The 288,358-nt window shown below is 39.7% G+C and overlaps 3 protein-coding genes across 5 annotated transcripts; 1 reads left to right on the top strand and 2 right to left on the bottom strand.

The window, feature by feature from the left end:
• Positions 1-38,196: 38,196 nt before the first annotated feature.
• On the bottom strand, positions 38,197-44,989 carry FGL2 (fibrinogen like 2). The gene is made up of 2 exons (XM_004263391.4): positions 44,298-44,989; positions 38,197-41,533 (listed from the first exon to the last, which is right to left on the bottom strand). Exons 1-2 carry the CDS (start codon positions 44,908-44,910, stop codon positions 40,827-40,829), a joined length of 1,320 nt encoding a protein of 439 aa, XP_004263439.1. The 5' UTR covers positions 44,911-44,989; the 3' UTR covers positions 38,197-40,826.
• A 46,819-nt stretch (positions 44,990-91,808) lies between these two features.
• On the top strand, positions 91,809-124,424 carry CCDC146 (coiled-coil domain containing 146; the record flags this gene model as incomplete). Its single annotated transcript, XM_049714812.1, is given in 12 exon segments — positions 91,809-91,858; positions 91,860-92,102; positions 92,749-92,935; positions 108,192-108,362; positions 110,876-110,964; positions 111,056-111,220; positions 112,459-112,683; positions 114,242-114,470; positions 118,516-118,644; positions 119,178-119,315; positions 122,509-122,757; positions 124,106-124,424. Coding segments are annotated over 12 exon segments (2,079 nt in total), but the record flags the coding sequence as incomplete, so codon positions are not given.
• A 131-nt stretch (positions 124,425-124,555) lies between these two features.
• GSAP (gamma-secretase activating protein) lies at positions 124,556-214,423 on the bottom strand. Of its 3 annotated transcripts, XM_004263392.4 has the most exons (31): positions 214,122-214,415; positions 203,905-203,981; positions 202,864-202,920; positions 200,851-200,920; positions 200,490-200,543; positions 193,016-193,104; positions 188,845-188,914; positions 187,611-187,660; positions 184,042-184,146; positions 183,528-183,587; positions 182,542-182,585; positions 181,508-181,593; positions 174,409-174,486; positions 172,923-173,000; positions 169,062-169,154; positions 168,720-168,937; positions 166,962-167,031; positions 166,359-166,441; positions 163,442-163,495; positions 146,831-146,959; positions 145,918-145,976; positions 145,189-145,220; positions 142,815-142,876; positions 139,050-139,145; positions 136,440-136,510; positions 135,866-135,960; positions 130,969-131,088; positions 129,391-129,452; positions 127,742-127,843; positions 127,488-127,587; positions 124,556-127,087 (listed from the first exon to the last, which is right to left on the bottom strand). In XM_004263392.4, the coding sequence occupies exons 1-31, from the start codon at positions 214,228-214,230 to the stop codon at positions 126,996-126,998; spliced, it is 2,565 nt and encodes an 854-aa protein (XP_004263440.1). In that variant the 5' UTR covers positions 214,231-214,415; the 3' UTR covers positions 124,556-126,995. The 3 variants fall into 3 exon arrangements, with proteins under 3 accessions (XP_004263440.1, XP_033295532.1, XP_033295537.1); XM_033439641.2 differs by lacking the exon at positions 130,969-131,088 and having other exon boundaries at positions 214,122-214,423; XM_033439646.2 differs by lacking the exons at positions 193,016-193,104; positions 200,490-200,543; positions 200,851-200,920; ... (1 more) ...; positions 203,905-203,981; positions 214,122-214,415 and adding an exon at positions 190,190-190,504.
• Between the last annotated feature and the right edge of the window lie 73,935 nt (positions 214,424-288,358).

The raw sequence follows: 288,358 nt of genomic DNA, 5'->3' as shown, positions 1-288,358 counted from the left end.
TCTCAGTGATACCCCATTTTTCATGAAGATCATTGCTAAGGAAACAGACCCATGTAGACTCACAGTTTCTTCTGACTATGCTATGGGGAAGAGAAAAGGTGTAAATGACAGAGGAGGTTTGCAAGGCAATGGCCTAATTAGATAAGATAGACAACTGTTGTAATGATATGAATGTGCTTTCTGGTATCATTTTTTTTCTAACATCTTTATTGGAGTATAATTGCTTCACAATGGTGAGCTAGTTTCTGCTCTATAACAAAGTAGATCAGCTATACATACACATATATCCCCATATCCACTCCCTCTTGCATCTCCCTCCCACCGTCCCTATCCTACCCCTCTAGGTGGTCACAAAGCACTGACCTGATCTCCCTGGGCTATGCGGCTGCTTCCCACTAGCTATCTATTTTACATTTGGTAGTGTATATATGTCCATGCCACTCTCTCACTTCGTCCCAGTTTACCCTTACCCATTCCTGTGTACTCAAGTCCATTCTCTACATCTGTGTCTTTATTCCTGTCCTGCCCCTAGGTTCTTCAGAACCTTTTTTTTTCTTTTTAAGCTTCCATATATATGTGTTAGCATACAGGATTTGTTTTTCTCTTTCTGACTGACTTACTCTATTTAGGTCTTCTGCCCATTTTTGGATTGGGTTGTTTGTTTTTCAGATATTGAGCTGCATGAGCTGCTTGTAAATTTTGGAGATTAATCCTTTGTCAGTTGCTTCATTTGCAAATATTTTCTCCCATTCTGAGGGCTGTCTTTTCGTCTTGTTTATGGTTTCCTTTGCTGTGCAAAAGCTTTTAAGTTTCATTAGGTCCTATTTGTTTATTTTTGGTTTTATTTCCATTTCTCTAGGAGGTGGGTCAAAAAGGATCTTGCTGTGATTTATGTCATAGAGTGTTCCACCTGTGTTTTCCTCTAAGAGTTTTATAGTGTCTGGCCTTACATTTAGGTCTTTAATCCAGTTTGAGTTTATTTTTGTGTATGGTGTTAGGGAGTGTTGTAATTTCATTCTTTTCATGTAGCTGTCCAGTTTTCCCAGTACCACTTATTGAAGAGGCTGTCTTTTCTTCATTGTATATTCTTGCCTCCTTTATCAAAATTCAGGTGACCATATGTGCGTAGGTTTATCTCTGGGCTTTCTCTACTTTTCCATTTATGTATATTTCTGTTTTTGTGCCAGTACCATACTGTCTTGATTACTGTAGCTTTGTACTATACTCTGAAGTTCAGGAGCCTGATTCCTCCAGCTCCGTTTTTCTTTCTCAAGGTTGATTTGGCTATTCAGGGTCTTTTGTGTTTCCATACAAATTGTGAAATTTTTTGTTCTAGTTCTGTGAAAAATGCCATTGGTATTTTGATAGGGATTGCATTGAATCTGTAGATTGCTTTGGGTAGTATAGTCATTTTTACAATGTTAATTCTTCCAATCCAAGAACACGGTATATCTCTCCATCTGTTTGTATCATCTTTAATTTCTTTCATCAGTGTCTTATAGTTTTCTGCACAGAGGTCTTTTGTCTCCTTAGGTAGGTTTATTCCTAGGTATTTTATTCTTTTTGTTGCAATGGTAAATGGGAGTGTTTCCTTAATTTCTCTTTCAGATTTTTCATTATTAGTGTATAGGAATGCCAGAGATTTCTGTGCATTAACTTTGTATCCTGCTACTTTACCAAATTCATTGATTAGCTCTAGTAGTTTTCTGGTAGCATCTTTAGGATTCTCTACGTATAGTATCATGTCATCTGCAAGCAGTGACAGCTTTACTTCTTCTTTTCTAATTTGGATTCCTTTTATTTCTTTTTCTTCTCTGATTGCTGTGGCTAAAACTTCCAAAACTATGTTGAATAATAGCGGTGAGAGTGGACAACCTTGTCTTGTTCTTGATATTAGAGGAAATAGTTTCAGTTTTTCTCCACTGAGAACGATGTTGGCTGTGGGTTTGTCATATATGGCCTTTATTATGTTGAGGTAAGTTCCCTCTATGTCTACTTTCTGGAGGGTTTTTATCATAAATGGCTTTTGAATTTTGTCAAAAGCTTTTTCTGCATCTATTGAGATGATCATATGGTTTTTATCCTTCAGTTTGTTAATATGGTTTATCACATTGATTGATTTGTGTATATTGAAGAATCCTTGCACTCCTGGGAGAAACCCCACTTGATCATGGTGTATGATCATTTTAATGTGCTGCTGGATTCTGTTTGATAGTATTTTGTAGAGGATTTTTGCATCTATGTTCATCAGTGATATTGGCCTGTAGTTTTCTTTCTTTGTGACACCTTTGTCTGGTTTTGGTATCAGGGTGATGGTGGCCTCATAGAATGAGTTTGGGAGTGTTCCTCCCTCTGCTATATTTTGGAGGAGTTTGAGAATGATACATGTTACCTCTTCTCTAAATGTTTGACAGAATTTGCCTGTGAAGCCATCTGGTCCTGGGTTTTGTTTATTGGAAGATTTTTAATCACAGTCTCAATTTCAATGCTTGTGATTGGTCTGTTTATATTTTCTATATCTTCCTGGTTCAGTCTTGGAAGGTTGTGCTTTTCTAAGAATTTGTCCATTTCCTCCATGTTGTCCATTTTATTGGCATAGAGTTGCTTGTAGTAATCTCTCATGATCCTTTGTATTTCTGCAGTGTCAGTTGTTACTTCTCCTTTTTCATTTCTAATTCTATTGATTTTAGTCTTCTTCCTTTTTTTCTTGATGAGTCTGGCTAATGGTTTATCAATTTTGTTTATCTTCTCAAAGAACCAGCTTTTAGTTTTATTCATCTTTGCTCTTGTTTCCTTCATTTCTTTTTAATTTATCTTTGATCTGATCTTTATTTCTTTCCTTCTGCTAACTTTGGGGGTTTTTTGTTCTTCCTTCTCTAATTGCTTTAGGTGTAAGGTTAGGTTATTTATTTGAGATGTTTCTTGTTTCTTGAGGTAGGATTGTATTGCTATAACCTTCCCTCTTAGAACTGCTTTTGCTGTATCCCATAAGTTTTGGGTCATTGTGTTTTCATTGTCATTTGTTTCTAGGTATTTTTTGATTTCCTCTTTGATTTCTTCAGTGATCTCTTGGTTATTTAGTAGCATATTGTTTAGTCTCCACGTGTTTGTATTTTTTACAGATTTTTTTCTGTAATTGATATCTAGTCTCATAGTGTTGTGGTCAGAAAAGACACTTGATACCATTTCAATTTTCTTAAATTTACCAGGGCTTAATTTGTGACCCAAGATATGACCTATCCTGGAGAATGTTCCACAAACACTTGAGAAGAAAGTATGTTCTGTTGTTTTTGGGTGGAATGTCCTATAAATATCAATTAAGTCCATCCTGTTTAATGTATCATTTAAAGCTTGTGTTTCCTTATTTATTTTCATTTTGGATGACCTGTCCATTGGTGAAAGTAGGGTGTTAAAGTCCCCTACTATTATTGTGTTACTGTTGATTTCCCGTTTTATGGCTGTTAGCATTTGCCTTATGTATTGAGGTGCTCCTATGTTCGTTGCATAAATATTTACAATTGTTATATCTTCTTCTTGGATTGATCCCTTGATCATTATGTAGTGTCCTTCTTTGTCTCTTGTAATAGTCTTTATTTTAAAGTCTATTTTGTTTGATATGAGAATTGCTACTCCAGCTTTCTTTTGATTTCCATTTGCATGGAATATCTTTTTCCATCCCCTCACTTTCAGTCTGTATGTATCCCTAGGTCTAAGTGGGTCTCTTGTAGACCGCATATATATGGGCCTTGTTTTTGTATCCATTCAGCCAGTCTATGTCTTTTGGTTGGAGCATTTAATCCATTTACATTTAAGGTAGTTATCGATATATATGTTCCTATTACCATTTTCTTAATTGTTTTGGGTTTGTTATTGTAGGTCTTTTCCTTCTCTTGTGTTTCCTGCCTAGAGAAGTTCCTTTAGCATTGTTGTAACGCTGGCTTGGTTGTGCTGAATTCTCTTACCTTTTGCTTGTCTGTAAAGCTTTTAATTTCCCCATTGAATATAAATGAGATCCTTCCTGGGTAGAGTAATCTTGGCTGTAGGTTTTTCCCTTTCATCACTTTCAATATGTCCTGCCACTCCCTTCTGGCTTGCAGAGTTTCTGCTGAAAGATCAGCTGTTAACCTTATGGGGATTCCCTTGTATGTTATTTGTTGTTTTTCCCTTGTTGCTTTTAATATTTTTTCTTTGTATTTAATTTTTGATAGTTTGAATAACATGTGTCTTGGTATGTTTCTCCTTGGATTTATCATGTATGGGACTCTCTGCACTTCCTGGACTTGATTAACTATTTAACTTTCCCATATTAGGGAAGTTTTCAACTATAATCTCTTCAAATATTTTCTCATTCCCTTTCTTTTTCTTCTCTGGGACCCCTATAATTTGAATATTGGTGCATTTAATGTTGTCCCAGAGGTCTCTGAGACTGTCCTCAATTCTTTTCATTCTTTTTTCTGTATTCTGCTCCATGGTAGTTATTTCCACTATTTCATCTTCCAGGTCACTTATTCGTTCTTCTGCCTCAGTTATTCTGCTATTGATTACTTCTAGAGAATTTTAAATTTCATTTATTTTGTTGTTCATCATTGTTTGTTTGCTCTTTAGTTCTTCTAGGTCCTGGTTAAATGTTTCTTGTATTTTCTGTATTCTATTTCCAAGATTTTGGATCATCTTTACTATCATTATTCTGAATTCTTTTTCAGGTAGACTGCCTATTTCCTCTTCTTTTGTTTGGTCTGGTGGGTTTTTACATTGCTCCTTCAACTGCTGTGTGTTTCTCTGTCTTCCCATTTTGCTTAACTTACTGTGTTTGGGGTCTCCTTTTCACAGGCTGTAGGTTCGTAGTTCCCATTGTTTTTGGTGTCTTCCCCCAGTGGGTAAGGTTGGTTCAGTGGGTTGTGTAGCCTTCCTAGTGGAGGGGACTAGTGCCTGTGTTCTGGTGGATGAGGCTGGATCTTGTCTTTCTGGTGGGCAGGACTGCATCTGGTGGTGTGTTTTGGGGTGCCTGTGACTTTATTATGATTTTAGGCAGCCTCTCTGCTAATGGTTGTGGTTGTGCTCCTGTCTTGCTAGTTGTTTGGCATGGGGTGTCCAGCACTGTAGCTTGCTGCTTGTTGAGTGGAGCTGGGTCTTAGCATTGAGATGGAGATCTCTGGGAGAGCTTTTGCTGTTTGATATGTGGAGCTGGGAGGTCACTGTGGACCAATGGCCTGAACTCGGCTCTCCCACCTAAGAGGCACAGGCCTGACACCCGGCTGGAGCACCAAGACCCTGTCAGCCACACGGCTCAGAAGAAAAGGGAGAAAGAAGGAAGGAAGGAAAGAAGGAAGGAAGGAAGGAAAGAAAGAAAAGAGAGAAAGGAAGAAAGAAAATAGAGAAAGAAAGAAAGAGAGAAATAAATAAATAATTAAAAATGAAAAATATTAAAAAGTAATAAAAGAAAGAAGAGAGCAACCAAACCTGAAAATAAATCCACCAATGATAACAAGTGCTAAAAACTATACTAAAAAAACAAACAAACAGAAAAAACGGACCAACAGACCCCTAGGACAAATGGTAAAAGCAAAGCTATACAGACAAAGTCACACAAAGAAGCATACACATACACACTCACAAAAGGAGAAAAAGGAAAAGAAATCTATATATAGAAAAGAAAAAAAGGAAGAGACCAAATCAATAAACAAATCTACCAATGATAATAAACTCTAAATACTAAACTACAATAAACATAAAACCAGAAACAAATTAGATGCAGAAAGCAAACCCCAAGTCTACTGTTGCTCCCAAAGTCCACCTCCTCAATTTTGGGATGATTTGTTGTCTATTCAGGTATTCCAGAGATGCAGGGTACATCAAGTTGATTGTGGAGATTTAATCCACTGCTCCTGAGGCTGCTGGGAGAGATTTCCCTTTCTCTTCTTTGTTCGCACAGCTACTGGGGTTCACCTTTGGATTTGGCCCCGGCTCTGCATGTATGTCGCCTGAGGGCATCTGTTCTTCGCTCAGACAGGAGGGGGTTAAAGGAGCAGTTGATTAGGGGGCTCTGGCTCACTCAGGCTGGGGGGAGGGAGGGGTACAGAATGTGGGGGGAGCCTGTGGTGGCAGAGGCTGGCGTGACGTTGCAACAGCCTGAGGCGCACCATGTGTTCTCCCAGGGAAGTTGTCTCTGGATCATGGGACCCTGGCAGTGGCGGGCTGCACAGGCTCCCGGCAGGGGAGGTGCGGATAGTGACCTGTGCTTGCACACAGGCTTCTTGGTCACTGCAGCAGCAGCCTTAGTGTTTCATGCCCATCTCTGGGGTCCGCGCTCATAGCCACGGCTCACACTCTCCTTGCGCACTCCGAAACAATGGTCTCTTGCCTCTTAGGCAGGTCCAGACTTTTTCCCAGACTCCCTCCTGGCTAGCTGTGGCACACTAGCCCCCTTCAGGCTGTGTTCACGCAGCCAACCCCAGTCCTCTCCCTGGGATCTGACCTCCAAAGCCCGAGCCTCAGCTCCCAGCCCCCACCCGTCCCGGCTGGTGAGCAGACAAGCCTCTCCGGCTGGTGAGTGCTGGTCAGCACCGATCCTCTGTGCGGGAATCCCTCCGCTTTGCCCTCTGCACCCCTGTTGCTGCGCTCTCCTCCGTGGTTCCGAAGCTTCCCCCCTCCGCCACCCCCGTCTCCGCCAGTGAAGGGGCTTCCTAGTGTGTGGAAACTTTTCCTCCTTCCCAGCTCCCTCCCTGTGGTGCAGGTCCCATCCCTATCCTTTTGTCTCTGTTTTTTCTTTTTTCTTCTGCCCTACCCAGGTACGTGGGGAGTTCCTTGCCCTTTGGGAAGTCTGAGGTCTTCTGCCAGCGTTCAGTAGGTGTTCTGCAGGGGTTGTTCCACATATAGATGTATTTCTGATGTATTTGTGGGGAGGAAGGTGATCTCCACGTCTTACTCCTCTGCCATCTTGAAGGTGTCTTCATATTTTTTTGAGCAAGCAAAGATAATGGGATTTGAAAAACGTGGGCATTTTCATAGCAAGAGTGAGGAATGGCTTGCAACGTGACGATTCTAGATTGCATGCAAACATGTAGAATCTCTGTTTAACAGACCTTCTGGAAGACTGTCAGCTTCTGAGCTACTTGGGCATTCCACACCTCCCACAGGCTTTGGAACTCAGTCTCTGCTTACTAATAAATTATTTGCAAACTATTAGGGAGACCAATAGGGCTTCTGAGGCACACTTTGAATTTATGAAGCCTGACTGGGCTTGCAGAATGACTATAAGTTATTGCAGATATAAGATCCAGCATTTCTTGTCATACTTTGTGTATGTGAAGGCGTTCCTTTGGTTTGTAACTAGAACAACAAATTCTATAGCCCATTGTTTTGCACAGCTCAGTCTTAAGACCTCATGGACTGCCTAATAATTACTGCTCTACAAGAATTAATTTGGTTTTAACTGATTTACACTCTGCTGCTGGCCTGCTCTTTCCTGAAGGGGTCCTAGCCTTACACCTTCAGGGCGACAGAAGTTGCATTCAATCAGCCTGCCTGTATTCTTGATCCTGCTTTCCACTATTGGAGGCCTAGAGGAAAGGGCTTTGCTAAGGCCACGGCAAGTGTCCTGTAGAGTTCAATGGAAAAGGGTCAGGAATTTGGGGCCAGTGAACATGGGTTTGAAAAACCACTGCCATTTATTGCTGTGTGATCTTGGGCACGTCATTTATATTCTCTGACCTTCAATTCCCTCATCTATAAAGTGGAGATAATAATTCTTATGGAACATGGTTGTTGTAAGGATTAAGTGAAACAATATGAGGGAAAGTTTTGTTTAAATTTTGAAGGACTATATAAATGTTATTATTAGGTGAACAGGCAAGTGGCCACTGGGCAGGGGTATCTGCACACAGATGAGGGCAACCAGGAGGATGTGTTAGAGACAAAAATCATGTCTGTTTCCATGACAGTTCTTCAACATGGATGGTGCTACCATCACGACGCTATATGTTATACCCACTCAGAAATGAGTAATATAGATCTCCTTTTGGCACAGTATGTTTCTGAGAAGAAAGGGGGGAAAACATATGAATCTTTGAAGAAAGAGTAACTTTTCTTGGGTCTGCGTTTGGGGTAGGGTGGGAGTATGCACACAGAGGCAAAAGGACAGTGAAATGAGTTGGAAGTAGGGCTCCAGCTCTCTCAGCATCCTTCCATCCCAAGGACAGGAGCTCATGCTGTAACAGTCTTGGGTTTTCCATGATCATGGGCAATTAACAGGTTCCTCATTGATTACACATGCAAATAATTTAAGACTTAACTGTCTAGTATTGTGAACATTTACTTTAAAGTTTAGATATGCACTTGGAGCTTCCCCTCAAGAGTTTTGTTTTCTTTTATGTGTATGTATGTTTTTAATTAAAGGTTTGGTCCAAGCCACATTGCTACTTTAACACTTTGATTATGAGACAAATTTTATCTGTACACATTGACTGCAGTGGTTTTTTTCTGTGCCAGAATGTTTCTTCCCCACCCCACCCCCGCAGGATTCTTTTTTGAGAGGGTTTTTTTCTTTCTCATTTTTTTGAGGAACAGAAAGAAGTTGTGGTTTGATTTGCTGGGTCTCAATGACAAAGCTTTTCTACTCCCTCTTTTTAAAAACACGAACTGAAATCTGTATCTGTATGTTTAAAAAAATGTTTCAAGTCTAATCTTTGTATGGTAGTAATGGATATTGTATAATTCTATAATAATAGAATTGCACATAAAGAATCTAGATATGAATAAGTGCAATAATTGTATCTGTTGCATTTAGGACTGTCAAGGTCATAGTATCTGATGATGATGATGTTGTTATTGCTGAATTAATTGGATCTGAGGTGACGATAGGCTGCATGTCGGGTTGGCTGCCCAATATTCTGAGCCCGTCATGCTGTGGACCAGAGGCTTCTCAGAAAGAAAAGCCTTCAATGTAGGCTTTTAACTTATCTTCAAAAGAGAATATGCATGTAATCACAGAGACACACTGACAGGACTGAGAGGCACTTGCCATACAACTTTAAATATACCACAATTTTTGTAACCCCATTTTGCTATTTCTATGTTTTTTAATAAATATAGGAAACTGAAACAACAAAAAAATTAGATGTCCCAGAATTTCCCCTTCCTCCAAGGGCTCCAGCTCTGAACTACTGTAGAAACGGTCGTGTAACTAACCTTTCATAGCAATGGGTGCTGGGGAAAGGAGCACAGGATTATGTTTCCAGGGCAGTTAGAACAGCTAAATTATGAAAAAGAATGCTCATGTTCTGTGTGGGACTAAGGAAGAAATACTATGTTTGACTTTACATTATACTCCCACTATTCTAAAATAAGCAAAACTTGTGCTTGTTCACTGACAAGTAATATCAAAAGACAATTTGGTAGGGCTTCCCTGGTGGCGCAGTTGTTGAGAGTCCACCTGCCGATGCAGGGGATGCAGGTTCGTGCCCCGGTCTGGGAGGATACCACATGCCGCGGAGCGGCTGGGCCCGTGAGCCATGGCCGCTGGGCCTGCGCGTCCGGAGCCTGTGTTCCGCAACGGGAGAGGCCACAACAGTGAGAGGCCCGCATGTTGCAGGAAAAAAAAAAAAAAAAGACAATGTGGTAGTTACCCACTACATCTTTCTTGAAGCAAGCATTGCCGTTTTACAAGAGTCACCTCATTTGTGTATCCTGGCTCATTCTCTGGTGCTTGGGGTATTTGGTTTTTTGCATGTGCTTCTTGTAATTTGTAATTCAAGACAAATTTCCTTCAAAATTAAAACAAAATGATGATCACCTCTTTAGCTTTAGGAAGAGGAAGCGGTGGTGTGTCTTACAAAACAGGGCATACCCTGCAATGTTTATTGCTTAATTATCCTTTGTGAAGCTTCCATTTTGGCTCTATCTTATAGCCCCGAGATGAAGTGTAAATAATAGAGGAGTTCAGTGTTCTTCTGTAATGGGACTAAAGCTTTTATTTATCTTCCTTTCTCCTTCACTGGCCTTTTGCTTTCCTGTGTCAAAGCTCAGTACATGTCCTTTCGTTCTAGAAAGCCTCATACAACCATGCCCTCTCTTCTTTGGACTCCTACTGTGTAGCGTGGTACCGCCTTGGTTCAGGCTCTCAGAATCTAACCTTCCAATCAGGGCTGCTTCACTGCAGAACTTTCCCTGTGAATGGCGCCCGCTGGGAATGTGCAGTGCCCGTATAAACCTGCTTCTGCATCCATGCTTTCACAGCACCTGTTTCAGTTATTCATATTTTTATCCTTATGTCTGTGATTCTTTGATTAATTGCTAGCTCACCAGTCTGTGAGCCCCCCTGAGGTGAGGGACCTTGTCTGGTTTTGCTTACCGTGGCATCTCTCTCTTACCCATAGCACGGGGGCTGGCTCATAGCCTCTAAATCGTCTCCTTGCCTCCAAATTCACACCTTTTGCAAACCATTCTTCTCACTGCTACCAACATCTTTACAAACTCAGATAAGTCCTCTCTGCAGAAAATGTAATGGTTCCCCATACATATAGATTAAAATCTAAATTCCAGGATACAAGCTGCTTTTTGAGCCTTATCTACTTTCCTAAAAACACTGCTTTTTATTTAGGTTTATTTTACCTTACCTTGTATGACATAGAGCTAGTTATTTCCCTGCCTTGCTTCCTCTTTAGTTTGTAAATTGCTTGCATCTTTGTAGACTCTTGGTCTTCATAAAACGACTCAATAAATATTTGCTTAATTGATTTAAGTATTATGGAGATATATGTCTCCAGAATCACTATACTGGATAGCTATATAGTTCTTCTTTCACCAGGAATTTAGATGTTTTATAATTATTCTCGTTTATATCACTGTGCCCTGCAAATATATTTGATTCCGTTGTTTTATTTACAGGTCTGAATTATATTGCCTGCCACATGATAATATTAGTATAATGGGCTCTGCAATCCTATATTAACTGATCCTTGAATATTTTTTTTAAAGAGTTTTTTTTTTTTTTAATTTATTTTTGGCTGCGTTGGGTCTTCATTGCTCCGCACGGGCTTTCTCTAGTTGTGGTGAGTGGAGGCTACTCTTCATTGCGGCGTGCGGGCTTCTCATTGCCGTGGCTTCTCTTGTTGCGGGGCACGGGCTCTAGGCGTGCGGGCTTCATTAGTTGTGGCACGCGGGCTCAGTAGTTGTGGCTCGCGGGCTCTAGAGTGCAGGCTCGGTAGTTGTGGAGCACGGGCTTGGTTGCTCTGCGGCATGTGGGATCCTCCCGGAGCAGGGCTCGAACCCATGTCCCCTGCAATGGCAGGTAGATTCTTAACCACTGCACCACCAGGGAAGTCCCTTGAATATTTTTTTTGTCTGTTAAACTTTGGTATCTACTTAAAGTCCTTTTGTCCCTGTATTTAATTAGATTAATTAGTGTTTTAGATTTTAATTCTCATGAGACTTTTGCATTTGCCTCTATTGTGTTTTCTTACTTTCTTACTCTTCCTTCTTTCCTAAGGGTTAAAGTTTTTCTGATAATGTCTATCAGAATTCTGTTATAGTGTCTTTTAGTTGCTTCCCTATGTAAAATGTTTTACCTGCCTTAAAATATTTAGAATGTTTTCAAGATAATAGAGATCGAAAACTTCAGCAGACTGAGGAATTTGTGCAAATTCAGCATAGCACCTTCTTTTGTTGCCTAGGTAAACTGTACCATATTTAAAGATGCCATGCTTTGAGAAGATTGCCTGAACTTCAGCTTTCAAGTTAATGCCATCTTGATTATAAAGATTCCAAGAGTCTTTAAAATAGATATATTTTTTCCTGTGGAAAGGCATTTTTTTTATTTTAAATATAGCAGTGTGTACATGTCAATCCCAAACTCCCAATCTATCTACTTTAAAATAAATAGATGTACTGTACTTTGCAAAACTGTAATAGCAGAAAACTGGAAACATTCCATATATTTATAAACGGGATTATTTGAACAGTTTGTGGCACATCTATGCAATGGGGTGCTATGGAGCTGTGAAATGGAATGAGAACTATCTCTATATATTATTATGAAATTCTTCAGGATACATTATTCAGTCTAGATGTCTAGGAGAGTGGAGAGGGGAAGTGAAAGGGTTTAGATAAAACAAAATTACTCACGAATTGATATTTGTCGAAGTTTCTATGGTTACGTTTGAAATATTTCTTAAAGAAAAAGCTGAAAATGACAGATATGATCTAATGTTCTGAAGAAACTATTTTCCTGGAAAAGCCCTTAACATCTTTCATCCATGGATTGGACACACGTTTTAGATTATTAACACAAATAAATCTAGATATATCACCAAACCATTTTCAACTCCCTGAAGATTTAAACAAGAAATTGTGATTATTTGCCCAATGTAAAGTGTTGTGGTGCCTTAATAATAATAGGTTCTATTAAAAAACTGCTTTATGGCATTAAAAACATGTATGTTAAAGGAGGGGAAGTCCAAACAAAATCAATGACTATTAATCTCATATAAAGAAAGACGATCTGACATGCGGTGCCTCCTGATAGGAGTACACGCTGCCACCTATGAAGTGTTTTTGTAGCAGAGGAGGAAGACAAGTGCAAGTGTAATTTATGGCTTTGGCAGAAAACTGGAGAGAGCAGAGTGGAAGCTAGAAGTCCAGACGCATTATCACATCTAATATGCATATATTTTTTATGAAACAGAAAAATTAGTTACTCCCATTTTAGAGAGGAGAAAAGAAACATAATGAATCAATGATATGCCTGTGGCCACTTTAATAAATTCAGGAATAAGAGCCTACCAGCACTTCTGGATTCATATCTCAGAACATATTTTCCATATTAAAAGAATGGGGATCCCTATCATCAAAGAGTAGCTAATCTGATAAAATAGATATGAGAGGTGATACGTGTTCAACAAAGCCTTAAAATTACATAGGCAGAACACTCTTGGACATAAATAGCAGTATTTTTTTTGGTCCCTCTCCAAAAGTAAAGGAAATAAAAATAAACAAATGGGAGCTAATTAAACTTAAAAGCTTTTGCACAGCAAAGGAAACCATCAACAAAATGAAAAGACAACCTACTGAATGGGAGAAAATATTTGCAAATTATATGACCAATAAGGGATTGAGATCGAACAAATGTAAACAGCTCATACAACTGAACATCAAAAAACAAACAACCCAATCAAAAAAATGGGCAGAAGACCTGAATAGACATTTTTCCAAAGAGGAAATGCAGATGGCCAGCCAACAGGCACATAAAAAGATGCTCAACATCACTAATCATCAGGAAAATGCAAATCTAAACCACAATGAGATATCACCTCATCTGTCAGAATGGCTATCATCAAAAAGACCACAAGTAACAAATGTTGGCAAGGATGTTGAGAAAAGGGAACCCTTATACACTCTTGATGGGAGTGTAAATTGGTGCAGCCATTGTGGACAATAGTATGGAGGTTCCTCAAAAAACTAAAAATAGAACTACCATATGACCAGGCAATTCCACGTGTATATATCCCCAAAAAGCCAAAAACTCTAATTCAAAAAGATACATGCACACCACTGTTCATAGGAGCACTATTTATAATTGCCAAGATATGGAAACAACCTACGTGTCCACCAACAGATGAATGGATAAAGAAGATGTTGTATGTATACACACATGGGATACTACTCAGCCATAAAAAAGAAAGAAATTTTGCTATTTGCGGCAACATGGATGGACTTGGAGGGCATTATGCTAAGTGAAATAAGTCAAACAGAGAAAGATAAATACTGTATGATATCACTTATATGTGGACTCTAAAAAATATAACAAACTAGTGAATAAACATAAAAGAAGCAGACTCACAGATATAGAGAACAAACTAGTGGTTACCAGTGGGGAGGTACAAATTATTGGGTGTAAGATAGGCTCAAGGATGTATTATACAGCACAGGGAATATAGCCAATATTTTGTAATAACTGTAAGTAGAAAGTAACCTTTAAAAATTGTATAATAAATTTTTTAAAAAATTTTTAAGCAAAAAAAAAAATTATGACAGTTGGAGTTATCCTCTCCAGCAAGAGAAGAAAGTAAGTACGCTCTTCTGTTGTGTGCAGATTCACATATATCAGAGATCAAAAGAGCAGATTACATTGGCATTCTCTTATGCAATGGAGACCTCTTACCAGTTCTCTGTTAGAAGGGTAACCATCCCAATGCCACCAAAATGAGCCAATAGAGACCTTGCCAGCCAAGACAGGGGTCCTTTTAGAAACTACTCTGGGTCCACTTGACTACATGAGCAAACCGATGGCCAATACACAGGGCTGGCATCAAAGGTGTGTGACCTGTGCAGTCAAAAAAGGACCCGCTCAGGACTTCCCTGGCAGTTCAGTGGTTAAGACTCTGTCCTCCCAATAAGGGGCCTGGGTTCGATCCCTGGTCAGGGAACTAAGATCCCACATGCCTCATGGTGCTACCAAAAAAAAAAAGAAAAAGGAATCCACTCTCGGAAGGGCCTGCACTTGGCTTAATGCTCTGGTGTCACCATCTTGAAATCCTTAGTAATTTTATTTTTGAGCTTATGCTTTGGAAGTGAAGTCTGATGGGACAACTGAGCACACACATGAGCAGCACAGACAGGCCAGTTGGCAATGCACACAAACCTATAGGCATGAGCTGTGCGGGTAGCAGGCAGTGTGGGTATGGAGCAATTAGCCTGGCAGCTTAGTGTGCAGATGCATGCCTCAGGCAGTATGTGGCACCACAGGGTGTTGGTTTTTATGTTTCCCAAATTAATTTGAATTAACTTTGTGTTATATTTTAAGGATGAAGCTTCTTTTTATTAACCCAATCCATGAATAGTAATTGAGTGCCTACTACAATGCTCCATAAACAAAATTAGGTTTCTTTTCTGCCTTCATGGAGCTTATATTCTAGTTACATAATTTTTTCCAATTAATGCAGTAATAGTCTACTCTTTAAAATTAGAATTATTGCTTTGAATGCATCATTGGAGAGTATCTTTACAAAAAGGCAGTCTTTTATAATAATGTGATTGTAGCTAACTTTGCTGACCTATAATTTCATTGAATAGATTACTCTAGTTGCTTTGCTTGCTTTTATTATTTTCCATTAATTTTACCATAACTGAAGACATCCCTAAATAGCTGAATATGGAATGATTTTATTTTAGAATTGTGAAAAATGGAAGACAGTACCACAGACACAGAACAAGAAGAGGAAGAGGAGAAAGGTGAAAAGGATCAAGAAGACCCCATTTATGCTGTAGCACCCACGATTAACATCCGAGATGAGCGATTCATTGATGTATCTACAACTCCAGCTTTCATTTGTCTGCATGAGGTATATATATATTTATATATTACTACAGTAAGACTTGCCTCACTATCTACTTAAAAATTCAGATGAAGTTAATATCATTATAAAAATAATTTATTATTTGTAACCTGTAGGCAATATGTACTGTTTGAAGCACTTTAAAATAAAACAGCCCCTACATTCTCTTCCAAAAGCCTATGGTATACTCCTGGACTAATGCAGTAGTGTAGGTTCTGATACTTTTAAGGCATAATAAATATTTGCATATATGCAGCCAGTTAAGTATATTCTGTATGTTGGTAAATGATTTCTTTCATTACTGGATACATTACATTTACATCCATAAAATGAAGATAAAATATCTTGTCATATAATGATAGAAAGAATATACATTTACCTAACCAAATGTAGTTACTGCAGTACAGCACAGAAACATGCTGTTTCCTATTAGCAGAGAAGCAAAAAGGGGAATCTGATTTTTGTTAGATTTTTGTCTGACTTTTTAAAAAATGAGATGAACATTTAGGAAATACCCATATATGAGGAGAGTTTTTCTTTAACAGTAACTGACCACATATGCAATCTGTCACGCTTGAGAGCTGTACTTTAGAAAACGATTTAGGGGACATTTGAATTCTGGACTCTTAACCTTATGTGAATATAACTGAATAAAACATTTAAGAAATTTGATAGTCATAATAAAAATAAGCTTAAAAAAGTCTTTGGGCAAAATCAGATTTTACTTAAAACCAAGAAGCAATACTAAATCCCCGCCCAAATATTTTCTTGGTGTAAATATTTTAAACAATTGCTACAACTATTGTTGAGCTTTTTTTTTTTTTTTTTGCGGTACGCGGGCCTCTCACCTCTCCCGTTGCGGAGCACAGGCTCCGGATGCGCAGGCTCAGCGGCCATGGCTCACGGGCCCAGCCGCTCCGCGGCATGTGGGATCCTCCCAGACTGGGGCACGAACCCGTGTCTCCTGCATCGGCAGGCGGACTCTCAACCACTGCGCCGCCAGGGAAGCCTGAGCTTTTGTTTTATATATACATATAAACCTCATATCCGGGACACATGATGTCAGTTTGTCCCATTACTCATGTTTTCAGCATTGATCACTTGGTTAAGGTGGTGACTTCTAGCTTTCTCTCCTATAAAGTTATTACTTTTCTTCTTGAAATTGATAAGCACCTACGAGGAGATACTCTGAGGCTATTTGAGTATCCTATTCCTTCTAAAATTTTCACCTACTAGTTTTACATCTCTTGATGATTCTTGCCCAAATTAATTATGATTACAATGGTTGCCAAATGGCAATTTTCTCATTCCATCATTTTTTCTACATTTATTAGTTGTCTTCCTACTATAAGGTAGAACTTTCTCTTCTTTTCTTTCTATCTGTCTATCCATCCATCCATCCATCCATCAGGGTGGACTCATGAGTTCTTATTCTACTCAGTGAGCTATAATCCATTATTGCCATTATTCATTCTGATGCTTCAGTTGTCCCAGATTTGGCCAGTGTACACCCTTTCAGGAAGGCTTACTTTTGACATGCTCCTATGATTCTTTGTGTACCTTTTAACTTTCTGTCATAGAATATGGTCCAGATTCATCTTGCATTTTCTTTGCTCCAACTCTAGGATCAGCCATTTCTCAAAGGATCCTTGGTTCCTATTTTAGTGGAGAATGATATTTGAAAACTAAGATCTCAGTGCTGGCTGTGTTCATTGCTATTGGTCTGTCATTGCTTCTCAGCACTCTCAGAGCTGGGAAATAGGGCATAAATATATTTATCCACACAAATTTATATCTATTTCTATACGTATCTTGATATATTTAGAACGATGAGCTCATATCTCTAGTATTAATATTTTCAAATGATCAGCATTCTCTATTTCTGTTAAAATCCATCATATATCCAGCTTTGCAATAGTATTTCTACTTTTATACCACTACCTTTAATAATTATATCAAATAAAGGTACAGTTTATTTCTACCAAAGGTTATGCTAACAATAAAAATTATAGTCAAATTTTTTAAGCCACAGATAAAGAAACATGGAAGATTTGACTTGTAAAGTCAACGGAGAACTTAGGACAACTTCTCTTGCATATTGATCGTCAATGTAACAATTCATTAAATATTTCAAGAATCTCTCAATACTCAACGTATGCACAAATTATAGCTATTAATCATTGAATATGACCAGCCCCTAATAAACTAGATAACTTAGATTATACGGTGAAAGAATGGTCCTCCCATTTTGAGTAGTAATTACACCAGTAATTTTACTGCCGGAGAATTCTTCCTTTAGCCAGCAAAATCTTGCAGAATGAATTATTGGCTTCAAACAACTTTGTTTCCATAATAAACACCCCTGAGATTGTTCGTATTGGCATCTATAGCTTTTTTTTCTAACTCTTTTAACATTCCTCTAAGATTCACGAGTCTTAGAATTTTTTTAACGTACTATATAAAAGCTATCCTCCTTCAGTTGCCTAAACAGAAGCTGAATCTGCAGAATAGCAAGAGTTCTGAAAGAAAGCTGTCAGAAATCCACTTCCAAAGGCCCAGGTGCTTGGCATCACACTGAAAGAACAAGATGCTGCTTATAGCATTTATTGTTGTTAATGGTAGTCACACAGTTGGTCCAGCACTATTGAGTTGTAAAACATGGATGTCATGCTGTCATCTAATATTGCCTACAGAATGTGTTCAGTATTTATGGCACTCTGCGATTTGGGCCCAAACTATTTTTGTAATCTAATAATTTACTTAGGTCTTCATGATCTTCTGCTTATGTTACTCCCCTTAGCATGGACTCTCCCATATTCAGATGGCTAGGAAACTGGCACACATTCACAAAGCATGATACAAGGTCGTGGCTGTCCACAATCTTCCTACTTACGTTGCCTCTTGAAAGACTGTGCTACTCCAACTGAAAAAATCAGATCAAACACTTGTATAGGCCACACTTTGAAACCCCTGCATCTATTCCTAACCTCTTAGAATCTGGCTCAGTTCCCACCTCCTTCAAAAAACTGCCTGTGCAGTCAGTTCACAGTGTTTTCTCCAACCTGTCTACTCTTACAGCATTTGTAGGCTATACCTTTCACTCGATACAAGATCATTAACAGATATTTATTGAATATCTTCTCATCATATAATATTTTGCATAGAAAATTTAATTTCTCACTGATATGATCACATTAAACAATAAGACTTAACAGGGTATGAACTACACTGTGTTAAATTCACACTTTGGGATTAATGTTCAAAGTGGGGCTTGGGAACTAAGTCACATCAATGGACTGTGTGGGTTAATTCTGGACACCTGCTCCCCAACTCTTCCATTGCTGCCTAATTATGAGGGCTGGCACTCCACAGACTTTTCTTGTCCCGTTGAAAACTTTTATTAAAAATTTTTTTTTGCTAAGGTATAACATATACACAGTAAACCTCGCAAATACTCAGGGTCCAGCAGTTTTTTTTTTACATATGCCAGTAACCAACGTGTTCAGAACTAAATTCATCATTCTCCCAATCCTAATTCTCCTCCTGCATTCTCTTTACCAGTTTGAGGGTAAAATATCTCCATTAAGTATTTCTTGAATTTATCTCTTCTTCATTCCTGCCATATTCCCACTCAGATGAAAATATATTTCCTGCAACCCAGTGGTGTCCCTTGAGACTCTTCCCAGTCATTTCTCCCACCAAAGTTAGACCTATTCTGACTTATCACTATGTATTAGTTTTGCCTCTTTTCAAAAATCATATGAATGGAATCATACAGTATGTTTTCCATTGTGTCTGGCTCCTTTTGGTAAACACTGAATCTGTGAAATTTATTCATAGTACCATGTGTGCCTTAGTTCAATATTTAAAAATTGCTATATAGTGTTCTTTTGTGTAAATATATCATAATTTTCTTGTCCATTCTATTTGATTTAGAGATTTGGGTTGTTTCCTGTTTGGATGATTATGAATAAGGTGCCATGATCATTCTTGTGCATGCCTTATACTTATGAATTCATTTATCTTGGGTGTTTACCTAGGAGTGGGGTTCCTGTGTCATAGTTTAGGTTTATATTCAGCTTTAGTTGATACCTTCAAATGGCTTTCCAAAACGATTATACCAAGATATACACTCTGATGGGCAATATGTAACTGTTTTCATCTAATACCATGGCAAGGGTCATGTGTGATTTTATGTATATCCTACACAGCACCTGGCTCAAGACCTTGCACAGAGACAAGCAGTAAATATTTAGTATTTAAAAATCATTCTTTTAACAAATAGCATATGTCTCTTTGTTCAAAGCTCATGTCTGTTGCACATTCAGGCTTAATGTAAGTTATAGCTTTCATGGTATTCCCTAAGTCAGGATTTCTACTTTTAAACTGTACATGGTTATGTAAAGTAGCTCTGATTTCTAAGGGTGACCTTGGTTGTCAAATGTCAGTGTGTCAGATGTTGAACTTTTCCAAAACGTGGACGCCATAAAGTCATCCTTGTCTTAATGCCAAGAGCCAAAATCAAAACATGAAATTATCTTGCCTAAGACTTTTGGCTCTTTTAATTTTCACCAGAATGCGTCAGCTCCTCCCTTGTCTTCATTTCCTGAAAATAATTTTTGTGCCAGTCATTGTTAAGTCTTTGACCTGACTTAACCCAGGGGTAGAGAAAAGGTAGCACAGGAACATTTGGGAGGCACAAGGGACAGTGTGAACACTGGAGGGAAACACTAAGGAAGTAAAAGTGTGACTCTGTACAGAATACGAAATTCTGTTGAAAGTAGAGTGTGGGGTATGCAAGCATTGTGGGTGTGTAGATGAAGATGGATTAGGCTTGTTGACATGTGACCTTTTCACTGAAACAGCTTCTATATAAAACTATCAACTTTTGGACTCCTTAAAAATGTGTAATCAATATATTTGTGTTCAAGTTTTAGTTTCACGTCCAATGGGAAAAGAACTGAGATAGCAAGAAGTTTTTGAAGAGCAGTGGGAGACATTAAGTCTTAATCCGTTTAACAGATACTAATTCAGCACCCACTATGTGCCAGGCTCTGTGCTAGGAGATGTTTATTACCATTATTATTAAAGTGACTGAAATTTACTCAAATTTATCCTTTCAGCTCCTCCTTTGTTTTGAGCACGTCCTGTGTGCTGCACAGTGCTAGACGCATGGACATTCACAGGCATAAAGCATATAAAAGGGTACTGTTCTTTAGAAGCTTAATTTGGGAAATAAGAAACTTGACATGTTAAATATCAACAAAAGGCAATGGATCGTTGAGAGCCTGGAGGTGCCAAAATTGTAATTAGAACTGAATGGAAGGAACAATCACCGTGGGTTGAGATGATCTGGAAAAAAGCTTTTCAGAGGCAGTAGGATATGAGAGGGGATATTTTGTCCATATCTGGGGGGTCCACTATGAACCTACTTTTCTTATCTTAAGCTTTGCCCACACCTATACATGCATATACTTGGAATGTCTTCACCTGGATGACCCCCAAGTTACCTCCAACTAAACATGCTCAGAATTAAATTTATTACTCTCCTCCCAAACCTAATTCTCCTCCTGTATGCTGTCAGTTTATTTTCTCTCTTAAATATCTATTAAATTCATCTGTTTTCCATTCCCACCATATCACCAACTGGAATACCATTTCAGTGATCAAGAGAAGATGTGAAGAGAGACTGAACCAAGCAACGGCCATGGAAAAAAGGATAGAATACATATAGGAGAGATAGTAAGGAAGTATAAAATGCTGGATTTAGTGTCTGAATGGATGGGGACGGGGTGAGAGAGAGGAAAAAGTCTAAATTGATGTTTGGATTTCTGATTTAGGAAAGTGGCTGGATTATGGTACTATAAGTGACAGAGAATTCAGAATAAGCAATGGTCTGAGGGGAGTGTCCAATATGTGAATCTCAGGCTTACCAGGGAAGTCCCTGGGCTGAATATATAGACATAGCAGGTTCTTGGTATTCAGACTGCTTTTCTGAAAGGAATGCAAATTGCTTCTTATGTGTATTTAACAGCACAGTCTACCACTGCATATTTATGAAAAGATGTTGCCATTGTTTACCTAATTCCCTACCTTTAATATTATCTCTTTTTTTGGGGGGGGATATTCACATGTTCAAACGACACTTTCTTATTTTTTATTAATTTTGATCTCTTAAGGCTGGTAACAGATTAAATATATTTTTGGAATTTTTAATAAAAATTTTAAATTAATTTCTGAAAACTTGGTGATTTTCTGATGCTACTAAAGCTTCCTTCATTTTCAAGATTGGATCTTCTATAGAGTTACTGATGAGTTTCTTGAAATAATCTGTAATGAAATTTAAAATGTTTTTCAGAGATTGAAAATGTTTTCTATTTCTTTCATACATGAATTAATTAATCAAGTAACTGGTTACAAAGATGAAAGTGTAAGATTCCCATCCTCAAGGAGTCAAGGTAGTTTCAAGTATATAATTTAATTTTCATAATGATTTCATAAGGAAGTTTGAGATATCATTATTTCCATCTGAAAGGTTCTGAAAGATTGAGACTTGCCCTGGTTTGCACAGCTAGGCAGATGCAGAGCCAGGCCTGGAACCCAGTCTCCTGTCTCCTAGCCTGACACACATTTCACCTGACATTCTTCACTTGACATTCACACATTTAAACACTGCTATTTTAGGGTTTTACAAATTGACTTTTTAAGTAAACTGTATATTAAAAGAAAAAATAAAGATAAATATTTTAACTCTCTATTTAAATATTTCTCTTCAGTTTCCCTATCCTTTCTTAGTTATCACACCTCACTAATAGCTGTACTTAGAGAATAGGCATTTAAAAACTGCTAAATTTCTTTTTAAAATATTTCCACAAGTCTTGTTATTGTTGGCATGTTTTCACTTTTCAGACATTGAGGCAGGCTTACAAGAATAATTCTTCAAGATTTTGTTTGGCTGTCAAGAAACTTTAAACAGACTGATAATTTATTAAACAATACAGATAGGTTCCATTTTTCCCATAAAGGGTCTTATTTTATTTGTTTACTTTGACAGTAAGGTGGAAATTTTAAAATCTTTCCATGTGGAAGAAGACCGTGGGTCATGCCTGGCATACACTTAAACGTTTGGTGTATTGACAGGGCTCATATCTATTTACAAAAGTTGGAGATTTATATCAGGATATATATTTATATCAGGATATACATTTATATCAGGATTACAGGCATAGAAGCCATATTCCACTTTGCAAAGTAGATTAGCACCCCTAAATTCAATCAGTAAAAATCGTACACTGTACAAGAACTCAGGATAAGAGAAAAGAAGGCCCCATGTTAGGATATCCTCACCCTTGGCACCTGCAAGATGATTCTGGCCAGGAATCTGGGGGTGTTGTCACAAAAAACTCTGCTATCTGAACACATGATCAGTGTTAAATGGGAGTCAGAGAGTGTTGAAAATTGGGGATAGAGAGGACTTGGCAGTTCTTCTGCCTCCTGTCTCTGAGCTTATCTCCTACTCATTTTGAAAATCCTTCCTGAGCATCCACCACACGTCAGACTCCAGGCTTGGGACCAGAGGCAAATGCAGCGGGGAGCAGCTCTACCCTCGGCCGCATGTGTTCCTTCATCTGTGTGGTTAATGCTTCCTGATTTCCCCTTCTTTTTTTTGATTCCTTTATTGACATAATGAGAACCTAGTTTGTGTGTGCGTGCATGCTCGTGTGTTTATTTTAATTATATACTTAATAAAGTTTTAATTACCTCTTTATTTTTCACTGTTTTTTTTTAGCTACTATTGTAACAAGTTGATATAAATATTTAAAATAATACTCTAAACTCGGATGCTGTTTTTTTTTTCTTAATAGTCACTGTGAACAGATGTTGCTTTCTAAAATAAGGATTAGGAGAAATACTTAATGGTACTGTTTTTCCTCTGAGAAAGAAAGTTCTTGAGAGAGAAAGTAAGTCGGCTTTTGATAGCTTGTGGTTCTCAGTAGAGAATGTACATCTTGAGAAACAAAGTACCTTTAGTAACCCAAGAACTATTTGAATATATTAGTCACTGAAGATGGAAGCTTAAGGATTAAAATAAATAATGCTTTTTTGATAAAAATCTATGTTATATAGGTGGATGGGGAGATGGTACTCTTATCTGTTGGGAGATTTTGGGGAAATAAAGCAGAGGGGAGTAGGGTTGGGAATTTGGCTATTCAGCAACTGCATCTACAGGTAACAGCAGTAAATGAGTCAGCAGTAGTGAACACCAGAAAAGTCTGCTGAAACAAAGCAGTCATTACAGTCTTCACTAGGCAAACAAGATCAGGGTCTCAGTGGTCAAGTAGTAAGATACAAGCCAGACTAGGAAGTTAAAGAATAGAATATCAGAGAGCCAGGGATTAAAGTTTTTTCAGCCATGAGGTTAGTATTTTTTTCTTTTTAACTATTTTCTAATACATAAAATATGCAGTACAGTAAGTCCTCTACATTCAAATGAGTTCTGTACCAAGAGCGACTTCGTAAGTCCAATTTGTTTGTAAGTCCAACAAAGTTTGCCTAGGTACCCAACTAACACAATTGGCTATATACCACTGCTTTTACGCTTGCTTCTGGACATCCTGGGCTTGAAATAAAGATACTGTACTACTGTACTCAATACAGTACTGTACAGTAAAGTACACAAAAGCACAACCACTTGTAGAGGATGCATGCATGTGACAATATACACCAGACGTGTGAACTAACTTATGTGACTGGACATGTGAATGCACGTTCGCATCTTTGAAAGTTTGCAACGTGAAGCTTCCTACGTAGGGGACTTACTGGAGTACAAAATTCAAAGGTGCAGAATTGTACATAGTGAAAAGTAAGTCAGCCTGTCACCCCATCCCCCAGTCCGCTGTCCCCTTCCCCAGAGGCAACCATTATTAACAGTCCCCTATATAGCCTTGCAGAAGTCTACGCACAAACAAGCAAGTGGTAGTATAATATACGTACTTGCTTTTTTCAGATATACATGCAACTGTTATGTTCTTTTTAATGTTTCCATGGTATTTCAATGCACGGTGGAGCATACTTTAATCAAATCCCTATTATAAGATATTTGGATTATTTCTGATCTTCTGCTCTTACAGACAATGATAGAGTTAGTAACCTTAGGCGTGCCTCATTTCACACTGAAATAATTATATTAAAAGGACATATTCCTATCCCAAAAAAGAGGGGATATATGTAAACATATAGCTGATACACTTTGCTGTACAGGAGAAACTAACACAACATTGTAAAGCAACTATACTCCAATAAAAATTAATTTAAAAAACTCAATGAGTGTAAAATAAAAATTCAAGTGATAAAAAAGCATTTTGTCATAATTTGACAGTATTTTTTTCCTATCTCCATAGAACATAAAATAATGGTGTGTTATATATTCAATGATGTCTTAGATTTAATCAAATGTGTAACTATTTTCTATAAAAAATCTTAAATATTGGCATTATTTTAGAAAATTACCCAGTTCCAAATATTAACACTAGTACACCTTCTTATTTTAAAAAATGAGCATATTTTAAGTCAGTAGAATTTACCTCCAATAAATGTTTACTGAAAACCCTCAAAAAAAGAACTGTACCAGTACAATGTGGAATATTAAAGTAAAGAAGACAGCCCCTGAACTAAAAGAATTTCAAAAATTTAAAGAAAGGACAAATTCCTAATAGTGGGATTGCTGGATCAATGGGTTTGTTTAAAAAAATTTTTTTAATTGTGGAAAAATAGACATAACATAGAATATACCGTCTTGACCTTTTTTTTTTTTAGCCGTATGCGGGCCTCTCACTGCTGTGGCCTCTCCCGTTGCGGAGCACAAGCTCCGGACGCGTAGGCTCAGCGGCCATGGCTCACGGGTCCAGCCGCTCCGCGGCCTGTGGGATCCTCCCAGACCGGGGCACGAACCCGCGTCCCCTGCATCGGCAGGCGGACTCTCAACCACTGCGCTACCAGGGAAGCCCCTTGACCATTTTTAAATGTACAGTTCAGTAGTGCTAAGTATATTCACCTTGTTCTGCACCCAATTTCCAGAATTTTTCATCTCACAAAACTGAAACTCTCTATCGATTAAACACCTTCTCATTTCCCCCTCCTCCCAGCTCCTGGCCACCACATTCTACTTTGTTTCTATGAATCTGACTACTCTTAGATACCTCATAGTTTACAATACATCGTCTTTTGTGACTGGCTTATTTTACTTAGCATAATGTCTTCAAGATGCATCCATGTTGTACCATGTGACAGGATTTCCCTCCTTTTTAAGACAATAATATTCCATTGTATGTACATACCACATTTTGTTTATCCGTTTAGCTGTCAGTGGACACTTGGGTTGCTCCCACCTCTTGGCTATTATAAATAATGCTGCTATGAACATAGTGTACAAGTATCTCTTTGAGATCCTACTTTCAATACTTTTGAAGTGGAATTGCCAGATCATGAGTTTGTGTATTTAAAAAGACATTTTTACTGCTAAGGTGCTCTCCATAAAGGTTGTAATAATTTATGTTCCCCTCAACAATAAATGTCTCTTTACTGTGCTCTGTCTGACTTTTCAACTTTTGTCACTCTGTTGGGGGAAAAGGTTATCTCATAATAGTCTTTATTTACCTTTACGTTAAAATGAGTGGAGTGGAGCATCTTTTCATATGTTTAAGATTGTTTTAAAATATAGTGTATTGGGAGTCCCTGGTGGTCTAGTGGTTAGGATCTGGTGCTTTCCCTGCTGTGGCCCGGGTTCAATCCCTGGTCGGGGAACTGAGATCCCGCAAGCCTCGGGGTTCAGCCAATAAATAAATAGATAGATAGATAAATAAAATATAGTGTATTAATAGAAAATGTGAAGTATAGGAAGGCCAACAGGTCAGGAGACAATTGCCACTGGAATGATAGTCTATTACTCACAGTTCCTAAAAGAAGGAGGCATGCCATGTCATGGGGGGAAGCACCAGGTGGGTCAGGAGGCAGAGGGAGAGGGCGGAACAGTGGGCAAGAGCCTTTATTGTTGTTTCCCTGGGAAGGAATGGATGAGGCAGAGTAAGCAGCTTAGGATTGGCTAGTTTGAATAATTTCAGCAGGCTCTGGGGCATAGGAGATGTCCCTAGTTGTTTGGCACCTGGCATTGGGATGATGAGGGCAGTTGTATAGTTGACCAGAGTGTGAGGACCTAATAAACGAGATGGCTAAGGGTGTGGACTCTGGATTGGTTGGTTTCCGTTTGAAAAGTTGTCCTCCTCCCAGGAGGAGGACTCTTGTCAAGGTGGGCGAGGAGGACAATGAAGGAGGCAAGGTAACTCAGGCATATTATCAGGTGGTTTTGAACAAGGCGCATCTGGCATAGGCGTGTAGGGCAGATGCTAAAGCATCAACTTTACAGAAGCTGGAAGCATGGTTAATGTAGAGACCTATTTGTACTTTCTTTTTTTTGTAAATTTTGTTCACGTCCTTTTTTCCTTTTTTTTTATTGTGTAGTTTTTCTTAGAGATTCATAGAAACTCTTTATACATACAGAAAGTAGGCCTTTGTGTATAATATGCATTGCAAACTCTTTCTCTCAGATTTTGGATTTCTTTTGAGTTTGCTTAAGGTGGCTTTTCTCCATGTGGCAGTTTATTTTTTATGTGCTTAAATTTGCTGATCTTTTCTTTTACAACTTCACGATTTTAGGTCCTACTTAAGAAGACCTTTGGCACTCTGATACATAAATTGTTTCCTGTGTTTTCTCCTAGTACATTGATAGTTTGAGTCATCGTATGTTAACCTTTATTCTATCTGGCATGTATGTTGGTATAAGGGGAAATGGAGAGGAGATGATGGGAAGCTTAGAACCTCATGCCAAGTCCATTATCTTCTGAGGCAAATGTTCTTTACATATTCCCAGCCCATGCATACCTAGGTGTAGGCAAACAAGTATACCTGGGTGGCATCAGAGATATGAATTAAGGGGGTACAAGCATTACCAGACATCAACCTCAGATTAAGAAGACAGGAATTTTGCTGTCTATAGAGACTACATCTAAGAATGGACAGGCTCAAACTATGTTAAATACTAATGGTTTGGAAAGAAAATCTCTGATTGGTGGGAGGTTGCAGGGAGTGGAAGAGCGGTTCAGTAAAAATGGGTTGCAGTCCTTGCTCTGCATGTACTAGCCATACAGACTTCAGAAAGCCATGTAAGTTCTCTGAGCCTCATTTTACACTAATAGTCCATTTCTCACCTTCAAGGGTACCTCACTGTCTACCATCGTGATTTTCATCCTCTTTTTAAACAGCTTTTATCACTTTTTTTCCAGTAAAAATCATACACAGCAGCACAATATGTAAAACAGAGTTGGATGTGGTGGATATAGAAGTGAAGGATGCAGAGGTGAAGGTCGCTCCCCATTCTCTCCCCTTCACATCTCCTGTCACCACCAGCACCACAGCTCCAGTCCCCCTGGGGCGCTGGGGAAACCCCCATGCTCTGTGTAGATAGTTTGTGAACTGCATAAAAGGGAGCCATCTCTCTTCCACCCTAAAACCCTTCTCAGCACAGCCAAAGGAAACACAGACCTGCCTCCAGAAAGCTGTGGAAAGCAACGTGACTATACTGAAGGTTCCCTCAGGAAGAGAGGAGGGAGTTCCACAGCGCATCATGCGGCAAAACTTCCTAAAATTCCTCATCAAAGCAGATTCCTCTCCCACACACACCCAACTTGACCCCCTCTTTATAAACTTCCCCGGAAACATTTTTTCCCATCCCCAGGCAGGTTTTTCCCCCTTTCTATCTACACCCCTCTTCTCCTTGATATCTTTGGCCATTTCATTATTTTATAAAACAGTCTTTAGAGTTCCTTCCAGTTTTCCTCCCCACCCAGTATCCCATCATCACCTCAGGTCCAGGCACAGAACTGAACAATCAATAGGTGGCAGGGGGAGATTGTAGGCACTTAGATTTGATTTTTTTCTTACATTAACATAAGGATTAAATATCACTTGCTTGAACTTGTAGTCAAATCCCTCTACAATCTGATCACCCATTTCTTTCTTCTCTTTAATTTTTTTTTTACTGTTCTCTGCTATATATACCTTATGCTCCAGCCACATTAGACCTATCATTGTTTTCCTAACTAGCTCCTGATTTTCCAACCTGCTTTTGCTCATCCTCTACACAGCCTAGGAGTGCTTTCCACACTTCAGTGCTTCAGAACTCTATGCAGTTTTTCCAGGACAGCTCAGACCCCACCTTCTTAAAGCATGCCACTTCCTTGACAAAATGGGAACACTTCTGTTGCTGTAACTTCCCTGCATCGTGCTTGTACCATATGCCACTTATTATTTCTTCCCTGTTTTTTAAGCTAATCTATAGTAGCTTTAGGAACTTTGAAAGCACGAAGCCTTTGCTATTCTTCTTGATATTCCTTGCCAACTCTTAGTGCACTGTAACATGTGTAGCCATGCCACTTGCAAAGGAATAGATGTACATAGTAATTAGTAACGTCCTCCACCAGAAGGATCACACTACTGAATCACTACTTCACAAGGCACACTTAAAGAGGAGAAATTTCTTCTGAGTTTCTGAATGCATTTTCCGCATCAAGTCCACCTAAATTCTCAGATACTTAAACGTTTAAAGTTAGAAATATCTGGGACTTCCCTGGTGGCTCAGTGGTTAAGAATCCGCCTGCCAATGCAGGGAATACGGGTCCGAGCCCTGGTCCAGGAAGATCCCACATGCCACGGAGCAACTAAGCCCGTGTGCCACAACTACTGAGCCTGCGCTCTAGAGCCCATGAGCCACAACTACTGAGCCCTCGTGCCACAACTACTAAAGCCCGTGTGCCTAGAGCCCGTTCTCCATAACAAGAGGAGCCACTGCAATGAGAAGCCCATGCACCGCAATGAAGAGTAGCCCCCGCTCGCTGCAACTAGAGAAAGCCCGCGCGCACCAACGAGGACCCAACGTGGCCAAAAATAAATTAATTAATAAAATAAAATAAAATTCTAAAAAAAAAAAAGAAGTATCATAACAAGTTAGAGCCATTGTACATCTATTTCAGTTTTATTTTTGCTGACTGAGCAAGGGATATGCAATGGGGAGGCAGTGATTTTCAAATATTTTTTGAAAACAGAACAAAATCTTTTAAGTGAAATTGAAGATGAAGCCTCAAAATCCAAGATATAAAAGCAGAACTATTCGAGGTGAACAGTGCTTCATGCAGCATACATTCTCCTGGCATCTCCCCCATCCCACTTCCTTTAACCTTCATGAAATATGTCTACAGAACCTTAGGGTCGCTGGGGACACAGTTCAAGAACCTCTACTATAGCGGTTCAGCCTGTTAAACACCAACCCCATAAATACCATACCATAAAGACCGTAACTTATGTAACCATTCAACTTCCATAACTACCCATGATATACCCATGAGCTGCTCTAGATTTTTAATCATTTGCTTGATCAGATAAAGACAAAAATTTTACTTGTTATAGGATAGAAATTTTAAAAGTCACCATCGGCAGCACCATTCATTTATAAATGATATTTGCATTTTCAAAGAATTATTTTATATAATGAAATTTTATATAATGAAAATAAGAACTTTGGTGTTTACATGAGAAATCTTTTGGCTCCCAAAGAACTTACAAAATGCTTTGTAGTTAAGGGGAATGTTTTCCTGGTGAATCCTGCCATGTAACCATGGAAGTAAAACAGTGTTTGGAGAGAACAGAAACTTGCTTGCCTTTTCTGCCAGAATTGTTATAAATTCTGACTTAGCTACAGAAAATAAATAATTTTTAACCACTAGGTTAAGTAGGGACATTAACACTCTTGAAAATAAATTCTTTTAAAAAAAATCTTCCGTCAATAGAATATCATGTAATTGTTTTTGTTAAGATACAAAAGAGATGTTTCACCTTAAATTAAGATTTAATTGGAATCATCTTCCACTTTGTAGATTCACACAGAAAATCAGAGCAGGGGTGATACTGAGGTTTACAATGTATGTACTTTACCATGGAATTTCCACAGGTTATTTATCAGAGAAAATTAGTCCATTTCATGAGAAAAACACCAAGAAAGCCAGGAAAGCTGAAAATGGATAATGGCCCACACATGATACAGAGTTTGTAGATAACAGAGATTGTTTGTTTCTTTGTTTTCCTCAGGGAAGACTTTAGTGGTGTAAAGTCTTTACCTTCTTACTGTGGCACTATCCTCAGCAACAGAGATATCATTGGAAATGCTCCTAGGAAAGTGTCCAGCACATGGTTGGCACTCGGCAAGGGACAGCTGCTTATCATTATGAGTATTCAGAAGCAGAATCGCTAAACAAAAATTAAAACAGGTTACTTGGATTAACTGAAAAAACTTATGATACTCATTACTGAATGGGAAATAAATGTAGGCAAATAGTTTTGTGGCCCCTTCTCTGATAAACTTTCACAACATAAGCACAAATTACTTGCCTCTTGTAGAAGATGAGAAAACCAATTTCCAGAGATAGAAAGTGAGCAAGTTTTCAGATTCTATATGATTCCAAATATGCTGAACTTTTGTATGAGGGCTTTTGGAATAGAGAAGCAATTCATCTTAAACAGTGTCATCCTTAATCACTCAGAGAAAATCTTTTTTTAAATTAATTAATTTATTTATGTATTTTTGGCTGCATTGGGTCTTTGTTGCTGCACACGGGCTCTCTCTAGTTGAGGCGAGCAGGGGCTACTCTTGGTTGCGGTGCACAGGCTTCTCATTGCGGTGGCTTCTCTTGTTGCAGAGCACAGGCTCTAGGCGTGCGGGCTTCAGTAGCTGCAATGTGTGGGCTCAGTAGTTGTAGCTTGTGGGCTCTAGAGCACAGGCTCAGCAGTTGTGGCACACGGGCTTAGTTGCTCCACAGCATGTGGGATCTTCCCGGACCAGGGCTCGAACTTGTGTCCGCTGCATTGGCAGGCAGACTCCCAACCACTGCGCCACCAGGGAAGTCCCACTCAGAGGAAATCTTGAATGCTAGAGATTAAACTTATATTTTGAGAGTTTAGAAAGTTATTATTTGGAAAAGATCTTATTCAAAATAATTTAATAAGCACGTCACACCATGCTATACACATAGTAGGCAAATGATAAATATTTATTGGATTAAGATAATAAAGATAAATGTAATAGCTATTTTAAGGGGCTAAAACAAAAAAAGCTGTCTATTTTAAAATGTGATTTTTTGCTTTCAAAAGAAGAATATATATTCTAAGCATTACAGTGCAGATTTCATTCTGAAAATGGCTAATAAAATAATAAAGATCGGGCTTCCCTGGTGGTACAGTGGTTAAGAATCCGCCTGCCAATGCAGCGGACACAAGTTCGAGCCCTGGTCCGGGAAGAACCCACATGCTGAGGAGCAATAAGCCCGTGCATCACAACTACTGAGTGAGCCTGCGCTCTAGAGCACGCAAGCCACAACTACTGAAGACTGCGCCCTAGAGCCTGTGCTCCGCAACAAGAGAAGCCACTGCGATGAGAAGCCTGTGCCCCGCAACGAAGAGTAGCCCCCGCTCGCCTCAACTAGAGAAAGCCCACACACAGCCACAAAAAAAACCCCAAAAAACAAAAGCTTCATGATGTTGGGTTTGGCAATGATTTCTAGCATTTGACACCAAAACCACAAGAAACAAAAGTGAAGATAGATAAGTTGGATTACATCAAAATAAAAAAATAATAAAGATCGTTTTGAGTTACTGTGTGAAGCCTAGGAAGATGCTGATCACCACTTATCTAGATCATGGTTTTAATTTTGGTTTACCCCTGGGACACAGGTGCACTAACAGCACAGAATTTGTTATAGGGAATTAAACCGCCTGAAGTTCTATTTTATGACGATCTATTTTATATAACATTGCTTAAAATAAGTTAGCTATTGGCCACGTGTGATTTTTGTTGTATTGACTTTTGACTACATGTAAGAGCTACATGTCTATTTTATTTCAATGGGCAGGTTTCCTTGTGTGCTATAGCAGATGTGTTACAAATACCATATATAAGCATGAATGTATATTATATATGTACATGTGGGGTATTCGTGTGTGTGTGTGTGTGTGTGCACGTACATGCATCAACACACCACAAGGGGAACCTACCCATACGCAGAGAACTACTCTCATTTCTACCTGCAGCTGGACCCAACATAAGTGAAAATTCCGAGTCATATTTATTGATAGCATTCCAGTGTAAGCTCTTTGAAAGCTATTAGAAATACAAGACTTAGGTTGCCTCTAATTTGGATATAGCTATTGGAGAATGTTTGTGAAAGAAGCAAGTTTTAAGATCATTAATGTCTTAAAAATAGAGAAAAGGAGTAAAACCAGTCTCTGCGTAACTAAAGGTTTATAATCATAGCAAACTAGTGCTCTAATGATTTAAAATGTCCATACATGATTCCTCAAACTTGGGCATTCCACTGTTAACAAAGAATGTTTTTTGGGCTATGGCCTAGTTCATATTTCTTTTGCTATATGCACACGTACACACATACACACACACGCACATGCACACACTGTATCCTGCGTGACAACCCTCCACCCTCACAAGCTGGTGTCTCCCAGAAGATGCACTATCTGAGGCTTCAGTATGTCACTGCTTCCTCCCTTCACTGTGAAGTGACTGCTTAAGTCAAAAGCAATGATTTGCAGAAATCCATAGTAGAGTAACATAATGGCTTCTAAGACATCTAGTAACCCAACAAAATAGTGTGGCTGACAGAAGCAAGGAAAAGCACATCCAAATCTCAAATAATCCAGAGAAAGCATCTGTTCCAGTAGGAAGAAATCTCTGCCCTCTTCATAAGGAAGCAACCCTGGGACTTCTCAAATGACACATTTACAAGGTGGGTGGATGGGATACGACTGTGCTGGTTCCTCCCTATTTCCAACCCCTTCTGTGAAAGTGTTTGCCCCACGTACACCTATTTACTAGGTTATTTCATCTAGTCCCACAGATTCATTACCATCTATATTCTAGCGACCTAGAGGTCTTCCCTGAACATCACACTAACATCCAAATGCCATCCACTTGGATGTCTTATAGATATTTGAACTGAGAAGATTCAAAACTGCGGGTCCCCACCCCTTACCCGCCCGCCCACACACTTTCCAGACAGCTCCCCCGCGCAGTTCTTCCCCATCTCAGTCAACAGTGGCTCCGTCCTTCAAGTTGCTCAGGCTAAAATCCCGTACTTTTCTGCGATAACTCTAAATCTTTCCACTGTCCACCCCTTTATCTTAAAGATCCAGTTCACTGCAACCACCGTCACTCTCCAAGGTTATTGCAAATACCATCAAACTGGTGTTCATGCTTCAATCTCGTCTCTCAACAGTCTATTCTCCGCTTTTAAAACTGGATGAAATCATGTACCTTCTGTAATCAAAACCCTTACGGCTCTTACCTACTCTGAGTAAAAGGCAAAATCCTCACCATGACTCACAAGGTCTAGATGATCTGGCAGCCCCACCCGCATTTCTTATGTAACCCCAACTCCCCAAGCTCTCTCTGACCTCATCTCCTAAACCCCTCCCACCCGAGACTGTCTGCTTTTCCAGCCTCCTTGCTGACCCTAGAACGTGCCAAGCACCTTTGCACCTGATGCTCCCTTTGCCTGGAGCATACTTCTCCCGGATATCTGCCTGGCTTGTTCTCCTGTATCTTCAAGTCTCTGTTCCAATGTCACCTCCACAGAGAGGTCTCCCCAGACCACCTGTATAAAATAGCACCTTTCCTCTGATACTCCTTATCTCTCCTTACCCTGCTTAATTTTTCATGGCATTTATCATATATTGTTTATTTATTCATCTCTTCTAATTAAATATAAACTCCCTGAGTATAGGGGTCTTGTCTGTTTTGGTCTTCCTTGAAGACCACATCATATACTCTCAATAAATACCTTTTAAATGAATGACAGCAAACTCCACTCTAACATTTCTGTCTTCATAAATCTTTTAATTCCAAGACATTTTTGGCTTCTCAACTTTAGTTAATACAAGCTGCTGTTGAATCTAGGTAGGTGTTTTTTTTTTTTTTTAACATCTTTATTGGAGTATAATTGCTTTACAATGGTGTGTTAGTTTCTGCTTTAGGTAGGTGTTAAATAATCAAACTACTGGAACCAAACACATCTGCCCAAACTAGCCCATTGAATTCAGAATTTCTGGTAAATATACCTATATCAATGAACTCGGTCACATATGAAATTCTGTTTTTTCTTCTTTAGTCAAGCAAAACCTCAAAATGTGTCTTTATGCATATCCCCCAGCTTTCTGCTGATATAAATTAGCAAAGTTGTATAAAGGCTTCTCTGCCAGTTTGACTTTATAATTGACCAGAGGGCACGTCTTGCCCTGGTTACAGATCTGGGGATGCTGAGAAGTAGGATGGAGGAGCGTAAAGGAGAATTAAGATCATTCCCTCAGAATGAGTGTTTTTGTTTTTTTCAGATATATACCCAGGAGTGGAATTGCTGGGCCATATGATAGTTCTATTTTTAGTTTTTTGAAAAATCTCCATACTGTTTTCCACAGTGGCTGCACCAGTTTACATTCCCATCAACAGTGCACAAGGGTTCCCTTTTCTCCACACCCTCGCCAACATTTGTTGTTTCTGTTCTTTTGGATGACACCCGTTCTGACAGGTGTGAGGTGATATCTTATTTGGTTTTGATTTGCATTTCCCAGATGATTAGTGATGCTGAGCATCTTTTCACGTGCCTGTTGGCCAGCCATTTGCATTTCCTCTTTGGAAAAATGTCTATTCAAGTCTTCTCCCCATTTTTTGATTGGGTAGTTTGTTCTGTTGATGTTGAGTTGTATGAGCTGTTTATATATGTTGGATATTAATCCTTTACTGGTCATATCATTTGCAAATATTTTCTCCCATTCAGTAGGTTGTCTTTTTTTTTTCCAATGGTTTCTTTTTTTTTTAATGTATTTATTTTTATTTATTTATTTTTGGCTGCGTTGGGTCTTCGTTGCTGCACATGGGCTTTCTCTAGTTGTGGCGAGCTGGGTCTACTCTTCGTTGCGGTGCACGGGCTTCTCATTGTGGTGGCTTCTCTTGTTGCGGAGCATGGGCTCTAGAGCGCAGGCTCAGTAGCTGTGGCGCCTGGGCCTAGTTGCTCTGCGGCATGTGGGATCTTCCCGGACTGGGGTTCGAACCCGTGTCCCCTGCATTGGCAGGCGGATTCTTAACCACTGCGCCACCAGGGAAGCCCTCAATGGTTTCCTTTGCTGTGAAAAACCTAAGTTTAATTAGGTCCCATTTGTTTATTTTTGCTTTTATTTCCTCTACTTTAGGAGACAAATTCAAAAAAATATTGCTGCTATTTATGTCAGAGTGTTCTGCCTATGTTTTCCTCTACAAGTTTTATAGTATCCAATCTTACATTTAGGTCTTTAATCCATTTGATAGAGAATGTTCTAATTTCATTCTTTTACATGTAGTTGTCAAGATACATGCACCCCAACGTTCATGGTGGCATTATTTACAATTGCCAAGATATGGAAGCAAGCTAAGTGTCCATCAACAGATGAATGGATAAAGAAGATGTGGTATATAAATACAATGGAATACTACTCAGCCATAAAAAAGAATGAAATTTTGCCATTTGCAGCAACATGGATGGACTTGGAGGGCATTATGCTAAGTGAAACAAGCCAGACAGAGAAAGACAAACACTAAATGATATCACTTTTATGTGGAATCGAGAAAATACAACAAAATAGTGACTATAACAAAAAGAAGCAGACTCACAGACATAGAGAACAAACTAGTGATTACCAGTGGGGAGGGAGGAGGGGCATATAGGGGTGGGAGAGCAGGAGGTACAAACTATTGGGTATAAGACAGACCCAAGGATGTACTGTGTAACATGGGCAGTATAGCCAATAGTCTGTAATGACTGTAAATGGAAAGTCACCTTTAAAAACTGTATTAAAATTTTTTTTGAAAGATTACTCCCTCAGGAAAGAAGACAACAGTGCCTTCAGCAAGAAGCCCTCTATCTAATGTGGGGGAGGGACCACTCCAAGGAGTCACGCAGGCTCAGTCACATTTGGGAATTCAGGGGACTCCGAGTTCTCCAAGTACCCCCAATTTCCCTCACTCCTATTCTCACTTCCAACTCTTCCCAATCAATAAACAAAAGAAACCTGGCAGAGCTATGATTCAGTAAACATTGCAGATTGGCAATGCACAGAATGAAATTCGAGTTTGGATTCAGCCAACTCTCCTTGTTACCTCTGGGGAGAGGGAGGACATTGGAATTGAAGGTGGTTTGCAAAGGGGTCTTTAGTCTAAGCTATAATTAAAAAAAAAATTAAAGCATTTATGCATTTGGTATGATTAAAATTAATTTCAAATTTGCAATATGGTATAAGTATGAAAAACTACTTTTTTCTTTAGGAACTCAGCCAGGTAGAACAATCACTGTCTGGCCTAGTACAACCATACTCCTCTGCATGATATATACCCAGAGGCATGTTCCTAGAACCCCTTCTAAAAGTTTGTCATTCTTATGTATGCAATGCTATAGTATATGTGATCCTGTCTTGCCATCTCCTCCCCTGAAGTCAATCACTTCTAAACCGCATTCACAATCTCCCAGATCCTCAGATTTGATGGTACCTACTCCTTCCCCAGTTGTAACTCTGGCTTCTTTAGACTATAGCTCTTCATCTATGGTAACATATTCATGAACCACTTTGAGTAATAACACTCTTGTCTCAAATTTCCTTTACATCCTAGCCTAACAGATTGATTTTAGGGTAGAACCTAGACGATTATGGAATAATGTAATATATAATAAGGAATATATAGGGCGGTATAGGACCAAAGAGACAAGGCACGAAACCCCTCCTGATGTCATCAGGAAAGATAATTATTTAGGATGATGATGATGATGATAATAGATATGTATGTTCTAGGTGCTTTGCATATGCTATCTCATTTAATCGTCTCAATAACTCTATTCTACTGTTATCCCAGTTTTATAATTGAAGGAACCAAAGAACAATGAGATTAAGTGATTTTGCCTGTTTTCACACAGCTTGCAAATAATGGAGCTGAAATTCATACCTAGTTAGTCTGGCTGCTGAGTCCCTGCTCTTAATTACGGATAATAAGACAAAACTCAGTGGAGGTCAAGGATGCCATTCTATCTAGACCAAGGGAACAGTAACAAAAAGTAATGAAAATATGAGAGAGTATGGTTTGTACTAGAACAACAAGGCATTCAGTTTGGCAGAAATGTGAGTAGTGGCAGAAAGGACACTGAAAGGGTAGGCAGAAATCGGTTCACGAAGGGGCTTATTTGCTGGATTTTATCATATACAAAATGAGGAGCTGTTGACAGGTTTTAAGCAGGAAAATAACATGATCAGAATTGTATTTTTGAATAATCCCTGTGGCAGTGATATGGAGGATGGATTGGAATAGATTCAAACTGGGGGCACAGGTCACTATTAGGAAGGGCTTGCATTATCCTAAGAGGATGATGAGGGCTAAACCAGAACAGCAACAAGAATGATGGAAAAAAGGGGAGAGGAGTTGAACGCTGCAAAATGAAACTGAAACTTCTGTATTTCAAATGTGTCAACAGTATTCTAGAGGGAAATAAGATAATGGTGTTCCTGTATTTGTCTCTGTCTTCCTGTTAATGAAATAGTACTCATTAAAGTCTTCACAGAGTCAAAGATATTGCCTAGTTAGGTAAACATTATGCAAGTTTTCAGCCAAGAGTAAATATATAAAAATTATTTTACAAATAATACTTAATGTTTCTGCATTGAAGAAATAAATAGATGAGAAGATTAAATCTTTTATTTCACAAGGCTTTTAAAAGACACAAAACATAAACCTATTTATACATAAAGGAAAATAAGAATTCTAAGCAAGAGCTTATCATGACGACATTACCCATCATTCTTTACCTTTAAACCTTCTACCCTTTCCTTGGGTAGCCATTCAGAAATAAGGACCAGTGAATTTTGTTATCTGGATGTCTTTTATCGTCGTAAATTTAAGCTCTTTATTTACTGGATGAATGTGTCATCATTTCATTTAGAGCATTACTACTTATCAGAAAATCCGATTTTTTTTCTGTGATACGTGAGCCAGTTCCATTTGGAATTTCTAGAGGCCTAATTTTAGTCAATATTTTCAAAGTATGATAAAGCTCAGAAATAATTTGTTAATTAAGATAACAAATATTAGCCAGTAAAATGAAACCGAGACAAGACTCTAAAATAATGTATTTGTTAGTAGTCAATCCACATTTATGAACATTAGCATATATTAGTGAACAGTTATGTTAAGGCAAAAGACTCTCTCGGATATAATCTATTTCCATCAATATGTTAAAGATTACCAAAATCTAAAATATATTTTATAATATAATAAGTGACATGAAATGATTTCAGAAAGGAATTTCTATGTTACAGAGTTTGTTATTAGAAAGGTACCATAAAAGTATAATGGGAAATAAAATTTTACTTAATATAAGGTGGAAAGATAGAAAAGATAAGCTTTTAAGTATTTACATAGATTAATGAATTATTTGCCAAATTCTCCTGAAATGATACCTAGTTCCTATTAAATCAGTGGACACTTGCTATATGAGCTATTTTTCTTTAGAACTGTATTTTTTTAAGGAGTCCGTTTTTATCAAAGAAATTTACCTAAACTTATACATATATTAATAGTTATATATAGTAAGTGAAAATGCCCTTATCTGAAATTAATACATTGTATAATATCAAAATCTTCATAGTCTTTTTTAGAAAACAGAAAAGAGAGAGAAATAAAGAATTAGTTACAACATTTACATTTGATGTATTATTGAGTAGATATGAAGCCTCTGAAATCTACGATATTTTATATTTTTGTCATCACTTAATTCTATTTGCATTTCTCTTGCTTTAGTATTTTAATAGTATTAATAATATAGTTTGCATCATGTTTACCTGAACACTTTGTATGTTATATATTTTTAAAAGAATATCTTGCTTCTTTTTGATTAGAATTTTCTATAAAAGACATTAGTTGAAAAATTAACTTCTTACCTAAAGTTACTATCCTCCTTAATCATTTTCAAATAATGGGTAAAGCTGCATCTTTGTGAATTTATTTTTGAAAACTTGGTTACTTTAGTAGAAACAGACACCAGAAATTGAACGTTGAATGTATTTCTATGACTCACATACAGTATGGTGTATCCTTTTCAAATTTTATCCTAGAGCACTTTTTTAAACGTGCATTAGAATACAGCTGTTCTCTCTGAAATGGTCCCTTTTTACAATGGTGAAATTTAACAAACTATTTTTATAATCTTTTGAATATCATTTTTGCATTCTGGAATTAATTAATGAATTATAAAAGTTCCAGATACTTTTGTTAAAAAAAATAAACACCCGTATTTGAATCTTCTGATAGCAAAACAAGCAATATACCATTTAGGGTTGAAATATATAATATTTGAACTACGGTTCTATATATTTCAAAATTCATATTTTTTTATAAATAGATTTATCTATTTGTCCTATAAAACATAGCTTTCTATGAAGTGAATCACTTAATGATATTATCGCTTTGGATATAAAATTCGCCTACATATAAGTGCTTCACTCCTCACCCACACCTACCTCTCCAAAAGAAAGTCTACCAGTAGTCTCGCACAGCAGTGAGCAGTCTTAAATTAAAAACAATTGTGCATTAGAGCAAAGGAAGATATTTTTCATGTTAAAGCAGTTTTTACCATCAAACATCTAAAGAGTTATAAACTATGAATGAATTACCTTTAAACCATGGTCTTTAAGGTTAAATTCATTTTCTGAGTGCTCTTAGGAGTGACATTATGCTATCACCTTTTAAAATATTTTAAATGATAAAATTCTACATTTCACGAATAGTGCAGGAACAGGTTTAATTACGTATGTTTCCCTTTGCTTGGGAATTAAAATGCTGTAAATGCCATAAATTGAGTAAGTTTATCTCAGAATGAGGAATATGTAGAGACAAATAAATACCCAGTAACTATTTATAGCCTGAAAAGATGCGTTTAAGTCACAGTCAAAATACAGGTTACTTCTGTAAAATCTAGCCTACTGAATAAACAAGTATTTTTTTAATTAGAGTGAGTAATATGAGTAAAAATTTTTCAAATAAGAGACATTAAGAGAATTATAACTCTACTGTGTGATTCTCAATATTCCCAATTGCTTGCAAGTGTTTATTCGGATAACAGCGTAACAGCAACAAAGGACTTCTTTAAATGGCATATTTTTCAGCTTTATTTCAAACGCTGTATAGCATAAGAACCCATTGCTCAGAGAGAAATTTTAAGCCATGGAAAAAGAGTATGAAACATATTCCAAAGTGCTGAAGGAATTAATTGCCCTATTAGGTAACGAATACCCAAAAGAATGAGCATTAGTGATTTATGGCTTAAAGTGCTTGGGTCTGATCAGCATTTTGACTTCTTTGAAGGAGGACTTGTAGCCACCAGGTTGTGCCTCACTTATACCAGGCCAGGTCCCCCAGAAAATCCCATTTCGGACACCTCTGTATTTCTGGTGATAATATTTGCCATTTAAGTTTGCAGAAAGACATGCATCAAACCACCAGCCTGAACTGTAGTAGAGCCCACAGTTCCCAGAGGGGTATCGATCGTTGTCTCTATCCGGGGTGGTGAAAAACTTCAGATCGTGGTTGTAATGTTTACTGAAACGTAAGGCATCTCCAGCTGTGCCATTATAGTTACCAATGTGTAAACGGTATTTGAGAAACTCGTTGGCCACATAAAAGTGATCATACAAGGCATAGAGTTTGACACCGTTAAAGTCTTCAAGATCTATTCTTAGAATCATGTCCTTACTCTTAGTCAGAAGATGGATTTTATCGTTCCCCAGCCAAAATTCTCTTCTGGGGTTTCCAAAGCCTACTTTGTAGTCTTGCCATGTTCTGCTGAAGTTGGTGCTTCCATCAACACGTGCCTGCAGCACTGTCCAGCCTCCCCCCATGGTCTCCATGTCACAGAAAACTTCGAAGCTACTATTTTTGGGATCCGGTGTAACTCTGTAGAGCTCACTGCTTCTTTTGCCTATCGTGTAGTATTCAGAGCAATCTTTATATATAAGATGTTGAACTGCAGGGGTAAAAAAAGAAAGGCATTGGATTTTGTTGATAAAAACTAGGCATCTAAAGAATTCTTTATATGCACGAAAGCAGTTTTATAATTTGATCAATGGTGATAATGAAACCTTGCTCAGCTAAACTGACTTGAACCTGTTTAGCAAATGCTTGTTAACGCCTCAGAACAAGAACCTGGCGTCATAAAGCAGACAAAGCTCCCCAGCACAGTCTTGGTTGGTCATAATACTGACAACACCACCAACAAACAATAACAAGAAGACATAAAAGTGATAGTTTCAGTAACTCAGTAATATTTAGTGAGGGCTCCGCATGTGTTCTAGGGATTCTTGATAGCATTTTCACACTTAATCTGCACATGAACTTTATGATGTAGATATTATTAACAACCTGCTGGTGAGAAAGAATATTAGGCTCAAAAAGGATCCGTGGCTTGTCCAACCTCACAGAAGCTTTAAAAGGCAGAGCCAGGACAGAGCTCAGATCTGGCTGGCTGCAAAGCTTGTCCTTGTGACCACTGCATACCTTGGTCCTGAAAGTCAGATGATTCCAACGCTCCTAGAACTGCATTCCATGTATACAGAGGAAGCACAGGCTCCTATATCCTTTCACCTAAAGAGGCTGATAGACTCCACTTTCAGGCAGTGTTATAGGATCGTTCTAAATGATTTATTAAAATTCTAAAATACAGCATTGATCAACATTTCCATTTATTTTACTTGCTTGACAATTAGACACAGAAGCTTAAGTTCTTTTTAAAAACTTCAATAATATACCAATATTCTTACTCTGAATTTATTATCCAGGAAAATATTTAGCTAGTGTTTCCCATGTCTGGTTTCTAGAAGGAAACCACAGGTGATTATGCTCAGGATTAGTGTAAAAAACAGTTAATGTGGTTCCGTAGGAACCAATACAGATATTTACTCCAAAATAATTTTTAAAAAAATTGGTACTGGATCAGGCAAGTTTAATACAAGACACTTATGAGCCACAAATAATCTATTCATTTGTACTTAGAACTCAGAATATTCAGATAGTTCCCCAAAACTTAGTAGAAAAAAAGACAGTAGAATCTTGTTCTTGTCATTACAAATTGCCATGCAGTACCACATCTAATGTTCACCCACGTATGTCACCTAAGATGTGAAACTCTGCCTTGCAATGTGCAGGGCACATTTAGATGCAGGCTGCTGGGAGTATTAGCAACAGTGGTCCTGGAATCTCCCAAATACCTTCACTGGGTAGATTCCCTGGGGAATCTACCTAGGGAAGATGCATGAGGTGCTTGTTTCTAAGGGCCATGATCTCTGCTTCAGGCACCATATCCCTTCAACCTCACACTCATGCAGAGATGGCTTTCCAAAGTGTGATAAGACCACCATCAGCAATGGTCCCAGAAACTCATGTGGAAAAACCAGGGTTTGGGGGAACCAGTGCCACAGCTAGCAGTTCGTGGGCAGAACAGGCAGTTAGGTTTATGGCCTTTAACATATACTTATTAAAGCTAATTCAGATTATCAGCAAATAATCTGGATGGGGAAGATGGGTTCTATTGTTACATGCTTGAATTCTAGTGAAAGAGAGGAAGAAATAAGAATGTATTCCTTCCCTTACTGGCATGCCAAAACGCCCCTTAAAATGTTTTTGGGCCACTAGGTCTAAAAGCAAAAAGTTTTGCACACATATGAAGCCATATAGCTGCTTTTATCCCATCTATAAAATCTCCCATTTCCACTAGACATTCGGGATTATGAACTGCAGATTACTTGCTAAAATCTTTCAGAGGTCTCTTGTTGCCATATAAGGAGCAGTCACCTGACCACACAAATAAACTGATTTCCAAAGAACAGAGTACAACCCCAAACACTGCCTTAACTCTACTGTTTTCAAACACTTCAGTGAAGAGATAAATAAGTTAAACTCACTGAAACATTAGGAAATTCTCTTAGAATATTACTCTGCCATAAAAAGAAATGAAATTGAGTTATTTGTAGTGAGGTGGATGGACCTAGAGTCTGTCACACTGAGTGAAGTAAGTCAGAAAAACAAATACCATATGCTAACACATATATATGGAATCAAAAAAAAAGAAAAAAATGGTTCTGTAGAACCTAGGGGCAGGGCAGGAATAAAGATGCAGACGTAGAGAACGGACTTGAGGACGTGGGGAGGGGGAAGGAGAAGCTGGGAGTAAGTGAGAGGGTGGCATGGACATATATACACTACCAGATGTAAAATAGATAGCTAGTGGGAAGCAGCCGCATAGCACAGGGAGATCAGCTAGGTGCTTTGTGACCACATAGAGGGGTGGGATAGGGAGGGTGGGACGGAGACTCAAGAGAGAGAAGATATGGGGATATATGTGTACATATAGCTGCTTCACTTTGTTATACAGCAGAAACTAACACACCATTGTAAAACAATTATACTCCAATAAAGGTGTTTTTTAAAAAAAATAAAGAAAAGAAATTCTCTCCCTCCACTTCTGTTTGTGTGTAGCTCTGGCGTCAGCAAATAAGATCTTTGAAAGTGCTTTCTAACGCATACAGAACTCATGATTTTTTGTAATTGGGTCCTATTCCTTTCTGTGGGCACATGTGCAAAGATAATAGTTTTTTCTGTATCACCTTGTTGAATAAAAGGCCTAACTTATATAATTCATCCTTTATTTAACTTATATGATAAGGTTAATGTTTATAGATACTGTCTAGCTATATAACATTCATGAACAAATGATAAGAAAACATTATACATACCTGGACGTGACTGTATTTGTTCTTGAGTGGGACACTTAGAACATTTGCCATCCAAACTATTGACAACAAATGTTAGGTTTGCCACTTTGCTATCAACATAATGTTCTATGTTGTTCATATTTACAAGATTCAGCTTCTCCAGGCGACCCTGAAGCACGTCGATCTCCTCCTTGGCATCCTTAAGGTCAGAGGACAGCTTGTTAACCTCGCTCTCTAACTCTCTAACTCTGTTGTCACCAGCTTCTCCCAGAGCTCCTGTGCCGGGTAACAGCAGTCCACTTCTGCCCAGGTCTCGGTTGTCATCAGCCTGCAGTTTGCAGTCTTGGCAAGACTTCTTCAGGCTCTTTACAATTTCCTTGAGGTTCTGGACTTCTTTGAACACCTCCTCGATCCTGCCAAACTGCTTGGGGAGCTGAATAGTCAGCGGGGGCAGGTTCACCTGGTAGGGACAGTCGCCTCCCTCCTCGCATTTCGCTCTGCTTTCTAGTCTCACCGGGCAGGCGTCCTGGGCTGCTTCATCTTTAATTTCCTCTGTTGCATTGTCTGCCACAACCAAAAAACCATAAGCAGCAAGGACAGCGGAGCTCAGCCAGCACCACTTCGCCAGCTTCATCTTTGCGGTGGCGCTCGCCCCAGCAGGGAAGGGGGCCGGGCTGGAGCTCTTTTTAAGAGCTGCAGCTGCCTTCCTGAGTCAGGCTTTCCGTGTTCTCAGAAAAGGGCGGGAGCACGTTGCATCACCAGTCTCAGAAACACGGAGGAAGAGGAGATCGTCCTCATCAAACTCAGTGTGCCCCAAACTGTTATTTGTTCTCAATCAAAACCACCCGCTTTGGAATTCCTGCAGTTGGTCAGATGCACACACTCAACAAGTTTCACTTTCATCTTTTATTTTTAAAAAGCACAAGAAAAATCTTGAATCTTAAAATAATTATACTTGAAGTAAATCATTTCATGATACTTAACTCCACAGTGGGGTAAATAGTTTTTAAAGATAAAATTGAATGTGCTAGTTATCCAGATTATGTGAAGGACAGAAATGTTACAAAAATGGAAACGGTTCTTTTTCCTTCTGGGAATGGGGCATTGAGAATTCTGTATTTTCTTCACGTTGTGCTTTCAGGTGAAAATCTCAAGCACTTAAAATTTTACATATAATGAAGTTCAGCTTTCTGGTTCTTGCAGTGGACTTTTGTTTCATCTGTTTGAAAAGGGAAGAAAACTGGTAGAAAAAAAAGCGCTGCTTTCTATTTCTCCAACCACCGCATAGCACAGGAGGAATGTCTAACCGACAAAAACACCATTAAAATACATCCTTGCCTTTCATCAAAACCAGCAGCCTTCTCCTTTGCTCTTCACCAACTCTGTGACTGTACTGTCCTTCCACATCTGCCAAGTACGAATCTCTGAACTAGTCTGCCCCATCTTGGTTCTGATTCTTCTTTTGTCTCCGGCATCTTTGCCTTCCCTCCCCGCGGGCAGCCACAGCAGTCCCCTCTCTGTGTTTCTGCCTCCGCAGTGGGCCCTCCACCTGGTCTCTATGTCACTTGCTATGTCACTGCTTTGCCCCAAACATGTCTGCATTCATGACTTTTCATACTTTTCAAACCTTTTTTCATGGTTTTCAAACTCTTCTCCTGAGAGGCTGAGGACAGGAAGGGGGAACAGCTTCTATTGAAGGAACCACCTCCTTTTAATTTATTTTACATATTGGCGTCTCATATAAGGTTTCTTATTAAAAAAGGATTTTATTGTTTTAAAAATAATTTCAAAATTATGGCTAAAAATCTAAATTCTTATTGTATTATTTAAAGTGCTCTGTAATCGATCTCTTATTTATTTCTTTAACCTGATTTCCTATGATTTTTCTATCTACTCCTTCATTCCAGCCAATCGCTCCCATTCAGCCTAACTATTCATGTGCTCTAAATGTGTCAGGCTCACTTTACACTTCCAAACTGTATTTACTCCTGGATACTCAGGAGGCCTAGATTCCACCCCTGCATCTACTTCTTATTGGATCTATAGATCATTAACTTTGCTGAGCCTTGGTTCCTGTAACTGTGAAGGAGAAATTTGGCTATTCTCCCCTCATATAGGAATGATAGTTACAAAAATTTTGAGTGGTGCAGTGCTGAAGGAAAAATATGCAGTGTATAAAATGTAACATTCTTGGGCTTCCCTGGTGGCGCAGTGGTTGAGAGTCCGCCTGCCGATGCAGGGGACACGGGTTCGTGCCCCGGTCCGGGAAGATCCCACATGCCGCGGAGCGGCTGGGCCCGTGAGCCGTGGCCGCTGAGCCTGCGCGTCTGGAGCCTGTGCTCCACAACGGGAGAGGCCACAACAGTGAGAGGCCCGCATACCGCAAAAAAAAAAAAAAAAAAAAAAGGAGAATGATGATAATATAGATAATAATATCTTATAAAGCAGAAATATATAGGAACGATGTTTAGCTCAAGGTACATTATTAAATGCCTTCGACTGGATAGGTTATAAATCCACATATTTAGCCTGTCAAGTCCAGTCAGGAATTTATTAAAGATCTGTATACTCAGCACTATGCTAGAGCATATAGATGTATGTATCCATCCATCCATCCATCCTATATTAACTGAGCATCCCCTATGTGCAAGACATTGTTCCAGGCACTTAGGCTACACTAGTGAACACATCAAACAAAAATCCCCTTTTCCTTCTTAGGAAGGGGTATTGAGGGCTTTGTATTTTGTTCATGTTGGACTTTCAAGTGAAATCATAAGCACTTTTAAGCTTTTCTAAATCTAACAAAGGTATAGCTTGCTGACTCGTGCATTGGGCTTTTGTTTCATCTCTGTGAATCAGGGATTTGCTTTCTAGGCACTGATGTTGATTCTTGGGCCCTGCACACCCCACTTAGCCAAGGGCCAGTGGCATAGTTCCATCTAAAAAGCTTGGATGTGCTATGGGAACTGGCTCCTGTCCCTTCGGGACCATAGAAAATACCCCAAATAAAGGCCAAAAATCGCTTTATTAATCAGTTTTTATCGACACTAGTAAGTGGGAATTCTGGGTTCTTAATTTTAAAAGATTATCGTTCACTTGCCAGAGGCAGACACTAAGTGACCACCACATGAAAGAGGCTCAGTCTGCCTAATGAGTTTACAGCCCACGGGGGCAGAGAGTGTTGTGCTACAGTTGTGCAGGAAGCTTTCACAAATACTATCTCACTACATCCTCCCATCTACACAATTACTTCCTGCATGTGCAGATGAGCAAAGAAAGGGTTCAAAGCAATAAATCACTTGCCTATGGTTTCGCACTTTTTAAAGGACAGTTGGAATTTGAACCTGGGTCTGACTCCAAAGTTCACGTCTTCTCCTGTGCCACCCTGCCATGTGGGGGGCAGGGAGATAATACTGGAAAGGAATATTGGTACCATGTTGTGGAGAGCCTGGTGCTTAAATCACTGCTTAGATCAGTGGGGAGCCACTGAAGGTTTTGAGCAAAGGAATAATATAATCAGTTAAGCATTTGAGAGAAATTAATCTATCATTGAAATTGTAGGTGCACTGGAAAGGGAAAGATTAGGCAAAAAGAGCAGTTTAGAGGCCATTTAAATAGTCCAAGTCATTGTTTCCCGAAGTGTGTTTTCTGGAACGTGAGTACCTAGATGTTGATAAATGTTATGTGACAACAGAGTTCCAGGACAGGTGGCTCTGAAAATTATCAGTAATTTGCAAATGTGCATTATTGCTGGCCAAGAAGAAAATAACATATGCTGCATTTTTCAAATTTTGGTTGATAATGGGAATCCTTTTTTTTTTCTAGCACCATTTTTAGGAATGAATCTTCTGCTAGAAACCAGTAGGAAATGCTGTGCTAGGTGAGAGGTGCTAGTGTAGTGGCGGGCACTAGGTAAGAGAAACTAGTGTGGTAGCAGGAGGGGTGGTGAAGGGGTAGCAACTATTTTTGTCAAAGAGTAATAGAATCTATAGAATACGGTAAGGGATGAAAAATGGAAGGAGAGGGTAGAGTTGAGAGAGCACCATGAAATATGACTCCAACTGAAGTTAGGTAATGCCATGGCAATGAGAGTAGAGAGGGAGCCGTAAGCTGGGGAGAGTGTAGTAGTATTATTTCTGTTTTGAATAGAGTGACAAGCCACCAGGTAGAAATATCTAACATACAGCTGAACATCTAAGTATTACAAACAGCACAGAATGGATATGGATGTCAATTTGAAGCCACAGGAACCAAAAGGATGGTAAAACATGAGAACTGGAAGAGTGCTGTGTCACAAAGACCAGGAGAGAGGGTTTCAAAGAGGCAGCCATCAGATAATCAAAAACTTGAAGAGCTGATTTCTGGTCCTCAACTCCTACAGAATTCCCACCCTCCGACCTTGACTCTCTGTCGTCTCCTTCTTGCTGGAAAACCTTTCCAGATTTTCTCATGCCCAGCCTGCCCTGACTCCTAGAATCGTCTACTGATTCCTCATGGCAGTGTCGGAAACTTCTACCCCGTATCTGCTCTCAACCTGGAACTGATGCATTACGCCCACCTACAGACTTGTTTTTCAGATCTAAACAAATTATTTAACACCAATACATGTTGGGATTTTAAAGTAGCAAGATATATTTTTATAAGCCCCATATGAAAATTACTTTCATCAGTCTATATTCACAATATACTCAAACTTCTTTTTTTTTTCTTATGCAAAGTATATTTAAGAGGATCTGCATTTACTGTATCTGGATCAGATCCCAAAAGCAAATTTTCATTTCCCTTAATACAGTTTTCTTAAAATAAAGAAACCCTTTATGTCTCTATTTGTACCAAAGGAAGTAAGTAAATTTAATAACAATTATCATTTATAGTACTGAGATCCTTTTCTTGATATTATGCCTATTAATTTAACATAGTTGTAGTTTCTAACTTACTAAATTTGATGGTTCTTTAGGGAGTACATGTTTGGGGATAAAAAATTAAAACATTCACTTTTTAATCTACTTGGTTTGTAATGTCAACAGTAAATAATGTTTATCTTAATATTCCTTAGAGGTCTTAGTCCTTGTTCATTATAAAGTTCATGGAAAGAACTTTAAACAAAAGCCTGATTTCAGCAGCCCATAGAGAACTGCCTGATTTTGGTTAAAACTAGAATAATAGTTGGTAGGTTCTTTGTTATGCCTTGCAAGTACATCTCTAGCATAGATAAAGAGATCCAGACTAGGAAACCCTCCAGCATGGACCTACCATGAAAGATCCACTATGTGAATCCTTAAGGGTCTGGATCAAGAGAAATATAGGGCAGAAATATCCAAAGGTCCACCCTTAATAAGACTATAAAACATGCAGTCATCTGATGAACTAATGGCCTAGGTCTTCAGTGAGATATCCAGGGCTTCTCAGGTTAGAATTCTTTGAAACTGGAATATTTCATGGGAGTCTTGGAATGTCCATCTTATCAATGTCAATATCTTATCAACAAAATCTTTTACTGTGTATCCCACACCAAGCCAGGGATCATGGAGGAGCTAAGAGATCCATGGGGCATGGCATCCAATTTTCCTGTCATCTCTCTAAATTTCCAGAGACTCAATAAACTTTATATAACCAATGTTGAGGAAACAAAATATGTTTATTTTTATTTCTTGTATTGGAGATTGATCTTGAGTTTCCTTTTATATTCCTCAAACAAAACAAAAATAAATCATAATAAAGAAATCAAAAATATGAAATTGTGGCTTTCCCTGTCTTCCCTTTGTTTCTCATAATTTATGGTAGTTTGTTTTCTATAATGTCACCACAAACACTGAATTAGCAAATACCAAACCATTGCTCCTAGGGGAAATGCAGGGTTAGGCTTCTACGAGCCTCTGGTCCTAATATTTTTGTCAACTGATCAATATATAACCTTGTTTTCAATGTGTTTCTGTTTAAAGACATCTTATTTAGTATATATTGTTGATTCGTTAACACAGAATACATGACCAAGAGAACTATAATCATGCCTGAAGGAAGCTTATCTAACACACGTATTTCCTCCTTAAGGTACATCACAGCCTTCTTGCACTGAGGAACACTAGATAGCACCTCAGAACTATGCTAAGGGGCCATTTTAAACAGTGAAAACATCAGCAAAAAACACAAAAATGTGGAAAAACATGGCACTTAGACCACAAAAAGAGCACTTGGTTACAGTATGAGAGCTGAAATAAGACAACAAGAGTGTTGATCTCTGAGCTCAGCTGGGAATGCATGTGTTGGGCAAGTCGAACTTTTCACCACGCTGGCCATGTCTACAAATGGCCCCCAAAGCCCACAGGTATTATCCTGGAGTTATAAATAAATTCTAATAAGTAACTGAATTTGCAAATATGCAATACATGAATAATGAGGATTGATTTTATACTGTTACAAAATCCAAGGCTTTAAATTCTTAGAAATGTCTATATATTCATTCTAAGTGTTAATTTGGTTTTATCTGTTTTATCACTTGCATTTCTTAGGGTATTATTTGCTTTGTTTGCCTTTACTTGGCATTTAAAAATAATATATAAATATGAATTTATAGAATATATAACATTACATATATCTATTATGTTATATAATTTTATATAATATCATACAGTATCATATATGTTATATAATTATATAAATTTAAACTGAATAATAAAATTTAGCTTAGGAATTTGTTTCAGTTCATTCATAAAAACAGTATGCATCTTAACTTTTGCAATTAAGTTATGCAATTAACTTTTTAGGGAAAAATGAAAATAGTAAACTAATTCCATGCCAACTGAATAATTTCATGCTGCATGTATGTCTTTTAAAAGCCTGTTCTTTCCTCTCTTTGAAACTTGTTTTTTAAAGACTCAAGTTTATCTTATGAAATATATATGTCAGCATATGAATTCTCAATAAATGTTAATTTAAAGGTGATTTCTACTGTGCTGGTAACTAAAGAAAATCTACGAAATGGAGTAAATGTTGTAGTTTTAATAGTAAACATGATTTAAAGTATGGCATTCTGAGGTATAGCATTATCTTATTAAGTTTATTTCTTTCTCCACTTCTAGTTTGATATTATCTATGATTTGAGTCATATCCTATTGTTTGCAATGAAAATTTTTCAGAGTATGAGAAACTACTTCTTGATCATTATCAAGAGATGTAAAATTGCTTGGCCCTTATTTTAAAGTGTCCACCATTATTTACCACAGCTTTCCTCTGCTTGTGTATTTAACACACAATTATTTCAATCATGTTTACATGTACAAATGATATGGCATGTATTTTGATACTTAATATAAAGTTCAGCTGCAACAACTGCTGTTGCACAGAAAGATGACAACACAGATGCACAAGTTGTGGTCAAGTCATGTATAAACGTAGGCTTAAAATAAGTCGCCAATCACTACCATTTTCATCTCAAAAATAGCATGACATGACAGGGTGAAAAGAGCCTTAGAATGGTAGTTATGGAACCCATGATCTTAGTGAGGAAACTCCCACTTTCTTGTCACTTAACTAGGCATTAGTTTCCTCATCTATAATATGAGGTCAGATTAGAGAGCTTAAGGTCCTTTTCAGGTGTAATAGTTTATGACTGTAAATGTTATTAATTAGAAGTCATGTAATAGCAAAGCAAGTCATAAGTATAGATGGTCCTTTAATTAGATCATTAATTCCAATGGAAAATTATAAAGATCTTCTACGTTTTAGTTATTCCTCCATTCAATGAGTCCTTATTTTGCATTTATTGAACCATGCTCTGTACCGACCCTGGGGATGACATAAGTGAAAAAACAGACCCAGTCCTCACTTCATGGAGCTTTAAGTTGCAGAGCAAAGTATTTCAAGCCAGAGCCAGCCTTGGGCCGAGGCAATGTGTTTGGTGTTAGAAAGGGGGTCAGTAAGCACACCAAGGCCTTTTCTGCACCTCTCAATTCCCTCCCACTATGCCATGGCATTGGCCTCTCCCTTTGCTAACTCTGAAAATAGCCAACTTTAGAGTCATTCTTTTCAAATTAGACCACAAAGGTTGTACAGTGTCTGTATATAATCACGCCTATGTTGGATATATGCTTCCTGGCAGAGAAGAGAACTTCCCGTCTTCTTTATTAGGCTTATTTCTTTGCCTCTTAACCCACCTCCATAACTACCCGCACTCCAAAATCTCCCATTTACAAAGCAGAGTGTTTGGAATGAAAGGGATTTTTAAAAGAAAACCATATTCTGTACAAATAGCGTGTATAGCTTTCCTAGGTCTAAAATTTATCTAATGATCATAGGGTTTATTAATTCAATAAAGTACAGATTAGGCAGAATGCACAGAATAAAGATACAGCTGTAGCACTGAAAATATAAGAGCACAGGAGGTAAACATACTAAAACTTTTTGCTTTTACATTTGCTGTTTTCCCTATTTTTTCCCTCTTGTTTTATCTTTGCTTCTGCATTGTGAGGCAGTAGGGGTACGGAGGAAGAAGAAGTTGTTCTTTAGCAACTAAAAGCATATGGATTGGGGGATTTTACCTTTCTCTTTTCTAAGGCAAGCCCCAGAAGAGGAGCCTGGCCTGACTGGGAGAATCTAGGCTAAGTTTAAGTGGCTCTTCCTCCCTGCTCCACGACTAGCTAACATCTGCTGCTTGTTATGTGGCCCATCTTCTCTAATTTTCCTGCTAACTCCCACCCAAAACACAGAAGACAGAAATATAGTACAGAGGAATGTAGTGGAGCCCAGAGAGATGAAGGTGGTGGGATAAAGATGACAAAGAAAAGAGACTCGAGGGAAAAACAGGGAGAGAAATTGAATCATGGTGGGGTCTGTACCAGAGTCTTGTTTAAAGAAGATATTAAGTCCATATGGAAAGCTAATTTTATAGGATTTCTTTTCCGGAATGGGAATTGAGAGAACAAAGTTAGAGGACATGACTGGAATCAGAGCATTATGGCATCAAAGATAAATGCTTTCTTCATCATTTTGGCAGTGGCCAGTTGTGTTAATAGTTGCTTCAGATTATATTATTACATTGCCATAAATGAAGTTAAATAAACTTTTAGGACATAGACCTTCCAAACAGCTTTACTTTATAAACAGTGTGAATTTTTAGCCAATATACCCAATTTCCAATGTTTAAAGGAGTTTTGCTGTGGAAATATTTGCTTTCATAACAATTTAATTCACTGTGATTTCCTGAATTTTTCATATTTTAAAACACCAGTACTATATCAAATAGAATAATAACATTGTCAGGTAGAAGCTGAATATACTAGATACATATTCCAGTAATTAATATGAAATATCTAGAACAAACAGCATTTACAGTTTAATAAAGGAACTTTAATATTAAACAGCTATTTCAAACTTTTCCAGTGCTGTAAAACTTCAGAAAACGACATTACATGTTATGAGGACTAGCCCCTTCATTTTACAGATGAGTAAACAGGTCTAGGAAAAACTAAATGACCTGTCCATGCCTGGCCAAGGCTGCTCATGTCTCCCAATTTCCATGCCATCTAGTTTACACTGATCTCTAAAGTACCCTTAATTTGTAGCTAGACTATAGAAAAATGCTACAAAAATATAGTCTACCTATATTAAAACTTTCCTGTTACAATGCCCCTGGGATTTTAGAAAGCAATAAAGTTTCCTCACGTCCTTCAAAATAACTGGGCATTACCAAATGAGCTATTCACATACCTTGCTATATGTGAAAATGATTCAGACAATTTCTCCAACATATTCTAACCTGTCACTATAATTTTCTCAACCTGTCTTTCTGTTTATGCTTGTGTGCGTTGTCTGGCTTGGAGTATAAATTCTTAGAATAATAATTTTTTAAAGACATCTTATGCCTCACCCTGCCAAGAACTGCATTCTAGAAGGCAAGTGAAAAAAAAGTTTTAAATCTCTTTTCTGAAAAGAATAATTTCTGATTATAAATGAAATACTTGCTCATTATAAAAAAGATTAGAGAGACTTCCCTGGTGGCGCAGTGGTTAAGACTCCGCACTCCCAATGCAGGGGGCCAGGGTTCGATCCTGGTTAGGGAACTAGATCCCAAGTGCATGCCGCAACTAAGAGTTCCCATGTCACGGCTAAGGAGCCCTCGAGCTGCAACTAAGGAGCCCACATGCTGCAACTAAGAGCTGGTGCAATCAAATAAATAAATAAATATTAAGAAAAAAAAGATTAGAAAATACAGAAATTCTCAGGAAGCAAGACAAATCTTAAACAAACAACCTAACCTTACACCTAAAGGAGCTAGAAAAAGAAGAACAAACAAAACCCATAGTTAATAGAAGGAAAGAAATCATCAAGATCAGAGCAGAAATAAGTGAAACAGGGACTTAAAAAAATAGAAAAGATCAATGAAACTAAGAGTTAGTTGTTTGAAAAGATAAACAAAATTGATAAACTTTCAGCCAGACTCATCGAGAAAAAAAGAGGGCCCAAATCAATAAAATCAATAATGAAAAAGGAGAACTTAAAACCAACATCACAGATATACAAAGGATCATAAGAGTTTGCTATGAACAATACACCAATAAAATGGACAACCTAGAATAAACAGGCAAATTCCTAGAAGTGTACAATCTCCCAAGACTGAACCAGGAAGAAATAGAAAATATGAACAGACCAATTACAAGCAATGAAATTAAATCAGTAATTTAAAAACTCCCAACAAACAACAGTCCAGGACCCGATGGCTTCACAGGTGAATTCTACCAAACATTTAGAGAAGAGTTAACACATACCTTTCTCAAACTACCCCAGAAAATTATACAGAGGAAGGAATGCTTCCAAACACACTCCATGATGCCAGCATCACCCTGATACAAAAATCACAGAGATATCACACAAAAAAAGAAAATTACAGGCCAATATCAATGATGAACATAGATGTAAAAATTCTCAACAAAATATTAGCAAACCAAATTCAACAATACATTAAAATGATCATACACCATGATCAAGTGGGACTTATCCCAGGAGTGCAAGGATGGTTCAATATCTGCAAATCAATCAATGTGATATACCATATTAACAAACTGAAGAATAAAGTCATACAACCATCTCAATAGATGCAGAAAAAGCTTATGACAAAATTCAACATCCACTTATGATAAAAAAAAAACAAACTCTCCACAAAGTGGGTATAGAGAGAACATACCTCAACATAATAAGGGCCAAATATGATAATCCTACAGCTAACATCATATTCAGTGGTAAAAAGTGGAAATCATTTCCTCAAAATGAAATCTTAAAAAAAATGAAATGAATGAATACAACAAAACAGAAACAGACTCACAGATAGAGAACAAACTACTGGTTATCAGTGGGGAAAGGGAAGGGGGGAGGGGCAAGATAGGGGTAGGGGACTAAGAGGTACAAACTACTATGTATAAAATAAATAAGCTATAAGGATATATTGTACGGCACAGGGAATATAGCCAATATTTTATAATAACTTTAAATGAAGTATAATCTATAAAAATTTTGACTCACTATGTTGTATACCTGAAACTAACATAGTATTGTAAGTCACCTATACCTCAATAAAAAAAAAATACAGAAATGTATATGACAACTATATTCCTACCACTTTTTTCTTTTTTTATCTTTTCCTACCACTTTTTATTGTAGTAAAATATTCATAACATAAAATTCATCATTTTAACCATTTTTAAGTGTACAGTTCAGTGACATTAGATTCATTCACATTACTATGCAACAACTACCACCATCTATCTCCAGAAATTTTTCATCATCTCATACTGACTCTGTACTTAATAAAGAGTAAATCCCCATTCTCTGCTGCCCCACCCCTGGTAAAAACTGTTCTACTTTCTGTCTCTATGGATATGACTATTCTAGGTACCTCGCATAAGTGGAATCATACAATATTTGTCCTTTTATATCTGGCTTATCTCACTTAGTATAATATCTTTAAGGTCTGTTCATGTTATAGCATGTATCAGAATATCATTCCCTCTTAAGGCTGAGTACTATTCCACTGTATTTACACATCACATTTTGTTTATCTACCCATCTGTTGATGGACATTTGGGTTGTTTTCACCTTTTAGCTGTAATGAATGATGCTGCTATGAAAATGAGTGTACAAGTATCTGTTCAAGTTCCTTCTTTCAGTTCTTTTATGTGTATACCCAGAAGTGGAACTGATGGATCCTATGGTAATGCTACATTTAATTTTTTGAGGAACTGCCCATAGTGTTTTCCACATCAGCTGCATCATTTTACATTCCCATCATCCATGCACAGGGGTTCCAGTTCCTCCATATCCTTGCCAACAGTTGTTATTTCCTGTTCTTTTGAAAATGGCCATCTTACTGGATGTGAAGTCCTATCTCATTGTGATTTTGATTTGTATTTTAGAATGATTAGTGATGTTGAGTGCTTATTGACCATTTGTATTCTTCTTTGGAGAAATGTCTATTTAGATCCTTTGTCCATTTTTGAATTGGCATTGTTTTGTTGTTGTTGTTGAGTGTAGTATAATGATGACTTTTATTAACATTTTAGACTATTTCAAACCATCTTTCCAAATATATATGTTTGTATGTAATTTTATAAAAATTAGACCATCTTCTACATAGGTTTTAATCTTTTTAAATTCTGAATGTAACACATATAAAGTGTCCAAAATATAAAGATACAATTGAAATCAAATACTCAACCACCATCCAGTCAAAAAAAAAAATACTGCCAGCTTCAGGAAATTCCCCTCCTACTCTGTCATTCACCCTGTAGTAGCCACTGCATTGACTTTCATGATAATGCTTTTCTTCGTGTTGTTCTTAATAGTTTTACCACCTAAGCATGAATCCCCATACACCATACTTTTTTGTGTTGCCTATTTTTATTATTTTTAAAATTTATTTTATTTTTGGCTGCGTTGGGTCTTTGTTGTGTGTGTTGGCTTTCTCTAGTTGTGGAGCGTGGGGCTACTCTTCATTGTGCTGTGCGTGCTTCTCACTGTGGTGGCTTCTTGTGTTGTGGAGCACGGGCTCTAGGCACGCGGGCTTCAGTAGTTGTGGCATGCGGGCTCAGGAGTTGTGGCTCACAAGCTCTAGAGCACAGGGTCAGTAGTTGTGGAGCACAGGCTTAGCTGCTCCATGGCATGTGGGATCTTCCCAGACCAGGGATCAAACCCATGTCCCCTGCATTGGCAGAAGGATTCTTAACCACTGTGCCACCAGGGAAGTCCCAATTTTGCCTATTTTTAAATTTGATGGAAACAGAATTCTACAAAATGTATTATTTTGTGTTTGGTTTCTTTCACTCTATGTTATATTTATGAATCATTCATATTTTTGCATGTATATTTTCATGGTTTGGTTTTACCAATATTATATTTATCCAGTATATTGCCAATGGATATTGAGGTTGTTTCCAATTTTCATAAATTACTAATAATGCAACTTGAACGTTCTTGTGCGTGTCTCTTGGTGTACTTGTGCATGCACCTCTGTGGGCATTTATCAAGGAATAGAACTGTTTTGCCACAGGGTTTGTGAGATTAGGTAATTTTTCATATAATTATTAGTCATTTGGGTTTAAGTGACTTTATTTTCATGATCTCCATTCTTCCAATATAATGTTTTTCTTTTAATTTCTAAAACTTTATTTGTTCTTTTTTAATAAATTTGTATTATTAGCTCTTTGTATATCAAGTATTTGCATACTTTTTTCAACTTTGACATTTGAATTTCAATTGTGGTATTTACATATATGGAAGTCTTTAGATGTTTCATTTTTATATTAATCTTTTCCTTATGATTCCTTTACAATACTACAATCATATAAATGCCATGTGCATTTTCTATTATTTTTATGGTTTTATTTTTTATGCTTGAATTTTAATATTCTAGAATTTGTTTTAAAGTGTGACATAGGAATCTAACTATATTTTTCCCCCAAATGTTTAAAAAGTTCTTACAATACAATGTTTTAATGAGTTCCACCTTTTCCCTGCACTGACATGACCTTATCCATAAGCAAAATGTTTTCTGGTTACATTGATATGGCTCTCTATCCTGGTGCTACTGTCCTACTGTTTAAATATGATAGATCTAGAATGCATCTTAAATCTGAAAGGGAAAATGCACACTTAGAAGTCTTCCTTTTATAAATTTAAATAACTTATTATTCCAACTGTACTTTACAATAAGTTCCAAAAATTCTAGTGATTAATTTGGGAATAATTGGCCTATTTTAAAATGTTTTTATCAGCCTGGGACATTTGTTCACAATTTCTTTTACATTTCCCTATACACTTTTGTAGTTTTCTATATATGGATCTTTCACATATCTTGTTAAGTTTATCTCCAGATTTTTCATCTTTCCCATTGGTATTATGAATCAGATCTTTTCTTCAATATGTTTTCAAACTTCTTATTATTAATTTGGAAAGCTATATTTTTATAAATTTATTTTATAGATGGACACCTTACTGCATTATAAAATTATTTTGTATTTTTCGTGTAGGCATTTATATCAGCTGCAAATAATGACCATTTGCCCCTCTTTCTCATACATACACACTTTCCTGTCTAAATCCCTTGGTATATATTTTCTGAATTATATTCAATGATATGCTCATACCAGTCACTCTTCCCTACCTTCTTTCTTTTTTTTTTTTTTTGCGGTACGCGGGCCTCTCACTGTTGTGGCCTCTCCCGTTGCGGAGCACAGGCTCCGGACGCGCAGGCTCAGCGGCCATGGCTCACGGGCCCAGCCGCTCTGCGACATGTGGGATCTTCCCGGGCCGGGGCACGAACCCGTGTCCCCTGCATCGGCAGGCGGACTCTCAACCACTGCGCCACCAGGGAAGCCCCCTTATTTCTTATTTTAGTGGGAATTCCTCTAGAGTTCCATAATTAAAATGTGACGCTAGCTATTTGTTTGAAATTAGTGCTTAAAGGATAATAAACTCTCAATAGTTAGTACTAAGCCTGTAACTGCTGTTGTCCGATTCTAGCCAAAATGGCAGGAGGCAGAGTGGAGTAGTGAAAAGAGGATGGCCTCTGAAGTCACCATGAATCTGAACCCTTGCTTCTCTCCTTAGAGCACAGCCTCTCTGGCACATACATATTTCATAGGATTATTAGAAGAATTAAATGAGATAACATATTCCAGGCCCCTAGTATATTTTTCTGACATATACTGTTTTTATGCACAATCTAAACACTATAGTTTAGATTGTTCAGATTTTTCCAAAAATTTCTTTGTAAGTATAACTAACATTCTATTCATCTCTATTAATTACATTCATCTATTTTTCTCAAAATGCTCAAAATAAGGAGCATCTCTGTAAAAAACAAAAAAATAGAAGTGAAAGACCACTTTGATGGGATACCAGTCAATGCTAAGCATCTGTTTTCTTCTGTGGAATAGAGTGTGTAGTCTCTAAGTTTGATAAGAATATCAGAACATATTCAAAGTGTCTTTGTAAGACGTTCTAGGAAATTTTGTTCCTTTGTGCTTTCTTTTTAAACTAGTCAATACAGTCTATTCTAATTCTGTGGTATATTCTTTTCATCATCTCTATGGCTGGCAAATATTCATTCTCTGAGGATGGAATGGGTTTTGAGGAAAGTCAAAGATTCATTTTAGCTCTCTGTAGACCTAAGTTTGGTGAGTAAGGTAGGAAAACAAGCCAACTGAGAGTGATTTTTAAAAAACTAACATTGACTATATGGATGCTTAAGTATATTATAATATTGATTATTATAATATACAATTATAATATTTATAGAAACAATATAATATTATTGGAATAAATTAATAGCCTTTAAAGTATTTTAGGTCAACACTCTCTTGGATATCTAAATTCTGATACTTTTGGTTATCAAGAAATATATATAACCTTTTAATAAAAATTTTCAAACCTATACAAAAGTAAAGGAAATCATATAATGAACCCCCAAGTACCCATAACCTAGCTTCAGCAATCATCAATTTATGGTCAATCTAGATTCATCCCCCACTCATTTCCCACACCACCAAACTCCTGATTATTGTGAAGCAAATCCCTAATATCAAAGTATTTTTGTTCATAAATATTTCAGTATGTATCTCTAAAAGACAAAAACTCCCTTAAAATGTAACCATGATGCCATTATCACATTCCCTCAGCTAACAAAAATTCCTTAATGTCATTAGCTATCCAGTCAGTTCATACTTCCCTAATTGTCCTATATAATTGTTTAAATTACTGTGCAGTTATGAAACAACTTGATACATAGTTATGTTCAATTGATTTATTTTGTTTTCAGTTTTCAGCAACTGATTTTAAATTTAATTTTCTAATTAAGGTACTATACTGTTCTAAGTCATATCTACAAAATGAAGTATATTCAAAGAATTATTACTTCTATCCCTAGCCCCTCCCCCATTTCCTCCTCCTTCTTATAGTATAATTCTATTTTAAAGTTTATCCTTCCTTTATATTTATATAAGGTAAATATAGTACAGTTTGTTGAATTTAGGAAGGTTTGTGCTTTTGTTATAATGGTTATCTTTATATAATATCATTTCTCATTTTTTATAATTATTTTTGACTACTGTCTTTTGGTTTCACACTACAAGCAACTTCAAGTTAGCTAATATTATTTCTTCACCCTACCCTTCCTCACAACATCAGTTTGACACAGTGTCTGTCCTTCTACAAATATTACCCACTCCTATGGTCTTTTATGTCTGCCCCCCTGTACTACCTTAAGTTCTCTAGATGTGTTTCACGCTGTCTCCATGCCATCAGCAAGAGACTATTCTACTCCTTTCTGAGTTTCTCTAATTCACTTAAAAATGAGTGACAGAATAGAACTGTGATCAAATTTCTACAAAGCCTCTCACAAGCTTTGTGACCTTGTTCAAGTTTCTCAAGTATCTTCAGTTTTCTTCTACTTTTTAGATTTTGGATTGTAATATTTATTTCACAGGGTTATTGTGAGGACTAAATAACATACATAAAGCACCTAACATAGTACATAGCAATCTCTTATAAATAAATAAATATTAAGCATTACTTTCAATAAGATATAAGAGAAGAATTATTAATTTGTACTTTTTGTGTATTTTCATTTGGTAACTATTTATTGAATAAATTCATTTGATGAATTATTTATTTAGTAAATATTTATTGAATGACTGCTATTTGCTAAGCACTTGAATGTGTGTTTTCTTTCACTTACTCAACAAGTATTTGTGAGTTCCACGTGGGCTAGCCCTTGGACACAGAGTGATGGGAAAGGTGGACATGGTCCCTACCTTTATGGAATTTCCAGTCTTTCTTCTTATCATAAGTCATAAATTACACTCTTTTTGAATATACTATTTTTGTCCCAATAACTCCCCTCTTAGAAACCCTTGTGTTCTGGTGCTTTACTTGCCTGGAAATAATTTTCTCATTTGACTACTCAGTAATCTTTTTGATTACTGAATGTTCACTTCTTATTTGGCTCAAACCTCTACTAAAATGATAACTGCTAGGGTAATTTGTTCAGAATTTTATCTGCAACTTCTTTACAAATTATAATTTGCTTTTTCATCAAAGCTCATAAAATACAGAGCCAAAGGGGTCATTAGCTGCAAGGATGATGTTTGTAGATAAGGAAAAGCTCTTTATGTTAACTGAATGTTTCCTGTTTTTCAGCACCCCCCTCTGCCTGCCAAATTTAGCCGACTGACACATTTTTTCACATTGTCTTCACAACCGTTTTAGCTTATTTTTTGTTCCATGGTGCATAAAGTTTTACTAAAGTGAATAAAATATATTTCAATATCCAAATAATAAAATATTTCAATTTAAATATTTTTAGAGTATGTTGATTAGTCAAAAAAGTATCAGACATGTTTATTTCATCTTTTCATAAAAGTATCAGAAGCTAAAATGGAAAAATAGCAGGAAAATCTCAGAAATTTTAAAGCATTAAGTTCTAAACCTCACACAATGCAGTCACACACCCTTATGTCTATATATAAATATATATATATATATATATATATACACACACACACACACACGTATATATATGTTTATAAAACATGACACAAAGCAGGACCCCAATGTTAAATGCCTACAAGACCCGTAAAGGGCAAGTGAATGAGTGGAACAGCCTAGGTGTCAGGGCACTGCACACACTGTGAATGGGCGGGGGGCCGACTGTGCTTCTTGTGAAAGCGGCAGCCTGTTCTATCACTTCTGAAAGCCAGTCTCTGCTCAATGCCAGCTGATTACTACAATGTTAGAATATGAATCCGGTGTCATCAAATCTAATAATTCTTCAAGAAAAGCTGAAAATTCAGTTTTTTATGGCAAAATCTACAAATTTTTAAACGTTACCAGCTAATTTTTCTAACTTTAAAAATTGTGCATACTAAAAACATCTGCAGATTTATACTTTTGACTGCTAGTTTGCAAAGTTTGGAGTGAAATACACTGCTGTGACATGGATTAAGGGCTATCTTACATATTTTAAGAGACATAGGTAGTATCTTACCTTCTCTTCCTGATAAAGAAATATGTAGAAATAATTACTGATCCTTATATTGTTACAACCTATCAAGAATAACTGGAAAGGTGGCACTTCCACGAAATGAGGCTATTCCTGTTTGCCAGAAAGCACATTAAAATATTTTGTAATTGTTGACTTAGTGAATTAGAAACAGCTGTGTTTGGTGAAATGTTTGTTAGAATCTATTTTTTTAACTTTTTTTTCATTTCTTTTTATTTTACTTTGCTTAGGTATCAAAGTTGGTATCAACTGAAAGAAGTTAAAATTATACTTGGTTGTATTATATGGTTTTTCTCTCCTTTTCCCAAACCTAAAACAAGCTAAAAAACTCTCCAAACATCATAAAAACCAGATTACTTGGAAAACTGTGTTAGTTTCTGAATATTCCACCCTATTCTGAGGAAATTCCAAGATAATTTGTTATATAATTAATTGCCTTGGGTAGTTGCTATCCATCTGTTACCATTCAATTACGGTTTTTAAAGAAATTTATAAGGTGACTAATTGGTTTCTATTAGAACATAAACCAAAAGATTTTGAGGATCTAACTTTGGGTTTAAGCGTAACATATCATAATACCCATTTAGTTATAAAAACTCTATTATCTTGCCCTTTAAAGAGTTTTTTTTAGGATTCAAATATTCAGGTGTTGGAATTTATGCTTTATTGACGGATTTGAACATCTCTGATACCTAAATTTGACCTACCAATCTACTGAAGTCATTAATACAGAGTAACTATGGGCTGAGCTATGCATCCTTGGAGGTAGAGCACATTGAGTTGAGGACTTTCCCTGGATGACAAGCGTCAGGAGAAAATGTTTGACAGTTTTTCTATTCAAAGGCTCTTAATATTCCATTCCAACCTGTATGGGGAGTGTGTATTCCACATAAAATCAACCAATCCATAAATCTTCCACAATCAATACCAAGTTTATATCCTGTTATCTTTTATACGTGCACGCGCGCGCGCGCGCGCACGCACACACACACACACACACACACACACACCCTTCAAGCTGTTGGTGTTCCTTCTAGACTGACTTTTTTAGAGTCTTTCAGAGACATCATTGATCCTTTTGGCCCGATTCACATGTGTACGTGGAGAGAGAAAACCATTGAGATATCCTTCTGTGATATGCCCAACCTTTCATGCCACACCCCCAGTCTGCTAGATACTGATGGATTCTTGAGACATGTGTCAGCACCTGCTGTTTGCCATGTACTATGCTAGGTTCTTGAGACACCAGAATGATTCTTGTCTTCAGAGAGCTTCCCATCTGGTGAACAGATATGTGAGCATGATTTCAGCTTAACGAGATAAGCACTCTAATTGAGGAATGTGTGAGATATAGTGACCTCATTCATTAAATATTTCTGAGCATCTTAGTGTCAAGCAGTTTTCTAGGTACTCAGGCTATTTCAAGTAAATACAAGAGTCAAAGATACTCTGCCTTATCTGAAACATTTGTAGAACACATAGGAAAGCTTATACCAGGTTTTAAGGATTGACCTCTGTTTTCATGGTTAATAATTTTACTGAACAAAACTGAATGGCTTCTGCACACTAGAAATAAACAATCCAAAAAAGAAATCGCAAAAACAATTCCACTTACAATAGAATCAAAAAGAATAAAATACTTCAGAATAAACTGAACAAAAATTAAATGACTTGTCCAAATATGCTGCCAGGATGAAAAGCCCCCGTACCGGGGGATCAGCAAGAGTTGAACTCAAACATCCTCATATTCTGCTCCTAAGTTTCCATTTTATGGTATCAATGGGGAAGTGCAAGCTGCAACTTTGGGTTTTTGTTCTTTTTCAAAGAACAGTTCTTCGATTAGCAGTGAAAAGCTTCACTGTGCATCACAATCTGCCTGCTAGAAGGGGGAGTGGAGGGTGGCACTGCCGTGGCACACACACTGCTGGCACCCGGGCTTCCCAGATGCCTCTACGGTAAATGATGTTATTTATGGATACTGGGAAGAGCACTGTGGGCAAAAGCATCTTCAAAACAGGAATGTGGGCACCAGAGGTCCCAAGTTTCTTTGTTGCGGGAAGTGGCGATATCCTTTATCTGTAACCTCATAGCCCAGAGCTGGGGGCTGACAGCTGACAGCCAGCTGCGAGGGCCGGTGCTCTCAGCACAGAGAGGAGCCTGAAAGGTGGGCGCAGCAGCAGAGAGAGCACCCTGGCCCACGGACCCTGCCCGCTGCGCTCTGGGCTCACCACGTTTACAGTGACAGCTTCTTAAGACAGGGGCAGGGCAGGGGCTGTGGCCTGTGATCTGCATAGTGAGATGAACAGTAGACCATCTTTATACATTTGTGACACTTGTGTGAGAGATGCTCTGTTCTCCAATGTCCCGGCTCCCTTTTGGATCTCTCCCTGCCTAAACCCACTCAAGGTCTGTAGAGGTGCCCTAGAGGTGGGAACGCTGCATGTGAAGGACTGAAAGCTGATTGGTCAGAGTCAGCAGGCAACACAGTTCCTTCTGGGGCCCGCGCCCCTCCTGCCCGCACCCCTACTCTCCTGGTTCCTGTTTTTGTGACTTCAGTCATTCGTGGTTTTAGCCTGGCTCTGTTTCCTGCCCCCACTATGTTCTGGCCCTTGTGTAAATGCCCCTCAGGACTCTGGCCCCCTTAGCTTCTGTACTCTTACCTATCAGCTCACCCTTTGAAGTTCAGAAAGAGGCCTCTGGGTTTTAATCTGGCTCGTCTCCCGCCTCCTGGGCTCACAGCCACTCCAACCTGCCATCATCTTTTCCCAGATCTTTGGAAGTAGGGGGAAATCATTTAAACAAAGGATAAATGATCGTTAAAATTCCAAGCAATCGTCGTTTCACTGGGACAAATGTGAGTGTTTTAAAGGAATGCCACTCATTAGCATGTATGTGCTCAGGCATGCTTTTTATTTATTTGGCTGTACATGTTATCTTAAAATTATTGTCACTTAATTTTGAAGTCCTACATAGAGTTAAGCCACCTGCATTACTCACCCACCATGTCCACTGCATTTGCGACCTTAACTCTGGGAGGTCCTGTTTGCCCCTCGCATTCCTGTGGTTGGCCACCAAAGGAGGAACAAGACAGCTGTGGGAAACCGTCCCAGATCTCCCTGCTCATCCTGTGAGCCTTGCCAGCCACACAGAAGAGAGAAGGGGAGCTGTGGGGTGAGGCAGTCAGTTTTGTCTGGCACATTCTCTGCTCTTTCAAGTCCTGTGTTCAGGCCAGGTTACCTTGCTCTTTTCCTCCTTTTACACCTGCCTTCTCTGACGGGTCAGTTGGAATGGAGGTGAGTGAATGAACAAGAGTGCTTCCAGCTACATTACTGGTTTTAAGATAAGCTTAAGTCAACACAGTTTAAGGAACACTGCCAAGTACTTATAAGATACCAAGCTACGGGCTGGGACTCAGAGATGAATACAGTAGGATTCCTATCACCAAGGACTACACAGCCCAATGGAGGAGACATATTAGTGTAATATGATAATAGAGGTAATAGTGTACAATGTGTACACTAACAGGTGCATCTAAAAATACAGAAGCAATAGAGAGAAAGAATTAATTCTGCCTGGAGATGTCAGGCAGCCACAGATGCCGACCACTGAGATGTTTTAAGGAAGAATAAGAATTCTCCAAGTGGACAGGAGAGAGAAATTGAAGCTAGGGCAATATACTGTGCAAAGACACGGTATGGAACTGTGTTCGTTTTCTATTGCTCTCATAGCAAATTACTGCAAACTTGGTGGCTTAAACACAAATTTATTATATGATAATTCTGTAGGTGAGACGTCCAATATGAGTCTCAGGGGGCTAAAATCAAGGTGTTGACAGGACTGCATCCTTCTCTGGGGGTTTAGAGGAGCATCTGGTTCTTTTCCTGTTCCAGCTTCTAGAGGCTGCCCTTATTTCTTGTCTTGAGATCCCCTTCCTCTGGCAGGTCAAGTCCTTCTCACACTTCCAATCTTGCCTTCTTCTTCCATTTCATACCTCTGACTCAGCTAAGAAAGATTCTCCGCTTTAAAGGACTCACGTGATCAGACTGCACCCAGCCAGATAATCCACCGTAATCTCATCTTAAAGTCCATATCTGCAAAGTCCCTGTTGCCATATAAAGTAACAAGTCTACACACGATAGGGATTAGAAATGTGGACATCTAGGGATGGAGGAATCATTCTGCCCACCACAGCACGTGGCCTAGAACTGAAATGGTCGCAATAGGTTTAGAAAGAGAGGAGACAGGTTTGGAGAGGGTGGCAACTGCCAGATCATGAAGGCCCTGGTAAACCATGTAAAGGGACCAAGACTTAATCCTGAAGGTGACAGGATCCTCTGAAGGGTTTTAAGCAAGGCGAAAATTGTGTTTTAGATAAAGCACTCTGCTGGCAGCGTGAAGGACAGATTCAAGGGGACACAACTTGAAGTAAGGAAAGTGCTTCGTTATCTCCTGCCACCTTCTCAATAAGAAGTGATGAAGACTTGTGTATAGCACTATATAGATTCTGTTTATTCTAAGAAACTCTCTGATAATATCTAGTTCAACAGAATCTATGGATGAAATGCCCCATAATATCAAAGTTCTCTCCAAAAAAATGGTCACAATACACGAACATTGATATTGTATCATTTATGTAAACCATTTCATGTGTTCCAGGTGTTAGATGAAGATGTTTATTGTTCTCTAACCCTAATTCCCATAGTCTTGAATGGCCCTTGCCCAAATAAAGTCCTAGCTTGTCCAATAACAGTAGCCTGCAGGCCCCTCTGTTCAGGAGTCATCAGCATGTAGGTAGGTTCAGACTGTGAGTAGGAGGTAGTTGAGATGAGGGACAGCGAATAATTTTAAAAAAGAAAAAAGGTAATGACAAAATCATGGGCAACACCAACTTTTAAAGGAGGACCAGAGAAGAAAATAGAAGAGTAAGGAGAGAACCCTGAGACCCTATGTCACAGAAACCAGAGGAGGAGAGAGTTCAAGGAACAATGAACTGTAATGTCAATAGTAATAAATGTCATAAAATTATCAAGTATGATAAGGACAGAGAAATGTTTGAATTTAATAATTAAGAGGTCACTGGGGCTCCACTTCTAATCAAGATGGAATAACATAAACTAGATTTACTCTCCTACCTGAAACAACTAAAAAATGGAGCAAATCAGGTGAAACAATGGTTTTCAGACTTTGGACAACAGCACAGGACAGTGATCCCTAGGAATAGGCAAATAAAAGAATTGAGAACTACAACTGCTCCGTTTTACTACTTAGAGAGTGTTTCCAAATGATAGCATAGGGAGGGGATTCCACACAGAGCCAGGTGGTCTTGCTGATTTGAGGAGACAGAGTTTAGGGTTCAGGGAGGCCAAGTTGACTAAAATATACAGGTGAGGCAATGGAAGAGTTTCAAAGAGAGAGAGAGAGAGAGAGAGAGAGAGAGAGAGCGCTCCAAAAATCTGCTGAGGGAAACTGATCAGTGCATGCGTGTGAGGACACCACTGAGACTGGGAAAGAACTCCCAGAGAGGAGGGAATGGAACAATACTTGGAGTTCATGCAGAGCCAAGAAGAGTTCATGTTAGGAGGTTTAAAAGACCTGTTGACACAGTAGAAGGGTACTGACTCAGTAGTGGGACCAAATTAGCCCAGAAAAAGGATTATTCTGGACTTCCTTAACAAAGTTTAAAAGCAAGGCTTGAAAGGGTCAAACCGTTTCCAAGAAACTTAACTGTGACTCACAAAGCCCCCAAGTATTTAAAGGAATACTCCTCCCCAAAAAAGAAAGAAAAATCCATTTCACAATAGTGTAAAACTCACAGTGTCTGTATTATCCAATCAAAAATTAGTAGGCGGGCTTCCCTGGTGGCCCAGTGGTTGAGAGTCCGCCTGCCAATGCAGGGGACACGGGTTCGTGCCCCGGTCCGGGAAGATCCCACATGCCGCGGAGCGGCTGGGCCCGTGAGCCATGGCCGCTGAGCCTGCGCGTCCGGAGCCTGTGCTCCGCAACGGGAGAGGCCACAACAGTGAGAGGCCCACGTACCGCCAAAAAGAAAAAATTAATAGGCATGCAAAGAAGCAGGAAAATCTGACCTATAATGAGAAGAATCAATCAATGGAGTAGACACAAAAATAGAACTAGTAGACAAGGACATTAAAACAGCTATTATATATATTTTGAATGTAGGGGGAAAGGTAGAGGAAAACATGCACATAATGAGAGAAGTAGAAGTTATAAAAAGACCCAAATCAAACTTCTAAAGATGAATAATACAACATTTGAGATGAAAAGTTCACCACATGAGATTACGGGCAGATTAGACACTAAAGATAAAGAGATTAGTGAGCTTTAAGATATAGCAAGAGAAACTATCCAAAATGAAACAAAGAAAAAAGACTGGAAGATAAAAATGAACAGAACATCAGTGATCTGTGGACATCAAGTGGCCAAACAAATGATTAATTAGAGTCACAGAAGAAGTAGACAAGGGGACGGAAAAAAATGTTTGAAGAAATAACACTTGAAATTTTTCCAAATTTGAGGAAAACTATAACCCCACAGATTGAAAACTTTGAACAAATCTCAAGCCAAAGAAAACCACACCAGGACATATCCTAAACAAATTATTGAAAAACGGTGATCATGAGAAAAATATCAAAATCAGCCAGAGAAATGAGGACGTCATTTGTCCGTTTACCAGTCTGGTAATGGAGCGGGAGCCTGGTCACTATGGATTGGTGAGTGACTGGAAGGTAAGGGAGTGGAGATAAAGGGCAGAGACAACTCTTTTGAGAAAAACTGAAACGAAAGAGAAGGAGAGAAAGAAAGGGGTAATTACATGGGAGCATAGCCTCCAAGGGGTGTTTGGTTTTGTTTGTTTGTTTTTAATGAGATAGACTTGAGCAAATTTACAGGTTGAGGATAATGCTAATGATAATAATAATAACTAACATTGATTAAGCCCTTATTTGTGTACTAGATACTATACTTAATACCTTACATATATTGATTCATTTGGTCTTCACTAGAGTCTTATGTAATGGGGGCTATTTCTGTCTCTCTTTTATAACTGAAGAAACCTGAGGTACAGATTGATTAAATATTACTCCTAATTACAGAGTTAAAAAGTAGCAGAGCTGGAATTCAAACCAAAGTCCACTTGTAATGTACTTGACTTCTATGTGTTGAGCCAGCAAAGTAGGACAAGTAGAGGTTATAAAGGAGAGAAGGTATAACTGATGCCTGGGAAGAAGTAGGAGAGTATATGTTTGAGAGCCCAGGTGGATGGGTTGGACTTGACAGGAGGAAAGGAAGATTTCATTTTTGAGATTTGGGGAAAGAAGTTAAGAGTGGGTGTAGGTGTAAGATAAATGGATTCGTTGATGAGTTTAGGTGGCCTAATTTTGTTTGGTAAATGAGTTAGGTGTACAGAAAAGCTAAAACTTGATATAACGACTAAGGGGAAAAGTCAAACAAAAAGAGTGATGAATCATTGTTGAGAGTCCAATTGCGTTCGAGCGACTCAAATGGCTATGTTGTTTATTTCTAGCAGTGAAAGGGAGAGGGTGAGAGGGAGATAAGGATGGTAAGGATTTGTCTACCTCCCACAGCACGGCAGCTATTTCTCAGGATGAGACCACCAGTAGGTAATGTCAAAGAGGCAACAGGAATAGAGTAGGTTAATAATGATGGCCACCTCGGTTGCCCTGCAAACACCCACACAAACACCTAATTGTTTCCTCATGCTGACCCCCTTCCAGATAAGTTCACTTGGTAAAAGCTCTTACTGAGCTATTACTTTCCTTGGAATGTCCTAAAATTTCAATTTTCAAAATTTTTTCCATATTATTACATGTCATCTATGAATCATGAACTCTTGTTAAACTTTGAGCTCTAGAGTAAATGTTTCCTTCCATTCTCAATTACGAACAAGGCAATTCAGTAATACAAGTACCTATTGTGAAATCATATTTATGAACTTATGACATTATATCTAACCTTTTGTTGTCTATACTCTTTGACAACTTAAGCTCGGGCTTTATGCTCTGTTTCTTAGATTCTGCATTTATAAAACGTGACAAACTTGGTTTCTGTACCCGGTTGTATCATGCAGTGTGAAAATGCAACTATCTTTTCCACGTTTATGTTTATGAGCAAAGCATTTCATCTACTAGAATTGAATCTTTTTCTTTTTAAGAGATTTGTTTTTAGTAGAGTAGACCAAATAAAGATAGGTTATCAGTCCTCTTTCCGAACATCTATGACTTCACCTTTTCCAAGTTATGTAAAAACTACAAAGGCATATCAGATGTTTTGCCCTGTCAGCTTTCTTCCAGATTCTGGGGTACCAAAGGCAATCTGGCTGGTGGAGTGATGGAAATAGCAAATAGGAAAGGAAATCTCTCCACCTCCCTGCTTTTTCTGTGGTCATAAAACCTGCCAACAGGCATCCTTGACCCACCTGCCATCAAGCTTGGAACTACTGCTGTTTCAGATGAGACTCAAGTTAGGGAAAATACAGCTGAGTTTTCAAAAAGTCTGAGCTAGAATTTGGCTGTATCTGCCACTAGGATCTGATCACAGTACTCTGCAGTTTGAAATTCTGCTCTGAATTCCTATTGCTTACAGCAAGAGTTTTCAAGCATATTTTAACAGCCTTGTATTATTAAAAGTACTATGTATACATTGGAGGAAATTAGGAAATACAGATAAGCAAAAATAAAAATATAAAAACCATACATTCTTACTACCCAAAGGACATCATTTTAAAACTCTTAGTTCTTATCCGAGATCAGTACTTTATTGATAGTCTCTATTTGATGAATTGTCATCATAATCACTTCTAATTCTTTAAATGTGGTTTCCTTTCATTCTTTCAACATATTTATAATAGCTGCTTTGGAGTCTTTGTTAAGTCCAACGTCTACACACCCAAAGCAGTTTCCAATCTTTTTTCCTTGCACGTCTCATGACTTTTTGTTGAAAATTGGACATTTTGGATAATGCTGGAGCAACTTCGGATTCTGATCCTCCCCAGGCTTCTTCCTGTTGCTGTTTTGTCTTTGTTATTGCTGTTCAAACGTTTATTTGTTTAGTGACTTGGCTGAACTAATTCTGAAGTGTATCCTCCGTAGTGTGCAGCCCCTGTTGTCTCTGTGTTAATCTTTCCTTGTTTTTATTAAGTTTGGCTTCTTGGGTGCCGTGCTCCATAGCTTGGTCAGTCATTGATTAGTCAGAGATTGTATTTAAGCCTCCCGAGCCAGTAAAGGTTTCATCCTTTTCCACTGAGTCTGTATGTGGCTTGGGGACCACTTTCAAGGTTCAGGGCGTTTACACATCTGCCCCACCTTTAGCTCAGCGACTGATAGCTTGGAAGTACCCTCTCTGGTCATGCCTGAGAGGTCACAGCCTTGAGCTTTTCCACAGCCTTCTCGACCACCAGTACTGATTGTGATATTAGCAGGGTCCTCTTTGACTGTCTCTGGCCACGATTTCTCTGTTAAACTGCTGATCTGCCTCCACTGGTATCACCAAGCTATGAGCCTCCTCTTACTGTTCATTCCTGTGATAGCTATTGTTTTTGACAATGCTCTGGGACATGAATAGTCTACACTGTTCCAAGTAAAGTGAGCATTCTCAGGCAGGACTTGATCAGCAGAAGCTGGGGTGCTAGGGGACTCTGATCTTCCTAGGTTGCCATGCCTGCCCAGAGACTCCTTGGAAAGCAGGAGCTTGGGGAGTGGGGAGTGGGCACTACTGAACGGCTGCAGCCGCCCCCCGGTGAAGTTCTTTCACAAACGGAGCTGGGCAGGAGGGGAGGTGGAGTGCAGCAGTTTTCTGGGGCTGCCCCATCCGCCTGACTGCATCTTCAGGAATAGGAAGCTGGGGGCAGTGGGCTCTTCATTGGCCGCCAACCCTGCCCAGAATAGTTCTTACACAACTGGGAGCTAAGGGTGATGGATGCAGCTCATGGTGCAAATGCCACAGTCTCCCACGCTTCTTAGTGAGTTTCAGTAGCTTTTGTTAAATAAATGCCTCTCAATTTCTTGCACACCCTTAGGTCAATTTCCAGACACCGTAAATGGTTGTCTTAGATAATTCTGACCAGTTTAATCAATGTTTCTTTGAGAGAGAGGATTCATCGAGCTCTTCACACTACCATTCTGGAAGTTCCACCCCCTGGAAAGGGTCTATAATTTATAATTGTACTTATTTGCTTTAACTTACAATATAAAGAAAATAATTGCAAAACACCAAGTATACTTTTTTATGAATAATAAAACTACTGAGTGTAGTTTTAAGCATTCTGTAATTTCTTTTGTGTCTCTCTCCTTGAACTGTGGGCTACTGTAGGGAGGCCCTATGTCAATTCACTTGTTTCCATTGTGCAGGGCAGTTGGTGGAAGGTAATGGTCTCTTCAGCCTTAAAACAAAATACTATATGTGTTTCTAAACATGTGATTCCATAATTACCTTACCCAATGGCTTACCTCCAGTGGCTATCTTACTAGGCTAGTTTGTTGGCTAGTTACAAGGCTGGCTCCCATGTGGCCTTCATAGTATACACATACTCATATAAGCCCACACTCACACACACAACCTTTTCCCAGTTACTTTTCTCCTTTAAGAGTGTCCATATGCAAAGATTTTTTTTTTAACCAGTTAGACTTTAAAGGTACAGTGCCTATGTCCTACACCCTTTTTAGGAGCCAATGACAATGTTTGTGATACAAAATAAATTATGTATTGGCTCAAAAATCCAGAAAGAAAACCGCAGAACCAAAATAAATGTGTTTAATTAAATACCTATAAAATCTAATATTAGGTCAACCCACCAACAGCAACTCAACACTTAAGAAGTTACACATGGGGGGTTCCCTGGTGGCGCAGTGATTAAGAATCCGCCTGCCAATGCAGGGGACACAGGTTCGAGCCCTGGTCTGGGAAGATCCCACATGCCGTGGAACAACTAAGCATGTGCGCCACGACTACTGAGCCTGCGCTCTAGAGCCTGTGAGCCACAACTACTGAAGCCCACGCACCTAGAGCCCGTGCTCCGCAACAAGAGAAGCCACCTCAATGAGAAGCCCACGCACCACAACAAAGAGTAGCCCCCGCTCGCCACAACTAGAGAAAGCCCACGCGCAGCAATGAAGACCCAACACAGCCCAAAAAAATAACAAATTAAATCAAATTAAAAACAAGAAGTTACACATAAATTATATAGTGAGAAGTGGAACCTCCTCAAAGGTTTTAAATATCCTGTTCCCCATATTTCACTCATACATAAAAAAGAGGGTTGTGGGGACTGGAACCCAGGCCTGGCACCAGCTTGTAGGGTCCTCGTGAAAGATCCCAGATACTTTCACAAAGAGATGGTTGCACAGTGCATTTAACAATGTTTTCCTACCCTGATTCTGGCAGAGAAACCACGAAACCCCACTCTGTAGACTCAGGCACTTGCATGTTCTCGGTTCCGTTCATTCATTTGCTCACTCAGCACGTATATGCCAAACACCTACACTGCGCCTGGGGTTCTACTGGCTGAGGATACAGTGAAGAACAGGGTAACCCAGGCCCTTTCCTCACCGGGCTTTATACCAGCTGAGGAATAACATTCTTTTGATCATAATAAATAAATGTACTATTACAGCCGGTAATATGTTACGTTATGAAGTACAGAGTTGTCTGGGGGGTGCGGTGTATGTGGGTATCCGTCTTAGATATAGACTTCAGAGAAGGCCTTTTTATGGACTTTTAAGCTTTTCAAGGCCATTTTATGGATATTGAAGCTGAGGTACGAAGAAAGAGTTGGAGTGAAGGAGCGTGGGAATGAGGAATGGCCAATGCAGAGGCCTGAGGAAGGAAAGGGGTTCATGCGTTTATGGAAACAGAAGGCGGCCGGTGTGGCTGCAGCAGTAGGAGCTGGAAGACGGTGCTGTGAAAAGGGGCTGATGGGAGGGAAGCAGCGTCAGACAGGACCTCAGGGGTTGTACCGAGGGTCTTGAATTCTATTCCACTTGAAAAGTTTTGAGCACCAAGCATAACAAGAGCATGTTTGATTTTTTAAAATGATCTCCATGGGAAGTAGGTGGATAGGGGCCCTGAGTGGAAACAGAGATGGGGAGGGGGCAGTTGGAGTTTCGCTGTAGTCCGGCTGAGAGATGGTGTGACCGAGACTGGCAGGATAGGGAAGGGAGAGGAAAGTGGATGGACTCAAGAAATATTCTGAGCTAAGAACAACAGGGCATTGAGAAACCCAAATCTTATCTTTAGTTCTATTTTTTGTTGCCATGTCACCAGCAGTCCAGTTAAGTCCAACCTAATGCAAATGCTCATTGCATTATGGTAACACTAATGTTTGATGTTGTGTTATGATGTCTGTTAGCTACTTATCACCTAACTCAGAGAGTAAATCAAAAGTTCTTTTGCCAGAAATGAAAAAGGAATAAATACAATCACTTTGTGTACCAGATAAATTTTCATGTTTCTTTGACAGCAGAGGCAGAGGCATCGTGGTACAGAGGAATGATCATGGATTTTTGGAGCTGGACCACTTGGGTTTAAATCCTGACTCTGCCTTTAACTAGCTCTATAACTTTAAACAAATTACTTAACCTTTCTAAACTTTAGTGTGAAATGGAGATAATTCCTGTTCACAAAACATTTTCAGGAATAAAATAACTGATGTACAACAGTTGCTCATAAAAGATGCTCAATGATTATTAGTTCTCTCACCTTACAAATAGCCATCCTAGTCAACTATACTTGTAGGTTGTTTGCTAAACCTAGAAATACGGTTGTTTTAGAACTGAAAGAATTTCACTCAATTCCTTCCCTCGATTTACAGATGAAGAAATCACAGCCTTCATCTAGAGAGGTAAAAGAACTCGCCCAAGAACTCAGAGAAGAACGGAACTAGAACCATTTTCTCTGAACACCTACCATCTTTCTAATAAGCCTTATTGCCTCATATGTTTCCTAATGTTTAACTGAAAGATTTTATGGTACATCCATATACCCATTTTATCTCTGCTTAAAGCATAAAGGAGGTGATGGTTAATAGTGGTCCTGTATTCCTGTGTTCTCTTTGCTAGTTACATGCTATGGGGAAACTTCCTGGAACCAGGATGGCAGAGTTAAAAGCCAAGTACACCTTACTGCATGATACCGTGAAAAGGTATGCTATTTACCGGCGTGAAGACACCTCTACTCACATCTCTACTTCTTACTTGTAGTGGGACCTGTCTTATTTTTCATTTTCCCAAAAGCAGACTCTGAGACAAAGATTTGAGTTCAAGCGTTTTAAGAAGTATACCAGAAATTATTGTGAGACAGTGGGGAAGTGAGATGGGGAAGGGTGCTATCCAGCTGGGGGTGTGTTAATCTTCAGGTTAACATTGCAGGCAACTGGGGCTTAGTCTCACTGAAGACTCTCTGAGTGACTGTAGAACACACCTCAGAGCTCTCCCACTGAAGGGTGAGGACGCTGGCATATTTGTTCACTCATTTCCATCCTTCGTTGATCAAAGATTGCTTCTGGGTAGGCGAGCTCCTGGCACTTCTAGCTTACCCTGTGAGAAGTCAAGAAGTTCCATTGGCCAGAGAAAGCTCTCAGGCAGAGGCATAGAGATGCTGTTGCTATATATGATAACTGTCCATCGAAGCTACAGGTGACCCCTGGAGTGTGCCAAGGGGACTTCGGTGAGGCACTGACATTCTCTGCTACAGCACACTCCTGTAAGATTCTCTCCTCCCCACCTTTCTTCATCACTCAGAGGTGTAGGTTCTGTGACAAGCCCAGCCTCCATCTGCTGAGATTCCTGTCTTTACTTCTTACCTGTTCCTCCTATCCCTGGCTACTCGCCTTAGCCCAGTCCTAATTAGCAGAGGTCAGAAGACGAGGTTTCAACAGAATAATTCAACAAGGTTTCCTAAGCATCTGCCATCAGCCACTGGGAACCAAGGGGGAAGGAGAGTGAGAAAGAAGGGGAAATCCTGTTCCGCTGCTACTCCCAAGCCTCCTTCTTCCTTTTCCCCGCCTTCTGCCTCATAGCTTTGCATGACATCTTCATTAAAATCCAAGCAGAGACACAGTGAATGGAAACTCCATCCTGTGATTCCCCAGCCATCCTCTCCCCCGATCTCCAACCATTATTCCTACTTCTTTTCTTGCTCATGCATTCGGCTACTCTGAGGATGGGAGCCTGAGGGAGGAGTGAAGGAGAAGAGCAGAACTGCATCCCTACGTTCCCTTCACTTTGACTCCACCCCATACACACTCAGCTCCCTCTCCGTTCCTAACCAACCTCCAGTGTCAGAGAGACATGCAGGACCAAGGCTATGACGTTACTTCTTTCTCCTTCCAGGCTGTGTTGCAAAACCATTACTTCCCTTCTGCTACCACATCTTACCCCCTCCTGACCCCTTAGTTCCCTCTTCTGTGATTACAACCAACACCCACCACTCTCTCCCACCCCACTGCCTGGTGGGTGGGAGAGGCATGAAGATATCGACTCTTTACTCTTGCTGCCGGGGCTGTAGCAGGGCAGATATAGGCTAGAAATGCTGGACTGAAATTGAATGAGTCTTCCATAGAAACCACATTATAAGAGTTGTTAAATTCTCTTCTGCTGACACTATATTTCAAGTCCATGTATGTAAGTTACCACATGTCTTCTGGCTGGAACCCTAACCACCTTGTTCACCCACTTTCTGAGGGAAAACAGGCACTATGGCCCATGCCAATACCTTACAATTCCATAGTTGAAGACTCATATTAAGGACATCAGGTAACTTCAGATTTACAAAGTATATACAAGGAAATTGAACTGTAAGAAATAACTCCAGCTTTCATTAACGGAAATTGCATCTATTATCTTTATAGCTGTTGTTGCTATTTGGTACCTAACATAGCGCCTGGAGCATAGGATGTCCCAATAAATGTTCTGCTGTTGAGCAAGTGACATATTGAAGCCTGAGAAAATGGGTGGGGCTGGTAACTTCAGTTGAGACAGGCTTGATTAAGTTATTGGGCATCTCTGCAAATGAGCAGAAACCTGAAGATTCCTTTAAAACAGGAACTGGCAGGGTCTTGCTTCCGAACAGGAGAGATGGCAAATGTGAGGAAGTTGGGTTTCTGAGAAAGATAAATCAAGGCTGCCGGTAAGGCTGGAGCTGATGTTAGCGTATGATGCAGCATAGGTGAATGATTTCTAGAAGGTTACTGGAGATTCCATTAAGTCCAGTTTCTATGTTCATTCAGTTCTGCCTCTAGCCAGATGCTTAACCCTTCTCCCGAGATAAAGCCAAAGCCATAGAATATAACTGGAGTTGTAGGAATCGCCCTCTGCTCTGACATTCACGTCCAGCTGTAGCCAGGCACTGATGTTATGATCAGAAATCTGTAAATTAATTGAAGTCCATAATTTTACAGGAGAATTTTTCTTCCTAGTTTCCTAGCAAAGTGTCATTAGAAAATGTACTGTCTTTTCTTATCACTAAGGAAGAAAAGGTTTTCCTTCAATCAGGTCATAAGAGTCCAAGAATTCGAGAAAGCCAGGGTTGCTGGGGCAGCTGGAGGGAGGACCCACTCTTTTCATTATTATTCTTCCCACCCTTGGAAGGTCATGATCATTCTTTAATGTCAAGTGCAGACATCACATTCCCATCCAACTAAGCCTTTCTCTGTCATCTCCCACCTTCTTGATCAAGACACTAGTGGTAGCACTTGTCAGCTGGTATTCCCTCTGCCTATTCACGTCTGCTCCCCTCTGCTAGACTGTGAGCTCCATTTGCCTCTAGTACCTAGTGCAAGACTTGGCACAAAAATGCCACTGAATTGAATTGAACCTAGGAATGGAAGGAACAGGGGCAGCAGTGTGGACATACTCCCTCCACTCCTCGCTGGAACCCTCCCCACAGGAGTTACTAAAGGTATTGAAGGTGTACACTTCTCATTATGCAAATCTCTGTTTTTATGGGACCCAGCATGCAAGAGTCAGAGGTCCAACTGCTACAGGAGGCCAAACATTTCACTGAGCAAATACAACAGCAGGAGTTTCACCTGAAGCAGGCTGATAATTTTCCACAGGCATTCACCACCGAGGTCTCCAAAATGAGAGAAGAACTTCTCAAGTATCAAAATGAATACAGTGCAGTGGAGGAAAGAGAGTTCCATAATCAGTACAGGTTGAATAGGTAAGTACATGATTCTCTCAAGCTCGCTGAAGACAGATACAAGCAGAGGTGTTTCCACATAAACGAAATGAGAAAAATTAGACTAACTGAAGAAGGAATTTTAGGTAGAGTATGAGAGAGCAGTGTTAAGAGGATGACAAGCCTAGCTCTTTCCTTGATTCCCTAGAACAGGCAGTCCCTGAAAAAGAAGGTTACACAACTTTCAGTAAGAAGCTCAGGTGACAGGGAGACGCTCTCAGGAAGAGGAGATCCCTGTAGTGGTTTCCGTGTGTCAGGAAAGCCATACCCATCAGGAGCTGCAACCAAAGCACACACTCCATAGAACCAGGACTTGGCACACACTCTCCGCCTTTCCAGCCCTGGTGGTGGCCCCTTACCCTCTTGCGATATCAGATCCTATGTCTGCATGGCCGGTACCCCACAAGCACTTGCCAAACAAGCTGTATGTGAATGGAGGGTCACATCTATTTCACTTGATTCTTCTAATATAGGAATGGGGACCACATAGTCAACCCTATTCTCCTATTACCAGACTGTTCCTTAGGATCAAGGAAGAAAGTGATACCCTTTTGGAAGACACATTCACTTATCCAAATCTGGAGGATGTCATTCAGTGAACTACAGCAGAAATGTATTGCTAGAAGGGATAAATGTTATTTCTAAAATCTCCTCTAACATTCCTCCTGTGAAGAGCAAGTCAGTGAAAGAGTTTGTTCAGCAAATCACACTATTTAGATTGAATTTCAAAACAACTGCAAAATCCAGGTTTTGTGCTCTGTGCTGTGCCTGGGTACCGGAGAGAAAGCCAAACCACCTCTCCTAGAATTTGTTACCATTTAAGGTGACAGAACTTTCTCTGGCTATTTTTAAGAGTAGGTAGAGTTCCCTCAGAGTGAATGTAGCTCAGTCCTGCCAAGAGATAAGCGAGTGACTTCGGTGACCTTTGGAGGACTTTGCCCACCCTGGTTTTGAATCCTCTCTTTGGGGCCTATTATTTCAACTGGGGGAAGAAGAAGACTAGCTTAATCAGGAGAATTATATTCGGGGGAAAGAAATCTGAGTCCTTCTTTGTCTTTCAGTCTAAACTTGTTTCAGGCTCACCAGTGAGATCTGTAAAAAGAAAGCCTAACTATTTCTGTGCTCTGTAAGCACTCTTTCAGTTGAGAAAATAATGAAATTAAAACAATTGGTGGCTGTTCATTAGTATTGAAAATATGAATGCTTGACATTTCCACGAAAGGGTAAGAGGACCATAAGTCAGTTGATATTTAAGTTGTTTAAAATTTCCAAGTATTCCTGCCAAGGGGAGAAGAAAAAAAAGACCAGAACTCTTGCCTTTTAGGTATAGACAGGCAAATTGTTCTCTGAGTTGCTTGGGATGGGGCTGGAGGTGGAGGACTGTACATAGTGACCAACAGTAAACAAGGACATTCAAAATTAACATTTGCAGAAATGTTTAGTGTGTATTCATGTTGGATTTGTTAACGTGTTATACTGTAGCTTACGCAAACTCCCTTGCATTCTCAAATACTAGCAGCTCAAGAATTAACAAACTTATTTTCATAAAAATAATGGTGATACCAAAAGAAATACCAGGAAAGAATTATAGGCTGTATACTTCATTGGCTTAACATTACATGGTATGGAAACAAATTCACTCAACACTCCCTCCCCAGGAAAAAAGTAGATATTTCCATCCCCACATAAAAATAAAGAAACTAAGCCAGGGAGGGGGAAAAGAAAAGAAAAAAAACTATTCATCCAAATATTCAGATGATATTTTTCAAATCAGCACAACAAAATCTCATTTTATTCAGAGCCTGAATAACAGAAGCCCAAATAACTAGCACTCCCCCACCCCAGCATCTTTAGGAACTTCTGACTCACTGGCAGCTACTAAGAACAAGATACTGTTCACATATGCTAGAGAAAAGATATTGCTCTATAATTTGATTTTCTTATGTTTTCACATAATATAAACTCCTATTAAATGCTAACGGCGAGCATAATTACACGACTGGTTAATAATTAAATCTGTTACAACAGTTCCTGGTTTGGGATTAATATTCATAGATGATCTCTTGATAAATATGCAGTTCAGGAAAGAATATGTAACTTACTTAAATAAATTAAGTAAATACATTACAAATAAGTAATGAAGTGATTAAATAAATACTGTTGAGAACTTATTTTAGAAACAAAGTAGAATTCATTATCTTTCCAAAAACTTTCCCTGAAAAGACTCTTTAGTATTCTTTTCAAGGTTTTCCTTGCCTTCACTTTGTTACGTTTTGGGGGGCTTCTCTGCTTACTAGTTAAGTCCTGAGATTTGGACGGCAAATCAATTGTGTCTCTCATGCTAAATCTGATATATTCTGACAAGTCTCCATCAGCTGGGAAACAGGGCCGTGGTCGGTCAGTGCTGCCTGTCATGGGTGTGGATGTGGAGAGGGGGACACGCGTGCTGCACGTGTGCAGGACTATCACAGTGTGACCATGGCCTTGGTAACTATTTCCTCTGCCACAGCTGCTTCCCTGTTGGTGCTCACCCAGGGGTTTAGCAGTCATTTTCCATTCTTAGTCCAACAGTAACAGCACAATTGGAACCAAGAAACAAACAGATCTGGTAAGAAAGGAACAGAGGGATTATTTTAGTGATGTCTCTGGAATTCCGGAAAGTTAGAATATGACAGAGGGCCATACAGTGCATCAGGATTACTAGTAAGGAAAAACTCACAGCTGGAGCAGATTTTACCTTCTAAACATTAAAAACAAAAAAACCAAACCTTTCCTGCTCCCCCTGTGCCAACCAAGAACAGAGAGAGCTTAGAACAGGTTTTGCAGCGTATAGTCCTCATAACTGAGAGAGAAACACCCAAGATACACGTTTACAAGGCAGATCCAACCCTACAACTAACGATTCCACTTTCTGTCCGGGCCCCCCCACTCAAGGCAAGGTTTGAATTGCTTACAGACTTCCTGTGTGATTCTGAGTCGTGTCAGAGATTGAGAACTGTGGGTCCACAGAGCGGTCCTCAGCACTGACTACTCTAAGAATCCCCTGAGGCTTCTCTCAGTGGCCACTCAGTCTGTGCTCCAGCACCTCCAGCGATGGGGGCTCACAGCCTCCCACAGCAGCCCAGCCCAGCCCAGCCCAGCCCAGCTTCGGGCAGCCTGACTCTTAGATGGCTTTCGCTTGTATTGGTTCAGAAATCTCCCTTCTTACAACTTCCACCCATTCAGGCTGGTTCTACTCCTGATGTGGATGACGCCTCTCCGCGCTTGGCAGCACACAGGGCTTCCAGCAGTCCCTCTTCACCCACAAGTCCTTAAAACCAGAACCCTTTGATGACATGGTTTCAGTTTGGACTCTTGCTGTAGAAAAGGAATGAATCCTGAGGAGCTCTGACACTGAACCACGCCTTAGTCAGAAAAGCTGAAAATGTCAGATGTAGATTTTAATGTCAGTTTGAAAGTTTACAGGTTTATGTATATCAAGAGGCACACGTACAATAATGTTTTTTCATCCCAGCAATGCCACGCAAAAATGAGAACCCAAAACGAGAAAACAGACAATGCATAAAGATGTTTCTTACATTATTATTTATAAAAGCAAAAAATCTAAAGCAATCTAACTTCTAAAAAATAGTGGAATATTTCAATAGCAATGTATTCCAGAGGGAGCTTGATACTGAAAAGCACCCTGGAGTCAGATAGAGCTAGGTTTGATAGTCACTTCAGCCTTGACCGGTGAATTTGGAAGAGGTGCCTAACTCCTCAGTTTCTTCATTTGTACATTGAAGGTAACAATAGCCACTGAGAAAGGATCTGCAGTTTAGAAATGATGTTTGTGAAGACCGTGGCATATAGTAGGTTCAGTATATATTAGATAATATCAATATTAAGGATTATTTTATTATGGTACATCCACCCACTAGAAAACCTTGAAACTAGCTATTAAACTATTAATTATGAAGTCCGTTTTGCAACTTGGGAAACTATTTTAATTACACGTTAGGTAAAAATGGATTCAATAATATATACATATTTAATATAATTTCATTAAAATATACAAGGAAAATAAAAATGATCAATTGTGGTATGAGAGGTGTGGGATTATGAATGATGTATTTCTATAAATAAAAGTATACATCTTTTAAAGGAAAAACGTCAATGTTTCTTAACAAAAAAGAAAAAATCAGATGGCTTCACAGGCAAATTCTATCAAACATTTAGAGAAGAGCTAACACCAATCCTTCTCAAACTCTTCCAAAATATAGCAGAGGGAGGAACACTCCAAATTCGTTTTACGAAGCCACCATCACCCTGATACCAAAACCAGAAAAAGATATTACAAAAAAAGAAAACTATAGACCAATATCACTGATGAACACAGATGCAAAAATCCTGAACAAAATACTAGCAAACAGAATCCAAAAACATATTAAAAGGATCATACATCATGATCAAGTGGGATTTATCCCAGGGATGCAAGGATTCTTCAATATACGCAAATCAATCAATGTGATACACCATATTAACAACTTGAAGAATAAAAACCATATGATCATCTCAATAGATGCAGACAAAGCTTTTGACAAAATTCAACACTGATTTATGATAAAAACTCTCCAGAAGAGGGGCATAGAGGGAACCTACCTCAACATAATAAAGGCTATATATGACAAACCCACAGCGAACATCATACTCAATGGTTAAAAACTGAAAGCATTTCCACTAAGATCAGGAACAAGACAAGGATGTCCACTCTCGTCACTCTTATTCAACATACTTTTGGAAGTCCTAGCCACAGCAATCAGAGAAGAAAAAGAAATAAAAGGAATACAAATTGGAAAAGAAAAAGTAAAACTGTCACTGTTTGCAGATGACATGATACTATACACAGAAAATCCTAAAGATGCCACCAGAAAACTACTAGAACTAATCAATGAATTTGGTAAGGTTGCAGGATACAAAATTAATGCACAGAAATCTCTGGCATTCCTATACACTACCAATGAAAAATCAGAACGAGAAATTAAGAAAACAATCCCATTTACTATGGCAACAAAAAGAATAAAATACCTAGGAATAAACCTACCTAAGGAGGTGAAAGACTTGTACTCAGAAAACTATAAAACACTGATGAAAGGAATCAAAGATGACATAGAGATGGAGAAATATACTACGTTCTTGGATTGGAAGAATCAATAGTGTGAAAATGACTATACTACCCAAAGCAATCTACAGATCCAATGCAATCCCTATCAAACTACCAGTGGCATTCTTCACAGAATTAGAACAAAAAAAGTTACAATTTGTATGGAAACACAAGAGACCCTGAATGGCCAAAGCAATCTTGAGAAAGAAAAATGGAGCTGGAGGAATCAGGCTTTCTGACTTCAAACTATACTACAAAGCTATAGTAATCAAGACAGTATGGTCCTGACACAAAAACAGAAATATAGATCAATAGTACAGGATAGAAAGCCCAGAGATAAACCTACACACATATGGTCACCTAATTTACGACAAAGGAGGCAAGAACATACAATGGAGAAAAGACAACCTCTTCAATAAGTGGTGCTGGGAAAACTGGACAGCTACATATAAAAGAATGAAATTAGAACACTACCTAACACCATACACAAAAATAAACTCCAAATGGATTAAGACCTAAATGTAAGACCAGACACTATAAAACTCTTAGAGGAAAACACAGGAAAAACACTCTTTGTTTGCCCAGCAAAGGAAACCATAAACAAGACGAAAAGACATCCCTCAGAATGGGAGAAAATATTTGCAAATGAAACAACAGACAAAGGATTAATCTCCAAAATATACAAACAGCTCATGGAGCTCAATATCAACAAAACAAACAATTCAATTAAAAAATGGGCGGAAGACCTAAATAGACATTTCACAAAAGAAGACATACAGATGGCCAAGAGGCACATGAAAAGATGCTCAACATCACTAATTATTAGAGAAATGCAACTCAAAACTACAATGAAGTATCACCTCACACAGGTCACAGTGGCCATTATCAAAAAATCTAGAAACAATAAATGCTGGAAAGGGTGTGGTGAAAAGTGAACCCTCCTGCTCTGTTGGTGGGAATGTAAATTGATACAGCCACTATGCAGAACAGTATGGAGCTTCCTTAAAAAACTAAAAATAGAACTACCACATGACCCCACAATCACACTCCTGGGCATATACCCTAAGAAAACTGTAATTCAAAGAGAGACGTGTACCACCACAATGTTCACTGCAGCACTATTTACAATAGCCAGGACATGGAACCAACCTAAATGTCCATCGACAGATGAATCAATAAAGAAGATGTGGCACATATATACAATGGAATATTACTCAGCCATAAAAAGAAACGAAATTGAGTTATTTGTAGTGAGGTGGATGGACCTAGAGTCTGTCATACAGAGTGAAGTAAGTCAGAAAGAGAAAAACAAATACCATATGCTAGCACATATATATGGAATCTAAAAAAAATAAATAATAATGGCACTGATGCACTGATGAACCTACCGGCAGGGCAGGAATAAATATGTAGACATAGAGAATGGACTTGAGGACCCGGGGCAGGGGAGGGGGAAGCTGGGGCGAAGTGAGAGTAGCATTGACATATATACACTACCGAATGTAAAACAGTTAGCTAGTGGGAAGCAGCTGCATAGCACAGGGAGATCAGCTCCGTGCTTTGTGATGAACTAGAGAGGTGGGATAGGGAGGCTCAAGAGGGAGGGGATATGGGGATATATGTATGCATATGGCTGATTCACTTGGTTGTACAACAGAAACTAACACAGTATTGTGAAGCAATTACACTCCAATAAAGATTTTAAAAAAAGAGAGAGAGAGAGAGAAAACGGATGATAGAAATGTAATTTAAAATGTCCTAAAGAATTATCCATTTTATGTTTGTTTAAGAAAATATCATTTTATATTTAAAGAAAAGACTGTAAGCCTTATCTTGTGGGAGAGTTTCACATCACCATTTTGAAACTCAGGGACGCTCAGGTGGTCTTTGCAATCCAGAGATGGCAGCACACTACCACCCCCTGGTGGCAACACGGCTAAGGTGTAGGATCAACAGCTTGGAAGTAAAATAGCAATTTATACGCAAGCTCTAAAAGGAAAGGTGTTAAGTGTCCAAAACTCTGAAAAACTTCAACTTCAGCCTGTGGCCCACACAACTAACCTATATTAAATTCCACGTGGTGCATACTTATTACACAAATGTTAACTTACTTTATTGCAAATACAATTTCATAAAAATAAACCTGGTACGCATGCATCTTTAGACCTACTGGCTAGTGGGATTTGATAATTTGATGAAAGCAGTAGAGGCTGTAGCAGTAATCCAGGCAGGTACTAGTTTACTGCAAATAAAAGAAAAAGTCCAGAGCCCGCCTGAAGGAACTTGAGTCTGGGGGGCAGTTCGTGCTCCCAAGCAGTTACAATATGATGAGAGAACTGCTTTGATGGGTGTGTGTACAGTGTTGAGGCAGGACTGGGGAGGGAGCACCTAAATGGGCCTGTGGGACTCAGTGAAGCCATCACAAAGGATGGACACCAGGTCTGGCAAACACACCTGGGAGTGCATTCTGAGAAGAGAAAATAGAAAGTTATTACTGTGGAAATAGTATACTTTTTTGTACTTTGTCAAAGTTGTTTTTGTGTTTTGCAGCTTAATGGAAGAGAAAAGCCTCATAATAAAGGAAATCGAGAAGATACCTAAGCCAGGAGTAAGTCTTAGATGATCTAGACTTTGTTAAATACGGCTGGATTGAAACATCCCTTTTGATAAATATTAACGTTTATCACAACAACCATACCCTGAAACATTTGAAAGACCCAGAAATCTTAACAATGGATGGTGCTGAAAGGAATATCTGCATAACTTTTACAGTAAACATAAGTGGTGCCTATTACAGGATTTAGCTGTTTGGCATCTAGTTCAGGTTATGTTTAGTTGGACAATATCTGCTTTGTTTTCAGAAGAAAAAATGGTTGGCACTTAAAAACATTATTTTTGCTATAGTTATTACTCTCATAGCTTCCTGACTGTCTCAAGCTTATTACAAGAATTTTTTATAAAGGTGTATCACTTATTCATTCCTGCCTAACAAACTGCCCCAAAACATAGTGGTTTAAAACAACAGCCGTTTCTTATTTTCCTCAGTTCTGAATTCTTCTGGTCTGAGCTGGCTCATTTGGGGCTGGAAGGCCTAGGATGGCTTCATTCATATGTCAGCCAGTTGGGCCGCTAGTTGATCTAAGGTCACATGTCACTGGTTACTCTCATGACGGTGGAAGGGTTTCCAGTCTCAGGAAAGAGACAGAGAGTCTCAAGAGAGGGCAAACCCCAACACACGCACTTTTCAAGCCTCTGCTTAGATCACTGTTGGTAACATCACATTGGTCCAAGCAAGTCGCATGGTCACATCTAGAATCAATGGGGAGAGAAATAGGTCCTACCTCTTAATGGGAATAAGGACAAAGACATATTGCAAAGAGGCATGCAAACAAAAATAGGAGGAATTTATGTCCCTTTTTTTGCAATCTATCATAGAAAGTAAATACAGAGATCATCACACTTTGCATTGCTTTCACCTTCTAAATGGTTCTATTTAAAAAGTATGTTGTTGGTGGTCTAATTCCAAGGCATAGAGTAAAATGCCTTTACTCTATATGCATAGAGTAAAATGCTATAATATATATGAGTATGAATATATTGATACATCATATTATATATTAATATAATTATGTATATATTATATACTAGTACACAAGTATTCCTAACCATCATTTTCAACACAGATTCTGTGGGAAAAAGCACTGTGGATTTTAGTTCCTGACCATAGGATCACCAATTTTACCCTCGAAGCCACAGTGGAGGAGGACGAGGGTGATATGCAGAAAGGCCAGAGCAGAAATGGATCCTTCCACTAAGTCATTAGTAATGTGTGGACCTTCTGAGTATAAGAAGGCTTCTCTCTCACAAGTCAAACACTCCCCAGAAAATCAGTCATGGGAAACAAAGACCTGTTAGGAGTCTGGGGCAGAGGGCATTTGGGGATAATGTGCCTGAGTTAAAGAAGTAGTCTTAATAAGAGAGCAGGGGATTAAGGAGTACCAAGGATACGATATTCCAAATATAAACTTCCTAATCTTTAATTCTCATGTGTGACTCAGGAAAACCATAAACCTGATATTCAAAGGTTATTTGCATCTGGTGTTGCCAAATCACAAAGCTACTAGAAAAAAGGCTGGGAATTTTTACTAACGCTTTTTGGTATGAAATAAATATGAACTCAGAAAAAGGAAACACTTAAAATGTAGGAAGATAAAAAAGAGCATTAATTTAAAAATGAGTTCAAATCTAATGTGAAATGTTTAACACACGCAGTATAATTGCCATGCCTTTATTGAAGAGGTCAGAAATAATAAGTTGCATTTAACTGCACAAGAAATCATTCATGAATCTCAAAACAAATATAATCAAGATGGTGAGTAAAATTATTTTTAATTTGATTTTTAAGAAGACAAATGTTTGCTCAGACTCTGTATAATCTGATAATTTTCATGACTTTTAAAGGAAATGGAGAAGATGAGAATATTGAAAGAAAGCACTGAAGAATTACGTAAGGAAGTAACGCAGAAGAAATTAGAAATTAAAAATTTACGGGAAGATTTGACATCCAAGCAAAAGCAATTACTAAAGGAGCAGAAGGAACTAGAAGAATTGTTCGAATCTCAGGTCACCTTAAAGGTATGTTACTCACAGCTCATAAATATTTAAACATTGTGCCTGCAAGGACATAAAGGGGCATGGGTATGAAGATTGACTGCAAATGTTTGACAAAGACCAAAACACACACACTGAAATGTTCTGCATTGTGACTGATCCTATCAAACTAAACCTGGGCTCTGGGAATTCACAAAAGACTCTGGAGTGTTTGGTAGCATCACTCTAAATTGGAGTCCTGACCTGGGGAAAAGGCCTCTCTAAACCTCAGCAAGCATTCTTCAATATTGGAAATGAGTGTCACAAACACAGTCACTTCCTTCAAGAGCAAGCAAATGTTCTAACCTCTTTTGTATACTGTTATTACTGCATCCTTCTTTGTTTGATTCCACTTCACTTCCCTCTCACCGTGAAAGTGATGCAGGGCCTGTATTTATGTTTTAGGAGATAATTAAATTTCATTTTATTTTGAAACCTTTGTATAATAGGTCTCGAAACAATCGAAGTAACCTAGACTTATGTCTTAAAACTACATCTGAGACACCTTGGCTTAGAGGACAGTTATGATTCACTTTGACCTCCTTTTCCTTAAGAGTCAGAGCAGTCGGCCAAGATGTACCCAGATGCCACCCAGAACACAGGCACTGAGCACGGGTGAATTTACAAGGAACCCAATGAAACTAAGGCTTCACATGCACGAACCACCACCAAGGTCCTGAACCTAAGTATCATTTATAACTGTTGATTCTTTTTCTTAAAAAGAGCTCCCCAGGACTTCCCTGGTGGCACAGTGGTTAAGAATCCACCTGCCAAGGCAGGGAACACGTGTTCGAGCCCTGGTCCGGGAAGATCCCACATGCCACAGAGCAACTAAGCCCGCGTGCCACAACTACTGAGCATGCGCTCTAGAGCCCGCGAGCCACAACTACTGAGCCCACGTGCCTAGAGCCCGTGCTCTGCAACAAGACAAGCCACCGCAATGAGAGGCCCGCGCACCACAATGAAGAGTAGCCCCCGCTCGCCGCAACTAGACAAGCCTGTGCGCAGCAACGAAGACCCCAAGCGGCCATAAATAAATAAATAACTTTATAAATAAATAAATATATAATACTTTTAAAAAAAAAAAAGAGCTCCCCAAATTGTACAAGTTTCAGCCTCACAAAATTTAGATCTGCCTCAAGACTGAGCAAGATCCCAGGGAGAAACGCACCACACTGCAGGGATGTCCTCAACCCCAAGCATCTGTGTTACGCCAGACCCCAAAGTCCAGTGTGATCCTCAGGCAGGAAGGGGCTCTTCCACAACCCCTGCCACGTACATAAGATCCTTGAGGCTAAAAGTGAATCCTCCGCGAATCCACAGAGCACGGTGCAAAGTGGCACGAGACAAAACGAGCTTCTGATCTTGGCCTTGCCATTTACAAGCTGTGTGAGTTTGGGAAAATTATGTACCTTCACTTAGCCTCGGTCTTAGGCAGGGTTCCCTAGAAGCAGAGATTAAGACAAGTATTCACTGAGCAGGAGCTCTAAGGAGAATCCCATAGGGTAGCGAGGGAAACAGGCTAGAGGTGGGGTTCGAAGCGGGCCAAAATTCGGTTTCAGGAGAACCCTCCTGGCAACCTGATGCCATGAATTGCACCGCAGTGGTTGCTCCACCCTGAGGCAGAGGGATGGGCTGCTATATCTCCACATGGGTCACAGCCTGCTCCCCTCCACCTTCCACCCCCCATCCCCCGACAAGGCAGCTCTGCCAGCCATGGCAATCCTGTGGAGAGAACAAGCATGAGCTGTCAGCAGCCTCTGCAACCTCTGAGGGATGGGTGTACCTCCATAAAGGGAATCTATGCAGAGCGCCCAGAGGATGTGTTACACTCAGTTAGCTCCTCTTTAAAATGGTAACAACCATTACCATCTTGTAAGGTCATTATGAATATTAAATGGAATAATTAAAGCACACTGCATAGTACAGGACAGGCAGTAAGAATTCTACACCTCGTAGTTCTTTTCTCTTTCCTGTTTAATTTGCTTGACTGCTTCTGGTCCAAGACTACATAATTTAACATGGTTGCATTTCTTTACTAGGCTGAAGAGGTCCACCATCAATCCATTCCTGTACAAATTGGAAAAGAGATAGAAAAAACAACACGCAAAAAAGTGTATGGCTTAATTTTATTTTTTATCCCTCCCAGCCCACGCTCCCCCAAGTTATGTGTGCATGCTAAAACAAGAATATTAACCACTGAACACACCGAATTACTGTTATAATTTTAGAAATATCTGCATTTGGTCCTGTCTAGGTTGTATATATCAAGTTCTTCAGGAGAATGTAGTGCAGCACATTACTGTCATTCCTAGCATTTATGTCTTAATTTTGGGACAATATTCTCTTTCCAATTTTATATCATATCTCTATGGAGAACACCAACTGACTTTAACAGATCTGTGTATGGAATAAATGATTGGAACTGTGTAGAGTTTCATGGTCTAGATATATGTTGGCCAGCCAGATGCCTAAAGCCCAAGTGACAGTAACTCTTCACTTGCCAGCTATTCACGTGTGTAAGACCCCCAAGCATTCAGAGCAGATTTGGAGGCAGAAGTCACTGAGGAATTCTCAAGGTTTAGAGGAACCGAAAAGGGTAAAGATAAGTGAAGATACAAAAATCTGGAGAAGTACTATGATTGCTCTGGTGACTGATCTTAAAAGAAGAGAGAAAAAAAGCAGCAGACACTAGTAACGTTTCTAAAAGCCAAGCCCACTAGCACCAAAGTTGAGAAATTTACCTCAATTCAGGGAGGCTGGTCAGGATGAGGGCAGAATCCCAGGAGACGGTAGCAGTGGGGATCTGGGGAGAAAGTGGGGAGGCTGGACAAATTCCTGCCCTCAGTGGCACTCAATGGAGATATCCCCTCAGTCCCACTCATCTGTGGTCTTCACCCCACTTCTGAGATCACTGAATTTGTGACTAGCCCTTCTGTTGCCTGGTCAGAAAGTAAAAATAGGTAGACAGCCTGGGCTCAAAATAAGGCAAACTCATGTGTGTGTTGGGCACAAATGTATATGTGTATGTATGTATCCCTCACAGAGAAATGGAAAAGAAAAAACTGGTCGTGGAATATGAACTCAAAGAGCTAAATGACTCCCTAAAGAAAGTTGAAACCAAAATTAACGCTGTAATGGAAGAAAAGGAGGACACAATAAAGGAAGTTGAAGGCAAACGAGCCTTGCTTGAAATTAAAGAACAAGAGTATAACCAGTTGGTCAAGCTACTGGAATTAACCAGAGAGAATGAAGCAACTTCACTAACTGAAAGGTTAGTTATATTAATGTGTTTCTGTCATCTAAATTTTCTTCAATTTGTATTTGAGGATTCAAAACATAATCTCAAACATTTATATTGATTCAATAAACATTCTTATAGAAGTTTACATTTTTACCATTAATAAAAATATATTATTAAATAAAGCATTTCAAAGTATTTCTCCATCCTTTATTCTTCACTGCCCTCAATTTCCTGTGCCCAAAAACTTAAGGACACAATCTATCGCACTTTTTTCAGTTTCTAAAACATGCCTCAGGGAAATTCTATCACTGGAGTGTGCTATAATGGAGGGACTTTTTTCCCTGAAAATTATTGTATTCTGAGGTGATCATGATTTTTTCCTAATGGGAGCAATTTTGTGGTATGAGTCTCTGGCAGAGTGTTATTTTCCATTTTTAAGCAAAATTTCAGGGAGACTAGAAACTTCTGCCTCTGCCAATTTGCTCTTCCATTTGGGGTTTTTTTAGTGGCTGTGACTCTGACAAGAACTCGCAAACAGAACTGCTTTGCGCATTACTTACAATTTGATTCTAGCATGAAAATAATTCCTTATGCACCTGCTGAGCACACTGTCTTGAAAAACATGAAGGGCAGTTGATGACAAATCACTTTCATATTCTCTTTTTACCCGGAACAGAGGGATCTTGGATCTCAATTTACGAAACTGTCTCACTGACAAGCAAAACTACCATGATGAACTTTCCCGTAAGCAGAGAGAGAAAGAGCGAGATTTTCGAAATTTAAAAAAAATGGAGCTACTCTTTAAAGTGTCCTGGGATGCACTCACTCAAACACAAGCACTGCAACAAAGGCTTCTGTTAGAGGTGGGTGCTAAACACCACTATCGGGTTTGTAAGCTCTGCGACGTCTTTTTGTTTTTTGGGTTTTTTGGTTTGGTTGTTTTTTTTTTTTTTTCCTTTGGGCCGCGCTGGTGCGTCTTGTGGGATCTTAGTTCCCCAGCCAGAGACTGAACTCAGGCCCTTGGCAGTGAGAGCGTAGAGTCCTAACCACTGGACCGCCAGGGAATTCCCTCAGTACTGTCTTTTTTAAGCAAAAATATTTCAAGAATTTGTTTTTGCTGTCAATAAAGAAAGAGGGAAAGGAAAAGAACAGAGAAAAGATAACTTTAAAATGGATCAAACCTGTTATAGAGGCTCTGTCTTATAGTATGTTTCAATCTTTTCGTTAGCCCAAGATTAGAGACATGTCTTATTGGGATCAAGCAGCAGCCTGGCCAGGGGAGGCAGTTTGGCCATCCGGCTCTGGAAGAGCTAACGGGTTCATTACAGGGTAGGACCAAGTGGACCACTATGTTTGAAGTAGTTGAAAGAGTCAGATCCAGAATGGTGTCACTGTAGACTACAATAGTCAGAAACAAGATCCGATCATGTAAATATAGATGGACAGTCAGCCTGTACCTCCAATTAGTCAAGGGCCAGCAGAACCCAATGTCTGGCTACCTGGATAATTTTGTGCAGTATCAGAGGTGTACTACAACCAGAGAATGCTCAGTATAGCTGTTACTTTCTTACTACCTCTGCACTCCCAAATGGAGGGGTTTTGGTCCTGTTGCCTCTGATTCCCTCCTCTCTCACGTGGCACTCCCTGTGCTAATCAACCGAGCAGTGCTAAAAGGCAGTGGATTGTTGAGAGGGCTGCATCCCTGTGCCCAGGCCTTAGTCAGTGCTTCCTTTGGTGAAAATGAGATCAGTCTCTGAGATGAAGCAGCTGGGGGTACAGAAATCATACCTGTTTTCTTCAGGATTGTCATGGTCCCTGACCTTATGGAGGTTCATGACCTCAGACATGTAAACAGGAGTTTCCAGCTATGGTAGACACTTCTGATCCTAACCTATAAGCCTAATGCTCTTCTCCTTCTGGGAATATGGAAGGTTTATACTTCCTTGTACCCTCTGTCATTGAGCAGGGTCATATGATTGGTTCTGGCCAACGGATTGTGGGCAGAAATGACACATGTTCCTTCCATCCTGGAGCAGTGTGAGACCCTCTAGCTCTTTCCCCCATCCCGTGGCCATTGTGGAAGTACAAGGTGACATGGAAGTGCTGTAAATGGAAGCATCCAGGAATGCTGAGCCAACTGTGGTCGTGGAGAATCACCTTGACTGGCCACAGGCTTTTGAGCCATGATAGTTGGGCTTGTTTCTTTAGCATAACCTAGCCTATCCTGATTGAAAGACCAAGATTTAGCAAAGTGTGAAAATAAATGGTTAGAGTTATGAGTATTCTAAATAACTAGGTCTTGGTCTTGCTGTCAGATGGCACTCATGGACCTTTTTTCCTATCTCAATGGGGCAAAATGTGCTTTTCACAATTTTGCAAAACAAATAGAACAGTTATTTGTTATTATTAAATAAAACAACAGTATTTATGTTTCTCATCTACTTTTAATAGTTTTATTAAAATTCCTGCATGTAGATTGATTCTTTTATGACAATGAAATATTTTAAACTATAGAAATGCTTTTTTCCATAAAAGTTTACATTGTCTGATATTAGTACAATCAACCATTACACTAGTTCTTTTGTTGTTGTTGTTAGATTTTGCATGATTATTTCCTTATCCAACCATTTACTTTCATTCTCTCTTTGTCCTCATCTAGGTGTGTCTTTCATATGCAGGATATACTTTTTAATATCTAGTCTGAAAACTTATGCCTTTCAGTTCTTGTATTTAGTCCAAAAACATTTAAAGTAATTATGGATACACTTGGGCTTATGTCTACCGTATTACTATTGCTTTTTCTTTGTCCCATCTATTGTATGTCTCATTTTCTCTCCTATCTTTTCTTCTTTCGGGTTAATCAAAAAGATGAATTGTTCAATTTCTATTTTCTATTGTTCTATTTTCCCCATTTTTGATATACATTAGTTTTGCATTCTCTTTCCATCCCGAGTGGTTATCCTAAAGATGACACCATTCATCCTTAAATTAGAGTCCAGTAAAAATTCTTTTACTACTTCCTGGATAATGCTAGAACCTTTGAAGACTTTAACTCTATTTACCTTTGCAACTCTCATACGTTCACATATATTTTTTAAATCCAACTTTTCAAGTTATTCTTACTGGAAGTATTGGCTAACTACAAGCTATTCTATTTTAGCCCAAAGCCTTTCACATTAGGATGTTAAGTTGGAACTTTGGGTAAACACAGACCTTCTGGTACTCCACCTCAATCACGGTGAGATTTACAGTGATTAGCAGCTAAAACATTTCTTCTAAGACCTAGTGGAATCCTAGATGTGATGAGTAGGAAGCTCTTAGGAGCAGCAAATGTTGTTTTTATTGATAATACAATCCCTGTTTATTGACCAAATAACCATAAGTAAGATTTCTTTAAACAATAATAGGAAAAAAATTATCATTGCCTTTAGTAATCTATTGTGGTGATTCCAGTAGTAAATAAAGTCACTCTGTTAAATATTTGCTAATGCTGACTCAACAAAACATTACCCTTAAAAGTAAAAGATAAATAGAAGCAGTAAGATAATTTGTCACTTAGAGAAATACCTATTAGTGATCTCAAAAGCAGTTATACACTGATAAAAGTCACAATATTCGTTCTAAAATATGACACACCCTAAACAAAATTAAGTTGGTCTCTACCAGAAAATCTCTATTAAATAAAATAGAAGGGGTACATAAACATAATATAAAATGTAATTCTGCCATTTATACTTCCAGGTAAGATATGAAATATTGCAGTAGACCATGGTTCCTGTCATAGTAGCCAGAAAAAATGGATAAACTAAAAATCAGATATTTTATAAAGACATATGAGAGTTGTGGGAAGTAAATTCTAAAACAGCATAAACACTTCATAGGTGAACAGAGACAGGTAGGCTTTTTCCTCCCTGAAGCATTTGCCAAGTCTAGGCATGGGCAGGTAGAATATGGACCTCCCAAGAAATAACAAAGCTGGAGGCATAACCCTCCCAGACTTTAGACAATACTACAAAGCTACAGTAATCAAAACAACATGGCACTGGCACAAAAACAGACATATAGATCAATGGAACAGAATAGAGAGCCCAGAAATAAACCCACACATCTTCAGTCAGTTAATCTTCAGCAAAGGAGGCAATAATATACAATGGAGAAAAAACAGTCTCTTCAGCAAGTGGTGTTGGGAAAGCTGGACAGCCTCATGTAAATCAATGATATTAGAACACTGCCTGACACCATACACAAAAATAAACTCAAAATGACTTAAAGACTTAAATATAAGACATGAAACCATAAAAATTCTAGAAGAAAACATAGGCAGGGGCTTCCCTGGTGGAGCAGTGGTTAAGAATCTGCCTGCCAATGCAGGGGACATGGGTTCGAGTCCTGGTCCGGGAAGATCCCACATGCCACGGAGCAACTGAGCCTGTGTGCCACAACTACTGAGCCTGTGCTCCAGAGCCAGCAAGCCACAACTGCTGAAGCCCGCGTGCCTAGAGCCTGTGCTCCGCAACAAGAGAAGCCACCACAATGAGAAGCCCGCGCATTGCAACAAAGAGTAGCCCCCTCTCACCACAACTAGAGAAAGCCCACGTGCAGCAACGAAGACCCAATGCAGCCAAAAATAAATATATAAATTACAAAAAAAAGAAGAAAACATAGGCAAAACATTCTCTAACATAAATTCTCTTGGGTCAGTCTTGCAAGGCAATAGAAATAAAAGCAATAAACAAAGGGAATCTAATCAACCATATAAGCTTTAGCAAAGCAAAGGAAAGCATAAACAAAACGAAAAGACAACCAATGGACTGGGAGAAAATATTTGCAAATAATGCAACCGACAGAGATTAATTTCCAAAATATACAAGCAGCTCATACAGCTCAATATAAAAAAAAAAAGAAAACAAACAACCCAATTAAAAATGGGCAGAGACCTAAACAGACATTTCTCTAAAGAAGACATACAGGTGGCCCTCAGGCACATGAAAAGATGTTCAACATTGCTAATTATTAGAGAAATGCAAATCAGAACTATAATGAAGTATCACCTCACACCAGTCAGAGTGGCTATCATCAAAAAGTCTACAAATAATAAATGCTGGAGAAGGTGTGGAGAAAAGGGAACCCTCCTACACTGTTGGTGGGAATGTAAATTGGTACAAGCATTATGGACAACAGTGTGGAGGTTCCTTAAAAGACTAAAAATAGAGCTACCATATGATCCAGCAATCCCACTCCTGGGCATATATCCAGAAAAGATGAAAACTCTAATTTGAAAAGATATATCCACCCCAATGTTCATAGCAGCACTTTTGCAATAGCCAAGACATGGAAGCAACCTAAGTGTCCAATCAACAGATGAATGGATAAAGAAGATGTTATATATATATATATGCACATACACACACATACATACACACACAGAATATTAGCCATAAAAAAATGAAATCATGCCATTTGCAGCAACATGGATGGACCTAGAGATTATCATACTAAGTAAATCAGACACAGAAAGACAAATATCATATGATATCACTTATATGTGGAATCTAAAAAAATGATACAAATGAACTTATTTACAAAAGAGAAATAGACTCACAGATATAGGAAAAAAATTATGGTTACCGAAGTGGAAAGGGGAGGGGGAGGGATAAATTAGGAGTATGGGATTAACAGATAAATACCCACATATATAAAATAGGTAAACAACAAGGATTTACTGTATAGCACAGGTAGCTATATTCAATATCTTGTAATAACCTATTATGGAAAAGAATCTGAACCTGTACACCTGAAACTAACACGATATTGTAAATCAACTATAGCTAATTTTTTTAAATAAAAAAATTAGAAACAACAATGTCCTACTGTATAGCACAGAGAACTATATTCAATATCCTATGATAAACCTTAATGGAAAATAATATTAAAAAGGAATGTGTATATATATATATGTATAACTGAATCACTTTGCCGTACAGCAGAAATTAACACATTGTAAATCAACTATACTTCAATTTAAAAAATATTAAAACTGAAAAAAAATTTGATAATGAATATACAACCTTTAACACCTTCCCAGGCAGACAGCAAGTGGACATGTTACCTCTTAGTAACAACAGTAGTGCTAACTACATGTGACACACAGCCACTGGGGATGTGGAAATAAATGCAGCCTATTTGAGAAGCTATAATTAGAAACAAGGAGACCTTCTGAACCCTGTTTTCTGCCTTCACTCAAAGGCTCACCTCAGTGGCGCTCATTGCCCAGTAAGTTCCAAGCATAGTAGAGGATACCTCACTGGCCAGGGGCCTCCATCCACTGGTAAAAGGACCACCTCCATGGTAAGAAACATGAGGTTGTGGGGAGTAGGCAGTAGTGCTCAGTGTCTAAACTCAATTCTGGATTGAGAGGAGAATCTTGCTAATTTGCTCCCAACACAAAGCACACAGGAGTAAGCATTTAATGCAAAGTAGAAATGACCGACCATATCCTGAGTCCAGGACTCTGCTGCTCCCAGGAACACCAAACTGAAACACCAAACTGAAAAGCAAAGTCATTTTGGAAGAAATAATCCAGCCTCACTTGCTCTGGTCACTTACTTTACTTTGATGAATGCTCTAGGATCTCTCTCCTTGTGCTGGCTTCTCAGCTCAGAATAGCTGGGGTTCTGGCATTCCTCTCAAGGCAACTGATTTGTACATTTTGGAAAGTTTGAGTGTTCATAAAATAAAACTAAATAATGGCCTAGTGCCTACTTCAAAAAAGAAAAAGAGAGTTGAAGATAATGGTTTAAATGACTAAAAAAAATGTTCATTGCAAGATTATTTTTTTGGTCAATGAATGTAGACTGGAAAGTGTATTCAGGTAAAACTGATAAAAGAAAAATCAGATGGAAGAGAAAAGAATGACCAATGACTAGAAGAGGCAATTTTTCACGGAGTATAAAGAACCAAGGGTGAGTGCATATGTTTAAGAGTCTGAACTACTTGGGGTAACTCTAACTGTTCAGGGAACACAACAGGGGCCTATATATCCCACACCAAATGGATAAATAATCCCTACTCCTCAAACTCTCACTTAAGAGGTAACATACACAGTCTACCAAAGCAATAGAAATAAAAGCAAAGATAAAAAATATGGGACCTAATCTAACTTCCAAGGTTTTGCACAGCAAAGGAAACCATAAACAAAACGAAAAGACAACCTATGAAAGGGGAGAAAATATTTGCAAATGATGTAACCAACAAGGGATTAATTTCCAAAATATACAAACAGCTCATACAACTCAACAACAACAAAAACAAACAACCCAATCCAAAAATAGGCAGAAGAACTAAATAGACATTTCTGTTAAGAATACATACAGATGGGGGCTTCCCTGGTGGCGCAGTTGGGGAGGAATTGGGAATTTGGGATTAGCAGATGCAAACTATTATATATAGAATGGATAAACAACAAGGTCCTACTGTATATTACAGAGAACTATATTCAATATCCTGTGATAAACCATAGTGGAAAAGAATATTCAAAAAAAGAATGTATATATATGTATAACTGAACCACTTTACTGTACAGCAGAAATTAACACAACATTGTAAATCAACTATACTTCAATAAAAAAATGAAATATATCCAAAATAGATAAATAAATGAGATGTGTGAAAAGTGTAAAAAAAATAAAATAAAATAAAAGCAACACACATATACATCCTAAACTGAACTCTGAAGTCTGTAATTATAATTTCCTCTCTGTTTGGTCCATCACTTTGCCAATAGTTTGTCCTTATTATGGTTTTTTCCTTCAAAGAAATGCAAATAAGATTCTTGGCTTTTAATCAAGAGAAGCCTTAAGTGCTCTACCATCTAATTACTAAAGTAGAGTGGGCTCTGTTTGTTTCTGTATGTTGAAATACAGTTGGTCATGCAGTACCAAGAAATATATATGATTTTTATTGGGCTTTAAAAAAAAAAAAAAGAGAATATGGGCCTGCCATAGGGAGAGAGTCTTTGCTGGGGTTAGGTAAAACAATGACAAATTGGAATATGGAGGATTCCTTAATCGAAGACATCACACTCTCAGGAAATCATACTATACATTACAGTACACCTCTGCATTTAATCGTGGCTCCTGTTGACTTCCATTTGGCCCTGAAGAGAAATAAAACCCCATATCTACACTTTAATACAGTCCCCTCAGTGACTAGAGGTTTTGCTCTGACATTCACCGTCATGTTTTAAGGGTTGGAATAGTATGACTCTGCAAGGTTATTCTCTTTCTAAACACAAAACCATGCCCAAGATTGTGACAACAACAAAATCCTATAACCAAGTAAATATGTCACTTTCTGTACGTACATGTCAAGCTGTATACCATGCAGGTCATCAATCCCAAGGGAGCAGAACGCCATGCACCACTTACCAGTCCTGGGGAGGAGGCCCGTTGCATCTTGGTATTGGAGTCACCAAGGAAAACACAATAGTCAAGCACTGGACGGAACAACACTTTACCTACATAAAGAAGAGACAGAGGAAGATCAGCTTCAATAGTGGACATTGGTCCCCCGTGGCCAGCAGTCTCTCCTGACAGCTAGCTCAGGGCGATTGGCCTATGTTCACAACTGTCTTACCACAGCAAAAGGAACATTGACCACCACCCCCCACCTTGTGGAGTCTGAAATACTGAAAACTGGGGGTGTGCCTGAGGGCCACTGACATACAGGCTTAAGCAGAACAAAGGAGTTCTCAATGTGCCTGAAACAGGGAAAGATACTCCCACACAAGGTGATAAACCCAGCACAGGCTGTGTGGACTCTCTATCGCTTTGTAAAGAAGCGTTCTAGGCCCAAAGCCCACTCTTATGTGGCCAAGTGGGGGTGGAAAGACTGCATGCAGGAGACTGCCTTTCCCAACAGCACTTTTCCTTTATTTGTAGTTTTCTAGAAGTTTCATTTTTCTCTCCTCTGATTTAGAAGTGATTCTGCATCTCTCTCTTAATGACTCCCTTCCAGTGTTAAAGACAATTGTGACAACAGAACTATACGGAGGAGAGCATCAGCTTCAAGTCAGACAGAGTCAGGTTTAAATCCTAGATCCATGGAACAGCTTCTGATGTTAGGCATTTCTAACCTTTGAACTGGGATTATTGCAAGGAATAAAAGTGATTACACAGGTGAAGGTGTGTGGTACTAAGAATATGATACCAATAAATAAATGTTGCTTTCCTTCCTGTATACATATAAACTGTTCCAAAGGCTCAAGAAAATTTTATAATCAGGATAAGACTTTGAATATGGCTATTTCATTCCAATGGAGAGGATGGCACCTGCAGGCCCTGTTGACAACGCTCAGAAATGCCTTAGTATCCTCTCTGCATCATCTGAATGACTTCTACTGCCCACCAGCTGTTCTCCCTAGGTTCTGTTTCTTTCATGTCCAATCTATCCTCATTTTGCTACTAAATTAATATTTTTAAATGATACTTTCATGTGTCACCTGACCGAGACATTCAATGTTCTTTATTTTACATAATCATAGAATGAAAGAACTGAGAGGAATCATAAAGATCATATGGTCCAAGGAAGGCAAGTGCCAGTTCTGTTCAGCTGGTGGTAGCTCCTTGTAGTGACCATGTTGCAAAGGATTCTGAGACTCAGCAGTCTTATCAGCTCTGCAGTTGATTAGTGATGTCTGCCTCAGGTATAGAAAGATAGATGACAGCACATACACCATATATTTCCTAGTCTTAATCAAGTCGTATTCCTTTAGCTGATTCTTGTGATATATCTTCATAGTCTAAGTAATATACTAATAATGCTACTCCTTGATTTTTCAGTTTTAGACCTGATTATTTTTACTTCTCACTATAAAAGGTGAGGATTAAGCTTTCTTTATACCCCTGTTCAACACACACATTTCTTGTCCCTCCACACAATAAATAGCCTCATGACATAATTTTAACAATTTTGAAATTTCATATTTACATTATTATGAATAAAGGTTATTCACACCTGAGTCATATTAGATAATTACTTACAAAATTTTGTGTTCCCCCAAATTTATAAACATTCTGTTTTTTTTATTTGTAGTTTTCTGTATACTTATAATTAGTTTGACACCAAACTGTCCTCTAATTGTATAAATTTTCTCTCAGCATGTTAAAACATATTTGGTAGTCTATTCATTTAACCTTCTTGAAGAAATCACTTGAGACTTTTCGGTAACCTCCAGCCAAAGTCCAGTAGGAACATATCCGTGGTTGAATGAGTTGAGTTTATTACTCATTGCAGCAAGGGAGGGAAAACACTCACCAGGGGGAACAGTAGAGTATCTCAGTACAGGGTATTAGAAAGGCCTTACAGGATTTGGGCTTGTGTTATATGTTTTGGGGGATGGTTTAAGAAAATGGGACTCTGCCCTAGATTTGAATATTGTCAGAAAGTGAGGTTAATTCTATGATTGAGTATCTTAATAAATCTTAAGATAGAAAGAGAAAAGACTAGATTAAAGCTAAAGCTGTAGTTGGTAAGGAAGACTGTGAGATGGGAATACGTGATATTTTGTGGCTTGGAAAATGTTCATGCTTTTGTCTGTGACCAAAGACAAATACAGAGTGGTCTTGGTTTTTTCTATGATCATAGAATCGTCTTGTCTGATGGTGATTTTCTGTGAAATTGTTTGTGTTCAGTAGGAGAACACCAAGGCCCAGCTGTGAGTGCCAACTCCCAGATCTCAGAAGCTGCTTTTCCCTTCTCAGCCTTCTGATCTGTAACAAACTGGTCTCACTTCTCTACATGTACACTCCCCAGCTTAGGAGGCTTACTCCATCATCTTGGTGACTCCTTTTACCTCTCTCCTATGTTGGATCCCCTATTTCATGTGTCTCTCCTATTTCTCTTTTGGCTTATTCTCTTTTTGTGGGAGGAGCATGTCTTCCAGTAGCTTCCTAAGAAAGGTGAATGGAAAGTAGTTTGTTAAGACCTGTGTGTCAGAAAGTGCATGTCAGAACATATTTTATCCTCACTCTAGTTCATAGATAATTAATACTTTAAGTGGATATGACATTTTAATTGGAAATTATTTTTCCTCATAATGAAAGCATTGATCAATTTGTCTTTTATCGTCTAAAGTCACTACTAAGAAACTTGGTGTCAATTCTGATACTTGATACTTTGTTTGAAACCAGTTGTTTTTTTTGTTTTTTTTTCCATGCTGGAAACTTGTAGGATTTTTTACTTGCCTCTAAAATTTTAAAATTTCACAATGAAGTTCCCACTTGTGGGGCTTCTACTTTTAGCCATCGTGCTGGACACTTAGTGGGCTCTCTGTATATGGAAACTCATGTCTTTCAATTCTGAGACTTTGTCTTAAATAATTTCTCCAATTTTGTCCACTTTTATTTTATTGTTCTCTTTCTGGGACCCCTATTACCCAGATGTTAGACCTTCTAAAAGAGTCTTTTAACATTCTTGTCATTTTTTTTCTTTATTTTTCATTCTTTTGTTTTTTGGACTTGTTACAAGGGAGATTTCCTCAACTTTTTCTTCCAGTCATTCTATTTAATCTTACATTGTGCTATCATATTTTAAATTTCCATGATCTCTTTTTCTCCTGTTTATTTCTTATAGTATCCTTATTCTTACTTCATATCTTCTCTTATCTCACTGAGAATGTTAATGATAGTTTTTTATCTTTTTCTTCTTTCTGCAAATTACAACTTTCTTCAGATTACATCTTCCTGGTTTTTTGTTTGTTTTGGTGTCCTTGTTTGTTCTTTTCTCTTTCTTACTAGAAACTTTTCTCAAATATCTGGTAATCCTTATCTATCTACTTATATTTAAGAGTGGGATACTGTAAAGCTAACTGGATGCTGTTTCTGATGATGAGGTTTGCCACTATAGACTGATCTGACTGGACACAAATATATCAGGAATGGCTCTTCACCAAAGAGGAAACTGTGGTAGAATGCTCACAAGTTGTTCATATTTTAATAAAGAAATGCTATTTATATTAGGATACTTCTAGCTATTAAGCTCATAAAATAACACTCATATAATGTAGAACTAACAGAAATGAAAATATATTAAAATGCTTTTCCTTCAGTGCTTTCAAGAAAAGTCTATGTTTTTGTCCTAGTTCAGTTTCAGGGACAGACTAATTTCCTCTTTGAACTTATGACTTATAATTAGCCCAGCCATAGTCCTACGCTGGCTGGCAGTACTTGAAAACAGTGGGTCAGGCCAGTCACTCCCAGCCTGAATGAACATTTCAAACTTGCATGCAATCCGAAAACAAAAAGATAAAAAAAGATAAGCATGAAGGGCTCAGCCTATTCTTCAAAATTTGTTTCCCCCTAGGGACAGTTGTTTGATTCTCTTAGGCCTTTGACTGTAGAGACTCTCCCAGAATTCTGAGCCACAACCCTCATGAAAATTTCAAATATTTTAGAAAAACATCAGAGCCTTAAAGAAAGGTTCACTGATATAAAATAACTGGGATGTTTACTACAGAATATGTCTAATTTCTTAACTTTATGAAAGTTACTGATGTTTATTCATATATTAAAAATGTCAGGAAGAACAGACACCAATCTATTAATGCTGCCTCCTGGTAACATCTGAAGTAGAGGTGGGGAGCAGAAGATGTTTAATTTCTTACTTTACTTACTGTTTTATTTATTTATTTTTGGTTACAATGAACACACATTAATTTTTTTTTTAAATATGAAATGCTACTCTATAAAAATCAAAACAAAGAACTAAAATAAATAAGCTTACAAAACCTGATATATGCAGTTTGGGGCTCAAAAACAATGGTAAATTACCTCAATATTAGAACATAATTAGAACTTTCATACTTGATCAGTTTTTTCCCTTTCCCATTAACGGAAGCTTCAGTCTAACTCCAGCCCATTTTCCAGATTACCTTAGAAAGATTTCCTTTCAGAAGGTATATCAATTAGGTTTACAATGTGGCTGCAAGAAGTAACAAACTCAATTACAGTAGCTGAAGTAAATAGAGGGTTGTTTTATTCACATAATAAAAAATCCAGAGATAGGCACACACCAGGTAGTTTCACATAATGAAAAGTCCAGGATCCTCTTAGCTTTTTCTTCTGTCATCTTTAACATGTATATTTTTTTTCTCCAAGGTCACAAAATGGCCATTCTGCCTTTGGGCATAAAATCACACAGAAGTGGGGAAGGGCAGAGAGCAAGATGCATATGGCAGATGACTTGGAGGACTCTGTCTTTTTAACAGGAAAACAGTCACTTTCCCAGGAGCCCTATCCAGGAGATTTCCACTTACATTTTATTGGCCTGTCCTGGCTCATCTCGTCACCCCCAAGTGCAAAGGAGTCTGAAGAGTTTTTGATACATTGCAGCTCTGAACAAACTTGGGGTTCTGTTAGTAAGGTCAATGTGGAGCGTAGATATTGGCTAGGCAGCCAGCAGGCTCTCTGCTACCAATGGCTTACCTTGTTACCTCTTCCACAAACCAAGCATACTTAATTCCTTCCTGAAACTAGAGGGGTGGGTTTGTGGAGAGTTGAGAAATGTGTCAGAGAAGCAGTTAGCCAGAGTTCAAAAATTAGTATCATTCACTGCAGTATTGTTTGTAATTTGAAACACTGGAAAAAACCTGAATGTCTGAGACCTGAATCCAGGAAAATTTGTCAGGAGCCTTTAGTTGACAGAGTAGTTGATGAGTGTGCTCTCATCATATCTTCTGTAGAAAGCTTATAAGCTCCTCTAGTCCCCATTAGTATACATGTATAGATTTGCCTACACTTGGGAGCAAAATCATTTGGAGTAGCCCACTCCTGGACACCAGTGGCAGAGAAATAGACAGACACCAAGATGCTTGCTGGACTCCAATCTGTCCAGGAAGAATTAACTCTACTTTCCAGAAGGAGAAATCAAAGTCTTCCTCGCTGGCTTCTTAACTTTTCCATGAAATCTTTCCTGATTATTCAATTCTACGTTGAGCTCTCCATTTTCTGACCTGCTGTAGCAATCATCTGCTCATCAAAATCACAAGTTCTATATATTGTTACATGGATTTCACAAGACCATGTCTCATCTTCCTAAGTCCAGCGCATGCTTCTCAGCAGCTAGCTCTCCATGCTAGGAGAGGCCATGGAAGGCAGGATGTCGTTGGGCATCTGTGGGTACAAAAGATGCTACTGCCAATGCACAGGTTCCTGATTGTGGGACATCCAAAGACACACTTCAGCTACTTCAAAAGAGTAGCGTAAACTTCAGAGGGATCCTGTTTAGTGACCTTCAAATCACTAGAGTATGATCTTCCCTTCCTGGGACAAATTTTAGTCAATATTCAATCCTGGTGCCTAGAAGTGTGTGCTATCACAGTAGGAAATGAACCACATCAGATTGCTTTTGGTGTGAAGATCCAACTCTAAGTCTGCTCTGAGTCAAGTATGCACTCAGCACCCCAAGATAACCCTTCCTGTAACCCTGGATGGTACTCCTTCCCCATCAGTTGCTGCGTGTCCTCTTCTCTCTGCTCTCTTCTCCATCATAAAGAATCTGATAAGCTCATTCCTAATAAGACAGCAAAGACTGATAGAATAAGATGTTGCCCTCTCTTCAAAGTACTTCAACAGAGGACAAAAGCACAAGCCAGTACAACTGAAATACAATGGTGGAGTTTCAAGTATCAACAAAAAAGTTAAGAGGTTTTTCTTTTGTGTAAGAACTTTCCGGGTACTCAAACTACTACATAAGAGTAGCCAACTATTCTGTTATTAATAGTTCCAACTATTCTGTTAATAGTTCCTAATTTGAAATCTATAGTGTTTCATAAATGAATTCAGATTTTATAAGTATAATAAATATCATTTGAATATGCATGTTTCCAAAGAGCTGAGTCATGAGTTAGAGAGGCAGTAAAATACAGTGTTAGGACCATGGGATCTAACTGCCTGGGTTCGCACATACGTCACTGAGGCAAGGTGCTTAAATGTCTTTGTTCCTCATTCTCATCTGTACAATTGGAGATAATATAACCTACCTCATGGGGTTATGTGAGGATTAAATAAGACCATATATATAAGCACTTAGAACTTTGCCTAACACATAGTCGTACTCTATAAATGTTAGCAACTGTTACTAGTAAGAGTTTTTATTTCCAAATGAATGAGAAATAGAATATTTGCAGCTGGTGAATTATAGATTTTTGACAAGTCTTCATATTTTAGTTTACCGTGACTTTATAAAGAATATTCAGCATAACAGGCAATTCCTTTAAGAGTAAGAATCATAACTTCCCTACCATTTGCAAAAGGTCGTGACAGGGTTGACTACATGACACTGAAGGTTTCTTTCAATAGGTATAAATACCTATTTTCAACTCTGATTTCCAGATTGAAGCTATCCCTAAAGATGATTCTACATTAACTGAGAGAAGGCGAGAGCTCCATAAGGAAGTTGAAGTGGCTAAGAGGAATTTGACCCAGCAGGTTAGTATCAACTTTCACGTAAGCTTCTATCTAAGAATGATTAAAGCAAACTTGTGTTTTTAACTGTGTTCCATGAAACCTCATTAATAGGAGAGTCATCAAAGAGAATATGATCCTGCTTAATGTGGGTCTGTTTCTTTATCTCAAAGTCCACGCCAAACCCATATTAAAATTTGGAGAAAAAAAAAAAAAAAGAATGTGTTTTAACCAGCAAAAATTATAGAGATTCATGAGATTTTAAAGTAAAAAGCCTACTGGTTAAAAATGAACAATAAATGTTTTATTTCAGTCACATCTAATTTCAAATTTTGCTTATTCAAGCCACTGTCAAAGTGTTTTAAAACATGCTTTTAAAAAATAAATATATAAACCAAAAAAACCATGCTTTTATTTCTCTTCAAAAAATTACTTGAAAATACAGTCTGAATAAGAAAAAGTTCTGCGTTAAACATGTTATCATGTTTGCACATTTTTTTAATAAGATAAAGAAAGTACTTGGTGCTAAGGCAGCAGAGTTACTTTTTGTGTTTTAACAAAATAATCTCTACATAGAAAATTTAAAAAGTAGTCTGAGATACTGGCCTTAGTGTATTCTTTCAAATAATGCATTATAATATTTGTGTTTTTTCAAAAGAAAATCCTATCAGAAGCTGAGTCTAAGTTACTAGAACAGCAACTTGCTGAAGAAAACAAGCTTTTAAAGGAGCAAGAAAACATGCGAGAGCTGGTATTCAACCTTGTCCGTATGACTCAAATCAAAATTGACGAGAAAGAGCAAAAATCCAAGGATTTCCTGAAAGCTCAGGTAACTGCATTTTTGTAACCATCCACTAATTACCACAGGAGTCCAGGGTAGCCTCCTTTTAATACAATGTTCATCAGAAAACTATGATTTTAAGTCTCCTTCAAGTTCAGTGACTATACAGCTTCCCTAAACAAAACCCAATCATGCACTGAAAAATATTCCAAGGATTCAACAGGCAACAACTAACAATCTAGAGGGGAAAAGAACTAGGTCAATGACAACAAGCAGAGGATTTGAACAGATGACAATTTCAGTAAGAATAAGGTGGATGCCTTCAGGGAACACAGCTGACAGGTGCACAGGCGCAGGTGTCTGTGATTCACCACCATCTCATAGTCCATTGTGATTTGCCCAGAACAACTCAGAAGCCACAGCATTAGACCACTCTCCTTCCCAAGTTCATCAAGCCAGCATCATTTAAACCAATCCTAGGACAATTACCCTCAGTAACTGCTTCACCCCATGACTTTCCTGGGCTCCTGACAAAGTACCAGAGCTGACCCAGTGCAACATCCCCAAACAAAACCAACAAGGAAACCAATAGCAAAAACAACCCTCCTATCATGCTAGCTAAAACTCTAATATTAGAATCATTTATTCCACATAAGGATTGTGTCCAGAAGTCCCCTGTTAAAAATGAATACGATATGACATGTTACTAAAATAGAATACCTGAATTTACCATGTGACCCAGATGTTGGCTCTTTCTGACTGCAGCTTTGTCTAATTCTGAGCAAGCATTCACACAGGGTAGCATTTCTTCTTGTTTTCCAGAAAGAACTCACACATCAAAGCATTCGTGAGCCATGAGGTTAAATACAGATGAGAGAAAACTGGGGTGAAGATCTACATCACACAACCCACAGCAAACTATTCAAATTGCCCTTTAACTGTTTATTTCCCACCCACCCACCCAAAACATTTGACAGAGAGAAACTAAAAGAAGTTTAGCATGGCTGGGGCATGGGAAAATGGGGAAAAGGGTGTCAAACAGTGAGACCAGAGAGCAGGAAAGGTCAGGTGGTGAAGGTCACTTAATCCCTATTGAGCAGTTTGGACCCTGGTCCCAGAAGCTGAGGCAAAGCCCAGAAGAGTTCATGGGGTAGTTGCGTTTCAGTAAAGAAAGGAAAGGCAGTGGACAGGGAGGAACGGGGGAAAGAAGGCTGCCTGAGGGGAGAACGAACAGGAGCAAAAGGAGGAGAGGAGAGGACAGAGGGATACTTACTACGAGGAACATGGATCTGTTTTATGAACTAGACCATTTTTTAATTAACCTCAAAAACTGATACATGTGTTATCTATGTGTGACTAATCTATGTCAGCCAAATCTCATTACTAAATGAGCTAATTCAATTCTCTAATTTCTCTCAAAGAAGATCAATTTCTCTTGAAATATGGAAATCAATAAAGGAAAAATATTGTTTTCCTTAAGTATTCTTAGCATTGGGAATTAGTCTGTTAAAGATCGGCTGTAATAAACTATAATTTCCTTAAGACAAGAGTCAATCTTATTTATTTTCACCTCTCATCCATATCCCTAAGATAAAAGGTGAAGGAGAAAGAAAGTCAATGTTACTACTACCTCCAAGATGGAGGGGATGACACTACATTTTTTACCTCTTTAATTCTTCATACACGCAGTTACTTAAATAATATTAGTTTCTTCCTGACTCCCGTTCTCACTGAGAACAACATAAAATTGCTACATGTCAATCTTGGCTCTGATGCCTAGTTTCTTTTGAATAACCATATGGGTTTTGCTCTCGCGGTCCTTAAGAGAAGGCCAGCAGAAACTATTTCCTCTGGTTTCTACTAGCAAAATACTGTACTTCTTTGAATACGTTTCTCACCCTAGATAAAGGGCCCAGCATCTTTGTATTTGAAGAACGTAACTAGCGCATTTAACATTTGGTATATGTTGAGCACTTTGGAGATATAACTGCCGTCTTTTAAAATATTCATGTGTAATCTGTTTTTCAGCTCCCTATGGGGTTAGGCTCAGCATGGCGCTTCATTGTGCAGGAAAACACACCCACCGTACAAACAAATAGAAAAGCACTTTAAAAGCATGGCTTCAGTCTCACAAAATATCACAGAGCCTTCAGCTCGTAACATTTATCAAAACTGACTCCAAGTCCCCTTCTCTCATCCATCTTCCACAAATTCCTCACTCACCCACCCCGGCTGTGCTGTCCACAATCATTCCTCCGCTCTTCAAAAGTTTCCCGAACTTTTCCTCAAACCAACCTGGGCAGTCTCCTTTCTTTTCCTCCTCTCTCGATCTTTCTCTCCTTTAATTAACCTTCTGTCCTAGCCAATGTGATTCAGTTCAGCTGGCCAGGCAATTTTCATCCCCCTCCCCCTTTCCTCTTCCCCGTGATCTGCACGACCCAGCTGATGAAGATAGAATTGTCCTTAATGGACAGTAATGAGATGGGTTGAGGCTGGGAGTATCCATATGCTGTTGGTGGTAGACTATTTTTAAAATCTCACTATTAATTTCTATATTTCAGCAAAAATATGCCAACATTGCTAGGGAGATCAAAGCAAAGGATCTTGAAATCCGGATACACAGGAAGCAAAAACGAGAAATTCATCGGAGGTAAAAGAATTACATGAGGACTTATCTAGTTGGCTGGGGGAAGAAAAACCTATTTATTTCACAAATTTCAAAAACACTTGTATTTTCACAGACTCAGAGAGTTTGCTAAACTGTATGACACTATTCGAAATGAAAGAAACAAATTTATTAACCTACTTCACAAAGCTCACCAGAAAGTCAATGAAATAAAAGAAAGGCATAAAATGTCATTAAATGAACTGGAAATTTTAAGAAATAGTGCAGTTACTCAAGACAGGTAAGTGTTCTAATAACTACTGTCCTTTCAAAGGTTTCTCTTCGGAGTCATTAAGTGATAAAATACCCTGGGGGATGATGAAATAGAAAATAAGTCTTTTACAAAACTTAGAAAAGCCCTTGCTCACAAACCCCACTTTACAGCTGACAAGCATCTGAATGTGATTCCTTATGCTTCTGTTTGGGAGCCATATTTAAGTGGATGGAAAACTATACTCTGTAACTATGCTCACTTCATTTTCATTTACTCATCTACAAATAAAAGCACAAATTTGACAGTTTGCATTTAATGTTAGAAGACACTCAAATGTTCATAAACCAGCATCCCATGATTGTAGGTGTGAAGCACCTAATGAGCTTATGTGAGGCAGTATGGCGGGGTGGTTAAGAGAAGGGGCTTTCTAGACCCAAACCCCAGCCCTGCCACTCATTAGCTGTGTGATCTTGGGTAAGCTATGCTAGCTCTCTGGGCTCATTTTTTTTACCCATAGAAATAGTCCTTTATATAGGACTTTTTGTTATTAAATGAATTAATCCAATGGTTGTTTTTTTAAACTTTATTATTTACCGTGTGCCAAGATCTGGTAGAATCTTTCACCTGTATTTAGTCCCTGATCCACAGAGTCTATACAACCTGAACTTTTTCTGGTGGCCACTATTGCCCAGTTTCCTTTTATAAAGATATTACAAAACGGGCTCTTGTGTGTGGGGTAGTGGAGGGGGGTTGGGTGGGAGTAGAGGTGTGAGGGGATTGGTATGAAAAGGCAAATCTAACATCCTAATCAGTTTCTCATCCTACATGAAAGTAAAATATCATTTATAGAGGCCATGCATTCATTCAGCATTTATTGTGATGCTATATTGAGTCAGGCACTACCTTAGGTCCAGTGGACATTGTCAGATATAACCGCCTCCACCCTCAAGATAGCAGAGTCTCCTGGGGATGACAGAGCACTAAATGAATCACTTAAGTCTCTTGCTTTGATAAATCGGGGCAGCAGACACTTGGGGCACAAAGGAAAGCTGTCCTAATCCAGATAAGGGCAAATCGGAGACCTGGGAAATTACAGAAGTTCCTGAAGAGTATCATGTGATGAATATCGTTACTACTATTGTCATTTCAAGGGACACACTAAATCAAGAGCTACCTTGATACTGCTTGTGTTTCAGAAGTCTTTATTGTTTTTAAAGAAACTAAAGGAAATTATATTCGTACCCATTTTCCCATTATTTTTAAAGAAAGCTACAAAATTCTATGCTGAAGCATGCCAACAACATTACCATCAGAGAAAGCATGCAAAACGATGTGTGCAAAATGGTAGCAAAACTTCAGGAAATGAAAGAGAAGAAGGAAGCCCAGTTAAATAACACTGACAGACTTGACAACATGATCACAGTGATTGAAAAGGAGATGGCGCAGCTTCGCAAAAAATACGAAAAAGCCGTTCAGCGTCGAAATGAAAGGTAAAAACCAGGAACCTAATGGGAGAGCAAAGCACCCAGAGATCCGATTTAGAAATGTTGCACATTTTTCTCTAGACTTGACAGGGGATAGTGAGGGACATTTGACACTCAGGTTTCATCAGCCTTTGCAGGGCGGGGAGGGGGCTGTGTGCTTTCCCTGAAAATAAGAAACTCTGTCCTCGTAAGAAAGACAGCCAAGAGTAGGGTTCGGCAAGTTGCTCGCTTAAGGATCAAAGTCCTTTACCAGGCTACCACTCAGGATCAGGATACCATCAAATTATTTCAGTATAATTGACATAAATAAGTCTTTGGATCTTGTATTCACTTGGGCGACAGGTTTATTCATTAAGCCATTCACCCAGTTCATTTTCTCAGCAAGAGTAGCATTATTTCTCCCAGCTATAATAATATTATTAATTGATTACTACTTAACAGTTTTCCCAAGTTGCTTGTGTTCTGAGAAATCTGGTGCATGAGATTGTAGAGCCCTGTAGTAATTACATCAGGTATTAGATTTTTTTTCCTCAAACCTTGATTGTGTGCTGTTCTGTGTAAGGCTGTGTTCTGTGTTAAGTGCTGGGCCCTGAAAGTTCTAAAAGGTGGTAACGCATCACACCTGGCTTCTGTTGTCAAGAGAATAAAGCAGCTCATGAGATGAGCCAGTGAATGGCAAATGAAACAAAATACAGAGCTAAGATTAGCCACATACACCCCTGGGCACACATGTTTTGAGGGAGGAGAGACAGGGAAAGAGATAGAAGCAATTAAAGATGCACTTGGGGATAATGGATACGCACGGTGTGGGGGAAGAACTTCAGGGTGTGACGAACACCACTTTTTCAAAGGGCTGGCAGGTGTTCTCTCTGGGGAAATAAAAGAAAGTCCTCTTATTTGGCTCCTGGCACAAACCAAAGCATTTAGACAGTGTGCTCCCAGGCCCTGGTCAGTTCTGGGGCTGGAATTAGAAAATTCTTACTTTGTTTCTTCCCCACAGTCTCCTCACAAGGAGGGGTCTTTCCTCTGGCATGATTACAAAGGGCTATAATCATGGGGATTTGCCTGTTTATGGGGAAATGTACATCAGAAATATTTAACTTTAAAAGAGCCTAATGGTCCTGGCAAGTTAGATAGAACAGAATAGCTGCCAGAAACGCATTCCCTGGCCCCCTGCCTGGGTACTTCTGGCCAGCCCTCGGTTGGCAGGTCTGGCCCGTGAAAAGGGTCTGCAGAAAATCAGACCCTGGGATCACATCGTTCATGCGTGGGGAGTGACATTCTTTTCCACCCCAGGAGGACCACTGGGACTTGCAGAGATACTGTGGCCGGCCAACGACATGGTCAGCTCAGAGTCCAGATTCTACACAACCCTCTCTCTCCCATGCCCAGAAAAATTCAAAATGTGGAGTTTAACTAGAAAGCCAACAGTGAATATCTATTGTCTCCTGGAATCACGCAGTGTTGATGTGTATTTTGCACCCAAATCCAGAGAGAACCACAGTGACTAGTAAAACGGTGGCCTCAACATCCTCTTAGCCTCTGCCTCTCAATCTGACCATAGTGGTGTTCAGCTGATAGAGCGGGAAGAGGAAGTGTGCATTTTTTATGAAAAAATAAATATCCAAGAGAAGATGAAGCTACATGGAGAAATTGAAATACACGTCCTGGAAGAGAAGATCCGATTCCTGAAAGTGAAGATTGCGGAGAAGCAAAGACAGATTCACGTGACCCGGAAATTGCTGCCAGCCAAGAGGGCTCTGGATGCTGATCTAGCAGTGCTCCAGATTCAGGTGGGAAAAGTGTTGACGACACACGTCCTGGGAACATCTGCTGCTGTCTTCTTTTTTTTTTCTCCTTTGTTGCTTTGTAGGTCATATAAGTTCTTACATGTAAATCAAGCCATGCTACTCCTGGTACCTACAAGAACTCTTGAGTTAAATGTCCTGTTTAAAAATGCCTTTGAACACTGCTCCAGGGTAGAATCTGTGCTTCAGGCATCTGAGCTACAGATTATCTTTTTATCCCCCATGAAGCACTTTCTGCCTTTCTTGGAATTTAGACCTTCCCAAATCTCAGCTCTAACTCAACTGCTTCAGAGCTCAAAACTTCAGTAAGCCAGGCTTTCACTACGGCCAGCATAATTGGGGTTTTTTTGGTTTGTTTTTATTTTTATTCATAATTATGTTTTTGATGCTTGCTGGAAAGATCCTGCAGACCATCTAGCTCTCTTTTTTTGTTTGTTTGTTTTTGCGGTACGCGGGCCTCTCACTGTTGTGGCCTCTCCCGTTGCGGAGCACAGGCTCCAGACGCGCAGGCTCAGCGGCCATGGCTCACGGGCCCAGCCGCTCCGCGGCACGTGGGATCTTCCCGGACCGGGGCACGAACCCGTGTCCCCTACATCGGCAGGCGGACTCTCAACCACTGCGCCACCAGGGAAGCCCTAGCTCTCTTATTTTTGATTCTCTTTGAAATTCTAGAACCAAGATTGTTGTTTCTTATTAATGGGTAATCGCATATAATTAGACTCCTTATTAACCCCTGTAGTTTCCCTGTAATTTAATAACTTGGCCTCTGACATGGCCTTTTTAAAAGTGGAATAAAGTCATAAAATTTAAACATAAAACAGCAAGTAAATAAATAAAACCATAAATATAAAGCCATTTTCTTCACATGTAATAATTATACTTTTTTCTTAATGAAAACAGAAGAAAAAATTAAACTAAACAATTCGTGGCCTAAACTTTTATCCATTGACTCAGTGTAGCTGGAATACATTTTAACCTATAACATGTTTTCTAAAATGTCGGGTTTAGGGACTTCCCTGGTGGTCCAGCTGTTAAGACTCCACCTTTCAATGCAGGGGTGTGGGTTCCATCCCTGGTCCGGGAACTAAGATCCCACATGCCATGGGGTGTGGCCAAAAAATTTAAAAATAATAATAAAATGTCAGGTTTGCTTTCAGATTTTTTTCTGATTATAAAATTAAGACATACTCTGTTAATGAAGTTTTGAAAAAAATACAAAAAATTTAAAGAAAAAAATTCTATCCCCAACATATAATCACTATTAAAATTATCAGAAATCTGGACCGTTTCTAGGTCGTTTTCTAGGTTTACAAGTAAATGGTTTTCATTAGCTCATGCTATAGACACAGTTTGGGGTCATTTTTTTTTAATTTAATCATGTCATGGGATTCACAGGACTTTATGGAACTGAATGATGGTTCTACTTTCATATTTTATGGCGTTTCAACGTGTAATATGCTATACAGACGATAGGATCTTTCATTTTGAACAAATATGGTAAGGTTTTGATTCCAGTGTTTGTTTCTTTAGCCATATGTTCTCCCATTCACTTCTTCAACAAGTGTAGCCCTGAATTAGATGGACTGGCTGGAACATCCCCCAGGCCTCCCCCAGGTCTCCCACAAAGCCTCCCCAGGATTCCTGCAGCTCTGACTCCTGCTTCCAATTAGTGGTTCCTTTGGGGGATCCGCTCATCATCCTGACACACAGTGCCTGGGCCACTTCTGTGCCACTTCAGTGCAGACTCGGGACTGGTTCCAACTTCCGCCTACACCTACACAAGACCATTCATGCCAGGCCTGTGTCTGTGAACTGACTTTATTGAAGAATTGGGGCACCAGTGTGAGGGGGTACATTCAAGAAATGCAAAGAACTTCAAATGAAGTATCAGACAAGTATGCCTTCCCACGCCACCACTGGGAACAGTCCCCCAGGTGTACTACCCCATGCAACACCCTAGCCTAGTTCCATTTCACTGGCTTGCCTTTCCATCTTTCACCCCCCATCTCCCCTCCACAGCCTTACTGTCCATGTTGCGCCCCAGGCGCCCCACACTTGTCTCACTCCGTTTTACAGAACAATTCGGCTCTCTCCAGGTCTTTCCCAGAACACACTTTCAAGGCCATCTTCGCCCATGCTACATGATCAACATGCCCAGCAGAACAAAAGGACTTTAAATCCAGTAAGATCCACAACAGAAAAAATTCACTCTGTACTATGGAAGCATTTTACTTGTGTTAATTGCAAATTAATACTTCTATTCAATAGATTAAAATAGATAAAATTGGTTCTTCTTAAAATATATATATATACTTAGCATTTATTATATAAAACCAGTAATCCGGTATAAAATATGAATTCAGTTTACCCAAGAGGAAAATACTATGCATTCAATGATAGTACACCCTGCCCGGTGTGAGCATTTATCATTCTGACTGCATATGAATTGAAGCATAGGGACTGTGTGTTATCATCAGCTCCGTGTTCTACCAGAGTTAGTTCTAAGCTTAAGAACAGTGGAATAGAAAGTTTCGCATTAGTCTTCAGACTGCACCTAATTATTTAATTGTATACTCAGCACTAATCACATGGGCCCTTTGAAGGACACCGTGTGAAATTTCAAGCTTCAAGCAAGCTGTTTTTGTACCTTGCCGTGTAGTGCCAGATCTCCGTCATATCCTGTTATTTGTTATAGCTACAGTGTTTTGTGTGGTTTTTTTCAATCTTCCCCTTTTTTGTATCACTTTCAGAATTCTCTTAAGGTTTGCTTTTTTTTGGTTGCTTGAAAGTTTTTAATCGTCCAAGGATTATCATAAGTCACATTTTCCTGCAATATTTTACTTGTAATAATAGCCTGTTTTTAGGGCTCCTGGAAGTCATGTGAACTGTTTTCGGACACAAGAGCACTATTTTATATCGAAAAAGGATACGGTTTTTCCTCAAGGGCCCATGGGGAAATAAGATCAATCAAGGTGCCACTTTGATAAGCAAGCACCATATATTTTTTCTTATCTAATTTCCTAATTAACAAAAGGAGACATTAAATGTTGTTAATAACAAATACAACAAATACACATACATGGATACATTATTAACTCCCTATTAAGGGCAATTAAGTGTGGAGAGACAGGAAGAAAAACAATATTCACGTCACCATTTGAAATTCTTTTTGTCGGGAGGAGGAGAATAAGTTTAAAAATTTGAAGTACTCTAAATATATTATCTCCTTTAATGGATCAATCCCATGAGTTTGGGACTTATTTTCCCATTTGATAGTTGAGGAAACTAAGGTTTAGAGAAGATAAATGATTTGCGTGCGATTATACAGACTTTCAGTAGAAAAGCTAAAGGTGATGGCTTGGTTTTCACTGTGTTCCACATCCCTCCCTACAAAACAGCTAAGTGCGGCTGCCACTCCTGCTTGAGAATTTCTGTATTTCTTCATCCACCTCCAAAGTCTCACTGAGTCAACAAATATAGTTGAATATATAACACATTACATTGGGTGTTTACCAAAAAAGATACAAATAGTTCGGGCTATTCCTCACAGACTGTACACTGTGTTGACCTAGTAATTAAGAATTTTACTTTTCTTTGGGAAGCCATTAAGCCTATTGCCAGCAAAGGGTTTTAAACTGGAGTCTAGTATGTTGTGTACCCTGTATGCTGTGCTGTCTGCCTTGGCCCCTGTAACAACATGCAATAAAGAGGTCAAGTCTGTATAGTCGGAGCTCTGCAACCACACAGCATCCCGGGAGTATAACACAAAATGGGAAGCAATAAAAGGACTGGTTGTAAAGTCAGCTTTTTTTTGATGACCCAGAAGTCACTGCCTTGCTTTGCAGAGTCAGTTAACAGGCATCTTCCTCTCTGTACCACACGTGAGTAGAAACATTGCTTAACCACAAGTCCCAGCTGATGGGGTGTTAAGAATTCCCTTCCACCTTTGCCTGGAAAGACCCTAAAGACCTTGGGCTATGTGACTTTAAGATTTACTGAGCAAAGTTACTGTTTCTTTCTTGTTTAATAGTTTTCACAGTGTACAGACAGAATAAAAGACCTGGAGAAACAGTTTATAAATCCTGAGGGTGAGAACAGAACACGCTTCCTTCCAGGGAAAGATATGACCAAAGAAGAAATGATCAAAAAAATGGATGCGGTAAATGTCCTTTCTTAAAATAGCATCTATTAGCCCCTGTTGATCAGTGTCACAGATATCTGTGGTACAGTTTCATGTTATGAGGATTCATCCCTCATTATTCTAGTCACTAATATAGTCCTTTCATTGCAATCTAGTAACGAAACCTAAGCTTGACTTTAGATGCTTGCCAAAAAAGTTAAAACCTGAGTGCTTTCAAAATGCCCATCTCTGTCTCACGGCCCATAGGAGCAATTCTGGCATCGTGAATGGATTAATTTGTCTTCCTGATGGGAGCATATCAGAGGAATGGCAACGTGGAAGCTAGACGGAGCTGAGAGGGCCATTCTTTGCCATGGGGAGGAAGAAGTGCCACAGCTCTCGGGGGCGGGGGTCAGGGGGTGAGGGGAAGTCTTGACTTTGTCCAGTTCATTGAGTCATTAATGTTCATTAGTGAAGTCTCCCTTCATTAAGGGGGGAAAATAGTGCTCTAATTAGGAAAGATTTTGACTTGCATGACTTTTTTTTCCTATTGAAATTCTTTTCGACCGTAGCTGGAACTACGGCTGGCCAAGAAGGAGGAGAAGTTGCTGGAGAAAGATTTCATCTATGAACAGGTCTCCCGGCTCACGGACAGGCTCTGCAGCAAAACGCAGGCCTGCAAGCAGGACACACTGCTCTTAGCCAAGAAGGTCTGCCCAAGTCCCCGCCTCCTCTCTTCTGTCCTTCCTCCTCTATCACCTTCCATTTTCCACAGACTGCTTCATTTATTGGGGGAAGCCCCAGAGAGATTAGCCTTTATGAATAGATAAAGACAAAGAATTAAAATTTAAAATGTAAAGATGACTCTTGGAGAATTGTCCAAGATAAGTTTCAGTCTTGTGCCCTGAATGAATTCTCATTATAGTGGGAAATCCTAAACCTTTCAATGACAGTATACAAGTTTCACTTAATAGGGTACCTACTCAAATATGACAGTCATTATCTTCCTATTTCATGAGACATGTTAAGTGCTTTCTAGTTCCTTGTGAAGGGAGGGCCTCATTTATCCAGCGGTCTGCATGGGAGCTACCTGAATCCAGAAGTAGCCAGAAGGCAGCAATGGAAGGGGACCATTAAAGAGAACAGCAGTCACACAACTCCCTGGGGTGGAGCCCCCACCCAAGCCTCACTAGTGAGGAAAGGCCAGTAACGTGGGGCTTCCTAATTCCATAAGCTTAAAATACCAGGGCTTCTGATCCAAAGCTACAGGGTCAGGCAGGGACTGCTAGAAGCTATAGCAAGAGGAGCAGCCAGCAGGAGGGAGGCTGGTGATTCGGACGCAGCAGGACTTTGCACCATCAGGCATCAGACGGTCTGCTGCCTGCTTGGCGCCCCCAGCCCCTTGCAGCATCCCTCTGTGACAGTCCAGGGTTTTTAGTCAGTCAGCAACAGTCACTGGAGCTGCTGAGTGCAAAAGGGAAAGGGACACATTGTCCACACCATGTAGTGTGGGGAGACAGTTCAGAAGACGCCATGAATGATGGTGTCACCCACTGTGGGCTCCTGGGGGCAGTGACTGTTCCTTATTCTTAGTTTCCCCAATGCCTCGCATGTGCTAAACTTTAGAAAAACGTTCGTTGAATAAGTTAACAGTCCCGTTTTAGAAACAGTTCTGGCACACTAAACTACTGCAAATCTCAAGGCTTCTTGGCCATTTTTATTTGGCTTTACACTTCCACTAATAGACTGATGAGGCCAACAGCACTTGTGCAAATCTCAATTTCCCTCACAAAATAAGAAATGTTAAGACTTCTTTAGGCTCATGAACGTTGCCTGAATTAGCATGTCTGAAGTTTCTTTAAATGTTGCCTTCCTTTATTTTGCAAAATGAATTTGCCTTTCTTTGGGGGAAGCTGGTTTTTGCTGAGGCCTGCTTGTCAAAGCTGATGGCAGAGTCCCTCCAGAAGTCAACTGTTAAGCCAGAGAAACACAACTGGGAGCTGCCGGCACAATCCACATGACCAAGAAGTTTCCAGCATTACTGAGTCCTGTCCTCATGATTCATCTCCCTTTCCGTTCCCCACATTCCATGCTCTCTACCTGGCTTTCTTCCTCCTCCATTTAAAATAATCTCCTCAGAGTAGGCAGAGCTGGAAGACAGAAAGACATTCAGATCCCAGATCTGTGACTTACCAACACTACCAAGTGACGTTGAGAAAGATACATAAATGGTCTTAAAACTCAGTTTCCTGATCTGTGAAATGGGTGTGATATCACCTAAAGAGGTGGCAAGCATCACATAGTCGAGCAGAAGTGGGCTGGCCCTTGCGGGTGTTCAACAAGGTTGCACATCTCATCTCTCATCTATCTTAGAGAGCTTATGGCTCCTCTTACAAGTTTCCCAAATGAACAGAAAATGGGAAATCTCAGCAAAGACTCAGAGAACCCAGAATAATACCATCCTTTTTTTTTTTTTTTCATTTATGGAGAAGGGAGGTTGGTTAGTTATACACACACTCAAGTGTGCAATGACTAGTTAATAAAATTTAAAAGAGAGATAATGACTCATCACTGAAGTTTTGAATGCCTGTCATTTTTATTCAAATTATGCTTCCTGAAAACTAATGCAGTATAGAAGTTATAGAAATTTATATTCCCTATTCCCTTAAAGAGACAAAGTTTTCACATAATAATTGGTCATTATATTTTCAGAGGCACGTAGATCACCAGCAGCAACGTTTCTGTAAGCAAATGTACACACAGACCAGTATATACTCTATTAAGAGAAGACAGTACTTTGAGGTAGGGTGTAGTTTTTGGACGCTCATATTCGTGTCTCAATTTACCTTGGTTCAAAGGAATGAACAATTAAAAGAGACTAAGAATTGATTCATTCCTTCATTCGACAAACATTCAATTTTAATTTTGTCTCCTATATTCTAAGCAGTGGGAACCTCATGAATAAAACAAACAGTCCTTGTCCCCATGAAGAGTACGTTCTTGTAGGATGATAGGCTATAACCAAATAACCAAATACATTTATATTATAATGTCAGTAGTGAAAGGATATGAAGAAGTAATAAGACAGGGTAATGTGACACTGAGTGTTGGCGGGTGGCGGGAGTCACCTCTTACTGCCTCACCAGCCTTCGGCCACACTGAAAGGCCGTGCTGTGGGCCAGAAAGCTTACAGGAACCACCAATTCCACTTTTACTTCTTTTCTGTCTTTTAAAATCAATTTTCCCACCTAGTCTTATCTTTTAATTCTTTGATAATAAATAGCTTATATGAAAAGGTAAGCACACATACACAACTAGGAACATTTCTTTTCAAATTACTGGCCAGACTGTCCAGTTCAGCTCATGCTTGCCTATGACCTCATAATGATGCATCCTGGGAATTACGATCAATAATACACACACACTGAAGTGTGACAGTTTCCATTAAAAATCATCACGGATGCTGATTACCTTACTTAAGCAAGTGTATTAATAACTAATACAATTCTGTTCTACCAGACTTTCCCCCCTGCTTAAGTGGCAAACTAATAACATGGCAAAATTAGGCCAGAACTTAGACATCAAGAATACCCTTCCTTTGTCCTTATCACCTCTTAAAAAGAGAGACACTAAACTATTCCCCTCAATACTACCCACCTGGAAATCCAGTAACTAGATGAACAGATCTCTTTCTTCTCCCTCCTCCTTGTCCTATTTCACAGCCAGGGTGTTGGGCTGAATCTCTGAGGTCTCCTCCAGTTCTTATTCTCTGTGAATTCCCACTTAAACTTTCCGTCCTTCAGGCAAGAATGCCCACCTTCAGAGACAGCCAGAAGCCTGCCATTTTCTTCAAGTCTTCATGGAATGTATACATAGGCTAAGCCTTGGGCTTTTTAATTCTAGATGAATGGCTACCAGAAAAAGATCAAAGATGCTACTGAAAAAATGATGGCTCTTGTTGCTGAGCTGTCCATGAAACAAGCTATGACCATTGAACTCCAAAAGGAAGTCAAGGAGAAAGAAGACTTCATCCTCACTTGCAACTCCAGGATGGAAAAGGGTCTGCCCCTCAATAAAGAGATTGAGAGAGAATGGTTGAAAGTACTTCGAGATGAAGAAATGTATGCCTTGGCCATGGCTGAAAAGTCTCGGGTAAGCTATGGCTTCTACGTTGCATTTGTAAAATGTGCCGGGAAGGGCTGCTGCAGGGGTTGTCAATCCTCCCAAAATATATGAAAATGTTCTACTCTACCACACACATAGGCCCAGCAAGTCATTAGAAATAAGTTTTGCTTTTTTAAGATATTATGTAGGCAAGCAAAGTACAACAGTCCAAAGGGTCAGAATATTCCCTGGAGAACACTGGGCGGGCATCAAGTCCCACCCCACAGTGTTCTATCCTGGGCTGGCATGGTGAAGACCAGGACCTCCCACTGGCATAGCAATGACCAGGCTGGCACTGGTTTTATCCTAGGTCTCTAATCTCTGTCTTTGCACCCTGGCTCAGACCATACCTTACTCTTCAATGTATCTGCTGTGGCCACCACAGCATACTGTGAGGCCTCAAGCGTATTATGGTTGTCACAGGCTTCTGCAGACTCTGCACCTGGTGCAGAAGCTACGATTAGGCTTCAGTACCACCCTTCTCCCACCAAAGACCTAAGTCTGTCACTGACCACCTACACACTGGGGGCTCAGTTCTTATTCCTACTCCCATGACCTTTCAATAATCTTAGAGTGGAATTAGGCATCTCTTTCTGAGGAGACTACATCCTGGGGGCCTATAACTCACTCTCAGACTACAGAGCAGACATCCCCAGAAGATCACCATTCCCTCCCTAACCCAAGAAAAAGGCGCATTCCAAACACATACTATGAATTCCTGAAAACAGGGTCTGATCTGTCATTCGTATGCTACCTGGGATTATATTCTTGAGGGCATTCAGACTTTACCTGTGGTGTCCCAGCTGTCATTTACCTGTCTCCATTTTTTCAAATTCTTTTTAATGCTATAAGAGACTCCTCTGTTTTCCAGAAACACAGGCAGAATCTTGAGGCTCAAAGCAAGCTGCTGACCACTTCTCTCCACTGGTTCTACTTTACTCCTTATCTCCTCCTTTGTACCATTTGCTCACCAGTGACCTACCAAAGGAAACAGATTATCCTGCCTTTGTCACAAACATGGAAATAATTAGTGTTTAATGAAAGATACTGTTTGGAATGTACCAAATTTAGGTCCCACCAACCAGTTTATGGTAAACCCTAAACCCCAGGAGTACAGTGATGCTTGAGCAACATGGGTCATTCCAATGAGACGAAATGTGTGTGCAGGTGTGCGTGTTTGGTGACGCACCCTCACACCCTCTTGTCCCTTTGGGGAATATCGGCCAGCAAGCATAGCCGAAGGCTGCTCAGACCCAGCTGTGTCTGATGGGCCCTGAGGACGAAGCGACTTTACCTGAGTTTTCAAAAACTGAAAAGGATAAATCATTCTTTGCAGGAGTTCTTGGAAGCAGAAAATCGCCAGCTGCCCAGTGGTGTTTACACAACTGCGGATCAGCGTCCAAATGCCTACATCCCAGAGGCAGAGTCCACTCTTCCTCTGCCAAAACCGTACGGCGCTTTGGCTCCTTTTAAGCCCAGTGAACCTGGGGCCAATATGAGGCACATAAAGAAACCTGTTATAAAGCCAATTGAAATCTGAACATGTGAACCAACCCAGGCTTCTCAAGGAGGAGCTTCAACCAGGCTTCTTCACATCCACAGCTGGAAAACGTCAGCGTAACAGCTCTAAATTACAGAGTATCCACAACATATGCTTCCTTCCTATCACACTCACCAATTTCTTTCTTTTTCACTTTATCTCTTGATTACATTTCAGAAATATATAGTAGACTGGGTGCTACAAAAATGCAATAAAAATAAATACCTTTTCAGCGAAGTACAGAAATTGGCAGAGTGGTCTTTGTTTATTAAAGAAAGAAAAGCAGATCCTGTTCAATGTACCCACTTTTAAGAAAAAGAAAGAATGGCTGAAAAGGAAAATAGCCCAAGTACTGCAGGGGCGTAACTCACTTTGTTAAATAAATAGTTGCATTGCAAGTTGATGTCAGTAAATCTAAACTGAGTGAAAAGCAGTAGGGAAGCTTGTCTTTTTTAAAGTGATGTTATAGTGATTCTTTTTACAAATAAAGAATCCTTTTGGGCAAAAACAATTATGCCCTAATTTATCTTTCTTATAAATCTAGATTTTCCACCATGTTATATGCAAATACACTTGTGATTACTTCGTTCTGATACCAGATTTTTCAAAATTTCAATGAAGATATTTATAATTTTGCATGTGAAAGAGAAAATGAGGCGAGTTCCACTGATTTCATTACTCTAATATTATTGTATTTCACCCAAGTATATTTTGCTAATTCTGTTTACTTTCTCACATAAAAATATAAAAGTAGATTTGAAACCAGTGATTTTACATTCATTAACATGCTCAAACTATTGTTATTTCATATTGTTATCAGTTATGAATTTCATTTCACGACTCTGGGAGTGAGAAATATCACATTCATTTATTTTGCTAAATCAAACAAATTCTGTTCCAAGCCCCCACCCAGACAGAATGGAGGGAAATTGAATCTCATTCTCCGTCTAGGAGTCCTGAATCTAACCTGACTGCTTTGTGAAGTCATTAAAAAGCAAATCCTTGAGAGAGCCTGTAACAAGTAACGCTGTGTAAGCTGTGTGCTTAATGCAAAGAAATACTACAAACTTACACGCAGTTGCTGTGTTGTAGGATCAGTAATTAGGGATTCAAAAAATAAACACACAGGAAGTTTAAATAGATAGGAAGGAAAAATAATTTTTAAAAATTACAAAGGTTTGGATGCTTAAATATTACAACGTGTGCTACTGGTCCAGAGGGTGACATGCCACTGTGCACTGGAATGGCCAGGGATCACAGTCAGATGGAACTTTTTATCTGGCCCTGAAGCATAAATAAGATTTTAGTAAGTGGAGGGGATTCCAGGAGGGGGAAATCGCCTGAGCAAGACTTGGAAGTAAGAAGACAAAAGTTCTGTTCAAGGCCCAGTGAGCGAGGCTGGTTGGAACAGGACGTTCGTATTGGGGAAGTGTATAAGGCCAGAATTTGGGAGATCTTGAATGTCAAAGAGTTTGGATTTTATCCTGTAATAAATGGCAAGCCACTGAAGGATTATGAGCAGAGGGGTGGCAGGATCAAAGTAGTGTTTATCTCTAATATGCATCAGATGAATGAGACTTCAGAAAGCAGCAGAAACAACCCGGGTGTGAAGAGGAAAGCGTAGGGTGATGAAAAATAATGACCTTATCAAGAGGAAAAACCAGCACCGCCTTGCTGATATGGCTCCAAGACTCTGAGCTTCAGTGACCATGAAATATTTGACCTAAATGGGAAATTCTGGAGGAGAGGATAATTTTTAGAATGATGATTTTAGAAAAGCTGAATTATTATACTGGCTAGTGATATCTGTAATCTTTAAAATTTCACAAGTTCAATGAGGGAAACGGTGTGAAGAGAAGAAAGCAAAGGGTTTTGGGCTTACCCCAGGAGTCAACTGTATTTATGGTCAGAACGTCACTGTAGAAGAGAGAGGGGAAAAAAAAAGAAAAGTGGGAGAACTCGTTAGGTGTCATGTGGGTCTTTGGGGGAACATGTTCATGGAGTCATGATTCTTGGTGGGAATAAAAGGCTATGTTCAAAGAACAAAGGAGTTAGGCTAAAACTTTCAGTGTTTTTTTTAAATGACAACATATTACTAAATCAAACTTTTATAAATATAAAAATAACTTTATAATATTAAATACAGTTCCATCTGAACATTCACGAAGACAAATCCTACTCTATGTATGTATAAATTATTGTATTTTGCAAATTATTCCCTACTAGAATTAGCAGATTCGACTTAGTCCAAATTCAGTTTTTTTAAAAGTATCTAATTTCCAAAATAGAATTTTTCTACAACTTGTAATTTTTCTGCTTGTCATATGCTATTTTCAGTGACACAGCCAATTTTTGATTTTCTAAGCACTGTTCCTACATTTTTAAAGTATATTTTATTTCAGAGTATAATAGAAACTAGCTTTTGGCCTATGAGAGCGCTAGGAAGATCAGCCACTAGGAAGAGCATCACTTAGGCCACTTCATGCCCCCTTGGACTGGCTGCCATTTCTCTACACTTGACTGTCTAGTTCTGTCTGAACAAAGTACTAAACTGAAATTCAGATGGCTCAACAATGTATTCTGATTTTGGTTACCAGTTTAAAATATTGCTAAAGAATTCTCAACGGAAGTAGAGCTAACGAGCAAGAGAAAAATACTGGAAGCTGATATAACTGCATTTTCCCTTTTATAAGCCTAAAAGCATCGTGGTGTGTTTCAGAGCTGCTTCCTCCACGAATTTTGCGTCCACGTTGTCACGTCCTTCAAAAGCATACAGAGCTGAAAGGAAAGAGAGAGAGAAGAGTTACTATGAAGCCATAGAACATTTATAATATTGTTCCCATACTTCACTGAAATCATAATTATTTTATATTTTAGTAAAACACATTATTCTGAGAATGTGTTGTTAAAATTTATTAAACCTCAGCACCAAGAAAGGCCATTCACACCAACCAAATGGGTTTTTAACCTCTTAATTCCTTTTAAAACCTGAAAGGTGGTTATTCCTTTGGTAATTTAGGTAGTAAATTGTGTATTGCTAATTAAAACCTATTGCAAGAAGATCCTACTTATAATTAGGGGATATTTTGGCAAGAAAAAGGTACACAGAAGCACATAGAGACTGACTGATGTGTCAGGGGAAAAACAGGAAAATCCTGAGAGCAGAGGAGTGACTTACCTGGATTGGAGGACTCAATATCTGTCAGTATTTCAATGAAGTAGTTCAGAGGCAGAAATTCTACACTGAATGATGACTTGTCCATCATAGAACTCCGGGGCTAAAAGGGAAACGGCTGTGGTATCAGCTGATTCTCCACAACAAGCACAAACTTAAAGTGGTGAGAACTACAACTGCTGTCCATATGCTTATGTTAAAATGGGCAAAGAGGTTCCAAAATCATTTAGCGGGGCCTCTGCTCCACACAGACTCACCTGTTTGTTATAGTTCTGAAGCAGTTGCTTTACATGGTTCCGGGAAATAATGTTAGAACTCACAGGATGATCCCAAAGTCGACAGATCTTCTGACCTGTAAGCTATTTTTGCAAATTGAAAAATATGTAGAGGAGGATTTTTAGGGCAGTGAAAATACTCTGTATGATACTACAGTGTTAGATATATCTCCTTATATATTTGTCCAAACTCACAGAATGAACGACACCGAGAGTGAACCCTAATGCTAACTATGGACTTTGGTGATTGTGATGTGCAGTGTAGGTTCATCCACTGTAACGGATGGACCCATTCTGCTGGGGGATGCTGATAATAGGGGAGACTGTGTGTATGTGGAGGAAGGGGGTGTATAGGAAACCTCTGTACCTTCCACACTAAAAAATTTAAGTCAATAATAAAAATAAAAAGATGGAAAAATACAGAGAGGAGAATATAGCTCACAGCATTAAGTAAATTTATTTTATATCAATTCATAATTTTTTAAAATGTATTCCAGCTACTGAGTCTAACAGACAGACTCTTTATGGTTAATGACCTCGGAGAAAGGCCATTTCCTATGAGGTATGCTTCTGAATTTTGAATAAATACTCCCTTAAATGCAACTCTGAGGAAAGCATTTTGTGTAGTGAGGCTGCCAAACTCTTTTTCTGAAATGGAGTTCATCTGTTACTCTTCAAAACTGAGTATCTGCATGCCAACCCTACGTGATATTTTGATATGAAGCTAAAGGTTATAGGCATGTACTCTGCCAGTGTCTCGCCCAGAAAATTTTAATTCCCTAAGGGTATAAGGCAAAAAAAAAAAAAAAAAATCAAATTTAGAGACCAAACTAAATGTTCAGAGATATTCCCCAGAGAGATCTAGCCATGGAAAATATGCTTTGTTTTCTATTCTTGCCTCTGCCTCAGTAAGCCTGTGAGGGCGAGAAGGTGTTATAAAGCAAGGCGATTAGGTCCAGGAAGGCATCAGACATCCCTTTGTGGGAGGATCGTGCCAGAGACATAAGTGCTCAACGTATGTAAATGGCACAGAGCTGGCCAAGGCTCTCACGGCCGGGAAGTCCGCAGAGTCAGAGGCTCTGAAGACCTTGCCGTGGAATGTCTGAATTTCACAGCATTTCTGATTCAGAGAGCTACAATACCCCACAAAAACAAGGAGTGCCTGTATAACCCTCTCCCTCATGTTTCTCATTTTTCCTTCAACCAGGAATGTTTTCCTGCCGTAGTGCAAACAACAGTAAGAGGAAACGCAGCTCCAGAACCTTCTGACCTCACCTGTATTTCAATTTCTTATCAGTTTAAATGCCAAAAGCACATGTTTCCCCTCTGCCTCCCCTCAGACTCACAGACGTACATATTACTGTGGTTTCCTCAGAGGAGAAAACGGCTAAACGTTCTAGGTGGGCCTGTGCCGAAGCAGCACACGCACAGCCAGGGGAGCAAGCACTCGGCAGGCCCAGTGGGAGCAGCGGACAGACAGGTAGGGATGGACGGGATTTCTTGGAAAGGGCCGAAGGGTGAGACAATTCAACTGACTTCGGCCCAAAGCCAGTAACTGCTCTTCCTGCAAGAAGAAACTGAAGGAGGGGTACATGCCAAGGCTTAGAAAATAGAATATACTTCAGGATTACCGGAGGAAGCCGCACAATGATGCTGAACTTTACTTTTTCATTTTTCTCTGTATTGTCCAGATCTACAAGAAAGTCAGAAATTGGCAAACAAAATAAAACAAAACAAAAAGAAAAAGCCCAGTAATCTCCATTTTAATACCTGAGCAAGCTAATACTTCAGAGCTTCATCCTGGTAATGCATGTCCCAACCTTGTTTTTCAAGCCAAGTCTAACAACACTATGAAAATATTAGTTTGTGTCTCTCTGAATAAAAAAGGGATTTTTTTAACATCTTTATTGGAGTATAATTGCTTTACAATGGTGTGTTAGTTTCTGCTTTATAACAAAGTGAATCAGCTATACGTATACATATATCCCCATATCCCCTCCCTCTTGCATCTCCCTCCCACCCTCCCTATCCCACCCCTCTAGGTGGTCACAAAGCACGGAGCTGATCTCCCTGTGCTATGCGGCTGCTTCCCACTAGCTACGTATTTGACATTTGGTAGTGAGTATATGTTCATCCCACTCTCTCACTTCGTCCCAGCTTACCCTTCCCCCTCCCTGTGTCCTCAAGTCCATTCTCTAGTAGGTCTGTGTCTTTATTCCCGTCCTGCCCGTAGGTTCTTCAGAACCATTTTTTTTTTTTTAGATTCCATATATATGTGCTAGCATATGGTATTTGTTATTCTCTTTCTGACTTACTTCACTCTGTATGACAGACTCTAGGTCCATCCACCTCACTACAAATAACTCAATTTCGTTTCTTTTTATGACCGAGTAATATTCCACTGTGTATATGTGCCACATCTTCTTTGTCCATTCATCTGTTGATGGACACCTTGGTTGTTTCCATGCCCCGGCTATTGTAAATAGAGCTGCAATGAACACTGTGGTACATGACTAAAAAGGGATTTCTTAATGAAGCTGCTGCTCTATATCAGGGAACAGCATTCTGTAACAGGCTGCCAGTCACAGAGCAATTCTTCTGACTGACTTAAAACATGCAGCACCTTGAGGAATGGCAAATACTTCAATATATATTAACAAAACTCATCTATAAAATACCACAGTTGAATAATTTAACCAAGAGTCATTACACTACAGACCTTATTTCAAGTTCAAATTCCCACAGGCACTACACCTCTCATTACTTTTCCTTGCATTTCAAGTCTAACTTTGAGAGGACGGAGTTAATCAGCTGAAAGTAAGCCATTGCATGACATTTTTCTTGAGAAATAAGCCTTCAGTCTCCTATTCTCAAGTGCCCTCATGTACAGAAAAGGAGTCTAATAGTTGTGTACGGATTGAGAAGCCCTTTGGGGTCTCTTAAAGGGCAAAGGCACGGTGGTCCAAAGGATGGTTACGGGAAATGAACCGTACTCAGCAGGCCCAGCTGCGTAATTGTGGAACCCACGCAAAACGAAAACGAGGAGCCCCTCTTCAACTATTAAGAATGTCAAGATTGAATACAGAACATTAAACCCTGCACGGGCCCCTTCTGAGTGCAGCAGGGCCCCGTGTGACCACAGGTCGCACACCCACAAAGGCAGCCCGGTGGTGCTGGGGCTGGAACAAGGCAAACTCAGAGCCCCTTACCTTTCATGAGCCTTGTGACAGCTGTTTCTGTGAGAAGCAACACTCCGTTATCAATGTAATGCAGCAGGTTATGCAAAGGCAGACAATGGACACCAAGGATCGTGTGCAGAGTGTGAAAACCTAGGATGAGAGACCCGGGACGGTAGACACGGTCAGCCATCATCTCTGGCCTCCCAGAGGGAATGACTCTGGTGATGGCAATAAAGCACTCAGCTCACCACTTGGCAGCTAGAGTCAAATAAATGCTCCTTGAAGACAAGGTCCAAGGTTCCTTCCTTCTGTATTATCACAACTAAGTATTGTGCTGGGTATATAGTAAGTTCCCAATAAGCACGTATTCCCTCCACCTTGCATGCCTTCCTAGGCAAAAAGAGAAAAACAGTGCAAGGTCTGCTGAATGAAGATGGTTTTACAGTTTAAAAGGTTTGTAATTCTATGGTAAAATCGCAAAATAGAAAAATTAACAGTAGAGCTTCAAACTCCACATGCCCAGGCTAAAGCCTGATGGACAGGGACCATTTTGCTGCAGGAGAAAATATTTGGACCAGAAGGGGACTGATTAGTTTAGATGACTAATCTCTGGGTATGCCCTAGAGAAAGGCTTTTGGGGTCTACTTGGACTAAATCATATAAAAGAAGAACTAAAATGATATTGCCAGATAGCAAATCTCTAGGAATTCAGTAGAAAGGCACTCTCAAGCCCTTGGGCAGGGCTAAGTCTAAGTCTCACGGGCAGGGCTACCCAAACTCTCACAGAGCTAGAGCTCTAAGTCCACTATTCACACTAACCGACACAAACAAACAACATCAGACCGGGAGAGAATCAGAAAAGCCCTCTTGGAAAAGATGGCACGTGAGAGGCACTTTGAAGGGTTAATGCCATTCCTGAGAGTGGAAATGACGTGAGAGAACATACAGGCTGGAAAAGCAGCAGAAGTCAGGTTTGACCTGAGTAGACAGAGGCCGGAATCATGCTGTGCCGCTTACTAGACGTAGGTAATTAAGCCTTTCCAGCCTCTGTTTCTTCATCCCTAAAGTGGAATCACCAGTACCTTTCCTGCAGGGCTGCTTTGAGAGCTACAGCTAGGTCTGTGCAGAGCCTGGCACGTGGTGTAACAACGTGACCAACACCAGACAGGTACTGAGGCCTTTCATTTACGCACAGGCTCACTTGATCCTCATATGACACCATGAGGTGGGAACTACTTGATCCCCATTTTATAAATGGGGAAACCAAGATTCACAGGAGCTAAGAAACCTAACCGGGAAATAGTAAGTGGCTGAGTTAACATTTGAATGCAGACTGTGCGATTTTAGCCTAGCCTTTTAACCATGACGTTATCCTGCCTCAAGAACTGGTGTTAATGGAACAACCCGAACAGAGGCCCAAAGGTGAGAAAGCACGGGGCACATTTAGGAAAGAGTAAATGACCCAGCTGGGTTGGAACAGGCGTGCAAGAGGAATGGTGGAAGGTGAGACTGGAAAGGTTAATCTATTCAACAAAACCCCTTCGGCATGCCAGGCAAGGAGCTGGGTGTGCAGTGATGAGAAGAACAAGCATGACTGCTGCTCCCATCCACCTTCCAGTCTGATAGGGAGACTGACAATCAAGTAATCACAAAATAAATATTCATTTTTTTAAATATGACCAGTTCTATGAAGGAAAAGTATAGGGTGCTCTTAATATATGTGTCACGGGGTTGAATGCTGAATGACAGCAAGGAATTGATTATTTAGTCAACTCTGGGGAGGCACTGAAAGCTTTTGAGCAGGATTGTTAGAGGATGTGAGTTTTACTTGTGGAATATTAATGTGGCAACAGGCAAAGAATGGACCGGAGTGACAGCTTGCTACCGGAGGAATAAAGATCTGTTGGGAAGTGACTGCGTGAACGTGTCCAAGAGGGAATGAGGGCACTGAGAGTGAGAGGGAAGGAAGGGATCATAGGATCATGGCGACGTGTACTGGCTTGGAAACTGATTGGATGTGGATGGGGAATGACGAAGACTTGTTGCCTGACCTTAGAGGCTTACATGACAGAGACATGATGGCCAAAGAGAGCTGGGACTTGGATTCAGAGACGTCGTGGAGCTTTCTCTCTCTGAGCATATGAAACATGAGCAGTGGGAGACTTGAGTCCCATGTCCTGGCAACATTGAGGGTCAGATAAAGTTCAGACTCTGCCCTCAAGCAGATGTTAATGGGCTGACAATGGGATGAGTCTACTAACTGCTCTGATTCCAAAAAAAAATAGTGATTTTACTAGCTAATTAACAACATGAGATTTTTCAAATGGATTTGGACAGTCTTCTCAAGATTAAAAAAGTTATAAAATTATCTCTGAGGAAGAGTTTATAGAAGGTTATTGATCCTACAGATTTTCTCCATTCAAAATTCCTCTCTAGGGGCTTCCCTGGTGGCGCAGTGGTTGAGAGTCCGCCTGTCGATGCAGGGGACATGGGTTCGTGCCCTGGTCCGGGAAGATCCCACATGACGCAGAGCGGCTGGGCCCATGAGCCATGGCCACTGAGCCTGCGCGTCCGGAGCCTGTGCTCCGCAATGGGAGAGGCCACAACAGTGAGAGGCCCGCGTACCGCAAAAAAAAAAAAAAAAAAATTCCTCTCTAGCTCTGTGTCCATGTCCTAAAGATCCCTGATGACCGTTTATCCTCCATTCCCAGGGCACAGTCCCAAATTCAACAGCCCATTCCTTGCCTCCTCTCAGCATGTCAGCTCTAAGCAACAGAGCAAACTGGCTAGAAGTAGGCATTGGTACCGAAAGAGAGACCTTTTCCAGCCAGCTCTAGTCCTCACCCTCCAGGGCTCCTGGCCTTCTCCAGGCAGCAAAGAGAACACAGGTCCCTTTTAAGTGGTAAATGCTCCAGCTCTCAACTATGACTTCCCTTCTGTGGTCCTCATTCCCTTTTTTCTTTAAGTAATTCCGGTTACAAGTTTCTGACACTTGGAACTCAAACAGTTCTCACTAGTCCATGGGGCCTGGAAAGCGAGCACATTTACATACATACACACAAAAATACCTGCGTTTACACACACGTGCCCCACCCCCCAACATGATCCAGTGTCACTTCATATTAGGGATACAAACATTTCTGAGAAAAGGAAAAAGAGAAACTGCTCTCTCTTACTTGACCCATGGACACCAGCCATTAAGCTCTTACTCATAATAATTTTCAATCACTATGGGTAAAATTGTTCTGTGTTTTCCCTCCTTATCCATCCCTGTGTAGAAATGCAATGTTCTGTAGAAAGTGGATTTTTATGATCTCCCAGATATAATATTGTCCCCAGTGAGTCAGTGTCATTTACTTATAAAAGGAGCTTGGAGATCCATGGTGAACAAATCTGAAACTGTCGACCCATTTCTCTACCAGGTCTTTTGTGTTAATGACAAACAATTAAGAATTTAAGCTAGAAAGCCATATATAATTTTCATGAAATCTCTCCACTCTTTCTAGAGGGCACCTCACAATTCATATGCCATTTAAAGCCATCCATTCTCCTCATGAGTGGTCACTTTCAGATCCCTACAAAGTCACAAGAAACGCCTTTTGTGCCTCCACTACAAGCAGATCTTATAAGATAAGGCATATGGACAGAGAAAGTGTGACAGATTCCAGACTGTACCAGATATATCACAAATGCAGAGAAGTTGAGATGTGCTGTGGGGATTTTCTGGGCCCATAAACAGCCAATGTTTCAATATCAACTAATTCAACTGGAATATAAAATTCAAGAGGCAGCACAGAACAGTAGCTAGAAGCATAGATTTTAGGGCCAGACTCCCTGGATTTGAGCACTGGCTCTGTTGCCTAATAGCTATGTGACTGTAGGCAAGTTACTTAACTTTTCTGTGCCTCAATTTCACCATCTATAATGTGGGAATAATATTAAGTGGAACCATTTGAAAGTGCCGTCTTTGTTGGTCAAAAACTGGTTGGATATTAACAATTTAATATGGTTCAATTTAAGCTCTTATCACTTAGCATCATTATAAAAATTAAATGTGCTAATTTATGTAAAGTACTTACAATAGTACCTAGCACAAAATGGGGACCATATACATGTTGCCTTAAAATGAATGAACAAAGGAACAAATTAATGATGGATGGATGGATGGACAGATGTATATGAATGAATTAAATAAAATTGGCTAGTATATATTATATAGCGATAGCTATCATAAAGCTTAAAACTCATCAGAACTTAACACATAATAAGCATAAGGCAGGTCGTTTATAGCAAACAGGAGCTTGTTTCTTACAATGAATATTGATTTATATGCACATTTTCCCAACTAGACTTTTGTTAATTTTTGGAATTGCTCTAATTTCTAGCCCAGTACCTGGCATGAAATTGCTCAACAAATGTTTGTTGACTGAATGAAGAAATGACCAATTAAATGAATGACTGCAGACACATGCGCCAAAGGTGTTTTGAAGCCTGATTTGGTCCTTTTTCAAAATCCTAAGGGAAATTTTTAGCTTCCAAGGAACATATCAGAATCAACTCAATTTCTGACACCCAGCCAGACCTACTTCCTTCTGAGGGTTAACTTTCTTGATCAGATAAACTAGGCCTGGAGACATCAGAGAAAGATCTCCCTGAATCAGCTCCACTGGTTTTTGAACCAGAAAGTTGCATGGGGACCAGCCTTGGCTCCTAAAATTGGTGACAAGCTACTGTATAGTTTAATAATCAGAGGAGATCTGGTCGGCAGAGGCCAACCTCAGGCCCATCTGTCACAGTGACACCAGACACACAATCTCGCAGACATAGGAGGCTTATTCTTAAACTCATAATGCACCGAAGTCCAGAGACTACGTGAAGAAGAAAGAACAAGTTTATTACAACAAAAAACAAAAAAGCCAAGACTTACCAGGAGGCAGAGGTAAAAACAAACTGTTAGTAGCTTCCAAAATCCTGGTCATGATGTGAAAGACCGCAAATTCAGCAGCACTCGCCCGCCTATTGCTGGTCAAAGAACAAAGCAGCATGTCAGGCAAGCAGCTCATCTCCAAAACCCCATTTGCACGTAAGCAGTAGCTCTGAGTGCCACATCCTGGTGGAATGCATGCTAATTGTGAAAGGCTATGCCCCAGAGAAAGGTTCACAGATGTGATGACGACCAGCGGCCTAATGCCTACAATCTAACCAGACAGTAGGCACAGAAATGATAAACTGCATTAACTTAAATTCCCCTTCTTGGCAGTACTGAGCTCATGTGCCCCTTCCCCCCTCATCAGCCAGATGCCAAGGAAAGAGGACAGGTGAAGTAACAGGGGCATAACTTTAAATGTTGAGTTCAGAACTAAGATGGATGGTGTAAGGGGCTGGTGAGAGTTACTTTCAACCGGTAAGTCTCAAAAAGGCTTTGCTACAACAGGCAGCAATCAGAGTTGTTTTACCTCTTTGTACACCATGATAAAATAGAGCAAGAAATACTTGCGTACAAGTGGAGAACCCAGGGATGAAGATTATGTTTCCTCCAACTGGCTTCCAGTATTTGGCAAATGAGATCCAGCTAGAGGGTAAAGACAGTCTGTTAACCTCTGTTCATACCCTTTCCCCTACAAGGTATCCTTCCATAGCTCTGACAGGCATGTTCGGGCAGCTGGCATTCAGGCTGTGCCCGGACACAGAACCAGCCTTTCTGAGGTCAATTCTCAAGCACTGGAATCCAAAATGGAAAGACTGAAAATGTGCAGCCGCGTCTAACAGAGCACCCTCTGTCATTGCAGGCAGTGCCCCAGCTGAGCTTCCCCACCGCTCATCGGCCCCATCGCTCACAAACACAGGCCCTCAATCACAGGCCCTTATCCATCAGTGAAGGTCAAGTGCAACAGAGTTCGCCCTAGGCCTGTTATGTGGCAAGGGTGACATAGCTGACAGCTGACAGAGGAAAGGCGGTTCTGAAGAGAATGGGGGTCCTGAGCATGTGCTGTGGAGCACAACTAGTTCCAAGTCCAGGTTCTACGTTTTACTCATTTGCCAGCAACAGGGCAATCTCCGCGGAGCTGTTATCAGGACCACAAATCCATGCATTGCACATGTAGGCAAAGGACAGGGGCCAAAATTAGGAAGAGTTTCCATATGAGCACAGACAGACACTATTTATTCTCAATGATATAGATTCTCAGTTTCTCTTTGACTGAAATCAGGTAAGATAATAAATAAGCAATATAATCAGGTTTTGCAGCAACCTCCTCGGATTTATTTTCTAAAGGCTGTCCAGCCACTCTCCTGGGAGGGGACTGGGAGACTCAGCCGTTTGCTGCTGGGCAGGGGGAGCAGCTTTGGCATCAGTCAGTGACTGCTGAGTTGGAAAGACAGGGGCAACGAGTTTTCTGAGACCTCATCTCTACCATTTCTGGTCCTATTGGTTCAAGGAGCTGTTAGCACAAACTAGTGTTATGGGGATTCTTTTATGTGATTAACTATAGGGAAGAATGATGCTTGAAGAAAAACCTTAACATTCTGGAAGATGAAATTTAAAGTCAACAGAAAGAAAGATGGTTGGTGATGTGTTAAATAACTGTGTGTTATGAAAGGACAAAGAAAGTAGGTTAGTATCAACATGGGGAAGATCAGTAACACATTCATAAAGTGAGCCCCTTGGTATCATTCAACTGCAAAGAATTATTATTTAAGAAAGTTTCAGTGCCCTGCTTGTAAACATTAATATATGCAAATACCAACCTCTCCTCCTATACTAAAACTCTGAAAGTCAAACCTTACCACAGAAATTCAAATATATGATTTAAAACCAGATACTAATGACTGCAATAAAGGCAGAAAACTTTTTTAAAAAAATATTCCGCAACTTTATTCCGACTAATTAACTATGAACCGTCTCTATGGCCATATGACCAACAAAGGATTTGAGTGAGTTACTTCCATGCATGCACTTTACTATAGAAATAAATCAATGGGTGGCACTTGGGAGCATTTTGGGGAGTTGTTTTAATTCAACAAACACTCATTAAGCAAGTGCTATCCAAGAGCTCACGCTCCATTCACAGAGCCATTCTGCCACTACCCAGTTTTCCAAAATAGAAGATTTCTTTCTGTATTTCTTTTTCGTTTGTTTGTTTTTATTTTTTTTAATTTGTTTTAATTGAAGTAGAGTTGATTTACTATGCTGTGCCAATCTCTGCTGTACAGCAAAGTGACTCAGTTCTACACATACAGACACTCTTCTTTTAATATTCTTTTCCATTATTGAATATAGTTCCCTGTAAGGCAGAAAACTTTAAAAGTTAAACATGAAATTAAATCAGGGCCATATCTAATAAATTTAACTAATCTTCCAGAATTCAATGCAAAAATATTTGTTCACATTTACACACTGGTCCTATGCAAACCTGGAGAAATGGAGTGTTGCAGTGTTCTTTCTCTTTCTGTATATTTAAATACTTAAAAATTTTTATCCATCTTATTATTTCCAGGTTCTAAGTAGGGTGAGGCCTCAACTCCATATGCGTTTTGAAAGACTCAAGACAGCCTCAAATTTCAATCCAGCTGCATCACTTCTATTTACACATGGATCACACAATTTCAATGAGTGGCTACCAGGTAAATGGGATGCCAATCTCATCAGCAGACTCTGGAACGTGGTAAGTATTTATACAACTGGGCTGGAATCTCACCTAATTGGGCTGTTGGAGCTAAGTAAGAATTGAAGTTCAAGCTCTCTCATGTTTGCAGAAACCTCCACGTACAGAAAACACTACCTATGGTTTACTAAGGAGCTGGAAGATGACAAGATGACATGAACATTTGGCAACCACTGCTGAATTCGTCACTGTTCCAGGCTTCCATGAGCGTATAACCACTACCGCAGGGAGTGCAATAAGCCACTGCCAGAGCCACATTCTCTTTGTTTTTTGGTTCTTTTCCCCCTTTCTTCAATCTACAGCACCACATATACAGGTTTGAGGATGGGAGAGCTCCAAAAAACCTAATACGAAAAACCTACTGAACCACATACTGGGAACTATACACCCAGAGACCAAGCGGTTGAGCAGGGGTGGGTCGGGTAGAGAAGATAAAGCAAAACCAACCAGTTTTGAAACATAGTCCAGAACCATCTGTTCAATTTTCTTCTTTTCTACACCCTGTAGATGTCTCAAAAGATGGTCTTTTAGCTCAGACACCATCTGAAAACAGAATATAGATTAGATAAGTCACAACCTACCCAATCACACCTGCAACTGGTTTGAATTCTATTCATTTATTAACACTTCCTATCAATATGAAAGATATTGGACCTGAAGATCCCACTAGCAGAAATGCATAACCCACAATGTTCCTTAATGGGCATAAATCAGGGGGCACCACCATTTTCCTCGAGAGGAATGACTTATGATTCACCCAAAGTCCAGTCAACAGCTGAGAGCCAGGCTCCCAGCCCTGCTGAGAATTCTCCAAAGAAGCCAGTGGAAGTCACTAGCTTAGCAGTCAAAGGCTTTGGGATCTACCAAAGGATTGAAGTCTACTGCGCCTGGCTATGGAGAGCTAACGGGAACAACTCTAAACGTGGAATGACTATGCTAATGGGGGTGGCGGGAAGGGACAGGATTTGGGTGTTTGCAAGGACAGAGGATGGAGTAAAAGGAAATGCACCAGGTATCTCTCTCTGCACAATGGTTAAGACATTCCACGCAGCTCCCTGACATGTAAAGGTATGGATATATTTAGCCTAGTGCCTCCAAATGGGCTTGTTTCTGTAGCCACACTCTTCTAACCATCCCTGGGGCTCCCCAATCAGTGTGGCATTCCCAGCCCTCCCACTTTTTGCTTTTCTCTCCTTTTCTTCCTTTTTTTCTCGCTTTTGCCTAAATGGCCTGATCAGCTACAAACCCTCTTGGCTAGAGAAATCTTTGCATCAATAAACACCATGGGAATTGTACAACTGACAACACAAGTATATATACCTTCTATTTTAGCAGATTTACATTTATGACAGACACACTGGGTAAACCTTAGCCCGTGGCATCCTGGGCCAAGACAGAGTGGTATATTATTTCAATTCAGTCTCCGGCATGTGCTAATTGATTAGGCTTTAAAAAAAATTATTTTTTTTCTGTGTAAGTTATAATGCATATTTTTGTGCATTTCAATTTTTCTATAATAAGCATAAAGATGAAAATTTAAATTGCTCATAATCCTACCATCTACATTAACACTTTGGGTTTTTTATTTTCCTTTTTTCAGTTTGCACACTCATTCTAATATTTTACAATCTGCTTTTTCTCACATAATAATTTATGTCATTAAATATTCTTTATCACACTAGTTGTAATGGCTGCACAGTGTCCAATTTTATGAAAATACTATAATTGAATTATTTATTCCCTTCTTATACATATGCGATATTTCCTTAACTATTGTTACAAATACCACCAAAAAATCCTTACACAAAAGTTGCTTGCCATATGCTCGATTATTTTGTCAGGCTAAATTCCTAGAAATGGAATTCATTGGGTCCCTACTTAAGGTTACAGAGACATTGCTAAAATGGCTTCCACTGTGGTTATATTAATTTCCAATTCCATCTCATGAGGCTGTCAAATTCCCTGTACCCTGAACTTTCCTAGTATGATTTTTAAATTTTTGTCAATTTGATAGACAAAAAAAAAAAGACAAACAAAGAAAAACATTTATTCTGTTTGTCATTTGATTATAGTAATGTTAAGCATTCTCTTTCTTACCCTGCCCCAACTCAAGATCTCTTGGCCTAAATTAACTTTTGAAAATTCACTGGTCACAGCTTTTGTCCATTTCCCTTCCAGTGTGTTGTTCTCTTACTGATTTATAAACATTACATGCCAAATGTTATTCTTTTATCACATATGTGGCAAATACTTTTTTCTAAATGTATTGCCTTTCTGTTGTTCTCTTCTAAGTTTTCAGTCAATCTTCTCCTGTAGGTTTATGTTCAATAATACACTTAAAAGGCTTTCTCAGTATTTTTTAACTGTCCCCTTATTTTATTCAAATTCTTTCACACAGTTTAAAATTTTTATATGACTCCTTAACCTGACATTTCTGTTGGTTTATGATATAAAGTGGCGGTATTTGGGGTGGGAAGAATCTAACTTAACTGTCTTTTCCAAATAGTGAGGCATTGATTGATTGATTGAAAATTATTTCTTTCCACATTGATTTTTAAATGCCTCATTTTTATCATACACCAAATACCCAAATTTAAACTAGAGCCTCCTGTCTATCTTTGTATCAGCACCATATTGTTCCAATTATTGTAGACCAACAACACATTTAGATATCTCATAACGCCAGTCCCATTCCTCTTTATTTTGTCAAGTGAGTCAGTCAACTGTCAGAGAAATTTCACTGGCTTTTTGTTTATAATTTTACTAAAGTTAGATGCTAAGGATTTGGAAATAATACACTGTTTTTCGTTATCTTTTTTAACTGGTTAATCCTAATCAAAAAGAAAATAAATATAGCATCACCAGCTTACTAATTTGCAGCATTATTTTTTTTATTTTTTAATTTTATTATTTTCCCAGTTGATTATTTTTTTTGTTGCATTAGACAATCATAGCATCTTCTTTTACTTTCATTTCTTATTGCATTGGCTAGAATTTCTAAAACAACATAAAATTTTAGTGAAAATAGCAAGGATACTTAACTTCTTTCTGACGTTAATAGGAATGCCTCCAATGTGACATGAAGAAGGATGCTGGCTATTAGTATTAGACTATACTTTGTTTAAAATTCCAGGAGTGGAATTTTACTTTTATCAACTTTTAGCACCTATAGAATCTTTTTTTTCCTCTTTGACTTAGTCGTGTGATGAATTACATTAATATATTTTCTAATATTAAGCCTTCCTAGAAAGAAGCCCATGTGGCTATGCTGTATTTTCAAATAGAGCACTGGGAAGTATTTTAGTTACGCCTGTAGTATCTATATTCATAACCGTTAAGTAGTCACTGTCGGATTCTGGTTTTAAGGTTATGCTGGCTTTTTAAAGTGATTAAGAAGCTTCCCATCTTTTTTTCAAAAATACTTTACATAACATGAGAATGATCTGGTCCTTAAAAGTCTGAAAGCACAAACTTATTAAATAACTTGGGGCCTTTTTTGGAGATAATCTTTCATATTTTTTCCAAATTATTTTATGGTTATTATGCTTTCAGGCTTTCTATCTCTTCTTGGCTCAAGTTTGGTCATTTCTAGTTGTCAAGGAAACTTTGTTTAACTAGAATTTTTAAGTGTATGAATATGTATTTACACATATTTTTCTCATATTTTTCAACTACCTATATTTAAGGTAATAGATTATCCCATTCCTAAGCCTGCACAGTATTAAAAATATTTTATTAGACTTCTCAGATGTTTAATAGTTTTTTTTTAAGATTTTGGATTTATTTGCCAATCCTGTTCTTCAATTAATTTATTTTGATTTACATCTCTTTGGTCTTCCTAGTGGTAGGACCTCTTGAGAAAAAATACTTTATCCCGTTGTATTTTAAACCCAAATACAAATGCTACAGAGACGCTGCTGTTTCCTATTTTAAAAACTCTCAGTGCTATACATTTCCTTATGATGTTTTATAATTATACATTTATTGGGGTCACTGATTAATTCATGTCTCTCTCACGAGACTACAAGTACCAAGAGGGCAGAAATTATATATGTGTTCCTCACCGCTGAGCCTACAGTGAGTGACTGGCAACAACCCTGTGTTGAAAGAGTGAATGAAAAACAAGAACAGAATGAGAAGTACAATCTAGCCCTTCCTCCTTTCCTTGGAGCCCACTGTTCACCAGCACTGAACAGCCCACAGACCACTTACCAGCCCCATAAGCAGCCGCTGGTGGTTGTCTTCCTCCTGGAAGAGGGGTGTTAATCTTGGCTCTGAAATTAAAGAGAGCAACAGTCAAGCAGGGTGGTTTTCGGGAATGGGCTGGAAGGAGGAGGCCTCAGCCTGGGTTTCCCTTCTCTGAGTCACTGGGAAAACATAACAATTCCCTGATGGGATGAAAATTTTTCATTCAGTGTGACCTAGTTCTACACGCTGCAACTTAACACTTAGTGATATGCAGAGAGAGAGAGAGAGAGAGAGCTGTGAACCAGAGAGGCAGAAACTGGGAAAGAAAGAAAGAAAACAAGGAACACGTTCCCAACACCAATATACTCGGACTTTGATTTCTCTTCAGTGTGAAGACTCACCACTAAGATCCTCTGCTTCATAGGAGAATGAATGACTTGGGCCCTCTCTAAACCCTAAGGGAGGGGCAAACCCAGGGATGGGGACTTAGTGAAGGGGCGCATGACGCCCTTCTTTCTGACTCCAACTTGTAGTTTATAGAGTAACTGAGGCGAGACCAGTCAGTTACTGGGGTAAATAAGAATAATTGGCACAAGTTATGGGACTGAAAAGGTAGCTAACTGAGATGGAAGAGTGGCATGTAAGGTTAAACCAAATGGCACTTTCTCCACCTTGATTTGCACCGCACCAGCAAGACTGGGGGGACAGGAAAACGCTGTCTCTAGGAAGATCTGCCCTAACGCTCCGCTAACGGCACCTTCGTGCCCCACCTTCCTCTCCCAGAACCTGAGTCACGAGCCCGTCAACAGGCGGAACTGCCCTGGTCAGGGGGCTGAGGACTCTGTGTGGGAGGGCACGGATGCCTCTTGACCCCTTGAGATAAATCCTAACTGGATCCTACACAGCCTTCATGGGAAACAATTCAAAACTAGAGCCCAGTAGTTTTCACGGCTGTTTTGAACTTCACAAGGAATGTTCCATCTCTGACAGTGACATTTTTCCTAGGAAACTAGCACAACCAAAGCACATGAGAGGAAGGGGCAAGTTCCCTGAAGGTCATCAAGTGAGAACAACTAGTAACGGGACGCAAACAGGCCTGAAGTACAAGAACAAGAGTTCTACCCAGTCGTGGGAGCAGAGGACACACAGGAACCTCAGCCAGACTGGCAGCACTTCCCACAGTGCAAATCCCCTAGCAACGCAAGGAGGGGAGCCTGCATGCTCACTCACACCCCTGGCGGACTCCTCCTGCCTGGTGCTGGTGGCAGAGCCCTGGCTTCAGGCCTAGATGGCCTGGTTCCCGGGGCTACTCAGTGACTTCACAGCTCATGCGGGCTGTGCGCACAGCTGCAGGATGTGCGGCAACGCATCATATAAAATAATGTCCGTTAGGGTCACCCAACATATACCTAAACATCCAAGCCCATAAAACAGAAGTGGGACATAAAAACAACAGCTCCTTTTTTAATGGAGGCTGACCTTTAGGAAGTCTGAAAGAGTTCCACAGACAAAATCACCAAAAAAGCCTATATTGAATACGCTTGGCATCCTCTCCTCCCAGTTTCCCCTAGCTAAGTTCCCCTTCTTTGTCAAGACTTAACTCGGACATCACCCCGCCGTGGGAAGCCTTTACAACCTTCGTCCCCACTCCTGACCTAGCCCCTCACCCCCTGCACCCTGCAGCTGCGTAATGCCTGTCCCCTGGTTTAGAGGCTATGTGCTAGCATTTCTTCCTCACACACTAAAGATAAAGCAGCCATGTCAGGTATCCCATGTACCAAGCGAGGGACTGGGCACTGTAAACACGACCCTGTTGACTCTCATTTTCTCCTCACGCTTGCCCTGAGGAGAACAACACACAAAATGGATAAATGGCTTGCCTAAAAGCACATGGTGGCCAAGCTGGAGTTTAAGCCCAGTTCTGTCCGCCTCTAAGTCCATACTCTCCCCCCATACCCACACTGCTTGTCTAGAGGCCCCTCGTCTTTGTGCCCCTGTGACCTAGCCCAGGGAGTGCCCAAGTGCTAACCGAAATGAAAGGAACATACAAGTCAAAGATCCTTGTATGATCAGACAGCTGGAGAGAAAGCAGCTCTAAGCCCAGGGGAACTACACCCTGGGAGGACAGCCAGAGGGCATGTTAATTCGATCAGTTCTGTGGGGAAACAGAAGGAAAACAAACAGTCAGGGACTCCTCGGCAAGAGCAGCTGTCCCCAAAGGACCTGGTGCCAAGAGAGACATGGAAGGAGCTGGGTGGCCACTCTGATGGGAAAATAGTAAAGGGTGCTGCCTTCACAGCACTAGTGGAAGGGATTTCCCTGCCAACCCCCAGTGGGAGGAAGAATGGTATTACAAAACACTGACTGAAATCCAGAACGCTTTATTTTATTTTCTTACCCAAATTCCTTGCTTCTAGGTTAGAAATCACCCTACAAAGAAATTAGCCAATGTTATTCACACAGGAAGCATTATTCAAAAAAAAAAAACAACGAAAGCCACACCACCATACAAAGATATCCTCCTTTAAAAACCCATCAAACCACCGCAGAAACTGTTCTCAGGCTGCTGAAAACCTCAAAAACTTTAATCAACTTGGCAAAAGCCACATTAGGCAATTTATAAAATCTCAAAACTCTTTAGTGCAAACAATGACAATAATTTAGAACAATTACAGCTCTCAGTTATTGGAAATAAGGGGAACAGAAAATAGAACAGGGGTTGGAATGGGGCCTATGCTTATAGCACTCCGAGATGACTCATCTACCCAGAAAATATGCTTTCAAAATAAGAGCAAGCTCACCAGCCCACTTACACTTGTTTAAAATCAACCTAATGTTTGTACCCCTCTAAAGTGCTCAACTAATAAGAGTTTTCTTTACCACTTATTCCTTGTAAGTCATCTAGCCTCAGGATGCAAATCTAAAAGGTTTAACATATAAATTTTTCCCACTAGAAACTCCAGCTCCAAACTCCAGAATAGGGGTCAGGTGGCTGTGTTAATAAGCTGATAGCATCATCTCGCTGAGGATATGCAACAAAAGTAAGCTACTTCCCTGAAAGGTAGCCAAGAAAGTAATTGCAAAATATAACCATCTTACAGCTACAATAATCCCTCATTTTACTTACTTTATTGCATTATCAAGAATATTTCTCACATACACCGTGGACCTTCTTTTTCCTTTTTTCTAGGAGTGAGAACACGTCAAAAGTGTGGAAGGTGAAGGTTTTGTGGGTGACATTTTTCACACTCAGGTCATAATACAATATAGTTTAAGAGTTCAGAAAAAAGAGAGGTACTTTCCAGGTAATCAGAACACCTAAATTCTTTAACAATTGCTCTAAAAACGTTTTATTCTGAAACTATTACATATTTTATATAGTTGCAAGTCAACTACATATTATATACAACACTACAACTATATCCAACAATGCTACAGACAGCTCATGTACTCTTTACCCAGTCTCCCTCAGTGTTTACATCTTCTATAAATAACTATAGTACAATACACAAATCAGCAAACTGGCACTGGTACAGTGAGCGTATAGTGCTGTCATTTTATCACATGTGTAGATTCACATACCACAATGTACCACCATAATCAAGATACAGAAATGCTCCATCACCCCGAAGATCTCCCTTGTGCTATCCCTTGATAGGGGTCACATTCACTCTTTTCCTTTCAACCATCCCTAACCCCTACCAACCACTACTTTGGGAACACCCAGGGGTTTTTTTAATCAATTTTTAACTACACAAGGAGCACAAAAACACATCTGAGACCCGGATGTTAATCCCACTTCTACTATGAACATGCCATGTGTGTCCTTTAACCTCTTTGCACTTGAATTTCCTCTTCAAGAGAAGAGAGGTCAGAGAAGCACCTTGGTCTCCCTACTGGGGATCAGCAGTATTAATAAGCAGTACCTGGCAAGTGGGGAGAGTGCTGGAACACGGGCCAGCCTAATGGCCTAAGGGCATCACCGAACCTAATCGGCTGGTCTTCTGCTTCTTGCTCTGCGCTCAGGAACCCACACATACCTCTTCCGAGATCAGGCTGTGCCACTCTCTCCTGACCACGCTGTTGTTATAGTGTAAGTGTGGCTTGGAGTACTTAACATATTCCAGGTTGGAGTTCAGTTTTTCCCAGTAGCCCTTAAAGCTATGCACCTGTAGGAGATAAAATCATTGGTGAGCTTGAGAAACAGGTCCTGTGGCCCAAAGTACTCGGCAAGGGCCACGCAAGCCTTGCTGCAAAGCTGGGCTCACTTCACTTCCTTAGCTCTCATGAGGCAGCATTTCTGAGTGGACACTTCCCACAAAGCACAGCTTTCTTGCCCCGATAGGAATTCTAAAATAGACCAGAAGAGGCTTGCCTTCCTCCCTTCCTTTTCGAGTCCCTTTTACACACAGAGAGAGCTGCTCACCTCCCTAAGCCAATAGGACTCCCCTGGGTGAGGGCTAAGTGGGGAAGCCTACACTGAACACATCGAATCATTTCCTCCCCAGAGACCCATTTTTCTGACTCAGATTGTGTCAACAATGCCATGTTTGGTGAGAGAATGTGCACAAGATTTGGAACACGTGGAAGAATAGGGTTACTTTCCCACTGAGTTCATTTACTTCCAAAGGATCTTGTTCAAAACTCAGGAATCAGAAAGGTGAAATGAACTCCTTTCACAGTCAGTTGTCAAATACTCCAAGACAGAATTAGTTGGCGACCATCCCATCTAGGTTTTTGATGTATTGATATCATTGTACTACCCTGAAGCAAAAAATACCCATTATGTTCATTTTTAAACAAAATGCAAGAGTAATACATTTTTTAATGTTGAAGGATATCCTGACAAAAAATTGTTTTTGCAAATTAATGAAGATAGATTTATGATACACACTTTCTTGCCAAAACATATGCAGTTATAAAAGATTTGACTGGGGTCGAGGGTGCAATGTGTGGCCATAAAACAAAGTGAGTTAATGTCTACTGTGCAAACAGACTTGGCTGTATTACAAGGGAGAAAAGAGAACTTAAAAAAGATGCCTCAATCAAGAAAAATGCCCTTTTGTTAAGTAATAGCACATCACCCAAATTCTTATTGAAAGGATAGTCACAATGGGCTCAAAATGGATGCTGAAGTATCAGTAAAGTGAGTTACGTAATAAAACTAACTTGCTGTTTCAGAAATTAGTTGGCTGGGGAGGGAATCCAGGTAAAAGTCTGGAACTGCCTAAGAGGCAAGAGACCACTGTTTTGGGGTGCGTGAGGAGAGGGGATTCAGAGCACCGCCTAACCAAGCTCCAGAGTTGGGCGTGAGCCACGGCTATCAGTGCGGACACTAGAGACGGTCATGAAACACTAAGGCTGCTGCTGCAGCCACCAAGAAGTCTGTGTGCAAGCACAGGTCACTATCTACACCTCCTCTCCCGGGAGCCTGTGAAGCCCGCCACTGCCAGGGTCCCGTGATCCAGGGACAACTTGCCCGGGAGAACACACGGCGCTCCTCAGGCTGTTGCAATGTCATGTTGGCCTCTGCCGCCGCAGGCTTGCCCCACATACCATACCCCTCCCTCCCTCCAGTCTGAGTGAGCCAGAGCCCCCTAATCAGCTGCTCCTTTAACCCCCTCTGTCTGAGCGAAGAACAGACTCCCTCTGCATGTGACATACATGCAGAGCCGGGGCCAAATCCAAAGCTGAAACCCAGGAGCTGTGCGAACAAACAACAGAAAGGGAAATTTCTCCCAGCAGCCTCAGGAGCAGCAGATTAAATCTCCACAATGAACTTGATGTACTCTGCATCTGTGGAATACCTGAATAGACAACAAATCATCCCAATATTGAGGCGGTGGACCTAGGGAGCAACTGTAGACTTGGGGTTTGCTTTCTGCATCTAATTTGTTTCTGGTTTTATGTTTACATTAGTTTAGTATGTAGAGTTTATTATCATTGGTAGATTTGTTTATTGATTTGATTGCTCTCTTCTTTTTTTTATATATAGATATATATATGTTTTTCCTTCTTCTCTTTTTGTGTATGTGTATGCTTCTGTGTGTGATTTTGTGTGTATAGCTTTGCTTTTACCATTTGTCCTAGGGTTCTGTCTGTCCGTTTTTTTCTTTTTTTTCTTCTTTAGTATACTTTTTAGCATCTGTTATCATTAGTGGAGTTGTTTTTTGGTTTGGTTGTTCTCTTCTTTCTTTTTCTTTTTTTAAATAACTCTAACTTTTTTTTTTTTTTTTGCAGTACGCGGGCCTCTCACTGTTGTGGCTTCTCTTGCTGTGGAGCAAAGGCTCCAGACGCGCAGGCTCAGTGGCCATGGCTCACGGGCCGAGCCACTCGGCAGCATGCGGGATCTTCCCGGATCGGGGCACGAACCCTCATCCCCTGCATCGGCAGGCAGACTCTCAACCACTGTGCCACCAGAGAAGCCCCAACTTCTTTATTTTTTTTAATTTTTAATTTTAATAACTTTATTTTATTATTATTTTCTTCTTTTTTTCTCCCTTTTCTTCTGAGCCATGTGGCTGACAGGGTCTTGGTGCTCCAGCCAGGTGTCAAGCCTGTGCCTCTGACGTGGGAGAGCCAAGTTCAGGACATTGGCCCAGCAAAGACCTCCTGACTCCACGTAACATCAAACAGCAAAAGCTCTCCCAGAGGTCTCCATCTCAACACTAAGACCCAGCCCTACTCAACGACCAGCAAGCTACAGTGCTGGACACCCTATGCCAAACAACTAGCAAGACAGGAACACAACCACAACCATTAGTAGAGAGGCTGCCTAAAATCATAAGGTCACAGACACCCCAAAACACACCACCGGACGCAGTCCTGCCCACCAGAAAGACAAGATCCAGCCTCATCCACCAGAACACAGGAACCAGTCCCCTCCACCAGGAAGCCTACACAACCCACTGAACCAACCTTACCCACTCGGGGCAGACACCAAAAAAAATTGGAACAATTAACCTGCAGCCTGAGAAAAGGAGACCCCAAATACAGTAAGTTAAGCAAAATGAGAAGAGAGAGAAACACAGCAGATGAAGGAGCAAGGCAAAAGCCCACCAGACCAAACAAATGAAGAGGAAATAGGCAGTCTACCTGAAAAAGAATTCAGAATAATGATAGTAAAGATGATCCAAAATCTTGGAAATAGAATGGAGAAAATACAAGAAACATTTAACAAAGACCTGGAAGAACTAAACAGCAAACAAGCAATGATGAACCACAAAATAAATCAAATTAAAAATTCTCTAAAAGGAATCAATAGCAGAATAACTGAGGCAGCAAAACGGATAAGTGCCCTGGAAGACAAAATAGTGGAAATAACCACCTCGGTGCAGAATAAAGGAAAAAGAATGAAAAGAATTGAGGACAGTCTCCAACACCTCTGGGACAACATTAAATGCACCAACATTCGAATTATAAGGGTCCCAGAAGAAGAGAAAAAGAAAGGGACTGAGAAAATATTTGAAGAGATTATAGTTGAAAACTTCCCTAATACGGGAAAGGAAATAGTTAATTAAGTCCAGGAAGCACAGAGTCCCATACAGGATAAATCCAAGGAGAAACAGGCCAAGACACATATTAATCAGCCATCAAAAATTAAATACAAAGAAAAATATTAAAAGCAACAAGGGAAAAACAACAAATAACATACAAGGGAATCCCCATAAGGTTAACAGCTGATCTTTCAGCAGAAACTCTGCAAGCCAGAAGGGAATGGCAGGAAATATAGTGATGAAAGGGAAAAACCTACAACCAAGATTACTCTAGCCAGCAAGGATCTCATTCAGATTCGATGGAGAAATTAAAAGCTTTACAGACAAGCAAAAGCTAAGAGTTTTCAGCACAACCAAAGCAGCATTACAACAATGCTATAGGAACTTCTCTAGGCAGGAAACACAAGAGAAGTAAAAGACCTACAATAATAAACCCAAAACAATTAAGAAAATGGTAATAGGAACATACATATCAATAACTACCTTAAACGTAAATGGATTAAATGCTCCAACCAAAAGACATAGACTGGCTGAATGGATACAAAAACAAGACCCATATATATGCTGTCTACAAGAGACCCACTTCAAACCTAGGGACCCATACAGACTGAAAGTGAGGGGATGGAAAAAGATATTCCATGCAAATGGAAATCAAAAGAAAGCTGGAGTAACAATTCTCATATCAGACAAAAGACATTAAAATAAAGACTATTACAAGAGACAAAGAACGACATTACATAATGATCAAGGGGTAAATCTAAGAAGATATAACAACTGTAAATATTTATGCACCCAACATAGGAGCACCTCAATACATAAGGCAAAATGCTAACAGCCATAAAAGGGGAAATCAACAGTAACACAATCAGAGTAGGGGACTTTAACAACCCACTCTTTCCAACGGACAGATCATCCAAAATAAAAATAAATAAGGAAACAGAAGCTTTAAATGATACATTAAACGAAATGGACTCAACTGATATTTATAGGACATCCCATCCAAAAACAACAGAATACACTTTCTTCTCACGTGCTCATGGAACATTCTCCAGGATAGATCATATCTTGGGTCACAAATCAAGCCTTGGTAAATTTAAGAAAACTGAAATTGTATCAAGTATCTTTTCTGAGCACAACGCTATGAGACTAGGTATCAATTACAGGAAAAAATCTGTAAAAAACACAAACATATGGAGGCTAAACAATACACTACTAAATAACCAAAGATCACTGAAGAAATCAAAGAAGAAATTAAAAAATACCTAGAAACCAATGACAATGAAAACACGATGACCCAAAACCTATGGGAGGCAGCCAAAGCAGTTATAAGGGAAGTTTATAGCAATACAACCCTACCTCAAGAAACAAGAAACATTTCAAATGAACAAGCTAATCTTACACCTAAAGCAATTAGAGAAAGAAGAACCAAAAACCCCCAAAGTTAGCAGAAGGAAAGAAATCATAAAGATCAGGTCAGAAATAAATGAAAAACGAATCAAGGAAACAATAGCAAAGATCAATAGAACTAAAAGCTGATTCTTTGAGAAGATAAACAAAATTGAGAAACCATGAGCCAGACTCATCAAGAAAAAAGGGAGAAGACTCAAATCAACGGAAATAGAAATGAAAATGGAGAAGTAACAACTGACACTGCAGAAATACAAAGGATCATGAGAGATTACTACAAGCAACTATATGCCAATAAAATAGACAACATGGAAGAAATGGACAAATTCTTAGAAAAGCACAACCTTCTGAGACTGAACCAGGAAGAAACAGAAAATATAAACAGTCCAATCACAAGCACTGAAATTGAGACTGTGATCAAAAATCTTCCAACAAACAGGCTTCCCTGGTGGCGCAGTGGCTGAGCGTCCGCCTGCTGATGCAGGGGACATGGGTTCATGCCCCAGTCCGGGAAGATCCCACATGCCACGGAGCGGCTGGGCCCGTGAGCCATGGCCGCTGAGCCTGCGCGTCCCGAGCCTGTGCTCCGCAACGGGAGAGGCCACAACAGTGAGAGGCCCATGTACCGCAAAAAAAACAAAACAAAACAAAAGAAATCTTCCAACAAACAAAAGCCCAGGACCAGATGGCTTCACAGGTGAATTCTATCAAGCATTTTGAGAAGAGCTAACACTTATCCTTCTCAAACTTTTCGAAAATATAGCAGAGGGAGGAACACTCCCAAGCTCATTCTATGAGGCCACCATCACCCTGATATCAAAACCAGACTAAGATGTCACAAAGAAAGAAAACTACAGGCCAATATCACTGATGAACACAGATGCAAAAATCCTCAACAAAATACTACCAAACAGAATCCAGCAGCACATTAAAAGGATCATACACCATAATCAAGTGGGGTTTATCCCAGGAATGCAAGGATTCTTCAGTATACTAAATCAATCAATGTAATACACCATATTAACAAATTGAAGGAGATAAACCATATGATCATCTCAATAGATGTAGAAAAAGCTTTTGACAAAATTCAACACTGATTTATGATAAAAAGAAACTAGGCATAGAGGAAACTTACCTCAACATAATAAAGGCCATATATGACAAACCCAGAGCCAACATCATTCTCAACGGTGAAAAACTGAAACCATTTCCTCTAAGATCAGGAACAGGACAAGGTTGTCCACTCTCACCACTATTACTCAACACAGTTTTGGAAGTCTTAGCCATGGCAATCAGAGAAGAAAAAGAAATAAAAGGAATCAAAATTGGAAAAGAAAAAGTAAAACTGTCACTGTTTGCAGATGACATGATACTATACATAGAGAATCCTAAAGTTGCTACCAGAAAACTACTAGAGCTAATCTATGAATTTGGTAAAGTAGCAGGTTACAAAATTAGTGCACAGAAATCTCTTGCATTCCTATACACTAATGATGAAAAACCTGAAAGAGAAATTAAGGAAACACTCCCATTTACCATCACATCAAAAAGAATAAAATACCTAGGAATAAACCTACCTAAGGAGACAAAAGACCTATATTCAGAAAACTATAAGACAATGACGAAAGAAATTAAAGCTGATAACAAACAGATGGAGAGATATACCACGTTCTTGGATTGGAAGAATCAACATGGTGAAAATGACTATATTATCCAAAGCAATCTACAGATTCAGTGCAATCCCTATCAAACTACCACTGGCATTTTTCATATTAGAACAAAAAATTTCACAATCTGTATGGAAACACAAAAGACCTCGAATAGCAAAACAATCTTGAGAAAGAAAAACGGAGCTGGACGAATCAGACTCCCTGACTTCAGACTATACCACAAAGCTACAGTAATCAAAACAGTATGGTACTGACACAAAAACAGAAATATAGTTCGATGGAACAGGATAGAAAGCCCATAGATAAACCCACGCACATGTGGTCACCTTATCTTTAATAAAGGAGGCAAGAATATCCAACGGAGAAAAGACAGCCTCTTCAATAAGTGGTGCTGGGAAAAATGGACAGCTACATGTAAAAGAATGAAATTTGAACACTCCCTAACACCATACACAAAAATAAACTCAAACTGGATTAAAGACCGAAATGTAAGGCCAGACACTATAAAACTCTTAGAGGAAAACACAGGTGGAACACTCTATGACATAAATCACAGCAAGATCCTTTTTGACCCACCTCCTAGAGAAATGGAAATAAAAACAAAAATAAACAAATGGGACATAGTGAAATTTAAAAGCTTTTGCACAGCAAACGAAACCATACACAAGACGAAAAGACAACCTTCAGAATGGGAGAAAATATTTGCAAATGAAGCAACTGACAAAGGATTAATCTCCAAAATTTACAAGCAGCTCATGCAGCTCAATATCAATAAAACAAAACAACCCAATCCCAAAATGGGCAAAAGACCTAAATAGACACTTCTCCAAAGAAGATATACAGATTGCCAACAAACACACGAAAGAACACTCAACATCACTAATCATTAGAAAAATGCAAATCAAAACTACAATGAGGTATCACCTGTCAAATGGCCATCATCAAAACATCTACAAACAATAAATGCTGGAGAGGGTGTGGAGAAAAGGGAACCCTCTTGCACTGTTGGTGGGAATGTAAATTGATACAGCCACTATGGAGAACAGTATGAAGGTTCCTTAAAAAACTAAAAATGGAACTACCATACAACCCAGGAATCCCACTACTGGGCATATACCCTGAGAAAACCATTATTCAAAAAGAGTCACGTACCACAATGTTCACTGCAGCTCTATTTATAATAGCCAGGACGTGGAAGCAACCTAAGTGTCCATCGACAGATGAATGGATAAAGAAGATGTGGCACATATATACAATGGAATATTGCTCAGCCATAAAAATAAATGAAACTGAGTTATTTGTAGTGAGGTGGATGGACCTAGAGTCTGTGAAACAGAGTGAAGTAAGTCAGAAAGAGAAAACAAATACCGTATGCTAACACATGTATATGGAATCTAAAAAAAAAAAAAAAAAAAAGCCTCCTGAAGAACCTAGGGGCAGGACAGGAATAAAGACGCAGATGTAGAGAATGGACTTGAGGACACGGGGAGGGGGAAGGATAAGCTGGGACGAAGTGAGAGAGTGGCATGGACAAATACACACTAGGAAATGTAGAATAGATAGCTAGTGGGAAGTAGCCACATAGCACAGGGAGATCAGCTCAGTGCTTTGTGACCACCTAGAGGGGTGGGATAGGGAGGGTGGGAGGGAGACGCAAGAGGGAGGAGACATGGGGATGTATGTATATGTATAGCTGATTCACTTTGTTATAAAGCAGAAACTAACATACCATTGTAAAGCAATTATACTCCAATAAAGATGTTAGAAAAAAAAAAAAGATTAGTTAGCTGAAAAGCCCATTCAGCCGACATCCATTCTCACAGAGACAGGAAAGGCTATTTCCAAGAAATTGTCGTTTCTAGAGGAAATCAGAACCAAGGCGTCAGGTCCCACTCTCCACTTGACCTATCTCATTCATCTTTTCTTTCCCTTTCCATATATTTATAATGAATATACCTTTATCCACCCTTTGGTCTTCCTTATATTGAAAAAACAATAATGAAAGCAAATCCTGCCGACATTTGGCAGAATTCAGTCCCTAACAGGAAATCACTACAGCTTTCTTGCTATTCTACATCTGAGTTCACGCTACTAGTGCCAAAAGCCAGCAAACTAAGTGGTGTTGTGGTGACATCTAGTGGTCATTTCCACTATTAGCTCTGCCTGCTTGGCCACTGGAGTCCCAGTGCGTCGTCCACCCAATCTTGTCTAGCACAGAGCAAGGGGAGGGACGCTGGTGTCCTTCTACCTGTGCAAGGCCCTCTTCCCCTCAGGCCAAAGTCATCCTCCTCTCAGAAGACCCCACTCTCATACTCACACTGTGGCTCCCAAGAAAAGTTCTCTCCCAAACTATCTTCTTCTCATACCCCCATTAAGAAATCCCTTTCCTCAGACCCTTGTCTGAGTTGAGAATAAGCAGCCAAAACAAGTCCAAGGACATGCTTCAGAGGGGCTTTTGAGCCCACTGATTATATGTAAAATGGAGTACATGTTTGTATGAGCACTTTTCTGGGGAGAAGGTCTACAGTTTATGTAGACCTTATGTAGACGTACAGTTTATGTAGACCAGATTGTCAAAGGAATCCATGGCCTAAAATAGTTCAAAACTACTGAGTTAGAAGGAAAAATTATCTAAGTTTTAAAACAAAAACAACTTACATTTAAGTAAGGAACACTATTAGCCAAAAGCCCCAGAAATATTGTAATATAAATGTGTAGATCTTTCAAGGAGGTCACTGGGCTGGATGTTATGATACAGATATTGAGGGAGTACAGAGAAAACAGTGGCATATGTCATTACTTGGTAGCTAGTACATAAGTGATGCAATTTCTTAAGTTATGAAAATTCACAGACACCATTACAAATTGGGAGGTCTGTTTGGAAGTATGGGAAATAGCTAAGACCCAGAGGATGAAAACGGATATGTAAATGAAGGGTGAAGAGAGGATATTCTAGGTGGGGCTCTGAGGAAATGAGCAAAGACTGAGAGAGCGGAATGTGGATTCTGGGTTTAGATCAGAGACAGAGCTTTAGAGAAAGCAGAGAACACAACCCACAGCCCCCTTCACTCTCTGTGGTGAAGATATCTGCCTCTAGGGTGTAACGACCAACCTCAGCAACCACCTGGGTCCCATCCCCTAGAATCCTAACTGGTGTGGGGTGTAACCTGAGCCTCATGAGTTTTCGACCGACCATTCAGCCTGGGCTGAGAACACGCTTGAGCATATACAGGTAATCCCAGTCTCCCTCCCACCCTCAAAGGTTCTCATCTACATCTCTGGTTTAAAGGCTGATGAAGAACCAGCTGTCTGAAGACTTGCAATTGTGTTGTGACATAATAGAAGACAGGGTCAGAGAGGAGGTTAGGACCAATCTTCAAAGGATCTCAAATGCCAAAGTAACACCAGCATGCTCATTGATGCAGGGAGTAAAAGAGGCTCCAAGGTAAAAGGTTAGCTGTTATAGCATGGAACGGGGGGGAAGAGGGCATGGGAGCTACACAGTCACACCCTAGCAGCCAACCTGGGAGCACAGAAAGCCACTCCTCTCCGTCAACCAGCACTTACAGAACTAGTTGAATACTAAGCACCCTATTCATCAGGGACAACAGCAAAGTGAAAGCCACAAGAGTCTGAAGCACATCGCCAGCTTCCTGAAAAGAGCTTATAAAGCTTTCAAATACACAAAAATGCTTTCTAAGAAAAATACCCGTAAATTTAGCTACTTCTGGGAGACTCTGGTGTTAGAAGCCATCAGATCCTCAAGGAATGACCCAGAAGCACTTCCCTGCACAGGGGGAGTTTTAAATTTTGATTTTAAAGGAAGGAAAATTATTCCAAGTCTCTTCTTGAGAAATAATCTTATTTTGTCTCTTAGGATGACATGAAATAATTACCAAATGTAGCCCATCACAACTATTAATTGAACAAACAGACCAAAAGGTTTCATTAAGGGACTGTTTCCCATTTATGTGGGAAATAATTTTGATTTTTTTTCTTTAAAAAGGAAGAAAGGGCTTCCCTGGTGGCGCAGTGGTTGAGAGTCCGCCTGCCGATGCAGGGGACACAGGTTCGTGCCCCAGTCCGGGAAGATCCCACATGGCGCGGAGTGGCTGGGCCCGTGAGCCGTGGCCGCTGAGCCTGCAGGAAGAAAAAAAGCCCTGTGGTACTTATGGGCTCAGCTGCAAATTACTGCCAGAAAAAAAAATCTGCATTTCTTTTTTTTTTTTTTTTTTCTTTTTCAGTACGCGGGCCTCTCTCACTGTTGTGGCCTCTCCCGTTGCAGAGCACAGGTTCCGGACGCGCAGGCTCAGCGGCCTACGGCTCACGGGCCTAGCCACTCAGTGGCATGTGGGATCTTCCCGGACAGGCATGTGGCATCTTCGCGGACCGGCAAGTGGGATCTTCCCGGACCGGGGCACGAACCCGTATCCCCTGTATCGGCAGGCGGACTCTCAACCACTGCGCCACCAGGGAAGCCCTGCCTTTCATTTCTTAAAGGCCCTCTGGCTTTGATCCTACATCTGCTGATGAACCAGCATCTTCTTTTACAGAAGAGGAAGCCGACTCAGAGAGGAACTTTACCCTTCATATCAGGGCTCAACTAGCAGAGGTAAAGCATCAATCCAACTTGGCTCTTCAGTGGATACCATCTCAGTATCAGCTTTTACTTGCAGCCCAGAGAAACACAGGGACCTACTACCTCCAGCACAGACAGAATCAAATAGAAATGTCTTTGTGTCCATAAGGCTAGTAAGGTACCACCCTAAGCCAAGATGCTGTAAGCAGGCCATCCACACAGAGGACCAGCGACCGGAACTCCCGAGGCTTCCTGCCAAGGGGACTGCATGTTGTAAGGCCAAGTTCTCCTATTTATAAGTGGACTTTCTCCTTCTTCCCAACATTTAGAAAAAATATCTCTCTTCTTTGCACAGCTGGGTAGTACTCTTAGCCATTTTTAATGAGATGTAATTTTTCATGTAACTCCCTAAATATGGCTCTAAACTATTCCATCTCGCAATCAGCATATATCCTGAGAAAGCCAATGCTAAGACAGTTCCCTCCTCTCAACCTTAAGAATTAAACATTATGTCTTCAACTAAACTATGAATAAAAGCAGCACAGCCTAGTGGCTGTAGGAGAGAGACAAAAACAAGAATTCTTGATCCTGGGTCTGTTCCTCAATTTCATCATCTGAGAAGTAAACTGAAGGTACCCTCATCTCTACAGATATGACAGGAATGAATGTACCAGCCTGCTGCTCTGTCTCTAATAAGTTGTGTTTCTTTGTAAAATCATAAAATTATGTTTTTACAATATTACTTGAACGTGCCATAACACTCTGTCCCCAAAAATATGTTGTATAGGAATAACTTTTGTTTTTTCTCTACAACAGTCTATTCACAGCATATTTCACTTCTGGGCACCAAACATGTGGGTTTTTTTTCTCCACATCCATCAATTCTCCAATGCCAGCAGGGTGTCCTACAATTACCTGGAGATACTGTCAGGTCCCACAGGTTGAGGGCTCAGTCCCACAAGACTGCCCCCCATTTCAGATGCTAATCACAGGCCCGTGCTGTTACCTGTGATTCTGACTGACTGCCTATCAATCCGAGGTTCCCAGCACCCCCTTCATGGGTTCTAGAATTTGTTACAGAGGCTCATGGAACTCAGGAATACAGTTAACTTACTATATACCAGTTGATTATAAAAGTATACAACTCAGTTAAGAGCCAGATTGAAGAGAGATGCGTGGGGCAGGCCGTGTGGGAATGGGCTCTGAGGTTCCGTGCCCTCTCCAGGCACAGGACCCCCAGCCCTGCACCTCCGTATATTCATCCAACCCAGAAGGTCTTCAGTTAGGGTTCTTTATGGAGGCTCCATTACATAGGCATGATGGGTTAAATCACTGGACGTTGGTGACTGGACTCCATCTCCAGCCACTCTAGCCTTGGAAGGTAGTGGTGGCAGAGGGCTCAAAGTGCCAACCTGCTAATCACATGGCTAGTTTTCCTGGCAACCAGCTCCATCCTTAGGTGCTTTCCAAAGGCCACCTCATTAACAAACTCAGGTGTGGCTGGAAGGGGCTTGTTAGGAATAATAAAAGACATTCTTTTCACCTTTGTACTCTGGAGCTACTTCAGGAACTGGAACAAACAGTAAACATTATAACAAAAGGTGCACTTGTAGCTTTTATCACTTAGGAAATTACAAGGATTTTAGGAGCTCTGTGCAGGGAACCATGGAAGAAGACCAAATATATATTTCTAGTTATATCACAAGATCACATATGTACAAACTAAACTTTGGAAAGTCAATATTTGCCACATAACCAATTGACATTTCTGTTAATGCTACATTGTTGTCAAAGCAACCATTCTCATTTTTTTTTTTTTCATTCTCATTTTTAAAAACTGTAAGTTTCTACACTGCGATTGTTGATACGTTGGATCTCTAAGAAACATTTTCTTTAAGTGATGGTGGCTGTCTGTACTGGGAGGGTCAAGGAAAAGAGTGTCTTTTGTGTTTCATTAGACGCTTAATTATAGTCATGCTCTGCCCAAAAAAGTATTTTTTAAACACTTTTTAAGTGTTTCAGAGAAGCATAATTAAGTGAACCAGTCTCTGAATGGAGAACAGCACAGGTGCCAACCACTCTTTCCGCAATTGCTCAGGGACATCTAGACCCCTGATGGACACTGCAGCAATGCCCTCACTTGGAGTGGCCATAACTGGGACGGGGCTTGAAGTCTTTCTCCTTCCCAGTCTCTAGGTCAGATAGTTAATAGTCGCTACACAAATGATTAAATTAAAGGCTTCCTTACTTTATAAAATGAAACTAAAGATGTCTGGCTTAACAATACTTTAATAAAAATACTCCATTTCTCCATTCTTGATATTCAAGTAAGCTATGGTTTCTTTTTTTTTTAATCCTTACATGACTTCCCGTGGAAGAGATAAATTCATTCTTAGGAAGGCCATTCTTGATGACATTCCTTTTTAAGGTGAGGGCCTTGTTTTAACATACATTTCGTTTCATTTTTTTAAAATTCTTTTGGAAACCATTCTATAAAGGAAGGCTTTTGTCTTTCAGGTGATACACTGGTATAAACCAATGAAATTCGATGTTCATATGTTAAACATTTGTCAAGTGCTTCACTTCACACTAAACTTATTGGCAGAGAGAGCAGAAGGGAAGTGCTCATCTAGTTTCATTTTGCTCTTCCCTCTTCAGACTCCTTATCAGGGCAGTCATCTTCCAAGCAGGATGGAAGCAAGTGTGGTCAGAGTAGTCTGGGGTCCCTTGGGCCTCGTGGAAAGTCCTGCAGCAAGCATGCCTTCGAAAGGTAACTTGTGTTTCAGGTCAAGGGTGCTCAAAGCCAACTCCTATGGGGAAGCTGCAAGAACAGTCACATAACGGGCTGGGGAGGGAGGAAAAGTAGGTGGGATATGCCACTGCAACCAGATCCACTGCAATATAATTAGGCTGGGAATTGCAGAACTAGGTCAAAGGCAGCTGCTTATTCTGAGAGGTATTATGCAAGCAGAGATGGGGAAACAAATGAGAGCTCTCAGGACCAGGTGTCCTGTGAACTGGAAGGGACGATTAGTGATGGCAGTGGGGGATTGGGGTGGAGCTGGCCACCAAACCCAGTGACATCTTCTCCTGAGCCCAAGGCAAATCCCGGCAGCATTCCTCTGCCTTCCCTGATGGACTGTGTCTGCGTGGAGAGGACAGTGAAGAGATCTACAGCTCACACTTGTCCTACGTAACACTTCTTACTAACACATGAACGTATGTGGAGTCTCGGAAGAGCTTCCAAGCATGTTTGGGAACAGTTAATGGGAAACAACCCTCTGCAGAGCCAAATGCTAAGGGTAATTAGGGGAGAAGAGAAAAAAGTGAGGAGAAGGCAATGTGAATATCAAGAAGGAAGAAGAATGAACTGCATAAAAACATAATTTTACACACACACACACACAAATAGAAAAAAAAAAGAAAAAATCAGAGAGTGCAAAAATAAGCTATTTTGTTCCCAAGCAGAGGCAAATTGTATTCTTAGAATAAGGCAATTGGTAAAAAGTTTGAGAACCTTCCCATCACTCTTGTATACTTACTTAATTTTTTAAAGGAAAATACACAATAATGTAAGGTTGTAGTAAAACCGATAAACTCATAAATCCCCTGTAACAGTGTAAATGATCACAACATTTTTTGAATATCAACTTGGCAATAAGAATCAAAAGCTATAAAAATTGTCATAGCCTTTCACCCAATAATACTACTGGGCATTTAACCTTAAGGGAATAAATCACATACACACAAAAAAACTACATAAAAGTATTCACTGCCACATTATTTTTTTTTTTTTTTTTTTTTTTGCGGTACGCGGGCCTAGGCTCCAGACGCGCAGGCTCAGCCGCCATGGCTCAGGGGCCTAGCCGCTCCGCGGCATGTGGGATCTTCCCAGACCGGGGCACGAACCCATGTCCCCTGCATTGGCAGGCGGATTCCCAACCACTGCGCCACCAGGGAAGCCCTGCCACATTATTTTTAATACCAAAAAAAAATTTTTTTAATGGGGGCTAGAGACAAATTAAATGTCTCAAAACAGAAGAATGATTAAGTAAACTAAGACACAGCAACACAGTGGAAACCTATGGAGTCATTAGAAACCATAATTATGAAAATTATGAAGTTTATGTACCAACATGAAAATGTGTATGATATATTATAATACATAATCTTTATTAAATATCACTAGATGGCCATTACTACTAGGTAAAACATGCAAACCTATGACAAAGACCAAGAGGAAACGGGGCAAAGAGACAATATGTTAGGAACTGTAGAATGTCACTGTAGAGTGACATTGCTTTCTTTTTAAAATTTCCTTCACTGGTTTATTGTGTGTCCATTAAACACAGTATGGATTTTCTGGACTAGTGGTAAAAGCAGAAACAATAAAATGAAAGGATGGAGGCTCTTAATAAGAATCTTTTAAGCTATTAATCAAACCTTTCTTTTCCCTCGTCTTCCTGCTTTTATAGACCTTCACAGTTGTCTCACTCTGCTGCCTAGATACATCTCTTGTCCATCTCCCCTTAAAGGACCATTCTTAGGACCAAAACCCAGAACCACTAAACCTGCCCCAGTCAGCCCTCTTTCACCCCCAGGGCATCACCGTGACCTCAAACGTCCAAGGCTTTCCCTCAGCTGCCTGAGCCTGCCCTGCCCTTTGTGGGTCCAAAAGAATCAAATGTAAATAGTAAAAGGCAGCAGCATACTAGGCTGCCTGCTGCCAAAAGTTGAGATTTCCCAGCACACACCAAGCTATAATTAACAGGAGGCAATGCCAAAAACAACAAAGGAGCTTCCAGAAAACTATGTTAAAATACTCCTCGGTTTTAACTACATACACATTCTTCTCTGCTCACCCACCCCACCCTCCCTATTGTACCAGAAACTCCTCTGAAACCACCAGACTGTAGAGGGACACTAACACTGCTGCTTGGTGAGCAGGAAGAAGGTGTGTGCTGAGACCACAGGGACAGCCCGAGCAGGTCACTCTTGAGAAACAGAAACACTGTTCTCAGAACGAGAAGGAAATTAGTTAATCCCAGCCCAGGTTACTTAATGGTTTTAAGATTCTGTGTGTCTGTGCGTATGTGTGCGTATGTGTGTGTCTGTGTGAGGGGGTGACAATGCAAGTGAAGTAAAAAACAGCTCCTAGGTCTGCTCAAGAAAATTTGCAAGAACTCCTCCAGCATGGATTGGTTTGAGGCACAGTGGGAAGTATGACTTCTATACACTTCACATCGAGCCCTGTAGTTCTCTGTCTTCAGAAAACCTCCCTCTTCAAAGAGCATTCCTAAGCATTGCCCTGATATCGTCGCTGGTGACTACCATTTAGGAAGGACTGCCTAGACAACTAGCCTTACCCCTTGCAGCATCCTCCCCTGACAGTTTACAATCCCTTTTGGAACCACCGTTGACACTCAGGGCAGGCGACCGTGAGGCCAGCAAGGAAGCCACGCAGGTCTGGGCTTTTTGTCTCTCACTGTAAGCACTTACCTTCATAAGAGGCAACGGAATCTCTTCTGTCACAAGGGTTATTCCAGGAATTTCCTGTGGTGGGGGAAAAACATACACACAACTGCTAAACGTATCAACTACCCCCAGCCCGAGCCTTCAGGAAGTGTCTTCCGTGCAGACAGAAGCTGAGGGCAGCTCCCAGTTTGGTAACCTCTACTTTAAATAAAACTTGGGGTTTATAAATACCAGTGAACACAGCCTATCTCTTGCCTCGGGAAGGGAAATATTCTGTAAAGTTATGATTATAATAGTTGACAGTGTCACTAAAGGAAAGGATAAACTATTATGAAGAAATACAGAGTAAATAATGTATTATTTACACATTTCCATTTAAGAACAAAGGAGGCAAATTATATTTGCACCATCAAGTATAATAATAAGGTGGACACTTTCCTTTTACTCCTTCCTCCCTCTTCTTCTCTTTCACTTAAATGTATTATAGTTGGTCCCTGCCTCACTAATGGGATTCTTTTTTGACCTCAGTGGAAAACTGTTCTGCACCTCATCCTCTACCGTGATTTCGGAAATAAGAGATCCCCGTAAAGTGTTTACCTAGCAAGATCACCACGGCAAATGTGCAAGACGCAATTCATATCAGGAAGTCCAAATTATAACATTCTGCTAACTAGTGAGCATTAAAACAGAAATTTAAATTAAAAGATAAACTGACAAAATTGCCACTTATTTATTTTAAAAAGTGTGTTTCCATGTTAATTATGTATATTAACCTGTCAACTAGTCAATTCCTCTTTCATTTCCTAAAAACTAAGTAGATGATATATAAGAAAATACAAATAAAACCTGGTATTTGTTTAGAACTTAAATGTCCTGGATTTTATTGACATACAGTATTTCTGAGAAAAAGGGCATCACAGGGATGGAGAAATAAACTTCCAGAACATTCAAGCAACTGAGTCCTCCACTGGACAGGAGAAAGCCTGTAATAAAAATCTATGTATGCTTCACTCATCACTACTCAGCAACAGAAATTTCACTACAGCTCTAGGTTATAAATAGCATCTTCAAATAAGTATAACAAGGCTCACTGTCTGCAAAGCATAATTCAGGATTATCTATGTGTAAGACACAATATTTTCTAGTATCTTAAAAAACCCAATTCAGTTATTTACAGAAATAATCTGTCTCCATACAGAAGTATGAAATTTATTTATTAAGGGTATAGCATTAAGAGCATATGCAGATTAGAGAAAAGAAAATGATTTACATCATTGCTAAAGAAAATCATAGGCTCAAGAATTTCAGGATTAGGAGAGACCTTTAAGGTAACCTACTCCAACCACAAGAAGTCTAAAGCAACATGATAAACCCCAAAATAAGCTCTGTATGCAGTGGTTAAAACTTTGGGTTTTTTCATATTGTACTTCTTGTAGGACTTCCTGATGTCACTCTGTATGTCCACACATTTCCTCTGCTCCACAAAGGAGGAGAAATGCAAATGTGAAGAACTACCTGTCAGGATGACACTCACACAACAACCAAGTAACACATGCACCATGTTTAAACACAACCCTGGGAACCAGAGGTCCAGACCCGGCCTCCCAGACACTGAACACAAGACAGCGACAGCCAGCATTGGGTGGTGAGGGGAGGAAGATTAAATGTGCATTTCCTGCTTCTGGGGGAGGGGTAGGGATTAACCTGTGAACTTCCTGCCACATTACCACAGAGTCTGCATGTATATTGACAAGGGTTCTTCAAACAATGAGGGCCTGGAGAAGAAACAAGCTCAGATCTTTCCTTATAATTTTACAGAGAGGCATGAAAGTTTACGAACTCTAACAGTGAGAGACAAAGAAGAAAGGGCCTTTGGGAAAACACTACCATTGCGTATACCAAAAATTTAGAAATTCTTCTAACATGGGACTTCCCTGGCAGTCTATTGGTTAGGACTCTGCGCTTCCACTGCAGGGGGCACGGGTTAGATCCCTGGTCGGGGAACTAGGATCCTGTGTGCCGCGTGGCGCAGCCACAGAAAACAAAAAAAAAAGGAAAAAAATTAATCAAACACATCTGATATGCCTTTTTAAAGGACTATATTTAGATAGTCTAAAAACAAAATGGGAAGTGTTACCATTTACCCTAGTACTTATTTTCCTGTGTCTGTGCTACCTGAATTAAATTTATTTTTCTAAATGTTTTTTTGATACAAACCTCTGCCTCAAGACTAAGCACACAGTAGTTCTAACATCTAAATATGAAAGGAGGAGAGGCAGAACCTTGTTCAGGGGGAGCCTGTACATGGTTTTCACTTCTGATCCAACAAAGCTCAGTTCACTGAACCACATTCAAGAGAAAATGAACAATGTTTTCTCCTGAAACACTTCTTCCCAGCTAAAAGGAAGGGAGTCTGGACCAACAGGAAGAAAAGGTTGAATGGCATGGATTTGCTTAAGATTACTGACTTTTACTGATCTTGACATTCTAAAGTTATCACAGATTTTCTTTCTAAGGCTGGGAAAAAAGCTCATGAAGGTGCTAATCTACTAAGTAAATAGAACAGCTCAGAATAACAGCAGTGGTCCAGCCGTTGCTCATTTATAAAACCCTAAGAAATATTTTCGTCTATTCTAGCTGCTTGAAAAAAATTAAAAACTAAAACCATCTGAAGATGATAGAGGCTTCATTCTGCTTGGTAGTAGGAAGAGTAACACGTATGCTGTGCCTTCTCCTTCAGTTCTACTGTTTTATGTGAATAAAACTGGCCAACAGCAAGGACTCACTATTATTTTTCTGCCAGAAAACTCCAATTCAGATCCTTATGCATCAAAACAGAAATGAAATCACAACCTTGGTTACTGTGACGGGAACGTCCTACAACTGACCCACAGCAGTGAATCAATTTTAATTACAGAAGGAATATAAAGTGTTAACTTACTGTATCCCAAGTGAGCAGTGAGGAGTATGGCAAGAGTTTATCCATGTTACTTGTCTCTGGATAGATGCTCCAATATGAAGAAGCTGAGTAAGTTTTGGTGGGGAAAAAAGACGTTTTAATATGAAGAATAAGGCAGTAGACGTTGTAATGCACCCAAACAAGCCAACCCACAAAAGTTTTCATTGCCTTATCCTTCATCTGCAAAAGGCTAATCATGGTTCTATCCACTGATTAAAATGTTCAGGTTCTACTTTTTACACTGAGAATAATTTTTAAAAAATTATTTGGCACTTACATCTATCCAAATGACGTTATAACCACTTCTCACAGAACCAGCCAACACAACGCTTAAAATAAATCACTAATAAGGTTATAGAATCAAGATCATATCTTATATGTCATCAGTCTCTGAACAGCCACAGCTTCTTACAAAACCACAAGAGAATGAAATTTAATTAGGTGCTGACTACAACAGAGTTTAAAAAAAATGAAAAAACACTCCTAAACAGCATTTTGACAGATTAAGGCATTATCAATTTACTGCTTTCCCTTAAGCAAAAGGGTCAAGGGTTCAACTTAATATGCACCATCAGCAACACCTACCAATTATAAATTCCTGAATGAGGTCAAATGAATGGCAGGCAGAGATGTTCTCAGAAATCCACTGAATAATCTTTAAAAAGTAAGAAGACAAATCTATTGGTATTTAAATCTGCACCCTGCCCCCACCACCAAAGAAGTACAAAATATATATGAATAGTTTAAAATGTTATATCTCTTTTAGAATTGCCTAAGAACACACTCACTTCTACACAATCTCTGAGATACATAACGTAAGGTTGTGTGGGTAAAATATAAATGAGGTCCTTTTCATGCATCATTTTAATAACTGCCCTTGACTGGGATCCAAATAAGCCTTCTTGAATCCAATGTTCGTTTTTGCTAGAGTAGGACATATTACAGCAAAGTCGCAGTGTGAAGAGCTATGGATACAGAGAAAACCAAACTCAACCACTGAGCTTGGAGGCAGCAGACCTGTGTTTGAATTTCAGCTCAATTACACCATTTAATCATTGTGAGCATGGCTATGCTATCAAGGAAGGTATAATCCCTGTTATAGCAACAGTTCTCTCAATCAACCTCTATAACCATCCTCACCTGCTGCAGGAACGAAACCCCTTGTTCCCGACCTTAGAATTGATGGTATGAGGCTTGCCTAGCCATAGGGCACTCTTGCATTTCTGATCCTGCCAATAATTGTTCTTATTTCCAAACCTACTCATCAAGCTAGTTGTGCTTATTTTCATAATTAGTTAATAAAATATTACCATAGACAAGTGAAATATGGATACAAAAAGAATGCTGGCGGCTCAATAAAAGTTGAAAGCTTGGGAAAGACTCCAAGGCATGTATCTAAAACACGTATTAAAAAACTAGGTGTGAGACAACTATAAAAGAAAAAATTGCCTGATATACACAAACTATTTAAAGGAGCATTTTTAAACTATTGACCTCCTTCGGGAATAAAATGAAAAGAAAAAGAAAGTAACTGGAAGAGCCATACAGGTACAGATAAAGAAAGTCAAGAGATTACTTAGTGGTTTTATGAAAGAAAAACGATTTTGAACTCCAGTTAGCTGATACACAAAGAAAGGGCCGTAATCTACATCAAAAGATACAGGAATAAATGTACATTTATATATTTTAGGTTAAAAGAAAATATTTAGGCCATCTTTTTTCAATCGACCAACCACCCATTGGTCCCAATCAAGTCTAATGGGGGGTTTCTTCAACTTCACAGAATAGCTGTAATATTAAATGATAAGATGTATGAAAGTGTTTCATAAACTATAATGTGAAATATAAATGTGAGCTATCTCTATTTAAAATGTCATAAATAGATTTTATTTACCACCAGATTTTAGTCCTTTTCATGATATACACCAAATACAAACCAGGAGAAAAAGTAGATATTTGAGAAACTATTTACCGAGCACTTCCTTGTTAGAACTTCCTAACATTTACTCACAATATGGAAAAGAGAAGAGTGAAAAGAACAGACACGCCCTCCCAGTCTGAGGTCTGTGTCCATAAAAAAGGAGCACAAACGAAGAATATGTTCAAGTCACGATGGAGACCGTAAACAATATGGAAAAGAGAAGAGTGAAAAGAACAGACACGCCCTCCCAGTCTGAGGTCTGTGTCCATAAAAAAGGAGCACAAACGAAGAATATGTTCAAGTCACGATGGAGACCGTAAACCTCAATTGTTACCAAATAAAAATAACTTCTGTTCATTTCAGCTACTAAATGTACACGTGTTGTCCATTTGCCACTTTTTAAACTTAAGCTATATTCCCACCTTGGCTTCCAGTCGCCGTGGGTCTCGGCCACATGAGAGCACACAGTGCAACAAGGCCAGCTTCTCGCAGTCCAGCCGGGTGTTCCACAGGAACTCCAATAAATATGACTGGTTGAGGAGTGCCCTATAGAGCTTTCCAGAACCCCAATCCAGGACCAGGGATCCTGACAGTGACTGTAAAGGATTATGAGGTAGCATATCAATCACTTCACTGTTTCCTGGCCGAAAAAAAAAAAAAATAGATCAGCAAATAAAAGAAGCCCCTCTGCCCCAAACATAAATATTAACTTTAAAACGAACCCAAATGTACCCTGTTCACGAGGAGGAAAACTACAGCCATACCTGTCAGAAACAGACTGTGGCAGATCAGGTCTGGATGTTGAATGTTAAGTAGATGAAAGAAATGACCAGGCAAGTAAACAGCTACATAATAGTCTGTGGGAGAGAAAGATTTAAGTCAGTTCCATGTGGCAAGAGCTGTATAGGTACAGATAAAGCCAACAACTTTACGGTATCCCTATTTTTCTTTGAACCTCTTAAAACACAAAGGTTTTGACCAATGTAATAAGAAGCTGTCTGATGTCAGTACGGTCCATCTTCCTAGCAATATCTCATTTTCTTCAGACATTTAGCCATGGTTATCTTAATTTATATCTGTAGTTTTGTTTCTAAGAGAACTGTGGCTTTATAGGAATCTAAATGAGCTCTGAGAGCAAGTTAGAATAAAAAATATCCAGCAACATGAATTATTCCTTAATCTGACAGGCTGGAAATAGCTTATCATGGGAATTTCCTGCATAATTTCTGCCATGTGGGGGAAGCTCTACAATTTAGTTTCCTATGTCTGCCCACTTCTCATCATCGTTGTCATCTTCTCTAAAGAAGCTTTAAATTGATACTCATCAAAACAGTCTCTGCAGGCATTCTGACACTTTGTGAAGTACTAATTTGTTTCCATGCATAGCAAGCTGCCTAGAATGCACATCTTCACAGTTCCTGCACCAGATATTTCTGTACAAAGAACATTTGTATACAGATTGAGGCAAGGTATAAAAAATAGGTTTCTGGAGAAGGGGGCAAGGTAGAAGTAGCCCTTGCCAATAATTTTTCTAGGATCTTAGAAAAACAAAGAAACTCATACAACAGTAGTGAATTTCATATAGATGAAACATTTAGATTATAAGTGAGCCAGCTAGACTCTTTTTCCCCTAAGAAGCAAAGAAATACATGCTAGTAATGTACACAGAAGGCATTCTGTGGAAGGGAAAGGAAAGAGGATGTAAAACTCTAACCAGCTGACTTATAAGTGTCCTTTCAGTCACTGTGGATTCAGTGATGTTAAAGTAGTTAGCACAAGTGGTTGCAATAATGTTACCATTATGGTAATGCATAAGTAGAAAAACACAAATAACGATATAGTAGGGCACAGTGGAAAGGCATCAAATGACCTAGATTAACTCCTAGCCCTACAGCTTAGCCAGTTAATTAGGGTGGTACTATGTCCCTGGGAGAGGGGGCATTTGGAAGTACATGAGGGTGTTCTGAGTTGTCACAATTATTCAGGTAGAAGGGAGATTCCTACTGCCATTTGATGAGCAAGTGGGCTCCAAGGAGGTTAAATCCCTCAATGTGCAGGACCCTCCCACCCAAAAGTTACTTCCTCACCAAAAATGTCAATAGTACCTGTGGTAGGCTGAATGATGGCTCCCAAAGGTGTCCACATGGTAATCCCCAGAGCCTATGAATATGTCACCTTAAGTAATAAAAGGGACCTTGTAGATGTGATTAAGGATCTTGAGGTGGGGGGGAATCCTGGATTATCCAGGTGGACCCAATGTAATCACAAATGGTTTTATAAGAGGGAGGAACAGGGAGCATGACTACAGAAGAGAAGACCACATGATGATGCGAGAGACTGGAGTGATGTGGTCACAAGCCAAAAAATGCTAGCCTCTATGTGCTGGAGGAGGCAAAGAATGAATTCTTCCCTGGAATCTCCAGAAGGAACCATTTCTGCCCCCACCTTGACACCTCAGGACTCACTCCTTGCAGAATTCTCACCTCCAGAACCATAAGACAATGTGTTATTTATCTAGGGGCTAATGTGTGGTGATTTCTTATTGCAGCAATAAACTAATATAGTGCCCCTGATAAGAGACACTAGAAGAAGCTTGGGCACACATCACAGACTTTCTGAGACTCAGTTTCATTATCTGTAAAATGGGGATAACGTCACCAAGAAGAATTGTTGTAAGGATCAAGATAACAAGTAAAACACTTAGAATATAGTATTAATTTTTAAAATGATAGTTTTTTAATGTATAAACATATCTTTCTTATATACAGGTGTTTGGGGTTCATGGAAAACTTCCTCCAAAACTCTATTCTTTAATATTGCAATCAATATAAGCCCCTTTTAAGAGGGTGACAATTCAGGGAAATTCCATGCAATAAATCGCAAAAAAGACATCACTCAAAAAGCAATACTGTTGTCATAAAAATTACCTCTAGAATAGTTCTAATCTTGGGTACAATTTTGTGCCTATATATTAAAATCTGTTTAAAGAAGGAAAGATGGCTTAATGTGAGATAGCCTATTTTTACAAAGCTCTAGTATTTTTGCCCTCTCCACGCTCTGAAGACCAGAGATTAAATCATGCCTGCCCTTTTCAAGAGTCAATCCCAGGGGTAAGAAGAGGAAGGATACCTTTGACCTCACAAAAGGCTAAGTTTTTTTAGTGGAGAGTTTCCCACATCACTCTCGAGATGGGATGCTGATAAAGGATTTCTGATAAGAATCAAGTCTCAGACCCAGGAAACCTTATATTTATCCTTCTTACCACAGGAAGCAGTAGAAGCAGGCCTCTCTAAAGCAACTTCCCACAGGTTCAGAGCTCATATTAAAAACTGGCACATACTGGCCCACTTAGCATAAGATATCTCTCCTCATCAACAGTATCATTCAAAATAAAAATTTTTTTTTTTTGCAACAGTGTGGATGGACCTAGAGAGTATTATGCTCAGTGAAGTAAGTCAGACAGAGAAAGACGAATACGCTATGTTATCACTTACGTGTAGAATCTAAAAAATACAATAAATATGTATAACAAAACAAAAGCAGACTCACGGATATAGAGAACAAACGAGTGGTTACCAGTGAAGAGAGGGAATGGGCGGGCAAGATAGGGGTAGGAGATTAAGAGGTACAAGCTACTATGTATAAGAATGTACAGCACAGGGAAATATAGCCATTGTCTTGTAATAACTTTAAATGGAGTATAATCTGTAAAAATATTGACTCACTATTTGTAAACCTAAAATTAATATAATATTGGACATCAATTATACTTCGATTAAAAAAGACCCCCCAAAAATATTTTTATGGTCTTTATCACTTTGGTTCTCACTTTGCCCAGTTCCTTCACATAACACCTTCCTAAACCTTTGTCATGATAGTAGATGGGCTGGGAAACAGGGAAAGAAGAAAATATTCAAGAATCCATCTGCTCTAAACCTGAAAGCTAAAGCTTTTCTTTTTAAAATATTGGGCCATATCCCATATGCAGGCGAACAGCAGTTCTGTTTAGTCTTATGCTAACCGGTGTGTGCCCCTCACCCCAGCTGGCATGGAACAGCAGCTTTCAGTAGGGAGGTACAATAAACCCCTTCTTTATTGTCTTCATTACGGACTCACTATGTTTAAGCCAAATACTCAAGTTCCCTTTACCATACTTACTCAATGAAAAACAACTCAGTCAAGCTGATCCATAAGTAACTTATGGGACTCAGAAGCTTCTAGCAATTACCAACAGGGAACAGACAATTTCTCAAGGGCCTTTGTCTCTCTAGAATCAAGGGACAACATCACGTATTATTTCTCATAGGCTTTTAGGAAACCTCTCGCTCACCGTCATCATCTTTATACTAACAAATGGCATTTTAGGATTCCTACTAAAAACATAAGAAAGCCCACAGCCCAGGTTCCCTAAGAAAGGAGATGCATTGCCTCGCCCCCCTGCCAAAAGGCTGATTTTTTTTTGGGGGGGGGGGGTGCGTTCCAGAGGAAACCTTCCCTTATCTGGCTTCAAAAAGGTCAGTCATAGTCATCACAACCTGAGTCCCAAAGAGGCATGAGGAAAATGAGGCATAACAGGTACCGGAAGGAAGAGACAGAGCAGAGAGACGCCTATGCCTCTCACTCACCAAGGCTGAGAAAAGTAATGCCCTTTGTCACACGTGAGTCAACACGCCCAAGAGTAGCAGTGAAGGTCTTGCCGTGCCCTGTGGAGAGAGAACGTGAAGCCAGAGAAAGGATGTTAAGAAACAAAGAGCTGGAATTCCACCCAAGGCAGTGACTCCATGTCATACTCTCCGCATTTAGTAACCGTGAAACTGACAAAGCAAGTGTCTTTGGAGCCCTAGAGCTCATGGTTCCCTATCATTCTCCAAAAATCAGCATTGAAGGCGGATCACCTGAGTGCAGTCACAAGCCAGTAGTTGTTCTGGGCTTATGTATAAACTTAGACCTTAAAAGGTGGGTTGTGCTGGGATAGAAGGACCTGAAGAAATCTACTTAAGGATCCAAGAGGTGGAGACCAGGTGGCTCATTGGCCCTCGTGCCTCAAGGTTCACTGCCACACTCTTGCAGTCATTAAGGCCCTCAGAGACTTCTCTGAATCACTTAGGAATCTCACTGTGACTCAGAAAGGGTGTTAGGCTATCTACTAAGGGCTTCACTCTCCACTCTTCTAACTCTCAATCATGGTTATTAGCTCTTAATAAAACTTTCAGAAAAGTTTTATTTTCTGGCTTTAATCATTAGATTAATCATTAGAAAAATGTATGAAAACGTTCCACAAATATCAGACTTGTACTATTAAAGCATAGATATAGGTCTTCTGAATTTACTTTTACTTTCTTCGTTATTAAGTTATTCAACCCTTTTACTTTAATCTCTAACTTCTGAAGGTACTATTAGGCACTCCTGAAGAATAAACTCTGGTGTGACCTGGCATAAATTTTTTTTTTATTTTGAAAATTCTAATTTTAAGCAATTTTAACTCTACCCACAGTATGTACTATATAAATACTAATTTTAAGGAACTAAACAAGCAAAATAAACACTCTTTAGTATGGTTCAGGCTAAAACTATTAAAGGGCACTCTGTGACCAACTACAGAGCTAGAAAAGTTTGGGCAGTTTACTCCTGTCCCCAAGGCTGACTGTTGACATATCAATTTCTTGGGCCACAGATGTATGAAATGAAATAAATGTATCTTAGGTCTAAGACCTGTTAAGGACCGAGACCATGGAAGCTTTTAAACTAAAACCCTATGTACCTTTGTAAGTTAAATCTATTGGTACCTTTCAGTTAGTAATAATAAAAAATCAAACACACACACTTTGGGCAAATACATCCCTTAGCATTGGTCTACAGGCTTAGAAAAAAGACACAGGTCAAGAAAAAAATGTATTACAAAATATTATTTTAAATGTAATTTAAAAATAATGAGCTCACTTAATATTCATCATTCATGAATTTCTTCAGGAAATATGTATTATATAGGTATACAGATATACAATGCACTGATTGAATTTGTTACAAGGTAATAAGACTTTAAAGTCTATCTACTTTGCTGCTATTTGGAAAAAATGACTATGTAAAAGTAAAAAAATAAATGAAAAGTACCTTTATGAAAGTAAAGCACTGAATACGTGATTTGCTCCCAAGAGTCAAAGTTCGGGCAGTAACATACACACAAACTTCCTAGAAGGAAGAAGGTATTTAGTAAAACTTAAAAGAATCGTAGACAAATAGAAAGTTTCCTAAGCCACTTAACCTTGCTGCCATTCCTTTAGATGTTCTGCCTCAATTTACCTCATAGGTTATTCCCAAATTCTAGAAATGGACTATTAACAAGTTGCTAAGAAATTTCAATTCAACAATTACTCAGCACACACTATAAGCAATTTACTGTGGTAGGTTACTGAAGGCTAGGAAAATGGAGAGAGAGAGATTTCTGTATATGAAATCACAGGAACCTAGAGAAGTTTACAAAGCTTCATGAGATTCTCCTTACATACATATACTCCCCTGTGCCCTTTTGTAGCTTGCTTTCCAGCCATTGCTAATAGCTATGGACCTCAGGTTATCAAAAATGTGTCTCCTATTTACAGAAAGTTTCCAGAGTTCTTCTTCATCTAGAATGGAAAGCAAACTGGGGCAACAAGAGCAAGTGTGGTGTGTGTGCCTGTCCCCATCCATATTTGGGTCACTGAGGAGAGCTCCTGGCATAGAGTGGCCTTTCCAGATGAGCCCTGACCACACTCACTCAGCCCACCACTCCAGAACAACCTCAGCCTTTCCACCTGCTTCAATGTGTAAAACTGTCCATCACCTCTAGCAGCTGTCGCCACCTGGACAGACTAGGTAAGTCCATCAATGACCTACAAATGAGGGCATTATGCTTAAACTGATACTTCTATTCTAATGCTAGCATTTATGTGATCACCTGAAATAGGAGATTTCCAGGGTGGAAAGGAACTTGACAAGGAGCCTGGAAACCTGGGTTCTAGTCCCAGAGGGAATATTAACTAGCTGTGTGAATTCAATCATTATTCTACTCAGTGAATTGCAATATTTCCTCTACCATACTCCATTAGAGTTCCTTTATCAAAAATCATGGTAGGAAAAAAAAGGCCCATTTTCCCTAAGAAGACTATTTAAGGACATGTTTAAGCATTTCGTTATAATATTTATCCTTTGTGACTCTTTTAATGACTTTTAAGACTGCCATATATTGTTAGAAATTCATTTCATTGCAATATTTTCAACAGAAAACAACAAAAAAGAATAACTTTATCAGACAAAAAAGTAACAATTCTGTTAGATTTAAAATTACTGTTATGCTTAATGACCACACAATGATAATATCTTTTCTTTAAAATTACAGCAGACTCTTTAAGAATAAAATAATGCTATACTAAAGCAGATACAAAAATAGTAATTATAACAGATACAAAAGTCCTCGGTACCACTTTGACTACTTTTATACAGTAAACATACTACCAGCAAAAACCCTACTGGTTTATCCTGTTCTTTTACGTTCTATGATCACAGGCATTTTTGGCAAACGGAGTTAAAACTTCATCCTCTCTAGTAATAAAGAAACAAGAATTAAAACAAGCCACCACATTTTTCCTTTCAAATTAGTGAAGTTTTAAAAATGATAATCAATTCTGTCAATGGAGCAGTAGGAAGAACATTCTCAAATAATAGTAATGAAAGAGTGAACTAGTACAACCTCTCCGAAAAACTGTTTTGCTGAGGATTAAATATATTCACACCTGTTGACCCAGTAATTCTTCTTTTAGGAAACTACCCTGAGGAATGAACGTGAAATGTCAAAAATATAAGGAAGATCATAACCTCCATTCTAGCAAAATCCTCTGCACACCATCCTTTAGAGAATTGAGGTTATCATTTTTCTTGTTTTGAAGAAAGTTAAAGTGAGATGTAGAATAAACTAACCTAATTACATACACCAAGAGCCATATTCAGATCTCATAAGCAAATATCTCCAAATAGTTATGTTGTGGCTTAGTCCCCTCTCCCAATCCCAAAGGGGGAAAAAAAGACACAACAAGGGGAAATGGGCTGTGCACAGGCTCTGCAAAGCTGTCCCATCTCTAGAATTTTCTTTGATAATGGAAATGTTCAATATCTGTGCTGTCCAATATGGTAGCCACTAGCCACATGTGGCTACTGAGCACTTAAAGGATGGCTAATGTGACTGAGGAACTTCTTTTACATTTTATTTAATTTTAATAAATTTAAATAGCCACATGTGGCTAGTGGCTACCCTCTTGGACAGCATAGCTCTGGAGCACTGGTTCTCAACTCTGAAAGTACATTAAAATTACCTGGGCCCACAGATGCCTAGGCTCCACCTGAGATGAACTAAATCAGAATCTCTGGGATGAGATTCAGGCATCAGTATTTTTTAAATTTGCCTGAGTCATATTAATTAAATTCTCTAAGCCTCAGTTTCCTCAGTTGTAAATAAGGAAAACATAGAACCTCCTTCGTATGGTTCTAATGTGAGTGTTAAATGAGGTAATATGTATAAAGCTCTGGCAAAGAAGTTATAGCTGGTCATAAAGGTTAGCTGCTTTATTATTATTATTTCAGAATAATTTTGCCGCTATTTACAAGTTGGGGGAAGTCAGAGTTTGAAAAAACAAAGCAAGCTCTTAATGGCGTATCCAGAGATGTGTAATGAATATTCATCAATGATGAAGATAACATCTCAAAGCTGGCTAGCCTGGGGGAAACCATTTGGACAATGAAAGCTATTATGGACAAAGTTTTCCAAGGGAAATTATCTCATTGTAAAAGGCTCTATAAAATGCTAAAACACAGGCCTAATTCTGGGAACTTGTGAAGGGCAACTCTTGCAATTATATGTACAGGAAGGAGAAGTTACACTTTTCACCCCTCACTACCTCCCAGTAGGTGGTGCACAAGAAAGAATTACAGCCACCATGGAGTTAGAACACACAGGAGAACTCGAAGTACAGCTTCAGGGTTGACTATTGGATAGGGAGTGTATTTTCTTTCCTTCAATTCTTTAGGAGGTCCCTGATTTGTAAAAAATTTATTAGAAAAATCTATACAAACTCATAATGTTAATACATAAGTGTCCTGACATTGGCAGAGCACTTTTGCCTATCACCAACTCTCATGAGCAGCCTCCAGATTTTAACCTCTGACTCCCTGGAAGGTAGCAGATATCATTTCTTAGGGCAGGAAAATTCAGGACAAAGATGCTTTCAAGAATGTAAAAAGTAATGCTGAAAGGACAAAGTAGCTCCCAATGACCAATATGTGACAACTGAACATCCAATGTTATTACAGCATCAGCATTAATGTAAATAGTTGAAATAAGTTGAGTTTGTAAAAAGCTCTGAGTCTACCTATATTTTTTTCATGAACCATGTTTTCTGTTCTTCACACCAGTGGAAAATTAAGCTCCCCATTATAGAGGGAGCCATATAGGGATTAGACTATTTGCTCTCTTCTCCATTCCTACTTTGCTGAAGTAGGTTTGTTTTAACAACAAAGGTTAAAAAGTTATTTCTGAAAAGTAATTTGGGAAATACATGAACTGACAACTTCTTAGTTGAAAAGCAAAAGGGTGCTTCTCTGGTTTATTTCATTGTAAATCTGGAAGCATCCCATTTGAAACAGGTTTATTTTTTCTATTTCAAAGCTGACTGCGAAAAGCAAGGCTCATTTGCTATTCTCCTAGATGTTGCTGAGAAAGGAAAAAAACACTCTTTCACATCTCGTGCCAGATTAACCTAACATTTTATTTCTTAAGATATGTCATAGATAGCCTATTTATAAGCTGCTACTGTTCATGAGAAATTCCTATGGGAATAAATTAAGAAGGAATAAAAGCTTCATAGAATAAAAGCCTAAAATGATTATTTATATCCAACAGATTTAAAGTCAAGTACAAGGTAGTCAAGTACTAGCCTGGTCCCACCACATGAGCTCTGGATCCCATTACATCCCACCTTCTAAGCAAATTTGTTCTACTGGTCATTCCTCTCTGCTGTGTATTGTCATCTTTTCTTTTCCACTAAATATCCCTTAAGCATTCAAACATACTAGAGTCCCTACTGTCTCAAAAAATGATATTCCCTAAATCCCACTTTGCCTTTCAGCTGCTGCCTCTCTCATGCCTGCACATGCTGCTAAAATTTTTCAACTCCCACATGACACTTAACCCATCACAATCAAGATTTCACCTCAGTCACCCAGCACAAACTACTCACAGTAACCTTCATGCAGCTATACCCAATGGACTCCACCTCTCACCACCTACTAACAGTCACTCTCTTTTATGAAACTCGCTCTGCCCTTGGCTGTTATAACACCTCACTTGGTTTTCCTCTTCTCTCCCCATACTTTTTCCTTTTTCTTTGGATGTTCCACCTAACTTTTATATATTTTTGCTCCCAGATCTAATTCCTAAACCTCTTCCCTTTTGACCCTTTACCCTTCCCACAGCTTCAAATGACAGCTATGGTCTAACAACTTCCACACTTATTCATCTCCAGTCCCGACTCCCCTTCTAAGCTCCAGGTCTCTTAGTTAACGTGTCCAAAACAAAACTCACGATCTCCCTTCCTAAGCCCCACCAAAACCACTGTACCTCAGTAAACGGCACCGCTGTTGACCCATCTGCTTGTGCCAGAAACCTGAGAACCATTCCTCTTCATCTAGTTCATAGCGAGTCTCCTCAGTTCCATCTCCAAAATTCATCACAAACCCTCCTAGTTCTCTCTACCTCTACTGCCCATCCCAGATCAAGCCTCATCTTAAATATATGACTACACCTTATCCTAACTGCTCATCTCCCCACTTTTTCTCTTGTGCCCTCTGAACTATTCTTCACACAGCAGCCACAGTGATCTTTTCAAAATACACATCTAATCATGTCACTACCCAGTTAGAACACTTCAGTGAAGGACCGTCAATGGACCCTAAAACCACCAGATGAAAAGTTGTTGGGGAATAGGATAGTAATTTAATGCCAAAGTATCACCTCACAGATTACTAACGCAAAGGTTGAAATGTACCTTTACAAGGGAGACAGGCAGTGGTTACCACTTAACCAAATGACCAAACTTAGTGTCACTAACAGTAGGACATCCTTACATTATACGTTTCCTGATCTGGTGCAAATAAAGTTCACAATATCACCTATGAAATATTCTTACCAAAAATGTTTAACCTATGTCTAACAACGCCTTTAGGCCTAACTTCCAACTTACAGAAAATGTAAAGGAAAGAGAAAGAAGTTAAATCTTTCCACAAAGAAACAATTAGACAAATCCAGAATGTGAGATATTCCACAAGGCAAATAGCCTGGACTCTTCAAAATGTCAATGTTGTGAAAAGAGAAAAAAAGGGACAGAAGATAGGAGGTGGGAATCGGTCTACATTACAATACTGCAAAGACAAAACAACCAAATGAAACGCATGAATCTTTTAAAAGTTATATGCGTACACGTATCTATTCATGTATACGCATACACATATATACATACACGTGAAAAGGACTTTTTAAAACACAATTATGGAAATTTGAATATGAAATAGTTTACTAATTAACGTAGCTAATTTCTTTCAGTGATAATGGAAATGAGATTATGTAAGAGTATCCTTAACCTAAGGAGATACATGCTGAATTATTTAGTGGTAAAGTATCATGGTGGCTGCAACTTACTTTAAAGATTCAGTCAAAAAGAAAAAAATGCTACCTATTTAAGAGGAGAATGATAAAGCAAATGATAAAGCATTGTGAATGATATGATTATTTAAGTAAAAGGGACATGGATGTTCATTATATTCTTGAACTTTTCTGTACAATTGAGCATTCTCAAAATAAAAGGTCGTCATAAGGAAAAAAAGAAAAAACTTTAATGACCTTATGACCCTTAAGATAAAACCTAAAGCCCTTCCATAGTCTGCAAGGCCCTATGCAACCTGGCCCCTGCCCACCTCTTCAATGCTCTCGCAATACTCTCCCTCTTGCTCACTCTACTTCAGTCACCCTGTTCTTAGTTCATATACCTCCTTCAAGTCTCAAAGGAAATATCATGTCCTGCCCTAAACTCCCCAAGACTTGTTTATAGAGGGACTTACAAGGCTGAGGGAGACCCTGGATGGACAGAAAAACTATAGGATGGATTTTGAAGGAGTGAGGTGGTAAAGGAAGCAATTTTCAGTTTTCATTCTGTAAAATGAAATGTACTGGCTGGACTAGAACATATCTGAAGATATTAGTAGCTTCCATTAAACATCTGTTATATGTTCTCATGGCTTCCTGTAGTTCTCATTCATAAAATGTATTCAAATACTATGTGTGCACTTATTTAACGTCTAACATCCATACTGAATAGTAACACTCTACTTAAAAAAGGTTTAGGTCAGTTTTGCTCACCATTGTATCCCCAATACCCAGCACACAGTAAGTGCTCCATAACTGTCAGCTCAATGAATACCACATAATTTGGCTTTAAAGGAAAGCAATTTTAGTCTAAGCGTTACTTAAGTGGTAACTGTCCACTCAAGTTGGGATGTTAAAGATGGCTATGAGATTTAGTTATTAGAGTTGATTATTTAGATGATTATTACGGTTAATGAGCAGTTTTTCCACCAGATTCATTGACTGTAATCATACTCCTCTCCACTCATTTTCAGGCATTTTTTTTCCCTCTCTGTTTTCTCTATCTACAATAAACAGGTGTTAAGAGATGGAATATTGTACACTAACAACTTTATGTGAAGCTCTGATTGTCAGCTCAGGTTATAGCATGGCTCTTAAAGCAGCTAAGCACATAGGTTTAGAACCCAAACATCAGTAAGCCTGACACAAAAAGCATCCCGATCATCGTATGCCATTTGTTAAAAATGGAGCAGGTGAGAAAATGAGAAAATGTAGCTTGATTAAATATGAATCTATCCCCTCTATTAGAACAATAATACAAAAACTATTAGAACAAGAATCTGACTGTGGCTTCTTTTATACAGACAGAAAATGTATAAAATTACAGTGGAGAATGTAATTTGGTATGTAAATATCCATATAATCACTTATGTAAGAGTGTGGCCCTATTATATTTTATTTTCAAGATCAATATAGCTAAACAATGACTAAATGTATGGAACTCAAGTATAATTAAGTAAATTGATAAATGCAACCCGGTTCTACCTGTATGGTTGGTAAAAACGCACAAGGTTGGGTGTTTGGATAATTTCTCTTGGTCTTGAAGATCATCATATCCAAAGTTGACAAGTCTAAGAACATAAATGCATTTACAAATAAGTTCCCTCATAAAGGACATAACCACTATAATTTACCCACAGAAGTAGAGACATGTCCTCAAGAAATTCCAGTAGATAATATATCTTTTGGTTAAAAAAAAACAAACTATGAAACAGTAATTTTTAAAAATACATGTTACATAAATGGCATGGCCTGGCAATAGAGAAAAATATATATTTTCCTTTCAACTTACATTTTTATAAATTTTTTTGATTTTAGAGTAATGCCGACATTATGTTTCACAATGGACAGAAATGAACATTCATATATGATGAAATAAAGGTAGTGAAATATGTAACAGTTTGAGATTACCATTAATTCAAGAAGACTTTCATTTCTTCTGTGCAGTTATGGCCTTGTGTCTATTTTTTCAACAGTGTCTCATGTTTTTACTACATGTAAAATAATCTGGGGGAAAAAAACCTCGCCTTTTGTGTAAAAAGGAAAACAGGAAAAAAAGTAAAGCAATAGACTCAGCTGAGCTATAAGTGGATTGACCTGCAATATCCTCTTTGATGGCAACAAGAAAAGGGTTTTGATGTTTGATTCTAAGCGTAGCTCTCTCTCTGACTCATCGAATGCTTTTATTGAATCACAGGGAGAATAGCACTTCCATAGATCAAAATAAATGGAGACGCCCTACAGAAATAGATGACTAAGAAAAATCAATATGATTGCCTTTCCATGCAAAAACCCTGCGTTCATGCTTGATAACATTGTTTATATTCCCTATAGAGAACAGAAACAGAAAAGATGACACCCACCCACACACCCACACACCCACACACCCACACCCACACCCACACACAGAATATCAAACTATCCTTTTATCTGCATATCATAGATTAGGTATAAATATTATATAATCATTCTGCCCACAAGTGTCTATAAAAATTAATAGTAATCTATGAGTAACTTACTTGAATCCTGAATCACTTAATGATACATCCAAGGGTGCTTCAAACTGTCAAAAAATCAGGAGAAGACAAAGTGAAAAATGACATTAGTTAAGTGATGATAGTTCTGGAAACCAGTGCAAACCTGACAACACTGTGCTTGCCTAATGATGAAGAGCTCCTTTAACCAGCATTATCTTCAGAGGATATCCCCCAAGTCCACAGACAGAAAGTCCACTGGGAACATTCTGGAGTTTACATACATCACAAGCTTGATGTGTATTTATTTCTCAAAAGGCAAACTTTGCTTCAGATTTGACTACCATAAATGGGTTTTATAATAAGCCAATTGGAAGGAGTAGACTTTTACAAGACACAGATGATCACGTAAGGAGGGAAGGACTGGGTGTCTTTAGAAAGAGAATGAGTGAGTCCAAAAAAGGGGGCAGAAGGAGTAAATGAAATTCTTGTAATGCTATGATATCAATCTGTATTAGACACCAATATTTACCCTGGTCAAGAAGAATAATAATGTTCTGTCCATCACAGATAAAGATGTTTGTGACTCCTCACTACAAGGCTGGCACTCCAAACAGCTTTTCCAGGAGTGGTTCTAGATTTGTACTGATTGAACTCTACCCTCTCATTGACCTTCTACCTTATACTCAATCCACCATCACATGTTCTTTTGGATCAAATGATGCATAATCACGTAAAGCTATCTACTATTAACCACACCTACTACCTCCCACTGATACTCTTACCCATTTTTCTTTAATATGAGGCATTCAGTTAGCAGAAATTTACTGTGTGTGCTCTTCTAATAATCTATATTAATTGCATTTGTTACAGAATTGAAGTCTTGAGATGGCAAGAACTATTTTACTTGCTCATACAAGTGACTAAAAAACAAGACCAAGAATGTTAAAATGCTGTTTATGATAATAGCTCTCTTTAAAAGGGGCAATAGGTTGTAAAATTTCCTTAGCCCAATCATTTTCTGGACTTACCATTAAGCTAAAGTGCTCATCAGCAGAAAACTGGATGCATTTTAAGACACTCCTTGATTTCTAAAAAAGAAAACAGAGTAAGTGACAAATTAACAAAAAATCAACAAAAACAATAGTTTAAAGAGAGAGAGGGCTTCCCTGGTGGCGCAGTGGCTGAGAGTCCGCCTGCCGATGCAGGGGACGTGGGTTCGTGCCCCGGTCTGGGAGGATCACACATGCCGCGGAGCGGCTGGGCCCGTGAGCCATGGCCGCTGAGCCTGCGCGTCCGGAGCCTGTGCTCCGTGACGGGAGAGGCCACAACAGTGAGAGGCCCGTGTACCCCCACAAAAAAAAAAAAGAGAGAGAAAAGGAAGCAGCCAAAAATCAAACAGTAAGGAAAACCTCTCCATTATTTTTCATCAACTTTTGTCGACTGCCCCATCAATGAAAACAAAGTAATTAATAAATTACAATAACGATAATGTCAAAATTAAACTACTCCCACAAAAAGGAGGGCCAGTGGTCTAGTTTTTACCTTCAGATCAATGTAGTATAACCTCTGCTCTGACATATCCCACTGAGCCCAAACAAAATCTTCGGCTACTCTCTGTCTTGGGAGATGGCCAGAATTTTTAATTACCTAAGGAGGCAAAGAGATTTTAGAAATAAATAACTATTTTAAAGGAGAACATATCTGGGTTTCATAATTATTTTGCTTATTCTATCTTTATAATACATGTAAATACTTCCACAGTTTATTTTTAGTAGCCCCTACCGCCAATACATACACATGGAAAGTCTTTCCAAAAAAGATTTAAGGCATCATTTCATTACTTGCTCCTCACAAACACTCTGCAATAAACTATCTTATTTTTATTCTTAGTTTGGCAGACAGGCTGGGGCTGCTGAAGGCAAGGCCACACCTACCACAAACCAACAGCTGTGCTAACACAAGATTCAGAGCTTCCTGTTCTGGACATAACCCACTCAGGTATCTGCAGTCTGGAGGGCTTTACCACCAAAGGTAGAGACTGTTAGGCCAAGGGAAAACTCAGGCCTGGGAGAGGAGGGTTCTGGGCAATGATCCTAGATCTGCCATAAACTCTTCATGTGTCTTTGGTCATGCTTCTTACCTTCATGTCTTCCACAATGAGCATGATGATACTGCCCATCTCTCAGCAATACTTCACTATTCATCCTTCAAGACCCAACTTAGGCACTGCCTCCTGTAGAAATCCTTCCCTCCCCTCCCAAGATGAAGGCAAAGCTCCCCATCTCTGTATTCCTATGGTGCTTTGGCATGCTTCTATTACAATTACATTTTAATTAATGTTATAAGTCTACCCCAGTGAGTATGCACTCTTCTACAACACCTTTACATTCTCAATGGCTTGATTGTTTCTAGCATGTAGAAGTACTCAAGGAATCCTTCTCAAAAGAAGGAAAATGAAATAGGGTACGCAAGGGTAAATTGCCAAGGAAATGATAAGTGTAATACAAGGAATTAAGAACTCACTTTCCTCAAAACTGCTCATCAAGCAAAGGTGATCTATATTGGGACAGATGAGTAAATAATGAAGACAAGTTGATGTAGAAGAAATAAGGAAAAAAGAGAACATCAGAATGGTCCATAGTCATACTTCAACCTCTCTAATCCTAAATGGGATTTCTCCAATGAGGCTAACTTGGAACTCAAGGGAGGACAGGGCATGCAGAATCATACACCTCTATTTCTTGTTTGCCTAGTTCCATCAAATTTGCTGGAAAACGATCCAAGAGTACAGTACCTATCTGACTCTTAACTTTGGGGAACCCATCTTGTTTCCATTTTTCTGAAATTGTTTAGGTTAGGGTAGATTTGGGAACTCTCAGATAAAGACCTATACTAGCAAGAACATGATCATTGGAACATGGCAACCAGGTTCACATAGCAGTTCTGTCCCTCTCTAGAGTTTCCTCACCTCTGTGAGTCTAGGTTGTTGTGTTCCCTGTAAACATGGGGATAATTATAATACCACCTCTAATGTGTAGGGATGTTGTGATGATTATGCAGACCTGCACATGGCTTTATGAAGCTGTAGATCATCTAAGCCTTTAAGAATGAGGGAGGGGGCTTCCCTGGTGGCACAGTGGTTGAGAGCCCGCCTGCCGATGCAGGGGACGCGGGTTCGTGACCCGGTCCGAGAGGATCCCACATGCCACGGAGCGGCTGGGCCCGTGAGCCATGGCCGCTGAGCCTGCGCGTCCGGAGCTGCGCTCCGCAACGGGAGAGGCCACAACAGTGAGAGGCCCGCGTACGGCAAAAAAAAAAAAAAAAAGAATGAGGGCAGAAGTGCCTCACAGAAGGGCACATGTGGATGAGGGAGTGCTGAGACTGTATTGCTTGGCCAGGAGAATCCTTCCTGGGCTTCTGACAGGTGCCTCCTGGCCTCATTCTCTCTGCAGTGTCTCTCATGGCTCCCAACCCCTCTTCTAACCAGCCAGTCCTCTGTCTGTGTCCATTTCCACTTCCTGACCCCAACTTGTTTATTTAACTCTCTCCTCTAAATTCTCATTGCTGGCTTTGGGATTCTGCACCTTGGCCTTTCCTCTCTGGCCTGACCCTTTTCTGACGACTGGCCTTGTCTTTGCCCTGCCATCCGCTCAGCCACTAGTGGCCCAGAGCTCCAGCCACATACTTTCTGGTCATTTTCCAGCCAGGCCTCTTGATTTGATGCTTTCAATCATAGATACATAATTTAAAAATGCCATCTCCCATTTCAATTTTGTTCACATAATTTAAGATTAAAATCAGAGAAAGACTATTTAGATGCAGACTATTTAAATATTGAAGGAAATCATTTTAATATCAATAATATATTAAGATCTCACACAAACTGTCAAGAAAAAGACAACCCAGGAAAAAATAGACAAGGATATAACTAAGCAATTCCCAGAAAAACAAATTCACATAGCCAATAAGCAAAGAAGATGCTCAACCTCATCAATATTAAGGGAAACACAACCTCAAATAATAATGATATCAACTTAAACGCATCAAACTGGATTTTTTAAAAGGCAAATACATCGATAACTGGTATGGATAGAGCGAAAGGGTACTTTCATACTTTGCTTGCAAAACTGAAGTGTTACAAGTTTTTTGGAAAGCAATCTGGCAAAATCTGTTGAAGTTTATTAAATGCATATAACCGTCAACCCACTTATCCTTCCCTGAGGATTTAACCCAAAGAAACACGTGTACCAAACATGTAAAGCTAAAAACATTTGAGACAATTTGTAATGCAAACAAATAAAAGGGGGAAAAAAGGCAATCAAGTGAATATCCATCCATGGGAGAACGGTGACAAAACTGTGCACATCCATGCCAGGGACTATTTGTACTTCTAAAGACAATGAACTGAGCTGCCCTAGGGTGCTTGTAGGTAATTCCACAGAGTTGAATGAGGAAGGAGTGAATAATAAACAAACCCCTGGGTGTGTCAGGGGTGGAGATGGGAGACATATAGGTATGGAGAAAACTGTGAAAGGATACACACCAAGTTATGAACAAAAGTTAGAAGTGAAAAGGCAAGGGAGAAGTAGAAAACAAGCAAAAAAGAAAAGAAAACTGAACTATATAGAACCTTAGCATATATGCTATGATCCCATTTATTATGTGTATGTATGTGTATATATGTATAAAAATTAGAGAAAAAAGTTATCTCTCTATTTAGAAACCTATACGGATACCCCTGATATATTAAGTAAAAAGCAAAAACAAAAGCAGCAAATTAATATTTATATTATGATTCTATCTTGGTAAAAGCAACTGAATCCCACTATCTGTACACCTAACCTTGAGCAAGGTACAAGGCATGGAAAAGGTCACACAAGGCTGTCATTAGTTATGTCAGGAGACTGAGATTGGGGGGTGAGGTAGATAGAAAGGAGATAATCAACTCCTTCATGTATCTTGTATTATTTCACATGTTACAACAGCAAGTCTATAATTGGAAAGACACCAAATAAAGTAGTATGTTTCTATAACAATCCATCTTTAATAGTCTAGAAATGCCACTCTTTATGGGAAAAAACTCTAAGGCGAAAGGAATTTCAAATATTTACCACTCTATTTCCATCTTCTTGGGTAACTTGGATATGAAGTTGTTCAATATCTTTTAAAAAAGAAACAATAGTTTAACCTTCATGAAAAATATGAGTACTTTTTTTCACCTAACAGTTGTGAACATTTTTTTATAAAAGCAAAGCAGATTAAACAACTGGCTGAAAAACAGTGTTATCACAGATGGCAATCTCACAAGGCTCAAAACAAAACCCACCTTTCTCCACCCTCCCTTTAAGTCTGTTTCAAGTCCAGCATTTACTCTGCTCCTCAGTATCAACAATACATGAAGCATTTAACTCTTCTGCTCCCCTGGGTTCCCTTAACAAGTATTTCCCTCCCCTATAGCATCAGTCTTACATAGGGCTAATAAGGGCTCATTTGGCAGGGTTTATCTTCAATTTCCAAATACCCAATACCTCTTTATATGAAAACATCAGATAGAAAACTCATTATGCCAGATATTAGGGGGAGGTATTTTTATAGGGGTCATTAACAGAACTCTGAACACTTTATTGATGTGCAGATGGTCTATTTTTCTCAGTAAGCGATTTAGATTCAGCCATATGTACCTTCTGCTGGTTCTAGTTACAGAAATGTGAGACAGATTATTGGGCAAGAGTATAGGAAGTGAACACAATCCTAACCCCTCAGACTTGTCCTTCTAATTATAAATCAGCACTTTCACCTTATAACATGAAAGACAGCTTACTAGATAAGATACACCAGTGAATTTTGTCCTTTCTCCACCCTTCCCCCGACTTGAAATCATCATTAAAGGATGTTCCCAATCTTATCTGCCTCTATCTGAATTTGACCAAGTTAGTAAGTGTCCTCGAGTTCTGCCATGGAATTCTTCTAGCTTCTAATGCCTTTCCCTCTGTCCATCCAAGCCTCTCTCCTTAAATCATGGTTATCCACTGTGACAGACATCTTAAAGAAGGATGGACTAAAGAAGGCAAAAATGACCTGCACAACTGTTCTACAAATATTCTACCATGTGCCCAAACTGGAAATCCATATATGCAGGAGCCCATCATATACTGAGGCAGAGCCTAAGAGAACAACAAGTAGAAACAGAAGGAAAGCCCTTCCACAGGAGTCCTAGGTCTCCAATGGACATCAAAGGTCAGTGGACCCTCAGCACTGGCGAGTGGACAGCTAGAAGATTCATCACGCCCTTCCTACGCTTCACTGGGAGATGCACCGTTCATGAAGTCCTCAGGATATACTTACATTTCTCTTCTGAAATCAGTAGCAGATGATTCTCTGGTAGCGGGTGACTTTCAACATGTGGGTAGAGGAACTGTAAAAAGGAAATTGATCAAAATCATAAGCAACTACCTTGCTTACACAATTATTTCAAAAGTTGTGTTTGATCACTGTACTACTACAGACCACAGAAGGGACTGGGAACCACAAAATAGTTTAGGCGAATCACATTCACACACACACATTACAGATGGAAGCAAGGAAGAAAAGGGAACGCTTTCAGGAGCTCAGTTTTCCAGCGGGGGATTGATCACAGGTCCAACACAATTCATTTAGACAGGCTAAAGTGTAAGCCGTTTCTAGGGATGGTGCTTCCTATTTGGAATATGGGATTCGGAAGCCAATCAGAAACAATGTAAATAACATTTGTACAGAAAGTTCTGTTTCACACGCACCAAAACAGAGTGACTGATATAATTTGTTGTGCAGCTAACCCTAGTATTTAATTTGAGAGCCAAGTAAATGTACTCTCCGTGACAACTTCCAAAGTCCCACATCCAAGAGAAAAAGCAAAACAGAACCAGGGACTTTCCAGGAAAGGATAGTGAATCACAGTGTGGCAACTGGTGGAGGATTTACCTCAAAGCACAGAACGACTGCCACTGGGAAGAAAAGGCTTGATCCCCCCGATGCCTCCTCCTCTGTGCCCACCCTTATTTGTCAGCCCACAGGACAAAGCAGGCAGCCAGAAACACAAGGCCTGACACTGTCCGCTGTGATAATGAGGGAAAACTGGCCATGGGATAACTCCAGTGACTTAATTCTTTCATCATCAAAAGGGTAACTATAAATCAGCACTTTCATTTTGCAACATGAAAGACAGCTTACTAGATAAGATCCACTGGTGAATTTTGGGTTTTCCCTCCAAACTTTAAAGCATACTGAAAGAACATAACGTTTCATGTCCCTGTTTTAAAGCCTGCAGCCTCTCTAAAGACTAGGAAAAATTTTGACAAAATATATTACCTGGTGTCCTAACTTTTCATAATGACAAATTAGAAATAGAACTTGTCAACTTTTTAAAAAATTAATTAATTTATTTTTATTTTTTGGCTGCACCATGCGGGATCTTAGTTCCCGGACCACGGATCGAACCTCTGCCCCCTGCAGTGGAAGGGTGGAGCCTTAACCACTGGACCACCAGGGAAGTCCCTAGAACTGGTCAACTTTTACAATTGCTTACAGTCAAGTTTCCCTTTCAGAAAAACAAAACTTTAACTATATACCATTCTTCACAGCAAAAAGCTCAAAACTGTAAAATAGACAGGAATGCAGAATTCAGCTACGAGAATAATATAGACCTTATTACCTGCTGATTTGTGAAATTGTGCACATCAAAAAGGATACTTTGGGGACTTCTCTGGCAGTCCAGTGGTTAAGACTTTGCCTTTCAATGCAGGGGGTGTGGGTTCAATCCCTGGCCGGGGAGCTAAGATCCCACATGCCTCTTGGCCAAAAAACCAAAACATAAAACAGAAGCAATATTGTAACAAATTCAATAAAGACTTTAAAAATGGTCCACATCAAAAAAAAAAATCTTAAAAAAAAAAGTATACTTTGTGTACTGGGGTTGAGGAGAAGCAATGATGAGTAGACACCACATAGATAATGGAAGAGCAAACACTCAGTGCCTCAAAATAAGGAGAAACTACAGATTTGGCCTCCCCTGGGTCTACAGAGGTGGCCAGGCCCTGCTGCCTTAGCACTGTGACCTGGACTAAGGTGCTGACCAGTTCTAAACCTTTGCCTGGTCTCTGTGAGGCAATCAGTGAAAATGTAATTTTAAAAGTTCCATTCAGTTGGTGGTTGTTTTTCTTTCTAATTTGAGGCAACCCTGAAGCAAGGCCTAGAAGTGAGAATATACATAGACAGGGTTCAGACAGAGCTCTACAAAAGTGTGCAACATTTTTGGGGGTTTGGTTTTGTTTTGTCTGCATTGTGAGTAGGAATCTATATAGATTAGATTATATCATATTAGAAAAATATTTATCTTGTAAATATCGAGCTAGACTCTGATTATTAATATTCGTCGATGGAAGGTATGTACTACAGGCATGTAGACGAATGTGTAGTTACCCAATGGAACTATCTGGAAGATGCAATCATGCTGGTGGGGAACTCTCCAAGGATCCCAGATTGGGATCCAGACCCCACTCACTACTGTCTGGCTGAAGTTCCTCCATGAAGGGGGTCAAAGCTGCACGTGTAGACTTAGGGAAATGTACTACTGGAAATCATCACGGACGTTCTGGTAAGAAAAAGGAGAGAGATCGCAGGGCAGGACCAAACTCCATGGACAGTGAACAGCGTCTCTCTAAAGGAGAGCAGAAGGGAGAGAGGAAGAAGGTGGGGATTTGCCATGGATGGAGGTTTGGAGGAGTTTCTCTCTCCAGAGGCCTAAGCCTGAGGAGCAGGGAGCAGGGCTAGGAACTGAGATGGGCCCACAAGATTAGTGTGGGTCTGCTTCATGTGGGTGGGGACTTTGCTTTTGGCCTACAGATGACATCATGCATCCTGTACTTTTAATTTTTTTTAATTAAGATAAAATGCACATAACACAACATTCACTATTCACAATTTTCACTATTAAGTATACAATTCAGTAATTTTTAATATATTCACAATGTAGTGCAACCATATACTTATAAAAACTTTTTCCTTCCTATACTCTAATTACCTTTTAGTTGTCCTCATCCTTCAATAATATCTCCACTGCCTGCACAGCCCTGGATAAAAATGCTAAGGAAACCAAAGTAACAGGCCAGGAAAGGGAAGTGTCCCACAGTCAGCCCTGCACTGATGACAACGTAAACAGGGTGGCTTCCTGGGGGAGGGAACGCAGCTTAGGAGCTCCACACCAGGCCCTGTCTGGCAGGGAGCAGCGGCCCACAGAGACGCCAGGAGTGGTGGCGAAATGCACCACTGTAAGGACTGGCTGACAGTGGACGACTGGGCACATGAGAGACAATCCCCTCTCCCAACACACACTGCAAGAGGGAGACCCACAGCCAGAGGCTGGGAGTGGGTGGGGGGAGGGAGAGGCTATACAAGGCAATTGTGCCTCAACCCTGCATGAATATGGATAGTTGATTCTCGTTCTCTGCGGCAGTTATGTTCCATAAAGTCACCAAAAACACTGAAAACTGAACCACTGCTCCCAAGGGAAATACAGGGATAGGAACGTGTGAGCCTCTAGTTACAACATTTTTGACAACAAATTAAAACAAAACTTGGTCTAATGTGTGTTCCTGTTTAAAAGACACTTTATTTCATATATGCTGTTGATTCGCTAGCACTGAACTCAGTCAACAGTACTATAAGCTAATGTCTAAATGAAGTTTATCTAATTAACACACGTGTTCTCTGAAAAGAATAGCGCAGGCTTCTTGCACTTAGGAGCATGAGACAGCACCTCAACAAGGCACTTGGGGGACATTTTAAACAGCGAAATCACCAAGAAAAGCCAAAGAGTGTGAAAAACATGGCACTAAGTTGACTGTGAAAACAACCTTTGTCTGCAGTCTGAGAACTGAATCAAGAAGGCAGTGTCACCTTGTTCTACCTCATCTGGGAACATGTGCATTAGGTGAAAATTTTTTCACTGCTTTGCCCCTGTCTGCAAATGGCTGTGAAAGCACCATGAGTATTGATTTTGGGGTAACAAATAAATTTTAGTGGGTAGTAGAATTTGCAAATTCTATGTGCAAGTAATGAGAATTGGCTATATCTAGTCTACTTGTGTTATACGCACAGTGCTTCTGCATCGATTCATAGAGTTGATAAATTCAGGGATTAATTATATCATTTAATCATAGGTATTTAATCTGTCAACTCTATGAACACATTAGATAAACCATTTTTAAACTTCCTTTAAATGTGTTTTGATATTCTATATTTTATCATGTAAAAACATTATAGTACTATTAGACAAACCATGATATAGAGACAGAGAGCTAGGTTTGAGTTTTGATTTTCATGTTTGCAAAGGAAAAGCTGTTAATTCCAGCCATTCTCATTCACTGGATTGCTTTGAGGAAAATGTGATAATGTGTGTGAAAGCACTTTGTAACACCACTGCCTATAGGTTTCATGCTTTTTGATTAATGAGATAAATGATAAAGATATGCTCACTTACCTGTACCCAGATATAGCTATCCACTGCTTTTAGAACCTTCACATTGTTAATGGGGTGGATCTCGACCAACAAAGTTAAGCACCTTGAACCTATAATGTAAAGGTCGCTTTTAGTAGCAAAGTCCAGAATATCACAAATTATCTCCTCCACATAGGTCTGAACTTTGGAAATGTAAAATGTATTACTTACTGTATTAGCTATTCCACAAACAAAAGTATTTGTCTTAAAATTGACTTTGAGACTTCTTAAAACCCAAACTTTGAGACTTCTTAAAACTTAAAGAAAACATCATTGGACTTCCCTGGCGGCGCAGTGGTTAAGAATCCGCCTGCCAATGCAGGGGACATGGGTTCGAGCCCTGGTCTGGGAAGATCCCACATGCCGCGGAGCAACTAAGCCCGTGCACCACAACTACTGAGCCTGTGCTCTAGAGCCCGCAAGCCACAACTACTGAGCCCGCATGCCACAACTACTGAAGCCCGCACGCCTAGAGCCCGTGCTCCACAAGAGAAGCCACCACACTGAGAAGCTCGTTTGCCGCAACTAGAGAAAGCCCATGCACAGCAACGAAGACCCAACGCAGCTAAAAATAAAAATTAAATTAAATTAATTAAAAATATATATATATATCATAAAGGAGAAGTCAATGTACACGGAATGAGGAACAAGTTCCTACCCATTCCTCAGCCATTTTACCATCACTTCACTGGCCCTCTCAGCTTCTAAGTCTAAACAAATACAACTCAGTTCAGTGTCACTGCAATTCTGCAGCACAGTGGCAAATATTGTTTGCGTAGGAAAATATAAAGATATTTCTGATGCATGAATGTGTTACGGTTGACAGCAATTAGGACAGGGGCTTGGCCTCCCTCTGGAAGGGTTGCAGAGCTGCATGCATAAAGACTCACTTATTTCCTCAGTGCCACATCTGAGCTAATGTCATAAGACATAGCAATTAGGAGGAAGTGTTGGACACAGGCTAGAATGGGGATATCCAAATTTAGGCCAAACGTTCCCCTTCTCAGAAAAGGAGTTGCCTTATATTTGAGTCCTTATAATGACTAATATTCTCAGGTGCTTTCTCGGTGACTTTATTTATTTATTTTTCATATGCATAAAACTTTATTTTTAAGTCTGGTGAAAGCCAACACATTGTCATTTATTTTTGATTTGAATTTTATTTTTATACAACAGGTTCTTATTAGTTATCTATTTTATACATATTAGTGTATATATGTCAATGGCACTCTCCCGGTTCATCCCACCACCCCACCCCCACTTGGTGCCCATACGTTTGTTCTCTACATCTGCGTCTCTATTTCTGCCTTGCAAACCGGTTCACCTGTACCACTTTTCTACATTCCACATATATGCGTTAGTATGAGATATTTGTTTTTCTCTTTCTGACTTGGTGACTTTATTTTGAATAATAATTTACAATTTGGGGATGGTGCAGCAGCCTGGAATTGAATCAGTACCAGTTTTCACTATTTTCACTATTTAAGAAAGTAACCTAACAGCACTGCTTTATGTTAAGAAAAAGGAAAAAAAAAGGCAAAGAATATAAAATAATTTCTGGGATATTGCCTCACAATTTTGAGGACTGGATATCTCTGTAAACACACCTTTTTAGAGATTACTAAAAAAGCAAAGCAGTGAGTGAGTTATTATGTGGGATCACAAATACACAACGACAGAACAAATGAAAAACACATATTGCTTGGCTGACGGCTACTTGTAGCTTAGAATAAAAATCCAGTGACAGGATCATTCACAATTCAAAGGGGCTATATTTCTAATAACTGGGACAAGGTAAAGGTGAGGTACTTTGGGAATCTGCTTGATGACTCAAAAAATGGCTCTAAGAATAAGAGAAAGATTGGTGTCAAAGATACTTGTGGAAAAAAATAGAATAAAAATGTTCTGTGAGAATGAGAAAAAAAGTAATTTTCCTTATTATGTTGTTTTAAGTGTATATAACTAGTTTAACATAGTAAATAGTAGAAGCTGATATTTGACTGTTTCATCTCTTGCCCTAAAAGCTTTTGAGGGAAAAAGATTTCTGGGGGGCAGGCAAGGGAATCGTCTCATTGGAAAAATAAGGAATCACTTTCTACTTGGCCTTTTTGTCAGTGAATCTGTTCCCAGATGAGATAACCAGCTATCAGCTAAATGCACTTGCCTTTAAAATGGGAGGATTATCAAGGTCAAAAACCATCTTCCTACACTAATTTTTTCCTTCTTTGGGGCAGCCCAGATACTTAACTAATGAAAGTAGTTTAACGATAAGAGTAATTGTGCAAACAGGAATGTCTCTCAATAACATACCACGTGATTCCATAGTGTAACAGCAAGCACTCTGGATTAGGATTCTAGAGACATCGGTTCTAGTTTAAAATCTGCCACTAACCTAATATATACTTTTCAGCACATCATGAAGCTTTCCTAGGCCTTAGTGCTTTGGGGGCTTTTGTTGTTGTTGTTTTTGGCCGCACCAATGTGTGGCCTGCGGGATCTCAGTTCCCTGCCCAGGGATCGAACCCAGGCCCTGGCAGTGAAAGCACCAAGTCCTAACCACTGGACCGTCAGGGAATTCCCAGTGCTTTTTTACAAAATAAAGTGGAAAACTACAGAATCAGATCATTTCTACAATCATTTTCATCCATAAAATGTGCTGATTCCATGAAGTGCTTAAAGTTGTCTCAAGAATTCAGAGAATCCAGTTATCAATGGAAACTGGGAGGGCATCACTGAAGGGCCAGATAGGTCCAGGCATGGGAAGGAGAGCGGCAGGATCAAAAGGGACAACATGGGGCTTCCCTGGTGGCGCAGTGGTTGAGAGTCCGCCTGCCGATGCAGGGGACACGGATTCGTGACCCGCTCTGGGAAGATCCCACATGCCACGGAGCGGCTGGGCCCGTGAGCCATGGCCGCTGAGCCTGCATGTCCGGAGGCTGTGCTCCGCAACGGGAGAGGCCACAACAGTGAGAGGCCCGCATACTGCAAAAAAAAAAAAAAAAAAAAGGGACAACATGGATGGACCTCAAGGGTACTATGCTAAGTGAAGTAAGTCAAACGAAGAACGAAATCACGCCATTTGCAGCAACATGGTTGGACCCAGAGATTATCGTATTAAGTGAAGTAAGTCAGACAGAGAAAGACAAACATATGATATCACTTATATGTGAAATCTAAAAAAATGATACAAATGAACTTATTTACAGAAAAGAAACAGACTCACAGACAGAAAACAAACTTACGGTTACCAGAGGGGAAGGAGCTGGGGAGGGATAAATTAGGAATTTGGGATTAACAGATACATACTACTACATATAAAATAGATAAACAACAAGGTCTTAGTGTACAGTACAGGGAACTATATTCAATACCTTGTAATAACCTTGTATAAAGGAAAAGAATCTGAAAAAATACCTATTATGTATAACTGAATCACTTTGCTGTACACCAGAAACTAACACAACATTGTAAGTCAACTTTACTTTAATAAAAGACAAATACCGTATGGTCTCTCTTATATGTGGAATCAAAAAAACCAAACCAAACCAAAACCAAAACCAAAACCAAGCGTATAGAGACAGAGAACGGACTGGTGGTTGCAGGAGGTGGGGGTAGAGGAGGGGTGGGGAGAAATGGATGAACATTTTTGTTTTGTTTTGTTTAAAGTGAATTTAAGAAAATTTTTTTTAAAGCACAGGAATAGGCATGGCATTGGGAGGATGAAGAGTGAGCAAAAGAAAGAACCTGATCTGATGCAGGTGAAGGTATATGTTGTGAAACAGTGACAAAGTTGGAAGAGTCCAGTAGAATCTGGCTGTGAAGAAGCTCTGGTTATTAGAGCTCTGAAATCAAAGCACCTGCTGTACCTTGGGGCAAACATAACTCCACCGGGGAGAGTGAAAGGGGCACCTAAGCCTGGCCCCTGTGGAAGGCCATTTTCTAAATAAAACATTAAGTCTGCCACGGCCTCAGCCAATAAGAGAAGCACTGTTGACAAAAACCTTACTGTAAAGTATGTAGACCAAGGAACCCTATCTTGCTCATATGAGAGATGTTACAGTTTGTCTCATTTGCAATGGAAAAATCTCATTATAAGCAACAGAGTGTTAATACCTTGAGCCAAACTACATTTTATAATCAAATGGCTTATCAGGTTATTCAGGGACAGATAAAATAAGTCTTTGCAAAAGGCAAAACATTTGTTCAAAGGACAAATCATTACAATAGATCCTATAGGTCTTTCTGGTCACATAATTTCTGAAATCTTAACTGAACAAAAGGCCTCGTAAGTGTCTCCATGATCTGTCTGCACCTTACCCTCATTTCCCGCTGGCCTCAGTTCCCACCACTCTGCCGCTGTTCATGCCACTCCAGCCTCATTGACCTCACTATCCTTGAACAGTGAGTCTACCAAGTACTCTGGCCTCAGGGGCTTTGCGCTGGCTGTTCGTTCTGCCAGAAATGTGCTTCCCCGTGGCGCACGCTTGCTCCCTCCTTTCAGATCTCTGTTTAAACTCTCCTTTAATAGTGTTTCCTAGGATCATCCCTCAAATAAACTAACTGGGCTCAAATACTTGCCTCAGACTCTACTTACGGGGGAAACCCAAACTAAAACAAGAAGTCATCTCAGGGGACAGGATCACTTTAGCCACGAGGTGCTGGCATGAGGGAGTGGGGAGAGTGAAATAGGGAAGAAGGGTATGCAGTGTACGGGCACTGTCAATTGACTGACCACCTTGCATGGAGTGCACCTCAGAATCATCCACTTGAGGGCTGGAAAGGGGGAGTATTCATCCTTCAGCTCCTTGTCCCCCGATTGGTCATGGCTTATCCTATTGGAAATCCTTTCTAAACATACTTCCAGGTGGTACACATGCAGCTGGTAAGCAGATTTTCCCAAGGGCTCTGGGCAAAAAGTGAGAGGTAGGTAGAGCAGCTGAGGTGAGGCACTGCCTGTCAAATTACATTTGGGCAGAGCTGGTTCTCAGTGTAGTGGCTGGTATAAAAGGTGAGCTAAGATAAAGTATGGGGTTTCCAATACAAAAATTAACACTATTCATTCTACTATTTTAAAAGATGTGATCAGACAATTTCACGAGTGGTACATCAAATTTTCAAAGCTTAGTAACATTACCTGAATAGGATTTAATGTTGTAACCAAATCAAACTTACAATAAAGTTGGCCTGAAAGTACATTCTATGATATACATAATCGCCACTCTTCTGCATGACGATTAGGCATAGATGGTAAATATCATGTAAAGATTATAGTTTCTACTGGGTTTACCAACATAGTAAGGAACTTCTAAGGCTCAAACGAATAAGGTTTCAAAAAGAACTGGGAGGCACAGGGACCTAATCCAAGGTTCTGTACAGATGCCTAGCCTCATAAGTGGGATGAACACAAGCAGCTATTAGCCCAGGAGATCAGGTTCACATCCATTCCCTTGTTTTAGGAGTCAGAACACCAATGTTTTAGAACCTATCTTGCTTCAGCTAGTCCATTTCCATCATCTCTGAATTAAGCATTGCACCTAATTCTAAGAGGAGCAGAGGATGCTAAGAGGAGGACATGAGGTACTTCTCTGGTGACACAGTGGTTAAGAATCCGCCTGCCAATGCAAGGGACATGGGTCCGAGCCCTGGTCTGGGAAGATCCCACGTGCCACGGAGCAACTAAGCCCGTGCGCCACAACTACTGAGCCTGAGCTCTAGAGCCCAAGAGCCACAACTACTGAAGCCTGTGAGCCTAGAGCCCGGGCTCCGCAACAAAGGCAAGCCACTGCAATGAGAAGCCCGCGCCCTACAACGAATAGTAGCCCCTGCTCGCCACAACTAGAGAAAGCCCGCATGCAACAACGAAGACCCAACACAGCCAAAAAAAACAACAACAACAAAAAAACAGAGGAAGACATGACACAGAAGAGGGAAGAGGACTGCGGAGGTTCTCAGTATAACATGGCAGGAGGGAAGGTTAGGATGAGTAAAACAATGATGAGATTTCAGGGAAAGCCTTCTGCCCGCCAACGTCTCTCATAAACTGTTCTGCTGAGGTCCCTGAGAAGGTCCCATCCAGACTCAGCTCTGGTTCCCTTGACACTCTAAGCTGGCTCTGTGGGAGCCCAGGACTGCCTCATAAGCCTCACTGGAAAGTATTTATAAAGGGTTTTCCATCACACATAACTGCAGGAAAATACATCCGAGTGGGAACTCTGCTAACAAAAGAAGGAGCTTAAGTGCCAAACAAACAGAAGAGACGGAAACCACTGCAGGATAGGAATAGAAAGAGACTGACATGCGATCTACCTGACCAGAGGTTGAAAAACGGTAGTCCACAGGCTGGATCCAGCCACAGGTGGTTATCATTGCCTGAAGAGAATTTTTTTTTAAATATCTGGGCTGGTACTTCCCTGGTGGCACAGTGGTTAACAATCCACCTGTCAATGCAAGGGACACGCGTTCGAGCCCTGGTCCGGGAAGATCCCACATGCCACGGAGCAACTAAGCCCGTGTGCCACAACTACTGAGCCTGCGCTCTGGCGCCCACAAGGCTAGAGCCCATGCTCCGCAACAAGAGAAGCCACCTCAGTGAGAAGCCCATGCACCGCAACAAAGAGTAGCCCCCGCTTGCCGCAACTACAGAAAGCCCATGCACAGCAACAAAGACCTAACGCAGCCAAAAATAAATAAATAAGTTTATTTATTTAAAAAAAATATATCTGGGCCAACATTTAAAAATTAAAATTTTATATAATAGTCCATACTTCTCTTGATAAATTGAAAAGCTGGTCCCACTAGGCTTATTGCCCAACTTCTGAGACGGGACACATATCTCATGGGGCACCCCGCCTACCACTAGACCCTATAGCTTGCCGTGTGGGCAATCGCCACTCCTCTCTTGCATCCATTGTATCCCCAGCGCTGTGCATTGAGCCTGACCCACTGCAGGCACTCCATATTTGTTGAGTTCTGAACAGATGGATGATAAAAAATGTTAAAAGGAAGTGAGGGTGGGAATCATATAAGTAATCAACTATGCAGTAGGCCTCGGCAAATGAGTAGAACTGATTTTTATTTAGAATTCGTGGACTATTCATAATGCAATATGTGCTGGTTAGAAGTTCACCAGATATCAGGATAAAATGGCATTCTCCAAGCAATACTAACGTCTTCCCAACCTTTTGTACCAGCTTCTGCCTGTAGGGTTTCTAGTGTGTTCTCCATGTTCAGTCTGCAGATGCTAATTGCCTTTTTAATATTTCTGTTATTCACTGTTATATTATTTTCTGTACTTTCTTGTTTACTTGGAAAAAATGTAAAGAAATCTCTTTTTCATGCTTGACATGACCTTTGCCTTTTTATTCTGAGATAAAGCTGTTTGTAAAAATGCTTGCAATTTGACAGTAGTTCAATAAATCTTCATCTCTCAATAAGTACTAAAAACTAATTTCATTACCTGGTTGAAGCTCATTCCTTCTTCCCTCTTTAGCAGCTTGAACTAAACTTGCAGCTAATGGAAAAAGAAAAAAATAATCCATTAGCAAATGATCCATACAGCGGCTTTAACAGTTTACCATTTTATACCCAAAATAAGTGAGGGCTCAAAGCTGTCAGTGGATGATTAAGGTGAAATACAAAGTATTCTTTTTTGTAGATAGACTCTACAGATTCTTTATTTCAAATCTAATCTCCCAAGTGCATCTTCTCCCAGAAAACCATTGTTATAGAATGATCAAATATTGCAAAAATTCAATACTTTGAAACTAAAAAAATGTAGTTTAGTTCTTGAATTGTAGCAATGAAAGAGTTCAACTTACCCAGCAAAGTTCTCTCCCTGTTGACTGAGCAACTGACAACTTGCAAGTCTTTCTCAAATGTATAGAGATGCTATTAAAACAGAAGTATTTTTTAATTTGGAGTTTCATGTTAAACAACAATTTCATGAATGCAATTCCCATTCAGCTCTCTAGCAAGTATCATTGTGGCAAAGCATTTTATTAAAGAACCACCAGTGAACCAGTTCATCCATACTGAGAAGTTTCAGATTATTTTTTAAGAAAAAAGTTTGCTATTGTAGGCCATCTTTGGCACTGAAACTTAACCATGAGACAATATAGTATAGTGGTTAAGAGCATAGAACTTGGAGCCAAGCTAGACCCAGGTTCAAATCCTAACTCTGCCACTTGCTAGCTGTGTGACTTTAGATGAGTTATTCAACCTCTCTATCCTCCCATCTGTAAAACTGAAATCATAATACAGCCTATCTCAGGAGATCCTTAGAAGTGGTGAGTTAGATAATCCATGTGAAAGTACTTACTACAATGTCTGCCACACATAATAAGTACTCAAGTGTTAGCTATTATGATTATTGAGGCAAGTAACTAATCAATTTACATGACTATGACATCATTAACTATGTCTAACAGACTGTCACAAGTGCATCCCCTAAAGGACTCCCGTATTTAGAATACTGGCAAAGCAGTCTTCTTTTTTATTTAATCTTTATTTTTATTTTCTTGCTGTTTGATTGTTGCAAGATTCCATTTCCTGGAATAGTAAAGAAAATTAAAATGGTCATGCAGAAGGAGGATGTGAGGTGCAGATTGAGGAACTGGAGCCAATCACAGTTATATTAAGTAAAGTCTCTTAAAACACACTTAGAGGATAAGGAAAGATAGAGCCTTAGACTTCAGGAGAGAGCAGGCTAAGAGAAACAGTGACTGCAGAACTATTACGAAGGTAATTAGTACCTGCAGACTAAAGAACCACTGAGAACATACTAGAATCCAGTGGCCAGAAGTTGACAGAAAATGTTGAAAAGTCAGGAAAAGGGAACTTTGAGTTAATAAGAAGGCTCTGAATTCATGTGAGAAATTTTGGTTTCCTTTGACTCTTGCTCTAACTGAGGGATTCTTACTTATAAGTAAGAAGAGTCATGAATGTATACACTTAAGTTTTCAGTGTTTTATCCTTTTAATTAATAAATAACACACAAGGAGAGTCTCAGCATTTAAGACATGCGAACACTACCAAATAAAAAGTCTACGTTCTCCATTACATTCACCCAATTCCAATTTCCTCTGAAAAGGAAACATGTTTGTAATTTGCTCCGTAGCCTTCCAGATCATTCAAAATGAGTTTTTAATATATATTTATGCACGTACATATTTGTCTTGCAAGTTTTTTAAACATAAACGGAACGTATTATTCTGGCAACTTGCTTTTTTCACGTAATGATGTGTTTTGGAGCGCCTTCTGTGCCAGTGTACATTTATAGACTTCTGAGTCCCTCAATACTGGTAAATTGTTTTTATGTAGGCACAAAGTGACTCCCTCCCATTTGCCCCAAGAATTAGACAAGCCTGTCACGTTAACCAATGTCTTACGTGAGTGGTTTGAGGAAAGATTAAGAAAAGGAGGCTGGTTCTAAACCTGGATCTTTGAGAAGTAATGAAAAGCAAGAACAGCGAAGGTTACGCAGAAGCAGAAGTCAGAGCCAGAGGTCATTATGAGATCCTAAGCTTCTGGGAGCACACAAATCCGGGGAGGGCGTTGGACTTCCTACATTCCTACAGGACATTGGATAATTGGTTTGCGCCAACTTGGCTTAAATCTCAAAGGACTAAGAGACCAGGTGACATTTTGTTCCAGGACTCCTTACACATTTTTTTTTTTTAAGATAATGGTAAAGGGAGAAGAGAAGGAAGCAAAGAAATATAAACTAAATTTTTAGAAAATAAAATGAAATAAGAAGTTGTATCTAGAAAGAAGGAAAACTTGAATAGCAGGAAAGTAACCAATAAGTAACTATAATCTATGGTGATTTTTACCTCATTTTGTTTGGTCTGGTAATCATACAATCCAAAGAAGACATTTCCCTTATCATCCTGAAAAGAAAAAATTAAATAGATGTTTATTAAATGTCATTGTTTAGGAAGTTACTAGTTTTAAAAGAAACCTGCAATAATTCAACCAGTATTAGCAACAAGCACTCTAAAGGTAGCCTGCTGTGCATGTCAGAGAGGGACTGAACCTGTTTCTGCTGGTCATATGGATCAAAGAATGAAAGGCAATAAGAATGTACAGCTCAGTGAGTCTGGGGGACCCTGTCTCCTAGGACTGAGCATGGTGAAGGAGCGAATCTTTTTGTACTTCCATTTATTTCTGTAAGAGAATATATATGACGGTCACTGAAAGTGGCCAGAACAAGTCCCTGATATTCTTATAAGTAAAACTTTTTGAATCGTACAACTCCTTTAACGCAGCATCCTCATAGATACAACTTAAAATAACTTTTTTTAAGCAAAAAAAAAAAAGTACAGTAATACAACTGTGCAAAGCAAACTGACCACTGTTATCATTCTTCCACTTTTCACTACTACGGTAAAGTTATCCTTAAAGTTAAATTTTCTTTCCTTAGAACAATTAATATTGAAAACACACTGTCAAATATTAATACCTCAAAAGTCTGAGCATATACAAGTTTGAAAAGATGATGTATAGTAATAATATTTAATATTTTCTCAAAGATAAAAATTTAACATTAATTAGGTTTAAACATCTCTTACTTGGCATTTTTCCTGTAGAAAATGAAACTGTTCATCTATTCAAAACATTTGAGCACTGTGTCAGACACTGTGTAGTTTTTTATTTAAAAAAGAGAAAATATTTCATAAGACTGAATTTCAATTACCCTATTCAATCTCACAAAATAAAAAATGTCATATGTTAAAGATTAAATGTCAACAGGTCTTATTCACTACCCCTCAATAAGATACAGCATAAAACTCTGTAAAAAAAGAAATGGTTAAAATGGTAAATTTTATGTTATGTATATTTTACCACAATTTAAAAAAAGAATATAGGCATACCTTATAGGTATAAATAATATTTCCATTTCTTTCAACATTTAGTACACGTAAGCTCTCATAATTGTTTTCTAAAACACCTGAAACAATAATAGCAAGTTAATACTTAGCAGATGTTTACAAACATATCTAACAAATACAATATTAGTGAAAAGCCAAATACAAAAGAATACTGATCATACCATTACATAGAGTTTAAAAACAAGCAAAGCTAATCTATTTTATTAGAGATCAGACTAGTAATGACCTTTAGGGAAGAGGAAAGGAGCAGTGATTAGGAAGTACCTCAAGGGAGCCTTGCTAATGGAAGTGTACACATTGGAAAAAACCAGCAGAATCTACTGAAGCTGAATATATATGGCTCAAAAATTGCCCTTGTACATATATCTCATAAGAAGTATACACATATTGTGGCAAATAACACATATGATATCTACAGCACTATGGTTCAGAGACTTCCCTGGTGGCGCAGTGGTTAAGAATCCGCCTGCCAATGTAGGGGACATGGGTTCAAGCCCTGGTCCGGGAAGATCCCACATGCTGTGGAGCAACTAAGCCCATGCGCCACAACTACTGAGCCTGCGTTCTAGAGCTCGTGAGCCAAAACTACTGAGCCCGCGTGCCACAACTACTGAAGCCCGCATGCCTAAAGCATGTGCTCCACAACAAGAGAAGCCACCGCAGTGAGAAGCCCACACACCGCAAAGAAGAGTAGCCCCCGCTTGCTGCAACTAGAGAAAGCCTGCACATGGCAACAAAGACCCAAAGCAGCCAAAAATAAATAAATAAATATAGCACTATGGTTCATAATAGTCAAAACTGGAAACCTAAAATATCCATCAAGCAAAGAATGAATAAATTGTGGTATATTCAAACAATGGAGTATTATACAACATTAAAAATGAATTAACTTGCTATAACATACACCATAAATGAGTACAAGAAGCCCACATACTCACCCCTCCCAAAAAAGGTATAAACTGTATGATTTAATTTACACACAAGTTTCAAAATCTGGCAAAAAGAATCTATTGCGCTAGATGAGTGATTGCTGGAAAGGAGTATGAAGGGGACCTTTGGGGTTCTATTAATTTTCTCCTTCCGGCTCTGAGTGCCAGTTCCATGGGTGTGCCTCACTTTGTGAAAATTAACTGAGTTGCACTTGTGATTTGTGTACTTTTCTGTATGAAGGCCATATTTGACAAAGGATATAAAGATTTTTTACACAAAACATTTAACTTGTAAGTTAACGGACCATCATTTTTCTTCTAAAATTTTTGGATATTCCTCTGATTTCTACAGTTAAAGGATTTAAACACTGGTTAGAAACAGCATTGATAACTATCATCATTAATTGGGAAGAAAAGCATATATCCCCAATTTCCTCAAAATTAAATTGCTTAAACTTGACTCATTTTCCCCACACAAGAATAGTGTTATTAGATGTTAAAATATTATGTTGATTATGACAAATTCCAATATTCAGACAAAACATATGCAAAATATCCTATAAATCAGAGCAAATTTCAGTTTGTATTCCTGATTAAAAAGGAAAAATCAAGACACAAAATCAGGATAATTGGTGAGCTCAACCCCTGCACTGGAGCTGGGAGTGCAAAACCTTTAGAGATGGTTCACTGAGAACTTAGGAATCATCCTGAGATCTCTCGTGCCAACTCCTCACAAGAAGAAGCTGCCTGGCTCTTCAGGGGGCAGGGCAAAGAAGGGGGTAAGTGTTGCTTATATATGGGTATATACACTTTTCAATGTATATTGAGGTATCAGACACATTATTCTCAATATTAAAAAAAATAAGAATAATCACTTGGTCTCTTAGGATAATAGTATGATTCAATTAGCTTACTGCTGAACAGCACTTCCTAACTTACAGAGTTCTCACTGCTATCTCAATCATACTGTATAAGGTACTACAGGCCCATTGTATGGGTAAAACAACTGAGTTTCAACGAAGTTAAGATATTTGGCCAATACCATATATTGAAAAAGTGGCACAGACTAATTTCAAGCCTAGGAAAAGGTAAACAGAATGAACTCAGTTTCCTGTATCATACTCACAATGGGAAAACGGATAATTACTGAAAAATCCTTTAAGGTGGATTTTGCAGACACCTAAAGAGGATTTCAGTGAGTTTCTTTTCATCCTGCACATGACTCAAAACTCCTGGAATGCAATGTGTCAATATTTTGAGAAGCATTTTTTTTTCTTTCAAGATTATAAGGATGCTGGAAGAGACCTTCTCAAAAGTACACTTAAAAGGTTTCAACTAAGATAAGAAACTTCTTTACAAGAATCTTGCTAAGAAAATCCAATTTCCTTGCAAAAGCACATCTATTTCCAAATCACTAAAATATTAAGAGAAAAAAATTTTCCAACAAATGCAGATTACAACATATGATATATGCTTATTCCATTAAATCAATGGTTCTCAATGCTTGTGTTGTGTTAGAATCATCAGGGGAGATTTTAAAAGAACATGGATGTCCAAGCCCTGTCCCAAATATCCTAATTTTTTTCAGCTGGTGAGGGCCCTACTCCCTGGTGTCTGTATTTTTAAGTTTCCCTTGTCATTCTAATGTGCAGCCAGGGCTGAGAACCAGTGAACTACATATTTATAAATAATATACATTAAACAATATTCATTAGATAGCATAACTAGGACCTGCTTATAATGTAACCAGAGTAGAAAGAAATAATAAAAATAATGCCTTCATGGGTCTGTTAGGGAGTAAGAATTGCAGTCTTAAATAATCCTGCAGTTAAGTACATGGTTCTCATCTGAAGGATATTTGCATTCGATAAATTTAGCAATGTTGGTAAGCCAGAGACCAGGGTCTCACCACACACTATAAACCCATTGGCCCTTCCTCCCCGGATTAGTTGCTCATGTTTTAGACACACCCTTTTAAAAGACTTATTCAATAACCTCTTTGCTTATTCATTCTGACTCTTCTCCCACTAGTTCAACTCTGGGAAGTCCAGAAGAGGAAGTTTAGCAATTTCAAATGAGGAAATGTGGTTTAATTTTACAGTTCAGTGAAATCAGAGTTCATGAAGGAAAAATGTAGCATTCTGATAAATACTTGCATAAGTAAACCTACTAAAAAAACGGAGAGTACCTAGATATTAAAGGTGTTGGTGAGTCACAGCTCATGTAAAATTAAAGCTGGTTTGCCACCCCAGTGTCCACTGAAGCCCTATTTACAAGAGCCAGGTCATGGAAGCAACCTAAATGCCCATCGACAGATGAATGGATAAAGAAGATGTGGTACAGGGCTTCCCTAGTGGCGCAGTGGTTGGGAGTCTGCCTGCCAATGCAGGGGACACGAGTTCGAGCCCTGGTCCGGGAAGATCCCACATGCCGCGGAGCAACTAAGCCTGTGTGCCACAACTACTGAGCCTGCGCTCTAGAGCCCACAAGCCACAACTACTGAGCCTAAGTGCCACAACTACTGAAGCCTGCGCGCCTAAAGCCTGTGCTCCACAACAAGAGAAGCCACGACAATGAGATGCCCGCGCACAGCAACGAAGACCCACCACAGCCATAAAATAAATAAAATAAATAAATTTATTTAAAAAAAAAAGAAGATGTGGTACATATATACAATGGACTATTACTCAGCCATAAAAAGGAACAGAATTGGGTCATTCGTAGAGATATGGATGGACCTAGAGGCTGTCATAGAGAGTGAAGTAAGTCAGAAAGAAAAAACCAAATATGTATCAACGCATATATGTGGAATCTAGAAAAATGGTACAGATGAACCAGTTCACAAGGCAGAAATAGAGACACAGATGTAGAGAACAAACGTATGGACACCAAGGGGGGAAAGCAGCAGTGGGGGTGGGGAGCTGGTGGTGGGATAAACTGGGAGATGGGGATTGACATGTATACACTAATATGTATAAAACAGATAATAAGAACCTGCTGTATTAAAAAAATAATAATAAAATTCAAAAAAACCCTATATTTTCATTTATAGTTTCTATCTTTGATGTCATGCACAGAATTGTCTTTCCTACCCTGAGATTATATAAATGCTTGGTATATTTTTTCCTACAATTTTTGTGTTTTTATTTTTTTAATTATATATTTGATCCAACTAAAATTTATTTATGTATTTATACTCATACGTATACAGTATGAGATAACATTTGTCATTATACTTTGTTTACAAATGGTTACCCAGTTGTTCAAATGCCATTTATTGAATTATGTTTTTTCTGAAATGCCACACTTACAATGTAGTAAACCCCTATGTATATTTCTGAACTATTTATTCTTGTTCCATTGACCCGTCTACATATTATTAAGTCAATGCCACATTGCTTTGATTACAGCTTTATAATGCTTTTTAATATTTGGTGGTAAATTCCTCTGTGATCACTCTCCTTTCATGGCTATTCTCATCCTTTTATCTTTTCAAATAAACTTTAGGGTAAATTTGTAAAAAAAAAAAAAAAAAAAAGCTGGTTTGCCAGATAAGTCTCGTCCACTTCAATGTATTCTTTGCCAAACACGAGTGATTTCACTTTAAAAGAAGATGTCTGTCAAATATGTAAATTTGGTTTCCAACTGCTATGAGTCAAAAATCAAATAAAAGTATTTCTTTTCTTTCCAATGACTATGGGGGTGGAGGGAGTCTCACAGCCCTATACAAAAATTTGAACTAGTTCCTAGAACAGAGATCAAGGAGTGCTAAGATATAATTATCCTATGACATTTCAATTCTGTAAATAATTCACATAAAACCTCCTGCTCAACAGGACCAGATATTATAATTTCTAAACGTATGAAGTAAACATTATTATATGATTTATATTTCATATTCTGAATAAAATGAGAAAAATCAAGGATGGGGTGATTAGCTAAGCAATAAAGAGAGAAAAGAATTAGAAAAGGAGACTAGGAAGGTAGGGGACGGAAAAGTGAAAAGGAAGGACAGTGGCGAGAGAAGAGTAAAACAATAAACAAAAACAATGTGACTGAGCCAATCCTCTGGGCCCCAAATCTGTCTGGGGGTATCTAGGAGGCAACAATAAAAGCATTACTCTTGAGTCAGATAACTGGTAAAATATATCACTTCCCTGGAAAAAATGAATAACTACAGTATTTGAAAGATTAATCAATCTGGAACATTAATAAATTCTAATAAAGTCATCAATCTAATACTAATTGAAGCAGGCAAGGAGATATAGGCAAGAAAACGTACATTATTTCTGGTCTTAAATATACGTGACATTTAAACCTTAGAAAATTTACATACCGGAGACTTTTTCTTAATTTCCTGAAGATATGATACATTCCAAGAGGGGATTAAGCATTAGACAGAAAAATTAATATATAAAATCTATTATATTGCTACATACCAGTAATAGTTAGAACCTATAATGTTTTTAAATGTGCTATTTATGAGAGCAACAAAAAATAATAACAACCCAGGAATAAATCTGGCAAAAACCTTCATGGAGAAAATTCTAAGACTTCTTAAGAATCATAAAGGAGCTCTAAATAAACAACAAGCTATACTTTATTCATAGTTGGGAAGATTTAATATTGTAAAGATGCCAATTCTCCCCAAGCTGATCCACAGCTTCAATGCAACTCAAATCAAAAATCCAACAGATTTTGGTGAAATCTAACTGGCTGATTCCAAAATATATATGTAAGAACAAGGAGCACAGAATAGCCAAGATGATCCTGAAGATGACTGATGTGAGAAGACTTACTCTACCAGTTATCAAGACTTAACAGAAAGATAGTTACTAAGATGTCTTCGTCTAACATTGGCCAATGGAACAAAATTAAAAGCCCAGAAAAGGAGACTCACACACATATGGAAACTTGATGTGTGAAGGAAGTGGTTTTGCTGTCAGTGAGAAAAGGTAGGGCTATTTGGTTAGTGACACTAGAACTACTAGCTATTAACACAGAAAAACAATGCAATTTACAAAAGAATATATTAACACCTGTAAGCTATAAATAACAAAACAAAATCATGTAACCACCACCCAGCTTAAAAATAGCAAATATCAGGGCTACTTTTGAAGGTTCTGGTGTCCCCCAATTTGATTCCTACATCATATTACAAAAATAAATTCCAGATGGATAAAAAGATAACAAAATTCAAAGAAAAAAGCTTTAAAGCTTTTAGAAGTTAATATAAAAATGTCTTCATGGCTTCTAAATTTCTTTAAAATATCCAAAAACCACAAACCGTAAAGGAAAAGACTCATAAATTAGACTACATTATAATCAAGAACTCTTGTTTATCAAAGGTAATCACAAACTGAAAAAAACCAAGAGATTGAGGGAAGATATCTGCAACATATATGATGAACAAAGGACTAGAATCCACAATGAAGAATGCCTTAACATCAATATTAAAAAAAGCCACAACAGACAAATAGACAAAAGGATGAACCAACATCCCATAGAAGGGGAAACTCAAATAGCCAGTAAATATATAGAGATGTTCAACCTCAAACCACAATGAAGTAACGTTTAGACCCACCAGTTTGACAAGAAATTTAAAATCTGGAAAAATCAAGAGCTTGTGAAGATACAGAGTACCAAAAACATTTCTATACCACAAATGGGGTAGTTAATAAGTACAAGTACTTTAGAAAACAATTTGGCACTACCCGGGAAAAGTGAAGACGTGCATAGCCTGTGACTCAGCAACTCTAAAGTCAGACATCCATCCTAGAGAAACATGTAAAGTATGCACCAGGTTAGTAAAAGCATAGACTGTTACAGCAAACCCCAGAAACCTCCCAAGTGTCACTGTTGGGATAAAGATAAGTAAGTTGGGTTTCCTAGGAAACATCCTGAGACAGTTTCGTATGCAGGGTATTTACTAGGGAGTGCTTCCTAAAGTGGGATTAACACGTGTAGCAGGAAGGAGAAGGAAGCAGGACCAGGCTGGGGAAGAAGTCAAGTTACAATGAAGGCCCAGTGGCCTCAGGTGACCTTGGGGTCCTCCACTGGGGAAGCTCTAGAACTGAAATGAATTGTCAGAGTTGTCCCATGTGAGTCAAAATGCCCAGGCCTTTATACCCCACCTCACCCTCTCATTAAAGGAGGCCATACCTAAACTAAAGGGGCATAAAGTTGGGTGACGCAACCCTCTGCCGAGGCCATCCCTGAAGGCGCTGACAGCTGAGGGCTATCTGCTGCCCACACTTACAGCACCTGGGACAAGCCCTTTCTTGATAGGAAGATCTAAGCACTGCATCTCCATGTCCACCATAGTGTTGTATAGTCACACAAATGGAATACTATACAGCAGTGAAAATTAACGACCTACAGCAGTCAACATGGATAAATCTTACACTACTGAGAAGAAAAAAAACGAAAAGAATACATATACTGTTCTTTCATTGACTTAAAGTTCACAAACAAGCAAAATGAAATGACATTTTGCTTAGGGAGATATACATATGGGTTAAAACTACAAATAGGATCAAAGAAATGTTAAAATATAAAAGTTTAAGTGGTTGTAGGTAACAACTTACAGATGAGGGATACAGAGAGCAACAGGATCAAATAGGGAGACAAAGAGCCTACAAAAGTCTTGATATTATTCTATTTTTAAGGTGGGTACACAGTTTTGCTTTTTTTTTTATTATTTATAGCTTAGATGTGTTAAAAATATTCTTTTGTATAACTTTTAATTTTTAAAGAACAAATATTTTCTTCCTTTATTTCAGGAGAAATAATTTTCCCAAAGTTCAACCTAGAACAAGAAACACATGCAGTAACCAAATCTGGTCTCCTTACTTCTTAACCCCTTTTTGACTAAAATGCTATCATATATGCACTGAATTTCTGTCCTGGCTGACTTAGCCCAGCTCTGTGGCTATTTTGCCAGAAATATGTCATACATCAGGAGTACTACTTAACACCCCTAAGAAATCTTCAATTGTATTTGTTGATGTAAAACTATTAAGGCTTCAAATTTAGAGAGCAAGTGTGCAGAGAGGAGACTTTACAATGGTATAATTATTCATAATTTACATTTGAAAAGCCGAGACTTTGAAAGGAAAATAATTTGCACAAATGTGTGGAGTAATAGCTGTGCTAGAAATAAAATAGAATCCCACATTCCCCTGCCAGTGCTACAAATTACAGCAGCAGAATAATTAACTTGTGGTTTTTTTGAGCTACCACCCACTGGTGATTTTCAGAAATAACAATTTCTTTTAGTATAATAGGGCTAATATCTTGCCAAGGTGCTCTGCAGAAGCAAAACACTACCAATATCAGAAAAATCTGGTATTTCTAGTAAGTTTAGTTTCTGAAGACCCAGGGGTATCTGCAGTTTGGTGAAATGTCAACACACAAGTTTATATGTCTTCACAGATGTGTGAAAGACACAAGGAAGCCAAAATCTAACTGGCTCACACACAGCTTTTCAATCACAACACACATTACTGAAACATAAGACGGTGGCATTTCACACTTCATCTAACTTCTCATTTTCAGACACTTGCCACTTAGCTATATAAGGTGGAGGTCCAGAGGAAGGACCACTTTGTGGTAGAAACCATAAATCTTCAAAAGCTCTTTAGACATTCAGGAGACTTTTAAAAAATCCCCCAAAGTGAAGCTTTACTAATAATGACACTAGTCGTTTGTCAAACTCACTAGTCAAACAGGAGCCTTGAGCTACACAAACATGACTCCCTGTTTGGAACCAACAACTAACATGCCAAGACAAGGAACCCTACAAATACTCTGCTAAAGCCATAGGACAGAAAATTTTCTCCAGCGATAAGGGGAAAGGAGTTGTAGATATGGGTAATTTGATGGACCTCTCCAAAAAATGCCCTCCAGCAAGTCTAAGTGTTTAAAGAAAACCAGACGGGGAAAAAAAGAGGTAAACACACTGAAGTGGCTAGCTCCTGTGCACAACTGGGATCCAGGGTATCGTTTCTTTGAACCTGAACCTAAGCCCTGAAGATGCAACATTATTTGCAGCAAACGTTTCTTCTTGAAAAACAACCTGGGAAATCACAGAGTTCCCCTTCTTTAAAGTTTTGGTTGATCAATGCTGGGAAGGCTCGAAAGTGACTTTCCACTCTCTTATCAAAATCAAAACAAAGGATTTTTGAGACAGATGAAAATCAAAGGCTCAACTGCCCAGAATGTATTCCAATTCACCCTGAGGAAGTTGGGCAGGACACCCGAGGATCACTTGGTCTCACGCCTCTTGCTGGCCGGCACAGGTGGTCTCTGGGTTGGTGGTGACGGGCTTGATGCTTTGGAAAACAGTGGGCTCTCAGTTCATTGCTCACAGCCTGAAAGCAGACCCCTACCCTCTCGCACTTCACATCCGAAGTGGCATGTCCCCTAAATCACGGATACTGTTCACCCAGAAACACGTCTCACAAACGTGGGGACAAACCGTGCAGCTGTTAAGTATTTATACGGTGGTTTTCCTGGCGGCCATGATTCATCTTTTCTTTCTCATAACGCGAGAACTTCCAGGAGCCTCCAGTCTTGGTGGAACCCCTACCCAGGTGATGAATCTTTTTAGGCAGGTGAGATATGAATAAAGCATAGAGAACGACCCTCCCCCACCCCCTGCAGCCTTGTGCCGGAGGAGTTGCAGAGTCTGGGCAGCTGCTCCTCCACGCCCTGCTCTGATGAGATGATGCCAAGGTACCCAGCCTTTCTACTGAAGGTGACTTACTGTGCTCAACCCTTAAGCCAGAAGCTGGAGGACTCGCTAGAAGAAGCAGTGACCACCTAGAGGGGTGGGATAGGGAGGGTGCGAGGGGATATCGGTATATATGTACACGTAGAGCTGATTCACTTTGTTATACAGCAGAAACTAACACACCATTGTACGGCAATTATACTCCAATAAAGATGTCTAAAAAAACAAGCAGTACAACTCCGCCACCGAGACCTTGCCCAACTTGCCCCGGGGGCTGTGCCTCCGCCCTTCAGCCAGTGGCCCCGGATGAGGGTGGCAAAGCCCAGACTCCGAAGAGGGGAAGGTCACCCCTTCAGCACCAACCTTCACAGGCTAGCAGGGGGCACAGGCTGCGCGTCTGGCGGTGCCCACCAACCACCCCGGCCCAGCCCGGGAACCACCTAGGTATGAAGGACTCCGACTCCCCCGCCTCCGCTGCCCCTGCCTAACCCCCCCACATCCACGCCCCACCCCTCCCCGACGCACGCCTACAGCACCTGGGCCTCCGCCTCCGGCCCCAGCGGCCACTAACGCCGCCCGCTGTGCCCGCAGCCACGGGAGCACGTCCTTCCCGAGATCGAAGTCGGAGACCAGACGGAGGGCCATTGCCCGGACGCGGCCACCGGGCAGCTCTGGAGCCCTGCGCCGCGGGCATTCCCGGCCCTCCGCGCGCCACCGCACCCCGCGCCCGCCCCTCCTTCCTCTCCCCCGCCCGCCGCTTTCGGTTCCGCCGCGGCCGAGCGGGAGAAGCCCCAGCACCGCCTCCTCCCGGCCCGGCCAGCGCCGCGCACGTGAGCCTCGAGCTGCGCACGCTGGGCCGGCGGGGGGATGGGGGGAGGGGGAGCGACGAGGGCGCGGGGACCAGACCCAGACGGGCCGCGAGCCCTCGACTTGCACCCTCGCGGCGGAGGACAGAGAGGGAGGGAGGATTTGTTTTTTAAAGAGGCGTGGAGATGTTGCTGGACCAATGGTTTCCAAACTATGCTGCATATGACATGTGCGTGCTAGGCGTTTGGGGTTTTTTTTGTTTGTTTGTTTTTTAATCCCCAGGTGAGTCCACTGTGCAGCAAACTTCAGAAACCAGTTGGCTAGAGAGAGGTATTACTAGCTGGGTCACCTGAGAAGGTTCAAGGTCATCACCGGGGCAGAAGCAGGCGGTGGCTTGGGCCTATTCAGCCCAATTTCAGGGTGGTGGTATTTTATTAGTAGTACTTAAGTAGAAAGTAGCGAGGTGTATGTGAGATGATTCTACTTTAACAGAGATTCGGAGACACTGGAAGGGGTCAATCAGCTCAACACAAACAGGTCTTCTGCCTATTTACGGGGCTCCCTACACTGGCTGCAACGAAGCTGAATTGTTGAAGATTTCCTCTGCACTTACTCTTTTAAAAGTGCTCTCCTTCCAGGGGCACCTGTGGTGTGGGGCACCGTCTCATCCCCATACCTATAAATAAGTCCAGTGTTTTCTTAATCTTGCCACTCAGGTTTCTTTTCATTAGAGAGTGTACCATCAGTATTGCTTGCTGCACCTTTGGCACTGCAGATCCAATCCATCCTGAACATCAATGCCAAGTTATTACTGTCCCTAAAACAAAGCTGTCCTCATGGCCCCGTGCAGAAGACTTTGAGTAACAGCTGACTGCAGGATAAAGTGCCTATACTTTACCTGACCCTTCCAGCCTTTTCACCTAGACCTTCGGCTCCAGGTTGGCCTGATTCCAGAACCCTGTGATTCCACCCACTTGCCTCCGAAAAAAATCACCAGACCCTTCCAATCTGGATCCACAAAGCTTTCTCACAGCTTCAGCCCCTAGCGACCTTCCTAACCCTGAACTTCTAGACAGATGTTGCTAGTACACCTCATTTGACAATCAAATACTGCATGGAGCCGTGAATTGAATCTTGAGTCTTGCACACCCCTCTGCAGCGGCTAACAGAGCAGCCAGAAGGTGCTCCACTGTTACTGAAGAGTGAGTCAGTAATGGACTAAGGGGTGCTTTGTCACATGTCTCACAAAGTGAGGGTCTGAAAACTACCCTCTGTTTCACAGTGCAGACTCCTAGGCTCTAGTCTAGACCTGGGCAAGGCACAGAAATGTGCATTTCAGTCAGAGCCTCAGGTGATTCTTAGGCTCGCTAAGATCTGAAAACTTCTCTAAATAAAGGTAAAAGAAACTCTTGATTTCGCCCTACTGACACGTTTCTCCGGCTGCGGTGGTGGATGATTTCAGGAAGCTCTCCACTACTCACCACCACATTCGTAGGAAAGTCATCCTACCTGTAAAGTGCATGAAGCTTTAACAGAAATGCTTACTGAGGCTGCTGATATTGCCAGTGCAAAGAAGGGTGACCACTGAAATAATGGGGAGATACTACAACGAATGTTTCATACCAAATGGAGCTGGTTGCTTTTGTCATATAGAAACGTCTTCACTTTCCTATTTTAAAAATTAAGTTTCTGTTGATTTTTTTCTCAGTTAACCTCTATTTTTATCAAGTAAAACTGATTTTGTAGTCTTCATCAAGCAGTGATTATATAAAAATTCCCTTCAAAATAAATTTAAGTAAAAAAGAACATAGAGAAGGTGAGAAATAATAACTAAGATACCAGAGAGACATGGCCAAAGCCATGAAGGTAGTATATGAATGGCTGAGCTTTGGAGATAATTCGCTAAGGAAAAGACTAGTGAATGGTGACTTACTGGTTTACAATTTGTGAAAGATTAACAGAAAAAGAATGCTGATGGATTATCCTTGAACTCTAATGAAGGCAGAACTAGAAACTGTCCTATCTTCTTTAGTTAAAAAGCTGCTTCATTGATGGATGTGTTAACTTGACTGTGGTAATCATTTCACCATGTATATTTATATCAAATCATCACATTATACACTTTAAATATTTGCCTAAAAAAAGGGAAAAGAAAAGAAAGCTGCCTCAGAATCCTTAAGCACTGGAACTGGCTTTTTTTTTTTTCCAGTACGTGGGCCTCTCACTGTTGTGGCCTATCCCGTTGCGGAGCACAGGCTCTGGACGCGCAGGCTCAGCGGCCATGGCTCACGGGCCCAGCCGCTCCGCGGCATGTGGGATCTTCCCGGACTGGGGCACGAACCCGTGTACCCTGCATCGGCAGGCAGACTCTCAACCACTGCGCCACCAGGGAAGCCTGGAACTGGCTTTTGAATAGAATAGGAATATTTCTATTTCTTGGGGATTTTAAGAATTAACCATCATCTTCCTTAAAATCATAGCATAGCATAGAGTTGGAGACCTAAAGATTTTATCATCAAGACCTTTATTTTAGAGATGAGGGCACAGGCTCAAAATGGTGAAATGAATGTCTGGTCTAAAGTAGCAAAGCTAGTAAACCACGATGTTGGGATCAGAACACAGGTCTCCTGCTATTGGTGTTTGTGTTGATTATGTCCAGTGAACTGACTTAGAAGACTCAAATTACCTTACAGCCTGAGGATTCCGAGTTATCCAAATACCACACCCCAACTCGAGTAGAATTCTGTGACCGCAGTGAGAAATCACAGAACTTGAATCACATGGTTTCCTCAAAATAGTCTAAGTTCTTTGTAATTTCATCTTGAGTTTTAGAGTTGAAGGAAACTAAAGGAATTGGAAATGTGGGTTGAATGAATCATTTGTAAATGAAAATAGTTAATCTAATAGAGACGTTAAAATGAAAAGTTCCACTCTGTTCTCCTAACCAGAAAGAATGTCTGGAAGAGAGAAACAATACAAGTGGATTCTGAAGGAGTTAGAAAATGGCCTATTTAACAAATCTAGTCCAAAATTCTAAAACTACAAGGAATCTAAGGAAAGGACTAACAAAATCAATACTAGGTTTGAAATTGGCATTCAGTGGAGCAATAAGTATGCTAAAAGAACATTTTTGTTAATAAACTCATGTGGTTGAAATTAAGTAGAAGTGAATCAACTAAAAACCAAACCTTGGGGGGGCTTCCCTGGTGGCTCAGTGGTTGGGAGTCCACCTGCCGATGCAGGGGACGCGGGTTCGTGCACCGGTCCGGGAGGGTCCCACGTGCCGCGGGGCGGCTGGGCCCGTGAGCCATGGCCGCTGAGCCTGCATGTCCGGAGCCTGTGCTCCGCGGCGGGGGAGGCGGCGGCAGTGAGAGGCCCGCGTACAGCAAAACAAAAAAAACAAAAAAAAACACCAAACCTTGCATTTTGGAGGCTAATCCTTTGAAAGCACAGCTGAGAATGTTTTCCTTAAAATTAATAGAGGTTACCAGAAAACCCATTAGAATCTAAATAATGCATGAGTAAGGTTCCTCTGAACTTTCTAGGAAATAATAATTGAAGTTTTGTAACTAAGATGCTAAAGCACTTACAATGAGGTGACGTCTTATGTAGGTATTAAGAATGCTGCTTCCCTACAGTAATCTATTTCTAGCAGATATATTTAATATGTTTTTAAGTAAATATCTAAGGTGGTGATCATTATGACACCCCCCATCCATTTGCCCCCAGTCAGGTGTTAACATTTTGTCTTGCCAGTGACTGACTGGGAATGGGCATGTGCATCAGTCAGGATTAGGCGCACCAGAAGGTATTGAAAACCCAAATTAACAATGAATTGAACACACAGGTCTTATTTTCTCACCTATCTGGAGGTAGGTAGTCCAGTGCTTGTGAGGGCACGTCTCTGAAATCAGGCATCCAGGCTTCTTCCAGCTTTTTCTTCTATCAGCCCTTTGGGCATATCCTTGTCCTCATGGTCTAAGGTGACTGTGAAAGCTTCAGCCATCTTGTCTGCATTACAAAAGTCAAAATGGAAGAAGGGAGATAAAAGAGGATGCTGCCTTCCTTTTAAGAATACTTCCCACAGGTTCTACATAACATTTTTATTTAAATTTACAAGGAAATAATTTACAAGGAGTCTTTTAAATGACTAGTCATATGCCCAGATAAAAATCGGGATAATATTACTAAAAAAAGTGGAGAGAACCGATGCTAGAGGCCTCTATCATGGCATGAAGTCCAATTCTGGACAATGGGTTGTAAGGAAACCTCTACTACGGTATTTCTGGGAAAGATTTCTCTATTCCTAAAAAAAGGAGACATGGGAAAAGAAGGTCCTTTTCAGCCTTTATATATTTCAAGGCCTGGATATGATTCCTGGAACTTCACCAAACCTGCTACCAGTCTGAAGAGGGAGTCAACAGATGGAAGTGGGCAGAGCCCAGAGAACTGCAGAGAAAGGGGGCCTTGGCCTGTCATTCTTGAAGCCAGCCCTACCTCTGGCCTTTTTGATATTAGCGATAAAAAACTTCCCTGCTGTTTACACAAAATTGAGTCAGACTTTTATTTTACTTGAGGCCAAGGCTCTCAATTTTAAAGGCCTATCATTTCAGAATTTTGGTAACTTCCACCAGAGTGCTCCGATCATAATAGGTTTTGAACACATTAGGGCACATTGCCCTATATTTTTGTATTGTTGTTATTAACATAAAATGAAATAATGTTAAAGGAGTAGGCTTGGGGGAAAAACCCAGATGAGCAAAAAGTTAATTCCAGATCTCTGATAACTTAAGAACCTTTGGATCAGATCACACTTGAAACTCATTCTATCAGCAGACTTTTTAATTACATGAGCCAACAAATTTCCTTTATTATGTAAGCCAGTTTGGATTGGATTCTCAGTTATTTCTGCTAAAAGCACCCCAAGTTGGGGATTTTCAAACTTTAATGAGCACACAAATCACCTGAGGATCTTGTTAAACTGAAGATGCTGATTCAGCAGGCTGGGGTATACATTTTAACAGGCTCCCAGGTGATGCCAATGCTGGTGGTCCACAGCTGTCCCTTTGAATAGCAAAGTTCTGCTACCTCATGCAAGGATCTTTCCACCTGTATATTGCTACCTTACTTTCACCACAGAGAGGGCCAGGTGGGGTAGGGTTGGATGGGTTAGCTGTGGAGATACCCCAGAACTGAAGGTCTAGGTCCAGAGAGAAGTCTAAAATGGGGGTGAGGGCTTCCCTGGTGGCGCAGTGGTTGGGAGTCCGCCTGCCGATGCAGGGGGCACGGGTTCGTGCCCCGGTCTGGGAGGATCCCACGTGCCGCGGAGCGGCTGGGCCCGTGGGCCATGGCCGCGGAGCCTGCGCTTCCGGAGCCTGTGGTCCGCAATGGGAGAGACCACAACCGCAAAAAAAAAAAAAGTTTAAAATGGGGGTGAGTACTGAGTCCATAAGTTAGAACAAGACCATGGGCCACAAGTTCTAGTAGCAGACCACAGAAAATCAGAAACTGAAGGGAGGAGATTTTAGGAAAATGAAAAGGATCTTAGCCCAGGACTTCTAGAAAGCAGAGCCTGGACAAAGATTAAAGTGCTCACACTTTATAAAGAGGAATGCAAACACAGGCAAGAAGAGAGGTAAAGCAAGGCAGTGAATCATAATCTGCATTTTAACAAGACCCCTGAGTGATCCATGTGCATGTTAAAGTTTGAGAAGCAATGTGCTAGCTACCATATGCTTTAAATAAGAGTTGTTTTCTTTCTTTGTTTGTGACTGAGTTATTGAGTCCCAAGCCTGTGTTGATTTGGTGTAGAGATTTCACTCCAAGATGCAGGAGACAACGGGAGAGTACAAGAGTCTTCCAAAATACACCTACTCTGTGCACATCACAACACAGTGACCCTAAAAATACAGGGGTTTCCTTCTTTATCTGTGTTCAAACTTTTCACTTTTACTTAATGCGGCTTCAGCAATAATATTAGAGATACACACAATAGGAAATGAAAAAAGATGTGGCCTTTCTGGAGAATTTTAAAAAATACACAAGATGTTCAAGACGGTTAATTCATATGTCCCTAAATCATCATTTCCAAGTTCTGTTATGATAGGACGTTTTTGCAGTCATTTTGAAATTCTGTCCTAAAAATGAAAGTGAAGCACACTGACATCCAACACACTTTCTCCATCTAAGAAAGGAATCTTATTTAGATATGTTTAAAAATAGACAAAAGATATAGTCCTATTTCTTACCAGTTACAAATGGAATTCTAAAGACTGTCTCAACTGTTAACAATAGTTATCTCTGGGAAATGCAACTAGATGAAGTTTTTTTTTTAAAACCTTAGCCACACATTAATTTTTTATTTATTTATTTATTTATTTTTTGTGGTACGCAGGCCTCTTACTGTTGTGGCCTATCCCGCCGTGGAGCACAGGCTCCGGACGCGCAGGCTCAGTGGCCATGGCTCACGGGCCCAGCCACTCCGCGGCACGTGGGATCTTCCCGGACCGGGGCACGAACCCATGTCCCCTGCCTCGGCAGGCGGACTCTCAACCACTGCGCCACCAGGGAAGCCCCACATATTAATTTTTTTAATTTTAAAAACTAGCTTAAATTTTTAGAAATTTTTATCTTCACTCTGATTTTGGTAATAAAATTATTGTTCAAGCTTTGAGGAACATCTGATGACAATTTGTGGCAATTTTTGTCCTGTGTAGTTGTAGTTGGCTTTATGCTTAGGGACGTCGTATATTGTTTTTACATGTTTTCTTGGAGAGCTGACACCATTTAGCAGTAGTGATTGATAGCAAAACTGTTTAAATATGCTTTCTTATCATTTACAATGTTAGTGTGAGAGCACTCTCCCTGCAGTTTGTTGAAAAGACTGACATAGATCTTTTAAGGAAATGTTCTAGAGAATAATAGCCCTATGATTAGAAGGGAGATAAAGGGCTGACATTTAACAAGACGGGCTAGACAACATTTTGAATCCATTCTAAAGGAATTATACCTGATTTAATCAGGGCATAGGGAAGAATTGGGGTGAAACGTTCAGAAAGGTGCTAAACGTTTCTGACACCAAGAATGCTTCCCCAAGTTCCTTTTAAAGTTTAGCAGATGAGTAAATATTAACTGTGTTGAATTACTCTATCTCAAATAGGAAGAATAATGGGATGTACAAAATATGAAAAGAGGGACTTCCCTGGTGGCTCAGTGGTTAAGAATCCGCCTGCCAATGCAGGGGACATGTGCTCGATCCCTGGTCTGGGAAGATCCCACATGCCGCGGAGCAACTAAGCCTGTGCGCCTCAACTACTGAGCCTGTGCTCTAGAGCCCGAGAGCCACAACTACTGAAGCCTGTGTGCCTACAGCCCGTGCTCTGCAACAAAGAGAAGCCACTCTAGTGAGAAGCCCGCACACAGCAACGAAGACCCAACACAGCCAAAAATAAATACATACATACATACATTTATAAAAAAAATATGAAAAGATCATCGAAGAAGTTTATAATCATGTGAAAGTTGGGCGGCCATCTCTAATACCTGGATTTTGGTATTACTTGTAATGACCAGAAGCGAACAATGTTGTTATATTCTATCTCAGTCAGAAAGCACTCCATTTTGAAGTGGCTTCCTAGAGTTTTCTGTTCTTATGTCAACTATCATCTTAACAGAAACAATCGGCTTACTTGTGATTTACTTAAACATAGATGTTGTTTTCCCCTTTCTTCTTCTCCTTCTTCCTTTTCTCCCCTTATTCTCTTCCCTTCCTCCTTCACTGCCCTTTCCCTTTCTGTTCCCAAACAATTCCATCCTGAAACCATCAGGTGGGGCACAACATCTGTACAGCTAGGGTTGAGGGCAGGATGTTGGCCAAAATTTGTACTTCAGAGCCCAAGCAGGGTGAAGAGGGTGTTCGCCAGGGGTGGGGGGGGGGTCACCTAGCATGAGGTGTCGGAATCCAATCAAGGGGAGCTGGGCAGGTAGGCAGGGTGGTTGTTCAGTATGGGGTATCAGATTGCAAGTGGCTTGGGGAGGGCATCTGCACAGAGGTGGGAACAGAGATGGGAAATTGGCTATTTACATGTGGACTGATCAGTTAAGCAAATATATTAAGAATAATGTGAGTCATGTTTCTCACTGGCAGGCTAGGGTATCACAAGAAAAGAGAAAAAGGCTAAAGTGAACTCTATAGTGTTGGATTGGCCTTGGAAGTATTGGTGTAAACTTATAGTTTTCATTAGATAGAGAGATGATGATAGATAGAAATGTAGATGTAACGCAAATGGATGTATGTGTATATGCATATACACAAGTTCTGTCCATTGAAAGCCTGGGAGCAGCAATACCCCTGATATCAGTTAAACTGCCTGGCATGAGAAAGAACAAGATGAGGCCGAAACATCTCCTAGTGCCGGAAAGCCAGAATGTGCTTCAAGAATAATGGCGACATGTCAGGTCATAGCTGCCAGTGTGAAGGGGGTCCCCACTGGCCACGTCTGGGACAATTTGAGCGTCAAAATGAGCAATTATAATAAAGGATTGTGAAAAGATAAAAGATTGTTAAAAGATAAAAGGCACATTGAAATTTTAAGAGTTTATCTGAAAAAAAATCCATTTGAAATTGGGCAACGCCAAACTAAAAGTGGTTAAGGGCACTCCACTAGGGAAAAAAGTTTATAGAGAAGAAGCAGAAGTAACATAAGGAAATTATTGATTGGCTCTAGCTTCGAACCTGGTTGGCTATTTGTGATTGCTTGTTCTTAGGTTTTGATTTCATAATCTTGAGGCATTTACGGGCTTAGATTCTGGTTTGCTTACATAGGCTGCCACAGCATTAGATCCGCCTCAGTCTAATGGTCTCTCTGTTTAATTAATATAACAAATCTATTAAATAAAACAGAAAACCATGGGAATACACACACATATAATACACATATAGAAAGTTTGATGCAGAACAGGATGTCTAGCTAGTTTCCAAGTACCACCCCACAAAATACAGATTAAGCCTCAAATATATCACTTAAATCAAGGGATCAAACTAAACAACATCCGTAATGACACAAACAGAAATTATAGGATAAAATCACTACCCAAAAGTGATAACCTCATAGACTTAGAGAACGAACTTATGGTTACCGGGGGGAAGGTAGGGGGAATGGATAGTTGCAGAGTTTGGGATCAACATGTAACCACCGCTATATTTAAAATGGATAACCAACAAGGACTTACTGTATAGCACAGAAAATTCTGCTCAATGTTATGTGGCAGCCTGAATGGGAGGGGAGTTTGGGGAAGAATTGATACGTGTATATAGATGGCTGAGTCCCTATGCTGTGCACCTGAAACTATCACAACATTGTTAATCAGCTCTACTCCAATATAAAACAAAAAGTTAAACAAAATGACAACCTTAATCTAATCATGAGGAAACATTAGACAAACCCAACTGAAGAACGGTCTACAAAATAACTGGACTGTTATCTTTGAAAGTGTCAAGGTCATGAAAAACACTGGAAGACTGAGAAACTGTTCCAGACAGAAGGAGGCTGACGAAACATGACAGCTAAATGCTGCATATGATCATGACCTGGATACTTTGCTATAAAATTTATTATTGGGTCTAAATGCTGGAGAGGGTGTGGAGAAAAGGGAACCCTCCTACACTGTTGGTGGGAATGTAAATTGGTGCAGCCACTATGGAAAAGTCTGGAGGTTCCTTAAAAAACTAAATATAGAGTTATTATATGATCCAGCAATCCCACTCCTGGGCATATATTTGGAAAAGATGAAAACTTTAATTTGAAAAGATACATGTACCCCAACGTTCATAGCAGCACTATTTACAATGGCCAAGACATGAAAGTAACCTAAGAGTTCATGGACATATGAATGGATTAAAGAAGATGTGGTACATATATACAATGGAATATCACTCAGCCATAAAAAAGAAATGAAATAATGCCATTTGCAGCAACATTCGTGGACCTAGAGATTTTCATAATAAGTAAGTCAGACATAGAAAGACAAATACCATATGATATCACTTATATGTAGAATCTAAAAAAAGTGATACAGAGACTATCCTGGTGGTCCAGCAGTTAAGACTCCCCACTCCCAATGCAGGAGGCCCAGTTCGATCCCTGGTCAGGGAACTAGATCCCGCATGCATGCCACAACTAAGAAGTCCACGTGCTACAATGAAGATCCTGCGTGCTGCAACTAAGACTCAGTGCAGCCAAAAATAAACAAATAAATATTAAATAAATCTTTTAAAATAAATAAATAAATAAAGTGATACAAATGAACTTATCTACAAAACAGAAATAGACACACAGAAAACAAACTTATGGTTACCAAAGGGGAAGTAGGGGGAGGGATAAATTAGGAGTTTGGGATTAACAGATACACACTACTATATATACAACAGATAAACAGCAAGGACCTACTGAATAGCACAGGGAAGTATAATCAATATTTTGTAACAAGCTATGATGGAAAAGAATCTGAAAAACTATAGATATAAATACATGTAAGTATAACTGACTCACTTTGCTGTACACCTGCAACTAACACAACATTGTAAATCAACTATACTTCAATAAAAAAATAATAATAATAAAGTTCATTATTGGGTCAACAGAATAAACTTGAACAGGTCTGAGAATTAGGCAGTAGTGACATTTCAAGGTTAATTTCCTAATTTTGATTGTTGTACTATAGTTATGTAGGAGAATGTTCTTGTTTGTAGAAAATACATACTAAAGTATTTGGAAATAATGGGACATCATATCAGCAATTACTCTCAAATGGTTCAGAAAAATAATTATTTTGGTGAAACTCCCAACTTTTCTGTAAGTTTGTGATTGTTTCAAGATGAAAAATATTTTTAAAAGCATAAATGTTATCAGAATGATTGGTTTTTCTAAAGTCTTCTTAATGTTTTTTCCATAGAAGGAAATACCATCTCCTGTTGTCTTAAGAGCGAAATTTAAATAGTGACATGAGTAGATTTGATTTAAAACAGTGAATTATCAGAAGATGCACAGGTTTTTAATTAGATTGCATTTACAGAAATGCAAAGAAAATTACTAAGTAGTCTTGTGCTCTGTGAAGTGAATTCTCCAAAACCGGCTAAAAAGAAACCATAGTCAAATAAAAGGAGAAGTATGATGGAAAATTATATTTTCACCTCTTACATGACTATCTTTTTTCCTTTATAGGAATCTTCCATTAACTGCTCTTAGGAAAAAAAAAAATTGCCAAAATAAAACATTTTTTTTCAGAGCAATCAGATGACTATTTCATAGGGAAATTGATGTCATAAATAAACACATAAAATGAGTAAATAATATATACTACAGATACATTTTCATTAAAAAATGCACACATTGAATTTAATGAACAGCACTTATCCATTTAAAAAGAAATGTATAACAGATATCTGTGTGTGCAGCAGATTTTTAATGTCCCACTGCCATGTGTTCTGTACATAGGTTTTTGTTTTCCTTTCAGATTTTTGAAAACAGTGGAAACCATGAGAGAGAATATCTGAAGCAATTCATTAAAATCTTGGCAGCCGCACCCGCAGCTCCTGCTTCACTGAAAGCTGCCTTTACCGAAGCTGCAATTCCCTCCACAGAAGACTATTGTCACTGCCTTCGGAGGGGCAATTCCTGGAGGAACCACTTCAGCCAATCTAGAGTCTTGAATAAACAAAACTATGTAAATGAATTGCCATCTCGAAAGCGGTGGATTAGTGTGCTCTTTAGAATGTTCCTGGGAAAATAAATTTGATTAAAATGAAATATTTTTGCTGTACAATGTGATGCTCCAATTCAGTGGATTATGATGTCTCTCCAGTGTCAGTTGTATGGGGAAGGGAAATGACAGGCTGTCCCTCAGCTGTTGAATCAGACGAAACTCTTTTCTTGGACAAGATTTTACAGTGAAAATATGTTGTAGGTGATCTAAAATGAAAGAATTTCTCGTTGCCGAGAACTTCGCATTTTCTGCCTTTTTCACCTGTTTGTGGTTCTGGTTTTTTTTTTTTTTTTTTTTTCAGTTACTCTCCCCTCCACTGGGCTTTGGTAATTAGGGCTGGGAATTTCCTGATTCCAGTGTTCCACAGTAGCCTTTTCCCTCCCTCCAGTTTCCTCCCAGTGGCCTATCTCTTTGGTGTCTTTGTTCTCAGAACAAAATAGTCCCTGCAAGCATTGATCAAAGTTTTATGAATACACACTGACTCATTAACTACTTGACGATCTTCTTCATTTAAGTAGCTTCTTTTTTTTTTTACTTTCTTGGCTGCGTTGGGTCTTCATTGCTGATGAGGGCTTTCTCTAGTTGCGGTGAGCAGGGGCTACTCTTTGTTGCGGTGAGTGGGCTTCTAATTGCAGTGACTTCCCTTATTACAGAGCACCGGATGTAGGTGCACGGGCTTCAGTAGTTGCAGCACGCGGGCTCAGTAGCTGTGGCATGCGGGCCCTAGAGCGTGGGCTTCAGTAGCTGCGGCGAGAGGGCTCTAGAGCGCAGGCTCAGTAGTTGTGGCACATGGGCTTAGTTGCTCTGTGACATGTGGGATCTTCCTGGACCAGGGATCAAACCCGCGTCCCCTGCATTGGCAGGCGGATTCTTAACCACTGCGCCACCAGGGAAGTCCCTAAGTAGCTTCTTTTTAAATTTTGGTGATGGTTTATTTTTTATTTATCTTACCATGAATCGCAATAGACAAAGGAAACATGACTTGAGGCATAGAAAAAAATCCATATCATAGAAAATCTTTCTGAAAAAGATTTTACTGTACCAAAAAAAAAAAGAAGAAAAAAAGGAAGCCTCTGAACCATTCTCTGCGTAGATGCCAATAATACAGACTACTCCAGAGAAATAGAAACAAGCCCAGCACTTTCAAGAGGATCCAAGCAGTTAATCACCAAAATGACTATGCCTCCGTCCTCTTAAAGATCCCTGTTGGGCTTCCCTGGTGGCGCAGTGGTTGAGAGTCTGCCTGATGATGCAGAGGACACGGGTTCATGCCCCGGTCCGGGAAGACCCCACATGGCGCGGAGCGGCTGGGCCCGTGAGCCATGGCCGCTGAGCGTGCTCGTCCGGAGCCTGTGCTCCGCAACGGGAGAGGCCACAACAGTGAGAGGCCTGCGTATCGAAAAAAAAAAAAAAAAATCCGTGTTATTTACTGAAAATAATTTAATAGGTGGAAGTAGTGAGATTTGTAGGTAATTTTTCAAAGATGTTTATTGAGGGTTCCATGAACGTTCCCCCTTATGTTCACTTAATTTTTTGAAATATTTAATTTAAACCCTCTTCATTCTCAAAAATCCAAACTTTTCCCAAATTTTGAGCTTACCTCCTCTGATGCAGAATTTTTCTTTAAAAAGATGATCTGTATCTATGTTATTATAGTCAAGGCTGGTCTCTAGGCCTTGACTGGAAGAGCGACTAGAGACAAATATATGCCAATGGGAAAGAGGTATTCTCTGTCCTGTGTGGAATCAGAACACCATCAGAATGCTTGGTACTAATGGCAGCCTGAAGCCTGTAATGTGCCACCTTTCCCCTTAGGGCCTCCTAATCTGTGTCCAGCTTTCCAAACGTCCATCTAATCTGTGTCCACCCCTGGGAGCAGATAGTACAGTTCCCAGTCAGGGCGTTCTCTGATAGTATCAAAACCTCGCAGCTTAAGAAAAAGCTTGATAACTACACCAGGTTGGCCAAACGCTCAGCTGAGTCTCAAGAGGGTGAAGAATTTCAGGTATTCAAAAAAAAAAAAAAGCAAAGCAAAAGGGTGACCTACTCAGTACTCGACTGAGAGTTAAGAAGCCTAAATTCTTGTTACAGCCCTAGCATCAGGTGGCTCTGTGACCTTGGGCAAGTCACTCAAATTTCCTGGACTTGGTTCTCTTATTTGTAAAATAAAAGAAGTTGGACTATGATTCCCAATGTCCCTTTTTATAAACAGTTCTATGATTATTAACTGTAGTAGCAATAAGATAATCTAAAACAGATATCCACACACCAACCTCTGTCACCAAGTACATACGTGGAGAGAAGCTTAGGAGAAACAGTGCAACTCTAGTAACCAAGGAAACACGAAAATTTTAACAGTGAAATATACCCTGTATAGTCAGATAAGACACATCCGACAAAGCCAGTCAGGAAAATGGAATTGAGGACTAATGAATATAGAGAGTTTTAAAAAACAGTTCACTTCTATCCCCAATTCCCCCTGAAAAGGCAAACTGTAGGTTTACCCACAGACTATCGGATAAGTGCCTGAGAGTTCTTTGGGGGTAGTTAATTCCTTCTAAGATGCAAGCACTGTTGCTAATTTTTGCTTTAAAATGCCTTTGTCTAAAAGAAAAAAAAAAAAGAATAAAGAAAAAAGAAAGTCTTTGTCAAGGTTCCTTTCGGTGTTAGAAAAATCTTAACTCCCTGTGGACTGATGATGTGGAATCCAACCCTGCTGTCCTGTCCTTCAGTCAGAAGTCTGCAGTGTATTCTGTGAATAATCATCTCCTTAAAAAATATATATTGGAGTAAATAAAAACACAGCTGCCTCAGATGGCTGAGTCCACTCAGTTTCCTCTTTCTCTTTCATATATTTCCATATTAATTTTAAGCCATAGGTGAAAATTAAAGCCTGCTCTCTCCCAGTCTCTCTTTGATGTTGCAAAGATGAAAGGCTTCCTAAGGAAGGTTTCTTGAAAGGAATACTGATGCCAAGTATGATTGGTCCCCGGAATCTGACTGCTAAGACTGTGTGAGGACTGAAGCGCTCTGTGGGCCTCAGGAAGTTGGCCACACTGCCAGGCACTCTCCACCACAGCCTGGGGTGGGGATGGGGCTTCCTTTTGGGAGCTGGGTCACCAAGAGCTGAACTTGGAACATACATCAGAGTTACATCCTGTTTAAGTGAAAGACAAGTTCTATTTCCAGAAATTGCTTTTTGTCTGAGGAGAGGGAGAAGGAAGTGGGGTTGGATACTAGATAGCTACGGTTAGCTAACGTGCACCTGGCCCCTTGGAATGAGACTCTTGCAGGTGAACGGGTGAGGTGGGCGACTGGCCTGGGCATCTCCCTCTCTGAGCCATCTCTAGCACGTTTCTCACCCTCACTTTTTCACCTCTCCCAATGTTCACTGGACAGTAGGCTGGACACAGGGAGGTCAAGAGGAAAAGGGGGAAAAGAGTTGTGGGAGAGGGTAGTAGAGACAAGAGATGGGAATGGTAAGGATCAAATCCTTTTCAGGCCTTCGTGTTCCTTTCTTCTCCATTGTGGGCCCCTCCTCCATCTCTGTAAGCGAACATCACGAGAGCAATAGAGAAAAGCTTTGTTTTCATGGCATACGGTATTAACCACAAGTTGGAAGAGCTCCCATTTGAGCATTTTACCTGGAATGAGACCGGAATCCCAGAGCGGAATAATTCCCCTCCCAAAATATAAGTTCTGAGCTGGCTCAGAGGATCAGCCTATAAGGAGTCAGAGGGATGAGCTCTGCTCTTGGTGATCAACCACTACCTACACCGCCCATAGGATGCCCCGCCCAGTCGCCACCTCGCTATTACCCTGTGAAATCCCAGTTCTCAGAGGCACATCTAATACGAATGGGAATCTCCTGCAGGGCTTGTTAAAATAAGGATTGCTGGGCTCCACATCCAGAGCTTCTGATTCGCATTTCTAACAAGCTCTGGGAGATGCTGGTGGACGGGGGAGCCACCCTTGGGAACCACCATCCCAGCACATAGCAGGCATTTAACAGACATCTGTTGTATATTTTCATAATGAGAGGTGAGGGATGAGTACTGTGGAGTAGAAGAAAACAGTAGTCATTTCATTCTGGATTTCTGAGTTAATATGGATTTGTTTGTACTTTTCCTCAGTTTCCCACGTTGTTGACACAATTTTAGCATGGTTACTGCAATTTTAACAATTTTCGGGAAACAGCAGTTGCTTTCCTCCTTGAAAGACAATGGAAATTTAATAATGGGTTAAATGATGTTTTGGAAGAAACTAGTGTTTCCTATATATCTGTGATAGCCTGGCCTCTGACATAATTGACAATTGACATTATAGGCATTATGTCCATTGACTTTGATTTTCTTTCAGATCTTTAGGGAAACTTAGCAATTAAAAAGTTTCAGGTGATTTGCCAAGATTTACACAGGAAAATTTTTTTTTTCAGAAACAAGCATTTCTGACCTGAAGAAATCTTTTCTGACTCAAGTGATCACTTTTGATCATAAGCCAGAAAAATATTAGAGTCTGCACAGTGGCATTCAGCATTGCTGCTTCCTTCATGCCATTTCTTTAACTCATCTCCTTTACCTCAAAGCCTGAACACGAGGGAGTTCAGGCAAAGAAAATGGATCATTTAAAACCCACGTTTGTGGCTCCCAGCCACCTCCTCTTAGACATACACACATCGGGAAAAACAGAGCATGAAGAGCTAACCTCTATGTAATGAAAATGAATAATGCATATTCATCAATACATTGATAACTGGAATTAAGATTTGCCAGGACCACTGCAACAACAATATATTTTCTTGTAATTATATTTCTCCATGCTCAAAAAGCTTTATAGACTTTTCAAACGAATCTCTGTAACATCCCTCCGAGGAACAGGTGTAATTATTCCCTCTTCATAGATGGATCGGCAGACACAAAGGAAGGGACTGAATCAGCCAGGAAGGAGATTCAGTTAAGGACCCAAATAATTCAAATGCGATCTGCCTCTCCTATCAATGCCATTTTCCTTTGATTCACGAAAATGTGTTGTAGGAAACTCCGAAGGCACTGTTTTTTCATCCTTCAGTGATGTCCCCAACTCTGTAGGGACATCCAAAAACAGGAAATGATGAGCACGAGTACAAGACTATGGAAACCAAAGTTTAATTTTCCTGGGTAATATGATCAAGGTCCTTCAATGCTGAATTCCATCAGTACCTGATCAGCCAGCACCATGCTTTTATTTGCATAAAGCCACACAAAGAGGAGGTAATATAAAACTAACAGACATGATTACAAGGCTGCAAATCTCTAAAAGTATCCAGCATTTGGTAAGTACTAATTTGAGAAGCAACTGGGGATTTTTCTGAATGACAATAGTTTTCAGAGCAACAGGTTTGGAAAATATGCTGTCTCTGGCCAGAAGCCAGATTCCTGATATGAAACAGCAGAGCCACAGACACTGGGGAGAGGAGAATACAGCAGCCTGAAAGCCTGCACTATGAACCCTCTTTCATGTTGTGCCGTATTTTGTTAAGAAGAGATTCATACTACAAAACCATGTCCTTTAGGAATTATTAGTCTTAATACACTAACCTTTTAAGCAATGGACACAATGGCAGGATCACGAACCAGAAGGCCTGGAAGGCTCCAGCTTCCGCAAGGCCACGCACACCCCCAGCGCTGAGGTCTTCCAGCAGCAACAGCCCATTCCAGTTCTCCAGGTCTCCCTACCCGTCTCCTGAAAGCTCTCCTCCCCAGTGAACCTGAGACTGCAGGGAATGAAAGGCGACTGACTATGCTCTCAGTGGGTGGAGGTCTCAGGTATAAAGCTCCAGGGTTTTCCTTTCTGTAAGTACTGTTCTTTACCAAGTGGAGTAAGTCTGAAGTGTGAAATTCTCCTATTCAAGGTGGGATGGGGCAAAAAGAAACAAAATTTTCAGAAAAGGCAGAGATTATAACATGAGTAATCTGCCATTGTAACAGGTGTTTGCCTTAAATTTCCAAAAATGAGAATAAAGGATGGCCTTATCTATGCCGTGTTCCTTTTAATATTTTACAATTGAGAAGGTAACGTGCTCATGTACAACTACCTATAAAGACTGACTATATAAAGATACAAACAGGTATTCAGAGGGAGACAGTTTACTGTTCTAATCAAATAAAGCTTACAGCTTAGTTAATCACGCACATTTGACATTACACTTCATTGTTTGTGCTGCATGGCAATAAGATACGACAGGAAGGAGGTCACTGAAATGGCTGTAATGAGTATTTTTTGATATAGCTTGACTAACATTTTCATTTTTTTTTTTACTTTGATAGTTCAGTATCTTTTACCACAATCAATATTATCAGTTTTCCACAATGCCATGAGGTTTTTTTTTTTTTTTTGGCTGTTGGGTCTTCGTTGCTGCACGCAGGCTTTCTCTAGCTGCAGTGAGCACAGGCTACTTACTCCTCATTGCGGTGCGTGGGCTTCTCATTGCAGTGGCTTCTCTTGTTGCAGAGCATGGGCTCTAGGTGCACGGGCTTCAGGAGTTGTGGCATGTGGGCTCAGTAGTTGTGGCTCTCGGGCTCTAGAGCACAGGCTCAGTAGTTGTGGCGCACGGGCTTAGTTGCTCCACGACATGTGGGATCTTCCCGGACCAGGGCTTGAACCTGTGTCCAGGCATTGGCAGGTGGATTCTTAACCACTGCGCCATCAGGGAAGTCTAGGTGGTTTTTTTTTTTTTTAAATCAGCATTCACACAGGTATGTTAGTACTGGGAAAAGAGAAGAAAAGTGCTGGATCAAATTCCTTTTCACTCAGAAATTTCTTTGTCACCGCTCTCTACCACTTATGTCCCTACTCCTCATGTGTCTTCACCTTCCTAGTCCTTGTTACGTACATTGGCAATTTTTCTTAAACTTATCAGATGCAAAGAATTACCTACAGAAAGAAAAAAAAAAAGGTTTCAGGCCCACCCACTTGATCTCCAGGGGAACTGCTGAGGAAATCTGTGTATTTAACAAGGAGCACAGGTAATTCTTTGCAGGCAAGTTCAGGAAATACTGTACAATGGGGTCCATATTTTCCAAGTCTAAATCAGAGCTCATAGATTTTTTTTTTTTTACTGGTTAGTGAATTTATTTACAACAAATGTTTTACTAAGATATACTTGCCTTAAATACTTTTATAAATGAGGTGGAATATGAATTAATGGTTTAAAATTTAGGTATTAAATTGCATATTGACATACTTTATAAAATCCCTTGTTGGTTTTTCCAAAGAAGAAGATACCTCTACCTGAAATGAGAACCATCCAGGACAACTTGTCTGGCTGGGAGTTCTACTCTGAAAGGGGGTGAAGGTTAGGGGTGTCAATGGGGAAGGGCAGACAAGAGCAGTGGCACAGAAAAAGAAGAGGAGAATGAGAACAGATTGGATCCCAGACTGAGAGGGAAAAGGAGAGAAAGTTTTGGAATTAAGGGGCCAGGACGATGTTGGTGATGGGGCAATCACTACTGAGTATTCAGCATCTTCCACAGAATAGACCCTTGGTACCTGCAGCTATGGCTCCTGCTGCAACCAGTACACCCTTTGGATACAGAAAAAGGTTAGAGAAGACAAACACTATGTCTTCAGTTTCTGAAGTAGCTCCCATAAAAAATACCAAAGCAGATTTACCTTCAGAGCCACCCAAGGCAGAATTGGCTTTCAACAGCAAGATGGACTGTGCCCAAAGAAATATATATTCTTCCAGGAAGGAAGAGAAAAGATCATTTATTGTGCACTTGCTCTGTATCAAGTACTTCTGAAGGAGCTCTGATGTGTGGGTCTAATATTCATACAGTAAATTCTTCTTCAGTGTCTGTCAAGTGCTGAACACTGGGTTAGGTGCTAAGAATACAGAAGAAAAAAAGGGATGGTTTGTGCCCTCATGAAACTTACATTGTAGTGAAGGTAGACATTTAAAAATAAACACATAAATGTGAGTTGTATAGTGGGTTTAAAATTTATAGTCACCCACATGTGTTGGAATTTGCCTTTATCTTTTTCTCATGGAATTCAAACTTAGCTCTTGAGTCCCCTTTCTGCTGGTGGAAGGAAAATTAACTCAACCTTGCCACTTGAAGATAGTTCAGTCCCTTTCTGTTTAAAACTACTAAATATTCATTATGATTCAAAGTTTTCTTCCTCCTTCTTCTGTTTCCCTTTTTCTTGAGGATGAGCCAACTTCCCCAAGAAATCTTAACTAACTTCCACCACTGGGGACATCTGTAGTGTCACTGTCTACATGATCCTTGGGGGGGGGGGGGTCACAGACATGCACCAGCTGAGGTACAGTTTACCACAAGTGGTATTTGGCAACCACTGCTGGTGGCCACGGTCCCTGCCATTGCTTCCAGCCTCAAGGTCTACATACTCAGTGTCTCCTGGTTCCCCGAGCCTCTTGGCATTTTGCCACCACCCTCAAATCCTTCAGAGGCTTAAAACCTCTCAGCAATTTCCTCCCGCCACCCAGGCATATGCAGGTTCTATAAAGCTGCCCTCAGTCCACCTGCCAGGACTCACTCAGCCCTTGCTGGCCAGGTGTCTATTGGTTGGGTGCTATTCCAAACTTGAGATTCACCTAAGTAAATCTGGGTATTGCAATTACCTCCCTCGGTTTTGCCCTGGTAGGGGACAGGTTGCCAGCACCCTTCTCAGCACCAATTAGCATCTATACTATTACCTCCTCTGAATCTCCTCTTCTTGTCTGGAAGACTCCCTGACCATAGAATTTTTACAACAAACCTATGAAATTGGGACAAACGAAGGCTGAAGAAATAGCCCCAAACTCAGTTAAAGGTAAGAACCAAGTAAAGAACAGCATGTACACAAGATGACCTGACCAGGAATGTAGTCATCCCCAGGGAGAAGAGAAGAGGAAGGAAGAATGGAATTTGACTTGGTTCTTAATCACAAGAGAAAAAGTTCCAAAGTGGAAATGATTATCCTGGATTGTCAAGTTTATGTTTTCCCATTCCCAGCTGGAAACCATGGTTTGTGTGTTATAAAGAATTTAGTTATACACTGTTACATTCATGTACTCCTGACTTTTCTGACTATAAATCTTCCAAGACCTCTATAATTACAAATTGTGCCAACTGCTGTGAAGAAAAAGTAAAGGGTGCTCTGACACTATATAACAAGAGGCCCAATTTAGATTAGAGAGCAGGAAGGGACTGGGGCGCTAGACAAGTTTTCTCAGACTGATAGCAGCTGCTCACATGGCCAAGCACACGTAACTCCATCACAGAGCACTCACAGCCAGCTGGGATCACCACCCAGACCTCTAGCTGTTATCATCAGTGCCCCAAATAATACCACCAAATTGGTGAAACCTGTTAATAATATGCACAAACATTTTCTTTAATGTTTAAAGCTGCCTTGTAACTACAGTGCAGGCATGTAAGCAAGTAAAATCCAGACTCTGGGGAAAGCTACAGGTCAAATATTCTGTTTTCTTCAACAAGTAAATTGCAAGGAGTAAAGAGAGAAGCAACATAGATTAAAGAGAAATAGTCACAATGTGAGAGGTTAGATCCTGATTCAAAAAAAGAAACTAAGAAAGTTGATGTTTATAAAACAATGGGAAAATTGAATACTAACTGCCTGTTTGATTATATTAATAAATTTTAGGCATGAAAATTGGTCATGTTTGTAATTATTTCAAAACTTTTTGTCTTCTAGAGAAATATGCTTCAAAATAATACAAAAGCAGGGAGTGGATGAGGGGAGGAATGGGATAAGATTGGCCTTAGGTTAATGGAGATTGGGGCTAAGTGATGGGAACATAAGAATTCATTATACTATTATGTCTATTTTTGTGCATATTTAAAATTCTCCACAATTAAAAGTAAAAACAAACAAAAAAGTCAAAAATTACCTAAAATCTGCCTTGCAATTCTACCCTCATATATGACTGTGTGTCACAAGTGTGTCACCTTTCCAAGGTGTCAGTGGAAAGGAGCTGTCCTTTCTCTTTACGTCTAGGTATTAATGTACATACACATTATACTCATTTAGTCTTACATACATTTACTTACATACATTGTCTGTTGTCATTAAAGTGTCATGAAACAGGGATGGGTTCCTGGCTTCCACGTTGCTAAGTTCCACTGACATTTGTGTGTCGTCAAACCTGCAGCTCATGTTTCTCACTTTTAGCTCCAAATAGTGATATTGTTGCTTGTAGCGTGGTGTTGTGAGCACTGATGGAGGCACAGTGAAAATAGTTTAGCATTACGCAGTATAATGGAAAGAGTTTGGAGACCTGGGCTGCTTTTGACTTAAGATCTGGGTATTAGTCCTGGCTCTGCCACTGGTTGGTCATGTGAAGTTGGACAACTTGGATGAGTCCTTTAACCTAGTTAGTCCTCAGTTTCTTCACCTGCAAATGAAGTGCTGAGACTGCTCTCCACAGTCCTCTAAGCTCTAGGACTCTATGATTCTATTAAGGCTTATTCTAAAATATATTAAAAGCTTATTATATAAAATATGTGAAAGCATGTTGTTTTTTTCATATCATAAAGGAGAATATGGTATAGATAGCCTAAACAGTGCAAGTTAAATATTATCTTCTTTTAATTGTTTTTTTTTGGGGGGGTAGGGGTGGGGTTAGGGGGTAGAAAATGATTTTTCGTTGGTCTTCTATAAATAAAGAAAACAGAGTATTTAAATAATATTTAACAGTAAGCAACAGTAAAAGCTAAGTTCATATCACATGTAAGCTAATCAAGGTTATGACGGGGGGGTCAGAGACTATGAAATTATATGGAAATATAATTAAATTGTTCCTATTAATCTCCACAAAAACTAAAATTTAAAAAAATCACAGAAACATTAGTTAAAGTTGCAACATAGTAGACTAAAATTGAAAAAAAATTTGGATGATAGCAACATAACAATATAATAACAACAGTAGCAAATGTTTATTTCTCTCTTACTATAATATGGTGAGCATTGTTCTAAGCAGTATTTAAATTGTTTAATTTTCATAACAATCCTAGAGGTGGTTATTATTATTTTCCTCATCTCTAAGATGAGGCCCTTTGCCCAAGGTCACAGAGCCAGCTTAACTGTAAGGTGTTTTGAGAGGATCAGATTGTATTTGCGCAACAGTGTATGTAAAAATACTTTGTGTCAAACAGGTGTTAATTACCATTTTTATGACTGGGGGGAAAGTTTAAATGTCTAAAATAGATTTAATAATACAAGATGAAAAGGAATAATAAAATACTTCAGAATTCTGGAAGATCTTATTGTAAAAAGACAATGTGCATGATGAAATAACGGATCTAGGTAATGATCGTCAATGGCAGCCAAGACCACAGGTGAAAACTGAGGGAGAACTTTATAATGGATGGATCAGGGTGACAACTCTTAAATCCACTGATAAATGTTACCAGCAAAAAAGAGACATAATGAGACATTCTGTGCTTTGTGATGGATATACATAACCCCATTTATGATGAAAAATCAAACCAGAATCTGATCAAGATTCTAAACCTAACTCTAGCCTACAGGAAATGCTGGGGACAGAGGTACACTAAACTGTGAAAGAAACCGTAAGGATGCATTCAGCCATATCCAGAATGTGAGAACCATTAGAGGACAAATGACTTGTTTCTTCAATAAGTAAATTCCAAGAAAAAAGTGGGCAAGAGAGAGAACTATATTTTTAAAAAATATTTAAGAGGTATGTCTAAACTGTAGCGTTTGGATTCTGATTTGAACAAACCAATTTTTTTTTAAATGGGGGAAATTTGATTACTAACTGGATTATTTGGTGATAAAAAGGAATTATTATTATTGAAATGAGATATAGTATATTATGGGGTTTTCTTTTAGGCCTTATCTACTAGCAATACAAGTGGAAATATTTACACATGAAACAATATGCTATTTATGTTTAGTTTCAAAAATGTAGTGTGGAGGCTTCCCTGGTGGCGCAGTGGTTGAGAGTCCGCCTGCCGATGCAGGGGACACCGGTTCGTGCCCTGGTCCGGGAAGATCCCACATGCCGCGGAGCGGCCGGGCCCGTGAGCCATGGCCGCTGAGCCTGTGCGTCCGGAGCCTGTGCTCGGCAACAGGAGAGGCCACAACAGTGAGAGGCCCGCGTACCGCAAAAAAAAATAATAATAAATGTAGTGTGGGATGGGAGTGAGGTATGCAGATGAAATGACACTAGTCATGAGTCAATCATCACTAAGCCAGGTGATGTGTACATGGGGTTTAGTTATAATATTCACTCTATTTTGTATATGTGTCAATTTTTCTATAAAAGAAAAGGTTTAGGAAAAGAAAGGGAAACATGATGCACCAGTTGAAAATAGTTTTTGAAGCTAGAAAGAATCTCATTATTCTTAAAGTGAAGATAATCCAGCTAAATTCCACTCTGTGTGTGAAGAATACACTGCAAATGTGCCCTTTAAAAAGACAAAGACAAAACCCCTAGTGATTTGTTATTTTTTGTTTCCCTTTCTGGTTTAATTTAGGAATTAAGAACAAAAACAAAACAACAACAAAAAAAACCACTACATAAATTGTTCTGTTATTTAATAGGCATTCACTGAGCATAGCTAAGTGCCAGACTCTCCTTCTGTTGTATACATTTGTGGAATTTTAGTCACAGTGTAAAATCCAGCTGGGGATACAAAGACACCAAGCAATTGAAATCAGTACAGGACAACGCTGTAACAAAGCTAGACAGTTACCACCACCACGCCCACCCCAAGATTTATGCTTCCCTCCAAAGACTAGAGTAAGAGTAGAGCAGTTCCAGGGGTGCAGTCACCCAGTCAGAGGGTACATTTGCCAGCAAAGGTGCAGCCCTGTGATTAGTTTTCACCAGCAAAAGTACTGACATGTCCCTATTTGACTGAGGTGCCTAAGAAGCAGGTATGCCTTCTCCACTCTTTTTCCAACTTCCAATGCCTGGGCAACTCTGGGAGTTTTGTGTTAAAGATGGCAGAGCCTCCATCACCCTGAACCCCTCAAGAGCTGCAAAAAGCACAGCAGCCCCACCCCCACCATCAGCAATACAAGAACACTTACACTATCTTCACTGAACAACAAGTGTACATCTATGAGGTTAAGCCACTGAGATTTGGGGGTTTAGCTGTTATAAAGCTAGTACACACATCAATTGCTAAGTGGGATGTTGTAGTGTATATTTAGGGGTGAGAAATCACTGCAGTGGAGATAATTTAGAAAATTGGAGAAGGTGGAGCTTGAGCTGTATTTTGAACTATGAGCTGTACGTAAGTGGCTAAATGGAGAGAAGGGTGGGAGGTTTACCAGAGTAAGGAACCAACAGAGGAACCACAAAAGGAGTTCACATACAGCAAGGTCACAGTGAGACCATCCTGACGGGCAGGTGTGGGTTTGGGGAGAGTGGGAAACAAGGATGCAGAGGCAGGATGGGATTAGAGTATGGAGGTCCCTGAGAATTTAGGACGTGATTCAACCGCAACTACTAAAGTTTCTGAAGTAAAAGGATGCCTGATGAAAGGCCTATATTAGGAAACTCACTGAGACAAAAGTACAAGACGGACCTAAGGGGAAAAGATCAGTCTGAGTGACAGTCCAGTTTAGATACAATTAGAGACCATATTGGCAAATGCAGTAGAAAGAAAAGAGTAAATATGACAACAGAGGAAAAATATGAAATCAAAAGATTATTCAATCAGGAGGTCTATGTCTAGTCCCAACTCCCCAAATTGTGAGTTCTATTGTTTTGGGCATATTTTTTAGTATCTGTGTGTTTTTTTCTTCCTCTGTAAAATGAGAGGATAGAACCAGATGACCCCAAAGTTCTTTCCATCTGTAAAATTCTATGGTTATGAAATCATGAAGAAAAAAATAAAACAACGTAAGTGATACATTCAGTAGGAGGAGACAGAGAAGGGAAGTGTTCCATTGCATGACTGAAACAGTTTATTTGAATTGGTCTCCTCTAGGGGGATGCTTGAAATGTTTTTAATCTTTTGTATTACAATCAGTGTAGTAACGCATGGTGCAAAAGGCCTTTAACGCTTCCAGATTGTCACTTGGATCTTGGTTTTAAGAACAAATCCTGAATACATTAACTTTGTCACAATAGTTACACTGGCTGTGGTATCAATTCCTCTCTTAGAGTTGAAGCCAACTCTAAAGTTTATTTCCTGATTTCAAAGATTTAAAAAATGTGAAAAGTACTTTGGGAAAAAAAAAATGATGTCTTCACAAACTTGCAATGTCATTATCAACTTTATTACCATGAAATCACAGATAGCACTAGCTACTTTTCCCCCTAGATAACTATGAATAAAGTAACATTAAAATATTGTTTGGTTTTCTTTTTTTTTACAATTACTCTTAGATTTCTTTTACTTTGTATTACTTTATAAATAGAAAAAAAAACCTAGATGAAACTATTTTTTTGAAAGAAAACTAAAAACGCTAATTTCCATTCTGAAAATAACCCCTGATATTATAGAAGGACAAATAGGAAGAACAGTCCTTGACATTCAACAGTTTTCTGGAACTACGCGATTGCCTTCCTACAGCATTAAAGAAAGATACCACCTAGCAGGTATTTATTTTACAAACCTATAAGTGTCTTTGAACAAGATATGCAGACAATATTTGACACTGGTTCAATTACGCTACAGAATGGAGGCCAAGATGGATGAAATCAATGAAGACATGGGTTCACAGACATATGTCTGACAAAGGACTGGTATCCAGGATACATAAAGAACTACAACTCCATAACAAAAACATAAACCACCTAATAAAAATAAGTGGACAAAGATTTAAACAGAAATTTCACAAATAAAGGCCTATGAATGGCCAAGAAGCATATGAAAAGTACTGAACATCATCAGTTATTAGGAAATGCCAGTGAGCACCTATATGAGATATCATTATATACCCACCAAAATGGCTAAAATTCAAAAGACTGACAACACAATGTCGGCAAGAATGTGGAACAACCAAAATCACACATTGCTGATAGAAGTGTAAAATGGCACAGCTATTTTAGAAACAAAACTGGTGGTAGTTTCTTATAATACTAGGTATACACCTACCCTATGACCCACCAATTACATTTCTAAGTACTTACACAAGAGAAAGGAAAACACATGTTCACAAAAACACTCATACGCAAATGCTCATAGCAGCTTTCGTCAACATGGCCCAAATCTGGAAACCACTCAGCTCTTCATGAATAGGAGAATGGATAGACCAACCGTGGTATAGTCATATAACAGAATACCACTCAGAAGGAAAAAGGAACTAACTGTTGGTGCACACATGGATGAATCTTAATATTATGTTGAATGAAAGAAACCTTGCCCATAGAGCCTATTCTTTGATTCCATCTGCATGAAGTTCTAGAACAGGCAAAACTAATCTGTGGTGGAAAAAAATATTAGAACACTGGTTGCCTGGGGTGGGAGGAGAGTGGGTGAGGCTTGGCTGAAAAGAGGCACAAGGAAACTTTCTGTAGTGATAGTAATATTCTCTGTCTTGATAGGGGTTTAGGTTACACAAGTGATATATTTGTCAAAATACAGCAAATGATAAGGTTAAGATGTGTATAGGTCATTATATGTACATATTACTTGAAAGAAAAAAAGAACTGTAAACTAATATAAAACTCTATTTAATGATATGCATGCTGAAGCCTTTACAGATGAAGTATACTGATACCTGCAACGTACTGCATCAAAAAATTAAGATGGATTGATGGACGGATGAAGAAATGGATAAATACACAGTTACGTAATAAAGCATATATAATAAAATGTTCGTAGTAGAATATGTATGAGTGGGTATATGGATATTCACTATATAATTATTTCAACCTTTCTGTATGTTTGAAATTTATCAAAATAAAATGTTGGGTGGTGAAAGAAAAAAACAAGACTCCAATTCTATTTCTTATCAGGATGCTTGATCAAAAGATAATAACAGGGTTCAGAGTGGTCCAGCGTGCCCGCCTGGGTCCCTGCTCCCTGTCAGGCACCCACTCTCCCTGACCCAGTGGCCAGCCTTCCCGCTGAGATTCAAGGGCACTGCTCTTGCCCAGGGTCGCGGCTCCATCCCAGAACCAGTGGGGCTGGAAAATGCAGCTAAGCCAGTGTGAGGACTCCAACTCACTGTCCTGGACTCAGGGAAGCCCAGGGCGTGCATACAACCAGTATGGTCCAGCACCCATATATAGCTAGGTAAAAGAGAACATCCTGCCTTATATCTATCAACAGTCAGTTCCCAGAAGGCAGCTATGCCAAGAACAGCATTGAGAAAACTTAAATTGCTTTAAAAATGGAAGCCTCAGGGGGGACCTTCAAGATAGCGGAGGAGTAAGACGTGGAGATCACCTTCCTCCCCACAAATGCATCAGAAATACATCTACATGTGGAACAACTCCTACAGAACACCTACTGAACGCTGGCAGAAGACCTCAGACTTCTCAAAACGCAAGAAACTCCCCACATACCTGGGTAGGGTAAAAGATAAAAGAAAAAACAGAGACAAAAGAATAGGAACCGGGGGCTTCCCTGCTGGCACAGTGGTTGAGAGTCCCCCTGCCGATGCAGGGGACACGGGTTCGTGCCCTGGTCTGGGAAGATCCTACATACCGCGGAGTGTCTAGGCCCATGAGCCATAGCCGCTGAGCCTGCGCGTCCAGAGCCTGTGCTCCGCAAGGGGAGAGGCCACAACAGTGAGAGGCCCATGTACCGAAAAAAAAAAAAAAAAAAAAGAATAGGGACGGGACCTGTACCTCGAGGAGGGAGCTGTGAAGGAGGAGGAAAAGTTTCCACACACTAGGAAGCCTCTTCGCGGGCGGAGACTGCGGTGGCAGAGGGGGGAAGCTTCAGAGCCACGGAGGAGAGCGCAGCAACAGGGGTGCGGAGGGCAAAGCGGAGAGATTCCCACACAGAGGATCAGTGCCGACCAGCACTCACTAGCCCGAGAGGCTTGTCTGCTCACCAGCCGGGGTGGGTGGGGGCTGGGAGCTGAGGCTCGGGCTTCAGAGGTCACAGCCCAGGGAGAGGACTGGGGTTGGCTGCGTGAACACAGCCTGAAAGGGGCTAGTGCGCCACAGCTAGCCAAGAGGGAGTCCAGGAAAAAGCCTGTAACTGCCTGAGGCAAGAGAACATTGTTTCAGGGTGCACGAGGACAGGGGATTCAGAATACTGCCTAAACGAGCTCCAGAGACAGGTGCGAGCCGCGGCTATCAGCGCGGACCCCAGAGACGGGCATGAGACACTAAGGCTGCTGCTTCAGCCACCAAAAAGCCTGTGTGCAAGCACAGGTCACTACCCGCACATCCCCTCCCGGGAGCCTGTGCAGCCCGCCACTGCCAGGGTCCCGTGATCCAGGGACAACTTCCCCAGGAGAACACACAGCACGCCTCAGGCTGTGTAACGTCACACTGGCCTCTGCCGCCACAGGTTTGCCCCGCATTCTGTACCCCTCCCTCCCCACGGCCTGAGTGAGCCACAGCCCCCTAATCAGCTGCTACTTTAACCCTGTCCTGTCTGGGTGGGGAAGAGATGCCCTCAGGTGACCTACACGCAGAGCCGTGGCCAAATCCAAAACTGACCCCCAGAAGCTGTGCAAACAAAGAAGAGAAAGGGAAATTTCTCCCAGTAGCCTCAGGAGCAGTGGATTAAATCTCTACAGTCGACTTGATGTACCCTGCATCTGTGGAATACCTGAATAGACAACAAATCATCCCAAAATTGAGGCAGTGGACTGTGGGAGCAACAGTAGACTTGGGTTTGCTTTCTGCACCTAACTTGTTTCTGGTTTTACATTTATCATAGTTTAGTATTTAGAGCTTATTATCATTGGTAGATTTGTTTATTGATTTGGTTGCTCTCTTCAATTTTTTTTTTTTTTTTTTGCCGTACACGGGCCTCTCACTGTTGTGGCCTCTCCCGTTGCGGAGCACAGGCTCCAGACGCGCAGGCTCAGCGGCCATGGCTCACGGGCCCAGCCGCTCCACGGCATGTGGGATCTTCCCGGACCAGGGCACGAACCTGTGTCCCCTGCATCGGCAGGCGGACTCTCAACCACTGCGCCACCAGGGAAGCCCCATTTTTTTTTTTTATATATTATATACATTCTTTTTTTTCCTTTTTCTCTTTTTGTGAGTGTGTATGCTTCTTTGTGTTATTTTGTCTGTATAGCTTCGCTTTTACCATTTGTCCTAGGGTTCTGTCTGTCCATTTTTTCTGTTTTTGTTTTTTTTTGTACAGCTTTTACTGCTTGTTATCATTGGTGGTTTTGTTTTTTGGTTTGGTTGCTCTCTTCTTTCTTTCCTTTTTCTTATTACTTTTTTATTTTTAATAACTTAAAATTTTTTTATTTTAATAACTTTATTTTATTTTACTTCTTTCTTTCTCTCTCCTTCCTTTCTTCCTTTCTTCCTTCCTTCCTTCCTTCCTTCCTTCCCTCCTCCATTTTCTTCTAAGCTGTGTTGCTGACAGGGTCTTGGTGTTCTAGCCGGGTGTCAGGTCTGTGCCTCTGAGGTGGGAGAGCCAAGTTCAGGACATTGGCCCACCAGAGACCTCCCAGCTCCATGTAATATTAAACAGCAAAAGCTCTCCCACAGATCTCCATCGCAACACTAAGACCCAGCTCAACTCAACGACCAGCAAGCTACAGTGCTGGACACCCTATGCCAAACAACTAGCAAGACAGGAACACAACCCCACCCATTAGCAGAGAGGCTGCCTAAAATCACAGTAAGGTCACAGACACCCCAAAACACACCACCAGACATGGTTCTGCCCACCAGAAAGACAAGATCCAGCCTCACCAACCGGAACACAGGCACCAGTCTCCCTCCACCAGGAAGCCTACACAATCCACTGAACCAACCTTAGCCACTGGGGACAGACACCAAAAACAACGGGAACAACGAACCTACAGCCTGCGAAAAGAAGACCCCAGATACAGTAAGTTAAGCAAAATGAGAAGACAGAGAAATACACAGCAGATAAAGGAGCAAGGTAAAAACCCACCAGACCAAACAAATGAAGAGGAAATTGGCAGTCTACCTGAAAAAGAATTCAGAGTAATGATAGAAAAGGTGATACAGGGCTTCCCTAGTAGCACAGTGGTTAAGAATCTGCCTGCCAATGCAGGAGACACGGGTTCAGGCCCTGGTCCGGGAAGATCCCACATGCCGCAGAGCAACTAAGCCTGTGTGCCACAACTACTGAAGCCTGCACACCCTAGAGCCCATGCTCTGCAACAAGAGAAGCGACCGTAATGAGAAGCTTGTGCACCCCAACGAAGAGTAGCCCCCGCTCACCTCAACTAGAGAAAGCCTGTGCACACCAAAGAAGACCCAATGCAGCAAAAATAAAATTAAATAAATAATTAAAAAAAAAAAAGTTGATCCAAAATCTTGGAAATAGAATGGAGAAAATACAAGAAACGTTTAACCAGGACCTAGAAGAACTAAAGAGCAAACAAACAATGATGAACAACACAATAAATGAAATTAAATATTCTCCTGAAGGAATCGATAGCAGAATAACTGAGGCAGAAGAACGGATAAGTGCCCTGGAAGATAAAAGAGTTGAAATAACTACTGCAGAGTAGAATAAAGAAAAAAGAATAAAAAGAATTGAGGGCAGACTCAGAGACCTCTGGGACAACAATAAACACACCGGCATCCTAATTATAGGGGTCCCAGAAGAAGAAGAGAAAAAGAAAGGGACTGAGAAAATATTTGAAGAGATTATAGGTGAAAACTACCCTAATATGGGAAAGGAAATAGTTAATCAAGTCCAGGAAGCACAGAGAGTCCCATACAGGATAAATCCAAGGAGAAACACACCAAGACACATATTAATCAAGCTATCAAAAATTAAATACAAATAAAAAATATAAATAAAAGCAGCGAGGGAAAAGCAACAAATAACATACAAGGGAATCCCCATAAGGTTAACAGCTGATCTTTCAGCAGAAACTCTGCAAGCCAGAAGGGAGTGGCAGGACATATTTAAAGTAATGAAAGGGAAAAACCTACAACCAAGATTACTCTACCCAGCAAAGATCTCATTCAGATTCAATAGAGGAATTAAAACCTTTACAGACAAGCAAAAGCTAAGAGAATTCAGCACCACCAAACCAGCTTTACAACAAATGCTAAAGGAACTTCTCTAGGCAGGAAACAGAAGAGAAGGAAAAGACCTACAATAATAAACCCCAAACAATTAAGAAAATGGTGATAGGAACATACATATTGATAACTACATTAATTGTAAGTGGATTAAATGCTCCCACCAAAAGACATAGACTGGCTGAATGGATACAAAAACAAGACCCATATATATGCTGTCTACAAGAGACCCACTTCAGATCTAGGGACACATACAGACTGAGAGTGAGGGGATGGAAAAAGATACTCCATGCACATGGAAATCAAAAGAAAGCTGGAGGGCTTCCCTGGTGGCACAGTGGTTGAGAGTCCGCCTGCTGATGCAGGGGACACGGGTTTGTGCCCCGGTCCGGGAAGGTCCCACATGCCACGGAGCGGCTGGGCTCGTGAGCCATGGCCACTGAGCCTGCGCGTCTGGAGCCTGTGCTCCGCAGTGGGAGAGGCCACAACAGCGAGAGGCCCGCGTATCGCAAAAAAACAAAAACAAAAACAAAAGAAAGCTGGAGTAATCTAGAGACTGTCATACAGAGTGAAGTAAGTCAGAAAGAGAAAAACAAATATCGTATATTAACACATATATGTGGAACCTAGAAAAATGGTACAGATGAACCGGTTTGCAGGGCAGAAATTGAGACACAGATATAGAGAACAAACGTATGGACACCAAGGGGGGAATGCGGTGGGGGGTGGGGGGTGGGGTGATGAACTGGGAGATTGGAATTGACATGTATACATTGATGGGTATAAAATGGATGACTAATGAAAAAATGAAAAAAAAACACTTTACGTTCATCATTAAAAAAAAAAAGCTGGAGTAGCAATTCTCATATCAGACAAAATAGACTTTAAAATAAAGACTATTACAAGAGATAAAGATGGACACTACATAATGATCAAGGGATCAATCTAAGAAGAAGATATAACAATTGTAAATATTTATGTACCCAACATAGGAGCACCTCAGTACATAAGGCAAATGCTAACAGCCATAAAAGGGGAAATCAACAGTAACACAATCATAGTAGGGGACTTTAACAACCCACTTTCACCAATGGACTGAAGAAATCAAAGAAGAAATAAAAAAATACCTAGAAACCAATGACAGTGAAAACACGACGACCCAAAACCTATGGGATGTAGCCAAAGCAGTTATAAGGGAAGTTTATAGCAATACAATCGTACCTCAAGAAACAAGAAACATCTCAAATAAACAACCTAACCTTACACCTAAAGCAATTAGAGAAAGAAGAACAAAAAAACCCCAAAGTTAGCAGAAGGAAAGAAATAATAAAGATCAGATCAGAAATCAATGAAAAAGAAATGAAGGAAATGATAGTAAAAATCAATAAAACTAAAAGCTGGTTCTTTGTGAAGATAAAAAAATTGATAAACCATTAGCCAGACTCATCAAGAAAAAAAGGGAAAAGACTCAAATCAATAGAACTGGAAATGAAAAAGGAGAAGTAACAACTGACACTGCAGAAATACAAAGGATCATGAGAGATTACTACAAGCAACAATAGGCTAATAAAATGGACAACCTAAAGAAACGGACAAATTCTTAGAAAAGCACAACCTTCCGAGACTGAACCAGGAAGAAATAGAAAATATAAACAGATCAATCACAAGCACTGAAATTGAGAAGGTGATTAAAAATCTTCCAATAAACAAAAGTCCAGGACCAGATGGCTTCACAGGCAAATTCTATCAAACATTTAGAGAAGAGCTAACACGTATCATCATCAAACTCTTCCAAAATACAGCAGAGGGAGGAACACTCCCAAACTCATTCTATGAGGCCGCCATCACCCTGACACCAAAGATGTCACAAAAAAAGAAAACTACAGACCAGCATCACTGATGAACATACATGCAACCATCCTCAACAAAATACTAGCAAACAGAATCCAACAGCACATTAAAAGGATCATACACCATGATCCAGTGGGGTTTCTCCCAGGAATGCAAGGATTCTTCAATATATGCAAATCAATCAATGTGATAAACCATATTAACAAATTGAAGGAGAAAAACCATATGATCATCTCAATAGATGCTGAAAAAGCTTTCAACAAAATTCAACACCCACTTCTGACAAAAACCCTCCAGAAAGTAGGCATAGAGGGAACGTACCTCAACATAATAAAGGCCATATATGACAAACCCACAGCCAACATCATTCTCAATGGTGAAAAACTGAAACCATTTACACTAACATCAGGAAAAAACAAGGTTGCCCACTCTCACCACTATTATTCAACATAGTTTTGGAAGTTTTAGCCACAGGAATCAGAGAAGAAGAAGAAATAAAAAGGAATACAAATTGGAAAAGAAGAAGTAAAGTTGTCACTGTTTGCAGATGACATGATACTATACACAGAGAATCCTAAATATGCCACCAGAAAACTACTAGAGCTAATCAATGAATATGGTAAAGTAGCAGGATACAATGTCAATGCACAGAAATCTCTTGCATTCCTATACACTATGATGAAAAATCTGAAAGAGAAATTAAGGAAACACTCCCATTTACCACTGCAACAAAAAGAATAAAATACGTAGAAATAAACCTACCTAAGGAGACAAAAGATCTGTATGCAGAAAACTATAAGACACTGATGAAAGAAATTCAAGATGATACCAACAGGTGGAGAGATATACCATGTTCTTGGATTGGAAGATTCAACACTGTGAAAACGACTATACTACCCCAAGCAATCTACAGATCCAATGCAATCCCTATCAAACTACCAATGGCATTTTTCACAGAACTAGAACAAAAAATTTCACAATTCGTATGGAAACACAAAAGACTCCGAACAGCCAAAGCAATCTTGAGAAAGAAAAATGGAGCTGGAGGAATCAGGCTCCCAGACTTCAGACTATACTGCAAAGCTACTGTAATCAAGACAGTATGGGACTGGCACAAAAACAGAAATATAGATCAATGGAACAGGATAGAAAGCCCAGATATAAACCCACGCACATATGGTCACCTTATCTTTGATAAAGGAGGCAAGAATATACAATGGAGAAAAGACAGCCTCTACAGTAAGTGGTGCTGGGAAAACTGGACAGGTACATGTAAAAGAATGAAATTAGAACACTTCCTAACACCATACACAAAAATAAACTCAAACTGGATTAAAGACCTAAATGTAAGGCCAGACACTACAAAACTCTTAGAGGAAAACATAGGCAGAACACTCCATGACACAAATCACAGCAAGATCCTTTTTGACCCACCTCCTACAGAAATGGAAATAAAACCAAAAATAAACACATGGGACCTAATGAAACTTAAAAGCTTTTGCACAGCAAAGGAAAGCATAAACAAGATGAAAAGACAACCCTCAGAATGGGAGAAAATATTTGCAAATGAAGCAACTGACAAAAGGTTAATCTCCAAAATTTACAAGCAGCTCATGCAGCTCAATATCGAAAAAACAAGCAATCCAATCCAAAAATAGGCAGAAGACCTAAATAGACATTTCTCCAAAGAAGATATGCAGATTGCCAACAAACACATGAAAGGATGCTCAACATCACTAATCATTAGAGAAATGCAAATCAAAACTACAATGAGGGGGCTTCCCTGGTAGCGCAGTGGTTGGGAGTCTGCCTGCCAATGAAGGGGACGTGGGTTCGTGCCCTGGTCCAGAATGATCCCACATGCCGCAGAGCGGCTGGGCCGGTGAGCCAGGGCCGCTGAGCCTGTGCGTCCGGAGCCTCTGCTCCGCAACCAGAGAGGCCACAACAGTGAGAGGCCCACATACCGAAAAAAAAAAAAAACTACAATGAGGTATCACCTGATACCAGTCAGAATGGCCATCATCAAAAAATCTACAAACAGTAAATGCTGGAGAGGGTGTGGAGAAAAGGGAACCCTCTTGCACTGTTGGTGGGAATGTAAATTGATACAGCCACTATGGAGAACAGTATGGAGGTTCCTTAAAAAACTAAAAATAGAACTACCATACGACCCAGCAATCCCACTACTGGGCATATACCCTGAGAAAACCATAATTCAAAAAGAGTCATGTATCACAATGTTCATTGCTGCCCTATTTACAATAGCCAGGACATGGAAGCAACCTAAGTGTCCATCGACAGATGAATGGATAAAGAAGATGTGGCGCACATATACAATGGAATATTACTCTGCCATAAAAGGAACAAAATTGAGTTATTTGTAGTGAGGTGGATGGACCTAGAGATTGTCATACAGAGTGAAGTCAGTCAGAAAGAGAAAAACAAATACCATATGCTAACACATATATGGAATCTAAAAAAAATGGTTCTGAAGAACCTAGGGGCAGGACAGGAATAAAGACGCAGACGTAGAAAATGCACTTGAGGATATGGGGAGGGGGAAGGGTAAGCTGGGACGAAGTGAGAGAGTGGCATGGACATATATACACTACCAAATGTAAAATAGATAGCTAGTGGGAAGTAGCCGCATAGCACAGGGAGATCAGCTCGGTGCTTTGTGACCATCTAGAGTGGTGGGATAGGGAGTGTGGGAGCGAGATGCAAGAGGGAGGAGATGTGGGGATATATGTTTATGTACAGCTGATTCACTTTGTTATAAAGCAGAAACTAACACACCATTGTCAAGCAATTATACTCTGATAAAGCTGTTAAAAAAAAAGATAATAACAATTGATAAAATAAATATTAGAGCAACAGGAAAAGAGAGATTTGGTCATAAAATGAGGTTAGCTAATCTTTAATAAGCCCATGATTCCCTAAGGTGTGTGAGGCCCTTTATGAAAGTTATTATATTTAATAAAGGTGTTAAAACTATGGACACTGATGTCAGTAACCATTATTTAAGGGATTTGTAGAAAGAAAACCAGTGTGGGGACAGGCGGATTACAAAGAAAAGAGGGAATGAAACTAAGTTAAAGAGAACAGGGAAAAGTGAATGAATAGAACAAAATGTACATTTTCATTTTGACCAATTTTATAAAGGAGCAAAATGGCCCGTTTTGAACTCTACGGAGTCACGGTAGTGGTGTTTTTGTACACAAATTTTCAAATTCTGAATTAAGTGCTTCAGTAAGATTTTATGTACTATTTGAATACTTATAGTCAAAATGGTTGCAACAGAAAAACAGGCACACTGATCTTGGTTTTAGTATCTGTCAAAACAGTAATCAAAGTAAATGTGACTGGAGGCTCTGTTTCAAAAACAAAGGAAAGGGCAGAAAAGTTCAGTTAATAGTATTGAGGCTGGTGGGGGAAAGATGTGTTATATCACAATAGAGAGATGATGTTTCAGGAACAGAAGATAAAGATATCATCATTAATGGGATACAAGCCTGTCCACGATGGAGTTTTTGACTCAAAATAGATTTTCTTTGAGCCTTAAACACTGAACTGTGCTGTGTCCCTCAGGATATCACAGAATGACCTATTTCCACTTGTTAATCCCAGACCTAAATACTAATCTTACCTCACTTGTTAGAGGATAGTTTAAATTAGCTTTATTGATTGCAGAACTAGACATGCATTAAAATGTCTTTTATAGTCCCTGACCTCAGCAGGGTATGAGAGGTATCTGAAGTATGAAATAAATGCAGAGTGGTACTGGTAAGGAGTTGTATTTTAAATTGCAAGTGCAGCATTGATTTAGTTTCTATTTTGCAGATTCTTTTAATTCTACAAAGAAGAAAATCACTTGCAATATTGAACCACAATTGTCTGCAGTCTGTAAACATAAAAAATCTTAAATCAATGGACTTGATTTAGCACATTTCCATTCCTTTTTTTGAGATAGAAATTCAATATCCTTCCACTACAACCTTGACAGCAGTCTTGACATATAGGTTGCAATCTTTTTAAAGATAATACTAGAATTTCACAGTTAATCTCATTTGAATGTAAGTTCTTTTAAAACCTGTTTGTTTATTAATTAAATAATTTGTTTTTGTTATTAAAAATAATCAAGCTATATTCATGAAATAGGATTCTGCAAAAGAATCATTAATTCAAAAAAGTCTTGGATGTGACATTCTGAAAAATAATTTTACTTGCCATTTAAAGCATGAATATAACTTGCCTTCTACAATTTCCTGGGCTGGTTTGATTGTACATGGTGACACAACCTGGGGAGCTGTAAGGTAACTGGATCGGCCAGTGAGTAGCTCAGAGGCTCTGTGTGCAGGCGCACCAAGCCTTACTGCAAGAGCACTTCAACTGGGTATGCAGTAGCGATAGATAGCTGGGGAGCTGGAGATTTCAAATACCTGGGACCAAAGTAAATGGCTTCCTCACTGCTCCTCTATCCTTACAGTCAGTCTTAGAAAAAATTACTGAGCCAGTTTGGTGTGGGCCACAGAGGAGGTACAGAACAAGGAAGCAAGAACCACTATGAAGGGCTTATTATATATCTCTATATATAATCTCACTTAATCCTCACTACCACTTTAATGAAGTAGTTACTGTTATTACCTCTTTTGTCCAGATAAGGAAATTGAATATCAGAGAAATTAAGTAATTTGCCTAAGCCTGGACTCAAGTCCCAGGACTACAAAATCCTGCGTTTAACCATTATACCACAGAAAGGACCTGAGGCTGAGTGCGAAGGGAAGCTTCCCAGAGGAGTTAGAACTGGAGATAGACAGTAAAGATTGCAAGGATTAGATAAACAGAAAAGGAGAGACCTTTCTAGAAAGGGAAAAGCAGAAGCAAAAGGACAGAAGTGGCAATGTCTGTTGGTGAAACAGTGAAGGAAAAGCCTGACTGGGTTAATGGATTATCTTATTATGAATAATATCATAGGAACAAATTCTTCCATAGGGAAGAAGTTATTATAATCCATCTTTGCATATATACAGAACTTAAATCAACTTAAATCAAGAGGATAAGTGATGCCTCCATCACATGCCATGCCCGCCACAGGGCCTTTTCACATACCGCTCCTTCTACCTGGAAAGCACTTCCTCTCCTCTTCACCTTGTTAACGACTACCAATCCATCAGGTCAGTTCAATCTTGACCTCCTAAGAGAGTCTTAGCTGAATTCCCCTACCTTAGTCAAACTCCTCCCTAGTGTGCCTCTCCTTTATAGGATTTATCACACTTATTCTACTTATTAGTGGGAATAAATGCAAAGAGAATAAATAATTGAATAAACAAATTAACAGAACTCCGGTGTGCCTAGGGCTGTTGCTCATATACTTTCCACATTAATAACACTATTTATAAAAGGTACAACAGAAAGATCTGAAGCTATTTTACCTGGGAAAGAGAGAATTTAGGGGAGAGGATCTGACAGCTGTCTTCAAATGTCTAAAGAACTATCATGTTGAAGATGGATTAGACATATTCTGCATACCTCCAAAGGGCAGAACAAAGACAAATGGGGTGAAAGTCCAGGGAGCCAGATTTCATTACAGCATAAGGAAGTGAAAGATGTATCAATGAGAGCTGTCCAAATATGAAGTGGACTGACTGTTAAGAGGTGAGTATTCAAACAAAGGCTGGAGGAACACCTGTCAGGGGTGTTGTAGTGGAAATTCCTGTTCTGGTCAGGAAATTTTTAAGCCACTTAGGCCTTTGCGAGCCTAATATGCTTCTATAGTTCTGGGACAGACTTGAAAGCAAAACTGAGTTTGATTTGAACTGACCTCTAGGGGAGAGAGCAACAATATTAGGTCCTTTAAGTAATACATCTGCACTTGTGGGTGGCCACTTCATGCCACTGATGAGGTCTTTGAGAGCCAGCATTCCAGTGGTAGTTAGGGCTGTGCAGCTGCCACTGTGACTAAACAGTTGACTACTGCAGTGTACAAGGGACCAATTCCAGGGTCACTCCCTTTCCTTGGAGCAGTCGTCCTCTTCTTCCCCAACCCCCTACCCCCAGTCCAATTACACACAAACATATTTCTACAACAGGAGCTACAGTGGTGTGCTGACAGATCTCCTTCCAAACTACTTTTGGAAGCTATCCTTTTTCCCAGCTTCTTAAGGCTATCCCTTATCCTGAGCACAGCTTGACAGCAATGTTTCTCCTCATGCAAACATTCAAATCATGAAAGAGACATTGAGAGAGAAGAAAATTAAAAATCATCTTTTGAATCCATCATTTCTATCTTAATTTCACAAAAATAAAGGACTTAAAAATTATGCACAGGCTGAAAACTAGGAATCCTGATTGGAAACCAAGGTCTTGATCTTGCAGAAGATCTGTAACTATTATTTTCAGTGGACGCAAGCCTGAACCGACAGTGAGTTTTTCTGTTAGAGAAACGTAATCTGAGTGTCAAATAACCAGTTTGCAAATTTTGGAATTCAACCCATTTGTTGAATAATCAAGTTCAATACATTGTAATGTTGTTAAAATTTCAGGATAATTTATCACTTATATTTCAAACTACAGTGTCCATTTTGCTGTATGTTATTTGGTAATCCAATCATCAAATATTTACTTAACACCTCCTATGTGCAAGGCACTATGCTGGTTATAGGGAGGGAAGCAAAATGGACATGACCTCTGATGTTACAGGGTTTATAATCTAATATAGACCAAAAAAAGCACCAAATTAATACGTAACTACAGATTGTGACAATCCATATGAAAGCAAATGGTCAGTAGGAGATGAGGAAGAGACATTTCTCCGAGAAATTAAGAGTAAGTGAGAACTAACCTTGTGAAGGGTTAGGGAAAGGACATTCCTGGCAAAGGGCATATCCCAAAGCTCTGGGGTGGGAAAGAATTTGGTTCTTCCAAGAAATGGAAAGAAAGCCAATATAAGCAAGGGCCGGGGGTGAGGAGCTGGGGAGAGAAGCCTTGATACGACACTGTGGAAGAACACAAGGGCAGAACCTGTGGAGCCTTGGAGATTGAAGGGGACTCTGAATGCAATGGGAAGCCCCAAAATAGGGGAGTATGCAATTTACATTTTTAAAATGATTATTCAAAAGGTTAGACATAGAGAATAGATTAGGTGCAGACAAGAATCATACCTCTTTCTCAATCTTCTAGTCACAGAAAATGACAACATCCAATTTACAACCATATTAATGTAGCATATTTAGTTATTCCTTTTAAATAATTATGAGTTCAACATCCCACACATTTTTTGTTTACTAGGCGACTCTCTCCCAAGGAAACTGAAATATTTTCTGTTCAGGCAGTATAAATTCTAACTCACACTGAGAAGGAAGACAAATGACTATTTCTATGCAGAAGAAGGAGTAAAAATAATTGTCTTTTTATGTAATGTTCAGAATGTTATCTCTATTTCATAATCTGGGGAAACTATGCACTTCACTAAGGATGCTGGGACAGAAACAGAGCCAAAATTAGACATTCTCTGTCTTGGCCATTTCTCTGTTTTTGTTGCCCTATACTATTTCTTTCTGTGGAGCATATAGGAGCAGGTAGCCAGTCCTCTTCATCATTCTCATCAAATTTAAGTGTAGACTTCGGGCAAAAGTGAGTATATGTAACTGGTTAATACTTGGAAAAATAATATGCTCTTCTCGGGGCTTCCCTGATGGCGCAGTGGTTAAGAATCTGCCTGCCAATGCCGGGGGCACAGGTTCGAGCCCTGGTCCGGGAAGATCCCACATGCCGTGGAGTAACTAGGCCCGTGCGCCATAACTACTGGGCCTGCATCCCACAGCTACTGAGCCCATGCACCCTAGAGCCCGTGCTCCACAACAGGAGAGGCCACGACAATGAGGAGCCCGTGCACTGCAACTAAGAGTAGCCCCCGCTTGCCGCAACTAGAGAAAGCCGTGCACAGCAACAAAGAACCAAAGCAGCCAAAAATAAATAAAATAATAAATAAATTTTTAAAAAAAATAAAAACTTACCACAAATTTTAAAAATAATAATAAAAAATAATATGCGCTTCTCTTACTGCTCTGAGAACAGGACCATTGGCATGGTCAGCTCCTGGTATCCAACAGGGGAGGGGGTGGGAAATTAGCATATCTTAAAGAAGGAATGCAAAAGCAAAAGTAATAGCTTCTGGCATTCAAAATAGAATCATGCAGCAATCCAGGTTATCTTCCAAGTACCTTATTCCAACCAAACTCAAAGAGCCCATTCTCACAAGTTTTGTTTGTTTGCTTGTTTGTTTATTATGGGATGTTACTCTGAAATGCTGGTAGCAGGATATTACATCAGGGGAAGTAAACAGAAAGCTTACTTTTTTTAGTCTCAGGGAATTGTAAAAAGAAGAGAGAGACCAAGAGAAAAAGAGAGTCAGTCAGCTGAGCATGCATTCTGAGTTCTCCTTTCAATGAATTGCGTTAAATCCATGGTTCTCAAACTTTAATGTGTCTCAAATCACCTAGAGTACCTGTTAAAGCACAGTTGCTGGGCTCCACCCCCAGAGTTTCTGATTCAGTAGGTCTAGGGTAGGACTCGAGAATTTGCATTTCTCACAAGTTCCCAGGTGATGCTGAGGCTGCTGGTCCGGGGACTACTGTGTTGAAAAAGTGAAAGTCAAACCAAGGGCAAAGGAGTTTGTCCTTGATTTTTATGTAGAGCCCTGGAAAGAGACCATTTCAATGACTGACCCCTGCTGAAACCTGGTAAACAGTCAAATCTCCTCAATTCATCCCACATCAATGGGGACACATCTCTCTTCCCTTTACAACAGGCACCTTAAGGAGAGAAACAGGATGGGGATAGCTCAGAGTTTGACTGTTTTTTCCTAGAAAGACATAGCATTGCCTAAGGGACTGTTTAAATTCCCAAATCTAACTATTCTTAAACTATATTGGACACACTGTCAGGTTCCTTTCTCTTTCATTTCCCTTTCTAATAACCATGCCAGGTTTCATATGGCCTTCTGCGTCCCCTTTTCCTTTTCCCACTGGCTGGAATGTGGACCCAGTTGGTATGGTAGTGAGCCAACTTCAGGGGTGTGAATGATAAAGGCAACATCTTCAAGAATGGCAAAGCCACAAAACAGAAGGAGCTTCAGTCCCAGACACTGTCAAGCCACCTTACAGACCTGGATTTTACCTGTCATTATATGTTGGGCCCATTTGATACAGCAGTCTGTCTAATCTGCATCCCAATTGATACAAATGAAATGAGAGTTATGAGTCGTGTGAGAATAATACATAAAGTCCTTGCAGTGAGTGCTTAAGTTGTATAAACACATTTTTCCTATGTTACACCCTTCCACACTGACTGGCCAATGATCTGTCCAAGGCTTTGGTTAGATAAGTCCTTCAGCGTTTCACTCTTCTTCTCATTTCCAATTTTTCTTTTCTTTCTTGGATGTTTTTTGTCTACCATTATCACATTTTTTCAGGTCTAGTGATCTATGCAATTTCACCACATGTGTTATTAGTATTTCTTCTAGCTGCTTTAGAGTTGTTAGCAATGGCTCAGGCATTTTTTATACCTCTTAATACTTTTGAATATCTGAATAAGTAAATAAATACTCAAAAGAGTACACTTGTTTTAAATTGTCATTATCAACCTTTCACTTCTTTGTGAAGTAACAGGTATAATTTATGAATTAACAGGTATGATTTTGATTAAGGTGATAATGTGAAAATTACATCTAGTTGAATCTTGGGGAAACATACCTAAGAATGTATACATGTATTTATTATTTACTTATATATGCATATTTATTTTTATATATTTACATATATATCCCCAAATTTCAAATTTACATGTATGTATATAATAAACACAAAGATAGCTCCTAGTGAATAAAAGATCCTATAAAACATGTTCTCAAAAAAAAATACATTCTCAAATCCCTATTCATTTAGTAGTCAAATACTTTAATCAAGGTTGTCTCTTTGTAAACTCAACATGCATTCATACAATGTTAAATATTTTAAAATTTGGGTTGTGCTTTCCAAAATAATGTATTATGTTAGAAGAAAAAGACTGCCCAGGCATTGGCTCTCAGAATGTAGGACACTATTCAGTCCTGAATGAATATCAATTTTGAAATATTTTTGGTTTATAGAATATAATTTTCAGAGCAAAAATTGCTCAAAATAGCCAGTAAATACAGTTAACCTTGGAACAACACAGGTTTGAACTGCTTAGGTCTACTTATACACAGATTATTTTTCAATTAATATAGTACTCCAAATTCCTTTCCAAACCGTCACATCACTGACTTCGTTTAGCCAAGATAAAACAATTTTAAAAGCACACACATACATTGCAGTTTATCTCCCTCCTGGAGATAAACTAATATTATACAGCTAATATTATACAGTACTATTCTATATTCAGCTAATATTATACAATACTATTCTGTACCTCCCTCCATTCAAAGCACCAATAGCCCTCTTGCCCTCCAAAAAAAAGAAAAAAAAATAGAGCTTAGTAAAATAAGTACTCATAGCATCATTAATACAAAATTATAAAAACATGGCAAATTTATTGAAAACACTTTAGAGTGCTTTTAAATGTAGTTTCAGAAGAAGGGAATATGTGTATGTATTCTATTAAACTCTAATGCTTCAGGAAACCACAAAATGATCATTTTATCACCCTAGCTAGCTACTGATCATAGAAATGGCATAAGAAGCCATGACTAGGAGAATGAAACAATGAACCTTTTGACCAAGTACAGGAATACAGCAAACCCAGATCATTAGGCATTGCTTGGGAGCCAGTGCTCGAAACAGAGCCAGTAGTTAGAAGTCAGAAGAGCCACTGTGAGTTATGGAGCACACACATCCAGAGTTCAAAGCAAGTCTTGAATCACATAAAAAAACTGAGGCCAAAGTAAGGCACAGAATCAAGAATCAAGACAACAATTCAGAATCATACATATGTAGCACCACACTGTCCATTGATTCATTGGTCATTTGAGTGGATCTAGTTGCAGCAAGAATAGTATGCGTTAGCTGCAGGTAGATCATTCCCAGCCATTCCTTCCACCATAGTGGCCTCCCAGAGACTGAGGATGAAACATGCCATTCATTTTTCCCACTATCCATCAGTTGGGCTTCAGGAGGAAAGCTAGACTCATTATAGACTAAAGAAAGAACTTACATTTTCTCTTTGTGTCTGAGTTGTAGTGTGAATTAAACTTCTACCCTGTTACATTAGTGATTGGCTGGACTTTAAGCAGAATTAAAGGACGAAGCAAAGGTGAAACTAGGCTGAGAATATCCGGCTAGTCAGAGAAGTGTTAGGAGACAAAATTAAATGAAAAGAACACACACCCTTTTTTTTCTTTCTTACAATTTTATTAACATATAATTCACATACTATACAATCCACCCATTTAAAGTATATAATTTAATCGCTTTTAATATATTTACAGACTTGTACATCTAACACCACAATCAATTTTAGAACATTTTCATTACCCCAAAAAGAAACCCCACCCGCTTAGCCAGCACTCTGGGCAACCACTAATCTACTTCCTGTCTGTATAGATTTGCCTATCTGGAAATTTCACATAGAATCGTACAATATATGGTCCTTTATGACTGGTTTCTTTCACTTAGCATGTTTTCAAGGTTCACCCGTGCTGTAGCATGTATCAGTTACTTCATTCCTATTAATTGCTGAATAGCATTCCACATTTTATTTATCCATTCATCAGCTAATGGGCATTTAGGTTTTTTCCACTCTTTGGCTATTCTGAATAATACTGCAAAGAACACTCATGTATAAGCACAAGCTCTAGTGTGGACATATATTTTCATTTCTCTTCTCTATACCTAGAAGTGGAATTGTTAAATCATATGGTAACTCTATGTTTAACTATTTGAAGAACTGCCAGACTATTTTCCAAAGCAGCTGTACCATTTTCTATTCCCACCAGCAGTGTAGGAGGGTTCCAATTTCTCCATACTCTTGCCAATAGTTATTATCTGTCTTTTTTATTATAACATTCTACACCCTGGTTTAAAATCTCAAACATCTTCTGGATCTTTGGGCCTGGTAATTGAACCAGCTCCCTGGTTAGAGGAACCCACTTACAAAAGGCAAAACTGAGTACACACATGCCTAATGACCAAGCGGGGAAGAAAAGGTCAGAGCCAGGGCACCCAGTCCCTTCTGACTATAAACACAAAGGAGGCCTGACATTGACACTGCTTCTTCTTCTTCTTTTTTTTTTTAATATTTATTTATTTAATTTGGCTGTACTGGGTCTTTCTTGCGGCACGCAGGATCTTTGTTGTGGCATGCAGGATCTTTTTTAGTTGCAGCATGTGGACTTCTTAGTTGTGGCACGTGGACTTCTTAGTTACAACATGCATGCGGGATCTAGTTCCCCGACCAGGGATCGACCCCTGGCGCCCTGCATTGGAAGCACGGAGTCTTACCCACTGGATCACCAGGGAAATCCCGACACTGTTTCTACTTGAACTTATTCAAGCCATGGTGAGGGCAGGACACGTAGATGTGAGAAGATGAGCAAAGGTTGAAACATCATTTGAAAGTTAACTGGGTGGGGGAATATGGAGTCAAAGCTGAACCCTACCTTCTCTCCTCCACTCTCACTTGGTATTTTTCCACCAAAGAGTACATACTGAGAACCTTGGGGATCTTCTCTACCTTTAAAGTTCTATGATTCCGTGATTTTCTCCCTGTAAGTGCAATTTAAATTGACTGTGCTATGTATCTCTTTTATAAAAAGAAGACTTTGTCTTGATAAGATTCAGTTTAAAGATGTTTAATGTTTATTTAAAAACATTTTTACTTTTAATGATTCCTGAATCTTGTCATAATATTATAACTTAAGCATTAGCATTAGTATTTCCTGGAAGTCACTAAAAGTTCCTAAAAGTTCACCCAAGAAAAAAGGTGAATATGGTTAAAAAAGAAAAAATAAAATTTATTCCTTGGAAGCACACTGATTACTTGTTTAGCTAGTAAGAGAATTGTGTTCTTTCATCCTTGAGAATTGTGCCGTGGAATAAATTAATTGCATTGATTTGCGATATAATGACCACATCTGAAAATATAGGAAAAAATTATAAGGATGGAGGATTCAAACTAAGGAGGACCGATTCCATACACAATACCAACCAACCATATTAGAAGATGTTAGAGGGAGTTACACACGCTCTTCCTTACTTAGCACGGAAGGAAATTGCAATTAATATGTGGCTAGTAAGGCAATTCCTGGGCCCTAAAGTTACTGGTTCTTCAAGTCGACAGATATTTGTTGTGCATCCGCTATGAGCCTGAAACTTTGGTAGCTTTGTGGCTGCCAAAATAAATAAGACAGAGCCTCTGCTGGCAAAAAGCAGCAGAGGCCTTGGCCTCTGCCAGGCAGATGCAAACATATTATCCAGCTGCAATACCCTGGGACCATTCTACAGCTTTGATAGTAAAGGAGCAGAGTGGAAATAATGAAGAGGGGTGATTTACAGTAACCTCAGCCAGGGTGAAAGAACAGGATATGGACGGCAAAGGAATAGGGAACGTGACCAGTGAACTCAGCCTCATAAAGAACATGAAGGATTTCACCAAGCAGAGGAAGGCAAAGGACATTTGTGAAAACACTCTAGTGGGAGGGTAAATGTTTTGGAAATTTATAAGGTTTAACCATATAAAACTGTCAATAGTCAACCACTTTTTGGCCTACAAAAATAGCATATTCATATGGCTCCAACTAATACAAAATAATCTCCACTGGTGTGTTGGGTGAATGTTTCGGAGAATTAGTTAGAAAAGTAGTTAGGGTCAGAGTACAAAAGGCCTTGAATTGCCTTCTAAGTTTCAACTTTATCCCATAGGTGACGAAGGCAGTCAATTCACAAAAGGAACTTTAAACAAATACCAATAAATGTATTTTTAAATGTTTAAAGAATTTTGGGTTTAAAAGAAAACTATGGGGCTTCCCTGGTGGCGCAGTGGTTGAGAGTCCGCCTGCCAATGCAGGGGACACAGGTTCGTGCCCCGGTCCGGGAAGATCCCACATGCCGTGGAGCGGCTGGGCCTGTGAGCCATGGCTGCTGAGTCTGTGCGTCCAGAGCCTGTGCTCTTCAACGGGAGAGGCCACAACAGTGAGAGGCCCGCGTACCGCAAAAAAAAAAAAAAAAAAAAAAAAGAAAACTATGTATGCTAATAAGGACCAAGGGAAACAGGATGCTCCCATACACTGCTGCATGTGTAAACTGGAATAATATTTCTGGAAGGCAAGCAAAATACCCTTTGACCAAGCGTTTCATTCCTAGAACTGTATCCTAGGGAAACGGCCATGGATGTTAACCGAAAAAAAAAAAAAAAAAAGAAACAAGTTTAGCTACCAGAATATACTTAATGTCTAACAATAGCAAGTTGTTTAAATAAATCATGAATCACCCTTATAACTGAACACTATGCAGCTACTTTAAATATTTAGAGGAATATTTAATAACATGGAAATGCCTACAAAATTTCTGTTATACAAAAAAAATTAGGTTATAGAACAGTACATGTATCAGAGCTCTTAAGAACGAGGCCAGACTCACTGGGTTTGAGTTTCAGAGCCGCCATTTACAGTCGTGTGACATTGAACACGTAACCTGTCCTCTCTGCAACTCAGTTTCATCATCTGTAAAATGGGAATAACACCAGTATATACGTCATAGGGTTGTTGTAAAAATTAAATGAATTAATATACATAAAGCACTTTGAAATCTGCTTGGCACATAATAAGTACTATCTAAAGTTAGTTACTGTTAATACCTATCTAAGAGTTAGTTATTGTTAACATCATTAGCACTTGTTGCCAGTCAATTAATTCAACTTTTAAGCTAATTTAAGAAGTAAAGGTGGGAAGACAAACCACAGGGCAAGAACCACACCCAAAGCACTCTGCAGAGCTGGTCCTGTGAGGTCATCACCACAGCTGCCAAGCACTGACTGACTCCATGGCTTGCACTGCCAAGTCCTCATATGTTGGACACTGCACACTGCCCCAGAACAGCTGTCTCTGCTGCCACTGGAAACCGGATGCAGCTGCCATCACTGCTGGGCCGTGGTCAGAATGGATTCTGCGTCATCCCTGCTGCTTTGAGTCACCAGGTCCTGAATCAGAGCCTAGAGAGGATGCATCTGCTTGGTTGTACCAAGTCCCCAGTTCCCAGATATAAGGGAGATTGAGCAAAGGAGCATTGAGTGTTTTTATCATATAGAAAAGGCAGATTCTACTTTGTAAGTCAGGGGATTCAATTTATACATTGGGCAACAAAAGAAAGATATAAATGATCCCTTTGGTGTTTGAAAAATACAGATATAACCTGAACATTGTTTAGAAAGAAACAACTAAAAGGATATATATATCTCAAAGTGTTAATGATTAATTTTTAATTGACCAATGTGGCCGATTTGAATTTTTTATCTTCTGTCTCTGTAACTTTCCAAATCTTCTATGACATAGAAAAGACCTTTTCTCTTTTCAAACAAGACTAGGTAATATCCAATCTCTATTTTTGAAGGAGAATTGAGTCTTTCTAAGATTTGGCCATGGACTGGGAAGTAGGCAACTAGGTCAGGTGGCCACTGTCAGCCTAGAGCAGGCCCTTGCTTATCAAAGCCTAGACCAGCACCATCAGCTTGATTCAGAAGCATATTAGAAATGCAGAATTTCAGGCCCCATCCCTGATCTACTGAAAGCAAAGGAGAAGATGATTCAAGAGATATTCTACAAGTATAATCAGCAAGGCTTGACAAATGACAGTGTGAAAAAAGTCATGAACAATTACAGACCTTGGAAGTATTTCCAAACTTGGAAGAAGGCAGAGTCATTAACACAAATGGGTCACTGGAACAGGAACCAGTTTTAAAGGAAAAAGATACATGTAGTTTTAGATGTGTGAGGTTTGAGAACTTGAAACATGGCCAGGTAGATATAACCAGCCTGGTACATGTAGAATTGGGAGCCAATAAGAAACGTCAAGATTGGGCTTGCACATTTGAGAACAATCTAAAAAAGGAGGAAATAGAAGGCATAAAACTGGATAAGAGCATGCAAAGCAAGAGAAGAAATCCAAGCAAGATCCTTTGTCAATACCTATATTTTGGAAACAGGAGAGAAAAGGAAGTCAGAAAATGGATGGCCAAAACTAAGGTCAGCAGATTACAGTGTCAAAGAAAGCAAAGGACAGATGTTTCATTATTATTCAATTCTTCCCTCCTTTCATGACAAATTAGGAGTGGTTTACACAGTTATATTTACATTAAACTTGACAGTGATGGATTAAAGAAGATCTTAATTCTTGAGACACAGAATGCCCAAAATATAAGAGAACACTGATGCTTTGGATGTTATAGTAATAGGTCTCATCCTCAGAAGATATCCAAAGTTTCTGTGACTTTTTAAAAAGTTTTTGATGAAAAGTTTGTAATTTTCACAGGGTTGCAAATTAAATAAGACCATGACTTATCTTTGTTTTATTCATCCATTCATTCAGCAAACATTTATTGAACACTTACTATGAACCAGGCATTCTTCTGGGTTTTGAGGATATAGCAGTTAACAAAACAGACATAACCATTTGCACTCCTGGGGCTTACATTCTAGAGGGGAAAGAAGAAGGTATTATAGATAATAAACAAAAGAAATAAGTAAGCAGATTGTATGTTAGATGGTAATAACTGTTATAGAAGGAAGGAATATAGGGGTGGGGTGACAGTTGCAATTTTAAAAGAGGTGACAGGGAAGTCACCACTGAGAAGACGAATAGACCTGAAGGAGGTAAGGAAGCCACTCTTGCAGATACCTGAGGGAAGCACTTTTCCAGGGCAAGGCTGAAGTGGACCTGAGGGTCAAGAAGGCCAGTGTGGCTGAACTGAGGGAGTGTAGGAGTGGGCAGGAAAAGAAGACTGAGGAGTAAAGGCCATCGAAGGTTTTTGAGCATGTAAGTGACATTATCTGACTTGGATTTTTTTTTTTTTTTTTTTTGCGGTAGGCGGGCCTCTCACTGTCGTGGCCTCTCCCGTTGCGGAGCACAGGCTCCAGACGCGCAGGCCCAGCCGCTCCGCGGCATGTGGGATCCTCCCAGACCAGGGCACGAACCTGCGTCTCCTGCATCGGCAGGCGGACTCTCAACCACCGCGCCACCAGGGAAGCCCGTGACTTGGATTTTAACAGATCATTGGGGCTGCTATTCTAAGAACAGACCAATATAGGAAAACCAGATAGGTAGCTACTGTGAATACCAAGGCAAGAATAATGGTGACTCAGACCAGGTACCTTTGACAGTTTTCTCTCTTTTCAAATAGCTACCTTTTTTTTTCTTCTAGTATATCGCACTACAGTGGGATGCAGGAGGGCAGAAAGATTGTGTACATAGCAGAGAAAGGAGTACAGAACTCTCAAATCTTCTAGTTACATAATTTTATATATTTTCACATTTATCTTCAGTCACACAGAACAAAATGTATATGCAACTTAATTTAAACATTTAACTTAAACATTTAATATGTTTAAATAATTAAATCTTCTAAATTATTACAGATTCAAGGAAATGTTTTAAAAAAACAAAACTAAAAACCATTATCATCACCCTGTCAATAAATTTATATTTAGGCCAAGGTAACAATAAAAGAAACTGATAATTTATTTTAAAGACATGAGCAATATTTTTGAAATATAGAGTCACTAAATAAGGACTAGTTCTGAAAAATGTCATTTTAAACATTCCACTCCTTAATGCTGTAATTAAAAGCAAAATGAAAGCAAGATCTAGAGAGTACCCACAGAGACCTGGGTCACATCAGGACATGTAATTTGCCTCTTCTATGGATCTAAGACCAAAGGCTCCATCAATTTGCTAAGATTAAAAGGATAAACTGATTATTTCTTATTTTAACATACAAAGGCAACTAAGTCAAGTTAAACATTGATTCAGAGAGAGAAGAGCTGTCAACACTATTAATATTACCCTAGATCTGTAGAGTGGTTATTATTTACAAATCACTTTCACTACCATTATCTCATTTGAGCCTCACAATAGACCCTTTAGCATCATTGTTCTTAATTTACAGATAAAGAAACCCAGACTATCCAATGGCACCCAACTAATTAGCAAGTGCTAGAGCCCAGAGCGGAACCCTTACTTCCTAGGTCTTTATACTTTACCAACTTGTGTTTTTTGCCAGATATAGAATTGTGGGAAAAAATGTTTTTCCTGTGCAGGAATTATCAGGTCAGCAAACCCAAAGGTGGTAAGCAGTACCTATCGAGAAGGGCCAGCTTGGGAATAATTGCCTTGTGGTAAATTCTGTCATCCCTATTTAAGGTCAGAGAAACCAAGGAACAGAGGTTTGTTAAGTCAAACACTGGCTCTTTAATTATTCAGGGGCTGGTTTGCCATTTAGGCTACCTTGGTCCTCCCCTCCCCACCCCCTGTTCCCGCGCCCTCTCCACCACCCCCACCCCCACCCCCACCCCCAGCCCCGGGGTTTATGTCTGGCTTGCTCTCCTGGCCTGCTCTTTGGCACCTCCACCAGAGGGCAGGCAGGGCAGGAAGAAGAGCGTTGGTGACCTGTTTGATCAAAACGTTGGAAGAAGAAAACTTAGATCACTACCTTAATTTAAGCTTTTGCAGTCTTTCTAGATTTCAGTTATGAATGAAAACTTTGCCACCACAGAATAAATAATGTAGCAAAATGATCAGAACTGGAGACTAGAGTTTCATTATACCGCTCTATACTTCCACGCTGATTTTTCTAAATGATCAATATAAAATGTTGAATCTTTAAAAATATAACACTTGGGACCTCCCTGGTGGCACACTGGTTAAGACTCCACGCTCCCAATGCGGGGGGCCCAGGTTCGATCCCTGGTAAGGGAACTAGATCCCATGTGCGTGCCAAAACTAAGAGTTCGCGTGCCATAACTAAGAAGGCTGCGAGCCACAACTAAGGAGCCAGTGAGAAGCAACTAAGGAGCCCTCCTACCACAACAAAGACCCAGAGCAACCAAATAAATAAATAAAATATAATCTTTAAAAATATATATAACACTTAAAAACATGTAGGGAGGGACTTCCCTGGTGGCGCAGTGGTTGAGAATCTGCCTGCCAATGCAGGGGACACGGGTTCGAGCCCTGGTCCGGGAAGATCCCACATGCTGCAGAGCAACTAAACCTGTGAGTCACAACTACTGAGCCTGCACTCTAGAGCCCGTGAGCCACAATTACTGAAGCCCGTGTGCCTAGAGCCCGTGCTCCACAAGAAGAGAAGCCACCGCAATGAGAAGCCCGCACACTGCAAGAGTAGCCCCTGCTTACCGCAACTAGAGAAAGCCCGCATGCAGTAGCGAAGACCCAACACAGCCAAAAATAAATAAATAAATAAATTAATTAAAAAAACATGTAGGGAAATAGATGGGCAATGAACAAGAATAGAAAATTCACAAAAGAAATTCAACTGGCAGTGAACATGGAAATATGTTCCATTTCACAGGCAATTAAAGAAATACACATTTAAAATAAGAAACTGCCACCTTTCATCGGTGAAATTAATGAATATTAAAAATGAGAATTATTCATAAGGGTGTAGGGAGACAGGCATTTTCATATATGATTAGTGGAGATATAAATTGGTACCATCTTTCTGGAAAGAAATCTAACCATATAGAGAGATTAATCCTGACAGAAGAAAATCAGAGTAATTTCCTACTACTCAAGTTGGAACTAAAATCTGGTTCTTTTTCCTCTAATCAAGTGAGCCCTTACATGGAGAATACAAACTCACGATACATGATAAAATGAAAAGCAAGCTTCATGCCACCTCCAGCCCTCTGCTGACTCAGTGGGATGGAAAGATGAGGGTCCCTACCCCAAGACAGAGTAAGGGTTATAACTCTCACCACTCCAGGAACAGAGGCAGAGCATACTGACAGTGGAGAGAATTGGGAGCATCTGGATGTCTGTGGGTCTCCCAAGATCACAGGGTCTGCCTCAGATCCACAGGAGAGGAAAGCGGTGCTTTCTCTAGGTTCCAGAAGTTGTAACACATCATACTGACCTGCATCTTATTGTGCAAGGCTGTCCTGGAGAGAGAGAGAGCCCAGGGGTCTGATTTTTATGGGACTATCCAGATACATTTGAGGGTCTTGTCAACAATGGCCAGACATGCATGGACTGGACCACTCCTGCACCCTCGAATTACATCGCTGTCACAGTTATGGTCTTAAAGGTCAAATACAACATTTGCCCCTAAATGCAAACTATTGTACTATAACAGAGTTGCTTGATCTTGCTTATAACTTAACACCTACTAGATTGAGCTAATTTAAGAGATAGCCTGATGGTGAAAAGGAGAAGGAGTCTTATTATATTAATAATAGAAATCTGCTTGGAAGGCCTAGGTCCCACAAAAAGAGTGATTTTCCTGAGTTCTCCTAAGTATACACTCATCACAGGTTACAATAAGGGAAAACGGAAAGCAACCTAAATGTCCAATCGCGAGTGTGGTAGGTGTCTATTAACTATTTAACAAAAATGGAAAATGCTTGTACTAGAATAAGAAGTGAAGATGCAGAATACAGAGGTTCCAGTTCAGGGTAAGCTGACTCCCTCCTGTCTTTCCCACTGAATGGAGATATAAAATGGACAGAATGCATGACTGCTCTAAAATGAAACAGGAGTAGTCAGGTTGGAAAAGAAGATGAGAATGTCAAGTCCTGCTAAATCAGCAGTGAGTTTCCTATTTTCTTTTCCCTCCAGTATTTCCTAGCCTGGACTCAGGGCAGCCTGAAACCAGAAGTGGGAACCGGTCCTGGACAGAGAGAGCTCCAGAAGAAGGCTCTAGTTCTGGCCCAAGAAACAGAAAGAGGAACCCTAATGCTCAAAGAAAGCAGAAGAAATTACCTAGCTTTTTAAATCTTTTTTTTCCCATTTCTTTTTTTTTTTTCTGTTTCAGCCTCCAGGCAATCTAGGGGTATCCACAGCTGCCACTGTGGCAGAAGCAAGGGGCCACAATGCCTAAAACTCTGAGGGAGAGGATCTTTATTGAGAAGAGAAGCCAGTTTGGGGTTTCAGGGAGGGTAACCACGGTACCAGAACTGGACAGTGGACATGATATTGGCAAACTGCCTGTAAGAAGATACCATGTGAACCTGTCACAGGTAACTGGAAATGTAAATCTAGTTCTCAGAAGAGGTCTGGGCTGGAATTATAAGTTTGAATCATCTGCATTTATAAGTTATTTAAAGCTAACTCTAGATGTTTTCTCCTATTACTAACAGCTTATTACTGAGATTTTCTTGCAGCATTCTTTAGTATCTGCTCCACTGCCGAAGTATAAGATAAGACCATTTATTACAATGCTAAAGATGGAGTCTATAAAGTACACAGGATTTTATTTGGTCCCAAGATCTGGGGCCTGGCTCCTAAACCAGCAGTGCTTAGACTCTGCTTGCAATCTCCCTAAAATAACTTTAAAAAACTTTATATTCCCTCGCATATTTTAAAATTTGCATCTGAATTTTTTCATCAAATTTAAATAATGGCAAAAGATGTGATTTCGGGTGTCTTGTAACTACTGACATGTTTAAAATTAAACTATTACATCACTCTTAAAAACAATCAAGGAATGTAAATACCATAGAGATTTCATTCCCACCATCTTTTACATTTCAAAAATATATATGAACAAACTTTTCTAATTGTCAGAAACTTCATTTCTTTTTCTCCTTGAGCTCATACTTTCATTCCGTTTTCCCCACAAAATTTTAACCTAATATGCCATGTTTTGATGCTTGAAAATCTTTGATTGATCACGCTATCATAATTTTTTGCAATAAAAATATGCATACAAATTGAAATATTCTCTGGTTCTATAATGCTGTGTTATTTTTTCTTCTGTATTTAGTTACCATTACAGTTATTAAATAGATAAAGATGATCAAAGAACATAAATGACATATTTAAATAAATGTTAAATATGGAAAGTTAAAATTTTATTGTAAATATATCTTTAATAAAATAATGGGACCTTTTTCTTTTTTTGTGTGTGTGAATTCAATTCAATAATGGTATTATAAATATGTGTTACTTTATTAGCTTCTCTAATATTAAAGTTATGCATCCATATGGTTTAAAGAATCAAACTGTCCTAGAAGACATATAACAAAAAAAAGTATCATACGCTTCCCCCCATTTCCCATTTCCAACAGGCAACGACTTCTATTTTTAACTCCATATATCCAAATAACATACTTATATTGCAATTTCTTGATTTTGAAAAGTTTTAGTCATTATTTATTGACACTCCCCTAAAGCAGATGAGGTTTCACTTTTTTAAACTGAAATATAGTTCATTATCTCTGTTCTTTGGGTAGGTTGAGCTATACACTGTGTTCGTTCTGTTTCTTGGTATTCCATCATCACTATATTGCAAAGGGGGAGGGGTGAGGAACTATAGCCCTTCTTGTACAGGAATGGTTTTGTACAGGAATGGTTTTGATTTTTTTTTTTTGAAGATTCTTCAAGGCTTCATGATTATAAATAAATTAACACCAGAAAAGAAATAAATTGAAATATAGTTGATGTACAATATTATGTTAGCTTCAGGTGTACTACATAGCGATTTGACATTTGCGTACGTCATGAAATGATCACCATGATAAACCTAGTAATTATCTGTCTCCATACAAAGCTATTACAATATTATTGACAATATACCTTATTCTGTATATTACATCCCTGTGGCTTATTGATTTTATAACTGGAGGTTTGTACCTCTTAAACTTCTTCACCTATTTTGCCACCCCTCACACACTCTGAAGGGGCCTTTTTTCAATTAGTTTATGTATCTATAGGTTAATATTACTTACTGCCAGAATTTAGATATACATTTTGTTTTGTTTTGTTTTGTTTTAATGTAAGCTCTGAAAAAAACTTATTCACATAAATGAGAAGATGGAACTGAAAGGAGTTTTATTATAGCAATAGCCTACAATTATTTGAACCTCTTAAGAGTTATAGAACTAAAATCACATAGTAATGGATAATTAAAAGTATTTTTAATGAGTCACCAACTGACGATTATTAAATTCATCCCTCCTTTAATTTTGTGGAAAGTAAAGAAGTGAAAACCTCCTGAGTTTCAAAAAGATTATTATAATTATTCCTCCTGCTCACTGTCGACACCAATAATTTGAATTCTCTGGCACTTCAGAGGTTCTTGCACCCACAGGACGATGTGCTGTAACATCTCAGAGGAACGGAGGCCTTTCTTTCTTAATGTGGGAGCTGGAGGGGATGGGATTATGCAAGGGGACATGAGAAAGGAGGAAGCAGCACAGTGAAAGGGTGTCCTCAAGCAGATCAGTTTTAAGGAGAATGAAGGAAGTTGAAATCCAGAAGCTGAATCCATCCTGTAAATCTATCTTGCCCCTTAGAAGCTATTATGCACCCTTAGTTGTTTTAAACCAACTAGCATTTCCTTTCTTTCATCTTACCCCATCGTGGGGGGAAAAAAAAAAGAGGTAGGAAAGAAAATATAAACCTGAGAATATTTTTTGAGGGTTGTAGAAAAAGAAGAGTCTGATCCCTAGGGATCAGGAAAATTCTTCAGGGAAGGGGGCTGGGTGGGGAGGAGGAGGAAGGAGTGGTAGGTGCCCATGGGGGGGGCAGACAAGGGACTACTCCTACCCCCCACCCCACAAAGGTAGAGCCTTGAGATAAGGTTCCTTCTGTAATCAGCACCCTGGTATTGCATTTCATTTATTCAACAAACATTTTGAAGGCACTTGCAATGTCAGCCTCTGTGCCAGGCCCCAGGGTACAAAGACCTTTACACTCCTTGTCTTCAAGGAAATTATACCAGCTGCTCAGGACTCAGGGTCTTCACTGAAGTGCTCTAGCCAGCCACCCTCCCTGCTTCCCAGCAAATACTTCTCCATATCCTCCGATTTCTCCCCACCCCCTCCCTTCACTATTCTACTACCACCAAAAGCTATATTATCTCATTTCCTCCAGACACTGTTCAGTGCTTTCTAATGCAGACTGGGTCATGCCACAGGGGGGACTGCAAGTAGATGGGTTACAGGGTTGCCCATCATAGCTCTTCAGGCCCTCAATAATTCAGGGGGGAGGGCTGAGACCTAGGCATTAGGAGGCCACAGTTCAGATACCTCTAGGCAACAAGAAGCTTTTTTCAGTGTGCTGTACAAATATTATCATAATTTTATGTGTGCCCTGGTGTCAAATATGTTGGGAAGCATTGTAAACTAATTTATCAAAGTATGAATCAACAGGTCTGAGCAGAAGTGCAAATGTACTGCCTGGGAGCTACATGTGGCCTGCAGACATCCTTGGTTTGGCAGATACAGTGTTGACAACTTAAATATAATTTGTTTTTTGTTTGTTTGTTTGTTTTTTGCGGTACGCGGGCCTCTCACTGTTGTGGCCTCTTCTGTTGCGGAGCACAGGCTCCGGACGCGCAGGCTCAGCGGCCATGGCTCACGGGCCCAGGCGCTCCGCGGCATGTGGGATCTTCCCGGACTGGGGCACGAACCCACGTCCCCTGCATCGGCAGGCGGACTCCCAACCACTGCGCCACCAGGGATGCCCAAATAATTTGTTTTTGACATAAAAAAAACCTTTATTGTTCAATACAGTATTACATACTTTGAACCTTATATAATATTTTAATTTCCGTAGAACTCATTACATGCGTTAACCTTGTATGACATTTTAAACTTATTTGAAATTGGTTTGAGCTCCCCAGAGGGCATATTACGTACTTTGGAGCTTAGATCATAATATCCATCACTTGGTTCTAGTAGAAAGCTGTATGCTGTCACTTTCGCTTTCAGTATCTTAGATGTCTGTAATAGCCAGTTTGAGATCATTGTCAACTGTGTGTGGCCTGTAGCTGTACCGTGTCCATGTGCGTATTACAAAAATACTTGAGATAGCTAGTTAGATGATTAGAGTAAGGGCCAAACACGCCTTCCCCCCCCACCTCTGACACCCAGGAACTACATCAGCCCCTAGACTTCAAGAAGGAAAGAGAAGTCCAAATTGACTTAGATTAAGTTTCTGTCACCTCTCATTCTAAGATTAAGTTTCTGTCACCTCTCATTCTAGTTGCCTTCCAACTAGGGCTTATATTGAAATTAAGTTCATAGAATGACCACCCTATGAAAAAAGAAGATAATATCTCCTGGATGCCCAAGTTTATGAAGATTCATCCTTGTTGTACCTGTTGTTCCTCCCTATGAAAGCATACTGTTTCGGGACTTGCATTTTTCTCAGAATTACATTGTGAACATGTAAGTAAAATGTCTAATAACTTTAGAGAGTGGTTGAAGAAGTGTAAACAGTAGTTACGTCTTCTGCTTTAACTACGTTTGATAAGGTTTCACAGATTTAAGATGCCAGTGACAACTGCAGTTTGAGAGAAGGGAAATTATGAATTTATAAGATTATGGAGGGGAAAAAAAGCTTCCTTTTCTTTCCAAGTAAAATAAAAGAGTATCAAGAAAGGTTGTTGTGGGCTTCCCTGGTGGCGCAGTGGTTGAGAGTCCGCCTGCCGATGCAGGGGACACGGGTTCGTGCCCCGGTCCGGGAAGATCCCACATGCCGCGGAGTGGCTGGGCCCGTGAGCCATGGCCGCTGAGCCTGCACGTCCGGAGCCTGTGCTCTGCAACGGGAGAGGCCACAACAGTGAGAGGCCCGCGTACCGCAAAAAAAAAAAAGAAAAAAAGAAAGGTTGTTTTAATGTGGTTCTTTCTAGTCAAGTAAAAATAATGTTTACTGTGAGTTTTTTGTATTTTTGGAGCCTTTCTATTGTAGGTTGTAGCAGTTTCAATAGTGTTAAAAACAATTTGAATCAACAACTCTTATAATTAATCCCATTTTAAAGCTGCTCCATGTTGAACTTTTCTTTCTTGGGTTATTTATACATTGGTTATCATAACATACATTTACAGAATGCCTACTCTGTGCCAGGCATTATGCAAGGTGCTGAGAGAAGGATGAACAAGATACAGTCCTCTCCCTCTAAGAGCTCTCAGTGTAGAGAAAGTGGACAATTGCACTGCAGTGCAGCGATGAGGTGCAATTCAGAGTAGGATGAAGCATGCAATAGGACACGCATGGGAACGTACCAGCAGAACAGCAAACTGGAAGAGTGGTTAGAGGTGAAAAAAGGAGATGGTGGCTGACTCTTAAAGGATGAGTAACAGTTTCCCAGATGAAAAAGTGAGGAAAGTCATTCCAAGCAAGAGGAGCAGTACATGCAGAGAAATATGGCGAGAAAGCAAGGTGCATTTAGGGAGCTAAAATCTGGTTCAGCATAACCAAGAAGTTAATTTGGAGTGTGGAAGAGGGGGCTGGCAGATAAGGTTGAACAGAAGGATGGAGGTCAGGTCATAAAGAATCTTTTATGTCATGCTGAAGGTTTGAATTTTATTTCCAAGGCAATGGGAATTCATTGAAGTCTTTAACAGAAGAGAGCCACAATCAGACTTTTATTTTAGGTCAGTTTGTTGGCAGAATGGAGAATCGATATTGGAAATAGAACAGGTGGGAGCTGGTGCAGTCATCCAGGTAACAAATGATAATGGCGTGAGCCTAGGTGGTGACAGTGAAGACAGAGAAAAGAGGATGCAACTGAAGATGTTTAGGACATAGAGTCAGTAAGACCTGATAACTTCCTGGATGTGAGAAATGAAGGACTTTCTGGTCATGGTCATTATAAACACTTGTGAAAATGTTTGATCTCCTTTATGATGTGAAGTTCAGATTAAAACAAATAATACTCATTCTTACTTTTGAGTCCTAAAATTCTTTATTGAAATCTTTTCACCCTCTTGAATAAAAATGATTCTGATGGTCTAGTCTCAACATTCAGTACATATTTTTCCGAATCATAAAACCACTATTTGTTGAGAAGGTGACAAAAAAAAAAAAAAAAAAAAAAATGGGGATGTGGTTCTTTAGAAATGCAGCAATTTCACATCTCTGTCACCACAGTCTACTACACTTGTTTATACACCCACCTCCTGCCATTATTAATAGTCCTTTGCTTTTTCAATTTTCCATTCAAACCAAGTTTTTAAAAAATAGGCTGACCACCAAACTCGGTGAGTCACTTTTAAAGTCATTCTAATGATTGGTGGAGTTTCAGTTCTCAAATTTGTTTTAAATAATGAGTTATCCTAATGTTTAAAACTTTGGTTAAGTAATACCATCAACCTTCTTAAATGTACCAGAGAAACGCAAGGGAATTGCCATACAATATGAATTTAAATTTAGGACTCAAATCACGTATTATGACAGGTGTGATCTGAAGGAAAGTGTTCTCGCTAATGTCAACCTGCACACATTTCAATCAACTGGGAAAGGCACTGCTCAATGGACTTTATAGATACCAATTGTAAAACATAATACTGCATTAGTTAGAAATAGATACAGATATAAGTTGTAAAACAAAATATTGCATTAGTTAGAAACTTTGCAAGCCTATTGAATACAAGCTCATTTGCAAGCTCATTATCACATGAAACATATTAGCATGCTTTTAACTTGAACCATTTTTTTCTCCATATGCCCTTAAATTTAATGTTAAATTGCTGTCGTTATAATAAAATATTTAGAATTCTATTACCAGTGGTGCTTAATGGTAGAACTCAGGAATAAAGGGAAATAGAGTTTGGGAAATTCCTGACTTCACTAACAATTCCATAAGCGACTCAATGTCCAAGACAGAAATTTGGGCCTTGTTTTAAACAATAGATTAGTTCCTGTAACTTGAATTTATAGCAGAAACCATGGAGATTATCTTGCTCAGCGCTCTAATATGAAGAAACTGAGGGCCAAAGAATTATCTGATATAACTAACAAGAGAAAACTAGTTGGTAATGGCCCCAGAATCTAGACCAGAGCTCTTCTCAAGCATCCCTGCCTGTCTTTTCCATGAACTTATCACCACCTTAGTTTGGCCAAAGACGTCTCAACTAGAAAAGGAACTCTTTTTCATAAAGTTAATAACCCGCCTCTAAATTACATTATATTTTATGAAATCCTGATTTTCATCTCTCTATTCAGTATGCTTAAAGGAAAATACATTCAAACAATCACACCTGTTGAATTTGGACTAGAAGAGATTAGAGATTGTGTGGAGATACAGCCTGAATTATTCAAAAGAGTGAAATTTTTTAAAATTTAGAAGAATTTGTTCTTTGGAGTAAACACAGTAATGAGACTATGAGCTGACCATGTCTTGCTCATAAAGATTAGAGATTCTGATTTAATAACTGGTATGGATGATAGGTAATCAGCATATCACAAGTCTAAGCTGAGTTGTTCCATCTCTCTCTACATAGAAGGGCTCTAAAGCACATCCAGCTTCTATCTAGTTTGTGATTTTCAGAAGTTCTAATTATGGTGTTACTGTAATTGTGAAAAATCTCCAGCAAAGAGAAAGTGGAGGTCTGGCAGGAAACTGCATCAGAGGCTTTCAACGGAGCCCAAAACAGGAACATTCTCAATCTAACTCCTTGTCTCCCGCTATCACCATGGACTGTAAAAAGAGAAGGGGAGATAGTCATGTTAATGACATGACATATAAGAGTCCTTGGATTTATTGGGAACCTTGGTATTCATATGCAATATTCAGTTGTAGTTACTTGCTTTCTGGCCATTAAATTCCTTTTCACACATTTGTGCTGAGAGTGCTTACAATTGAGGAACACTTGGCTGCTCAGTGGTTTTCATTTTCATATGGGGTGGGTGGGACCCTGTGCCAAAGGAAGTTCAAGGCAATAAAACGATTACTCAAGCCCTTGAAGCTGAGACATTAGTATCAAAGAATCAGGCTATTCACTGAAGAACTAACCTTCTGAGTCCTAGTCATGTACTGACAACCCCTTTCACAAAGTAATGGCTACTCCTAGTCAATAAGGGAAGGGAAGTGACATCTGAGCACCTGCAATGTGTTTTACATGTTTCCACATTTTCACAATGGCCCTGTAAGAAATGTATTACCCCACTTCACAAATGAAGGGACAAGTTCCGAAAAATGAACAAAGTTGCTCAAGATCATACAGCCCAAACACTGGTCTGTCTAAACTCAAAATTAAAGTCCATTCCACCATTCTCTGCTCTTTCCCTAATCTAACAAGAGGTAGAGGATCCCCAAATCTCCATTCCGAATAAAAGTATATTGTAAAATCCAATGTCCTTTGGATATGGAGAGAGTTGGCCTTGCTATGATGCCATATTATGTCTCTGCTCACTTTATCTGCAAAATCTGCTGGCTACCCTTCACTTCAAAGAGCCAGAAAGTATCTCTATGATTAACTAACTCTAGGGTGGGGCTTTAAGAAATGCAATTTGATGATGACTGTGGGAACATCTGCTTCACAGCCATCAAGCCAGACCTAATCCCAGCTTCATTGAACTGAGATTGTCAGGTGCCAAGAGAAGTGATGACAGGGGGCCCAGGCAGATGTTATGACAAATTAACAAGGGAGGATGCAGGCCAGGAAAGAGTAATAAAGTGTTTGAAGCATATGTTGAAGTATAATTTCAAGTTATCTAACATCAATGACTGAAAGAGGTTGTCAGAAAAGTAACCCAGTTTTGACTGAAAGAGCCACAGAGACAAGACAGCTGAGTTCTCAGCAGGATCTGGTTTTGCCATTAGTAGCTTCGCTGCTGTCTAGCTAAGCATGTGGGCTGGCTTTCACAGGCAGTGGGATCGTGTAAGATGGAACATAAGGTCATGGCCAGTTTGCCAGAGCCAGTCAAGTGTGATCTACATTTAGAAGAAGAGGAAGAATTTCTGGGCCCTTTCCCCTTAATAAGCCATAGGACAACCTAGGGTCAATCAGAATCACAATGTCGTGGTTTTACTTACCCTATGCGGAAACTGTCTCTAGCACTACCTAGGTCACATTTTTATATTATACAACTTGGAAAATACTCTGCTATTATCAGTAGCAGAGTGTTTTCATCGTATTCACAGAGGTGAATATTAAAGACCTGCCTAATTGTGACAATTCACACACATTAGGGTACATTTTATCAATGTGAGTTGTCTCCCAAATATGCCGATCGCAAAATGCAATGGTGTATTGAAGGGGCCAAAGAATAAACGTGGTAAAAGATAAATATGTTAAAACAGAAAGGTTTTTACCAAAAACTGAAGGACGTGCAAACAGCATTTTAAAATGTGGGGAAAAGAATGTTCACTATCACAGAGGCATCCTACAATCCCAGCTGATGGAGTTACCAAGAACTTGTTTTTTGCGGGGTAAAACTGACAGAATTTTTTTAAAAAAAGGAAAAAAACCCCACAAAACCCAAGATGTGTAAAATAAAATTGCAATTAGTTCACATTTTTTGCCTCTAATATTAAAAATTACAATATTGAATGCAATAAAGGGTACAGTGGGATGGGCTTTCTCATACTCAGCTGATATAAATTGCTAGGCGCTCTCTTGAAAGTCAAAATTTCAAAAGCCTTAAAATGTTCATATGCCTCTGCAAGCACAGTGGTACCAGAAACCTGGGGGTGGGGCAAAGCGATCTGTGTCTCAACAAGCTATCCAAGCGATTCTGATGCACATTTAAGATCGAGAACCACTGCCATATGGGCTCTCACCCACTCCCATTGCTTACCGACCATGTGTAGAGGGATGAGACCTAAAACGACACCTGTACCCCAGATGTCTTTTCTGAATTCCAAACCAACAACTCACTTGGCATTTGCTTTCTGATATCTCATAGATACTTCAAAATAAACACGTTTAACATTCGGTTCAGATATTTCTTCCCCAAATATTCTCTACCTCCAGTGATCCCAATCTCCATAAACAGCACTATCACTTCTACTCAAGAAACCCAAGTGTCATCTTTGACTCCTCCCACTCTCTTCTACCTAAGACTGTGGTTTTATAAGAGGAGGAAGAGACAGAGAGAGAGAGAGAGAGAGAGAGAGAGAGAGAGAGAATAGAGATCTCTCTCTTCCATGTGAGGACACAGTGAGAAGGTGGCCATCTGAAAGCCAGGAAGAGCGCTCTCACCAGAAACCAACCTGGTGGACCTTGATCTGGGACTTCCAGCCTCCACAACTGTGAGAAAATAAGTTTCTATTGTTTAAGCCACCCAGTATTTATTACATATTTTATTATGGTAGCCTGAGCCAACTAAAACACATGTCTGTAAACTGTCCCTTTCCTTTTATCCCCACTGCTACCATCCTTGTACAGACTACCAACATCTCTTGCCTAGGCTACTGCAACATCCTTCTAGAAGAGTCTCACCTCCTTCAAACCACTTTCTTTCAGTTAGAGAGGGGTATCATCAAGTCAGGTTTTTATTTAAAATCCTTCAGTGGCTTTCCGTTGTCGTTCAAATAATGCCCAAATACTTAACAGAGATATGTCAGGATGATATAAGAGATATTAACTGATGGACTCCAACCCCACCCCAATATACTGATCCCTTGTCTTTCCTCCTCTAGACACTTGCTCGCTCAGTGCTTGCATTGCCTCGCCAGCACCCTCACGGTCAGTCTGTTCTTATGTGTCAATTTCTGGCCATGTGGGAAAGCATCTGGCTGTTCCCACCGGCCCACTAGGGATCATGTTTATCTGTGAGGCTGTGCCAGGCCCTTCTCTTTGGCACCTTATGCAGGCCCTGTACTCTATCCTTACCCAGCAACTACAGTGCCCCAAATTTTCTAATTCCTGGACTCTTTTTTTTTGGTTTAGACCTAAAAGTCAAAAATTTGAAGTTTCTGTTATTGGTTTTCTTTGTGGTACTCTCTTCACATCTTGGGGGAATACCTCTTTGCCTACAGCCCAAGTGGTGGAGGGTTGAAGGTTAATACAGTACTGGCATTAAAAACACATTAATTCTTTATAAATTACCCCATTGCATTGCATTGGCTAGAAAGTCTTGTACTCTTCAGCCTCTATGAACAGCTCACTAGTCTCTCTAGCTTTGTTGGGGAAGAGCCATGCTGACTTTTAGTTTCTCAAGTAAACCATGATCCTCCCACCTTTGGGCCTTTGCACATAGTGGCCCATCTACCTGGAATACTTTTATTGCTCTTCCCTTTGCCTATTCACCTTTCATGTTTCGATTTTTTTTTTTTTTTTGGTGGTATGCGGGCCTCTCACTGTTGTGGCCTCTCCCGTTGCGAAGCACAGGCTCTGGACGCGCAGGCCCAGCGGCCACGGCTCATGGGCCCAGCTGCTCCACAGCATGTGGGATCTTCCCGGACCGGGGCATCCCCTGCATCGGCAGGCGGACCCTCAACCACTGCACCACCAGGGAAGCCCTCATGTCTCAATTTAAACATGATTTCCTTAGGAAGAACGTCTCTGCCCACTTTTATACAAGGTTAGGTCTCCTGTCATACATTCCCAGTATACTTAGAATTTCTTTCACCTTGCAATTTATACACTTATAATTACTTACAATTATTTGTTTAGTGTCTATCCTCCTGGTTAGGTTATAAATTCCATGTGTCTGTTTTTTCTAATGCAGTCTCAGTATCTAGAACATACAAAGTGTTCAATGAATATTTACGACTGACCCACTGTCAAAGTCATATCATTTTAGGGTAGAGTTCAGAATTAGGATTCTGGTACCATATCTGTTTATCTATAGTATCCTACAACTGCAAAACATGCTGGGTTTTTTAAGTTCCATTTGCAACTACTTTTCTGAATGAATCAGGATTTTATCAATATACAGTTGGAAAGAAATCTGTTTGCTCACATACAACCATCATCCATAGTTTAAAAATTTTATCTCCATCAAAATAACCTCACCATTCTCATGAAACCTAGGCAACAACTTTAGAATGAATAAATGGTATATATTTGAACTCGATCAAGTACAGTTACACTTCTGAAACACTATTTCTGCGTAAGATTTCACTTGAAAAGAGAGCTTGAAATCCACTTTTAAACAATGGGTTTCAGTCCTAGAGACGAAACAGAATTTCTACAATAGGTTGGATGAAGCCTAGACAAAGACCTGTGAGACATCTGTAGGAAAAGTATTATTTCATCCTACCTACTTTGTGGCCAATTGAAACATTTACAATAATACTTGTAGTTTGAGGTTTTATTCCCTTCTCTTACAATTATCCTACATAATTTTTCCTTCCCCAGTTTACATAATAGAGGTATGTTTGTCAGTCGCCTGGGGAGAAAGAATTGAGGGAGAGGAGGAGAGCTCTAAGGGAAAGACGTGGGCCTTAGGCATCTCCTAAGCTACATAGAACACTGATTATCCCACCATGAATCTTCTCACTTTTCCTATTATACAACCCAATAGAAAACACAAAATATGTCTGACTCCATGTCATATTGGGAATGACACCAATAGATGTATGTCATCTTCAGGACAATCATGGTTGCACCACATTAAAGAAATAATTTAGCTACAGCAGCAATTCTCTGAAGTCCATTCAACAGAGAATCCATCTCACTAATTAACCTCAAGACCTGAGTCATCAATCCACGACAAGCTGCCAACAATACATCATCTTCACTTGGACGTCAAAACAAACATGTCTCAAATGGAACTCATTAGTTCCTCCACAAACTGGCTTCCCTTCCTAATTTCGCTGTTTGAACCAGTGCTCCAATCATAATCCTACTCATCTAAATTTACAACCTAGGGGCTACCTTTAACATCTCTCTTTCCTCCCCTCCACAGTACAGGGAAGAGGGAAGGAGCTAGGACCTACTCTCTGTCCTAATCCCATCAGAGAGTTGTCAAGGTGTAATACAAGGCCAGGGTGGGTCACAGAGCCCTGTTGCATTTGTTTAAAATGCGGACTGCCATGGGCTTCCCTGGTGACACAGTGGTTAAGAATCAGCTTGCCAATGCAGGGGACACGGGTTCGAGCCCTGGTCCAGGAAGATCCCACATGCCGCGGAACAACTAAGCCCATGTGCCACAACTACTGAGCCTGCACTCTAGAGCCCGCGAGCCACAACTTCTGAACCCACGTGCCACAACTACTGGAGCCCATGCTCTGCAACTGCAACAAGAGAAGCCACCGCAATGAGAAGCCCGCACACCGCAACGAAGAGTAGCCCCTGCGGGGCTTCCCTGGTGGTGCAGTGGTTAAGAATCCGCCTGCCAATGCAGGAGACACGGGTTCGAGTCCTGGTCTGGGAAGATCCCACATGTCGCAGAGCAACTAAGCCCGTAAGCCACAATTACTGAAGCCCGTCCACCCTAGAGCCCATGCTCCACAACAAGAGAAGCCACCACAATGAGAAGCCTGCGCACCACAATGAAGAGTAGCCCCCACTTGCCGCAACTAGAGAAAGTCCACACATAGCAATGAAGACCCAATGCAGCCAAAAATAAATAAACAAAATAAAATAAATAAATAAATACATTTTTAAAAAAAGAAAGAAGTTCCTGTTTTTTTAAAAATATGCAGACTACCAGACACACCTCAGACCTACTGAATCAGGGTTGGGTTGGGGAATCTGCATTTTAAATTAGCTCTCCAGGGAACTTCTTAGGTCAACTAAACAGAATCAGTGCTCTAAAAGAAATGACCCAATTACAGAAAGACACACTGTGGAGGAGCAGCTAGGTGAGTAAGGCATCCTGTCCAAAGGGCACAAGAGGAAGTAAAGGAGTCCCAAGCAGGCGGATGGAACATAGAGGCAGAGAAATAGAGTAAACAGTCTGTAAGAGTTCAATACTTCTGAAGTCGCCTTTTAGATCTGTTCATGAATACCCTTCACCGGGATAGGGCAGGAGAGACTCTAGTTCACCACAAAGAGCATCAACAACAAGTCCTGTCAGAGACTAGTTCTGAGAATTAAAATACACAGGAGAGGAACAGTGGCAACTCACGTAACAATGTACCCATTCCAGGGTTATCATTGATCTGTAGGATAACAGCTCTGTTTGACCACAAAGAGACCTAGGGAACAATACAAGAGGCTGGTAGGAGGCTGGGAGTAACGATGGGCTTCATTTGTGTCAGGCAGAATTTGGCTGCTAATAAAAGAAGCCATTCTAGCTCATTTAAACTTAAAGGGACTTAATATAACAAATCAGGTGCTTACAAAATTGTTAGAAAGTCTGGGGAAACAAGCTCCAGTCTGAGCTTCCAGGAATGACTGTCAGACATGCCAACCAAGGTAGCTATTGCCTGTGTCATGGTCAGAAAACCGGGGAATGATCAGAAAGCTGGGGAATAAGGAAATGGGAATCTCAACTGCTGGTTCCAGGCACACTGCCTCAGTCCAGATCCATGCCATCAAAGTGGATGTCCCCGGCACACACAAAAGTAGGTATCAGACGCTAGGGCCTCTGCTACACTGCCATAGAAAAACCAGATCCTCAACGTCCCTGCTTGCTAGTGGAAGCAGCAGGTGTGACACCTCTGTCTCACTTCTGTCTTCCAAATATGACATTCATATGTTTGCTTGGGCAGAGGCTGGGCCACACATGGAATCTGAGGAAGTCTGGGAAATGGAGGCTTCAGCTTCCTCTCCTCTATCGTGTTACAAATGGGAGGGAGATGGAGCTGTGTGAGCCATATATGATATCTCTCTCACCGCCATGCTCAGCTGTAAGCTTCCCTACTATAGGGAAGGGACCTGATTTTAACTGTTTCAGAAGTCCCAGCACTTTGCAGAGTGTCTGATGAATAGTGGGGGAAGGAAGAAAGGAAGGGAGGAGGGAAGGAAGAAAGGAAGGAAGGAGAGAAGGAAGGGAGGGAGGGAGGGAGGGATGGAAGACAGGAAGGAGCTCAGGACCAAGTCGGATAGAAGCTAAAGGTGGAAAACACTGGGAAATTCAGTTTTGACCGTATTTAAAACTTAAGATGAAATGAAGCAGGGACTGACACTAATAATTCTTATTTTTTAGTAGCTTTGGTTTCAGTCTGTTTGTCTTCATTTCCATGACTATAAACTTAATACAGTTCAAATTCCTTACGTCTGGAAAAAATCAATTGTCCCCTAACTAGTGTCCTGCCCAATTTTTCCCCCTTCTATCCATTCTACACACTGATCTCTGACTGAGTTTCCTAAAATAGTGGTCTTCAAACTTTTTACTTACAAACATTTCCAAAAAAATCTTGTAAAGCTTTGTATCCTCTTGCACATTATGAAGTTGACATCTAAAACTTTTCATCCCAAGCTAAATCAGTTGCAAAGGATGTAACTTCCAGTGTATTGTAAATATTGTCTCTAAAAAAAAAATTACAGTACTTTAAAAAAATATATCCAACAGTATCTTAATACCACATCGTCTATTTTTAAAAAAAATACATGAACAAGCTGTTCTTTAATAATGAAATTTGGCATCTTTCCTTTTTCTCCTTGAACTTGAATTTATTTCCATTCTGCTTCTATCAAAACATTTCATCCTAATATGACATATTTTTATCATTGTCTTTTGTCAATTGTCTAATTATCACAACGAAAGGCATAAATGTTGAAATTATATTTTTTATATCAGTGACCATGAAGCTGTGTTTAAAAATTATTCTAGATTGAGTTATCAGTTTATTAATATTAGTATAGTACTGATAAAAACCATATAAATATATTATAAATTTTGATAAGTAATTATTAAACAGAAAAACCAAAATTTTATTTTAAATATATCTTTTAATGAGCTGGATGAGGACTGGCTAGCTTTGCTAAAGTTAGGTCAAGTATCTAATTTTTGCTAAAATTAGGTCAGGTATCGATTTAGCCATAATTACTTATTACTTATGACTAAATTGAGATAGGGTTCAACCCCAGTATTATCTCCACAACTTTTTGTGTTTTATTATTAATGCAGATGTTGAGAAAAATTTGTTCATGTAAATAAATAGGTAGGAATAGAGGGAATTTTGTTACAGCAATGCCCTCAATTCTTTGCACTCTGTCAGAAACATATGCCAAAAATCAGGGGAAACCTAGCACCAAAAATTTGTTTTTAATGATCTATCAATTGACAACTTGATTGTAGATCTTCCTGTGATTTTACTAAAAGCAAACTAGGAAGCCATACAATTGCAAAAGGATTTATTATTCATTCTTTAGTGGGACTCCCCTTCTCAACACCAATACCAATACCTATACTGTGTTACACCAGTGGGTTACAGAGGTTTTTCTACTGTAGGGTAATACACGATGGAAAGATTAGGGTGAGAGAAGACCTTTCTTCTTTAAAATATGAGATAGTGGGGAAGGGGTGTGTGAAAGAAGAGGTGGAAATGTTGTATCCTCAGGCAGATCAGCTAAAAAAATATTTTTCAGCTTTACTGATGTATAATTGACAAATAAAATCGTAAGGTATCTAAAGTGTATAATGTGATGATTTGATATATGCATACACCATAAAAGGATTTGTCCCGTTGAGTTAATTAACATATCAAGCACTGCACATATTTACCTTCTTTTTTTTTTTTGGTGAGAACAATTAAGTTCTACTCTCTTAGCAAATTTCAGTTATACAATACAGCGTTATCAACAACAGTCATGCTATACATTAGATCCTCAGACTTTATTCAGCTGGTTTTGTACCCCGTTACCAATCTCTCCCTATTTCCCTCACTGCACCCCACCCCACACAAGGAAACTACTTTCCTACTCTGTGTTTCTGTGAGTTTGACTTTTTTTCCCCCCCCAGATTCCACATATCGTGATACCATGCAGTATCTGTCTTTCTCTGTCTGGGTTATTTCACTTAGCATAGTGCCCTCCAGCTTCACCCAAGTTGTTGGAAATGATGGGATTTCCTTCCTTCTTAAGCCTGAATAATATTCCATTTTATATATATACTGCCACATTTTCTTTATCCCTTCACCTGAGGACAGGCACTTAGGTTGTTTCTACACCTTGGCTATTGTGAATAATGCTGCTATGAACATGGGAGTACAGATGTCTCTTCAAGATAGTGATTTAGTTTCCTCCAGATATGCACCCAAAAGTGGGATTATTGGATCATATGATAGTTTTATTTTTCATTTTCTGAGGAATCTCCATACTGTTTTCCATAGTGGCTGCACCAATTTACATTTCCACCAGCAGTGCACAAAGGTTCCCTTTTCTCCACACCCTTGACAATACTTCCTATCTCTGGTCTTTTAGAGGACAGCCATTCTAAAAGATGTGAGGTGATATCTTATCATGTTGTTCTTTTTTGTTTTGGCTGCGTTGGGTCTTCGTGGCTGCACGCAGGCTTTCTCTAGTTGCGGTGAGCGGGGGCTACTCTTCGTTGCGGTAGCTTCTCTTGTTGCAGAGCATGGGCTCTAGGTGGGCAGGCTTCAGTAGTTGTGGCATGCAGGCTCAGTAGTTGTGGTGCACGGGCTTAGTTGCTCCGTGGCATGTGGGATCTTCCCAAACCAGGGCTCGAACCCGTGTCCCCTGCATTGGCAGGTGGATTCTTAACCACTGTGCCAACAGGGAAGCCCCTCTTATCATGGTTTTGATTTGCATTTACCTGCTGATCACCTTTTCATGCACCTGTTGGCCATTTGTATGTCTTCCTTGGAAAAATGTCTATTCAGATCCTTTGCCTATTTTTTAATTGAGTTATTTCCTTTTTTGCTATTGGGTTGGATGAGTTCCGTGTATATTGTGCATATTAACCCCTTATAAATATGTGGTTTGCAAATATTTTCTCCTATTCCTGTCCTCAAGTGAAGGGATACAGAAAATGTGGTAGTATATATATAATGGAATATTATTCAGCCTTAAGAAGGAAGGAAATCCCATCATTTGCAACAACTTGGGTGAAGCTGGAGGGCATTATGCTAAGTGAAATAACCTACTCCATAGATTGCCTTTTCATCTTATTGATGGTTTCCTTTGCTGTGCAGCTTTTTAGTTTGATGTAGTCTCATTTCTTTATTTTTGCTTTTGTTGCCTTTACTTTTGGGGTTAATTCCAAAAAATCACTGTCAAGACCAATGTCAAAGAGCTTACCCCCTTATGATTTCCTCTAGAAATTTTGAAGAATCAGGTCTTATATTTAAGTCTTTAATCCACTTTGAGTTGATTTTTGTGTATGATGTAAGATAAAGGTCCAGTTTTCCAACACCATTTATTAATATTATCTTTGTTTGCTATGGTCTTCTGGGTCCTGTGGATGCAAGCCCCATTGGCTTTCAGAGCTAGGTGTTTTGGGAGCTAGTCAAATGGAAGTGCTAAAAGCTGGGGTGCTGAATGTGGGGTCCAAACCTTTCACTCCTCAGGGAAAAGCTGGCAGTCAGTGGATTAGTCCTTATTGTATGGCTCCGTGCCAGGGGCGAGGTTTATGGTGAGAGAATGTCTCAGTCTCTCCTGCCTGTTTTGATGTGGGAATTTTCTTACTTGTCAAATGTGTAGGAGTTGCTTGGCTAGTTTCTGGATCTCTTTCAGTGGGAATTGCTCCATATGCAGCTGTACTTTCTGTGCGTCCATGGGAGAAGGGTAGCTCAGGAGCCTCTCAGGTTGCCATTTTGGTCCTCTCTCCAGAAATTATTTTTTCAGATCACTTTTAAGGAGTGCAAAGAGAAACTAAATATCCAGAATCCTAATTCCCTTAAAACTGTTTTTGGCCTTCGTATCTCTTGTAAAGTACCTGTACCATGTATAGGTATAGGTACAGTTTGAAGACTGCTACCCCCAAACAGCACAACTTGCCTAAGTAGTATCTCCTTATTGGCATAAAATATTCACAATTTGAAAAATTTTTTTAAGTTGAGAGTGATTAATCACTTAAACATGTATTTTAAAAGAGCTCACTATTAAGTGACTTGACAAGTGGTAAATATATGTGTAATGTCACCGTTTCTAGAACTGAGGGATATTTTTGCAGTTATTTCTAAAATTTTACCCAAAATGTAAGGTTTCTTTTGTATAAGAAGCTGTTGTTTAATCAACAGTGCATTTTATAACTTGAGGAAATACACTTCTAAAGAAGGGGGTGGGCAGGAGCAGAGAGGTGGTTTACTGTTCTCGGTCCTGCCATTCCACAGCCAAATGAAAACTTCCTCCAGCAGTGACCTGTCGGTCATTAACGTGCACTGGAGCCCCGTCCTGGAGTTCTTAAATAATTTTATTAAAATAGGTGGGGCGGGCTTCCCTGGTGGCGCAGTGGTTGACAGTCCGCCTGCCGATGC

The sequence above is a fragment of the Orcinus orca genome, chromosome 9, assembly GCF_937001465.1.
Source record: "Orcinus orca chromosome 9, mOrcOrc1.1, whole genome shotgun sequence".
In the NCBI taxonomy this organism is placed as follows: Eukaryota; Metazoa; Chordata; class Mammalia; order Artiodactyla; family Delphinidae; genus Orcinus; species Orcinus orca.
Note: the sequence above shows the minus strand (reverse complement) of the source record. Positions and strands in the feature narration are given on the sequence as shown.

What these genes read in the sequence shown, in the direction of transcription:
- FGL2 (XM_004263391.4), bottom strand. Translation starts at nt 44,910, where the DNA reads ATGAAGCTGGCGAAGTGGTGCTGGCTGAGCTCCGCTGTCCTTGCTGCT. An exon ending in ACAAATACAGTCACGTCCAG is followed by an intron (nt 41,534 to 44,297) that starts GTATGTATAATG and finishes TTACCCCTGCAG; the next exon opens with TTCAACATCTTATATATAAA.
- GSAP (XM_004263392.4), bottom strand. Translation starts at nt 214,230, where the DNA reads ATGGCCCTCCGTCTGGTCTCCGACTTCGATCTCGGGAAGGACGTGCTC. An exon ending in ATAGCTATATCTGGGTACAG is followed by an intron (nt 188,915 to 193,015) that starts GTAAGTGAGCAT and finishes TCCTTTTTACAG; the next exon opens with TTCCTCTACCCACATGTTGA. An exon ending in TTAAGTGATTCAGGATTCAA is followed by an intron (nt 181,594 to 182,541) that starts GTAAGTTACTCA and finishes TTATGTTCTTAG; the next exon opens with ACTTGTCAACTTTGGATATG.